The sequence below is a fragment of the Eptesicus fuscus genome, chromosome 9 (assembly GCF_027574615.1).
Source record: "Eptesicus fuscus isolate TK198812 chromosome 9, DD_ASM_mEF_20220401, whole genome shotgun sequence".
Lineage (NCBI taxonomy): Eukaryota > Metazoa > Chordata > Mammalia > Chiroptera > Vespertilionidae > Eptesicus > Eptesicus fuscus.
Genome location: NC_072481.1, coordinates 83,483,757 through 83,772,114, shown reverse-complemented (window position 1 = coordinate 83,772,114; position 288,358 = coordinate 83,483,757). Strand labels below are relative to the sequence as shown.

Below are 288,358 nucleotides of genomic sequence, written 5' to 3'. Positions count from 1 at the left end.
CTCCTCGCAGAGGGGGCTTGTGTATAAGGCTGGTGGCTGGGACGGGGAGAGCAGAGAGACAGGTTAGCTCAGTGCAGCTGGACTGGGGATGCCTTCCTGTTGGGTCACATTCTTGTTTCGATCATCAAGCCAAGGCACAGTTCATTTAGTATTTTCTGTCACCTACACAGCTGGTCCAGGTCACTGGGCCAAAAAGCAGGATACATGCGATTTTTTTTGGGTAGGCTCTGAAATGGCTTGTTCATTCATTGTGTCACTGAGACAGTAACCCCACATCTTTCTTAAAGAAAATTATGGAGAGAAGCTGTGTAAATTCCACACACCTTTAAGAAGTAGACCCCAACTCTCCTGTTAACCAGGCTTTGAAACTTCACTTGACCCCCCTCCCAAACGCTCTGAGAACTAAAGCCTTAAAGCAACCGCTGGAGTTTTGGCCCCTCACCAGATGTTTGCCTAGAGGGCAGAGCAGACCTAGCAGCAGACTGCTGTCTCCAAATCCCGACAGCTGGACCTAACCTTCCCGGGGCAAGGGCGGCGAGATTGCTCATGAAGGCAGCAGACAGTGAGGTGGCTCCTAACTCCTGCTGGTCTCCCAGCAACTCATTTACCGTTCAGCCTCCACGTTGTCACCCGAAGAAAGAGGACACTGGCAGAAGCTGTCTTGCAGACGTGTTGTCAACGTGCTTTGCACGCTGCCTTGACAGTGAGAGCACTCACTGAACACTGGCCGTCGCAGGCAGTGTGGGGATTCCTGCTTTCCAAGGTACCGGGGACATTTCTCCACATGCGGAGCTCTTCCCAGTCAGCCCCTCTGGATGCCTGAGGTCATGACTAGAGAACTTCTCTGGATTCTTAAGAATTGTCCTTTATTAAAAATGCAACTTAGCAGCTCCAGACATACCCCATGCTGGGCTGTTTCCTGGGATCCTCAGGACACGCGCGCTTCACTGTTAGGTGTGTGTCCAAGCGCGTGTTGGTGCAGCGGCAACGTCCCTGTATGTACTGGGCACAAGCATGGTGTAAGCGTCCATAAAGGAGCTTCAGGAGCTCTGTGGTTCCCTGAAATTAGATGCAAAACTTGTCTTGGTGTATTTGTACGCTTTGGGGGCTAGAAGATCCATAGCTTCCATTGGATTCTCAAAGAGCTCTGTAATTGAAGAGCTGCTGTGATGGAGACCGCTACCTGGAACCAGCCACCCACAGCCTCTTTCAAGTATAGTGGGTTTGCTGGGGGTCTGGAGAGATCTCGGGGTGTATGCCAGCAGAGGTGTACAGCCAGATAAGCCCAAGGGCCCTGGTGCTCTGCTGTGTCAGTGTGAGAGAGCAGACAGGACGAGAGCCAAACCCAACCCTGGTGACTCACAGCTTGCTCTTGGAAGCTGCCCTCTCAACACAGGAAGGGCCTAGCCTGGGGCGAGAATGAACCCTCAGGGCTCCGAGCTGCAGTGTAACCCTGGATCTCAGGGGTACTGAGCTCTAAGTGAGGGAATTTCACTCAAGGCTCCTTAAAAATTCTTTCAATTCTAAAATGAAATCGTTCTAATGATCCATCTGTTTTCATTGACTATCATTGACTATCTCTCCCTCATTACGTACTTCTCCCTGCCTGAATCTTATATAATTTGGGGGTAGGGTTGCCAGGTAAAACATAGTGCTCTCAGTTAAATGTGGATTTCATAAAGAAAGTTTCATAATTTTTTTAGTGTAAGTATATCCTCAATATTGAATGGGATTTACTATATGTAATAAAATTATTTGCTGTTTCCCTGAAATTCTCAAATTCACATTTACCTGGGAGTCCTGATTTTTTATTTGCTAAATCTGGTATTATGGTCTGCATTGTGTCCTCCCAAAATTCATATTTTCTAACCCCAGTACCTCACAATGTGACCGTATTCGGAGGTAGGTTTTTTAAAGAGATAATTAAGTTAAAATGAGGTCATTGGTATGGGCCCTCATCCAATATGACTGGTGTTCTTATAAGAAGAGGAGAGTAGGACACTGACACACACAGGGAAGACCATCTGAAGACACAGGGAGAAGATGGCCATCTACAAGCCAAAGAGAGAGGCCTCAAAAGAAACTCAAGCTGCCAACACCTTGATCTTGATCTTGGACTTCAGTGTCCAGAAAATAAATTATTGCTGTTTAAGCTACCCAGTCTGTGGTATTTGTAATGGCAGCCCTACCAGAATAATTCATCTGGCAGCAGTATTTGGAGAGAGCACTTTAAGTCAAAGAACATAAAATTATGAATACAGAATTAAGAACAAATGTGAAGATTTGTTACAATGAGAAGAGAAATCAGAGCAAATTACCAGAGCCTTGAAGGTCTGAGTCCCTTTCTTCAGAAGCCCATTTAGGCCATTGGAGTACCCTCCAGCTCCTACAACTCACAGAGACCCCCTCCAGTGGGAGGTGCTCAAGCCTAAACTTCCTGAGTATCATGATCAGTTTAAATCTGCTGGGATATTTCACATCTTTTTTAAAGCTTTCTCTGTTTATTTCCATGGTTGCATTTGGTTTTCATGGAAGTCTCTCAAATTACACAATTGGGTATTTTTGTAGCTCTATATCTTTGTCTTTTATATTTTAGTCCCTTTTTTCTCTTCTGGGGAATTGGTTTTTAGTTCTCTAATTTCACGTAAAAATAAATGTTAAATAAGGTTTGTAAGACAGTATAAGTTTTTCATATTAGCACTGTTTTAGAAACATCATATTGTTTTATTATTGGGACAACTTGGACAACTTTATTTTCTACATTTCATGAAGTTTGAAGAGAGAAATAAGGAATAATATTTTTCTTTTACATCATGAACTCTAGTTCATTTTTGCTCTAGTCTGTACATTTATAAAGAAATGTGCATATATAAATACATATGTGTATGTATACGTATATTTCTAAGTGCTACACAATTCCTGGTCAGGACACATACCCAGGCTGTTCTTTTGAGGCAACTGATTGATGTTTTCATCTCACATCGATATTTCTCCCTCTCTCCCTCTCTCTCTCTCTATAAAAATCAATAAATATATCCTCTGGTGAGAATTTCTTAAAAAGAAGGTACTTGAGGTCATTATTACATAGATTTCACATTAGTATAGCAGGTAAAGTTTTGACCTTGAAAATCTTAATTCTCTTCCTATTAGGACTGGAAATTGACTTAAAATGCAAGATGATAAAAAATAAAATGGCCCTAGCCATTTTGGCTCAGTAGATAAGGTGTCAGCCTGCAGACTGAAGGATCCCAGGTTCGATTCCAGGTCAAGGGCACATGCTCAGGTTGTGGGCTCAATCCCCAGCAGGGGGTGTGCAGAAAGCAGCAGCTCAATGATTCTCTCTCATCATTGATGTTTCTCTCTCTCTCTTCCTTTCCTTTCCTCTCTGAAATCAATAAAAATATATAAAAGAAAAGAAAAAAATGCTCTGCATAACAACTTTTTGGTCAATGATGAACCGCATATACAGTGGTGGTTCCATTCTATATAATAAAAGCCTAATAGGCTAAGTGTCCGACTGTTCGACCGTTTGACTAGTCGCTATGACACACACTGACCACCAGAGGGCAGACGCTTTGACTGGTAGGTTAGCTTGCTGCTGGGGTCTGGCTGATTGGGACTGAGTGAGATGGGCTGGACATGCCCTGGAGCCCTCCCGTGGTCCCTCCCTGGCCCGATCGTGCACCAGTGGGATCCCTCAGCCTGGCCTGCACCCTCTTGCAATCCTGGACTCCTCGGGGGATGTTGGAGAGCCGGTTTCAGCCCGATCCTGCAGGCCAGGAAGAGACACCCCATCGGTGCACAAATCCGTGCACCAGGCCTCTAGTAAGATTATAATGGAGCTGAAAACATCCTATTGCCTACTGATATCATAGCCATCATGATGTTGTAGTGCAACATATCCTATATAATAAAAGGCTAATATGCAAATCAACCAAATGGCAGAACGACTGGTCGCTATGATGCGCACTGACCACCAGGGGGCAGACGCTAAATACAGGAGCTGTCCCCTGGTGGTCAGTGCACTCCCACAGGGGGAGTGCTGCTCAGCCAGAAGCCAGGCTCACAGCTGGCGAGTGCAGCGGTGGTGTCAGGAGCCTCTCCCGCCTCCACGGCAGCGCTAAGCATGTCTGACATCCCCCAAGGGCTCCTAGACTGCGAGAGGGCATAGGCTGGCTGAGGGACCCCCTGAGTGCACATATTTCATGCACTGGGCCTCTAGTTACACACATGTTTGTGGTAATGCTGGTGTAAACAAATCTACTATGCTGCCAGTCGTATAAAAGTATAGCTCATACAATTATCTACAGTACATACTGCATGATGATAATAGATGACTATGTTACTGGTTTATGTATTTACTACACTATATGTTTTATTGTTATTTTACAGTGAACTCTTTCTATTTTTTAAATTTTTCTGTGAAACAGTATGCCGTGTCACACCAGCAACAGCCTCATACATCATCTCATGTTTACCATGTCTCTGGATTGCATTATCTTCTCTTGTACTTGATTTCATCTCTGTTGTTTTGTACGGTAAAAATCTGTACAGGCTTCAAGACTAGGAGCAATAGGCTATCCTGTATAGCCTAGGTGTGTAGTAGGCTGTACCATCCAGGTTTGGGAAAGTGCACTCTCTGATGTTTGCACAACAACAAAATTGCCTAACAACACATTTCTCAGAATGTATTCCTGTTAAGTCACATAACTTTATATGAAAATGTAATGATTATAAAAGAAAATAAAAGTAATTTAAGATGGATGATGAAAACAAGCATTGGGGGAGAAAGAAGAATGTAGAACAAGATAAGCAGAGTGCAACATGGATGAAACATCAAGAAATAAAATTTATTTAGCAATGTCAAAATTATGGCCTGAAGTCATTGATTCTTAGCCCTGCCTATAATCAGCAACTATTCAAGTGGGGTGGGGAGGGGAATGCATGTAGATTGTCAACTTTTGAATGGTTTTTCCTCACTCATAAATTTTAAACCATCTAGTCTTTGTTGCATCACAACTCTCTGATGTTTTAATATATGGTTTTTGTTTCAAGACACTAGTTATTGCCTGCCTTGAAAATATCAAACAGTAACATTTAGCCTGAAGTGAACTAATACTTATATGTTTGGAGCAACAATAAATATTTCTATCTTTCACTGGCAGTAAAAATCATGATCTGAAGTAAGTGTGTAATGTATTAATGGATGTGTAATGACGATTGAATAAACTAGCTCATCATTCTTACTATTCTAGTCTTATAATGTCACAATTGTGCTGCCATTTGCCTGCTTTTTTCCTCCGAAATACTAGATATATTACATTGGGATGTAAAAGTGTGTGTGTATGTGTGTGCTTGTGTGTGTGTGCATGTAGTGATGGTGGTTTGTTTGCATATGTGTGAATTGTGTAGTGATAGTGGTAGGGCTGGTGATGAAGACCACATAACTGCTAAACTAGTCCACGATGTTCTGGCTTTGTATTGTACACATTATAATTATAATTAAGAATCATTAAGGTTTTCTTTTATTGAAATATTTAATAATAGAATTATATTACTGTTTAGTCTTTTATTCCGCCTTTATTTTTTTTTAAAAGACAACTGATTAAATGCCCAGTAGTTATTTATACTATTGTAAAGTTTTCACTTTTTCCCTTTGCTCTAAATCAGCTCATTTATTGTGCAGATAACTATGCAGGTATCTTTGTTGTGTATATATTTAATGCTTGCGATGTTATTTTTTTCTTGAAATTGAATATACAACTGCTGATAAATTATTATTCTTGTATACAATTCAGCTAGAAGAAGGTAAATAATATTGCCTCATCAAGGGTCCTTTTCCTTCTTGTCTGACATAAAGATTTTTCTACAACTCAAAGTTACTGAAAATGGCCCCATCTCCTTGAGAAATGTCATCCCTCTACTTGCTCTGCTGCTGATGTACTTCTTCTTTCTGTGAGTGCAGCTGCCCCAAGTGTGTTTGGCTATTATTCAGTAGCCGCTTGTGGTTTGAGGCCATAGTATTTTCAAAACTCTTATTGATGATAGTTATTCAACTTTCTATATACCAATTTTGTACAATATATTCTAACTTAAGATAGCTGCAGTAAATGATGCTTTATAAAAAGACTCAGACATATATTTAGCTAAAGGCAGGGGTTGCAAAATACATTTCCCCATCTTTTTGAATGTATGCAAAAGCCTAATTGGAACCCACAAAAATATGTTGTTTTTAATAATTGGTCATTAAAAATGCATTAGATAGCATTTGAACACTATAATGAACATTGCATTTAGCAGTAAAAGTGTGTATCAGACTTGAAAATACACTAGTCTGTTTTTGTTTGTTGTGTTTTATTTTGCTTTTCAGATGCAAGAAAACCTCATTTAATGGAAAAAAGCAGCTCAAAGCAGCAGGAAAGAATAGTTGACTAATCTAAACACTTTCATGGCCATCAGTATGGTCAAATGTTAATGCCTGACCATTCTAAGTTCAAGAGGACTCTCACACACCCCTGGTGGAGTATAACTAGATCAACTGCATAGAGATAGTGCGATAAAACTGAGTCTGAAGGCCCAGCATATCACTCGTAGGTACCTTCCCTAGAGAAACTCTAACCCATGTGTACAAGGGAAACAAAAGCATGAAATTAAGGATAGTTGTTCTCCCTGGAGATAAAGGAGGGAAATGAGATGAGGTACATAGGGTATGTTACACCTATCTATCTATCTATCTGACATACAGTTTCTTTTTTAAGAAGAATACATGAGCAAGGCAGTGTTCAGAGGGGAAACAATGAAGTTGTCTCTTTACTGCAAATGAATACAAGAATAATAGATACATGTTAAAATATGATAGCGATACATAAATTAATTCTCATACATTTAATAAATAGAGATGAAGGTGACGATTGCTAAGCCTGCTAACCATAATGATTCTTTATTCACTGGATTTAACATTGAGTGACAGCATTCAGTTGTGAAGGAGGAAAAAAAATGACATCCTGAATACATATCAGCAAACATTGTATCTCAAAGGTAAGTAGCATTAAATATTTTTTAAAATTTTAACTGTCTGGGAAAGATACTTCCCTATTAACATAGGTGCCTGGGATTTGACTTTATCACATTTGATTCTCACATCTGTTTTCAGGTAACCTTTATGTGAGGAATAAGCTACCTGCTTATTCCCAAAGGAGTCATTTTATCACACATCTTGATAAATACAACAAAATAATGAGCACACTCCGCTGTGCCTCCTTTTGCCCTGCCTCTCCCTGTCATATCACCAGTATTCACCTGGGCACACAAGCTAGAATCCCCAGTTCCCCAGGTTTCAACCTCCCCCGCGGCCATGTCACAGTGGTCCTGCAGATTCAGCTCTCTGTACCCTCCATTCCTTCTACTGCTTCCAGCCTCAGGCGCCAGAAGCATTGATTTGCTGGCAGTGAAAGCTGACTGTACCCACTGTCCCTCTATCTGGCCAACCTCCCCCCACTCTCCCCATTTGTTTGCCAGACTAACTCCCAAGCTGAACCAGGTGAGTCCTGTACTTTCTCACCCACCCTGGGCTTCCCTCTGCGGCATCACACAGGACTGCATCACAGTCTTTCCTAGAAACTGGACTGCACTACCTGAGGGCAGGAACGGCATCTGATGTACCTTTGTCCCCCATGTCTAATGCATTACATGGCGCACAAAGTAGGTGCTAGATAAGCTGAAGAGAACGGAGTAAGGATTGATAACCCACATTTAGTACAAATTGTTAAATTAAAAAATACCACATATTGTGCTATGCATTGGCAAAATCCTTACCTAAGTGAGTAAGTCTCTAGCTGGGGTCTTACTGCATTCTTATTTTCTGTTGTCATTTTGGCTCCCCATTGTCTTCTGGGATTCCCTTTTTGTTCCTCTCTCTCTCTCTTCTGGTCCACTTCTATGCTCTTCTGGACTAAGTAGTCATTTTCTTGTATCTGGGATGATGAAATAATTGCAGAGATTTTTCATGCAATTAAAGTGTTCTCATTGGGTACACTATAAGTATTATACTGGGTTTCCTACAGGAGCCCATGTTGCCATTTCAAATTTGCAACTGTACAAATCCATGACATGTTGGAATTTAAGGAGGTTCATTAGCCTACAATGTTTACTCTGCAAAATATTTGTTCTGGTTGGAAAAATAGCCTCCCACTTCACAAAACTCACTCTCTTTATGCTGCTTCAGGACTATGTCATCCTGTACACACCACACGTTCGTTGTAGGAACCTGGAATTCAGGTTCTTTAATCCTTCCCAGACATTGATGAGTGGGCTGCAGTGAGGAACACATAATTGTGAACAGCAAATTACACAGAGATGCAAACTGTACGTCCCACATTGGAGCATCTTATCTGTGTATTTGTCACAATACAGTGCATCACTGTATAACCACCCCCAATATACACAAGCACACACACAAACACAAATATCCACACGTACACACACCTCATACAGTCTGTATCTTAGCCACAATGTTGATAACAGACTCCTTTTGCCTTCTTATACTAAATCTTCAGTGCACACACCATAAAGAATGTCCATCCATATATGACATTTATATGACAAGCTAAATCCAGCTGCTGTTCCATGACATACCATCTCCAACGATTAATCAAAACTTCCTATTTCCCAAAGTGAACCGTGTCCCCAGGTAGTGAGTGTGTCACACATCGTATTACCACTTGTACCAATTCCTAGATTACTTCTTTTTATTCCCAGAAGGTGCAGGCTTTTGAGTAAAATGTTGCCTTGAAAGAATAAATGAGACTATATTCTATTTATGGAGATTATTTAATATATAAACACTAGAGGCCCGGTGGACAAAATTCATGTTCTTTTATTAGATAGGATTTGCAAAAGAAGGCCGTTTATATGCAGTGTTAATAACATGTTTCTTGTTAGATGTTCATAAAAGCACTATTATGAACTTCTATTGGTAAGTTTTGTTTACAAAGAAAGTATTCCCATAAAATCCTGTCCATGTTAGAACCAAAACACAAGATGAAAGGCGATAGATGAACTATGCAGTGGTTCTTTAAGTCTGTGCTAAGGACCCCCATGACCTTTCAGGGGGCCCACAAGGTCAAAACTGTTTTGATAATAATACCAAGAAGTTCTTCACCTTTGTACATTTCACTGTCCCATGTGTGTATGGTGATATTTCCCAAAGACTACATGACCTGTGATATACAACCAACTCATTCAACTGAGTGCAGAGGCAGATATGATATGAGAATATAGCTCTCTCTCTCTACTCTAGAGCCAGACACTGAAGAGATTTATAAAACTGTAAAAAAATGCTATTCTCCTTCTTCATTGTTTGCATTTTAGAAAATAGTTATTTTTCATAAAAATATACTTATGCTGATGTTATGGTTTAGTATTATTATTGTAAATAAATTAATAAATAAATATTAAAAATATTTATGTTTTAATATATAATATAGTAAATATTGATAGATACAACTTATACCTTAAAAAGCTCTTTGGGTCATCATTTTTAGTAGTATAAAACTTTGAGGATAGATGAACTATACAAATGGATGGGCACGTTACTGTCAACTGGGAAACATTCTCCCCTAAAAATAATTTTCAAAACAATGTTTTAAAAAAATGTGTTCCGTGACTCAGAGGGGAGTTTTCCATATAGGAGCCTCTTGATTGGCTATCAGCTGGTTGCACCTGGGCTAGTTTCCACCCGCCTTATCTTGAACATCCTCTATAGCTCCCTTTAGGCAAACAAAGCAGAGGAGGGGTGGGAGGCCTTCGGGCCCACAACTTTTATTCTTGGAAAAGGCCTGCTCTGGGTCCTGGGCCTCCTCAAAGCTTTAGCAGCTTAAGCAAGTGCCTCCAAAGGGTTGCCACCGTGTCTGCCTGCCTGTCTGAAACTCATCTTATGTGAGTTCTCCTGGGGGTAAAACAGCCATGCGAGATACATAGCTGATTTCTGGTTGCATAAGAATTCCCTGAGACACGTGTTTGTTGTTGTTGTTGTTGTTTTTAATTTAATTTTATTGTTTAAAATATTACAAATAGTAGTACATATGTCTCCTTTTCTTTTCCCATTGACCTTCCCCCGGCCTCCCCTACCCCCTGGCACATGCCCTCCTCCCCCTCCCCAGCTCCCAGTGTCTTGCGTCCATTGGTTATGCTTATATGCATGCATACAAGTCCTTCAGTTGATCTCTTACCTCCCCCCCTCACCCTCCCCAGCCTTCCCGCTGTAATTTGACAGTCTGTTCAATGCTTCTCTGCCTCTATCTTTTTGTTCATCAGGTTATAATGTTCTTTATTATCCATAAATGAGTGAAATCATGTGGTATTTTTCTTTCACTGACTGGCTTATTTCACTTAGCATAATGCTCTCCAGTTCCATCCATGCTGCTGCAAATGGCAAGAATTCCTTCTTTTTTATAGCAGCGTAGTATTCCATTGTGTAGATGTACCATAGTTTTCTAATCCACTCATCTGCTGATGGGCATTTAGGCTGTTTCCAAATCTTAGCTATGGTGAATTGTACTGCTATGAACATAGGGGTGCAAATATTCTTTCTGATTGGTGTTTCTGTTTTCTTGGGATATACTCCTAGAAGTGGTATTACTGGGTCAAATGGCAGTTCCATTTTTAAATTTTTGAGGAAACGCCATACTGTTTTCCACAGTGGCTGCACCCCCACCAGCAGTGAAGAAGGGTTCCTTTGTCTCTGCATCCTCTCCAGCACTTGTCATTTGTTGATTTGTTGGTGATAGCCATTCTGACAGGTGTGAGGTGGTACCTCCTTGTTGTTTTGATTTGCATCTCTCAGATGATTAGTGACTTTGAGCATTCTTTCATGTGTCTCTTGGCTTTCTGAATATCCTCTTTCGAAAAGTGTCTATTTAGGTCCTTTGCCCATTTTTTTATTGAATTGTTTATCTTCCTTTTGTTAAGTTGTATGAGTTCCCTGTAAATGTTGGAGATTAAACCCTTATCAGAGATAACATTGGCAAATATGTTCTCCCATGCAGTGGGCTTTCTTGTTATTTTGTTGATGGTTTCTTTTGGTGTGCAGAAGCTTTTTAATTTGATGTAGTCCCATTTGTTTCTTGAGACACGTTTTAAATATAGAGTTTCCAGGCCCCAATCCATACCTAAGGAATCCACAGCACAGGACTGAGGACCATGTCCATCTCTTTGACAGGCTCTCTCCATTATCCTTCACAGTTTCCAGGAGGCAGGGAAGGTGCAGGTTGCCCAGAAGAAAGCAGAACGTGGAGTGCATCACCTCCACACAGGAGCACCATGCCCGCAGCATGTGCCTGGAGATACAGGAGAGCCCCTGGCTGGGGCAGCACCCAACCTAGTGGTGAGGTCAGAGCTAATAGGAAGTCCCGGTACTCAGGAGCCCGGGCAAGGAGAGGTGACTGGGTGCCATAAGGCCTTAATTTCTAAATGGCGACTGATGGAGAAGATGATAAAGAGAGGGGAATGAAGAGCAGAAGATATTATGGGAAGAAGAGGGAGGTCCCAGAAGTGAGGGCCCAAGAGTGCTGAACTATCAACATTTTCCATCCACAAATTTGCTGAGAGCCAGCCCTAAGCTTTGGTACAGTGAGATCCAATGCACACTTAATACCCAAAAGGCGACTCTAGTGAAGATGATCAGAAAATATAAACAGAGCCCTAGCCGGCTTGGCTCAGTGGATAGAGCATCAGCCTATGAACTGAAGGGTCACAGGTTTGATTCCGGTCAGGGCCTGGGGGTTCAGGTTGCGGGCCCAATCTCCAGTAGGGGATGTGCAGGAGGCAGCTGATCAATGATTCTCTCTCATCATTGATGTTTCTATCTCTCTCTCCCTCTCCTTCTCCCTCCCTCTCTGAAATCAATAAAAAAATATTTTTAAAAAAAAAAAGAAAATATAGCCCTGGCCGGTGTGGCTCAGTGGATAGAGCGTCAGCCTTGGACTGAAGGGTCCCAGGTTCAATTCCGGTCAAGGGCATGTACCTTGGTTGCGGGCACATCCCCAGTAGGGGGTGTGCAGGAGGCAGCTGATCGATGTTTCTCTCCCATCGATGTTTCTAGCTCTCTATCCCTCTCCCTTCCTCTCTGTAAGAAATCAATAAAAAAATCTTAAAAAAAAATAAATAAAAAAAGAAAATATAAACAGAGAATTTTAAGAGCGTTCTCATAAACAAGACCTAGAAAGATCATGGAAATAAGTTGTAATGTGGAAAATCAGAAGATCTAATGCCTTTTCACCTACAGAGTGAAAGAGACCATGTCTGCATTTCTTCCAACCTGGGCATGCAGGAAGCAGGCGACAGAGGAAGAAGGCTCTAGCCTGGTTACTTACCATCACCCAGTGCTGGGCACATTATAAAAAACTCATCCAGAAGTAACACTGAGGTGTTCATAGCCTTTATTATTTTTTTTGAACAGTGATTCATTTAATATTAATATTTTCTTGGCTTTTAGTGCCTCAAATTAGGATCAGTGAAACTTTGATACAAAATAGGTTAAGGTATAGCCAGAGGTTGAATCCTAACCCTCTCATCTTTTCAATCGTCCTCAACTGCAAGTTTCTTCAAGGAAGAGTTGGACCAGGTTCCAGGTATCTGAATGCACTGTGAACATAGGCCGTTCACATACTGATGGTTAAGATAAACTACAGTATTGCATTTCAACAAAGGCCTTAGGAATTTGGGAGAGATGGGAACCAGGTAAAATCCGATTTATTAGGATGATTTTTGGTTGCCTGAATACTTTCAATCCTCATTTATTTTTATTGCACAAATATGGTTGTACTGCTCTAACAAGGCTTACCCAAGTTTCACAACACATTTACAAGTTGAAATCAGTGTCATAAAGAACACTCTTTGTACCATGGACAGTTTTAACAACAAGCAGAGGATGGAGAAACTCAACTTAGCCCAATCCGCAATAACTCTGCAAAGCTCCTTGCTTTCTTTGCCTTAACATTCCCCATTCTCCAGATAAGATAAGAAAAGACAAAGCTATGCACTTTGTACAGGAGATCTTTCAGAAGATGAGCTGCAGGACTGTGGAATACCTAATGTATAATTCCTTTTTCATTGTCTTGCAGGTAAGGAAGAACTCCATTGTTTGTTTTTAAAAGATATAGGACACTTTTGACTATATCAGATCTACTAATATTTAGTAAATAAACTTTCCTGTGCTTTCAGTAGTAGCTAATTTGTAAGCATTCTGAGTCATCTCCCATAAATACTTTTTTTCCCAAATCAATTCTTAACATGCTTCACATATTTGTAAGAAATCACTAGTTTTTGTAAAAGTATGCAACAACAGTAACCCAGTTGGTCAGAACCCTCACTTCAGTCTCAATTACTTTTTATCCTTTTTTATCTTTCCCCCCCATCTCATTGGAACTTTCACGTGATAGGTTTTCGTGAAATAGCAGATGAAGGAATGTGTGCCAATGTCTGATATAGTAATGTAGTTGAATGTGACCTGAGGAGGAAATCTTTGGGCTGTTCAGAAAGCTTTCTCTAGATTTCACATCACATGCTCAAGGCAGGTGAGGCTGTACTGGTAATGCCATGAAGTGGTCTGCACTCCACAATTGCTCAGCCTTGTAGACACTGAGGGACAGGCAGGACATGAGAACTACATGTTCTGTCTCTCTTGAGATCACTCCAGAGTGAGTTATATCTTTTCCCAGAGTTTTAACATTTAATAGTGTTTTTTTCTAAAATTATATTTATTTTTATTATTTATTTATATCTTAGGCTTATTATTTTTCTAGCCAGGCATTGACTTATTCCTTTACTCAACAATTATCTGTTGAGTATCTAACTATTTTGTTTTTACTAGGCAAGATAGATAGCTAGTAGGACAGAAGGAGGGGGAGGGTGAAGGGGAGTTTATCTCACCCTCTCAACAAAGAAGTCTGCAATCTTGGGACTTGACAAGATAAAACCGCCAGATGTTCTCATAAATTCTGGGAAAAGCTGCAACAATGTAAAAAGGGGATCTTGAAATGTAGTCTGTCCAGCAGGGAAACCTTGAAACCTATAGGGGGAAAAACTTAAAACCTTTGAACCCCCACTAGGCAGGACACTCAGATTAGCTGAGTTGCCCACTTGTGCTTTATGCCAAGTATATTCTTAATAAATTCACTTGCTTTGCTTTAACACTGCTTTCTGTCACTAGTCCAAATTCTTTCACATGATCATGATAAGAGCCAAGGAGGGGAGAGCCCCCTCTGACTTGGGCAATTTTCCGGTTACATTATGAGATGAAAAATCTGTCAATTTCTTAACAACTGAAGAATATGTTTGGTTAATGCAGGATTCTGGACTTTATATATGTAACTAGGCTTGGGCTATTTATTTGTTTGCATATTTACTTATTTCTCTATTTGTGAGTTCATAATTTGAGAACAGAGGCTATGTTTTACTTATCTTTCTATCTGCAGATCTAATAGATACTAAGTGCTCAGTAAACACTGAAATAATGTTAAACAAATTGTGTTAACTTCCATAATGGAATTTAGGCAAATTATAATTAAAACATACACCTGAAACTAATATAAAATAATATTGAATGTCAACTATAATTGCAAAGTAAAATTAAAAATTAAATATTAATGTCCACAACCATAAAAAAACATATACCACATCAGTATGAAATTCAAAGTATTAGGAGAAATATTGAAAAATAAATAGAAGGCATTAAGATATAGTTCATGCAAATTGGGCTGTACATTACACTCTGAGCTTCCTGATAGTGAAGGTAAAAGAAAAAATTGCCAAGGTACATCAGAAATAGGGATTATAGGTTGATTCAGATACGTTGGGCCCTGGATTTTAAATCATTTTAGCTACTAAGATGTATTTTATTATTTTATTACAATTGAGGAATTTTCCAATCATAATTACAGTAATTTCTCTTTACCCATAGTTTTACTTTCCACGGTTTTAGTTACCCCTGGTCACCTGCGGTCCAAAAATATTAAATGGGAAGTTCCAGAAATAAACAATTCATAAATTTTATTTTTATTTATTTTTATTTCATATATTTTATTGATTTTTCACAGAGAGGAAGAGAGAGGGATAGAGAGCCAGAAACATCGATGACAGAGAAACATCGATCAGCTGCATCCTGCACAACCCCCCACTGGGGATGTGCCCACAACCAAGGTACATGCCCTTGACCGGAATCGAACCCGGGACCCTTCAGTCCACAGGCCGACGCTCTATCCACTGAGCCAAACCGGTTTCGGCAACAATTCATAAATTTTAAATTGCACACTGTTCTGAGTAGCATGATGACATCGCTCTGCCTCACACTGTCCCTCCCGGGACGTGAATCCCTCCTTTGTTAAGTGTCTCCATGCTGCCATCTCTGTCATTAGATCAATTATCATGGTATCATGGTGCCTGTATTCAAGTAACCTTTATTTTACTTAATAACGGCCACAAAGTATAAGACTAGTGATGGTGGCAATTGGGGTATACCAAAGAGAAGCCATAAAGTGCTCCTTTAAGTGAAAAGTTATGTGTTAACCTAAAAATAAAAGGCCAAGTGAGAGGCAACAAGCACTTATTTGATATCCAAAAGAACATCTATTCAGGAAGCACTGATGCAGGCAGAAATACGGTTTCAAATAAGAGATGAAGACAAGGGGTGTGTATGAGAATGGGAAGGAGAACAATTACATCAATGGAAGGAAAGAATTTCTGTAAGTGCAACTAAGCTAACATAGTGATGCTAATACTAAAGAATGTTTTTGATTTTCAGTCAGATTGTCATGAGTCCTGAAATCATAATAATCTGCTTTCTTGTTATCTTCACAAATAGTTTTCTGAGATGTTGCTTCGGGCCCAGTTCAGAGGTCATTTTGCCCTGTTTTAACATTCCAAAGGTTTGAAGAATAAGATGTGTAAGGCATTTTCTCTGGGAAAGCAGCTCTGACCCCATTTTATTTTATTTTTTATATATATATTTTATTGATTTTTTAGAGAGAGGGATAGAGAGTTAGAAACATCGATGAGAGAGAAACATGGATCAGTTGCCTCTTGCACACCCCCTACTGGGGATGTGCCCGCAACCAAGGTACATGCCCTTGACCGGAATCGAACCTGGGACCCTTGAGTCCGCAGGCCGACGCTCTATCCACTGAGCCAAACCGGTTTCGGCTCTGACCCCATTTTAAAGTGGCTTCATATACATTATTAGTTTTTACACATGTATGGGGAAAATACATTATAGATAGGGTTCAGTGCTATTTGCTGTTTCAGGCATCTACTGGAGGTCTTGGACTCTGTCCCTATGGATAAAGGTGACTACTATAGATGTTTTACTTGAGATAATTAATATTGATTCCACTTTTTGTTTTTACTAGTACATACACCGGGTACTTGTAGAAAATTGGAAACATCAAATAATCTTATGACAAAATAAAAGTTAATCTTTTCCAAAATAAAACTTCCTTTGCCTTTTTCATTTAGAAATGATCACATTATTTATTTCATTGTGTTTGGGATTGTAAACCTTACAAATAAAATGTACCTAAAGAAAACCAAAAACCTACCCCACTCCTGTACCTAAGAAAGATCAAAATACAGAGCGGTCACGTGGCCTGGTCCCTAGAGTAAGCATGGGCATTATGTATGAGAACTTTTCAGCAAACAGTGCTGTAGAGTCATTCCTGAGTAAATAGAGCCATTTATGAACACTCAAATGAAAATATCTAAACAATTCAATGAACTAAGAGCGCGGGTAGCTAATTAAGAGCTGCCAGTCATGTTGTTTCCTATTTTTTTAGTCTCTTGAACATCTACGTGGAAGCAGAGGCCTGAGCTCCAAGGTCACTTACTGTCCTGAGATCCTAGAGGGAGGTCACTGACCTTACTAAGCCTCAGTTTCTTAACCTACAAAACGAGGATCTTAATACCAACCTCATGAGATTATTGTAGGGGTCAATGCAAATAGATGACATTATGTTTGTGGACAAACTTTACAAACTATAAAGATACAATTTTGATTCTATACATTCCAGCACTGACATCAGTTAATATCTGAATTGGGAAGTGGTTTATTTTTTATAACAATGCATATGTAATTAGCCAAATTCATGTAAGGGGACCTAATTTTATCTACTGCTGAAATCCACTTAATTTTTTTGGCTTCACAAATGTGTATAATTTTTTAAAGTCTGTTGAGTTCAGTTACTCAAATAAATCTGTATTGCAATACTTGCTACAGAACTTGATTTTATATTTTAAAAGCCCTCTTTCTGTGAAAGGAATTCCCAATGCATATCTATAAATTTAATACATATTTATGTGTTATCATCACACAGGATATTTTTATGTGTGATGAAGTTCTACTTCTTTTTTTCCAGAATACTCTTTCCTTGGCTTTATTTATACTTTGTTTGGATCAGTATATTTATGTAGTTTAATAGTTCAAATAATCACCACACATTTGAGGTTGTATGAGGAAAATTGGAATATATGTTTTTAATTGAACTGATTTGAACATCCTCAAAACAAAACAAAACAAAACAAAACAAAAAACTTGACTCACTAACTTTTTACATAACTACATCTACTTATCTGGAAGCCATCAATCAGCAACACTCACGTTTCAGATGAATGTCAAGACTGCGATGTCACCAAGGTAAGAGGAAGGAAATAATCGGCCTCAGTGAACATACAAAACAAGGCAAAGATTGCACAGCAGCTCATCCATTCCCTTGGGCTACAGGGCAAAGGAATGTTAGTGAGAGTGGGAAAAATACTTCATGAGGAACCACACTTTCCTTTCACATCTGCTATGCTGGCACTCAGAAAGAACACAAGAGGCGTTGCCAACGTAGTTGAGAGGTTGACTGGGACAGGACAGGAAGGACTTGAGAGTGGCCGGGGGCAGGAAGGCAGGGTGGTGAGGAATTGCCTCATCCTCAGAATATCCAAACAGGCCCTGCCACCACATGGAGAACAAGCACACCAGTCGTGGTATGTGGACACTATAGGCTATAAACCCTGTCTCCGGTTCTTATCCTCCCAAGCACCCATTGACCTCTTTTCTTGACTCCTCCTTGGTTCTCTTCCAGCTAGGAAGTAACGCTACAATTACAAAGATATTGTGTGTGTGTGTGTGTGTGTGTGTGTGTGTGTGTGTGTGTGTGAGAGAGAGAGAGAGAGAGAGAGAGAGAGAGAGAGAGAGAGAGATTTCCTTTTCTTTAATCTACTTGCTTGTGTCCAGCAAAAAATCTACACACCTACGTGGAAAAACCTAAACACATAATTTCTCTTTTGATGTATATATTTTGGTTCCAGGAGTCACTAAAGTGATAATTTTATGAGACTAATACAATTAAAGTACTAGTATAATGGAGATAGTACTACTGTCTCCATTCTATTATAAATATTTTATTTATTCTCCCACTTTTTCCAGTTAGTCAGGGTCACGTAAAGGACATAAGAGGAAATGATGTGTGTCACTTTTAGCCAGAGGTGTAAAGAGAACTTGAGCAATTCCCCAGTCTTTCTAAATCTAAAAGTTTGACAGAAGAGTATGAGATAATAAAACTTGAGATTGAAGTAGCCTATACTGCATTGAGTAGACTCTCCAGATCACACTGGACATTATATGAATGAAAGATAAACATTTTCCATGTAAATCAGTGAGATTTTGGAGATTTTTTTACTTTACTATAGCCCATTCTGACTAACATAGATAATGAAAATGGATTTCAGAGAGCTAAATAAAAATCTACAATTAGACTGTTACACATTTTCAGTCTTTTAATTAAAGGGTTAGTAGGATATGCAAGAATTGGCAATTTTTTTTCTGTAAAAGGCCAGACAGTAAATATTTTAAGTTTTGCAGGCCAAATGATCTCTTCACAACTACTCAACTCTGCCATTGGAGTATACAAGCAGTCATGACAATGTGTATGAATATGTTTCAATAATCTTTTATTTATAAAAACAGATAATGAGTAGGATTTGGTGTATTGATCATAGTTTGCTGCCTTCTGTGATATAGTATTTATTATTAAATGTAGTGATGTAGACTACTTGGTATATGAGCTTTCTAGAGCTACCTTAACAGAATACCACAAACTGGGTGGCTTAAAACAACATGTATTTATTCTCTCAACTTCTGGATAGCAGAAGCCACAATCAAGTTTTTGGTAGGGTTGGTTCCTTACAAGGGTTCTGAGTGACAATCTGTTCCAAGTTTCTCTCCTATTGATTTTTATTTAGCTCTCTGAAATCCATTTTCATTATCTATGTTAGTCAGAATGGGCTGGTTGCTGACAATCCTCAGCATTCCTTGGCTTATAGATACATTACTTCAATCTCTGCCTCTATCTTCACTGTACCCTGTATGTCTCTGTCTTATAAGGAGACCAGTTATACTGGATTAAAGGCGCATCCTACTCCAACCTAACTGTATCTTAACTAATTACATCTACAACAGTTCTATTTCCAAATAAAGTCACATTCTGAGGTACTGAGGGTTGGGATTTCAACAAATCTTCTGTGGATACACAATTCAACCTGTAACATTTGCTTACTTAAAGAACATAGTATATTGATATAATCACTTAGTATATTGATACAAATGAATTGTTTTTAATATTTTTATTAATTTTTCTAAAGAGAGAAGAAGAAACCGGGAGAGAGAGAAAGAGAGAGAGAGAGAGAGAGAAGAGAGAGAGAGAGAGAGAGAGAAACATTGATGTGAGAGTGAAACATCAATCGGCTGCCTCCTTTATGCCCTCCACCAGGGAAACAGCCCACAATCCAGGCACATACCCCAACCTGGAATGGAATCAGCATGGGACGTTGCCCAACCAACTGAGCCACACTGGCCAGGGTGATACAAATTAATTATAAATAAGCTCATAGGCCTTGGCTTAACTTAGGTCAATTCGTGAACTCCCTTGACAAGATTGAAATTTAAGTTATCTAATAGAGCAATTAAAGAAAAACTATGTTCATAATTAATAGATAGGACTTTGTAGTGAGCATTTACAACTCAGTATTATTGTACAGGCTCCTACCTTTTCAAAATCATTGATTGATGTTTAAGATGAAAAAAATTAGATTTTATTTAGATACTTTATTTCTTGAGGCCGATAATAAAATCACAGCATTGATGAAATGATTATTCCTTAGAGTTTGAATGGATTGAAGACAAAAACCATAATTTCCTTGACAGGTTTTAAAAATCTAAGATGAGGAAAAAAACAGTACACAGGTTAGCAATTAAATAAGTGCTTTTGGAAGTACATTGCAGGAGTTCAGCAGATTGAAGATCACTCAGGCCTAGGGCAGGGTGGCCTCCAGGAGGATGATCCCCCTGAGCTGGGCTCAAAGGGTGGCCATGGTTTGGACAGACTGGCCAGAGAGCACCTGATATGAGCAAAGGCATAAAAGGGTGGAGAATCAGTCTGCTTTGAGGCAGCAGGGACATTTACAGAAATAAGACTTATAATGGCAAAGATTGGCCAAAACTAATGCAAAGTACCTTAACTGTCAGCCTACGTGTTCAGATTACATTCATGAGCAATAGTTTTCTGAGCAATAGGTTTCTGAGCAAATAACCAAAGCATTGTGGTACAGCACACAAGATAAATGAGGCAATGGATGGATGAGTAATTATCACAGCAGTCTAGGCATTACAAAAAAAAAAAAAAAGAAGAAGAAGAAGTGGTAAACAGCATGGCAGGGTGGTGGGGTAAAGTTAGATAACCAAGAATGGTTCAAGAAAATTTTGACAGGACTTGATGATTAAAGTCTGAGAGAGCAAAAACCATAAATGAGAAAGAGATAAGCCAATGCATTGTCAAGAGTAAGGGAAAAGAGGGAAGTGGCAGGTATAAACACAAGGAAGGCACACAGGTCAATTTTAACTAATTCCTATAGGATATGATATCTGTGGTTACAAATAAACCCCATGTTTTACTAGCTTAGCACAAGAAAGATTTATTTCTTGTTCATACTACACTGTCAATGCTTATTGGGAGGGAGCTCTGCTCCACAGATTCATTCAGGTATCATGGAGAATGGGCATTTTGCCATCTTGCAATGCTGCCTCTTCATGATGGACCCTCACAAGAGAAGAAAAAGCATGGACAACTCTTAACTGCATCTCACCCATTTACCAAAATTAGTCACATTCCCACAACCCAATTGCAAAGAGAGGTTGGAAAAGGTGGAGAAGCCCATGTAACATATGATAAGCATTACTATCTCTACTCCATTATTATTTTCCCCATCATTTCAAAAATAAGCTGTTTCCCATGAGTTTCTGTTCTGATTTTTCCTTTCATAAAGTGAATTTATTTATTTCCACATGCTTTCACAAATAACAATCAGGAAATGCTCATATATTCTCAACCACAACCATGACAAAGGGCTTTACTTTCACAATCATCCTGAACAATAGAGATATAGACAAAAGCAAAATATTAAAATTCACTAATTATTTTTCATTGCTGCCCACATTGGTTATGCGGGTTTTAGCTGTAATATATATTTGTCACTTCTGCTTTCATAGCATTCCTGATTGAGTAATTATTCATAAGGGTAGCTGTCACTAAAAATACCAACATGTAATTGGGAAGACAGTCTATGTAGCAGGATGCTAAATGTAACTTTTCCTATCTAGAGTTTAGACAAAGACCCCAAAGGCAGAGAATAATCTACTAGTTGCCAACATTCATGTACTAAAATAAGGTGCTAGGTCACATGTGCAGGCATATTAAAGGGTTGTGAAACTGGTTCTTCTAGCATTAGCCCATCAATCACCTCCAGGCTACATGGGGAGGCCAAGAATGTATTCCATGGTTGAAGAGGCCAATAGTGATGATTTCTTTGGAGAGAGTTGTTGTGTTTCAAACAGGGAAGGAGAGGAAGCCAAGCCAAGTAAAGGGACCTTAGAGAGAACTGCATGAAGAGCATGAGTTTGTAGAATAAGAGACTAACATTTGACTCGCACTCTGAAGTATCTCAAGGAAAGAGGATATGGCTAAAGACAGAAGCACTGGGCGGTCAGAGCATAAAGGACTGCCATAGGAGGGGTTTGCATATAGAGAGAAGTGTGTGTGTGTGTGTGTGTGTGTGTGTGTGTGTGTGTGTGTGTGTGTGTGTGTCCCATAGACAGATGTCAGCTGCAGAAGGTTAAGCCATGGGTTAGCTCTAAAATGAGTTTGCCAAAGAGCATGTCTTGCCAGGGAAATGATCTTAGCAAGTAAGAGGCTGGAGATGAATCATCAGATGCAGAAGCTGAGAGCATAAGCTGGACACAGATAGTCAGTTAGGAAAGTCATCATCCAGGCTAGGGACTGGTAAGTAAACCTCTGAGATAGATGGGGAAGTTGGAAGAGGGTCTACAATAAATCCTCAAGAACAACCCCTAAGAGAAAGAATCAGCACTTGGAACCTATGAGCCCTGGAAACCAGGAACACAGATCCTAACAGTCCTCAGCAAGGACAACTTTCATGCTCCTCCCTCTCCGGCGCTAACCCTTGAGGGCTCCCAAGTAGCAGCAAGACAGAGAAGACAAAAAGAAAATGAAAGGAAACTGACATCACCTTTCCTCCACACTGCAGGTCTCTGACTAAATTAGACCTCATCTCCGGAAGAGGTTTCAAATTGGTTGAGTAATCAGTCCTGAATTAGTAGGAAGGAAAAGTTTCAAGTAGGTTGAGAATTTGGCATTTTGACATCACGCTGGCTGGACTTCCTACCATCTGAAAGATGACTTGTTATTATCTGAGAGAGAAGGTGAAGGCTCTAGGACATGTCAGCACTTTTCCCAGGAGCAAGAAGACAAGGGTCCACTGAGAGAGCTTTGCAGAAGCAGGAGTGAGGAAAAGTAGTTTGTTTTCACTTGTACCCTGTTTAGTCCATCTGCTTCAATAAGCCGGTACAGATAAAGAGCTCTGTGACACTAATAAATATGGCATGGGCTGGTAAAGTAATTCATATTGCAAAAAATTCTAATAGAATAATGAATCCCTGTGACTTGGTTTTGCTAGTAATTGGTTTGATGGGTGATTGTGCATTTAGGAATTTAAACTGTGTGTAATCGGTAATCCATTAATTCAAAACTATTTGAATTCCTATAATTGAGTACCTACATACCTACAAGCTGCTGTAGGCTACGTAAAAGACCCTCATCCTACTTTTTCAAGGCTTTATATACTAGTCAAAGAATCCGACAAAAAATAATCTTAAAACAATGTGATAAGTGCTCAAAGAGAATAACATAGACTGTAATATTGTAGTAGAGTGAAAGGCCATGTTAACTATCTGAAAGGATCTGGAAAGCTTCCCTAGAAGGTGATATATAATCTAATGTTTGGTGTGTTTATTTAATCATTAACTAGAATGGGTTGAAAAAGATTGGCAATTATTCTTGGAAGCAAAACAACTTAACACAAAGGCCTGCAACAGGAGAACCCAACTGGCTCAGAGAACTACAAATTCACCAGCTTGGTTGTAGCACAAAGTGCCATTGGGTGATGGTGGGGAGTGTGTCTGGAGATTACTCAGAGTCTAGATTAGCATTAGGCCTAGGTGACATGCTAAGAAATTCAAAGATATCATTTAAATCATTGAAAGTGGTTAAAAGATTTTGGTTTTGCTTTTATGTTTATATGTGTGCTTTTAAAAACAAAAATTATAATGAGATTTTTGTAAATTACCTATAATTTCACTATCCAGAAAGGACTAGTAAATATATTCTGAAGTATTTTCTTCCATTATTTAAACATTTATTTAAAATTATTTTCCTACTTCTATTTTGTAGTCTACCTTTTTAACTTAATATAATTCCATAATTATCTTTGTGTCATTGAATAATTTTTGACAATATAATTTCTAATGAATGACCAACAAATGAATCTACTATTTTTTACTTAACCACTAGAGGCCCGGTGCATGAAAATTCATGCACTGGAGGCGGGGGATCCCTCAGCCCGGCCTGCCCCCTCTCACAGTCTGGGAGCCCTCAGGGGCGGGAGGTGACCTGGCGATCAGGGGAAGGTGACACCCCATCACAACTCTGCTGCTGCCACTGCAGACAGCGCAAGCCTCGTGCGCCTGCCGCCCCGGCAGGGCTGAGGGGATTGGGTGCCACCATCTTGTGGCTGTGGCTGTGGGCACCGCCATCTTTGAGAGCATGGCAGTCAATTAGCATATTTCCTCCTTATTGGCTGTGGGCGCCACCATCTTTGTGAGGGTGTGATAGTCAATTAGCATATTCCCTCTTTATTAGATAGGATTCCTTTACTGTTAGTGTTGAGTTGTTCGAAATGTTTGCAATTACCATTCATGTATATAAATCTTTCAGTGCATTTTTTATGCCTTTAAGAGAAAGACCAATAAATTGAATAGCTAGGTTAAAAAAAATAAACTTTATTGAAACAAATTTTTACACATTTCTAGATTTATACCCATAAAATTTTGCTAATTTACTTCTTCCTCCCAAGCTTCAGTAGCAGTGTAAAGTAGTCTCTGTTGCTTTATAGGTTTATCAATAGTACAAATTATTTGCTTTTATAAATTTTAATCTTTGCTAAATTTTAAAATAAAGCAAATAGACATTTTTATAAATTATCTTGGGTAAATAACTTTTGCTTGATTTTTAAAAATAAAAGTCTACTGAAGAAATGTTTGGGAATATAGAAAAATGAAAAGAAGAAAAGTTAAATAATTTTAATCCTATTTCCTGATTAAGAACTGATTACATCTTGGTATACATCTGCCCAGTTCCTTAATCTAACTATCTGTTATCTATCTGTCTGTCTCTTTCTTTACATATACAGGGTGGGGCAAAAGTAGATATAAGTAGTGAAGCACAGAGCTTATTCTTGCATTTTTATTAATTATTATTTTCCATATGAACAACTGTAAACCTACTTTTGCCCCATCCTGTATTTAACAAAATTGAGACCTTATTGTATTTGGACTTACCTATATTTTATTTTTTCTATATAAAACTGTAGAGCAAATGGTGTATCAGACCAGTAATTCGTCTTCAAAACATGGCTTGCAAGACATGGCCCTTATCGAATGGGCCATTGTAAATAACCATCCCTGTATTGGAAGTTAGGTTGGTTCTAATCTTTCATCTTCGCATGAACATGCTTGTACATATCTTTAGTTAATTGTTCAAGGCAAATTGCTAAAGATGGGAATGTTGAGGGAAAAGATCTTAACATTTCCTATGACTTTTAATTCATATTGTAAAGTTGCTTTCCAAAAAGAGTGTGCCCATGAGTGGTGAATGAGGGGTCTTGCTTCACAATATTAAGGATTATCAATATTTTAATTTTTCCTATTTAACAGATAACAATGGCTTTGTATTTTAATTCACCTTTCTTTGATTATTTATAATATTAAATAGCACTTAATGTCTTTATGGACAATGCTCAGTTTTGTCTAATTTTAAGGATTTGGTAAAATTTTGTTGATGTTCAAAGTCTTTTCTGTGCCATTAAGAATATTAACCACTTATCTGTTACATTTACTCATATAGTCATTTTTTAAACCTGTATTTCATATTTCTGAGTTATTGCATTTTGTGTTTTATTTGGCTATAATACATCCAACAAATATTACACTGCAAAAATATGCAGCTGCATATTTTTAAAATCTCCACACTCTTTGGATCACTATTGAAGATAATAAAAATAAACTTCTATTTTAGGCTGATCATCAGGATCATCAGGCTTTATCCTTTAAAAATATATCTACAGACAAGAAGAACACAAAAAATAAAAACCTTATTGGAAAATGTCTATTCTAATGTAAATGTTTTCCAAGTGATTTTGTTTAAGGGTGTAAGGGAGTAAATAAATAGTTCATTGACACTAAAATATCACAGTTGAAGATTTCTGCATGATTGTCTACAACATCACTCAAATTAATAACTAATTAATAAGACCTACTATGTATCAGGTACTATGATATATAAAATATATTAATAGTTTTATCCATATAGATATTTAAATTTATGGTACAGGACTATGCTATCTGCATAACACACCATAAAGTTTACGTATTCCTGAATATAAGTTAGTATTCTATCAGTTACAATTAAATTACTACTTTATGTAACTGACATTATGCTTCAAGATTACTAGAATCTTAAGTACAGTATAATTTAATAGTTTACATTTTATAATTACATCTTAAAGAAATTATAAACTATCAGAAGGCATAAAACCAATTAAAATTATCAAAACATCCAATATTCAGAGTCCAGCCAGTTTATTGCATTTCTTTTCTCTCTTTATAAATGTACTAGAAGCCCAGTGCACAAAATTCATGCACTCAGGGGGTGGGGGTCCTCAGCCCAGCTTGCACCCTCTCACAGTCCGGGAGCACTCAGGAAGCAGGCCTAAGCTGGCAGTTGGACATCCTTAGTGCTGCCATGGAGGTGGGAGAGGCTCCTGCCACCCCGCTGTGCTCACCAGCCATGAGCCTGGCTCTGGCTGAGTGGCACTCCCCCTGTGGGAGCACACTGACCACTAGGGGGCAGCTCCTGCGTTGAGTGTCTGCCCCCTGGTGCTCAGTGCGCATCATAGCGACCAGTCGTTCTGCCATTCGGTCGATTTGCATATTAGCCTTATATTATATAGGATGATTGTGGACAGAGGAAATGGGGAAGGAGGTCAATCTCTATACGAACTTTTTTGCACAATGCCCTTGCTTTCAGCTAAGGTGACCAATTGTCCCAGAGGGATTTCCTGGGTTGTGGGACTTTCAGCCTAAAACCAGGATGGTGTCAAACTTTCAGCCTTATATCTTTTTTCTTGCCTTCTTCATACCTAAACCTGCATGTGTTTTAGGTTGTAGCTTCTTTTGCTTTCCATCATCAGTCAACACTCTTCATACAATTTTCCATATTTTGTTGAAATCTCTTAACTTCAATGTTGCCCCTTTGTTCTCTTTATTATTGAAGGTTGAGAACTGTGTTTTATCTAAATTCCAATACTGCTACTTTAATGGGCTCTCAGGTGAGCTCTGTTCATCATCTTGCACCAGAAGTTGCAAGATTCTTTTGAGTTTCACAAGCCTATACATATACGGATCAGTGATGATTCAATCCTAGCTCACTTCTCAAGAAACCTTCCCATGTACGACTTGAATTTCACCTGCTCTGGATTCATCACCTGCTGCCTCTGTTCAGTTGCTCTTAGCCATCAGAGCAGAACTTCTTGGCTTTAATATGATCCCATCTATAATAATAAAAGTGTAACCCTAGCTGGTTTGGCTCAATGGATAGAGTGTTGGCCTGCAGACTGAAGGGTCCCAGGTTTGATTCTGGCCATGAGCACATGCCTGGGTTGCGGGCTCGGTCCCCAGTAGGGGGTGTGCAGGAGGCAGCCAATCAATGATTCTCTCTCATCATTGATGTTTCTATCTCTTTCTCCCTCTCCCTTCCTCTCTAAAATCAATAAAATATATTTTTAAAAAATAATAATAATAATAAAAGTGTAATATGCTAATTAGAGCAGATGTCCTTCCAGACGACCTTCCAGATGAAGCCGGGCTGTGAGGGAAGTCCAGGTCCCAGGTGCAGAGAGAAGCCGGTGCCAGCAGCCGGGGGAAGGAAGGCCTATTCTTGCATGAATTTCATGCATCCGGCCTCTAAATAGAAACATTAGGTTAACATAGGATGTTTGCTTATAAAAAATTCATACAAATGTCATATAGTCACTTTTTAGACTTTCATTAAAATAAACACACATAAAAATGCTCACTTAAAAAATCTCTTGAACCCTCAAAGATATATTTGCAGCGTTAGGAGAGACTTCTCATAAGTCATTTTAACCCTGTATGTTTATTCGTACTTATAGAAATCATTTTAAAATATGGAAATAATTATAATAGTGACTTAGATTTTATTTAAAACATGTTAGAATCTTGGCATTTTTAAAAATATAAATTGTATAAGGTTTAGTCACTTAGATCTATTGAAGATAAATAATTTTCTAAGAAGCATTCTAAACAAGATCATATGGGAAAAAAAGTAGAATGTTCACCTTACTTCTCATCCTCCAAATTTTAATTCTTAGGTCAAAATCATTTTTTGGTAAGATTTGAAATAGTATCCATATTTTCCTCCTGAATATTTTCAATTAATGTTGTATATCAGCTTCAGCTCTTTTAAGAGTTTATACTTACTATCAATAGGGAGACTGTTTTTACAAATGTTTTTACCATAACTTAATTTTTTGTTTCAAATGTGAAACATTTCAAAAATGAAATTAGTAATGCAGTAACATTCATAGGACCTGTTTTAGAATGTCACTTAGATGTACTCTGGGGACTATTCTTCTCTCACCCTGAGTCCCATTGATGTTTATGCTAGTTATGGGAACAATTTGAGCAGTCAGAATCCCTGTAAATTTAAAGAGAAACATTCTCATCTTGACAGATATGAAAAGAGAAAAACACATAAAATGCAATCTGTTTGGAAGAAAACTTGCTGCCATTCATTGTATTATTATTGCAAATACAGGAATATGTGTTTGAATATATTTTTCTTGGTTTATTCCTCAAAATAACTGTCTCTGGGTTTGTTTGTTTTTGTCTGAAGCTTATTTCTTTGTTATAAACATTTTGGCTTTATTGGATTGAAAGGAAGAAAAGACATCTTCTGAGAAATATTTCTGCCCTTGAAAAATAAGAAAAGGGGTTCAGTAAAATTCCAAACATAAAATATTATTATATTTTCTAAAAACAATTTAATATCTTCTGCAATATAAAATTTCTCTTTAATAAAGCTACTACTTATTCAGTGGTAAAATTTTTTATTTCATAATTATTTAAGCAATAAACCCTTCTAAGTTTAGTAAGATGGAAATTTTATAGATCTTATTTTTTTTTTGTTTGTTTTTAAATATATTTTATTGATTTATTACAGAGAGGAAGGGAGAGGAATAGAGAGTTAGAAACATTTGATGAGAGAGAAACATCGATCAGCTGCCTCCTGCACACCCCCTACTGGGGATGTGCTTGCAACCAAGGTACATGCCCTTGACTGGAATCGAACCTGGGACCCTTGAGTCCACAGGCCGACACTCTATTCACTGAGCCAAACCAGTCAGGGCTATAGATCTTGTTTTTAATTGGACAATTAAAAATAATGTCCATCTTTTTACTTCTTCTTCTTATTTTTGTTTTTTTGAAAGAACTCTTATCATTTGCAACAGTATGGATGGACCTGGAGAGTATTATGCTAAGAGAAATAAGCCAGTCAGAGAAAGATAAGTATCACATGATCTCACTCATATGTGGAATCTAATGAACAAAATAAACTGATAAACAAAATAGATCCAGAGACATAGAACCATGGAACAGACTTAGGAATTTCAGAGGGAAGGCAAGAGTGGGGGTAGGAGTTAGGGAGAGAGATTAACAGGGGAATTTATATTCATACTAGGGGCCCAGTGCACGAATTCATGCACCTTGAAAGGAACTGTGGGCTGTAAAGCTGCCATGGGCACAGAGGCAGATCACGGCCCATCCTTTGTGTCCCCACCCAGCCCCTCTTGCCACGGCCCTCAGTCCCCTGTCTACTGGCAGCCCCACTCCCGCCACCGCTACTGTTCCAATGCCAGTAGTGGGTGGGAGCGGGGCTGGTGCCATCAGCAGGTATGAGGCCCTGCTGCTGCCCCAATTGCCCCTCAGGAGCAGGGGCAGGTGCAGAAGCTCTGAGGGGCAATCTGGGCCGGGAGCCACTTCTCGCACCTGCTGATGGTGCCAAGTGATTGGGGCCAGCGCCAGGTGCCAGCAGCGGGTGCAAGTGGGGCTGGCACTGGCAGCAGGTGTGAGCTCCAGGCAGGACGGCGGCATGCAGGAGCAAAAAATTTTCAGTAACCACTGGAGGACAGCAACTGGCTCCCCGCCTTGGTCTGGTGCCCCTGCTCACTTGCTCCACCATCTAGCCGCAGTCAATGCCCACCATGTTCCGTACTCTGCCGCCAGCTGTCAACGCTTGCCATGTTCCCCATGTGCCCTCTGGTGGTCAGCGCACATCATAGCAACCGTTTGTTCAGTTGTTCGGTTGTTCAGTTGTTCCGCCATTTGGTCTATTTGCATATTGGGTTTTATATATATACATATGCATAGCCCATGGACACAGACCATAGTGAGGTGAAGCCTTGGGAGGTGTGAGTGCAGGGTGGAGAGGGATCAATGGGGAAAACAACAACAACAAAACACCAAAGGGGACCTTTGTAATTCTTTCAACAATAAAGATAAATAAAAAAATAATGTCCAATTCCTTAAATCAAACAAGGCAAATGACTGTTTCCCACATCTTCAATTTAATGTTCATAAATATCTTGAATTAGGATAAAGACTTATGACTAATTCATATCCCCAGAGTGTGCTCTTGGTTATAATCACTCTGTATACTCATCTCCACTTAAATATTCAAGTATAAATGACATAAAGTCAAAATATGTATGAAGTATACTTAGAAGGAGAGAAATTCAGAAGATAATTTTCAGAACTATGGAAGTCTGAAATTGGGGAGAAGTCGTCCTTTTGAAGATGACCAGGACAATTTCTATAAGATGACTGTAGATGTATGAAGTCTTTAACTTCACTTGGGCTCCTATGCTCTTCACACACAAGGAGAATCAGGGCTTACTCACCAGCTTTGCAAGCTCATCAAAGGCCAAGGCAATGATCCAATTTGTCATTTCCTACAGCTTGTTCTAGCTGAGGCATGGATGAAATCTACTGAGGGTCTGAATAAAGATTTAAGAATTCACGAATTATAATTCTCAGGATTCTATCCTAAGAGGGACTCAAGAACTCAACGCAGCGTCACCAACCTATGATTTGTGTTCCAGGTTGATTGTTTGGAAATCGTTTTCTAAAAAATTAACAATATATGTGGAATTTAAGTTTTAACCCATAACATACATATGTTGTATTACCAAACAACCCTAGACCCTGACCATCACATGTGACATTGTTTTACAAAAAAAAAAAAAAAAATGAGCTCCATTTTTCAATCCCCAGATGCTGCAGTCACATCGTTTCCATTGCCATCTTGACAACAGGGGCAAACACCTCCTTTAATCCAGTCTACCGCTGCGTCACTCAAAGAAAATAAAAATTCTGGGGCATCATAAACCAGAGATCCAAAATTTTCATAGCAGAGAGTAGACAAAACACGAGGAATTTAATGATTGAGTTGTCACATTAGTGGTATATAATTGTCAATTTTCATGCTCACAAAATAAGTGATTTTCCAGGAGACTTAATATTCTGCTCATCTCATCTTTAGAAATTTAAATCTCTGTGACTAATATATAGTTACAAAGGACAGGATGTTAATGATATTTATAAGGAAAAAAAGAAATAAAATTCTTCCTTTATATTTACTTTATGTAACACGATCTATAAACTTTAATGACCTCTGAGGATTTCTCTGTATCCATAATTGTACAAATTAGACATGGTAATGGAATACTCAGTTCTTTCATTTTCCAGAGGTTGTCTTAACACCACATGAGTAGTGTGTTAAATTTTTCTGGCCTTTGGCCATATTATATACACAAACCGTGCTAACCAAATGTCTTACTTTTTTTAGCCAGAATGGTCTCATTTTATAGCAATAGTGGCAGGGGTGGGGTGGGAGAGGAGTGAATTAATGCTTCTTTGCAGTTCCCTGACATTACATTTCCTGTCCTTTCTAAATCCTCCTGTGAAGTATACACAATATTAAAATTTAAAATCCTGACATTTATCATTATTTTTTATTTTTTCTAGTACTTTACTTCTTCCCTTTGGCAATTTAATCACTATTGGCCTGGATTTTCTCATTTGTAAAATGAAGGAATTATACCAAATAATATCCAAGAGTCTTTCTAACTATGAAAGTCCATAGTACTGCTTATGTTTATACTAGCATTGAAAAAAATACATATTGTGGATAATGGGAGCTAGGTTTTTCTATTTTAGAGGAGAAAATGTTATAAGTAAAAAAAAGAGAGAGAATAGAATAAACCCTGTGCTGTTGGATTGAAACTATAGGTGTTTGCATAAACTCATGGTTTTTAGTATATAAACACAAGGACAAAGGGATAAAGATATGTGTATATGCATGGTTAGTATACACACATATATTCCCTAGCTCTGTCTGATGAGAGGGCCTAGAAATAATGACAACCCAGTAGTAACTAGCCCACCTAGAGCCCAGATATTGATTCTAAGTACTATTTTCTAATAAAAGAAACCAAGGCTTTTTAAAGAAAGGATTGTTTCCAGGGCTGTGACAGGGAACATATAAGACAAGCTCAGAACATATTTTGGTGCAACAAAGTAAAGGCGTGTTTGAAAAATGATGGGGCCATGTCAAAAGGACACAGAAGCCAATTTGGAAATGCTCCCAATGGCTAAAGCTGGAATAATTTGAGTGAGAAAATAATATCAGATTATAACCCATAAAATAAAATAAATATCCACAAGTCTATACTTATAGCATTCAATCAGTAGGTAAGAAGAAACTACTCTTTTTTTTTTACCATAGAATTCCAATTAATAAATAAGAATGAAGTGAGGTAAATGGAAAATGATCATTTTAGGTAAACATCAAGAATCATGGAAGATTAAAATTAGTGGTCAAAACCATGATGAGAAACTAAGATGAATACTATCATATCCTTAAAGTATCTCTCCCAAAAAATAAGTATGAATTAAAAAGAAAAAAATTCTAATTTTACAGTGGAGAAATCAAGAAAAACTACCATAACCAAGTGGTCAATGTTAATGCCATCTATAATAAAATATAGCAACATACTTTACCACCTAATATGAGACACTGAGAAGGGTACATCACCTCTACATTCTCACCAAAAATGCACAATCCCAACTAATCCTGAGAAAATATCAGATAAATGTAAATTGAGGGGTATTTTAAAAATGACTGGCCAGTACCTTCAAAAGTGTCAAGTTCATCAGAATGGATCCAGAGACATGGAAGCATGGAACAGAGTGCAGAATCTCAGAGGGAAGGTGGGGGAGGTGGGTGAGTGGGAGGTAATCAACCAAAGACCTTGTATGTATATATGCATAACCCATGGACATAGACAATAGAGTGCTGAAGGCCTAGGGCAGGGGAGGGGGGGTAAGAGGGGGACAATGGGGGGAAAAGGGGACATATGTAATACTTTCAAAATAAAGAATTATTATAAAATGTGTGTAGACTCAGGCAAAAAAAAAGTGTCAAGTTCATGAAAAACAAAGAAAGTAAGAAACTGTCACAGATTGAAAGACATTAAGGAGATATGACAATTAAATCTCATGTCAGTTTTAGAATTGAATCCTGGACCAAAACAGACACAAGTGGAAAAACTAGTGAAATTTGAGGGGGTTTGTGAAGTGGAACGCTGTATTATATCAGTGTTGTTTTCCTCCTTTCAGTCTTTGTACTGTGGTTATGCAAGATGTTTGTAGAAGCTGGGTGAAAGTATACAGGAACTCTTGGCAACTTTTTTGTAAGTCTAAAATTATTCCAATTTAAAAAGCTAGAAAACAATATAGTTATAACAGTTTACAGATTTTAGGTGATAATGACATTTATTTGAAAAAATACAACACACACATTTTTGGTTATTTTATGTAATCCTTAATCACTAAATATTAAGACAATAATTCTTACTTTTTCAGAAATTGAAACCAATCATCACTATTTATAATGATAATATAATGACAAAATGAGTAATAATGAACATATTTCAAATTACTCTATAAATTTTATGTATTTCCAATAAAAAAATTCCAACAGAATTTTATGGGAATTCATAAGCTCATTTTAAAATTAATCTAGAAGGTAAAATATGCAAGAATCTCTACAGAAATTTTAATATTTTACTCTAACAAATATAAAAATAAACTTTAAAACTGTAGTGATTCAAGTGATATGATAAAAGCATAAGAAGAGATATGTAGAATGTGATAAAGGACCAGAGTCATTTATCTATGAGAATTTAGTGTAGGCTACTGATAGTACTTTAATCTAGTGAAGCAAAGGTTAACTGGTCAATAAATGGCTTTAAGATGATTAAAATATATTTTGGGGGGAAATTAAGTTCATTTATTAATTGCATAAATATTTAAATGCCCAAATGTTTTAGAAATAAAAATTAAGTCTCTAATCAACCGCATGTACAAAAAAATAGATTTCTAATGTTATAAAGAGCTAAATGTTTTTAAATCTATAAATATATTAAGATAAATACAGGAGAGGAGTTTTTACAATCTCAGATTGGGGAAGACCTTTTAAACAGGATAAAAAAATCTATATGCCATAAAAGAAAGAATTGAAAGATTTAATTTCATAAAATTAAAAAATGTTATATGACAGAAGATACCATAAACAAACTAAAAGATTGGGACAGGCTGAAAACATATAAATGTGTATAAAAGATGATTTAGGGGTCATTTTGACTTCTTCAGTCTCTTCATGGACTCACAGGCTTTAGCCCACTGGCTCTGTGAGTAGGAGGAGGTCTGGAAGGCAGTGTCCCTGCTGTGCAGTAGTGTGTTTGAGGCTTGTTGAGCCCCAACAGGCCAGGAATGGGGCCTCTGTGCCTTCCAGACTCCACTCTGCTCCCAGTGTTCACTCAGCATGACACATTTAACCCTCTAGTCCTGGGTGCGGGCACCTCTCAGGTCCTGCAGCCCAGGGTGCAGCATCCAGAACAGTTTGGAGTACTATAAATAATTCTGCTGAAGATTAAAAATGGTGGCAGAGTAAGGGGATGCTGCATAGACATGCTCCCAGGAACAAACTGGAATTACCATTAAAATACAGAAAAACTTCCTGAATAGTCAATGGAAAACTTGCAGGAGAGAACCCTGATACCTGAGGACTGAAAGTGAAGACCACATAGAGACTGGTAGGAGGGGTGAAAAGGCTGGCCCGGTGCCCATAGACAGCAACTGAAGTCCTGGAGAGATATCTCAGCTGTGGGGGGTTGCCAGTGAGAACTCTGGGATCTAATTCCAAAGCTGGGCCCCCCAGCAAAGAGCATCAAAACTGAGAAGGGTACCCACATAACACTTTTCTGTGAAAAGCAGCAGGGTGCTGTCTGCCAGGGAGTGACAGCTGAAAACTCAGGCACCCTCATAAAGGGCCAACCCACAAAATTCCCTGTGGAGCCACAGACCTTGTGCTCCAACAGAGGGAAGGTGGAATAGACTGGAGCTGTGTGAGCAGAAGCCAGGACTGGGGACTCGGGGTTTAGAGATCAGAAGGCAGACACCCCAACTTTCCTGGGCTGAGTCATTCCCTCTCTCAGCAGAGGACATCTTTCCCACATAGACCTTTGTCTTGCCTGGGAGGAAGACAGTTGACCCACCCTATTGGAAAACACCTTGCAACCTTGCCTTAAGAGACTATACCCTTAAGAGATTAAAAATAACAATTAGTCTCCAGGCAGAAGCAACTGCCCCACCCTGTTGAAAAAAAACACACAACTCTAGCCACACCTGAGGACAATTGCCTGGGGAGTCATTCAAGTCGGTATCCTCTCAGTCAATAGGCAGAGGTGGTCTCTGGAGGCTTAGAGTCTGTGCCTGATCTAATTAGTCAGAAACAGCCTTTAACACTATCCTGCACTAGAGTTTGAGAGGTGTAGATGATCTACCTAATGCATGGTCACAAACCCAAACACACAGCCAAAATGAGGAGACAAAAAACACACAAAAAACCCAAATGAAAGAACTAGAGAATTCTCCAGAAGAAGAGATAAATACAGCAGAGATAAGAAATTTATCTGAAACAGATGGTAAAGATGCACAACAGCATGAAAAAAGAAAGTAACTATGAAAAAAGAACAGTCTGAGATAAAGAGTGACATAACCCAAATAAAGAACATATTGAAAGGAATACATAGCAAATTAGGGGAAACTGAGTATCGAATCAGTGAATTATAACAGTGGTCACCAGATGAAAATACCGAAGGAGAAACCAAGATGGCGGCATAGGTAAACACCTAAATCGCAAAACAATTTCAAAACTACAACTAAAAGTCAAAACGTCTATCACCCAGAACCACGGGAAAGCTGGCTGAGTGGAAGTTCTACAACTAGAAGGAAACAGAAAAGAGCATTGAGACGTGCACAAGCACTGAAAAGCTGAGGTACGGAGGCGCTAGAATCGGGCTGGTGGCGAGCAATTGGATGTGCTGCTTTTTTTCAACCCAAAGGGAGACAAGCTCCCGATTACTCTGAAATCCAGTTTCTGGGGAGACGCTGGACTATCGGCAATCGGGTCGAAAAGTGCGGGTGACTCTCTTGCAGAGGTGCGCCCAGCAATCATTGTTTACAGCAGCGCGGGACGTGGGGACTTGGAAATGCGGAAACGCAGAGAAGGCTGACTGGCAGCCATCACTATTTGCCACACCCTAGCCTAGTGATGCCCTGAGATCCCACCCCACACAATCTACAAACACACCCAAGCTCCACGCAGCAACTTTTGCATGTAAATGACCTGCCCTATTGCAGCTTAACCAAACAAACTGCACACTGCAACTCCAGTCAGACAGCACCAAAACCTCCAAACCCCAAGCAAAGAGGAGAAAACTGTAGTTCCTGCTGTAGCTCCTGCTGGGTGGCCTCAGACAGTAGCTGACCTGCACCCCATTGGAGATCCAGAAGCTAGTGTATCTAGTGGTCTGTGTGAGAAGACACCAGATTTCAACTACTCTCATAAGGGACACATTCAAGAGGCACACTCAGTGAGCACCAAAGCCCCACTGAAACAAGTCCTGCTCAATAAGCGTGTCTCCAGCACAGCAATTCTTCCATTATAGACACAGCAGGTCCTCACAGCCAATTGGCCTGGAGGTCAATTCCTCCCAGTGACACCAACAACAATCAAGGCTTAACTACAACAAGGCTGTGCACACAGTCCACAAGGGGGTGCACCAAGGGAGTCTACCTCAGGTAACTGGGAGGCCGACCCATTGGACACATAGCACACAAAGTCACCCTACCAACTCAGGGAAGCAGCAAAAATGAGACAAGGAAACAGATCACAAATGAAAGAAATGGAGGAAAACAAACGACTGCATATAGAGTTCAAAACCACGGTTATAAGGTTTTTCAAGAATTTCCTAGAAAAGGCCAATAAATTTAATGAGACCCTCGAGGATATGAAAAAGGACCAACTAGAAATTAAACATACAATGACTGAAATAAAGAATATTATACAGAGACCCAACAGCAGACTAGAGGAACACAACAATCAAGTCAAAGATTTGAAATACAAAGAAGCAACACTCAACCGGAAAAGCAAAAACAAAAAAGAATCCAAAAAGTTGAAGATGGTGTAAGAAGCCTCTGGGACAACTTCAAGAGTACCAACATCAGAATTATGGGGGTGCTAGAAGAAGAGAGAGAGCAAGATACTGAAAACCTATTTGAAGAAATAATGACAGAAAACTTCCCCTACCTGGTGAAAGAAATAAACTTACAAGTCCAGGAAGCACACAGAACCCCAAACAAAAAGAATCCAAAGAGGACCACACCAAGACACATCATAATTAAAATGCCAAGGGCAAAAGACAAAGAGAGAATATTAAAAGAAGCAAGAGAAAAACAGTTAATTATGTACAAGGGAGCACCCATACGATTGTCAGCTGATTTCTCAACAGAAACTATGCAGGCAAGATGGGAGTGGCAAGAAATATTCAAAGTGATGAATAGCAAGAACCTACAACCAAGATTACTCTACCCAGCAAAGTTATCATTCAGAATTGAAGGTCAGATAAAGAGCTTCACAGATAAGAAAAAGCTAAAGGAGTTCATCACCACCAAACTAGTATTATATGAAATGCTGAAAGGTATTCTTTAAGAAGAGGAAGAAGAAGAAAAAAGTAAAGATAAAATTATGAACAACAAATACACATCTATCAACAAGTGAATTTAAAAATCAAGTGAATTAAAAATCTGAGGAACAGAATAAACTGGTGAATATAATAGAATCAGGCACATAGAATGGAAGGGGATTGATAATTCTCAGGGGAAATGGGTGTGGGGGGTACAGGAAGATACTGGACAAAAATCGTACACCTATGGATGAGGACAGTGAGGGGAAGGTAAGGGCAGAGGGTGGAGTGGGAACCGGGTGGAGGGGACCTATGGGGGGAAAAAGGAGAAACAATTGTAATAATCTGAACAATAAGGATTTATTAAATTTAAAAAAAAAGAAAATACCAAATTAAACAAAAAAAGAACAGTGGTCACCAATCGGTGGTCCACGGACCACTAGTGGTCTGTGAGGTCCAAAAGGTTGGCAACCACTGGTTTAAGGAAACCTATGGAGCAGCAGTCGCCAACCAGTGGTCCGTGAGGCCTGAAAGTTTGGCGACTACTGAATTAGAAGACAGGGATGAAAATATCACTCAATTAGAGAACCAAAAAGAAAAAAAGAAAAAACAATTTAAAAATGGGAGGACAGCTTAAGGGAGCTGTGGGACAACGTGAAATGTAACAATATTAGAAAAGCAGGTGTGCCAGAAGAGGCAGAAAGGGAGGAAGGGATAGAGAACGTGTTTGAAGAAATAATGGCAGAAAACTTCCCTAACCTGGTAAAGGACAAAGTCACAGAAGTTCAGGAGGTACAGAGAACCCTAAGCAAGAACCCAAAGAGGCCCATGCCCAGACACATCACAATTAAAATGCCAAAAATAAAAGACAAAGAGGGAATCTTAAAGGCAGCAAGAGAAAAGAAAACTGTTATCTACAAAGGAGCTCCCATAAGGCTGACACCTGATTTGTCATCAGAAACTCTACAGACCAGAAGGGAATGGCATGAACTACTCAAGGTAATGGAAAGCAAGGATCTGAGACCAAGATTATTATATCCAGCAAGGCTATCATTCAAAATAGACAGTCAAATAAAGAGCTTCCCAGACAAAAACTGGCTAAAGGAGTACATCACCACCAAGCCAGCATTACAAGAAATGCTAAAGGGACTGCTCTAATGAGAAGGAGAAACCAGCCATACAGAATTAAAATGGATATAAACAAGTCCCTCTCAATAATAACCTTAAATGTAAATGGATTAAATGCTCCAATCAAAAGGCGTAGGGTAGCTGAATGGATACAAAAACATGACCCAACTATATGCTGTCTACAAGAGAGACATCTCAGAACAAAGGACACACACAGGATGAGAGTGAAGGGATGGAAAAAAATTTTCCATGCAAATGGAAAAGAAAAAAATGCTGGAGTAGCAATACTCATATCCGACAAAATAGACTTTAAAATGAAGGGCATCACAAGAGACAACAAAGGCCACTACATAATACTAAAGGGATAAAGGGATCAATCCAACAAGAGGATATAACCCTGGTAAACATATGTGCACCCAATATAGGAGCACCTAAATATATATATATATATATATAAATATATATATATATATTTTTAAACTTCTAGAGGACTTTAACGGGGAGATTAACACCAATACAGTCATAGAAGGGGACTTTAACATCCCTCTGGCTTCACTCGACAGATCTCCCAGACAAAAACTTAACAAGGAAACAGATACTCTAAAGGACACACTGGATCAGATGGATTTAATTAGCATTTGTAGAACATTTCACCCCAATGCAGCAGAATATATATTCTTCTCAAGTGTACATGGATCAGTCACAAAGATAGACCACATGTTAGGACACAAAACAAGTCTCTACAAGTTCAAGAAGATTAAAATCATATCAATCATCTTCTCAGATCACAGTGGAATTAAATTAGAAATCAACTACAGTAAAAACACCCCAAAACATTCAAACACATGGAAGCTAAAAAGCATCTTATTAAACAATAAATGGGTTACCAACAAGATCAAGAAAGAAATAATAACTTTCTGGAAACAAATGAAAATGAACACACAACCACCCAAAATCTCTGGGACACAGCAAAAGCAGTCCTAAGAGGGAAGTTCATAACACTACAGGCATAGCTCAAAAAAAAAACCACAAGAAAAATCAGCAATAAACTATTTAACCCTACAACTTATAGAAATAGAAAGAGAACAACAAGAAAAACCCAGAGTAAGGAGAAGGAAGGAAATAATAAAGATTAGAGCAGAAATAAATAACACAAAGATTAAAGAAACAATAAAAAAAAATCAATGAAACCAAGAGCTGGTTCTTTGAAAGGATAAACAAAATTGATAAACTGATAGCCAGACTCATCAAGAAACAAAGACAGAGAACCCTAATAAATAAAATCAGAAATGAAAGTGGAGGAGTAATCACTGACACCACAGAAATACAAAGGATTATAAGAAAATACTATGAACAACAATATGCCAACAAGTTGGACAATATGGATGAAATAGACAAATTCCTAGAAAAATATTATCTCCAAAAACTGAATCAGGAGAAATCAGAAAACCTGCATTGGCCAATAACAACTGATGAAATAGAAGCAGTAATCAAAAAACTTCCACCAAACAAAAGTGCAGGTCCAGATGGCTTCACAGGGGAGTTTTACCAAACATTCAAGGAAGAACTAACTCCTATACTCCTCAAACTATTTCAGAAAATCCAAGAGGAAGGAACACTTCCAAACTCTTTTTATGAAACCAGCATTATCCCAATTCCAAAACCAGATAAAGACACTACAAAGAAAGATAATTACAGGCCAATATCCCTGATGAGCATAGATGCTAACATCCTCAACAAAATATTAGCAAATCGGATCCAGCAATATATTAAAATGATCATATACTATGATCAAGTAGGATTTATTCCAGGGGTGAAAAAATTGAAAGACAAAATTCACATAATCATATCAATAAATGCAGAAAAAGAATTTGACAAAATCCAACACCCATTTTTTATTAAAACTCTCAGCAAAGTGGGAATAGAGGGAGCATGTCTCAACATGAAAAAAGGCTATATATGACAAATCTACAGCCAACATCAGATTCATTGGGAAAAAACTAAAAGCATTTCCCCTAAGAACAGGAACAAGACAGGGATGTCCACTTTCACCACTCCTATTTAATATAGGGCTGGAAGTCCTAGCCACAGCGATCAGAGAAGAAGGAGAAATAAAAGGCATTCAAATTGGAAAGGAGGAAGTAAAACTCTCATTATTCGAAGATGACATCATATTGTACATAGAAAACCCTAAAGACTCCACCAAAAAACTAATAGATTTAATAAATGAATTTGGCAATGTAGCAGGATACAAAAGCAACATCCCAAAATCTATGGATTTTTAATACAAAAATAATGAATTATCAGAAAGAGAAACTAAACAAACAATCTCATTTACCACTGCAACAAAAAAATTAAAATACTTAGGAATAAATTTAACCAATGAGGCAAAAGACCTATACTCAGAAAGCTACAGGATGTTGAAAAAAGAGATAGAAGAAGACATAAACAAGTAGAAGAATATACCGTGTTCATGGATTGGTAGAATCAACATCATTAAAATGTCCATACTATCCAAGGCAATCTACAGATTCAATGCAATCCCTATTAAAATACCAATGGCATATTTCACAGATCAGAACAAATGCTCCAAAAACTCATATGGAATCAAAAAAGACCCTGAATAGCTGCAGCAATTTTGAGAAGAAAAAAAAAGTTGGAGAAATCACAATACTAGATTTCAAGTTATACTACAAAGCCACTGTAATTAAAACAGCCTGGTACTGGTACAAAATTAGGCATATAAATCAGTGGAACAGAACAGAAAACCCAGAAATCAACCCAAACCATTACACTCAATTAATATTTGACAAAGGATGCAAGAGCATACAATGGAGTCAAAAGAGTCTCTTCAGTAAATGGTGTTGGGAAAACTGGACAGGTACATGCAAAAAAAAAAAAAAAAAAGAAAGAAAGAAAATAGACCTCCAATTTATACCATACACAAGAACAAACTTAAAATGGATTAAAGACTTAAATGTAAGTCTTGAAACCATAAAAATCCTAGAAGAAACCATAGGCAGCAAAATCTCAGACATCTCTCATAGCAATATGTTTATAAATACACTAGAGGCCTGATGCACTAAGATTCGTGCAAGAATGGGCCTTCCTTCCTCTAGCTGCTGGCACCACCTTCACTCCGGCCGGAGCCACCTTTTCGGCCCTGAGCTGCCTTTCCATCTTCCCACACTGCCCAGAGGCCTGGAGTGGCTGGGGCGGTGCAGAACACCTGCATTGTCGCCATGGTGATGATGCAAGCATCCCGCCCTGCCCCCGCTGCTCAGTGCCTGTGTATACAAAGTAACCCGCCATGTTTGTTGTGTTAATTTTCATACTCACTCCTGATTGGCTGGTGGGCATCATGAAGGTACAGTAAATTTGCATCTTTCTCTTTTATTAGTGTAGATCTCCTAAGGCAAAGCAATCTAAGTATAAAATAAACAAATGGGACTACATCAAAATAAAAAGCTTCTCCATGGGGGGAAAAAAAATCAACAAAACAAAGAGAACCCACTGTATAGGAGAACATATTTGTCAATGATACATCTGATAAAGGATTAATTCCAAAATATATAAGAAACTCATACAACTTAACAAAAAGAAGACAAACAATCCAATTAAAAAATGGGCAAAGGACCTAAATATATACTTCTCTAAAGAGGACATATAGGTGGCCAAGTGACATATGAAAAAATGCTCAAAATCACTAATCATCGGAGAGATGCAAATCAAAATGGCAATGTGGTACCATCTCACACTTGCCAGAATGGCTACCATCAACAAATCAACAAATGACCAATTCTGGTGAGGATGTGGAGAAAAGGGAACCCTAGTACACAGCTGGTAGGAATGCAGACTGGTGCAATCATTATGAAAAACAGTATGGAGTTTCCTCAAAAAATTAAATATGGAACTGCCATTTGACCCAGTGATCCTACTACTAGGAATATATCCTAAGAAACCTGAAACACCAATCAGAAAGGATATATGCACCCCTATGTTCATAGCGGCACAATTTACAATAGCTAAGATCTGGAAATAGCCCAAGCGCCCATCAGTAGATGAGTGGATAAAAAAGCTGTGGTACATTTATACCTTGGAACACTATGCAGCAGTAAAACCAAAACAAAACAATCTCTTACCCTTTGAGACAGCATGGAGAGACCTGGAGAGTATCATGCTAAGTGAAATAAGTCAGTTAGAGAAAGACAAGTATCACATGATCCACACTCATATGTGGAATCTAACTAACAAAATAAACTGATGAACGAAATGGACCCAGAGACATGGAAACATGGAACAGAGTGCAGAATCTCAGAGGGAAGGTAGGGGAGGGTGGGTGGGTAGGAGATAATCAACCAAAGACCTTGAATGCATAACCCATGGACACAGACAATAAGGTACTAAAGGCTTGGGGCAGGGACAGAAGGGGCAGGGAATGGGAGAAGTGGGCTGAAGGGAGTCAATAGGAAAAAAAAGGGGGACATATGCAATATTTTCAACAATAAAGAATTATTTAAAAATAAATAAATAATTCTGCTGGGAAAAAATAAAATATGATTTAGAATATAAAATGTATAAAGATTCCTTTAAGTAAACAAAAAAGACAACTGAACAGAAAAATTTGACAGTTTGTACTCTGGCTGATCACCAAAAAAAAAAAAAAAGATATGTGCATAGTGGTGTTGGGGTATATATATATACACACACACACATACACACACACACACACACACAGTATATCTCAAAAAATGTATATACACTTTGAATAATTACAAAGACAATGTTTATTAAAATACATTTTATTTTCAAAATGTAATGGAATTTACAGGCATAGTGTGTATAAATTTTTTGGAGCACCCTTTATATGCTCAACCCTTAAGTAAAGAAATAAATATAGATGAAAATAATAATGACTTACTTTGACCAAATTGGCAAAAGTTTTTTTTTTAATTTAATAAATCTTTATTGTTCAGATTATTACAATTGTTCCTCTTTTTTCCCCCCATAGCTCCCCTCCACACAGTTCCCACCCCACCCTCTGCCCTTACCTCCTCCTCACTATCCTCATCCATAGGTGTACGATTTTTGTCCAGTCTCTTCCCACACCCCCCACACCCCTTTTCCCCTGAGAATTTTCAGTCCAATCCCTTTCTATGCCCCTGATTCTATTATATTCACCAGTTTATTCTGTTCATCCAATTTTTAATTCACTTGATTTTTAGATTCACTTGTTGATAGATATGTATTTGTTGTTCATAATTTTTATCTTTACCTTTTTCTTCTTCTTCCTCTTCTTAAAGAATACCTTTAAGCATTTCCTATAATACTGGTTTGGTGGTGATGAACTCCTTTAGCTTTTTCTTATCTGTGAAGCTCTTTATCTGACCTTCAATTCTGAATGATAGCTTTGCTGGGTAGAGTAATCTTGGTTGTAGGTTCTTGCTATTCATCACTTTGAATATTATTTGCCACTCCCATCTGGCCTGCATAGTTTCTGTTGAGAAATCAGCTGACAATCGTATGGGTGCTCCCTTGTACATAATTAACTGTTTTTCTCTTGCTGCTTTTAATATTCTCTCTTTGTCTTTTGCCCTTGGCATTTTAATTATTATGTGTCTTGGTGTGGTCCTCTTTGGATTCTTTTTGTTTGGGGTTCTGTGCGCTTCCTGGACTTGTAAGTTTATTTCTCTCACCAGGTGGGGGAAGTTTACTGTCATTATTTCTTCAAATAGGTTTTCAGTATCTTGCTCTCTCTCTTCTTCTGGCACCCCCATTATTCTGATGTTTGTATGCTTGAAGTTGTCCCAGAGGCGTCTTACACTATCTTCAACTTTTTGGATTCTTTTTTCTTTTTGCTTTTCCAGTTGAGTGTTTTTTGCTTCTTTGTGTTTCAAATCTTTGACTTGATTGTTGTGTTCCTCTAGTCTGCTGTTGGGTCTCTGTATAATATTTTTTATTTCAGTCAGTGTATGTTTAATTTCTAGTTGGTCCTTTTTCATATCCTCGAGGATCTCACTAAATTTATTGGCCTTTTCTAGGAAATTCTTGAAAAACCTTATAACCGTGGTTTTGAACTCTATATCCAGTCATTTGTTTTCCTCCATTTCTTTCATTTGTGATCTCTTTCTTTGTCTCCGCATTTTCACTGCTTCTCTGAGTTGGTAGGGTAGCTTTGTGTGCTAGGTGTCCTATATGGCCCAGTGGCTCAGCCTCCCCAGTTACCTGAGGTGGACACTCTTGGTGCACCCCTTTGTGGACTGTGTGTACAGTCTTGTTGTAGTTAAGTCTCGATTGTTGTTGGTATCACTGGGAGGAATTGACCTCCAGGCCAATTGGCTGTGTGGATCAGCTATGTCTATGCTGGGAGAACTTTTGTGCTGGAGACAGTCTTATGAGACAAGACTTGCAAAAGCCTCTGTGCTCAGCTTGGGTGGGGCGGAGTCTCAGGGCTGAGCAGACAGTCTTGGCTTCCCATCAGCCCTGCCCTATGAGGCCCCTGGGTCTCAGTGTTCCTCAGTAATCGCTGCAAGCACCTCTAAGATTAAGCCGCCCTCGAGTTTCGCCCCCTGCCAGACAGTCCAGTTTTTCCCCCAATGATTCTGGATTCCCAGATTCTTGCCCAGAACTGGAGTTCAGCACAGTGGGGAGCTTCCATTTCCCACCCACTAGAGCAAGCCAGTGGCGCATTCAACAGTTAGTCCTCTCTCCGTGCACTCGCATGCGCGCCTCCAGACCTCTGCCTTTCGCGGCTCCCCTGAGTTTCCGTCTGACAGTCCAGATTCCCCCCGTATAAGCCTGGGTCCCAGGGTCTCACCCGGAGCTGGGGTTCAGCGCAGTGGGGAGCTTCCATTTCCCACCCGCTAGAGAAAGCCAGCAGCAACCTCAGCAGTCAGTCCTCTTTGTACACACTCGCGCGCACACCTCCAGACCTCTGCCTTTCGCAGTTCCCCTGAGTTTCCGCCTGACAGTCCAGATTCCCCCTGTATAAGCCTGGGTCCCCAGGGTCTCGCTCGGAACTGGGGTTCAGTGCAGTCGTAACTGGGGTTCAGTGCAGTCAGAAGCTTTTGTCTCCTTCCCGCTAGAGAAAGCCAGCCAGGCACTCAGCTGCCCGCGCGCATGTCTCCATATCTCAGCCTTTTGCAGCTCCTCTGATTCTCCATGTGCTTTCCTCTTTCTTCTAGTTGTAGAATTTCCATTCAGCCAGCTTTCCTGTGGTTCTGGATGATGTTCGTTTTTTCTTTTAGTTGTAGTTTTGAAATTGTTGTGCGAGGCAGCAGTTTAGGTGTTTACCTATGCTGCCATCTTGGTTTCTCCTTGGCAAAAGTTTTTGAGGATTATTAATGTCCAGTGTTGATGGTAATATAAATGTGAAGTAAAAAAATCACAAAAGATAGTTGGTGTAATAAGATGCACATATTTTTGACTCAGCAATTTAATTTTTATGAATCTGTCAAAAAACACAGGAAGCAGGTATAGGAAAGACCATTTGAATTGTGTATAACAGCAAAATATTGGAACAACTTTAATATCCTTTAGAAAAAGAATAATTAAAAATGATAGACAATGAATTATTTTCCAATTATTATAAAGAAAGAGGTAGTATTTATGTTTAAATATGGAAAGATCTTCAAAACATTGTGTTATGTGTATCAAACAATGTATAGAGTACTTAGATCAACAGATAGAGTACAATTACATATATATTTGCATGCATACATATCCTATATAATAAAGAGGTAATATGCAAATTGACCCTCACACTCTCACAGAAGATGGCTGCCCCCATGTGGTCAAAGATGGCTGCCATAAGATGGCCAGCAAGGGAGGATAGTTGTGGGTGATCAGGCCAGCAGGGGAGGGCAGTTAGGGGTGACCAGGCCAACAGGGGAGGGCAGTTGGGGGCAACCAGGCCAGCAGGGGAGGGAAGTTGGGGGTGACTAGGCCTTCAGGGAAGGGCATTTGGGGGTGACCAGGCTGCAGGGGAGGACAGTTGGGGATGATCAGGCCTGCAGGGGAGGGCAGTTGGGGGTGACCAGGCCAGCAGGGAAGGGCAGGTGGGGGCAATCGGGCCAGCAGGAGAGTTATTAGGAGTCAATCAGGCTGGCAGGGAAGTGGTTAGGGGGTGATCAGTCTGGCAGGCAGGTGAGCAGTTGGGAGCCAGCAGTCCTGGATTGTGAGAGGGATGTCTGACTGCCGGTTTAGGCCCAAACCAATCTGGCCTAAACCAGCAGTTGGACATCCCCGAAGGGGTCCCAGATTGGAGAGGGTGCAGGCTGAGCTGAGGGACACCCCCCTGCAGTGCATGAATTTCGTGCACCAGACCTCTAGTATATAGATAAAAGAGAATGAAAGGAAACTTACATATCTCACTCTATATTTGTTCCATATAATTATTGGTTTGAATTTTTACATCAGAAGTATATTCATATATGACATATGTAGCTAAATATATAAAGTGAAAAATAAGCTTCAATATGATTTAGAGCAGCTCTGTGTAAAGATAGCTATTTTGTCCAACTTTTAAGGTCACATTTAAAGGGGAAAATGGGATAGAAGTAGAATATGCAACCAAAAATGCATATTTCTTATGTTAAACTAAGCAATAGATTTTATGGCAAAGCTTAGGAATGTGAATGATTTCCTCTTAACCACAACTTATTGAGCTATAGGTTAGGTAAATTTTGGAAGTAATATTTTTGCAAACTTATTTTGGAGAGTGAGATAGGGTAGGAGGGTCAGGATTTACCCAGCTCTCTTTAATGGCCTGGCTCATTAAAAGCCTAGCTGTTCATATAGTGTGTTCTGGGGACTAGTATCCAACTCCTAGAGGTCACTAAATTAGAATGGTAACAGCAAAACCAATTTACCCCTTTAAATTCATTTTTTATACTTAGTGGAAATAGATGTTAGGATACAGAAAAAAAAGGAAAAAAGATATAGGGTCTACAAAGCCAGATGTAAAGAAATGGGTAATATGAAAAATAGAGAGTAAGACTATACAACCAATACAAAGTTAAAGGAGATACTTGAGAAGCAGTGAATTAATGACAAAGCTATGCCTACCACTATTTTAAAACAAGCATTTGAGTTCTGATAATGTAAGTAAACCTAAGAAGGAAATATAGAAACATAATTTTCCTGTTATCACCAGTTGTTCAAACCAGAAACTGAAGGTCATTTGATGTCTTCCCTCCTTCACCTCTGTATCCAATCCATCACTGCAAGAAAAATGATTCCACCATTTAACTACCAAAAGATCTCTCAGTCTTTCCTCTGAATTCTATCTTCAATGCCACCCTCCTAGCGTCACCACTGTCACATCTCTCCAGGACAATCGCAATGACCTCCTAATCCTTCTCCCAGCTTTCACTCCTGTCCTGCCAACCCATCCACATAGCAACTAGGGTGATCTTTTAAAAACACAAGTAGTCCTGTCCCTTTCTGAGATCCCTTACCTTCTAGTACTGCTCCTTTGTGACCTTCAAGATAGCAGATACTTGCTGTGCCCTCCCCTGACCTCTCCATCTTCATTGTAACTCACTCTCCTTGATCACTGAGGCAGTCTTGCTTCCTTCCTGTCCCTGCATCTCACCTCAGGGCCATCGTGTCCTCTTTCCCCCAATTTTTGCCTAATTAATTCCTTCTCAACTTACCAATAGACACTTCCTTGACCACATAATCTAAAATAGCCCTCTCTTTTACTCTGTTGGTCTCTGATCTTTTTTCTTCATGGTGTTTACAGAAATGTGCAATTATGTATTCATTTGAGTGTATGTTTAATGTATATCTCTCCTACCGTATAGATTCAAAGTGGGCAGGAACTTTATCTATCTTGTTCATCTCTATATTCCCAGTTCATAGCTTACTGTCTGGCATACAGTAGGTGTTCAATAAGTAAATCGATAAATAAACCAGCATAACTAGGTCCAGAAATATTTTTAAAAGATGTAAATACTTACTAAAATAAAGATTAATTGGAATAGCTATTATTTGTGTGATTTAAAAATAGAATTGATGATACAAGGATAGATGCAGGGCCCTTTAGGGAAGTCAGATGGCTACCCAGATGTATTAGGAACTCAATGTTGCTGCAATGTCTGCTCCTCACTTATTGGGCCTAGAAATAATTTTGTCAATGTACCCATGGTAATTAACAACTGACTCATACTGAATAAACCCGTGACAGATTTATGTCTACATAACAATTCCAACTCATTAATTTACAATAAAATATATAATTATCAAGTCAATCTAATCCTTAATCCTTGTTTAGCTCAAATACTCCCTATAGGAGACAGACAAATAGATAAGTTATATCCAAACAATAACTTCAGCTCAGAAATAATTCCTGGCCACAAATTATTTATGCCGCAGAGGTACTCGCACTTTAGAATAAGCCACCATTATCTTATGCCTGGATTCTTACAGCAGCCTCCTAACTGTTCTCTGAACTTCCCCTCTCAAATCTATTAAGCATACAGCAGCAAAATTGTTCCTTTCAAAACATACATTTAGCCACCTCACTTCTCTACTTAAAACGCTTCAATGCTTCTTCATTCCATTAGAAGGAAACCAGTCCCATACTCATGGCTCACAAGGCTCTGTGTGATCTGAGCCCTGCCACCTCTCCAATCTTATCAGGTGTCCCTCTCCCTGACACTTTAGAGCCCCGATATATTTGTGTGCTTTCAGATTGAGAGACTGAATATATGTATGGACAATGGCCAGACATATGTAAAAATAGAACTCTGACCCACAGCCTGCAGCAACCAGCCCAGGAAACCACTCCATTATGTACAGTAACCAGCCTAGGAAGCCAATCTGCTATATATAAGTCATACTTGTAGAAGGCAGACCACTATATCTAACAACGGATCCAGGAAACCAAAAAATAGCCCCTCAATGATCAGATCAAAAGGATCAGGATTTATTAATAACTGATAGCTTTTGAGTACCTGCCAAAGCATAGTGACGTCAGCTGACTCCCATGACTAAACAGTCTTTGCTTATTTTCTTTTGGTTGGTTTTTATTTCCACAAGGCCCATCAGTAGGACAAGCTGTTTCCTCCCTTGGAGACTTTCTAATTCTGCTGCGTGGAATGTGTCCTCAACCCTTCACAGGGACAACCTCTTCCTGTTTTCTAGATTTCTGCTTATGTATTAAAGACATCCTCCCTGACCACTCTGTATAAACACACCCATTTCAGCCTCTTTTTCAGTTCCCTTACAGCATTTACCACAACTTCCAATCATTTTGTTTATCTTTCCAGTTAACTTATTTTCTACCTTTCACTCCCAAGAGAATGAAGCTTTTTGAAGATAGAGACTCCCTCTCTCTCCACTTTACTCTGACTCTTGAGGACCTAGAATAGATAGTAATAGGTACTGAAGAAATATGTTGAATAACTAAATGTGTAAATAAATGGTTGCAAGCCTCAAGTAATGGCTGCAGGCTCAGTATAAGAAATAATCATGCCTAGACACCAATTGAAATAATTAGATGAGTCTGTGGTTCTGCACTTTCACTGATATCTTTCATGGGCCACACTTGGGGCTGGGAGCTGGCTTCCCTTAAACCTGCCTTGATCTGGAACATCCCACTTCAGCGCAGTGGATGAGGGAGAGGTATGGCCAAGGATGCATGGCTGAGTCTCAGAATATCACAGTCTATGAACCTTGAACTTCTGAGTTAAATAACCTCCCTAAACATCAAATATTAGATCCCCCAGACCCACCAGAATCCAGCCCTCAATGTCAGCTATTTATTCTTTCTCTTTTTCTTTTTGCTTTAAAAAATTTTTTCAATTGCAGTTTACATTCAATATTACTTTGTATTAGTTTCAGGTATACAGCCTAGTGGTTAGACAATCATATATTTTACAAAGTGTTTCCCCTGATATTTCTAGTATCCACCTGGCACTATACATAGTTATTTGCAATACTAGGGGCCCAGTGCACGAATTCGTGTACCTTGAAAGGAACTGTGGGCCGTGAGGTTGCAGTGGGCACAGGGGCGGGTCTCTGCCCATCCTCCACGCCTCTGCTCAGCCCCTCCTGCCGTGGCCCCCGGTCCCCTGTCAGCCAGCAGCCCCACTCCCGCTGCCACTGCTCCCATGTGCTGCCAGCGCTGGCCCCTCTCGCACCCACTGATATTGCGGAGCGATTGGGGCCAGCGATTGGGGCCGGTGCCAGAAGCGGGTGCAAGCGGGGGCCAACGCCTGCAGTAGTTGCGAGTGCCAGGCAGGACCGCAGTGTGTGCGCAGGAGCAAAGAATTTTCAGTAACCCCAGAGGCTTGCCCCGATGACAGCGAACAGCACTTCACCTTGGTCTGGTGACCCGGCTCACCTGCTCCACCACCCTGCCACGGCCATCGCTTGCCATGTTCCATGCTCTGCCACCTGCTGCCAACACCCACCATGTTCCGCGCATGCCCTCTGGTGGTCAGCACACGTCATAGCGACCGGTTATTCGGTTGTTAGATTGTTCCACCGTTCAGTCTATTTGCATACTAGGGTTTTATATATGTAGATTATTGACTATATTCCCTAAGCTGTATTTTACATTCCCATGACTACTTTGTGACTTCAAAGTTATACTTCTTAATCCCTTCATCCAGATCAATACGTAAAAAAACTTTCAGGAGTTGACTCATGCAGTTGTGGGGGCTGGCAAGTCCAAACTTTGTAGAGTAGGCCAGCAGGCTGAATACTCAAACAAGATTTTTACTTTAAAGTCTTCAGACAGAATTCCTTCATCTCTGGGAAACCTCAATTTGTCCTCTTAATGCCGTCAACTGATCGGATGAGGCCCACTCACTTTATGGAGGGTAATCTACTTGTCTTAGAGTCAACTCATTGTAGATGTTAATAACATCTACAAAACACCTTCCCAGCAACATCTAGACTAGTGATTGAACAGACAACTGGGCATATAGTCTAGCCAAATGAGCACATAAAATTGACTCTTGTACCAAGGTTTCAACTTAAATTCCTCATTTTTAAAAGTAAAATAATGTCATTCCTCTACTTAAAACTGTCTGGGGCTTGCTATAACTCTCAGCTTCAATTTCTAGTTCTCTACAGTGAGTGAAAAGCCCAGCCTGATACCTCTCTGGCCATGTCTCCTGCACCCTGTATGTTACTATTCTACACTCTGTCCTCTTTCACACCGAAGTTATTCTAAACTCTCTCCCACCTCAAAGCCCTTGCAAGTGTTCTTCCATTTACCTGGACTGCCTTCTCTCTAGACCTTTCTCTTGCTAACTTAGTCTAGAATTCAAGTCTCAGCTTATATGTTCTCTCCTCAGAGAAGCCTTCTTTGACCATCCTACATAAATTGGCTCCCTTTCACTTTCAGTCACATCCAGAGCTTATCTCCTTCATCACCCTATCACAATTTGTAATCACTCTATCAACTTGTCTATAACTAAATAAGTGATTCTCCACTAAGGGAATGCTTGCCCCACAAAGGAACACTTGGCAATGTCGGGAAACATTTTTTTAAGTACACCATATTTATTTAATGGACTGTTACTTTAAGAGCAGTTTTAAGTTCATAACAAAATTGATCAGAAAGCTGAGAGATTTTGCACATATCCAGTGCTGCCCCATATGCACAAAAACTCTCCCAGTATCACCATCCCTTACCAGAGAGATACATTTTTTTACAAATAATGAACCTACATTTACACATCATTATCACCCAAAGTCCATAGTTTACATTAGGGTTCACTCTGTGAGTTTATACAAATGTATAATAACATATATTCACCACTATAGTATCATACAAAATAGTTTAACTGCCCTAAAAATCCTCTGTGTTCCACATATTTATTAGTTCCTCCCTATAACCCTGGCACCACTGAATTGGTGCCAGTAAATATTCCACATATTTATTAGTTCCTCCCTATAACCCTGGCACCATTTTACTTTTTTCAAAATTTTGCCTTTTTCAGAATGTCATATAGTTGGAATCATACAGTATGTAGCCTTTTCAGATTGGCTTCTTTTACTTGGTAATAAGCATTTAAGATTCCCCCATATCTTTTAATGGCTTGATAGCTCTTTTTTTTTTTACATTGAATAATATTCCATTGTTTGGCTGAACCACAGTTTATCCATTCACCTCCTGAAAGACACCTTGGTTACTTTTAAGTTTAGACAATTATGACTAAAGCTGCTAAAAAAATTCCCAGGTGCAGGCTTTTGTGCGGACATAAGTTTTCCACCCATTTATGTAAATACCAATGAACATGCTTGCTGGATCATATGGTAGTAATTTATTTAGTTTTACAAGAAACTGCCAAACTGTCCTTCAAAATGGCTGTACCATTTTGCATTCCCACCAGCAATGAATGACAGTTCCTGTTGCTTCACGTCCTTGCCAGCATTTGGTGTTGTCAGTGTTTTGGATTTTGGTCCTTTTGAAAGAGCCAAAAATATTTTCTGAACAACCAGATGTGAAGAGTGAAAGAAGAAATGAAATATATTATCAACTAAAATAGGGAAGACTGAGGGAAAGCAGGTTTTGTGGCAAAGATCAGTTCATTCTTGGACATGTTGATTTCAAAGTCTTTATTAGACGTCCAAGTAGTGATGTCACGTAGGCATTTGTCATAACAAATATCTGGAAATATGCCTGTGGGAGCCATCAGCATGTAGAGAGTGAAGCCATGAGACCCGATGAGATCAACAAGGGTGTGAGTGTGACTAGAAAACACAGCCAAGGGCTGAGCCCTGGGGCACCCTAACAAGAAGAGGTCTGGAGAAGAGTGGGAATCAGCAATGGAAAAGAAAAGGGAACAATCAGGAGGGTGGAAGTTAGAAACAAGAGAGTGTGGAGTCCTGGAGGGGGAAGTATATGAAGATGCAATGATCCACAGTGTCAAATACTGCTCAGACATCAAGTCAAATGAGGTCCAAGAACTGACCACTATATTTATCAATGTGGAGACCCTTGGTGACCTTGACAAGAGGAGTTTCAGAGGATGTGTGGGTTGAATGAGTTAGAGAAGGAAATGGAGGAGAGGAGAAGAAGACAGTGACTAACAATAACTCAGAGAATTTTGCTGCAAAGGGGAACAAACAAATGGAGGTGTAGATAGGAGGGGAGGTCAAGAGAAGGCTTTTACTAGGCAAGAGGAATAACAGAAGAAAGGGAAATGATGATGAAAGAGAGGAGAGACTTGCCAGAGTAGATCATAGCAGATGAAACTGAGTGCAGAAGAAAGGCTGTCTTTACATAGGGTTTTGGCTAGTTCAGCTATGGTGAAGGGCAGTAACAGCATGCAGAAATGGGCTGTCTGTACCTTGACATGCTCCCTGTGGCACTACAAAGGGCTGGCTGTCTTCACAGGGCCAGAGCAGACAGAAGTAAATGTTGTGGAACTTGTCCCTTGGTAACTTCAAATGTTTCTTTACTAATGTATTCATTGAATGTTCCACAGGTGACCTTTTATTCCATGAGAAAACAAAGGGCACATATATTGCCACCCTGACTCCCCCAAATAGACACCTCAGTGACATTTGAAGTAATCATCTATGGCCCTGTCTGTGTTTAGCTTCTAAACTATTTCTCTTTCCATGCCACCAAGCTCCTGCCCTTAGTTTGCATCTCAAATTTGGTCCTTTTCTGGAATTTTAAAATTGGCACGTAGAGTCCTGTTTCCTGGTTGAATTTCAGTATTAACTTTGGCTATGACTCATCTCTTTACTCCTGGCTGCCTTGTGCATGTCCTTCTCCATTTCCAGCTCTCAAAGCCCAGGCCCTGACTTTGGCTTATTTGGCTAATGCCCTGGCTTAGATCTCCTCCACCACCCCTCAAAAAGGAGTAGATACATTCCGTGACAGCTGGGATTCAGGGGTGAAACACAAATTCAAAATGCCAAAGTGAGTTACTACTGATTCTACATATATAATGTGTATAATAACAATAATACATATACATACACATACACTTACATAATCATTTGGTATAATGTAAACCAGGCTAATAAATCAATAACAGCTGAAAGCATCCTATGGATGAAACAAATCACATGCTGTGGCAGACAGAATTCTAAAATGGTTCCCCAAATTTCTCAGTCCCTCCCCAATGTGTACATTCCATGTAATTCCTGGAATTGTGAAGATGATGGATTTTACTGCTGTGATGAGTTATTTTTTATGGCACAATTGACTTTACAAAGGGAGATTATCCAGGTAGTACTGACCCAGTCACAGGAGCCCTTTAAAAGCAGAAGTTGAAAAAAGTCAGAAATAGAGATAGAAGATGGTGACTAGCAAGAAGGCAGGGAAGGACAATGTGTAAGACAGTGAGGAAGCGATAGAGGAGTGTGTGGACGTGGTGTGTGTGTGTGTGTGTGAGAGAGAGAGAGAGAGAGAGAGAGAGAGAGAGAGAGAGAGAGCGCGCTAGGAACAGTTACATCATGCGGGTCTTCCGGGGGGAGGGCTGCTAGGCTGGGCAGTCTTGAACTGCAAAACTTCGCTGCCACCGTGGACACTCTGAGGCAGCCAGCGCTGGCACAGAAACCACACCACCTTGAAGAACAGGACTGCTTGCATCTAGGACCCTAGCCTCACCACCACCCAATCTAGTCTCAGACACAAGCTGGGACCCTACAACCACTCAGGACAAAGACCTTCAGACCCACGGACACCAATACTCCAGACATCCCAGCTGCAGATTACTGTGAGTCAAGGATCCCATCTCCCTCCCTGCCGGCTTAGGACCTGCCAGACCTGCTCTGTGCAAGCAGGTTTCCTTCCAACACAGGGCAGATGTGTGACTTAACTTTGACTCTGGGCACGTGCACATGGGAGTCTGTTTCCCATGACACAGGAGTGGGCCTCCCGTAGTTCATCATGGTTGCGCTATGTGATTTGACTCTGGGTGCGTGGGCACAAAGAGTCTATTTCCTGTAGAGCACATGCACGTGTGACCAGGCCTCCTGCACACAAAGGGCAGCTGGGCCACCTGTCTTTGACTCTGGGCTCATACACATGGGAGTCTGTTTCCCACGGCACAGGAGTGGGCCTCCTGCCAACACAGGGTGGCTGTACAACCTGGCCCTCCAAGCAGACTGGGATCCTTGATTCTCCATGCAAGATGCAGAACTGAGCACCAGTGACTTGACTCATGGCAATCACATGTGGGAACTCTGCTTCTCATTGTGCACACACAGGATCCCCATGACTCCAATTCTCAGTGCACGCACACACAGGGACCCTGATTCACAGCGTGAGGCTGCACCAAGCGACAGAGACTCCGATACTTGATTCTCGGTGTGAGTACATGGGGTCTCTGACTCCTGGCACTCGCTAGGGGACTCTGATTTTCAGCATATTCCAGCAGGGACTTTTTTTCAGCATGGCACATGTGGGGGTCCCTGATTCTAGGTGCATGCACAAGGCCTCACTGAGCGCTGGTGACTCTGATTCTTGGCATGCACATGGCTCCCACCGACCCATGTCAGCCACACGTCTCGGGTCTCAGTGTCAGAGCTCTTCAGTGACACTTGGGTGGCGCGAAGCTCCCACTGCACACAGCTCAGGCCCCTGCAACTCAGCATTTGGACCTTCTGGTGATAGTTAGGATGGGGAGACAATGAAACAATCCCCAGAGGAAAGAAAAAGAGGAATTGCCAAGAAAGGAAATAAGTGAAACTGAGGCATGCAATGCAACAGAAAAAGAATTCAGAGTAATGATCATACAGTTCATAAACCAGATGGAAGAGAAAATCACACCTATGCAAAAATCAGGAAGAAATCAGAAGTGATATAGCTACAATCAAAAATACTATGGAAGGTTTCAACAATAGAATAGAAGAAGCAGAGGACCAAATTAGTGAGTTAGAAGATAAGGTAGAGAAACAAGCCCAATCTGAACACCAAATGGAGAAAAAATTAAAAAGCAGAAGGACAGCCTAAGGGAGCTTTGGGACAAAACAAAACAAAGTAACATATGTATAATAGGGGTGCCAGAAGGACAAGAAGAGCAACAAGGATTAGAGAATCTATTTGAAAAAATAATGACAGAAAACTTCCCTAATATGGGGAAGAAAAAGTCACACACGTACAGAGAGTCCCAAGCAAGATGAATCCCAAAAGATCCACACCAAGACACATCATAATTTCAATGGCAAATGTTAACAACAGAGAGAATCTTAAAGGCTGCAAGATATAGACAGAGTTACCTACAAAGGATCCCCCATCAGATTACCAAATGATTTCTCAACAGAAACACACCACGCTAGAAGGGAATGGAAGGAAGTATACAAAGTGATGCAAAGCAAAGGACTGAATCCAAGAATACTCTATCCAGCAAGACTATCATTTAAAATTGAAGGGGAAATCAGGAGCTTCACAGACAAAAAAAAAATGATAAGGGAGTTTATCATTACCAAGCTAGCAATGCAAGAAATGCTAACTGGAATGCTGTAAAAAAAAGAAATAGAAAGGGGGGAAGGCACACAGGCATAAAGCACAGAAATGGCTACAAACAAGTACCTATCAATAATAACATTAAACGTAAATGGATTAAATGCTCCAATCAAAAGACATCCAGTGACTGAATGGATAAGAAAACATGACCCATATATATGCTTTCTACAGGAGACCTACCTCACAACAAGGGACTCACACAGACTAAAAGTGAAGGGATGGGAAAATATCTATCAGGCAAATGGAAATTTAAAAAAAGCTGGGGTAGCAATACTTATACCTGACAAAATAGACCTCAAAGTGAAGACCATAACAAGAGACAAGGAAGGCCACTTCACAATTCTAAAGGGATCGATACAACAAGATATAACTTTGGTAAACATATATGCACCAAATGCAGGAGCACCCAAATACATTAAAGGAAGGCCACTTCACAATTCTAAAGGGATCGATACAACAAGATATAACTTTGGTAAACATATATGCACCCAATGCAGGAGCACCCAAATACATTAAAAAAAAAAAAAAACTCTGGAAGATATCAGGGGAGAGATTGAAAGCAATACAATCATAGTAGGAGACTTTAATACCCCATTAACATCACTGGATAAATCCTCTAGACAAAAAATTAGCAAAGAAATAGCAATCCTAAATGACTCACTAGATCAGATGGACTTAATCGACATCTTTAGAACATTCCACCTCAAAACTACAGAATATACATTCTGCTCAAGCTCACATGGGACATTTTCAAAGATAGACCACATACTGGGACACAGGCAAAGTATCTCCAAATTCAAGGAGATTGAAATCATATCAAGCATCTTCTCAGATCACAGTAGCATAAAATTAGAAATCAATTACAATAAAAACAATCACAAAAATTCTAACACTTGGAGGCTGAATAGCATTCTATTAAACAATGATTGTGTTACCAAAGAGATCAAAGAAGAAATAAAAAACATCCTGGAAACAAATGACAATGAAAACACAACAATCCAAAATCTATGGGACACAGTGAAGACAGTCCTGAGAGGGAAATTCATAGCATTACAGGCCTACCTCAAAAAAACAAGAAAAACTGGTAATAAACCATCTAATTCTGCAACTTGAAAAATTAGAAAGAGAGCAACAAGAAAAGACCAGATTGAGCAGAAGGAAGGAAATAATAAAGACCAGAGTAGAAATAAATGACATAGAAACCAAAAAACAATACAAAAAAATCAATGAAACCAAGAGCTGGTTCTTTGAAAGGATAAACAAGATTGATGAACCTCTAGCCAGGCTCACCAAGAAGCAAAGAGAGAGGACTCAAATAAAGAAAATCAGAAACAAAAGAGGTGAAATAACAACAGACCCACAGAAATATGAAGAATCGTAAAAAATTACTAAGACCAACTCTATTCCAACAAACTGGAAAACCTAGAAGAAATGGACATATTCCTAGAAAAACATGACCTTCCAAAACTCAACCAGGAGGAATCAAAAAAATCTGAATAGGCCAATATCTATGGAGGAAATTGAAGAAGTAATAAAAAAAACTTCAAACAAACAAAAGACCTGGACCAGACAGCTTCACAGGGGAGTTTTACCAAACATTCAAAGAAGAAATTAAACCGATCTTCCTCAGACTATTCCAAAAAATTCAAGAGGAAGGAACACTTCCAAGCTCTTTCTATGAAGCCAGCATTACCCTAATCCCAAAACCAGATAAAGACACTACAAAGAAAGAGAATTACAGGCCAATATCCCTCATGAACGTAGACGACAAAATTCTCAACAAAATTCTAGCAAATAGAATCTGGCATTACATTAGAAAGATCATACACCATGACCAAGTGGGATTTATTCCGGGGATGCAAGGATGGTACAATATCTGCAAATCAATAAACATGATACAGCACATAAAAAAACTGAGAGATAAAAACCATATAATCATATCCATTGATGAAAAAAAGCATTTGACAAAATCCAACACACTTTCTTGATAAAAACTCTCAGCAAGGTGGGAATAGAGGGATCATACCTCAACATAATAAAAGCCATATTTGACAAACCCACAGCCAACATCATACTCAATGGGCAAAAACTAAAACCATTTCCCCTAAGAACAGTAACAATACAGGGATACCTACTCTCACCACTCCTGTTCGACATAGTACTGGAAGTACTAGCCATTGCGATCAGACAAGAAGAAGAAATAAAAGGCATCCAAATTGGAAAAGAAGAAGTAAAACTGTCCTTATTTGCAGATGACATGATATTGTACATAGAAAACACCAAAGACTCCATTAAAAAACTACTAGACTTAATAAATGAATTCACCAATGTAGCAGGATACAAAATTAATACCCAGAAGTCTATGGCTTTTCTATACACCAATAAAGAACTCACAGAAAGAGAAACTAAAAAAGCAATCCCATTTACCATTACAACAAAAAAAATTAAGATACGTAGGAATAAATTTAGCCAAGAAGATAAAGGACCTGTACTCAGAAAATTTCAGGATGCTGGAAAAAAGATAGAGGAAGATGTAAACAGATGGAAGAACATGCCATGTTCATGGATTGGTAGAATCAACATCATTAAAATGTCCATACTACCCAAAGCAATCTTTAAATTCAATGCAATCCCCATTAAAATACCAACGGCATACTTCAAAGACCTAGAACAAACTCTCCAAAAATTCATCTGGAGTAAAAAAAGACCCTGAATAGCTGCAGCAATCTTGAGAAAGAACAATGTTGGAGGGATCAAAATACCAGATATCAAGCTATATTACCAAGCCATGGTTCTCAGAACTGCCTGGTACTGGAACAAGAACAGACATATAGACCAGTGGAACAGAACAGAGAACCCAGAAATTGACCCAAGCCATCATGCTCAATTAATATTTGACAAAGGAGGCAAGAGCATACAATGGAGTTAAGACAGTCTCTTCAATAAATGGTGTTGGGAAAATTGGACAGATACTTGCAAAAAAAATAAAACTAGATCATCAACTTACACCATACACAAAAATAAACTCAAAATGGATAAAGGACTTAAACATAAGATGGGAAACCATAAAAATCTTAGAAGAAGCCATAGGCACCAGAATAGCAGACATCTGTCGTAGCAATATCTTTACCGATATAGCTCCTAGGGCAATGGAAACTAAAGAGAAAATTAAAAAATGGGACTACATCAGAATAAAAAGCTTCTGCACAGCAAAAGAAACCATCAACAAAACAACAAGAAAGCCCACTGCATGGGAGAACATATTTGCCAATGATATCACCGATAAGGGTTTAATCTCCAAAATTTACAGGGAACTCATCCAACTTAACAAAATGAAGATAAACAATCCAATCAAAAAATGGGCAAAGGACCTAAATAGACACTTTTCAAAAAAGGACATACAGAAAGCCAACAGACATATGAAAACATGCTCAAAGTCACTAATCATCCGAGAGATGCAAATCAAAACGACAATGAGGTACCATCTCACACCTGTCAGAATGGCTATCACCAACAAATCAACAAATGACAAGTGCTGGAGAGGATGCGGAGAAAAAGGAACCCTCGTGCACTGCTGGTGGGAATGAAGACTGGTGCAGCCACTGTGGAAAACAGTATGTGTTTCCTCAAAAAATTAACAATGGAACTGCCATTTGCCCCAGTAATCCCACTTCTAGAAATATATCCCAAGAAAACAAAAACACTAACTTATAATTACTGAGTTTCTGCATCCTACTGAGTACCATCACAAGGGCTTTGCATATGCATTTTCTCCTCAACTAACTGATGAAATCAGGTACTATTGTCTTCATTGTAGAAATGCAGCAATGGAGACAACTCAGATTGAGTAAATGACTTATCTTTAATTGCATACCTAGTAAAGTGACAGAATTGGAATTAGAACTCAAGTGATTTCAGTTGACATCACCTTGCCATGGTATTTCCTGATGACTCCTCTCTTGTTCAACAGATACACTACTGAACCCATGACAATTATAGTAATTCTGCTCAATGAAAATTTCTTGAGCACCTACCATATACTGGGCACTATATACATACTGGGATCTGCCTCTCTTTCCTCTGCCACCCATGGTCTAGTGATAACTCACAGAGTTGGGTTAACGGGAAACAGGGATTTTTGTGAACCATATGAATATGGTAGCAGCACAAAAGACACATCAGGCATACTGAATGCCTACTGTGCTTCAGGCACTATGATCAATGCCAGAAATGCTATAGGCAGCAAAACAGTCCTCTTATTTCATGACTGTCCCAATTTCCATGTTGTTCTTGCTCTAGAGCAGTAGTTCTCAACCTTTCTAATGCTGCGACCCTTTAATACAGCTCCTCATGTTGTGGTGACCCCCAACCATAAAATTATTTTCGTTGCTACTTCATAACTGTAATTTTGCTACTGTTAATGAACCGTAATATAAATATCTGTGTTTTCCAATGGTCTTAGGCGACCCTGCTAGCGGTTCTCAACCTGTGGGTCGTGACCCACAGGTTGAGAACCACTGCTGTAGAGCCTAAGACCATCGGAAAACACAGATATTTACATTATAATTCATAACATTAGCAAAATTACAGTTATGAAGTAGCAACGAAAATAATTTTATGGTTGGGGGTCACCACAACATGAGGAGCTGTATTAAAGGGTCGCAGCATTAGAAAGGTTGAGAACCACTGCTCTAGAGGAATGTCTTAGCAAACTTCAGAATGGTCTTCAATGGCCTCAAAATCTTCAAGGGAGTACTATAAAGGACTTGTTCCTCTATAAAAATAAAAGTAAACCAATTGGCCTGGATGGGATCAGCAGAAATAAACCAAGAGATTTCCAGTAAATATGTGACTAGAGAGCTTGGGTAAGCTCCAAACCCAAAAAGTCTCCGTCAGAGTCATCTAAAGAAGGCAGGGAAAGAATGTGATTTTAACTATGAAAGTGGAGCTCTATCAATAAGCCCCATCTGGGCAAAAGTGTTAGCAGAGAAGATGGTCTGACTAGAGTTTAACGCAGGATATTATACTATAGATTAGGAATTTGTTAGTGTTAATCTAATACTGCCAACTGAAGCAGAGATTCAAGTCCCTTACCGAGATATAAGCCTCTAGGAGACAAAGATGATTTTTTTTTTTCCTGGTTCATATGAGGTCATCTTAAAATTATCTCACTCTCTTTATTTCTAATTCCATGTACATAAGAAATCTTCTGATTAATATTTTGATTTTGCTATCAGAAGCGGGGATCTGGATTCCAGATAAGTTATTAAATTGTAAGTCTTATTTATACATCTGTCATTTATAAATTTGATTAAAATAAGTTGATCTCAAAGAAGCTGAATGACCAATTTAGGAAAGATCATAGAAGATAGTACTATCTAGCCCAGCCAATGTGACTCAGTGGTTGAATATCAACCTAGGAACCAAGAAGTCACAGTTCTATTCTCAGTCAGGGCACATGCCCAGGTTTCGGGCTCAATCCCCAGTGTGTGGTGTGCAGGAGGCAGCTGATCAATGCTTCTCTCTCATCGTTAATGTTTCTATCTCTCTCTTTCTCCCTTCCTCTCTGAAATCTTAAAAAAAAAAGATGGGAATATCTAAACATGGTCATTTCCCAGGGTTTGGTCCTTAGTTTTATAAGAACTTCATGATAAAGAAACTAGATTTTGAAGATGAAGACCAGATAGATCCTCAGAAAGAGGATTACTACCTCAGGGACACTTTGAGAGATCATTTGGTCCCATTTCTTTGGTATTTTTGTGACTTTGTAACTGCAAAAAGCCCTAAAAGAAAATTCTTTGAAAGTGGTTACTAGTGAATGGTAGACCATAGACTAAAATTTACCTCCTTCTTAGCCACTTCACTGTTCTATAGTATCACGAGGCTTCTCTCCGTAAAACCTATAGGTGGAGTGCAACTCCTGGACTTTATGCTATTGATTTGCCTGACATCTTTTTCTAATGACATTTTTTCTTAAATAATTGGTTTTCCACATCCCTGAATTTACAATCAGAAAATTGAATCTACCCTTATTCAGCTGAAGGCAGAGTTATTATATGTGTTGATCTGGAAAACCTCTGAATTATGTTTTTCTTGTGTCCTCCTGACCCCATTTGAAGCCTGCTATGTAAAGGCAGTGTTTATGTAAAAACAACTGCTGCTTTGATATCTGTCTTGGGGTCCTTTCTTGGGTGTTCCAAATGAATTATTTAAGTGACATTTTAGGGGATATTGACTATAAATAGAAGGGTTATCTGAAATGTCTTCCACATTTCAATGTTGAAATAAACAACTACAACGTAAGAGCAAGGTTTACCGCAGACTGTGGGTTCTACTTCACAGATATAATAGCTAGGCAATGACTGATGGAGCTTACCAACAATAAGTTTTTTAATATTCTATTTTTAACTCTGGTAAAAAGAAACACTTAAAGTTTACCATCTTAACCATTTTTTTAAGTGTACAGTTCAGTGGTGTTAAGTATATTCACATATTTTGTGCAAATGATCTCCAGAACTTTTTTCATCTTGCAAATCTGAAACTCTGTTTCCATTGAACAACACCTCATTCCCCCTCCCCAGGCCATGGCAACGTCCATTCTATTTTATGCTTCTATGAAATTGACTACTTTAGATACCTTGTGAAAGTGCAATCTTACAGCCTTTGTCTTTTTGTGACCAGCTCACAATATGCTTTTGATAGTAACACCAGTTCCTAACACAAGGTTCTTAACCGTCTATTCCTTCCATAGAGAAGCAGCAGAGGACTTGATTTTCTCGTCATGATAACAGCTAACATGTACTCAGTGTGCTGGTTAGTGTGCTAAGAGTTTCACAGTGGGGATCTCAGTTGGTCTTTGCAACAGTTCCTAGAGGTGGATACTATGACCAGCTCTGTGTTTCAGATGAGGAAACAGGATTAGAGAGGTTAGGTAACTGGCCCGAAGTCACATTGTCAAAGGATGCACAGCCTTGACCATCGGACATTGGGCATATATGACCCGAGGCTAATTCACCAGAGCATAGAAGTCCTGGAATTCAAAAGGACCTGACCAGCAGCCTGTGGAACAGCACCTGGTGAACAGAACAGAAACTGTGTCATTTTAAACAACCAGCAGCATAAATTAAATTAGAACTGAAGTTTATGTGTCATTGTTGGTTCTTTACAAAATAAATGAAATGCAAGCTGAGCAAATGTAGAAACCAAATGATTTTCTCTCTTTCTGAGCAGGCCGCCTGCAGGTCTCTGCACATTGGTACTCAGAGCACCATACATGGTTACTCAATGGGTCTCCATATATGCTGCTACTGAGCTAACCAAGCATTCAGGGGAAAGAAAAGAGTAAATACAGCTATAAATTCTATTTAGAAAACATTTCACTTCATTAGAAGAGAAATAACCACATTGAATGCATTAGAAAACAATGAAAACATCATTTTTTCATAGTCCTCAGCAGCTGGTTCTAGTCTAAATGATTAATTGGAAGTTAATCAATCATGAACAAACAAACAAACACCCTGTTGAACATTTACCTTTCAAAAGTAGTCATGTGCAGTTCACCCTACAGAAACAGCATCAAAACTACACTGGGAGAGAGCAATGCCGCTTTCATGTTTCAGGAATCCTGTATATAAACTACGCTAAACACATGAAGTTGGGCTTAAGAAACTTCAAGTGAATATTCAACAACTCAAACTAAATACAGTAAAGTGATTCCAGAATGAAATTTAGTGCTTTTGTTTCCTCAAAATAAGTTGGTTTCAAAGGGGGAAATATGAACAATGGAACAAAGACAAGAAATTTTAAATAGAGGATGGTTCCAAGTGATAACAAAAGTTTAGAGTCAGAAATAGATGGAAAATTACCATGCCTTCATTTGTTCTGAGAAATAACACTTAACCTCCTCCTGCCATAACAAAAATGGAAGAAAGAAAATAATGGAAGAAAAATGGAGTTAATCAAAAGGTAAAATCAAAATAAATGATCTTCTTTCCTTCCTTGAAAACAAATAAACAAACAACAACAACAACAAAAAATGAAAGCTTAGAGAATAAACTTAACGATTTCTTAATTTAGTTTGGAATGTTTCCATTGGAATGAAGTCAGAAGTACTCACTTTGTCTACATTCTTATCTAGCTCTAGGTGTGTCAGTCTTATCTATTTTTAGAATAAAAGATTCTTGAGCCTAAGGATTACTTAACATGTTACTCAATGAAATTGGTGTATAAATGTAGAAACAATTCTCTTTGCATGCAATTCTAAGGAGTTATTTATGAATTTTCACCCTCTTATATATACTGCTGAGTAATTATTGGAATGAATGTGTTTAAGGACATAGGTGGTCTGAACACACCCCAATGTGAGGGGGCACCATCAGAATGGCATTGTGAGGTACTACCTGCCAGGGAACATGGACATCTGGCCTGCCGATCAACAGAGGAAGGCTTGTTATAGCACCAAAAGGAGTCTGACAGAACTTTACTCTGCACAGACATTAGGGAACAAGCCATTATATACACAGTCAGTTCTGTTGGTCTCTGAGTTTTAACATTTTAACCCTTGGCCTTTATTAAAAGTATAACATAAAAATACTTGAATACTTACATTATTTGCAACATCATAAACTATTTAAGGGTACATATATATTACTTAAGCTCACAAAACAATATTTTATGTTTAAAATAATGCATGAATCATTGGATACATAAAAATGGAAATTAGGCTTTTTCTTAGTAAGCTTACACTTTAATGGAGAAGACATATTATTAATTTTTTACAAAAAGTAATAAAGATATATAGAAAAGTTAAAAATAATCTGGAGGTGTAAAAGAGAGACCTACAATAACTCTCCTGGGTTTCTGGTCTAAGTTTCTCTGTAGATTGTGGAGCAATTTGCTGAGATGAAATGAGAATATCACATAAAGAACAGGGGTTAAGGGGATAAGGATGAATTGCTATTGATGATGATGAAGATGGTAAGGATATATGGCCTTCAACAGTGGTCCTAAAATTGACATATTAAAAGTTATTGATGTTAGAATGCATCTTGGGCATTTGGCTTATTGTTATAAAATTAAATGAAATCTTTCATATGGCACACACACACACACACACACACACACACACACACACACACTTATATTACACATTACTCATGACCAAAGGACATTTTATCTGTAGTTCAGTGCAGGTGGCTGATTGTCCCCCTTGAGTGCGAAGCAGCTGTTCTAACTTTCGTGTCCTCATCAAGGGCTGTCATCTCTTCTGCGGTCACAGTGCCACCTATTTACTGCTCCTCCGACCACATTTAACTTTCTGCCAGAGCGAAAGTAACCACTTCTCTCTTCAGCTCTCTATTGAGTTGTTTTCTTTCTTGACCTTTTTCTTGCGAAGGCTTTAATGTTTCTTGGCCTGCAAGCTAACACACAAATTAATACAAATGGACCTTTTCTCAATGTCACTATCAACCACAGTGCTCCAAAAGACCTATCCCAGCAACAGGGCTCTCACCTTCCCTCAGTGAGTTGAGAGTTGTGAGCACTCAGCCATTCCCTTCTTCCCTCCAGAGAGGTGGGTTGCGGGTTTTGTCCTGGCCGTTCCAAATTTCAATCACTTAAGAAATCTGAAGTTTTCAAGTGCTTCCATTTCTGAAAAGTATAGTTTTATTATATGTCATTTCTGAACTTGATGTTTTTACTAAAGACAAGCCTGTTTAAATATAAAAATTATCTTCACCTTAATTTCTGCTGGGATTATCTTAAAATGATGCCATAATAAATCTGAAAAATAATAAGTAGATACTACACTAATTTCATATTTTGAAGGGACTTGTATGGCATATTCAGAAGGCTGAACTATGTACTGAAGGCAAAGAAAAGCCCTAGAAGGTTTTGGGTAGAGAATGGCAGAGCCTTGCTTTTGACTTGCCACTCCTCCCCCAAGATAAAAGAAGCTAGAATTCTCAGAAGGGAGCACTATGCTCTGTCTCCATTGTTTCTATCTAAGTGACTTCAGGGTCCCTTTAGTTTCTGTAGGAATCAACTGGGTAACAACTGGGTAGACTTAACACAGTAAGTCTAGCTCCACATTGTTTGTTTTTCATTTCACCCACACCAGAACATTCCCTGAGTGTGCTATGATCATCCACTTTTTTTGTGTTTTCCCTATTTTTCCATTCCCCATATGTGACATGTGACATTTTATTTATTTTACTACTCAATTCAAGAATGGCTTTTTGGAAAGCATTCTCACTTCCTTCATCTGAGTCATCATACCATTGATTAGATATCTCCATTATAGTTCCTATCTTACAGTATTGTGGTTCTTGTATGTGATCATCACATGAACAGGGAGATCTGCTCTATGCATCCACAGAAACTAATCCAAGGACTCTGGCACTTCTTAGACTCCATAAGCATTTATGGAATGGGTTGGAATTAATTGAATTAAATAAGGATAACTTGGTTGGCATTCTTTTTTTTCAAACATGTCAACACTCTGTAGGGTAAAGTGATATTATCAGCAGCATCAGACCAGTGATGGTGGAAAATGAAATAACAGAGAAGCATACTCTAACTCCCTACGGTTCAACATTTGTACTCCCCACAATTCCAAATGATATATAGTAAAAAGAAAACCAAGGGAAGGGTCAATGATAGATACAAAGTAAATATCTAAAGAAGGAATACCTTTAATGTTAATGAAAGGAAGAAGTAAAGAATTATCTGCATGCTTCCATTTACCCCAGATTAGGTGCTATCTTTTTTCAAAATTTGCTCTTTAGTGTTTGTATGAGGTTTTTTTCTCATATATTTCACAGAATAATTCTTAGTTCGACCTGTCCCTCCCTCTGCTGTCAGACACACCTCTCTTGGCCACGGCCTGCACAGCACAGTGATTAGTTTGGTTAGCACACACCTGTTCCTCTTCCTTTCATGCTGTCTCTGGTGCTGTTTTTGTGCATGTTCCTTAGTGCATTTTCTGTCACTCACTCTCTATCACTTTGTCAATTTCCGCTTCTCTTTTCATGTATTGTTTTCTGTATGATAATTGGCTTTCTTTATTTCAGATTGGCTAGTTGGAACAGCATTTTCTGTACATCATTTTTGAATAATGAGTTAAAACATCATTATACAGGATTTATTAATTACTTTATATACGTTGCTTAAGAAATAATGCCCTCACATGAAAAGGTAAATACTAGTTTGTGAGGTGACAATGTGTTAATGAACTTGATGGGGGGAATCCTTCCACAATATATACATATATTAAATCATTACATTGCATATTTTAAGTACTCTACAATTTTACTGCAGTAAAGCTGATGGGAGGATAACACAAATTAGTAATTAGTAAATCAATCTCTCAATTAATTCTAAATTTTAAAGGTATCATACCTTAGCACCTCTATATTTTTTCAATAAATAGTTGTAAATGATTATAATTCATTGTGGTACCAGAATTTCTTTTTAAAATCTCATATTTGTCATTAGTTTAGGTAAATAAATAAACTAGATAGATAGATAGATAGATAGATAGATAGATATGATCAAATGATCAAACTGAAGAACAAGTATGATGCTTTGAAAAACCTACATGAAATAGTTATCTTCTGAATTATCTATATTCAATAATATCTTATGATATCAATTATTTGTTGTGTATGTGACAAAAATTTTCCCCATTTGAAATCTGCCTTATAACTATTAATGACATACTTGTGTTACAGTTGTTTATAACACTATGTCATTTAACTGGTGACTTTTATTCTTCACTGGCTTGCATTTTTGTCTTAGAGAAGGATTTACCATGAAGCTTTGCATTCCAAACTCTTCAGTTGCACATTGGCTATTTTTAAAGCTCTGATAAGGGGTCTAATAATATGTTAACATGGTCATAGAATTTTTCAAAAATAAGATCTACTTATCACATTCAGTCTCTTTTCACTTTCACTTTCTGTTACACTAAACTTCATGTCAAATGGCATCAGAGAGAGTGCAAGCATTTGGGCAATCTAAGGAAAGCTGAGTTGAGGATACAATGACTGCAGTGGGATGTGTTTATGTGGTTTGCTCTCATTTCTGAGTACGGTATAGTTATTGCTACTGTGTCTCTGTAGAAATGCTTTCAGGAATAGGAATAATATGTTTGAAATGTACAGAGCCAGGAGGAAGTCTGTGAAAAATCCTTCCATTTGAAAAGATAAGCACATTGGTTCTCAGCAATGCCCAGACATAACAGAAATTTTCTCTTGATAATATGTATAAATAATTAATGCAGTATGTGTATTTTTTTACATGTTCAGACAATAAAATTACTTGTTATGCTTTTCTGTATTATATCAATAAAATTATTGAGACATTATAAAGCAAATTATACTTTTTAAAAACTCAGTTAACATTAAAAACATAATTCATTAAAAGAAGCAAATATATATATTAAAAATATATATAAAAGAAAATTTATATAAAAGAAGCAAACAAATTTCAAATAGAAGTAGTGACTAAGCTCTGGCCAGTATGGATCAATTAGTTGGATTGCCATTTTGTTCACTGAAAGGCCACAGGTTCAGTTCCTAATCAGGACACATACCTAGGTTTCAGGTTCCCAGTCAAGGATTGTATAGGAGGCAACCAATAGATGTATTTCTCTCACATCAATGTTTCTCTCTATATCTCTTTCTCTCTCTCTCCCTTCTTCTCTCTCTAATGTCAATAAAAAACTAAAATTAAAAAAAGAAGTAGTGCCAAGCTTGTGTAGCTCAGTGGTTGAGCATCAACACATGAACCAAGAGGTCACCAGTTTGATTCTTGGTCAGGGCACATGCCTGGGTTGTGGGCTCCATCCCCATTAAGGGTTGTACAGGAAGGCAGCCAATCGATTGCCCATTCTCTCTCATCATTGATGTTTCTATCTCTTCCTCTCCCTTCCTCTCTCTCTACAAATCAATAAAAACATATTAAAAAAAAAAGAAGTAGTGACTAAGCTCCAAGACTGTTTGATTTTCCAGTTAAGGAAAAAAAAGTAAATAATAGTAACAACTTGGGAAAAGATTCATCTTTTTTGCTAATTTGTCAGGAAATACTAACATCAGGAAGAAAACATGTTACAATACTGCAATGCCATCAAGGACAATTAGTTAAATGTGTAACCAAATCAAGAAATCAAGAAGTGTGTTAAGATTAGACCCTATGGAAGAAAATTGTCTGTCTTTCAATTTATATATGAAAAAAAATTGTTAGAAGTTTCCTATATTCAGCAACAATATTAAAATTTACATGATATTATCCATATGAGTTGTGAAGCTGTAAGAAACTTTTCTAATTGATCAATTTAAAGAAAGTGATTGATCAACCATGGTAGGAAAAACTAGATTATCTTTTTATTCCGTAGAAAATAATATTTAAAAAATCACTGGCATATTAAGAGGTAACAGAGCCCAAGAAAATGTAGGGGGAAAGTGTTACAGAGTGTGTCATTTAATAAAAATCGTGCATTTTTTTCATCTTGTGATTTTCATATTTATCAGCTTTGTTTTCTAATTCTAAACAGATGTTCACTTTATTTCTAATTCTGCATTCATATTTTACATTAATATGTGTAATGAAAACTCTCCAATTAATTAAGGTTGAGCCTCACAAAACTTGGATACAACCTCTGTATCGGGCTTAGAAAATTCTTATTAACTATAAAGATGATTTATTTTCTATATTCAAAATATTTAATTGGTCTGGAATGTATTTTCAATTAGGTATGGAGTGGAAAATTTGCCTTTTTTCTTCAAAATGGTTAGTCAATTGTTTTTGACACCATTTTAAAATTATATATCTATATATCTATATCTACATCTATGTCTATATCTATCTATATCTATATTTTCTATTGCAACAAAGGTCACTTTAGCACATGTTAAATTCTTGAGTATGCTTGAAATCCTAGGATTTTTATTCTGTTCATTGTTTTATCTATTCCAGTTCCACTTTTAATTATTATTTTTTATAATATCTTTTAAAAATAGAGAAAATATCAATTTTTTCTTAGTTTTCAGAATTTTATTATTTATTGCAGCTTTTCTACTTGAACTTTTATTTATTTTTTTACATCTTTATTGTTGACAGTATTACAGATATCCCACTTTTTCTCCACATTGTCCCCAGACCAGTCCCCCCTGCCCCACCCAGGTTTTCACCACTCATTGTCTGTGTTCATAGATAATGCATATCTCTATGTATAAAACCCTAATATGCAAATAGGCCAAATGGCAGAACAACCAAACAACCAGTCTCTGACATGCACTGACCACCGGGGGTGTGCGTGGAACATGGCGGGCATCAGCTGCAGCGGGATGGTGGAGCAGGTGAGCGGGGTCACCAGACCAAGGCAGAGTGCCAATCGCTGTCATCGGGGTGAGCCTCTGGTGGTCAGGGGGTATGAGCGGCAGCTGCTGGCCCCGATCACCCCTCAGGGCTTCTCCACCTCCTTCTGCTCCTAAGGGGTGATCAGGGCAGCAGTTGCCGCTCGCATCCACTGACGGCGCTGGCCCCAATTGCTCCGCGCAGTCAACAAGTGCGAGCAGGGCTGGCGCTATCAGTGTGTGGGAGTGGGGCTGCCGGCAGACAGGGGCCTGAGGGCTGTGGTGGGAGGGGCCGGGTAGGGGCAGGGAGGATGGGCCAAGACCCACCCCTGTGCCCACCGCAGCCTCATGGCCCACAGTTTCATTCAAGGTGCACGAATTTGTGCACTGGGCTCCTAGTAAGCATGTAAGATCTTTGGTTAATCTATTCCTGCAAGTTCTCCCCTATTCCCTCTGAGATTCTTTAGTCTGTTCCATGTTTCCATGCCTCTGATTCTATTTTATTGATCAATTTATTTTGTTTATTAGATTTCTTGTTTATTTATTTTTAATTTTTAGATTCAATTGTTGATAGATATATATTTATTGCCATTTTATTTTTCATGTTTCTTCTTCTTCCTCCTCCTCCTCCCCTTCTCCTTCTTCTTCTTCTTCTTCTTCTTCTTCTTCTTCTTCTTCTTCTTCTTCAAGAATACCCTTCAACATTTCATATAATACTGGGTTGGTGGTAATGTACTCCTTTGGTTTTTTTCTCTTTTCCTTGTCTGTGAAGCTCTTCACCTGACCTTCAAATCCAAATGATAGCTTTGCTGGGTAAAGTAATCTTGGTTGTAGGTCTTTGCCATCCATCACTTTAAATATTTCTTGCCACTCCCTTCAGGCCTGCAAACTTTCTGTTGAGAAATCAGCTGACAATCTTATGGGTGCTTCCTGGGAGTAATTAACAGCTTTTCTCTTGCTGCTTTTAAGATTCTCTCTTTGTCTTTAACCTTTGGCATTTTAATTATGATGTGTCTTGGTTTGGTCCTCTTTGAGTTCCTCTTGTTTGGAACTCTTTGCACTTCCTAGACTTGTAAGTCTATTTCTTTCACCATTTAGGGGAAGTTTTCTGTCATTATTTCTTCAAATAGATTTTCACTATCTTGCTCTCTTTTCCCCTTCTGGCACCCCTATAATGCTAATGTTGGTATGCTTGAAGTTGTCCCAGAGGCTCCTTACACTATCTTCATATATTTGGATTATTTTTTCTTTTCACTCTTCTGGTTGGGTGTTTCTTGCTTCCTCATATTTCAATTCATTGGTTTGACTTTCAGAATCCTCTACTTTACTGTTGAATCCCTGTAAATTATTTTTTATTTCAGTTAGTATGTACTTAATTTTTGACTGGTCCTTTTTAATGTCTTTGACATTCTCACTAAGATCCTTGAAAATCTCATGAAGCTCCTTGAGTAACCTTATAACCATAGTTTTGACCTCTGTATCCTGTAGTTTGCTTGATTCCATTTCTTTCATTTTTGACATGTTTCTTTGTCTCTGCATATGAGCTGCTTCCCTGTGTTTGTTTCTAAGTATTAGCTAAAGCTGCTGTGTCTCCTGGAATTGGTAGAGTGGCCTTGTATAGTAGATGTCCTGTAGAACCCAGTGGCTCAGCCTCTCCAGTAACCTGAACTGAGCACTCTAGGAGTGCCCCTCTGTGGGCTGTGTGCATAGTCTTGTAGTTGAGCTTTGATTGCTGTTGGCAGCACTAGGAGGAGTTGACCTCTAGGCCAATTGGCTGTGAGGACCAGCTGCAACTACAGTGGAAGAGCTGCTGTGCAGGAAACACCCCTTTGGAGAAGGACTTGTTTCAGTGGGGCTTTGGTGCTCGCTTAGTCTGCCCCTTGAGTATGTCATTTGTGAATGTGTAGAGTTGTAATCTGGTATGATCTGAAGCTGTCCACTAGGTTCACTAGCTCTGGGGTCTCCTGGTAGGTACAAAGTCAGCCACTGCCTGGGGCCACCCTGCAAGAGCTACAGAGAGATATATAAATGGCTGCTATTGGGCTTAGAAGTGCCCAGGCAAGGCCCAGCTGTGAAGCAAGAAAGGTTGGTGCTAGTGCTGGGTCTCAGGCCTCTTATTGATAAGTTTGGGGCATGCTGATGCCAACTGCTGCTTGTTTGAGAGATTTTAGCAAAGTCTGAAGCCTGAGCAGGAACAGGCCATTCATATGGAAAAGCTGCTGCAAAGGCTTGGGCTGCAAATTAGGTTGGGCAGGTCTCAGGGAATGAACAAGGCAGAACGAACAGTGTGGAGTGAATGGTGTGGGCCATGCTAATGGAAACTCAGATATGGCTACCAGTCAGCTCTGCGACAGGAGAGGTCCCAGCACAGAAACAATGACTCTTGTGAGCACCCCCATCTGTGAGAAAGCCACCCCAAGTTCTTGCCCTAATGCCAGACAATCCAGTTCCTACCATATGTCCCTGGTTCCCCCAATGCTGCTGCTCAGCGCTGGAGCTCAGAGGAAGTGGGACCATGTCAGTTCATATGCCACCCTTTGAGAGGAACTACTGGGTCTCCAGCAGCCTCTATGTCACTCAGCCACAATCCCTGCTGGTTTTTACTGCCTGGAGTTATGGGGACTTCTCTTCCCAGTTCTAGAACCCTGGGCTGGGGGTCTAGTGTGGCGCTGGGACCCTTGCTCCTTACTGGAGGCCTCTGCAGTGGAGACACCCCTCCCAATTTAAAAAAAAAAAAAAGGCACTTATGTTGGACCAACCCATTCCATACTTCCACCCCTCCTACCAGTCTCAATGTATGTACTTTACTTCTCTAGTTGTTGGATTTCCATTTAGCCACACTTCGTGTGGTTCTGAATGATGGTTGTTCCATATTTTAGTTGTAATTCTGATGTGGTTGTGGGAAGCAGCAAGTACCAATGTTTACCTATGCTACCATCTTGGTTCTCTCTCTACATGAACTTTTAAATTGCTCAATCATGTTTTACAAAAAGAAGTCCACTAGAATTATGATAAATTTGTAAGTAATTTTACAAAACTTATATCTTAGCAATACTGAGTTCTCTTATCAGTCAGCTTCATTTTTGTGTAGTTGTCCATGTCCTCTAGAAAATGTTATAAATATTTTCCTTATAGATCCTGTGTCTTTCTAATTAAGTATATGTCAAGGTAATTTAGTCTTATTGTTGAGGTTGTGAAAGGCTCTCTGCTTGGATACTGTCAGATAACTGTTTTATAATTAACAGGTCTGTTTGTTTTGTAAATGGCCATTATACTGAATTTTCTTGTTTATTTTTAAAATTTTTCAGCTGCAAACATTGATATCACTGATACTCTCATGTCAATATTTAACAATTTATTTAGCTTTTCTCATTATATTGGCTAAGATTCCATCAAAAAATAGTAAACTATTTAGATAAGCTATTTATGATTTCTCTAGAAATGCCTCTGAGAGAGAGAGAGAGAGAGAGAGAGAGAGAGAGAGAGAGAGAGGAAAAGAGAGTGAGCACATCTAGATATCTATATGTATAGCCATATATATATATATATATATATATATATATATATCTGTGTGTGTGTGAGTAAATATATATATATGTAATGTTGAAGAAATAATCTTTCTAATTTCCTTAAATACATTGTCAAACATGGATGTGGAGCTAAACTGGGTACTTTTGGAAGGCATCTATTGGTATATTCATTTTACTTTCTATCACTTGTATCCATTACATTATTAGATTTCTCACTAAACCATCCTTGATTCCAAGAATAAACCCTACTATGGTTGTACTTTGTTGTTGTTTTAATACATTTGGATTGGTGGTATTTTTTCTTTTGTATAGAATTTATTAAGGTGACAGTGGTTAATAAACTTATATAGGTTTCAGGTGTGCAGTTCTACAATACATCATCTATATAGTGTATTGTGTGTTCACCAGCCCAAGTCAAATCTCCATCTATCACCATTTATTCCCCCTTTACCTTCTTCTACCTCCCCACTTCTTTCCTGCTAATAATCACCATACTGTTGTCTGTGTCTATGAGGTTTTGGGTTTTTTATTCTTACTCCCTGCACCTTTTTCACCCAACCCCCAACCTCTCTCCCCTCTGACAGCTATCAATCTGTTATCTGTCTGTGATTCTGTTTCTATTTTGTTTGTTAGATTATATTTTATGTATTAGATTCCACATGTGAGTGAAATCATATAGTACTTATCTTCCTCTGACTGGTTTATTTCACTTAGCATAATAATCTCCAGGTCTACCCCTGCTATCACAAAAGTTAAGATTTCCTTCTTTGGATGAATGAGTAGTATTCCACTTTGTAAATGTACCATAGCTTTTTTACCCATTCATCTACTGATGGACACTTGGGCCGCTTCCAAATCTTGGCTATGTAAATAATGCTGTAATGAACATAGGGGTACTCTTAAAATTTCTTCTTAGTTTTTAACCTTTGCCATTTTAATTATAATGTGTCTGGGTGTGGGCCTCTTTGGGTTCATCTTATTTGGGTCTCTGTGCTTCTTGGACTTGTGTCTCTTTTTTCTTCACCAAGTTTGGGAAGTTTTGTTTTTATTCCTTCAAATAGCCTCTCAATAATCCCTTGCTCTCTCTTCTTTTTCTGATATCTCTATGATGTGGATGTTGGTATACTTCATGTTGTCCCAAAGTTCCCTTAAACTATCCTAACATTTTAATATTTATTTATTTACTAGAGGCCTGGTGCACTGGTGGGGTCCCTCGGCCTGGCCTGTGCCCTCTCACAATCTGGGACCCCTCAGGGGATGTCGGACTGCCGGTTTTGGCCTGATCCCCTGGTGGTCAGTGCGCATCATAGCTACCGGCCAAAAGGTCAAAAGATTGAATGGTTGGACTGTCACTTAGGCTTTTATATACTAGTATATATAGATTTACTACTCTGATTGGGTATTTTTCTCTACCTTGTCTTTAAAATCATTATTTGATCCTCTGCTTCATCTAACCCAGTGATGGGCAACCTTTTGAGTTTGGTGTGTCAAATTTCGCCAAAAAACTGAGCATAACTCGGGTAGTGTGTCACTTTGAGGAAAAAACATTATTTCGCAAATGTTTCATCCTCAGGAGCAGCAAATGTTTCATCCTCGGCATGCGGCTGCCTCAGCGGCCACGTGTCATCAGAAATGGCTACGCGTGTCAGTGCTGACACGCGTGTCATAGGTTTGCCATCACTGATCTAACCTATTGCTTATTCTTTCCAGTGTATTCTTCATTTTAGATATTCTTCATTTTTGGTTGGTCTTTTTTTGTGGTTTCTGTATCCTTTCTCATGTTGTTGAGCATCGTTATTACAATTACTTTGAACTCTATATCTGATAAATTGCTTGCCTCCATTACATTGAACTCTTTTTCTGAAGATTTCTCCTGTTTTTTTCATTTGGGGCATGTTTCTTTCTCTCCCCATTTTGGCTGCCGTTTTGTTTTTGTTTCTATGCATTAGATAGATCTGCTATAACTCCCAGTCTTAGTAGCGTGTCCTTATGTAGTAGGTGTCTAGTGGGGTCCAGTGTTGCAGACATTCCTTGTTCCAGAAATGTCCCTTTGTGGGTTTGTAATTTAGTCTTGATTGCTATTGGACCATTCATGCATGGGATCAACCCTCAAACTAGCTGACTGTAAGCCTCAACCCTGACCACAGTATGTGAGCTGCTATGCAGGTGCTGACTACACAAAGTGGAATTCACCTCAGAGAATTGGTGCCTACCAAGATCTCCCTTTGAACATGCCACTTGTGAAGGTTATTGAATCTTTCTCTGATGTTGTCTGAAGCTGGCCACTGAATGTGTTGTTTCTGGGCCTCTTGGGAGGACTCTGATGAAGGCCAATGTCAGACACTGTCTGTGACTGGCTCTAGGCAACCTGTTTTGAACCTCAAGCGATCCACATTTTGTGGCTGCCTCTGCAAGGCCTAGGTGCATTTGGGAAGGACCAACCTGTGCACCAAGGCCAGTCTTTACCAGCACCAGGCCGGGGAACAAGTCAGCAAAAGTCCCAAGGCACCCTGAGATTTGCCTCCACCTGCCTTCACCTGCTGGTTGCCTATTAGGCTCAGTCACTGAAAGAGCCTCTGGTGGTACTAGAGTTGTATGAGGTAGGTTCACAGTGAGTCACCAGGTAGGGCTGAGTGGTGTTCACCAGATGGATACAGATTCAAACTCTATGCAGGTATTGGATATGAGGCCACTCATCAGATGTCTCTGGATATACCAAGTCTAGCTGCCACCCGCTGGGTGCCCACACACCTTTGTGTTGGGACAGGGTCTCAAGGAGTCATCAGGGTGAAGCAAGCAGAGTTTATCAGGTCCAAACAGACCAAGATTTGGCCTTGGGGAGGGAGGGCTCTGCTACAGTTGGGCATGCAAGGAAAAAATGGCCTCTCTCATAGAGCCACACAACTCAGTTTGTCCCAGATTCTGCCAGGAGAAGATAAAGCTTAGTAGGGTAGGGCTGCTTGGAGTCAGGAGGACAGAGCTACTGGATATCCCATGAGGGACAAGTGCTGTTCAGGATTAGTGAAAGGTAGGGGCATGGCTCCTGACCCAGTGCCACACAATTCAGTTTATTCTGGATTTTGCCTTGACCTCAGCAGGGCAGAGCCCCTAGGAATCTGGTGGGTGGGGCCTTTAGAGCAAGAAGGTGGGTCTGCCAAAATCCCAGAAGTTGGTTCTAGCACATTTCCCATGATGGGGAAGCACCAGTCAGGTTCACAGGAAAGTGTGGGAAATGACCCCCAACACCAAGACACACCAGTTTCCTTCCTACCAGTTTTAATGTGGCTTCTTCTGCAAATCCTTGTTTCTAAGACTGCTCTTCACCTAGGTTGTTTTGTTTTTTTTTCCCCACCTAGTTTTCAATTGGTTATTCAGGATGATTTTTTATAATTTAGTTGTAATTCCAGTTTGGTCCTGGGAGGAGGTGAGTATAGCTTTCATCTACTCTGCTGCCTTCTTAGATTTAACCTGAGGGGTGTTATTTTATGTAGGAGTTTTTTTATCCTCTGTAATCATAAGTAAAATTTAGATGTAGTGTTCTTTCATAGTGATAATTTTATCAGATTTTGATATAATCTATAATAATAAAAGCATAATATGCTAATTAGACCAAACAACCTTCTGGATGAAGCCAGGGCTGCGAGGGAAGCCCAGGTCCCAGGTGCCAGAGGGAAGCCAGTGCCAGCAGCCAGGAAAAGGCCTACTCTTGCACGAATTTTGTGCATCAGGCCTCTAGTGTTAAAATAAACTGGGAGGATTTCCATCTTTATTCTCTGGTGTATTTTAAATTGTAAAAGAATTCTATAATTTCAGAGACTAAAATAATATCCATAAAATCATATAGTTTTGGCAAATTTGGGGGGAGGTAATAATCAACTTTTTCAATTTTGTTCTTGGTGCATATTCTACATGTTGAGCCAATTGTGGTTATTTACATATCCCATGCTGACAATTTCATCATAATATTCTAACTTAGTTGAATAAAGTTTTGTAGAGAAGTGCCTTTTAATGTTTTGTCCTTACATTTTATCAATTAAAAATGTTTGAGTAAGCACCCCAATTTACTTATTTAATATTTGTATATATTTACTACTGTACTCATGGATTACAATTATTATAAAACAAACTCAGCAATGGAAAAATATGAAGGATAAGATAGAAAGGAAATAAACTGTTTTAAAATATTTTTGGTTTTTTAACTCCATAATAGAATAAAAAATCATTTTGCTCTTCTAAAGTTGTCTCTTTTTACCAGCTTTATTGATAAGTAATTGACATATAACATTGTGTAAGTATAAGGCATATAATTGTTGATTTGACACATTTATATATGCAAAATGATTAGCTAACACTTCCATCACATCATATAATTATCATTTCTTTTTGTGGTGAGAACATTTCAGATCTACTCACTTAGGAACTTTTAAATATGTAATATAGTACTATTATCTATAATCACCATGATATATATCTGATCCCCAGAACTTATGCATCTTATAACTTGAAGTTTTTAAACATGGACCAACATCTCCCCATTTCCCTACCTCCAAACCCCTGGTATAAACAGTTTATATTTTAGCAAATATCATGTAATTAAGTAGGCTTTTTTTCTGTTTTTGTTTTTTTCAGAGAGGAAGGGAGAGGGAGAGAGATAGAAACATCAATGATGAGAGAAAATCATTGATTGGATGCCTCCTGCACACCCCCTACTGGGGATCAAGCCCGCAACCTGGGCATGTTCCCTGACTGGGAATCAAACTGTTACCTCCTGGTTCATAGGTCGACGCTCAACCACTGGCCAGGCGACTTTATTCTTTTTTTTAAATCTTGGTTTAATACTTTGTGATATTCTTTAATTAATTTTTAAATATTTGTTTAAAATAACAATCCTAACTATAAAGATAACCTCACAAATGCACAAGACAATAGTGGAAAAAATAAATATATTATTGACAGGTTTCCTAATTCTTTATAGTCACTTGTTTATTCTCATTCACCAATTATATACATTTGCATTGAAATATTAGAAAATGTCCACATTTCCAGAAGCAATCAGTTCATCTTTTAAAATAATCAAAAGTCTTTGAATTTTTATATTTTTAACAAATAAATTTTAAAAACCACTGGGACTGTATATTTTGAATATACTAAAAGAAGTTTAGGTTTTTGGTGTCCAGACACAAAAATTTTATAAATGGCAAATAACATTTTCAACAACAAAATCACATGATAGTGAAAACATTTCTAAACATTTTTTCTCAAAATCTAGTCTCCAAAGCAAAAGTTTCTTTCAAAAGTAGATACTTTCTGTTTCCTTATAAAAACATTATCTTTACTTTTAAATAGTAGAATATGCTAATATTTGTTTAGTGACTTCTGGGTTGATAAAACTCACAGGCATTTACCTGTGCGGAAAGGCAGCAAACTTAAAATACTTTTCTTGATGAAGAAAACATGCATAACTCACCTATAGTTTAAAGTTGGTGATATCAAATTTTAATCCCAGATACCCTCTAAGAAGGGTACATAAAATCCCATGTACTTCATTGATTTGTAGGTTGATATCTCATAGTTTTCATCAAAGGTTCATAAATTTGCAAAAATATGATTTATGGAATTTGGTAACTATTTACATTTTTAAAACAAAACTTAGAATAAGTTAGTCCAAGATGGTGGTATAGGAAGACCCTAAGCTCACTTTCTCCCCTGGACACATCAAATATACACCTACATACAAAGCACTTCCTTTTGAAGAACAAGTGAGAACTGATTGAATAGCTTCAGGACAATAATTGAGAGTTGAGGCTACATAAAGAAGGGTAGAAGAAACAAAGATGTGGTAACCATGGGAATACTACCCTGACGGAACAACCTAAAGGAGGGAGGAATATCACTGAAGGACCCACTTCCAGACTTGCTTGTACTGAAGCACAGCAATAAATCAGTAATTTAAAAGGCACCTAAAAAGTCCATTTACTAACCCCAAGTGACCTGCCAATTAGGTAGGGAACAGCAAGAAAATTCTTTTTTTTTTTTTTTTAACATACTTTTATTGATTTCAGAGAGGAAGGGAGAGGGAGAGATAGAAACATCAATGATGAGAGAGAATCATCAATCGGCTGCCTTCTGCACGCCCCACAGCAGGGATTAAGCCCGCCACCCAGGCATGTGCCATTGACCAGAATTGAACCCGGGACCCTTCAGTCCGCAGGCCGATGCTCTAGCCACTGAGCCAAAACAGCTAGGGCAGCAAGAACATTCTTGAATCTGCAAGAACTCTATGGGACCGGAGGTGTTGGCAAGCACCATTATTTATGATCCTCCTCCACCTAGACACCATAGATAGTAGATTGGTTCAAGCACTCTAGCCAACTGCAAGGCTGCCGCAGCACACCACAGGCCTGTTTGCTCTGTGCCAACCCAGACCTGGCCAGCCTGCCGGCAGAGCACCCCAGCACTCTGCACCCTTGCACACTTCAGACCACGTCCACCTCAGCTCCAGCCAGCCAGCTTGTTAAATGTACACAGCCCACGTAGTCTACACAGAGTTTGCTCCTACACAAAGCCACCACTTCAAATTCAGGAGAGGGAGCTGTTTTGTTTGATTCAAAGAAACAACACAGAAAGTCAAACACAATGAGGAGAGAGAGAGAAAAATACTTTTCAAATGAAAATAAAGAAAAAAAAACCCTAATGAAATGGAGATAAGTAATTTGCCTGATGAAGAAATCGAAGTAATGGTCATATGGATGCTCATCAAATGGGAGATCATTGGGACCTCCTGTGGTACCATCGGACTTAGACATGCAGTGGCCAATAATCAAGACAAACTGGAATTTGAGGATGGATCAGTCCTTAAACAGTTTCTTTCTGAAATGGAGTTGTCCTCTGAAGACAGAGCAAAATCCTTTGAAAAGAATGAGGCCATACAGGCAGCCCATGAAGCCTGGCACAAGAAAGCCAGTGTTGGGTAGATGACAAAGTGAACTTTCACTTTATTCTGTTTAACAACATGGGTGGCCACCTCTAGGAATTTGATGGGCGAATGCCTTTTCTGTTGAACCATGGCACCAGTGCAGAGACCTCGCTGCTGCCGGACACGGCCAAGGACTGCAGGGAGTTCACCGAGCATGATCAAGGGGAAGTCTGCTTTTCTGCTGTGGCCCTCTGCAGGGCTGCCTAATGCCCTATGGGAAGGGACTTAGCTTTTTTCCCATCTGCCCTTCACCATCGAAATAAATCCCTACTAATGCATTCTAAAATGCTTCAGTACTTGTAGAAAACAGCTGTTCTCCTTCCGTTCTGTAGCTATACTCACCCTCAACCACACCCAAGTTCTAGCAAGAGCTCAACTATTGGTTGAGCAGTTTGTTGTACGTTTCAGATGACGAAGCATATTGTATGCCTGGTACCTCAATATCTAACGCTTTAGATAAATTTCTAGAAATGGAAACGCTGGGTCATAAGGCAGTTCCATTTTTAATTTTTTGAGGTAACTCCATACTGCTTTCCACAGTGGCTGCACCAATCTGCATTCCTACCAACAGTGCACAATGGTCTGCTCCATCCACATCCTCACCAATACTTGTTTGTTGATTTATTGATGATACCTATTCTGACAGGTGCCTGAAAGACTATTTTGAAAGAATATATGCACCTCTATGTTCATTGTTGCATTATTTAAAATAGCCAAGATTTGGAAGCAGCCCAAGTGTCCATCAGTAGATGAGTGGATACAAAAACTGTAGTATATTTACACAATGGAATACTATACTGCCATAAAAAGAAAGAAAATGTTACCTTTTTTGATAGCATGGGTGGATCTGGAGAACATTATGCTAAGTGAAATAAGCCAGTCAGAGAAAGACAAGTGCCATATGATTTCACTCATATGTGGAATTTAATGAACAAATTGAGCTACCAAGCAAAATAGAGACAGACTCATAGATAAAGATCAGGCAGACAGTTCTGGTGTATGTGGGGGGAGGTGGTGTGGATGTGGAGGGATTAAGTAAAAAACAATAAAAAAGGGAGAGAGAACTGGACATGGACAGCAGTATGGTGATTGGAGGAGAGGGGTGGAGGTAGAAGAGGGCATAAAGGGGATAAATGGTGATGGGAAAAAGTTAAATTAAATTACATTTTTAAAAAGTTAAATTAAATTACATTTGTATTTGCAAACTAGATGCAAATACAAAAGAAACAAAAATAAAGCCACTCCCAGCCCAAAAATGAAAAAACAAACAAACAAACAAACAAAAACCCTAATGCTTTAAATGCCTACTTTGTTTTGTGTCTGTAAGTTAAGGCCTTGGATGTGGCTTAAATTGTTTGTCCTTATAAGGAATAAAAAATAAAATAAAACTTAAATCACACCTTATCCAATTGCATCCCAACCCCATAATTATTTGATACCCACTACCATCCATTTTTAAAAAATATGTGAATCAAAGCTTACTTAACAATTGAAAATTGTACTTCATTCTTTTTCTCTTTGGACTTCTAGTTCTATCCTGCTTCTAAAACCTCCTCCCCAGAGCATTTTTTTAAATATATGTTTATTTTTGAAACTCTATGTTAATCACCATTATTTACTATAATAAAAGTGTGCATATAATTTAAAGTTTAATTTTGTAATTACCTGTGAACATAAGGCTCCAAATGTTAATTGCCTCTTGAATAGAGCTATTATTAAAATTATTAGTAGTACATAATTGGTCAAACAACTTAACTATGTTACACATTTCTATAAATAACCATTACATTTTTAATCATTTGGAAAAAAACTCTTAATGATATGAATGAGGTTGGGTTCTTTTTATGGATAAGTACTGCTTGTGGCTTGAATGAGACAGGGCCTACATCAATTCTCATCTATTTTATGTTTCCTGAGGTAAGCGTTGAGAAACCTTGTTAATATAAATAGGTAGCAATTGTTATAGCAATGCTGCTCAATATGCTTAACCACTTCTATATCATATGCCAAAAAGTCACTCACTGATGAAATTACTTTTAATAACCTATTTTTTAACAATTCTAATTCATTCTTCAATTTTGTTGAAAGCAAAGAATAGTCATTGGAGTTCTTCAGCTAGGCTTTATTGAGACCTACTTAGTAATTATTATATTAGTCAGCCCTGCTTGCATTACCAACAAAATCTCAGTGGCATATAACAAAAAGCAGTTATTACTCTCCTTGGCATGTGTATAGGTCAACTGAGGCAACTCTGTTGCAGGTCAATTCTGGTCTGTCCCTTGTGTCTCCTTCAAGGGTGCAGAACGAAGGCTCAGTGGGCATGCGCTCATTATGCCAGCGGTTAGAAGTATGTGTTTCATTTTAAACCTAGGCTCAGAGTTGGCACGGTACCCCTCTGTCCACATTCTATTGGCCAGATAATGTCCAATGACAAAGCTGGACTTTCATGGGTTGGGATCGTCTCATGGATATGTGGGTTGGGGAAGTGAATGTTTGCTGACCAATAATCTAATTTACCATACCTAGTAGGAATTCTTTTTTTGCTGTTTGTTTTATTAGGGATTTAATTTTTACTTAGTGGCAACTTGTTCAACACAATATATTTAAAGTGTTAGTAGATTAAGAAAAGACTGAGAAAGGCTTCTGAGATGCTTTTAATATTGTATTTTTTTACCCAGGTGGTGGATGCACAGATGAGTTCACTTGGTGATAATTTATTGAACTGTGCATTCATTATCTATTTACTTCTTTATGTATGTTATACTTCAAAAAAGCTATTTTTAAATAAGAAGTTGAAAATTTTAAATTATTTTTTATTTCAAAACCTTTTCCCACTGTCATATTTTTACACAGATCTTTTTTTAACTTATCACAAGCTTTAAATATGTATTTTATTAATGTTGTTAGAGTTGTAGACTTAGGGCATTTAACTTATGGTCAATGTCTGCTATGAAACCTAATTAGTAAAGCCATTTCTCATTTTCAAGACTATCAACTAAATCACATTTACTTTGCATCACAAAAACACTCACTGCATTTTTCAATTTAAATAAGTGTTAATATTTATTTTAAGGAATGTTATTTTTAAAAAGACTACAAAATAAATTATGCAGTGCATTTTGTAGATATAGTTGACTAAAAGTGGCTTAAAATTGTGCATATTCAATACAGTGAATTTATTTGCTTTTTTTAAAAAAGCAAGAATAAATCTATACACTGTGTTTATATCTTAATTTCTAACAACATAGTGCAATGTATAGCTAAGATGATGTTATTATGAAGGGAGGAATCTAATAAAAACATGCTATTAATACTAGAGGCCTAGTGCACGAAATTTGTACACTCTGGGTGGGGGAGGAGGTCCTCTCAGCCCGGCCTGCACCTTCTCACAGTCCAGGAGTCCTCAGGGATGTCCAACTGACAGCTTAGCCATCAGTCAGACATCCTTAGTGCTGCCTTGGAGGCGGGAGAGGCTCCTGCCACCGCCGCTGCGCTCGCCAGCCGTGAGCCTGGCTCAGGGCTTCTGGCTGAGCAGCGCTCCCCCTGTGAGAGCGCACTGACCACCAGGGGGCAGCTCCTGCGTTGAGCGTCTGCCCCTTGGTGGTCAGTGCTTGTCATAGCAACCGGTCATCCCGCTGTTTGGTTGATTTGCATATTAGCCTTTTATTATACAGGATTGTGTACATATATGTATCAGTCTTTGACACCTGACTTTTTGGAATAAATAACTGAAAATCATGTGTAAAAATAAAAAAAAATAGATTCATTAATTTTGTTCACATCATGAGCAAACATTTTCTACATTTTATGAAAGGTTTTATATATTACTAAAAAGTTAATTATTCCAGCCGCTATCCTAATAATTAAAAAAAATTTAATATAATGTCAGCTTGCTTATTTATTTATTTATTTATTTATTTATTTATTAATCTTAGTTATTGAAAGTACTACATAGGTCCTCCTTTTCCCCCCATTAACTTCTTCTAGCCTACTTCCATCCTCCCCAGTCAGCCCCCTCCCAGGCCCTTACCACCCCATTGTCTGTTTCCATGGGTTATGCATAAATGCATACAAGTTCATTGGTTGATCTCTTAAAATTTTAATGAGGTAGAAAAACAGTTTAGAAGATGATAAAATTATTTTTAGGATATGACTTGACAAAACAGGTTTGAAACAACAATTGAACAATACACACTAAAACTAAAAAGAAAAAATTTAGTTAACTTGAAAAATGTGAACCCCAGTTACTTTTAAAGCAACTAGTGCCTCTATCCTGTAATTATAAACATGTATATATTTTAAATATATTTTATTGATTTCAAAGAAGAAGGGAGAAGGGGAGATAAAAACATCAATGATGAGAATCATTGATTGGCTGTCTCCTGCACGCCTCCTACTGGGGATTGATCCTGTAACCCGGGTATGTGTCCTTGACCGGAATTGAACCCGGGACCCTTCAGTCCACAGACCGATGCTCTATCCAGTGAGCCAAACCAGGTAGGGACTGTACTTATTTTTTAAATATGCTTTTCTTTCCAGACAACGACACAACCTAGGGATGAGTGTTGAGAGCAGCTGAAGGAAATTGCTTATGTTTAAATAAATGAAAGAAAAAAGTAAGTCATTTTTAGCATGAAGATGTCTAAGTAATGTTCCTTAAACTCTTCCTAAGGGAAAGCAAGGTACTTTTGGTAGTCCTTTTGAGAAGTAAGAGGGGATGTTGTAAAGACATCCTCTCTCCCTGAAAAGTCAGAGTTTAGAACCATCTACCAGAGGCAAAAGACTCTTGTTTCTAATACACCAGCTGTATCTTTAAAGAAATATGTATGAGAGAGGGAAAGACTAGAAGCCCTGTGGGCTTTTATTGATCCAGGACTAATTATAAAAGGAGGTTTCCCAGAATATAATATTTCCAGAAGTCCTTTTTTTTTTTTGGTGACCTGAAAATTTATTACATTCTGGGGCCATATACCATTATGGTAAAATTCAGGAGGGGTGAGGGTAAATCTCTCATGATAGTCCTAACGGCATTCGCTGAAACCACCAAGGCGCTCTACTTTCTGTGCTCATGGTTTCTCATCCGAATCAACCCATTGGTTCTGGCCACTGCATTGTAAAGGGAAATGATGTGTGTCCTTTCTGGGCTGGAACATTAAGTGCCACTGCAAAAGCCTCCAGAGTTCTCTATTCCTTCTGCCACAATGATTGGCAACCTTCTAGCCAGTGACTATCTGTGTTGCAGAGTGAGGACAACATGATCCAAAGACTCAAACCTTCCCTGGTTGAATGGGCATCATAAATGAAACATAACCATCTGTGTTTTAAGCCACTGAGATTTTGGGTGGCTTGTTTCCCAGAGCATCCTGACCAATTCAGCTTTCTTTTATAAAGTGGGACAAGGTTATTTGAAAGGAGACGTAAGAAAAAAGAGGGCACACAGTATACTAGAGAAGCCTATAATATCAAACTTGTGCTCTGTATATTGAGTCCTTTAAACTATCCATATTGTACCCCTTTTATAAAAGACTCTACTTAGCCAAGTATGAAGGTTAATATTTTAAATACTTTGCCAAAGCTAACTGGGGAATCTTTGTGGAAAACAAAGGATATTCATGGTCATTCCTCATCTAATTTCAGAGAATTATATTCAGTTATTTTAAATAACCTAGTCTGAATTTAGCTAAGTATTTATTAACTAAATATGTCCCAATATACTGAAAGTGAGGAAAAACCAAGGTCAATAATGTCAACACTCACCATAGTGAAAGTCTCACCTCCCCTCACCTAACAAGGAGACTCAGATTCTTGTCCTTAACCAAAGGTTAAACAGTAAAGTGCTTGCTTAGGAAAAGGTTCTTGAAATGACAAATCTTCCAACCCTAGAGTCAGTCAACAGAGTGTCCTCTTTACTGGAGAAAGAAAAGATTAGGGATTTGGCCTGTCTTTGTGTTTGCAGTTACCAAAAAAAATCTTCTTCATGACCACTATGACTTTATGACTGCCCAACTTCATCCATTTTTCTTATTTTTTCAGTTTAACTTACTGTTCTTTTTTCTAACATCTTAAGGTGGATATTTAGCTCACTAATTTCAGCATTTCTTCATTTCTAATTAAAGCAATAAAAATCTTTCTAAATATAGCATTAACTGCAACCCACAAGTTTAATACATTGTATTTTTCACTTACAATAATTTTGTTTTTCAATTACAGTTGACATATAACGTTATATTAGTTTCAGATGTACAACCCAATGATTAGGCATTTACATAATCTATGAAGTGATCACCCCAATAACCTAGTAGTCATCTGACACCATACATAGTTATTACTACACTAGAGGCCCGATGCATGAAATTTATGCAAGGGGCTCGGCCCCAACCACCACCGCAGCCGCCTCTGTCTCAGCCCCCACTGCCGCCGCAGTTTCATCCACAAGGTCATCCGGTCTAATTAGAATATTACACTTTTATTATTATAGATTATTGACTATATTCCCTGTGCTGTACTTTACATCCCCATAACTATTCTGTAACTATCAATTTGTACTTCTTAATCCCTTCACTTTTTCACTCATCTCTCAAACCTCTTCCCATCTAGCAACTGTCAAAATGTTCTCTATAACTACTTGTTTGTTTATTTTGTTTTTCAGATTCTCCATATAAATTAAATCATATGGTATTGTCTTTCTCTGACTTATTTCACTCAGCACAATATTCTCTAGGGCCATCCATGTTGTTGCAGATGGCAAGATTTCATTATTTTTTTAATGTTTGAATTACACTGAGTGGCCAGATTATTATGACCACCCCATCAGTACTTCATTGGGCCACCTTTTGCCTTCAATACTGCAGCAATTCTTTTTGGCATTGACTCTACGAGATGTTGAAAGGTGATGCGAGGAATCTGACACCATGCCTGATGAATAGCACTGTCCAGTTCTCTGAGATTTGATGGTTGTGGAACCAGCTGACTGATGGCTCTTTTAACTTTGTCCCACAAATGCTCAATTGGATTGAGATCTGGTGATTGTGGGGGCCACCTAAGCAAGGTAAAGTCTCCCTCATGTTCTTGAAACCACTCCTGCACCATGGCATGGCGCATTGTCTTGTTGGAAGAAGCCATCTCCATTGGGATATGCCATCAACATGATAGGATGAACTTGATCAGCAACGATACTTAGGTATGTTGTGCTATTCAGACGTTGTTCCACATGAATTAAAGGGCCCAAATCATGCCAGAGAAACATACCCCAAACCATAACACTGCCCCCACCAGCTTGAAGGGTTGTACTCATGCATGTGGGGTACGTGCTTTCATGCTGTTTCCATGAAATTCTCACTCTGCCATGTGCATGATGCAACTGGAAACGTAATTCATTGGACCACATGACCTTTTTCCAATGCTCGACTATCCAATCCTTGTGTTCCTGTGTGAATTGGAGAGGTTTTATCTTGGTAACTGCAGACAGCAAAGGTGTTCAAACAGGCCTTCAGCTTCCATATCCCATACAATGCAGTGTATGGCTAATTTGACTACAAACGTCAGGTGGTCATAATAATCTGGCCACTCAGTGTATATTCCACTGTATATGTACACCACTTCTTCTTTATCCATTCATCCAATGAAAGACACTTAGGTTGTTTCCATATCGTGGCTATCGTAAATAATGCTGCTATGAACACATGGATGCGTAGATCTTTTTGATTTAGTGTTTTGGGTTTCTTTGGATAAATACCCAGAAGTGGAATTGTTTGGTCCTTTGTTGTCTCTTGTGATAGCCTTTGTTTTAAAGTCTATTTTGTCTGATATAAGTATTGCTACCCAAACTTTTTGTTTATTTCCATTTTCATGAAATATCTTTTTCCATCCCTTTACTTTCAGTCTGTGTATGTCTTTTGATCTGAAGTAAGTTTGTTGTAGACAACATATGTAAGTGTCATGTTTTTCTTTTTATTCATTCAGTCACTGTGTGTCTTTTGATTGAAACATTTTATCCATTTGTATTTAACGTACTTGTTGTTGGATATGTATTTATTGGAATTTTATTAGTCATATTTTTTATGTTTTACTTTTTCCTTCTTCTTAAAGAAGAACCTTTAACATTTCTTGCAATACTGGTCTGGTGGTGATAACTTTTTTAGACTTTTCTTGTCTGAGAAGCTCTTCATATGTCCTTCAATTCTAAATGATAGCCTTGTTTGGTAGAATAATCTTGGTTATAGGCCCTTGCCTTTCATTACTTTGAATATTTTGTGCCAGTCCCCACTAGCCTCTAATGTTTCTGTTGAAAAATCAACTGACAGTCTTATGGGAGCTCCCTTAGAGGTAACTAATTGCTTTTCTCTTTCTGCTCTTAAGATTGTCTCTTTGTCATTAATCTTTGGCATTTTAATGATGATGTATCTTGGTGTGGGCCTCTTTGGGTTCATCTTGTTTGAGACTCTCTGTGCTTCCTGGACTTGTATGTCTAATTCTTTCACCAGGTTAAGAAAGTTTTCTATAATCTTTTCAAATAAGTTTTCAATTCCTTGATCTTTCTTTTCTCCTTCAGGCACCCCCATGATGTGAATGTTGGAAGTTGGAAGTTGTCCCAGAGGTTCCTTATGCTATCTTCATTTTCTTTTTTATCTTTTTCAGTTGATTGGATGTTTTCTGCTTCTTTATCTTCTAAATTGCTGATTTGATCTTCTGCTTCATCTACTCTGCTGGGGTCTTTCCACAGCTGCAAGGGTTCAGGAATCTGGAGAAGGGCTGCGTGTAAATTGAATAAAGAGACTATACATGAAATATACATTTGGGAGGCATAGGGGAGCCAGGGGAGGCTCCACTTTCTAGTGAAGTGGGCTCTCCAAAAGTCCGGACACATGGCTTTTTATTTGCTGGGAAACACATTGGCCCTTTAGGAATGCAAACAGGTAAAGTTTGATAAACAGGAAAAGATGATCAGGTTAGGGGAAATGCCTACAGCTGTTCCAGCAGCAGGTAATAATATATGCAGATTTTCAGCCCTGCTGAAGCCCCAAGATCCATCAGCCTTCTGAGGAACTTCTTGCATAATTATGACCTGCTAGAATTAGCCTCCAGCACTACTCTACTGTTGAGTTCCTGTAATGTATTCTTCATTTCAGTTATGGTATTCTTTATTTCTGACTGGTTCTTTTTTATGTTGTTTTTTTTTTTAATCTCCATTTTTATGTTTCCTATCACTTTGTTGAAGTTCTCACTAAGTTCATCTACTCTTCCCCTAAGTTTATTGAACAACCTTACAACCAGTGTTTTGAATTCTGCATCTAGTAGGTTGCTTGTCTCCACTTTGTTTAGTTCTTCTTCTTGAGCTTTGTTCTGTTCATTTGTGATACGTTTCTTTGTCTCCTCATTTTGGTTGCTTCCCTGTGTTTGTTTCTATGTATTAGGTAGAGTTGCTACATCTCTCATTCTTGGTAGAGTGGCCTCGTGTAATAGGTGTCCTGTAGGGCCCAGCATCACATCCTCCCCAGTCACCTGATCTGAGTGCTCTAGGTACCCGCTCCTTCATGTGGGCTGTGTACACCCTTTTGTTGTAGTTGAGCCTTGATTGCTGTTGATACATCAATGAGAAGGATATACTTTTAGGCTGATGGGCTGCAAGGAATGGCTGCTGTGCAGGGGTCAATTCCACAGAGTTGCTGCTGTGCAGGGGTCAATTCCACTTCAGAGGACAAAATTCACTTCAGAGGGGCTCTGGTGCTTGATGAGTACACTCCTTAAGTGTGTCTCTCATGGAGGTGGTTGAGTGGTGCTCTGGTATGCTCTAAAACTGATTAATGGGTGCTCTGGCTCTGGAACCTCATGGGAGGTACAGGCCAAGATCAGCCACCATCTGTGCTCTTCCCAGAGCCAACTGACAGGAGCTACAGAGCAATCTGCAGTTGGCTGCTATTTGTGCTAGGATTGGAGATGCCCAGGAGAGGCCATACCTGTAAATCAAAACCAGCAGCCTACTACCAGGTCTGGGACCATTTAGTAAGAGGAATGGGCACAGGAGGTCAGATGTTGCTTGATTGCAGGTTGTGAACTTTTGAGAGATTTGAGAAAGTGCATTAGCATGAGCCAAGACAGGCTGTTTATATGGAAAAGCCACTGGAAATGGCTTGTGTAGATCTGCAAGTTGGGTGGGTCAGGATCACCAGGGCAGGGCAAACATTATGAGCCAGATTGATGGAAACTCATCCATGGTTCTGTGGAAGGTGGGCTATTCTGTGGGGGTGGGCTCAGCAAAGGAACAATGACATCTGCCAGCACATCTGTCTAGGAAAAAGCTGGCCCTCAAACTTTCACCCCAAGGCCAGACAATTTAGTTCTTCCCGTATGTCCCTGGCATGCCTTTTAAGCTGCAATCCCAGCACTAGAGCTCAGAGCAAGTGAATCCAAATAAGTCTATATGGGCCCTTCAAGAGGAACACCTGGGACACCAGTAGACCTCTGTCTCATTCAGCCTACAACCCCACTGGTTTTTATAGACAGAATTATGGAGTCTTCTCTTCCTGGCACTGGGTTGGAGATCCTGGTGTGAGATTGGAAGTCTTTGCTATTCAGGGGGACCTCAGCAGCTGAGATATCCTCCATATTTTTAACCACCACATGTGAGTGTGGAACCAGCCCATTTGGTGTCTCTGTTCCTCCTACCAGTCTCAATGTGGCTTCTTTATATTCTTAGTTTTGGGACTTCTGTTCTCAAAGTGTGTCTCTCATGGATGTGATTGGGTAGTGCTCTGCTACATTTCAGGCAGTTCTGAATAATGGTTGTTCTGTAGTTTATTTGTAATTTTGATGTGGTTGGGGGAGGATGCAAGTACTGAATTTACCTACATCTCCTTCTTGACCCTCCATGGCCAATAGATAATATTTTACTTTAACTTCATAATTTTCATTGTGCTATAGTTTTTGATCCATGTGTTATGCTGATTTGTATTTCTTAATTTCTTAGTTTCCAAACTCAAGTTTTTCTATTTATTTTTTTGGGTTGTGCTACCATTTAATTGCACTAAGTCAGACAAAAATCACTATATGATTTCATTATGATTTCAAAATTTTTATACTTTCATTTAAATGCAAATGTTCCACATGCATTTAAAATGAATGTGTGGTCTACAAGTCATTTGATTTAGTCTTTCATATGTGTTCATCAGATCAAGTTTTTTAATTGTATAGTACACATTTTCTATATTCATGTTTGTTCTATAAAACATTGAGAAATATGCTAAACCCTCTGAGTATAATGGAAGATTAAGATTTGCCTTTTTTATAGGTATGCCAATTTTGCTTTACATATTTTGGGGCAATATTCGGTATATGTAAGTTTAATTTTTTATATTTTCTTTGTTAATTGAAATTTTATCATTATAGTGCACCATTTTATCTCTGGTAAAGAGTTTAGGCTTTGCTTTAAAGTCTCATTTGACTGATATAGATCTAGGGACACTAGCTTTTGAGGTTGGCAGTTTATGTACTATATCTTTTTCTATTATCTTATCTTCAACAATTATATACACTTATATTTTAGAAGTGTTTTATCTAAGTAGCTGAGTGTTACATTTTTATTCAGTCTAACATCTTTATCTTTTAATTGGATCATTTAGTCCATCTCCATTTGATATAATTACCAATATAGTCTTTTAAATCTACCATCATATTGAGTGCTTTATTACTTGTCCCATCTATTTATGTTCTTTTCTGCCCTCTAATTTTTACTTCTTTTGGACTAATTATTTTTATTATTTGATTTATCCTCTATTAGTTTGGAAGCAATATAATCATTCGTTATTCTGTTAGTCATTAGCTTAGAAATTAGAGCAAGCATTCCTGCTATTTCAAAGGCTAGTACTAATTTATGACTTTTATTCTCTTTCAGGAAAATTCAAAAACATTAGAACACTTTAATTCTATTTCTCTTATTCTCATATTCTTCTCTTTTTATTACTACCTACTCTTAGTGTAATAGATGTGATGTTACTCTCAGATTATACTGAGAATACAGATCAAAGAGTTTTGATCTGTAAAGAAGAGAGATTTAATTTATTATCTCAAGTTCATCCCCTTTTCTGAATCATCAAGTCTTTTCATATGTTGATGACTTAGTGATGTTTCTTGTTAGCTATCCTCTATGGAGGAATGTCTTTATCTGACCAATAGTGGTAGTCTAGATGGGTTTTCCTTGAAGCTCTGTGGGGTGCTTTGATAGATTGCATAAAAACTGGAAGCAATTATTTCTCTCACTGAATACACACCTTCTTGCTGTATGACTTTGTAACTTCTCCCATCAAGAGTTGGAATCTATTTATCTTCTCCTCAATCTTGACTGAATTGCTTTAACAAGCAAAATGTGGCAGAGTCAGGTTCTAATTCCAAGCCAAGGCCACAAGAGGTCTTGTGCATTTTGGTTCTTCCTCTTGAATTTAGCAGAGCCACTAAATCAAGATCAGGCTGGTTCTCTAGAGGTTGAGAGACCGTGTGAAGAAATGAGGCATGACAGTGAGGCAATTCTAGATCAGCTACCTCCAGCCAACCCACCATCTGACCATACACAAAAGTGAACCCAGCCAAGACCAGAAGAACCACCCACTGAACTCACTCAAATTGTCAACTTGCATAATTGTGGGCTAAAAAATACTTTGATGAAAGTTTTAAATATATATTTTATTAATTTCAGAGAGGAGGGGAGAGGGAGAGAGAGATAGAACCATCGATGATGAGAGAGAATCATTGATTGGCTGCCTCCTGCACACCCCACACAGGGGATCGAGCCCACACCCAGGCATGAGCTCTGATTCGGAATTGAATCATGACTTTCTGGTTCCTAGGTCAAGGCTCAACCACTGAACCACACCAGCCGGGCTTGATGAAAGTTTTGATGCCTCTAAAAGTACAATTTAAATCTACATTTAAATTTAAGTGCAAAACTTTTATGGTTTAGCTAAAGTAGTAGTCATCACCAAGACTGTCTCTAGAAACCTACTCTAGCTATATAAAATATTACTAAGTTCACATGTATATTAAAATAAAGTGTGATAAATTTTGCATGTTTTTTAACTTCATCCTACACCCTGACCTTCTTTCAACAGACTAGGAAGTCTGTTATTAAAGAATCTCAAGTTAAAGTGTTGTCATTTTACATTAAAATGTAAGGTATTGATTTTTTTTCTTCACTCACCTATAACCTGTAAGAGAGCAAAATGTCTCTCACATCAGATGGAGATAAGGATAATAAAAAATCTCTAATGGTTAAAAAATTCTGTGCTGAAAAAGAAAAAGCATTGATCAACATGTACTAGGTTAGAGAGTAAATTCCTAGGCTGGATAACCTAGCATTTTTATTCATATTCGAGTAAAATATTACACAAAGGAGCTGGACTCATTTTTTAAAATATTAGACATACAGTTTTTCTATCCTAAAGCATATTTGTGTCTGCTGGCAGACAAGTACAGGTAATTGCCTCCAGGTGTTTGCCTGCAGGAAGTCATTGAAATTCAGTGCTAGTAATGGCAGTTTCCTCAGCAGCAAAAACTAACCTGCAGGAACCTCATAGGCATGGGTATATTTTAGAACAGCAATGCCAGCCAGCTGAAAGGCCAAAGACCCAGCAGGCCCAGCTTAACAAGAAACAGATTAACTAAAACAAGAATCAGGGAAAGATTTTAACTATTAACAAAAATTTAAGATGTAAAAAGAAATTTGTTTATTATTTTATAAAAACTTTTAAAAGTTGTTTCCTTTTCTTGAATTCTTACTTGTTTATGGTAGCTGCATGGCAGATTTCCCCCCTCCCCCTCAGAGAAAATATGAATTACAAGAATAACTGCACATTTCTTTAAGTCCTGTTTCTATAGAAGCTCATGTTAAAAAATATTCATTATTAAAAATAATCCTTTCAGGGGCGGGGTTTACGGGGTCAACGGGGGAAACAGGGGGGTATCTATAATACTTTCAACAATAAAGATACATTTTTAAAAATCTGGATCTTTGTTCCACTGTGAATAAATAATCTAGGACATATTAAAGATGGCAAATTAACCATTGGCATTTAGCTCATTTCTTGCACCTCAAATGATAGTAATGTTGCTGGTTTTTTCTTGAAAGGTACACATTTACAAAGACAAAGTAAACAAGAATGGAGACAACAGCAACAAAAATTTGAGAGTTAAGAAAAGATCTCAGAAAGATAAATTTAAGCCAGCTGTTGGAAAAGCTGAGGAATAGCCTGATATTTTGGGAAATTTTCGAATAAAAATCCATGAATGAGCATTATCGGGTACCACTGGACGCTTTGTTGCAAGTGTAAATATTTAGAAGGAGCTGGACCTCCAGATTTCCTCCCCTATCCCTTGTCACAGGTCAACTATGCACCCCAGCGAACGACTGGAGAGAATTATTTCCTGGAAACAGACATGCCGAAGGCACAGTACTAAAAACAGGGGGATTGAGTTTACATACTGACTGCTAGGATTTCCGTTATCTCTTGCTCTTTTCTGGTCTGGAACGCTCATGAACGCGCAAGCGCAGGCGCGCCTGCGCACACAGACACATCCGCCCAGGCAGGTGATTGGACGTCTTCTCTGGGGAATGTGACCAGTCTAAGAAGAAAGATCTGAACATACTGACACTGAGGGCTCCACAAGGAAAAGTAAAGAAACGTCACCATACAGTGAAGTCTGTGGCTAATAAAAACTAGCCACTCACTCATCTCATCAGTTTTGAGTGTGAATTCCTAGTGCGAGTAGCCAGACAACAGTCTCAGTAGTAATGCCGGAAGCTAGAAGACAATGAATTAATGCCTTCAAAATTCTGAGAAATGTCATTTTCATCCTAGAATTTTTATTCAGACAAACTATAAACTAGTGTGAAGATAGAAAAAAGATATTTTCAGATGATCCAAGTCTCAAATAGTTTTGTTTTCCATGAATTCTTTCTTAGGTAGCTCCTCGAGGATGGGTACTACTCAAGTAAGGAAATAAACTAAGAAAAAGCCCCTGGAAATGGTGTCCCGCCCGAGGGACAGGAGAGGCAATCCTCAGGAAAACAGTAAAAGGGATATATGGGAACCCTGATACGTCAGGCCTAGAGGGTGACTTTAGAATGTAAGTCAAAAAGCTCTAGGAGAGAGCTATTCAATAAGACCAAATTAGTATTGTATTGATTAAGCTTGAATGGATTAAGATGGTATTTACCCATCTTAGATTTAATTAATAAGTACATAGAAAGCCAAGCAAATATACAAATTAGGCAATTATTTTCAGCAGGAAAATGAAGATAAATGTGTATTAAGTGATTTAGCTGTGAGTAGTGTTTATAATAACACACGGGGTTATAGTGATGATGAACCTGTAAGCACTGCTGATCTAAGCAAGACTATAATCTACATGGGACACCTAAGGGGATGGGCATTGTAACTTTGCTGCAGGAGGGAGTGAGTTCAGGTGAAGAAAGAAAGGTAAAGCCTCACATTTCAGAGTGAAAAGTCAATAGGTAATTTCTAAATTGAAAAGTCAAAATTTTGCAACATGCTTATGCTATTTATAGTTACAAATGTCAATATTAAAGAATTGGCAAAAAATAAATAAAAGGAAATATTTGTGTCTCAAGAGTGGGGCCCATGCCCATTTGGCTCAGTGGATAGAGCGTCGGCCTGTGGACTGAAGGGTCCCAGGTTCAATTCCTGTCAAGGGCACATGCCCCGGTTGCAGGATTGATCCCCAGTAGGGGCTGTGCAGGAGGCAGTTGATCAATGATTCTCTCTCATCATTGACGTTTCTATCTCTCTCTTTGCCTTCCCCTGTGACATCAATAAAAATATATTAAAAACAAATAATTAAATAAAATAAAGGGTGGGAAAAGATGATAATGGAGATGATAGAAAGCAGTTTTTTCATAACAAGAATAATAATTTTCTGACTCTTTAAATTTCAATGAAAATTTGTACATTACTTTTAAAAGGAGAAAAAAAGTTCAGGTTAAAAGTTGCTCCTAAAATCCTTGAGCAACTCATTTCAAGAGCTATGGATGACTTATCTAACGAAAATTGCAGATCTCTCTCTACTTCTTCAAAGAATCATACAGTGAGTGAGTATTTGTTAAATGACCATATTTTTGCAAGGTGCCATGTGAGATACCATGGAAAATGTGAATAAGAAGTACAATATGATTTTTTCCCTCACAATATGATTTGCAAACAAATAGGAAAGGTATGTGAAACATGTTTTTAATGTTTATTTGAATCAGTGAAAAGGGGGCTAGTTTGAAGGTGAAGGAATGACATAAGACAGTATGAAAGAAATAGGTTCAGAACTTCTTATTTTGATGTGGCAATTGAAATTGAACACTGAAGAAGGAGGTAGACCAGATAGTACTAACATGAGCAAAACCATAAAGAAAGCAAATGTTTCAGCAAGTTTGGGTGGTTGCAAATCAATCAATATAATGGAGGACAAAGATTGACAATGTGAACTGGAAGAGAGGAGGGATCTTGTGTGCCATGTTTATCACTATATTCTAAACACCTAGAACATTGCCTGGCACATAATAGTTAATAAATAGTTGCTCAATGGATGGTTTGATAAGACCAGAAAGATAAGTCAGGAGTTGGTAACAAAGGGCCTTGATGCCATGTTAAGAAATTTAGAGTTTAGACTATAAGTAATAAAATAATTCAGGAGAGGTTTGCCATGGTTCTAATTTTCATGGCTGAATTCAGGATAAATTGGAAACAAGATATGTTAGGTTAGGAAAACATGAAAAATAATAGTTTGAATTATATCCATTAGCCCTGAACTAGAAAGGAAGAAAAAAAAGAAAGGTTATTATAGAAACTAGTCATGATTTTATGGAAAGGAACTAAGTTTGGGGGTCAGAAAATCTAACTTTAAATCCAGTCTGGGTCATTTAATATGTGTGAAAATCCCAACAAGTCATAGAAACTTTTAGAGTCCTTATTAGTAAAAGCGGGTATGTTTTTGAATCCTTCATTTGTTGTCTAAAAGGTATTAGGTGACTTTTATGGATATGTAACCACATGGAGGCCGTATAAATAAATCGAGATGGGGACAAAAGAGGAAAACATGAGTGGGTACATAAAACAAAGCTGGACTGAAGCGAAAGTCCACTGTGATACACAAAACAATGTGAAAGCATGTTGCACATTACAAAGAGCTATCCAAATTATAGGTGCAGCTAACCTACACCATTTCTGATTTCCTGGAAGCTTGAAAGATATTGCCAGGGGATAAGAGGAAAGGGCATGATGTGGATGCAGAGGCTATGAGTTATAGACTAAGCTTTGAAGAAGTTTAGAGTTCAAGAGAAAATGAGAAACAGGATATCCGTAGTGTTGAGAAAATGAATCTAAGAAAACTTTTTTTTTTTTTTTTAATCTAGGAGGTATGTGAGCAGATCTGTAGCAGAAGAAGAGTCTGTGGAGTAGGAGAGAGAGAGAATAATGGAGAGGGCCATTCCTGGGCTCCCACTGGAAGAGAACAAAGGAGGCACCGTCAGTGGGAAGCAAATTGGCCTTAAGTGGAGAATAGATTCCACTTCCTCCAGAGGAGGAGGAAAGTAGAAGAGCAGAGGAAGGTGGAGTAACAATGAACTTGTGGAGCATCAGGGGTTAATGGGCTTCTCATTCTCCACAGGCTAGTGAAGGGCTTCGGCTAAAAGCAAGTAAGTGAGTGGGTGAGGGGAGGAGTTAGGAGGTTCAGAGGAGCAGACAAGTCTCCAGTCATTAGAGGGCAGAGATACAGACCCAGCGTGAGAAGGACCATCAACTATAAATATACCCAAGATTGTTGAGACCAAAGAAACATTGCAGTCACGGTTTATATAACATATTATGCTTTGTGGACAGTTGTGTTTTTTTTAATAAAAAAAACATATTAGCTCATTAGTCTTCATATGCTATCATTACATTATAAAATAAGGAAATTGAAGCTGAGAAAGAAATAACTTGCCCAGGATGACTGGGCAGGAAAATTCTTGTCTCACATTATAAAAATTTTAATCAGGTTTGGTCATTAATGGGAAGAAATCATCCTATTTATGTTATGACATAGTTCCCTGATTAGCAAGAAAAGTGGAAAGCTGCACAGGGATGAGATAAAGTCAATATTGTCCAAAATATTATTTTGGTCAGTATTACACAAAGTATGTGTTTGGAGTGAATGAACAGAGACTTCATAACAATTGCATAGAAAAAAAAATTTTTTAAGAGACCATACTAACACCAATCAGATTAGAATTTCATGTTTGCACAAAAATCTTATTGTCATCTTTTCTATTTTGCAATGTTTTCATGGTTAATCTATCTTGAGGACAGGAGATGTTGAAAGCAGGGGTGTTTAATGTTAACTTACTCATAATTAAAACATCATAGTTTAAATTGGAGTAAAGGGAGGTTGTAACATGCTTAAAGTTTAGAATGATTTGAAAATAACATAAGTAATTTTCCCTTGGAGAAGAAGAGGACTTTCAAGATCTCAGCTGAGAATAAAAAGTGAAAAACTGGATAAAGTAAGAGGACAGAGAAAAGTAGTGTGCTCTATCTTTAAAGACATTATAGAATAAATTGCATTGAGAGGGCAGTAGTTTTATTGTTAATTTTAATATTTTCATTGATTTTTACAGAGAGGAAGGGAGAGGGAGACAGAAAGGGAGAAACACCGATTCGATAGTGTAGCATTAACAGCTACTGGGGAGCAAGCCCACAACCCTGGCATGTGCCCTGACCCAGAATCAAACCAGCAACCTGTTGGTGCACAGGACGATGCTCAGCAAACTGAGCAACACTGGCCAGGGCGAGAAGGCAATAGCTTTATAAAGAGTATATAGACAAGTTATTTAGAACCCATACCTTTTTTAAAAATCAAGATTTTATTTTTTAGAGCAGTTTTAGGTTTACCAAATAAAGTGCCCTTTCTCCTCCCACCCTTCATTATTAGCATTTTGCATTAGTTGTGGTACATTTGATGAACCAATATTGATAAATTATTATTATTTAAAGACTATTGGGAGCATTATCTCAATTCTTTGAGGTTCTGCTTCCTGGCATATGTCGACAGTTTGGCTCCAATAACCTCACAAAAATTCTTAAAAAAAAAAAATAAAGACTATAGTTTACATTGGCATTCACCCCTTGTGTTGTACAGTTCTATGAAACCCATAGTTGTTTTTTTCAATTGAATTTATTGGAGTGACATTGTTCTACCATTTTTAATTGTACTAACTAGAAAGTAGTTTCGATTTGTTAATATTTAAGTTAAGAAAACCTTTCAAAGAATTAAGTAAACATTTAGATTTTGAATTTGTTTCTAGATAGGTGATTTTTATCCGAGATTTCAAAGCAATAATAGAAAAGATCTTTTTTACTTTTATACTACCTTTTGAAAAATTTACAACCAGTAGCCTCTAATCATATCTCAACATTACCTGAGACAAGTAACATAAGATATTTTTAAATTTAAATTTTTACTGAAATTCAATAATTTAAACCTAAATGCATTAAGGTTTGAGGAAATTACCATGTAATTTTTGTAGCTATCACAAAATGATATAGTAGAGAAGGAACAAAATACATAGATTAATTTTGTTTTCAAATAAGTATTTTACAATGAATATATTTACACCTGGCATATTATCTCAGATTGAAAAGAGACTAAAGTATATAATCTAAATACTATAACTGATTTTTGAAGGTTTGTCTATATTGAAATAATATGTGATTCTTACAATGACATCTCAAGTAGATCATAATAAAAAAGGGAAGAATGAAGGCATGCATAGAAAGAAAATAGATTTTAAAAAATCTAAAAAAGATGAGGTCTGTGATTAAAGTTTATATTGTCACAAAGTACCTGATTAGAAAATTCACCATCTTTGAAGTATAACCGGCAAAATTAGACTCTTTACCCTAAAACGAACTTTAGGGAGCTAGTTTAACACATCACATTACAGGTAGAAATTAAAACCCGGTGAAGTGTCCACGTTAGTGATAAAAGGTACCACCTATCTATGATTCTCACACACACACAAACAGTACTAGATACAAGTAAAGTCTATGGATTTCAATTCCCTGAAAGGATGGTTCACAGCTAATGGTCAGAGTTGGTTATTAATTAATTAGTTAATTAATAAGAAAGATTATGTAGGACAATAAGAGTTACCTTTTTTAGAAACAATTTAGAGCATAAGACAGAAACCTAGAAAAAATAAAGCAGCAGTAGCACTTGAAAGTTGCTGGCATGATTAACTACCTACTTGGGAGTATGCCAATTTTATATGGGTCTGTTGGACCATGTCACAAAGTGGTCACAAAAAGGGACAATTCAGCGAGATCCTAGAGAATGGGGAGGGTTTTGATGAGCAGAGTCGGGAGGCAGGCAACCCATGCAGTGACAGCAGTTGGAGATAGGGAGGAAGGGAAGCAGCAGACTTACTGCAGAAACAGCTAGTGGAACCATGTAGTTGAAGGGAAGCAGCTGACAATAATGCTAGCAATATACACCTGGGTCACATTGTGGACGGAAAGCAGAGAATATGGACTTCATCTTATAGTTAGAGGGCAGCTACTTGATTTCTGGAGTAAGGGAGTTATATGATCAAAGCGTTATTTTTAGAAGATAATTAGGGTGGTGTGCTTGATTAAGAGAAGCTAGGAATGTTTGGACGCCAGCCCTATTTTTTCCAAGTTCATGCCTTGGTGGACAACTGCTTTCTTTCCCCAGACACTCTCTAATGTTAATATTGGCAGCACTGGAGTACCACTGGACTAGATTACTGAGCAGCTTTTCATTACATGTGATGTAGAGTGTATTTGCTTTTCATCTGTAGCAATCTTTGAAGAAGAATTAGGAAAAAAAAAATTTAAATGTATCCCATCACACCTCTACATCTTAGGGTAATAAAAGTGAGATCCAAATCTTCTAAATGTGGGTGAAAAAAACAGGGAGTTGGCATTAAGGAAACAGGCATGAAGCTCTTGGTTAAGAGAAAATTGAGGAATTAGAAAAATGTGGTTGGAAATGATGCCAAAATTGTAGGCTATGGTGGTTGTAAAGACCTAATTCAGATTTTAATTAGAGAATCTGTATTCAAGAAGCCAGGTGTCAGGGCAGTATAAACTAGAAGAAAAGGAGAGATTGTGAAGTATTTTCCATCCAAGGAATTCAATGCACTTGTAAATATTAATAGAAGAAGTAATTGCTATTGAATTTAAGAAGACAGATGTCCAATTCACAGACGTCATAGAATCTAAAAGTAATATAGCTCTGGGTTTAAGAATAAGCCATTCACTTGAAATTCAGAAGCAAAGAAGAGAAAGAAAATAGAGCAGAAAATGGCAAGTAGTTACAAGTAAGGAAAGAAATGCTTCCTTGGAAAGGAATCCAATTATTATGTAAGTGAAAAAAAGAAGGGAGGAGATAATGAAGAGACATGGAAGAAAAAGTAAAGAATATTCCGCATAGTGGGAGAATAAACAGAAGGAGCAGTTTAGTTAGATATTTATATAAAGTAGATACATTCAGATCACTTAATAAGCACTCACTGTCCTATAAAGCATCCCTAGGAAGCAGATTATGATTATCACCCCATTTTACAGAGCAGTGTCTGTAAATTTTATAGTGTCCTTTAGCCCCTTAGCCCATTAACCTTTGGGTGCTCAGTAGCAATGAATCTGAATTGTAATTTGGCCACAATAAGAAACATTACTATTTCTTTCCTTTTTTTTTTTTTTCCAGGATCTTTAGTTTAACCTAGAAGAATGATTCCTTTGACTTATCTGCTACACAACTGGCCAATATTCCACGATGCCATCTCAATACTGCGCTATATTTTAGATTACCAGAAAAATTGAGCAAGCTTCAAGGAAATCTAGTAGCAAAAATTCCATACTATTAAGTCAGCTGCTAATATTTCTGCAGCACTCCAGAATTTCTTATTTAAGTAGTGGCCACATTTTTTTCTGGCTTTCTTTGAATTTGTGAGAACAGACACAAACCAAATATTTTTATTGTGACTTATTGCAGAATGATAGGTTGGCCTTCTGGGAATATGAAGCACAGACCACTGTCATAAAGTAACTTATGTTTGAAAACTTTAAAAAAAATAATTGGTTTGGGACAAGACTTTTTTTTTCTAAATTAGAAAATAAAAGATTTCTTAAGAAATCTCACTAAAAATTCAAATGAAAAAAATTATATGAGTTTGTTTTAATGGTATCAAAATGGATACAAGGTCATTAGTTGCTCAAAATACTTAATAGGAGTCTTTATTGAGATGGTAAAAAATATATTTCTTTAAAGAAAATCCAAAAGACTAACAACCTACTTTCCCCCAATCAGACTTTAGTATAATAGAAAATTATGCTTTTAGAATAAGGCAAATAGCAGGAAAGCTACTGTTAGAAAAGTGTCTGCTTTACCTTTCTGAAAATCACTTTATTTTGTTCCAGAGTGGTGAACTATGGAACTTTCTGAGAGAACGTGGTTACGAAACTGTTTTGTGATCAGGGAACAGGAGGGAGGAACTGTTTTGACTCCCTTGTTACTATGTGAGGGATGGAATTTTGCAACCAGAAGGTTCCACAACAGTTGGGAATGACAGTTGTATGAGTGGCAAGCAGAAGACAAATGTGTGTGTCCTGTTACTCCTGATCTGAGCACTACATACCACGACTGTGCCAAGATTTCCTGCTTGCATCAATAGTTTTTGTAATTACCATTATGTAATTATGCATTATCCATTAATAGCAAAAAATCTTACAATAACATCTACACTGTCTTTAGGTTAGACAGCCATCTGGCTGATACTCAACACACACACACACACACACACACACACACACACGCACACGCACACGCACACACACACGCACGCACACAGCCTTATTCAGATGCCTTATTATAACCCTTGTTCCATTTCCAAACATCTACCTTAAATCAAGCTCCACCTCTTCTTGCAGAAATGAAAATAGCTGAACCTTCAAAAGCACTCCGAACATGTTAAAGTTTATCGTGAGCTTTAATGGCCTATTTTTAGTGGCTTACTCTTGTCTTTTATTTCTTTGCTTATCTCTTACTGGTGTATTAATATTACTTTCCTTTTCCTTAGCCTCTATAAAGTCCATTCTGTCTATTGTTCTTTCTCCAACTTGCCCAATTTGGACTTTGACTTTAGATTCTTAGGTTCCTTTATATTGAAACCTGTAGGCATTTTGGCATAATAGGAACTACCATAAAAAGAAGGTGCCAATAAGCTCAAAATTATAAATTAAACCACGAGCTTTTAGAAACAGAAAATTAAACCAAATAGTATAGAATACTACCACATTGAATTTAAGGAAGGAAAAGATGGTGGGTTTCAGAGTTGTTTACTAGAAGCAATTCAGTCGCAAAATTCAATAAACAAGCATCTAGAGAAAACTTTTTGAGCTCAACTACATATTTTAAAAGCCAGGAGCTAGTGAGTTTGGGTCCTGGTTAGGTTGTGGGTAACAGAGATGTTAGTGTAGGAGGTAGACATTGGGAGTCAAGATGTGTTTGGAGAAAGAGAACACTTTTGAAGCTAGTGGGGGTGGAGTTGTGGGGTCGGCAGTTTATGTACAGGAAGGAAACGTTACTTATAACCATTGATTTAGAAGGGAAACTTGAAATGCCCTAATGTTTTTTGACTCCTGTCCTGTATCTGGATCCACATACTTGGTGTACCCCTGTGGTATATATTTATCATATATAAAATAAATAATACTCTAAACCTATATCAAATTCTGCTAGACAGGTCATCAGGTGGAAATTAAATCTCAAAGAGAAGGAAACTTGAAGAAAAAGGCTGTCTGCTTCATAACAGTGTTTAAGGCCCACCTGCTCTCTCAGATCCCAGACTGCAGCCACTGAGAGGGCCAAGGAAAGCTCGGACTCACTGGGGGGCTCAGGACTAGTCTTCCCTGCAGATGGTGAGGGTTCTTGGGAAGGGTTCTTGGGAGGCCTTGTGTGGTTGTACCTTGGCTATCTTAACCTCTCTAAGTCTGAGTTCCTTTATCAGTAACATGTAGATCACAACAGCACTGAAGCAGCCCATTGTTTTTTGTTTTTTGTTTTTTTTAAAGAAAATTTATTTTGGAATATTTTAGATTTACAGAAAAATTGCAAAGATTGTACAGAGTGCTCCCATATGCCCTCCTCAAGTTTTTCCCAGTGTTAACATCTTGCATTACCATGATGCACTTGTCAAAAATGAGAAACTGCTACAGGTACATTACTGTTCACTCAACTCCAGACTTTATTTGGATGTCACCAAGTATTTCCATTAATGTCCCCTCTCTATTCCAGGATCCCATCCAGGGCACCATGTTATATTTAGTTATCATGTCTCCTCAGTCTCCAGAGACTTATTTCAAGATTTAAAAGGTAATAAATGTTAAAGCACACTTAGTAGAGTGTGGGAATGCAATTAGGAATTGGTCAACACTTATATATAGCTATAACTATGTGGCAGGCACTGTCCTAAGTGCTTTAGAAATACCTGTACATCTAATCTTCATAATTCTATGAAGATTCTAATTACACCCACTTTACAGATGAGTAACCTGAGGCACAGGAAGGTCAAATAAATTGCCTAGTATTGTGCTTTTGACAGGGTTGGAATCCAATCCAGGTTTGCTGGCTTCTATATTTTTCTTTAACATTTTAAATTTATTGATTGATTTTAGAGAGGGGGCAAGAGAGAAATATCAATTTGTTATTCCACTTACTTATGTATTCATTGGTTGATTCTTGTATGTACCCTGAGCAGGGATGGAACCCAGAACCTTGGTGTATAGGGACGATGCTCTAACCAACTAAGCTACCTAGCCAAGGTCAGGTTTGTTGGCTTCTAAGTCCATATTGTTTTCTCTGCCATATTTTTTCTTAATTTTATACACATACACACCTTTCTCTCCCTTTCAACATAAAATGCTTAAGCCACGAAACCTTAATCAAAATTATAGCAGAGGAGCCCTGGCCGGTTGGAGTATTGTCCTAGACCAAAAGGTTGTGGGTTCAATTCTAGGTCAGGGCTCATACCTAGGTTGCAGGTTCGATCCTTGGTCAGTCAGGTGTGTATGAGAGGCAACTAATCCATGTTGCTCTCTCACCTCAATGTTTCTCCCTCTCTCTCAAAGGAGAAATAACTCTTTTTTTAAAAAAAATTTAGGAATGTATATTAAGAGTATGCTAAAGGCAATGGAGTTGCTGGTGGTTAAGAATCGAGCAAGGACACAAAAGGAAAAGGATTTGAGAGCAGGAAGAAGGGGAGGAGAATTGACTAGTCAAGCCCTGCCAAGGAGCCAGCTTGGTGACATTGTATAATACACATGACCACTTCATATTTTAGTTTCCTAGTCTGTAAGATAAGCAGTTCCCTTTTAACCATATTATGTAACATCAAGTCCAGAAATTAAACATCCCGAGTTGTTTAAATGAAAATGCACAAGTAAGAAAACACTAAAGCTGGCATGAAAGCCTTAGTAACTAAGCTGCAAGATGAGCAGGGCTCAGGCTACAGCAAAGCTGTTAGTTTGGGGACATTTTGAGAGCAGGTCCTGGGCACAAAACAGCAGAATCTGAAAGTTAACGAGCAGGACTGCACTCACTTGTAAAGAAGTCATGGTTCTCCTCTCCTTCATCTACTCAACAAAGTTATAGCAACACTGTTCCAGGGACTGGGGACTCAGAGGGGAACAAATCAAGATGCCTTTAATCACGGACCTCATGTTTTCCAGAGCGTAAGATGTTATAAAGGAAAGCCATGGAGTGGTGAGACAGAGAGTATGGGGTAGGGGAAGTGATATGCACACCTTAGATAGGATGGATGGATAAACCTTAATTTACATATGTTTGATTGTGAATACACTGGGGGAAACAAGACCCTTAAATCCTTTGGCAATCAATAAGATGGCTTTATTTATACAATGCAGTAAAGGTGCAGAAAGCAAAACAGCTGTCCAGAGAAGGTTTGACAACTATTTTACTAGAAATGTTAAAAAGTAGAGTATATACAAATGGTTTAGGAGTTATTTAGTAAGGACACATATGTAATACCTTAATCAATAAAGAAAACGGCTGAAACTGGTTTGGCTCAGTGGATAGAGCGTCAGCCTGTGGACTGGAAGGTCCCGGGTTCGATTCCGGTCAAGGGCATGTACATTGGTTGCGGGCACATCCCCCAGTAGGGGGTGTGCAGGAGGCAGCTGGTCAATGTCTCTCTCTCATCGATGTTTCTAACTCTCTATCCCTCTCCCTTTCTATCTGTAAAAAAATCAATAAAATATATTAAAAAAAAAAAATGAGTTAGGGAATAGAAAGCCCAGAAATAAACCCTTCCGTATATGAAAAAAAAAAAATAAAGAAAACAATAATTTAAAAAAAGTTATTTAGGAGTAATTCTTCCTGGAAATAAGTGAGACTAGAATGAAGTCCCTTTGGCCCTCCGAGGCTAAGAAAAAATAAAATTAAGCATGTCCCAGCAGTGTTTCGTTTGGATAAAGGACACTGCAGTCTAATCTAGAGCGTTCCATTTTTTTTTTTAATGCAGCAGTGTTATTAAAATAGTAATGATAGTTATAATCGTAGCTAACATTCATTGAGTACTCAGTCACTTCCAGGCATTTTCATCTAGTATTTCACTCAGTCCTCTGCTCACCCCTACAAGGAATGTACTGAGGCTTAAAGAGATGGGAGTGACCTTTCCCACAGTCACCAGTGTCCTCTCACTGAAACCCAGGTCTGTCTGAGCTCGAAACCCATGTTAACTTATTTTATCTATAAGCACCTGACAAGCCTCTTTCCTAGGTCGGTATTAGTTCACTCTGCATTTCCATGTGAAAATACTCTTGTCTGCTTTCAACTGAATTGTGTCCCTACCCTGACTCCCAAATCCGTATGTTGAAGCCTTACCCTCAATGTGACTGCATGTGGAAATGAGGAAACTAAGTTAAATGAAACATAATCCGGGTGAGGCTGGGTCCCGGGTCATGGCGAGGCCGAGCGCCCCTGGGTCCGGGTGAAGCTGAATCCCGGGTCCTGGTGAGGCTGTGCGCCCCTGGATCCGGGTGAGGCTGGGTCCCGGGTCCGGGTGAGGCCGCGCCCCTGGGTCCGGGAGAGGCCATGCGCCCCTGGGTCCGGGTGAGGCTGGATCCCGGGACCGGGTGAGGCCACGCACACCTGGGTCCAGGTGAGGCCACATGCCCCAGGGCCCGGGTGATGCTGGGTCCCAGGTCTGGGTGAGGCTGCGTGCCCCTGAGTCCGGGTGAAGCCGTGCCCCTGGGTCCGGGCAAGACCAAACCAGAAGGAGTCGGACCTGCATTACCACCATTTGTCCACCATCCAGAGCTGAAAAGTCAGTGCTGACATGTACACATAAGGAACTGGTGGACATTGAAATTGGGTCTCAAAAGAACTGTTGGTCCAGAAAGAAACTTACTACAGACTGATTCATTTGCCTGTCAGCATAACCATTATTGCTCGTCTCACATTCGGTTCTTATAAGTATATTTCTAGTAACACATGATCTCACTCATCTAGAGGAAATGATGAACAACATAGACTGATGAACAAGAACAGACCCAGAAACAAGGAGGCATCGATCAGACTGTCGGGCTTCAGAGGGAGGATAGGGAAGGGTGGGGGGAGGGGGGAGAGATCAACCAAAGGACTTGTGTGCATGCATACAAGCCTAACCAATGGTTAAAGACAACAGGGTGGTGGGGGCATCCGTGGGGAGGTGTGGGGGATGGGAATAGGGGGATGAGGACAAATATGTGACACCTTAATCAATAAAGAAATTAAAAAAAAAAGAAAGGAACGTAAGGGTGGGGCCCTGATTCCATAGGCTTAGTGTCTAAGAGATACCAGAGAGCTCACTTGCTGTGTGTGTGGGCACACCTGGAGGGAAGACCATATGATGACATAGTAAGGAGGTGGCTGGCCAGCTACAAGCCAGGAAGAGTGTTCTCACCAGAAAATGAATCAGCAGAATCTTGATCTTGGCTTTCCAGCTTCCAGATCTGTGAGGAAATAAATTTCTATTATAGAGTCACCCAGTCCATGGTACTTTGTTATGGCAGTCTGAGATGACTAATATAGTGTATTAGATTGCTGGACTAACACAGTGTCTTAGGTTGGGCTAATACAATGTCTTATACTTACACTTGTTTCCACATTGTCAGATCATGGATAAAGTTGAATTGTTTTAATTGAACGCTGTTGCCTCTTAGGAACTGCAAGTATTGCTTCTATCACTCTTTCACCTCTTTAAGAGGTAGTACACCAAATAACATTCTTTAAACTATATTATTAATTGGCATTGAACTTCTTTTTTAAAATATATTTTTATTGGTTTCAGAGAGGAATGGAGAGGGAGAGAGAGATAGAAACATCAATGATGAAAGAGAATCAGGGAGAGAGAGAGAGAAAACATCAATGATGAAAGAGAATCACTGATCGGCTCCCCCTGCACACCTCCCACTAGGGATCGAGCCCACAACCTGGGCATGTGCCCTGACTGGGAATTGATCTGTGACCTCCTGGTTTATAGGTCAATGCTTAACCACTGAGCCATGCCAGCTGGGCTAAACTTTTAAATAAAGTTAGAAACCAGTTTCCTTAGATTGTGTATCCTGTAATGTTAGTAATGTCAACATTGGCATAAATGTGAATTAAATTATCCTTTTTAATCCTCAAACATCACACCATCCCAACTTTCCTATTTTTATCACACAATCTACCAAGTTTCAAAACTTGAAACTACGGACTTTTATTTTTTCATTCATTTTTCTTCCTTACTCCACAGATGTAGAACATTAGAGTTATTATACTATTTTTCACAAAATATAATCTTTAAACTTTGAGCAGCTCCACATTCTTTGGGTTCTCTAGCTGCAGGCAAATTAGTTAGCATTTCTAAATCTCCTTTTCAACTATACTATGGGTTTATAGTGGGGATTAAATGAGTTTATACAGCAGAGATTGGCAAGTCGTAAACTCTCAACTGTCAATTACTACCACTACCACTACTACTACTATTACTACTTCTGGTGATACCAATGCTACTAATACTCCTACTTCCAATAAAGTTACTACGATGATGGATCCTAAATCCCTCAGTGACAATAATTTTCCTTAAAAAGATTATTCTCAGTCTACATGTCTCCAAATGACTACCAGCTACAGGCATACCTCAGCTACACTGCAGGTTCCATTCCAGGCCACCTCAATCAAGTGAATGTCACAATAAAGCGATCACATGAACTTTTTGGTTTCCCGTGCATATAAAGTTATGTTTACACGATACTGTAATCTACTAAGCGTGTAATAACAAGGCTAGAGAGATGTACATACCTTAACTAAAAAATTCTTTATTGCTAAAAATGCTAACTATAATCTGAGCCTTCACTGGCTCATAATCTTTTTGCTGGTGGAGGGTCTTGCCTCAATGCTGACGAAAACACAATATTTGCAAAGTGTAATAAATATGCCTCTATTTGCAGTATCATATCTTAATTCCTTCCTCAATTCCATCTTAAGTCCTTCCTTTTGCCCGTTGCCTGCCCATTCTGTTTTCATAGCTCCTTGCTAGAGAATCCACCCTTCCTGTTTGCCTAGGACAGTCCAGGTGTGTGTCTCTCATCTGGGTATAGTTATTAATAGTTTCTCTTTCCCTCTCAAAAGTCCAGTCTGGATGCTACATTTATATGGTCACCCTATTTTTTTTTTTCCACATTTGTTTTGACTCTCCACTCTAGCCAGAAAAATCATCACACATAGTTTACTTGCTTTCACCATCAAACTATTTCCCTTGCCTGGAATGCTGTTCTCATACTATTGCCAAATCATGAACTTTCCTTCAAAATCCTACTCAGGACTCAGTCTCAGGGTGGAACTCTCATAATCCTGCCCTCCATCCAATCCAGAGAGCTCTCAGCAATCATGTAAATAACGCTGTATAACTTTAATTGGCTCCGTTTATATGCTGCTCCTTGTATCTTTTTTTCCCCTCTCGGTACTTTTCCATGTGTTTATCCCGTCTCCATTAACTTGTGAACTCCCAGAGGGCAAGGCCTGAACGCAGGCTGGTGTTGGCATCAAGTGGATGAATAGTTAGGGCTGAATGGTAGACAGTGCAATCCTTCTTGATTACTAATATGTTAAAAAAAAAAACAAAAAAACAAGAAAAAAAAAAACACCCTTTGTTAGTGCTTTGTGATGGTTTTGAGACTGCTAATCTAATGTAGAAATGTATCCAGTTTCTGCTAGTGTCCAGACAGCTAAGATAAAATCAAGTTACAAGCTTTCCATAACGTGAGGGGGAGGGTGCCCTATAGGAATGGAGGCTATTACGGAGTTCATTTCCTTCAGAGGTATATTCTCGTCTCTTCAAGGCCGCAGGTCTATCTGAGGAGGGAAATAACACCTACTTTCAAAACTGAGCTCTAACAGCCAAACATACAATACTCAGAAAACAGACAATGCTGCCTTGTTCTGAGTTTGTGCTGACGGTGGAGGGAAGTGAAATCTCCAGGATTACTACTAGGTAGGTGGGTCGTTCATTTCAGTCCAGGTAACCGGGGGAAGACAGGGCGAAGCCCCTTTCTCTCTGCCGGGCTAACAACTCGCGCTCCTTCACCGTGACCACCTGCTTCCTCCTCTTCAAACCAGCGGGTAAAGTGCCAGGTCTCTGCACATCGCGCTCGGCGCAGAGCCCACGGTATAAACCCGCGTAGGCGGTGCGCTAGATAACATCAAAGCCCGAGGCAGGGGCCCGAACCGGAGGGGGAGGGGGCACCAGCAGCCTGGGGAACCAAGCGCCTCCCCCTAGCATTTCCTCTCACGCCCCTTCCAACCTGGGAGGCTTTTGGTTTCTGCTTTTGTTGTTTTTAAAATTAAAAGTTAAACCCTGGAAGCTCTGCATCAGACTTTTGCGTTGCAGTCCGGGTAAGTTTCCTCTCGGGTCTTTTGTCTGGCGTCTGGCTGGGGGAGAGTGGGCAGGGCGTGCGGGAAGGTTTTTGTCGCCGGGTCGCCCCGAGGAGGAGGGGATTCGGCCGGTGGACAGGAAAGCCCGGCGCGCGCGGAGGGCGGAGGGCGGGACAGGCGGCGGCGTGACCCGGAGGCCGCCGGGGAGGAACCTCCGGGATCTCCGCGTGGCGGAGGCGCTCGCCGGCCGCGCGCAGGGCGGAGGGCCGGGGCCGCGGGGCCGCGCCAGGGGGGAGCTCGAGCGGGGCCGGGCCGGCGGCCGCGTGGGAACCCGGGCTGGGGACGCGCGGGCGGCGGCGGTGGCGCGGAGCCCGGGGGACGCGGTGGGACGGCGGAGCCCGGCCACCAGCCTCGGGGTGCACCTCCGTCCTCCCAGAATTGCTCAGCAAGGAAAACGTGTGTAGATCTTCTCAGGGACACTGCCCTCACTTGGGCCCCGGTCCCGAAAGGGGCTCCAAAACAGTTCACTTGGCCAGTAGGGGTGCACACAGAGAGGAATGGGCCCCAAGGCGCACCCCTCCCCTTTTTTTAATAGAGGATGATGACCACCCCCCATTAGTTACAGAATTTTTGACAGTTCAAACTGCTCTTTACCACTCACATTTGTCTTCTTCAAAATGTTTTTCTCTCCACATTCCATTTATAAGATACAATTTGAGAAACGATTTAAATTTGCCACAAAAACAAGCCGAAACTAACTACTTTCTAGTTTAGCTGGCTTTCCTTGCTTTCTGATAACTAGGAAGTTAGAATTGGAGGCAAAATTAGGAAAAGCAATTGCATTTAGAAAGTTAATTCACCAATAGAAAATAGGAAGCTGTTCAATATTGTATACATTTAAAAGAAAAGTGCAATATTAATTTACTGCTCAGAAGAATTAAATTGTGAGCAATTTAATAAAAAAGTTGTTTAACAATCGAAATGACCAAATTGCATGTTTACTTTGTTAGAAAGTTCACAGCAATGCCAAATCCCTTATAAACACGGTGTCTACAGTATGTATTTCTGTTATGTTCAACAATTATTTGGTTAAAATTATATTCACTCAATTACCATTTTTGACTTAACAAGTTACACAAAGTAGGATTAGTAATAATGGAGCTACCTTAATCTTTATCTTCTGACAGATTAGGTATACTTTCACGTGTAAGTAAATGTTTATTTTTTATTTAAGTGCCCAGTTGGGAAGTTAGGTTACACGCTGTTTGTGATTGCAATCCATTAGATTTCACTTTATGAGATGATTATATCACATCAAAAATGAAAAACTGCATTATTTCACTGCAAGCTTGGAAGCATATTGTGCTAAACAAAATTTCAAATTTAGGCAGTTGTTGGATGATCTTTGCTTTTAGGACCAAAGTTAGTTTTTAATAGGCACATTCTCCATTGTTCATGACATTTGGGGTGCAAGCTCGCCATCAGTGAGTGTTCCATTTTTAATTATTCCCATTCTTGTGCATTAAAAGCTTTTCTTAGCACAAATGAGCTGGAGATAGGATTTCCTCAGGGGAATTTTAGGAGTGAACCCTAGCAGGAAAAACCCAGACGCCTTTATGGAAGCCTCAGGGAACATAATTCAAGCTTGCCAGCGAAGTGGGTGTACGGTGGTTTAGCATGTTTATTCCTTAAAAGGGGAAAGCAGTTTGGTTTAATCTGAGAAATCTCTTTGCATCAAAAATTTTTGTTTTACTTTATTCCTCCCAAGTTCAGCATGGCCCCTAAACCGATCTCTTCTGCCTGCTTCCTCAGGTGCACATTGTAGAATTTCTGATCCCCAAACTCCTCCCATTCTTTAGGTCTGTCTCCAGAAAAACCTTCTTCGTTCGTTAGCACGGTCCAGCCCCTCTTGATTTCTCTTCCATAAATTCCCACTCCTGGCTTCCTCTATCGCCTTCTAGCAGCCGGGGTCAAACACTGGTTTATGGTAATTACCTCCTTCTCCCCCTCCACCCCCCCATCTCTTCTGCCCGGCGTCCCTGGAGCAGGTTCACTGCCCAGGTCTGCACCCCGCTTTCTGGACCTTAAACTCCCCTCCTCGCCCTGCCCCGGCTGTCAGGCGGGCAGACAGGGGTTAACGCGCCCGCCGCCCGGGCTCTGGGAACCACCCGCGGGCTCCGGAGCGGCCTCTGGAATAACCTGGGCTTTCCTCGGCCTTTGAATAGAACGTCCGCCACCGAAACGTGGTTTCAGTTCAGGGTTCACCTTCTGCCCCCTTCCACTCTCCGAACCCACAACCCCGGCCCCAGGCCCGTTGTTTTTAAAAGTTGTTTTTCAAAGTTAATGAGTTTCGAGTTTCACAATGACTTGACCCTTCCCTCCCCGCGTTGCTGAGGAAACCCCCTTGGGGTGCCCCCCTTTCCCTCTCCCCACCCCCACCCGGCCCCGGCGGGGGGCGGGGCTGGGAGACCCCATGACGTCACCGGCCGGCCCACATCCTGCCTCGGAAAGTAAAGGGAAGGTCCAGGGAACTACCGCCCGCCGTCCCCGCCCTCTTCTGGAACCAACCGGCCCCAACTGCGCGACCGGCCGGGCCTTCCCGGGGCCGCGTGACCGGCCGCGCCCGCCCCTCCGCCCCCGCCGAGCGCCAGCCCCGGAGCCTGCGCGACCCGGGCGCCCGCCCCTCGGGTCCCCAGCCCGGCCCCGCCCCGCCCCTCGGGCCGCGCCGCCGCTGCTCTCCACCCCCCGCCGCGTCCCCGGGCGGCCCGGCGGGGCGGAGCCGCGGGCGGGCAACTGGGTGAGACGCGCTCTCGGGCCCGCCCCGCCGGGGAGACCCGAGGTTCCGGGCTCCACGCGGCCGGAGCGGGACACCCACCTCCCCGTGTCCCAGGCTGGGCTGGCGGCCACGCTGTCCAGCTGGGCCTCCGCGCCCCGGCGACCCCGCCCTCCCCCCCGCAGGGTTGCCCCCCAGTCCCCACCGGGGACGCCCCCTCCCCCGCCCGCGTCGCCACCCGCCGCCTCCCCGCTCCCGCCCCCGGGGATCCCCTGCCGCCCCGCCCACCCTCGGGAAAGCCTCGGACCTTCGCCCGCCCTCCCCTGCGCCGCCCAGCCCGCACTCCTCCCGTCGCCCCTAAAGACGCTAAACGTGCCCTCCTGTGTCCAGGGGAGAGGTAAAGCCCGCCCCCGCCCTCCTCGCTCCGGTCCCAGGGGCCGCCCGCCCCGTCTCGCCTCGCCGGTGCGCGCCCCCCGGCCTCGCCGTCCGGCCCCCGGGACGCTTCTCCCCGGCGGCTGTCCTGCGGCGGCCGGGGGCGTCGGCGAGCGCGGCCGGCTCCCCTCTCGGCGCCTGCGGCCCCCGCCCGCGCGCTCCGCGCTCCCCCGCCCCCCGGCCGGCTCCCCTGTTTAATATTTCAGCGCTGGGTGGTGTGAGTGCCAGTCGCCGGCCTTTAGCGTGGCTGCTGCTGGGGCGGCGGCGGCGGCGAGGAGGGGGTGGGGGGACGGAGCCCGGGGCCGGGAGCCGCCGCAGGAGGAGGTTATGTTTGTGTTTGGGGTTGTCAAGTGAAGCGGGGATCCCTGGCGCCGCCGCCGCCGTCGCCGCCGCCGCCGCCGCGCGGGGGTCGCGGAGATTCCGGGCTCCGGCCGCCGCCATCAGCAGCGCAGCTCCAGGGCCGGCTGCAGCGGCCGCCGCTCCGCCCGGCGTCCTGGCAGCAGGTTCGGCGCGGGTCCGCGGCAGGGGCGCTGCAGCGGGAAGGGCGGCGGGAGCGGCGGGGTGGGCAGGACCACATCCCCCCTCCGCGGGCGGGGGGCGTGCGGGCGCGCGTGTGTGTATGTGCGTGTGTGTGTGTGCAACCGCCGACCTTGCAGAGGGGATGGCTGCGTGCGGGAGTCGCTTGCCACTTCTGGGCGCCCTCGCCGCGCGCGAGCGGCCCGAGCTGCGGTCCTGCGAGCTGAGCAGGTACGGAGGGACCCAGCCTCCCCACCCGCGTTCCAGCCGCAGACGCATTTTGCAAAGCGGGTGGTGGGGGGTGAGGGAGACCAGGCCTCGGCTTCCCAACCTCCCGGCTTTGTGGCTTTCTTTTCCTTTCGTTCTTTGCTCTAAGTGCCTGTTTACTCGCAGCCACCTGGGTAGTTTCTTTCCGGGTTGGGAGTACGCGCCTGCAGCAGTTGGGCAGAGGGCAGTGGGTTTAGGCGCGGGTCGGGTCTGGCTCCTTAGGGGTCGGGCTGGGGAAGGAGTTGCTGCCGTAGGGGAGGGGGCGCTGGCGGCGAGGAGGAGGCTCAGGGCTGCTGCGCTCGCCGCTTCTCGCCGTCCTCCTGCTCTTCTCCACTCGGGGCTCCTTCCTGAGCTGGCACTTCCATTCTCCCCCCTCCTCCTGGCGTGCGAAGTGCTTTGTTCAGTGCAGCGTTGCGGAGGGGTTTTCCCAGGCTCCGCCCTCCACATTCATTCATGTTTTTTTTTTTTCTTCTTGCAACTGTCTTTACGCTTTTTGATCATGTCATGTTTTTGCTCCATGTGGTATTTATTTCTTTCCCGAAAAGGAATGATTTGTCACTGGCCCTGGTCGCTACAGTGCTGCTGTAGTATTTGAAAATAGCCACTGTTCCCCTCCCACAAGGATTTAAACAAGGGAAGGACAGCTAGGGACAGTGGGTAGGCAGGGAAGGGGGTAGCGGAAAGCTGTTACTGATGGGGAATTTGCATATTTTACATTTTAAGCTCCAGATCTTATGGGAGTCACGTGACTGTTACAGTCCGAGTTCATGCTTTAAAAACTTCCAAATATGACCATTTAAAAGCTTCAAGTTTATTGTTATTTTTAAGAAGAGCTTTAAGTTTAACAGGGAACGTACTTAAGCATGGAATTTATTTGGCCCTAATGTCTCTAAATTTTCTACTGAATCAGAAGCTTCATGCATTGAATGGTGGATGTCATTAATGCAGGGAATTGAGGAACCATATATTTGTAGATAATTTAGCAGAGTGTTAGATGAGGTACATACATAATATTAGACCATCATATTTTATATTCTCCCCCATGCATTAAAAACACTGCACATATTTTTGGTATTGCCCACATTTAGCCATATCAGGGTTCAGATACTGAAGTGATATGGAAGTTTTTTTGTAGCCTTCTTTCTGTTTGTTCTCTGTTACAGTGAAACCATACATTTCTTTAACCATATCCTGGGTATATATATTAGATATAGTCTTTTCCACATAGGCTTTCTTAAGGAGGATTAATATTTGAGAATTTTGGGGGATTATTTAGTTCATATCCTATGAGGTGGATACTGTTCCCTAGTTTTACAGTTGGGAAATCTGATCTTTGGAGAGGTTAAGTACCTTGAACAAGGCTACACAGTAAGGGGTAAAGCCCAGCTTTGAAGCTAGACTGGTTTGACACCAAAATATATAGTCATGACTTGTGTTACCCAGCCTCTTTAATAAAACCCGACAATAGATATTATCTCCACTGAGGAAATAGGCACCGGAGTAACCGAGTCACGTGGCGCCACTTTCCTTAGTGGCTGACCATGGACACATCAGTTAACCTCTCCCCAGCTTACTAGTACTTTTCTTTATCTATAAAATGGCTAAGTGATAGCTACCTTACCAGCTATTAGAATTAAATTAGGTGATGTGTAGAAAATATATAGGCACACAGTAGGTGCTCAGTAAGTATTCTCTTGTTTCTTCTACAGTGCAGGATATAACAAAAGTTTTAAATAAAGCATCCCTATTCTATTTTTGGTCTTTGCTTAATGATGAAAAATTTTATGTTTAACATCATAATAATGTTCTTCATTTATCAGCCATATTGTAGGAAGTTAAAACTAAAATTTTAGCTCTTGAGGACCTTGTGGAAGAGGAGGCCAGGAAGCTGATTTAGGGAGAAGGATAATTAGGTTTTAGATTATTACTCTCTTGACATTATATTTCAGATCATTGTTTTTAAAATGTCTAAGTCAGGACAGAGTCGGTTATGCTGTAATAACAAATAAATTCCCAAACCTTGGTGACTTAAAACAGCAATCTCTCACGCTATATGACCATGTTGCGTTAGTGGGCGTTCAGCTGTGTGGTGTCGGATGTACTGGCTGGAATCGTGGCTGTCCCATGGCAGAGGGAAAGGAGCTCTGGAGGATCTTGCTTCTGTAACTAAACGCTCCATCCTTGAAGCAATGTACGCCTCTTCCACTCCCAGGTCATTAGCTAGAGCTGGTCTCACATTTTAGCTAAACACAGGGAGGCAGAAAGTACAGTCCTCCCATGAGCCTAGAAGGAAGAACTGGAATAATGGGGAGTATCCACATACATGAACTGAATTAACTCAGTGAAACGTGAATGTCTGATTGGGTAGACATGTACTGTATACAGCATACCTCTTTTATAGCTGATGCTATTCTTTAATTGTACCTGGTAATGTTACTTTAAAACACAATTCAGTGAATTTTTCACTCTTTGATAATGGTACATTGTGTGTTTTTTTCCTGTTTTTTTTTTTTTTTTTTTTTTTTTTAGTGTGTGTGTTGGCTGTTGTCATTTTTATTTGATAATCTAAGGCCGTGGTCGGCAAACTGCGGCTTGCGAGCCACACGCGGCTCTTTGGCCCCTGGAGTGTGGCTCTTCCACAAAATACCACGGCCTGGGCGAGTCTATTTTGAAGAAGTGGCGTTAGAAGAAGTTTAAGTTTAAAAAATTTGGCTCTCAAAAGAAATTTCAATCGTTGTACTGTTGATATTTGGCTCTGTTGACTAAAGAGTTTGCCGACCAACGATCTAAGGGAAAAGAGGTCAGTGCCACTGACTAAATAGTCAGGTATTGATGGTTTAAAACTTCTTATGGCACACTGGTTGAAAAATTGCTGACTTTAGTGGGTAGAGGGGAATGGAGGCAAGTGGGGAGGGGAGGAAAGAGAGAAAAAGAATTTTTCCTGTTTGCTTGGTGAGAAAGCCAAAATTGTCAAAATGATGTGTCCTATGTTTAATTAAAAGTTAGTAAATAACCTTTCGCAGCAGTCTCCAGCTTGGTTACCTTTTGTTGAGTTTATTTGGGATAGTGTTGTATTAAGCCATTACCTTTGACGTGTCTTTTTCCTTTGATGGTAGTAAAATATTTTTTTTTTTCTTTTTCAGCACATGGATTAATTGATGGACATTACGTTTATGGAGCTACCTTTTTGTGACCTACTCTTTCTACACTTTCTAAGAAGAAAAAAGGGCCCCTGAAGCAAAGAAGATGCCTCGAACTAAGCAGATTCATCCCAGAAACCTAAGAGGTAAGATTTTGCTTTAAAGAGAAGTCAGGTGGCTAGTAAATCTTACAATAAAGTGTTCGGTGACAGGAATGGCAGCTCATTAGATGTTGACCGTGTTTCATAGCGAGCTCCAGGAGTGCTGGTTCCGTTTTCTTGCTCACTTCCACTTGCCCTGCACAATTCTGGTTTCTTCGGAGCTGCTTAATAAACGTTTGTTAAACGAATTAACTGAATTTGACAAAATTACAATGCCTTCCCAACCATTAGATGTTGGTATTAAAATCTGAGACTTACTATCTTGTAACAGGAACCATATTTGGGTTGAGGAATTTGAAATGAATGGTTGGATATTCTTTGCCATCTGGATCTCGATGGGTTTCCTTTACCCCTAGCCCATACTTCTTTTGAGATTTATTTTTGTACTACTCTATACGGTAGAGTAACAAGAAGTGAAGACAGCTGTAATTGACACTAACTCAGACCATTATTTGCAGAACTTGGAATAAAACTGACCTATTTTTCTTGAGGAAGCAATTGGTCAAAAATATGTATAAAATGTAAAAATGAGTGTTTCCCCTTACCTGTGAAGAGAAATTTTAATATTAGAAAACTTAGCTTATTTTAAAAAATGTTTTGTATTATTCAAATGTGTTTTATCAAGTGGGAATAGCAGTTATCTTTTATATTTAACTTTAGTAAATAAGAGTGTAGCAGTGTCAAGCAATGAACTGTTAATGCAAATAATTTCAAACTGAGTTAAGTGTCTTATAAAATATTTACTATTACAGAAAAAAAATTCTCAAGCACATACAAGGTGAAAAATGATTTAAAATCAAACAGATGAATTTAAAATGTTCCTTGGTGAAATAAATTTGGCCAGTCACCCAGAAAGTGATAATTGAAAATGTGGCCAGTTTTGTGGCCTGCTTGAATCTGGAAACAGTGCTGTGTGCTGCCTAAGAGTACTAGAACTCTGCTGGCATAGGTGGCTGCCTCCGCCCAAGTTCAAATTGATGATTATAGTACCTGTGTTTAATGAGGTGAGGAGTTAAACTGAGAACATCAAGTGTTGTGTGTCAAAGTCTGACTTTTCAGAGTCATATAGGAAATGTTGAAATTGGACCATATATTTGCCTTTCTCTCTCACTAGAATCTGAGCTCCAGAAAGTAGGGGCTTTCTCTCATTTATGACTGTAGGCCGGGCCTCCACACCCGCAGGTGCCATCTGAAGTGGTCATTTGGAGGCCTGGGGCCAGCTTTTGTAATCCCTCTGCCCAGAGAGGGTTCCCTGTTCTAATGTGTGCCAAGGCACCCCGGGGCCAGCGGGGGCTCTGGTCAGCACAGTTCGTGGCAGCTTATAGGAACCCAGATATTTGTTGAAGGAATGAATACTTGATTGATCTGGAAGTATTATTCATTAGGTCATGAGTATTAAATGCTTTTTATATTTAAAATACATACAGTTGACCTTTGAACAACCTGTATTTGAACAGTGTGGCTCCACTTATTTACAGAGGATTTTTTTTTCAATAAGTACAGTAAATTATTTTCTCTTCTTATGATTTTAACATTTTCTTTTCTGAGCTTACTTTATTGTAAGAATATAGTATGTAGTACATATGCATACTGAATATGTTCATCGGCTGTTTATGTTATCGGTTCGGCTTTAGTCAACAATGGTTAAGTTTTGGGAGAGTCACAAGTTACCTGGACTTTTGAGTGGGGGGGGAGGAGGTGGGTCTGTGCCTCTATTTTTAGGCCTATATTTCTGTATCAAATAGGTGTACAACTCAACAGATATTTGTGGAACACTTTCATGTGCCACTGTTTTAGGTGATAGGGATAAAATGGTAATCAGATTTGGGTCCTGAAAGGAGTATGGAATTGAAAGCGGTGGGGAGCGGGGGGGGGGTGTGTGTGTGTTACCCCAACATAGGTAACCATAGAACTGTGCCACCACAGTGAGTGAAGAACAGAGGGCTGTGGCACAGAGATAGGGGATCATATTTTGCCCTGGCTGTGTGGGGCCTGTTTGGAATGGGGCAGGATGGTGAGTTAAGGAAGGAAAGGTATCATCTGAACTGGGTTCTTAAGGCTGAGAAATTATCCAAGACACTGACAAGGTAGGGTGAGTGCATTTCATGCTGGGGTGGAAACATTATAATTTATTATGCTTCAATAGTAGTTTTAATTCTCCATTACTAGTGCATAAGAAGTTTTATTCGGGGTGGGGGGGAGGGAAAGAGGGAGAGAGGTAGGAGATTGGAGTAGGAGAATTAGGAGGAGTTAGATCCTGAAGGTCCATCAAAACTGAGTCAGAATTTAGTATGTGTACTTAAACATTTTAATAGTAAACTTGTGGTATTTTCAAAGTTTTCTAAGAGAACTTGAAATAAATTGGATTCCGGTCCATTAGCAAGAGTTTAGAAAGTTGCTTGACTAAGGCAGTTATGAACTCTCAGTCCAGTGTGTGTGTGTGTGTGTGTGTGTGTGTGTGTGTGTGTGTGTGTGTGTCGGGGGGTGAGGAGAGGGGAGGGCGGAGGGGAGGAGAATAGGAAAGGGGGAAAAACTCAGAGAAGTGAAATCTTTGGTAGAGATAACTCCCATATAGAGTAAGAAAACAGAGTGGAAATGGAAAGGGGAAGAGAGACTTTCCAGAACGAAGATCTGGAAAGAGACGAGAGTAGATTAGCACAGGACATCCTACCAAAGCCATGTTGGTGAGACCTGCAGCCTCACTAGACCCAGGGGAGGGTCACCTTGACTGGGGTGGGGCAGACTTCATGGAAGGGGAGGTAACTGAGCCAGGTGGTTAGCTCACTGGACAGAGAAGAATGATGGAAAGCTGTTTTGGTTGGAAAAATATGGTAAACAACGGTAAGAAAGTGCTAAGGTGTGACTTAAAAAAAATTTCCGCTTTCCTTCTAAAAATGTTTTGAGGACTCTCCCTAGGCACAGTTTGGTGGTTAAAGCAAGGGAGACATTAGCTACTAAAATGAATTTTTTTAGCATTTATTTTGTATCTAACTGACAGTTGGAATATCCTGTTTGTTTTGTATTACTGGTGACCCACTGCTTTGGCTTACAGAAGACCCAGCTCATCAAGTGAGCTATGAAATGGGGAGAGAGGAAACCAGAAGACAGAGGGAGTCCGTCCCAGCCAGTTTGCTGTGATGAGTGCACTGCTCGTACTGCTTACGCTGTCCCTAGGGGCTTTCATTAAACACATGGCCTCTTTTTTGGCTTCGTTGGAAAATAGTCTGTGAAGTATTTGTCTTGTGTTTGGTAATTAGGTCAGTAATAGAAGATTTATGCTTTTAAAAATTTCTGAGATTATAATTTATTATGTTTTAATGGTAATTTTAATTCCAAAAATATAATTTTTGTTTGATTTATTCTTGGTTCTTCAGCTGGGCTTGGTATAATCCTTTAGATATGCAAAACCATGGGTAAACATAATGTACCTTTCTGGAATATGATTTTTACTTCAGGGAGAAAATGTATACATGTGTGTATTCACGTATTCAAATAGTATGCGAGTAAAACATACAATGTAGGGGTTTGTCCTGGAGGAGTATAGAGAACTTGCATGGATTTAAAATTTGGCATGCCCATACTCTGCTCCCATAAAGAGATGGAGTTTATACTTCCCTGATAGAGCTTTTCTAGTGGAAAAGCATGAGAGGAACTGTATTGTTAAGGGGAGGATATGAATTTGGGGCATAAGTGAGAACAGAATTAGACTTGATGGGCGATCTGTTTAGTTTTTTTCTGTAGGAGTGCGGTTTGCTGAATTCTAGTCTTGTCACCCTTAGCCATATAAAATAGATGGAACCTTTGTCTTTGGTGTCTGCTCACATAATTCAGGTGGGTAGAGTTTAACACTGACATGTCCTTTGTGAGGTTGAATAAGAATTTCAGAGGAGCATGACACAAGCACGTGGTGTTCAGAATAAAGACTAGGAAGTCTCCAGGACACACTATGTGGCAAACTGCAGGGCTGCCCATGTGTGGCTGTGGCAGCGAGCAGCGCCAGTCATTCCTTACTGATCACTAGTCCCCCCACTGCCTTCCAAGTCTTTGCTTTCATTCTTGGGTAGCATAGGACGGAGGACTTGGGCACTTGCACGGCCTCCGTGTCAGTCCCCTTAGATAAAGGGTATTTTTGTGTTGTGTCAGGCATCATTGCAAATATGTTTCAGAGCTTTGGGAAAAAAAAGGTGTTACCTATTTTAGTTGAATTTGGGTCTAGGGTTTCAAAGACTCATCTGCTTTAAGATTGGAAATCAGTGTGGAAAACACTATTAACCTTTTGAAAAACGTATTTTGAGAATTTGGTGTAGTTTTTCATTTTTATTGGTTGAGTGCATTTAGCTCTGAACACACTGCAAAAACTAAAAACTTAAAAAAAAAAGCTTATTTTCTCTCACTGAGAGCCAGCTTTATTACAGTGCGAGAAGTAGCACTTGTTGTGATCAGAACATAGCCAAGATCCACGTGTGGGGGTTTCTGGATGCCCAGTGCCTTATAAGATGAAGTCCAAAATCCTTAGTTTGGCTGGGACAGACTTTCCATAGCTTGACCTTCGTGTTCTCCAGTCTTTCTGATGAAAAATTGTTGCCACTTCAGGAGCTCTGCATGCAAATCCAGCATTGCTGTGCTTGCTCTTCGTTCTGGAAAGTCTCTCTTCCCCTTTCCATTTCCACTGTTTTCTTACTCTGTGTGGGAGTTTTCTCTGCCAAAGAAGATTTCACTTCTCTGAGTTTCTCCCCCCCCCCCTTTCCTATTTTCTTATCCCCCTTTCGTCCCTCCACCAACATGCAGTGGGCCTCCATTGCTTGTGTCTACAAGGTGTCTTACTCTCCTTTTGATATTGCATCATAATCATTCTCCTACAGATCTATCATTTTATCTGGATACTAGTGGCCTGGTGCACGAAATTTGTGCACGGGGGTTGGGGGTGTGTTCCTCAGCCCAGCCTACACCCTCTCCAATCTGGGACCCCTTGGGGGACCGGGACCCCTTGGGGGATGCCCGACTGCCAGTTTAGGCCCAATCCCACAGGACTGCTGGCTCCTAACCACTCACCTGCCTGCCTGCCTGCCTGCTGGCCCCCAACTGCCCGCCCCCCTTGCCAGCCTGCTGGCCCCCAACTGCCCCCCCCTGCCAGCCTGCTTGCCTCCAACTGCCCTCCCCTGCCAGCCTGATCACCCCCAACTGCCCTCCCCTGCCAGCCTGATCGCCCTTAACCACCTCTGCCTCGGCCCTGCCACCATGGCTTTGTCCGGAAGGTCTCCTGGAAGGTCTCCCGGTCTTAGCATATTACCCTTTTATTAGTATGGATAAGTTATATGTCTGAAGAGACTGTTTTCATCATCTATCTGCACAACAAAAAAATATTTATGTTAGCTCTTTAGCAAACTATAGGGTTAAAGATAATCTCTCTTCATGAAATTTGTTTACATTTGGAACCTTGAGTGCCAAATGCTTTTTCCAGTAATTGCTAGCCAGTGATTGAGAATCCTGTTGTAATGCAACATTTTAGTTGCCTGAACAGATAAACTATGTACAGTAAATCCTCACTCAACATCCTCAATAGGTTCTGCAACTTTAAGCAAAACTGCCTATAATGAAACTGACTTTACCATAGGCTAATTGATATAAACAAGAATTAAGTTTCTGTAGCATCTCATCAAAGTTGTAATAAGCCCTGGCCAGTGTGGCTCAGTTGGTTGGAGTGTCGTCCCATGCACCAAATGGTCATGAGTTTGATTCCCAGGCAGGGCACATGCCCAGGCTGCAAGTTTATGGGAGGCAACGGATTCATGTTTCTCGAATTCTCTCTTCTCCTCTCTCTAAAACCAACAAAAAACTATCCTCCAGTGAGGATTAAAAAAAAAAAAAGTTGTAATGAAAGAACTTTGAACAACATGAGGTTATTCAAGGATATGTTGTAGTTATTATTTATTTTGTTTTCTATGAGCTTTTGCCATTGGATTCCTAGAGCTTATCTCTTCAGCACTTTAATTAATATAATGGTAAAGTGTTTGGCTTCAGGTTATCAGGGACTAGCTCTGTGGCTTTAGGCAAGCTGGATTGTTGGTTTCCTTGTCTGTAAACTAAAGATAATAGGTGAAGATTAGATGACTTGGCAAGTATAAGCACTTGGCACAAAGCTGGACACAGGGTAAACACTCAGTATAGAGAGTAGTCACTTTCTATAAAAACTGGTTTATGTCAAACTCCTGGGTTGCATATGCTTTGCAAACAGAGGATGAGAGGAATACCTGTATAAAACTTGTGTCTGCATTTTTTTTTTTTAAATATATTTTATTAATTTTTTACAGAGAGGAAGGTAGAGGGATAGAAAGCTAGAAACATCGATGAGAGAGAAACATCGACCAGCTGCCTCCTGCACGCCCCCTACCGGGGATGTGCCCGCAACCAATGTACATGCCCTTGACCGGAATCGAACCTGCGACCTTTCAGTCCGCAGACCGATGCTCTATCCACAGAGCCAAACCGGTTTCGGCTTGTGTCTGCATTTTGATGCTGCCTAAAGAACTCAGCATTGATCACTGATATGTCTCTTTCTTGCCCTGAGTACTCGAGGATTGGGGTTTGGAAAAGATGATTTGGGAAGGAAAATTCATACTCATTGTGCTGCCTTCTCGATTTGTCCACCTGAGCTCATTCAGATCTTGCCTCATTTTTTGACAACATTGAATGAAGTTAAACATAATATTCTGTCTGCATCTAGTTCTCAGGAAAGTGATTGTGATTATCACTGAACTGTTATAAAAAATGTCCATGTCACAATCATATGGGGTTGCAATGAAGTGCTCTAGTACAGCGATTGCCAACCGGTCACTGATGGTCCGTGAAGTCCGAAAGGTTGCCGACCGGTGCGCTAGTCATCAGTTATTTAGGTTCTGAGATGGTACCTTCTCTTCATCCTCTGCTCACCTCCTGTGTGAAGACCAGAGAAACCCAACAGAGTGTAGCAGTAATTAGATTAATGTGAATATTTTCATTTGTTATCAATGTGTGGGCCCACTCCAGTGATTGTTTTGTAAAACCATCTACACTGAATGAAATCTTCCATTTTCTTGTTATGTAGGACTTTCTTGTTCAGTTTATGAGTAGAAGAGGATTAATTTTGATGATTTTCAGGTAGAGTTCCAGCTGTTTATGCATTATTTTTCACATTTGAATGTTAGGTCAGAAGTTCTATGCTGACAGCCTTGAGATTTGAGAAGTCGGAACTCTTTTTCTTCTTTTTTGATGCTGATAAAAATATCATCCTTTATTTCTGAAGTGCACATTTTGTTTTTTCCCCCCAAGAAAAACAATTTTAAGTATAATGATGTTACATGCAATAAACATTAGAAGTCAGAACTCTTGTAGAGAAAAGAACCCCAGGGCTTATTTTTAAAAAGTTGTATACGACTATAGCTAGAAAGGAAATACGCACTAACTTTAAAAATGGCTTTGATGATGTAGGTGAAAAAGGGATTTGAAGTTATTAGGAGCTATCATGTAAGTAGTTGATATTATTCAGTTTGACTAGGATAAAAATAGGAGAAAAATTTAATATAGCAAGCCTCCCATTTTTTTTTTCAGATAATTATTTTTCAGCTCATGTTGAGAGCTTACTTGATGCTCTTGGAATGCTTATTAACCAAATGCTTTTTTCTTTTTAAAAACAAATATGAAATATAATATAATTAGAGCAATTATTTTATTTTAGAACATCTTTGTACAAAATATGTTCTAAATTATAGGAGGTATAATAGTACCTCACCGTAGAGTAGAAAAAAAACATAATGTGCATAAAATCTCCTATCATATACATATATTTTTAAGCACCATATTTAGAACGTAATGTAATTTGAACAAGTCTGGGTTAAAGTTGACTGTGTTATGTGAAAAACATTTTATGAATACATTAAGTGCCTTGTAATACCATGAGCCATTATTCATATTCACTATAGCACAGAAACTTTCTTTTCAATACTCCAGCCAGTCTTTCAGAAGGAAGGCCTTGACCGTTAGGCTTATGGTACAGCATTGCATTCATTCTGACTTTTTTTTAACTTTAAAATGAAAAGTTTTCAGAAAGTTCTTAGAAATTTTCTATGATGAATTTTGTTCTAGAAAATATTCTATGGCTATGCTTTCATGAAAATATATTTAAAAATATATAGTTGGCTACAATATAATTAGAATAGCAGTTGCTAAGAGTGAAACTACTTTATTGATGCAAAACTTGATTTTTGTGGTATTTAGGTGCTTATATACACACTAGAGGCCCGGTGCACGAAATTCGTGCACGGAAGAGAGAGGGTGTCAGCCCGGCCTGCACCCTCTCACAATCCGGGACCCCTCGGGGGATGTCTGACTGCCGCTTTAGGCCTGATTCTGTGAGCCTAACCCAGCAGTCAGACATCCCTCTCACAATCTAGGACAGCTGGCTTCTAACTGCTGGCCTGCCTGCCTGCCTAATTGCCCCTAACTACTCGCCTGCCTGACTGATCGCCCTTAACTGCTCGCCTGCCTGCCTGATCGCCTCTCACCGCTTCTGCCTCAGCGGCTTCATCCAGAAGGACGTCAGGGCAGAAGGTCGTTTGGCTTTCTGGTCTAATTAGCATATTATGAACTGAACTGATAGGTAGTTAAATGATGCCAGTTTATCAGGGAGTTTTCTCTTACGCTAGTGTCTTACATGCTTCTCCAAGAGAATGACTCGGGTTTTACTTCCAGGAAGGACAACCATGGAGGTCATTTAGTTCATCTTCCTCAGTACAGATGAGAAAGTTGGCCAGAGATGTTTAGGTGAATTGATTTTGAGCAACTTTTTTGTATTTTGTTTGAGATGGTATTTCTGGAGTGGTCTTTAGAATTAAAAGAAAATAATCATATTGCTTTCCATAGTAATGGCTTATTGTAGGCTGGTAGCAAGAGGAAAGTTGTGTTAAGTTATTTTTATGGTGATGGAAAGAGCAAAGCTGTTCACAGGTGTGTGTACTAGGCAATATTCAAAGTGCTTTTTTCATATTTGCTCATTTAATCCTAAAAGCCATGTGAGATAGGGATTAGTATTGACTCAATTTTATAGACATGGGGATGAGGCAGGGGGAGGTTGCTGCTTGCCCAGGTTCCCACAGCTAGGTATCTCTGGTGCCTTTGATTTGAACTATCAAGCTTATGCTTGTTAATGTTGCCAGTAGAAAGAGCTTTCCTGATTCATAAGAGCCTGGAAATGCTCTTCATCCCAGTTATGAATTAAAGCTTGTCAAACATGGCACCTATGAGCCGAGATTACTAAGGGGGTCTGAATTTGAAGGACTCTCCCACCCACCCCCACCCCCGTTATGCCTTTAATTGTTGGAACTCCATTTCAGAGTTGTGTATGTATACATTACTCTAAGTTGAATTTGTTGTTGCAGACAAGGGAATTTCCAAGCTCTTCAAGAGAGAGAAAATAGTTGTTCCATCATGTTTGCTTACATGTTTGCTCAGTAATGTATAGTTGAAAGTAGAGATGTCTTGTTTGAAGTGGAGAATGGCAGTATTTAAATGTGAGCTTCAGCATAACAGTTGAAACTTGGGACACAAAGACTTAGAAACTATTTCTAGGAAAACTAATATGAAAACATTAAAAATTCTAAATAAAATTATAGAAGAGAACATCTTATAATTTTCCTTATGCAGTAAGTACAGAATATAGAAAAAGTGTACTGTTTTAGATATATGTGGACTCTTCCAGATTTCAGATGTAGATAAAGGACAAGTGAAGAACTACTTTTAAGGGATCAGGGTTAGATTTTATTAGTCTTCCATTTTAATTGTACAAACAATGAACATGCTAATATACTATGCTTAGAAATAAAATCTCATACGTGCCTTTAAGAGTTTTTAATATGTCTCTAAACACATGAAAAAGATATAAGGGCAATATAAAGCAACAAATATATAATTTCATATTAATATGGTAATGCAGTATGGGAATCTCAAAGGAACAATGGAGAAAAAAAAAAAAAAAAAGCCAAACTGGGTGGGATAAAAGCAGTCAGAAAATACTTGGAGGTATTAATGTTTTCTCAGTGAACACCTGCATAAAGCAGAGTTCTGAGATGGGTTTTTAAAGAAAGGAAGGATAGATCGGCAGAGAAAATAAATTGTTCTGAGACTTTGGCAGAAGAAAGAATGGAGGGAAATCACATAGAAGTGGCTGTTGGTCTAGTTTGCTTGATTAGAGTGGATTTCTCAGTGACCTTGAAACTTTAAGGAAGAGGAAAGGAAACCTTATGTTTGATATGTGTAAGTTTTATTTGTGACATTTATAAAATTACTAAGTTGAATTCTTTTATATTAAGTTGAGTATTTACAGAAGATATGTCAGAGACCAGGAACTATCTTATAATCCTTTGAAATTAAAAAACGACCTCCCCACAGAGGATTTTTAGAGCAGTGAAACTACTCTGTATGATGCTTTATTGGGGGATATATGTCATTATACATTTTTCCAAACCCATAGAATGTACAGCACCAACAGTGAACCTTGATGTAAATATAGATTCTGGATGATAATGACATTTTGATGTATGTTCATCATTTGTAACATATGTATCACTCTGGTGGGAGATGCTGATAGTGGGGGAGGCCATGCATGTGTGGGGGAAGGAGTATATGAGGCATTTCTGTACATTCCTCTCAATTGTTCTGTGAACCTAAAACCACCCTGCAAAATAAAGTATATTTAAAAAAACAAAACAGTAACACCTCCATGTTGAGTGAGTATGTTTTGTTGATATTCAGGAAATAGGATAGTAGGTTGAAAGAATGAGGCAGTCTCTCAGTCTTTTTTTAATTTGTTTCAGAAAATCATCTTCCTACATAAGAAAAGAGCAGCAAAAGAGTACTATATGACCTGGAGCAAATGGGAAGGGGCAGGGGTTGGACCCAGGTTATATTGATCTGTAATTTTCTTTTTAGCTTTAAATAGCTATTATTCTAGGACAAGGTCAGCAAACTACAGTCTACTTGTTGAATCTGGTCTTCCACCTGTTTTTATAAAAACAGTTTTATTGGAGTGCAGCCACGCCCGTTCATTTACATGTCGTCTAGGACTGCCATAAGAGGCAGAGTTCAGTGGTTGCAAGTGGCTGGGCAAAGCCTAGAATATTTACTTTCCTAACATTTTACAGAAAGAGTTTACTGACTTCTTCTAGGAAATTGAGGAGAATTGGATTACTTATTTAAAAACCCTTTTATGTTTGGGAATAAGTAAGAATGCTTCATCTTTCTGTAGAGGACACTGTAGGAATGAAATACAGGGGAACCTAGGGCTATTGCTCTGGTTTGTGAGCCTCTGCTGCCTGCCAAGCACGACAAAGGAATCCAATTTGGGAAGAAGTCCCTTTGCTTGTGGTTCTAAGGTGAAGGGAGAACTAGAGGTTGATTTGGTCTCACCAGAAAAATACACTTGTTCTCGATGTTCTAATTGTGGGTCCCCACCGAAAGGCCTACTTGTCAGGGAGCTTGCTGTTACATCAGATAGAGTGCTGACCTTTTTATAATTTAGTCCCCCCCCTAGATTTAAATCACAGTGACAGAAAAATATTGTAAGCAGTGGTTTACAATGCTGTACACCAAACAGCTTGTGAAGGATTTTTCTTCAGGAAAATGGAGCCGTCTTTGAGGACAGTGCCTTCTAAAACATGCTCCCTCAGAGGCAGCCCTGTTGTTGCGAGTGATGAGTGTTGTTCTGAGAGTAGGACCATGACCAAGGGATAGACCATCTGAGTGACAACTGCTATTAACTCATCAGGTGTTATAGTTTGAACGTAGGTTTTTGGGAACATGATTACATTTCTGGTATGTCTGAATTCTCTATTTCCTACTATACTTTCTTTAATCTCCAAGTAATTCTTTGTTGCTTGTGGTTTGGGTTGTGTGATGAGAGTAAGTAGAAAAAGTGATATTTTTATGTTCTGGTTTTATTTTACTTTATTTTTAAGTTTATGTTAAGGATAGGCTTGATTGAGTTCATGGTAACTAAGTATTTTGAGAAATACTTTTAAAAGCAATGTTAGTTCTGTACAGACACATGGGAACATTAGTCTCTGTAGTTTGATACATGGCAGTGTTAGCATGGCTCAGAAGTGCTATGAGACTCAGGAGCTGTTAACATGCTTTCTTTCTCTGTGAAAGGAGAGTCCATTGTGGTTAGGAAGCCAGGTGAAAACAAAGAGCCACTCTGGCCACGTCTATTCAGTTAGCGTGTATAAGCAGATGTGTGACTGCATGGCAGAGGGGTTAAATGCATTATTTGGCCTTCTGTATGTTGATATTTAAGTTAATTCATGTTTTGATGGAATTAATGTCATGTAAGTGATGTGTTAATAATGTGGATAGCATTCACATGAGCATCTTGGATGAGCTAGAGTTTGCATTAAGTTTGTATTTGGTGATATGCTCTCCCAAGAAGAAGTGGAATGCCTTTATCAGTCTTCAGACAGTAGTTATTGCCTGAGTCAAATCATTGCACAATATTTTTTTCTCTTACAGCTTTGTTAAGATGGTAGTTTACATGCAATAAAATTTAACCCATTATAAGTGTACAGTTCAATGATATTTAGTAAGGTTATAGCATTGTGTAGGCTTTAACACAATCTGGTTTTAGAATATGCCCATCATCCCCAAAGTTTCTCTGAGCTTGTTAGTAGTCAATCCTCACTGTCATTGCTGGCCCTGGGCAACTGCTGATTTGCTTTCTGGCTTTTTATTTTTAACTAGAGGCCCAGTGCACGAAATTCGTGCACGGGGTGTGTGTGTGTGTCTCTCAGTCTGGCCCGCGACCTCTAGCAATCCAGGACCCCTCAGGTAGGGTCTCTAGGCCTGGCTGACGATCAGGGCCTATCAGGACTTTTCTTCTCCTGGCTGCTGGCAGCTGGCCCTGCCCCCGCCACTGCTTGCCATCTGTGCGGCGCTGCCACCCCCTCCCCCACCACTGGTCGCCTCCCTCTTGCGGCGACAGGCCTGGGGTGTGATGGCTTGGCTGGCCTGGGCCTCCCTCTGCGGGGTGATCGATGGCGGGGCCCCCGCCATCGCCCCACGATCGCCCCGCAGAGGGAGGCCCCGCCCACCTGCCGCAGCACTTCCAGCTGGGTGGCCTGGGCCTCCCTCTGTGGCTCCCAGCTCGTTGGCCTGGGCCTCCCTCTGCAGGACGATCATAGGGTGATGGCGGGGCCCCCCAACCAATCGCATCGCACTCGCCTTGGCTGGCCTGGCGCCAGTGGGTGTCATAGCGTGGTCATCTGGAAGGTCATCCGGACATTCGTTCTGCTGTTTGGTCGATTTGTGTATTACGCTTTTATTATTATAGATAGATTTTTTTATGAATTATCCATTACTATCATTCTTTTCTTTTTTTAATAATTCTTTATTAAACATCTGAATGGTTTTGGGCTTGGGCTATTATGAACAATGTAAGCAATCATGTCCAAGGCTGCAGTTAGCTGGGATATTCTATAAATGTCACTAAGGTCAAGTGGTTGTTCACATCTGTTTTACCTGATATAATTATGAGATTCTAGCTCTCTTAGGGTTGCTGTTTGCATGGCATATCTTTCCCTACCCTTTTACTTTGAAGCTTATGGTTTGCCTCCTGTGCACAGCATGCTGTTGGAATAGGTCTTTTATCCAGTCTGACAATTTGTCTTTTCAGTGGGGTGTTTATTCCTTTCACATTAATGTAATTATTGTTGTTGGATTTGTGTCTGCTATTTTGTTATTTTCTTTTACTTTTTATTATTATTATTTTAAAAATATATTTTATTGATTTTTTACAGAGAGGAAGAGAGAGGGATAGAGAGCCAGAAACATCAATGAGAGAGAAACATTGATCAGCTGCCTCCTGCACACCCCCTACTGGGGATGTGCCCGCAACCAAGGTACATGCCCTTGACCGGAATCGAACCTGGGACCTTTCAGTCCGCAGGCCGACGCTCTATCCACTGAGCCAAACCGGTTTCAGCTACTTTTTATTTTATATTTTTTTAAAAATTAAATTTATTAGGGTAACATTGGTTAATAAGATCATTCAGGTTTCAAGTGATGTGTTTATTGCATTGTGTGTCCATCACACAAAGTCAGATTATCTTTTGTCATCATATCTTTGCCCCCTTTACCCTTTTCTTCTCACTACCCCCTTTCCTACTGGACTGTTTATCTGTTTCTTGAGTTTCAGTTTATATCCCACATATGAATGAAATGATATGCTTCTTAGTTTTTTCTGATTGACTTATTTTGCTTAGTATAATATTCTCAAGGCCCACCATGTTGTCTCAAATGGCAGTATTTCATCGTTTATTATTATGGCTGAGTAGTGGTCCCTAGTGTGTATTTACTACATCTTTATCCAAATTATCTATCGAAGGACACTTCGGTTGTCTCCATGTCTTGGCCACCTTGAATAATGTTGCAGTGAACATAAGGGTACATATGTCATTATGAATACATTTTTTTTTTTTTGGCGGGGGGATTGCTGGTTTATATGATAACTCTTCTTAATTTTTTGAGCAATCTCCATACTGTTTTCCATAGTGGCTGTACAGTTTACATCCCCACCCACCCTTTCTTCACAGCCACTCCAGTACTTGTTAATACTTGTCTTGTTGCTAATAGCCATTCTCACAGGTGTGAGATAGTATTTCATTATAGTTTTGATTTGCATTTCCCTTATAGCTAGTGAAGTTGAGCATCTTTTCATAAATTTGTTGGCCATTTGTATGACCTTTTGGGAGAAGTTTCTGTTCAGTTCCTCTGCCCATTTTAATTGGATTGTTTGTTTGGTGTTGAGTTGTATGTGTTCTTTAGAAATTAAACCTTTCTCAGAGCTGTCATTTGCAAATACCTTCTCCCATTTGGTTGGTTGCCTTTTTGTTTTGTTGTCGTTTGTTTTTGCTGTGAAGAAGCTTTTGAGTTTGATATAGTACCATTCATTTATTTTTGCCTTCCCTTTTCTTTGGGGTCAAATTCATAAAATATTCTCTACTATTTCTTTTTTATTTGCCTTATACTTTTGTTCATCTGTATGTCACTTCTTTCTTTTGTGTTCATTTTTTTATTATATAATTTTGATTTCTTTGTTGCTTTTATTATTTTTGCTATACTTTTGAGTAATTTTCTTAGTGATTGTTCTACAGAGTGTAATATGTACCTTAGTTTATTATTATCTACTAGCTGAATAATACTAGCAGAACTCTGGTAAAATATACAAACTTTGTCCCAGTTTGTCTCTTTTTCTTTTTGTTTAAGATATTTTTATTGATTTCAGAGAGGAAGGGAGAGGGAAAGAGAGATAGAAACATCAATGATGAGAGAGAATCATTGATTGGCTGCTTCCTGCACGCCCCCTACTGGGGATCGAGCTGCAACCTGGGCATGTGCCCTTGACCGGAATCGAACCCAGGACCCTTTAGTCCACAGGCTGATGCTCTATCCACTGAGCCAAATAGGCTAGGGCAGTTTGTCTCTTTTTCTTTCCCCTTCCTTTATGCAATTTATTGTCATATATGTTTTATCCTTGTATGTTTTAAACCTAGCTATACACAATGTTAAATTATGCAATCTTATGTTTTCTAAAGGGTTTAAGAGAAGAAATGAGAAAAATATTAAGAGTCTTCTTATTGTTGTTAATCTTCACCTGAGGATATTTTTTTCATTGCTTTTCATAGAGAGTGGAAGGGAGGAAAGGGAGGGAGAGAGAGAGAGAGGGAGAGAGAGAGAAAGAGAGAGAGAGAAACATCGATGTGATACTGGTTGCCTCTTGCATGTGCCCCGACCAGGGTCAGGGAGTGAACCCGCAACTCCGGTACATGCCCTTGACCGGGAATTGAACCTGAGACTCTTCGAATTGTGGGCCGACACTGTAACTACTGAGCAACATTGGCCAGAGTTTAATAGTGTCTTATATCTAACTAAATATTTACCATTTCTGGTACTTATTTTCTTCTTGTGGATTCAAGTTAATCATCCATGTGTCTCATGAAGGACTTTGTGTAGCATTTCTGGTAAGGCACATTTTCTAGCAACAGATTCTCTTTTAAAAAACTTAATGGAATGTCTTTTTTTCCTCTTTCAGTTTTGAAGAGTAGTTTCTGGTTATCGAATAATCCCCCTCCCACATCCCTTTCAGCACTGTGGACATTTCACTGCTTCTGGCCTTCATTGTTTATGAGGAGAAGCCAGCTGTTTACAATGTTCTTCTCTGTGTGTGATGAATTTTGTTGTTGTTTGTTGCTTTCAAGTTTTTCTCTTTGTCATTGAGCAGTTTGAAAACTATGTATTTTGGTGTGTATCTCTTTGTATTTAACCCATTTTGAGTTTTGTTTAACTTTTTGGATAATAAAGATTAGTTATTTTGCTTCTTATCAAATTTGGGAAGTTTTAGGCCATTATATTTGAGATATTTTTGGCACTTCTTTCTTTCTCTTCTCCATTGCAAATATGTTGGTAAGCTTGATGTTGTTTCACAGCTCTCTGAGGCTCTGTTAATTTTTCTTTGATCTTTTCTTTTCTCTGTTCCTTGGATTGCTTAAACTCCATTGAGCTATCATCAACTGTACTGACCTTTTCTTGTGTTTTTTATTTGCTTTCTTGTTGCTTTTAAGCCTAGCTTTTTAGGGTTCACCGTTGAGGAAGCATAGTTTTGTGTTCAGCCAAAGATTGGTCAGAGGTTGACTTCAAGTCAATAAAGCTTTCACTCTCTGCTAATGGATCCGTGTGTGGATTTAGGGAGCACATTCATATTTCAGGTACTTTCATGTCTGCTGTGTCTTTTACTTTTAGCTGGACCCCCTGGCATCATCTTTGTGTATGTAGATGTGATCTCTGTCTGCAAGGGATGTAGATGGTATGAGCCCCCTCTGGTGTATGTGATGAATGTGCAGAATTCTGGTCACCCTGGGATATCTGTAGAGAGTTTATCAGGGGCACTAAGGCTGTCTCACCTCCCAGACTGCCTGTTGAAATGTGGCTAATCTCCTGGTCTCTTGCTTTTAACAAGCCTTCAGCGTCAGGCTAGCAGAACCTCTAGCCTTTGTGTGTTCTTGTTGCTGGGATTGCCACTTTAAGGGACAGTGCTCCATTTCTAGTGAGCCTGGCCCGGCAGTGAAGCTGTTAGTGTTCTCAGCTCAGCCCTTTAAGTTGAACTATTGCACTTGATGGAGCTGGCAGCAAGGGGATGGAAGCAGCCTCATGCAGTAGTGCCATAGGCTTGTTTTGTGCTGATCTTACCTAAAGTTCATGGAAAAGCACAGCTCATGATTTCTGTATAGCTTGGGTTGATTTTCAGACTGCTAAACTGGTCATTTTTGAGTTTTGTCTAGCATCAGTTCTGTTTTAGGGAGGAGATTTGTCAACATCCTGGTTTTGCCATTGCTACATTTTCTCTGAAGGTATTCTGAGCATCCTTTTGGCAGGCACCATCCTGGACATGCCCTGAGAACATCAAACTGCACAGTGTATTTGGACAAGCTTCTTACTGAGGACTGCTCATAGGGACCCATCAATTTGGCCCAAAATCTAGTTACGGTAGTTACTTTTTAAAAGATAAAAAGTAAGATGATTGTGCTTTCAGAATATTGTTGCAGCCATTATTGATATTTTCAATTCATACTACTTATACTGATAATTTTTGTACCCAAGCTTCTGTTGTTCAAAGTGTGATTTAATGGGGAAAAAAGGCAAGCAAGGATTTTTGAGTTCGGAGTTGTGGAATTGGGATTGAATTTTGACTCTACGACTAACTAGATCTGTCAGGTGCAGGTTATTTGATCCCTCTGAGTCTATGCTTCCTCACCTTAAATTGTGAATAAGAATGTTTACCTGGACTTATTGTGAAGAATAAATAGAACAGAGATATAATACCTGGTATGTAGTAGGTATTCAGTAAATGGTATATAGCCACCCAACATGTTGTGGTTGGGAATATAGTTTTGGTAACTTTTTCTTTATCAGATTATCTACTTCTTGCTTTACCTAGCTTTGCTTTTAAGTTTTCTTTTCTTTTTATAGAATAATCTTGGTACTTTGTATAGTAATTGAAGCATACACTGTATTTTCCTCAATGTACATTTTGGTTCAATGCTCTTTCCAGATATCCCAGTGTTGCCAATATTTTATAGTTATTTTATTTCTAAAATCTAAATTTTATGTGCTTATAAGTGACAGTGAAACTTTTTATGGCCACTTTATGGTGAATGAGCTCATATATACAGCGGGACCCTGAATAAAGTTTGGTTACAATGTTGATGAGATGCCGTAAGAACTTAACTCTTGTTTATATCTGTTAGTCTATAGTAACATTGGTTTTGTTATCATCCTTTGCTTAAAGTCTCAGAACCTATTGATAATGTTGAGTGATTTACTGTGTATAAGATTGTCTTATGGGAAGGTCTATAAAATGAAAGAACAGTAGTAGTTCATTATCTAGACAATTCAGGACATGATTGGAAGGGTCAAAACAAGGTCTCTTCTAGAGATAAATACTTTTTTAAAAAAATATTAAGTCTATATAATGGCTTATCTCAAAGAGGAGAGCATATCAAAATAGGCTAGACTTTGTTGTTATAGTAAGTTCAATTTGTATTAGACAGTTTGGATCATCTGCCACAGAGTGGCTTACAGTAGAGATACAGAAAGTTTCTTGGGTCTTGCTGGACCAGAGCTCACTCTGGTCAACCTTGGAGGCTCTGTCCCATTATATTTAAGTTAATGTGGAGGAACTGGTAACTTGAGTTACTTCAGGTTCTAATGTCATTTTTGGTTTTAGAGAGGATATGATTGGACTATGGTATATTCAGATCCTCATAATAATAATCATACTTTTTCATATGATTCTTAGAACTGAGAAGTTAACAATCCCTCCTAACACTTTACTTAACTTTAGCAAGTACCTTATGCCAGAATATTGTATATGCTTTTTATTACATTTTTAAAATCAAATTTTTAGACACTGCCTTTTCTTTTTTGGAAGCCTTTAATTTCTTCTAAAGAATGTGTTTGTTGTGGATAATGTGCTTATGAAAAGTAATTCTTGAAAATGAAGTACTGGGATAGCTATAAATGTCACAATATTGACATTGCAGAATCTAGACATACAGAAAATGGGGATTCAGAACTTCTTTATAATGAAGTGAACTCAGGAAGTTGCTGGTTACATGGTGGATGGGATCATGCAGATGTTTTACAGGCAGTCACCCTGCACTGCCGTTGGAGTTGCAGCCCTGTGCTGTCTGGAATGAGGTCTGTTTTAACAACTCATACATGCCCCTAACAAACATGATACAGCCACAGTTCTATAGTGCAGTAATAGATTTTGTAAATGGCCTTTTAGCACCTGCATTTGTTGCAATAATGAAGTGTGGAGTTATAATATGCATGTCATTTCTATGAAATACTGATACAAGTCTGTCTCTTGAGACAGGTCTATTGCAGGTTTATAAAATGATTACTTTTCCTCCCTTAGGCTTTCAAAACCATATTTTTGGCAAGGATATTTTTGGCAATGATATTTTTGGCAGTACCTATGATAAATTTTTTAAAAGAGTTTTATTAAATGAAGTAAGGATTTAGACTTTTCTGTGTAGATTGGATAGTTTTCCTTGCGCACTCAGGAAAACTATGCAAGACTTCATGCCCTTTGAGTGCTGTGGAGGATGCCAAAGTGACTGTGGCAGAAATGCCAGCCTCAAGGCATGCTGTTTAATAGGAGTGGTGAGACAAGCTCCTGACCATTACACATACAAAGTGGTAAGTCTCATGGGGCAACTAGAGCTGCCAGGAGAGACTGAGAAGGGAAGTAGTGCTTTCTGATTCAATGTGAAAGCCACCCTCAAACCCCAAGAATTCTATTTACTTTCTTTGTCGTATTGAACTAATTCTCGGAGTCCCCATTTTAGTGTGTAAAACCTACACACACTTTTTTTTTTTTTTTTTTTTAATAATTTCCCTTCATTTTGGGAGTCTGGAGGAGAAGAAAGAGGAATTCAGTGGTGAGAGACTTGGCTAAGAGTAGCTTGGACAATTTGTGCGGTTTCTCCATTTGAGGGTTGGGCTAGGCTCCATGTGGCATCTGACCTAACATGTCACTGGAAAAGCCCTGTAAGTACAGGATCTCAACAAAAATATCCTGGAAAAAAACACTAGTAAGCTCAGGGGTTGGACACGTTAGATCTGGAAAAAATACCATTTGTGCGAATCTAGACCTTGCTACCAAATGTATGAAGAACTACTGACACCTCATGGATGTGGAAATTATTATTTTTAGTGATATAAAGTATGTAAGCACATATAGCAGAGTCTGTCTATGAATGAGTACATATACTATAGGGTCTTGGCTCAGGTTGATCCGAGAATTTAATCTGAGACAGTGAAAGCTGTTCATCATGTGTCCAAGATATCTGAAAAATAAAGTTGGAATATGTCCGGTTGAACAGCTAAATTTTCCCAAATGTATTCATATCTGTTCTATAGAATTCTGCCCATAGGACTTACGGAAGTGAAAACAAGGTATTTAAATAATTCATTATTCCTTTCAAATTTATATACATTATTGTTTTAGGAAAGAATTATGATCATGCTTTTCTCTTTTTTAATATATATTTTTATTGATTTCAGAGAGGAAGGGGGAGAGAGAGAGAGATAGAAACATCAGTGATGAGAGAGAATCATTGATGGACTGCTTCCTGCACAACCCCCAGTGGGGATTGAGCCACAACCCAGGCATGTGCCCTGACTGGAAATCGAACCATGACCTCCTGGTTCATAGGTCGATGCTCAACCACTGAGCCACACCGGTCGGACTCTTTTATTTTTTAGCGATATAATAAGAACAGTTTAGAGACATGGAGTGACAGGATCCATTGGTAGGTATATCAAAATAAATGTAATTATAATGAAAAAATTACATATAGTTTATTTTACTTTTCATGTATCCCTTGTTCTGTGGTCTCGTGTGTATACCAGTAAAATTGGTTGTTTCCAAAATCTATTTCTAATGGGAATTTTATTTTCTAATATTTATAATTTTGGAATTGCTCTTATACATACATTAACATACACACATAAATAGGGAAGGATCATTTAAAAACAATGTTGGGATTAACTGAGTAGGTGGTTTAGGGGGTAAAGTATGGAAACTTCAACCCATAAGTTAAAATAAAATTTAAAGAGTATGTATATATATAGAGAGAATCAAAATGTAGAAAAAAAGTAGAAAATGTAAAAGAACATTAAGACTACTGGAGAGCTTCCTCTCTTAGATGTAGAGAGTTAGAATGCAGAAATAAAAATGTATCTCTCACTGGATAGATGAAATTAATATTAAAAAGATAGCTTATTCTAATATCTGAGAAGATATTATAGGTAAATAGACAAAGGAAATTATAAATGGTGAACTAATATATGGAAAAATTACTCTCAGTAATAAAATGTGAAAGTGGGAACAGTGTGGAGATAACAATTTTTATTCACCAATGCATTTGACACTTATTTTTACACCAGTTATCCTGAGGTTGTGTGGAACAATGTAGTCATTTGTTGTTGATGACATAGTGAAGCTCTGTACCCCTTTATGCAGATGTTTTATTTCTTGAAATGTATCCCAAAGAAATAATTAGAGACAAAATGATATTTTCCCAGAGATATTCACTTTAGTGTTATCTTAGTAGCAAAATAGTGGAAATGCCCTTTAATTTAGAATAGTAAATTGGTCCTCTGTACTAACAGACTTTTAAAATGATAGTTTTTGAGATTCTGTGGAAATATGAAAAATGATTGCTATATTTAAAATATGTGTGTAGTATAGAATGTATAATTATATCGTCTTTGTGGAAATGCTTTTGTTGGGTGGCAGCAGTATGAGAATTTTAAATTATTTTAGACATTGAGCATTTGCTAAGTGACTCTTCAGTCTAATTCATCACACTGTGTTCTGGGCACTGCTCTCGAACCCAGGGATGCTAAGCTTCTTAGGTGATTTTATATGGTCAGGTAGATGGATACTTAAAGAGCTAACAACATTTTAGAAGAGTGGCTTTCCAGAGAAGAGGATATGTGAGTGGGGTCTTAGAGAAGATTAAAAGTTGGCCAGATCATCTGGGAGGATCATCTGAGCAGAGGCGACCATAGAGATGAAGGCGTGATGTGTGAGTCGGGGAATGTGTGTAGTTACAGGACCTTCTTATTCCCAGGGTGAACTCAACAGTGAGGAGTTGGATAGGGGGCACAGAGTGGGTGGTGAAGACCAGGTCATAGAGGGTGTATATGCAATTTAAAGGATGGAAAAGGACTGCCTTATTTTCACCTCATGCAGCTTTCCTTCTTCTTTCAGAGTACGGTACACATTATTGGTCTTGTTAGTTGTGCTCCATTCTTAAAATTGTTGAACAGTTCTGGTTGTCTGGCTATTCAGCAAACACAAATGAAGTGCACAGAATCCAAACACACTTATCTGTATACATTTGGGTATTTGCTATAGTGGTAATTCATATATTGATTGTCTTGAGACTGTACATGAATCAGTGGCGAAACTTAAATGTTCTTGACTCCTGATCTATGAAACTATAGTCCTTTCTGCATTTTATTGCTGAGATATACGTTATGGCTGAATATGAACACACAGGGTGGGGCAGAAGTAGGTTTACAGTTGTGAGTATGCAAAACACAGATTTTATTATTGTATTGTTATTTATTAATTTTATTATTTTCCATATGAACAACTATAAACCTACTTTTGTCCCACCTTGTATTTATTTGTGCATAATACAGTTTTATGTGGTTGGAAACAAGTTTTATTGGATATTGTAGGAAAGTATCCTGTGTATATGCCATATTTTTACGTGTACAAGACACTATTTTTTCTAAAATCGTTAGACTGAAAATCGAGGGGCGTCTTATACACGGAAGTCAGCCGAGGAGGGAGCTGCGTGGGTGCATAGCTGCCCATACCTTGTCAAACAGGCTTCCTCCAATCACGAGCCTTATTGTTACTGACATCAGCTGATGCCGTAATTGGAGGTGGAGGTGCAGAGTGTGCAGATGCAACAGGGACCGGAGTGTTCTGATCCCATAAAGATGTCAAAAAATAAACAGATAAAATACCAGTAAGTGATTGTCTTACTTTGCAAAATTCAAACGAATGTAATCAGCTATGCAAAAGTGCATGGAAATAGAGCTGCAGAGAGACAATTTGGATTTCCTCTCACTGAGTGTATGATCAGACAGTGGAGTAAACAGGAAGAACAACTCCTTAAGATGCCAAAAAAAGAAGAAGGCCTTAAGAGGAAAACCAGCAAAATGTTTAAAATACTGATTTCTTAATTTTAGGTTGGAAAAGTTGGGGAGGGGGGTGCGTCTTATACATGGGGCGTTTTATATATGGGACATCTTATACATGGAAAAATATGGTAATAGGTTGTAGTAGTGAGTATTATTTTCTTTAAATTCTCTAACATTATAAAATCTAAATGATGATTCCTACCATTTATTGTTTGTTTTTAAAGCATGCTATATAGGAATAATTAAGAAACATGGTATATCTCTTAGGACATTATACCATGTACTGTGTTTTAATGTTTTGATCTATCAATGTCCTTTCTATTGAAGGCAAACAACAGTAGTCACTAGATGCCTTCATAAAGAAGCAGAGGTATCACAATTTCTCAAATGTATTTTTTAATGTTTGAGAACTGTATTTTGGTGTAATTGTTTTTTTTATTGTACGTGTTTTAGGCATTTAAAAGCACTCTTTAAGAGGACCATAGATTTTACTAGACTGCAGAGACAAATATAGCATACATAGAAAGTTAAGAACATTCCCCCTCTTCACCCCATCCCCCAAACCACAAAGCTGGGAAAGGAACAGACTAGCATGAACTTTAGAAATTAACAAATAGAGTTTTGAATCTCTACTCTGATTCTTAAGAGCTCTGTGGATGAGGCATTTAATTTCTGAACCTCATTGTCTGTTATAAAATGACTAAGGTATATCCATCACTGGTTTGTGATGAGGATTACTAGTAAAACATATGCTATATTTAATATACTTAGCAGGATAACTGGCATATAGAATAAATGTTGTTACCTCTGGGTCCTAACTCTCACCAGAAACTAGCTGTGTGTCTTTGGGCAAATTATTTATCATTTCTTGCTCTTTGTCATGTATTTATCTGAACTAAAAGGATTTAGACTTATTTTTATTTCAGTTAAAGGAATTCTGAGATAATTTTGAAAATTAGTGTTGCCTTTTTCAAATTGGAATGCTTGGTCATAGGGAGTATTGATATACTTGTGCTCATGTAGCATCCCTAAAGGGAAGAAGACACAGACCTCTGCTCTGGTGATTAAAGAAATGCATATATCCTATTGATGGGCATTGTACTTTGTTTCTATGACACTTAGCTTTTCTTTACCAGTTTTCTTTCATTAAATGTTTGCCAATCACCTTTGGTTAAAACCATGCCGGTTGTGTCAGATACCAGCTAGAGCCATATGGAAGCTACCCTGGTAAACAAGCCTCTTTGGGTTGGCTTATAGGAATCCTGCTTAAATTCTGATAACAATATTCTGCATTTGTGTGGTCATCCTGTCTCCCTTACCTTCATTTCCAATAGCCCTTTAAATCTCATTTCATCCATTGGTTCCAAGTTGGTAAGAGGGCCATAGGATTGGTTGATTTGATATGAGAGGCTTATAATAAAGTGGAAATTTGTGATTGCAAAAGAGTAGAAAATAGACTCTGGCTCGGAAAAGGAATTCATCGGAAGTATAGTGGATAGCTCACATAATGGCCAATACAGGTGGACATCTCTTTTAAAAGACAGATAGGAAGCTGTTTGTGCTGCCAAAACATGCATGGTCATGGCAAGGAGCACTCCTGGATCTTGAGCAGCCTGTGGTGGGGAGCACCAGCCCTCTGAGTGATCTGCTCTGGGTACAGTGTGCAGGAGCACCCACTGGTTGCCTGAACACACCCTGTGGCCAGACTTCAGGGAGGGAGAGCATCTGGCCTTGTGGCCCTGGGGAGAGGAAGGAGGGCCTGGCTGCCCACTAGGACACCCCAGTAGTGGATTTTCAGATTCTGGGCAGCTAAGAGGAAATATAAACCAAAAGAAAGATGAATGTTTTCTATTGCTGGATGCAGGAGTTGTTGAAAGTACTTATTATTTGCTTGTTTGAATGTGCACCTGCTGTGAGTATGCATGCAGTGGCCTGCTTTTGGATAGGAGGGGACCCAGGGCTTTCATCAGCGTCCTAAGAGGGTTTTTGATCCAAGAAGACCTAAGAAATGCTCTGTAATAAAGAGATTTAACTGTGTTTGAATCTTTGCTTTTCCACCAGGTGGTGCAAATCCTTTATGATGTTCACAGAAGATAATTCTCTTAGAAGATAAAAAAAATTTAAATAAAATTTTTTCTTTTAAGAAATTAGTTCTTTCACAAAGCAAAGGATCATTGATCTGATTCTTGTCTTTCATAAAGAAATGTGTGGATTTATATAGCTTCTTAAATGTTGACTATTGATTTAAATTACCCATAGATTTTGAGACTACCACAGTATTTTTTTCTTTCTAGAAGCAATTATGACCACTGGGGAAAAGTAGTATGTTTAACATACTGATTGTTTCATGTTCTTTATGAATGAAGCAAGAAACATTCAATTTTTATAACGTTTTGCTCGATGCAGAAAACTTGTGTGAATTGAATTTTTAAAAATGTATTTGTGGCTTGTCCGTAATTAGGGTCAGTGTATATATTTTGCTTCCAGAGGCATTGCAAGTGACTCGCCTGTACGCACATTTGTTTTAAAGATTAGAACTTAAATATGCTTTTAAATTGTACCTTACTGACTGACCTTGAACCCAGAGAGTGAGATTGAGGATACTAGATTCTCTGCCTCACAACTTGTGCTGCCCCTAAACAATTTAATTTATGGAGACATTTTCTCAGGTTAGACAGAAATGAATTCTTTTATTTTCATACATTTCCATTGCATCTTCTTTGAACTTGTGTTTAGGAGAAAGAAAGCAGAATTGTGTTTTTGTCTGTTTTATGATAAAGTTTGTGTTTTACTGAAAAATAAATCATGTAAACAATTGAAAGATTATAATACTTTTGTCAGTTTAAAAAAAGAACAGAATATTGAAAATGGATTATGTAGTTCAGTTTTCTTAGTTTTTACATAAGAAACACAACTCTAGCCAAAGGCTTAGAAAACATACAGTGGCTAGATAGAAGTGGAGTAGTATCTCAGATCTAGATATTCTGACCTGGAAAGGGTAGCAGAGTAGGATATCCTTCTTTCAAGGCAGAAAGGGAATTCTAATTTTATTCATTCAGGTAAAAGATCTAATTGATTGGGCAGTGGACCCATAGATCAATTGGGTCTGTTTTTCCCCCTTTGAGCTGTTATCAGCTTGCTGTATCTCCTACATCTTTCTGTCTTTAGAAGTAAGTACTCAGAGAGGTTTGCTCATTTTTTTTGAACAAAATGATGGGATAATATGTACATTACATTCTAGTTTGCTCTTTTCTATTCAATAGTTTGATGTGGACATACTTAAGCTCATCTGTGGACATACTTAAGCTCATCACATATAGATCATAATTCATAGTTGAATTAGTTATATAATCTAAAATACAAATTTACCTAATTTATTCCATTATTTTTTATTGAACACACTAGAGGCCCAGTGTACGGATTTGTGCACTGGTGGGATCCCTCGGCCTGGCCTGCGGGGATCGGGCCGAAACCAGCTCTCCAACATCCCCTGAGGGGTCCTGGATTGCGAGAGGGCGCTGGGCAGGCTGAGGGACCCCACTGGTACACGATCAGTTGGGGCTGGGGAGGAACCACGGGAGGGTTCCAGGGCATGTCCAGCCTGTCTTGCCCAGTCCTGATTGGCCGGACCCCAGCAGCAAACTAACCTACCGGTTGGAGCATCTGCCCCCTGGTCAAACAGTCGAATGGCCGGACACTTAGCATATTAGGTTTTTATGATATAGGATAAGTTGATTTTGTTTTTGCCAATTACAAACTGCTGCTGTAAACATGCTTGGTATGTACATTTTATTTACTGACTAGAGGCCCGGTGCATGAAATTCGTGCACGGCGGGGAGGGGGAGTAGCGGGGGGTGTTGTCCCTCAGCCCAGCCTGCAGTCTCTCCAATCTGGGACCCCTCAAGGGACCTTCATTTTTTCCTTCAAGAGTGTGGTGGAAAAACCCTAGATTACCTTCTTGGATTCTTATAACCCAAATTACCAAGAACACTGCAATTGGTGGCCTACAGGGAGCTTAGCCAATGAGTTGTCAGAAAAGGTATTTACTCTCAAAATGGTTTGGCTCAGTGTATAGACCGTGGGCCTGCAGACTCAAGGGTCCCAGGTTTGATACCTGTTAAGGGCATGTACCTTGGTTGGAGGCATATCCCCATTGGGGAGTGTGCAGGAGGCAGCTAATGGATGTTTCTCTCTCACTGATATTTCTGACTGTCTATCCCTCTCCCCTCTTCTCTGTAAAAAAAAAAAAAAAAATCAAAAAATTTTTTTAAAAAAGGTATATCCTCTGTAGCTCATGCAGCCCCTGGGTTGTGTCCACTGGGCTAGGGGTGTGTCCCTGCCACCCGGTGGTGGCTGCTGGGGTCTCCGCACACCCCAGAGGCCAGCAGCGGTGGCCGCCAGGGTCTCGGCAAACCCAGGAGGCCAGCAGCAGCCCCTGGTCCTGGGCGCCTGGCTGGGGGCGTGGCCCCAAACCGCCACTTTGTGCAAGAGCCTTTGCAAGCGATTGGGGAGGCCAGCAGCCAGCCTGACCATGGGCCTCAGGCTCGGGGCTTGCAGGGACCCCAGGCAGCACACAGCAGTGGCCGCCAGGGTCTCGGCACACCCTGGAGGCCAGCGGCAGCCCCCAGTCCTGGACGCCTGGCTGGGGGCGTGGCCCCAAACTGCTTGCAAAGGCTCCTGCACAAAGCGGCGGTTTGGGGCCACGCCTCCAGCCAGACGCTCAGGCTCGGGGCTTGCAGGGACCCCGGGCAGCACACAGCAGTGGCCACCAGGGTCTCGGCACACCCCAGAGGCCAGCGGCAGCCCCTGGTCCTGGACGCCTGGCTGGGGGCGTGGCCCCAAACTGCAGCTTTGTGCAGGAGCCTTTGCAAGTTGCTGGGGGCAGGGCGGAACATCCCCGCCTCGCAACGCGGGGATGTTTCGCCCGCCAGGTTGCTTGGCGCCTATACCCATAGGCTCTGAGTGGCCAGGGGGCATTCTGGGACCCCTGCCGCTCAGGACCTAAGCACGGGCCTACAGGCTAGGAGCGGCCTGGGTCTGGAGGATGTGTCCTGGACCCAGGCCGCTCAGCGCCCGCTTATGCAAATTAACCGCCATCTTGTTCGCTCTGATTGGCTGTGGGCGTAGCGGAGGTGCGGTCAATTTGCATGTTTCTCTATTATAAGGTAGGATTTTTAATGCTTTTATTTCTTTAGGATAGATTCCCAAATTATAATTACTAAGTCAAAGCACATCCATAGTATTATATCTATATATAAAAGCGTAAGTGACCAAATGACTGGAACGACTGGTCGCTATGACGTGCACTGACCACCAGGGAGCAGACACTCAATGCAGGAGCTGCCCCCTGGTGGTCACTGCACTCCCACAGCAGGAGCGCTGCTCAGCTGACAGACCTGTCCTGGCGGCCCACTGGCCCGGTGGCAGCCATTCTCTCAGTAGTCCTGCATGTCCAATCTCTGAGAATGGGTCAGACTCCGACAGACCAGTGCGATCCCAACAACACCACCTGCCTCTTGGAAGTCAGCCTCCAGCACCGTGGCCGCTTCCCCTCCCTAGACGCTCCATAGGAAGAAAAGATATAAAAGCGGTCGCCAGGTGGCTCCCAACAACTGGCAGGAACGTCAGCGGGACAGATCTGGATCCCGGGCCGGCAAGGGCGTCTCACCGCTCACCCGGAGGGCCGATTGCGTCCTGGCTCCCCTTCCCGCACCTCCTGGGGACCCCACCCATGCACGAATTTGTGCACCGGGCCTCTAGTTTTAATAAAAATGGCTAGATTTCTGGAAGAAGAATTTGTAGCAGCACCTCTTCTTCCTTTTCCTCATTGTCTTTGTTGTCACTGGATTTCACCTATAGCTAACTTTAAGGGTGAAAAATGGTGACTTGTTAATATATTTATTTGTTATTTCTCTTTCATCTTCTATTACCTCTTCATATTAACTCGCTTTCTCTTAGATTGGTCCTCTTTTAACTGGTAGTGTATTTTTCTTTCAGTGGCATGTAAAATAATGGTTTGCGTTATGATTGATGCCTTGAATTTCAGTGATATTTCTTATATTTAGATCTTTAATTTACTTGTATATATTGTGAGGTAGAGAATCTTTTTTTTCCTAGAAATAAAGTCAGTTTGCCAGGATTGTTTACTAAATGAATCTTTTTCTCACAGAATTGTCATATATACCTGGACTCCTGGCCTGGTCTACTAACTTATTTATTTCTGTGCTAGTACCATACTATTTTTTGACATTAGTTTTTTAGTGAGTTTTAAATTCTAAAAGGGTAAATTAAGCTTCACTATCCTTTTAAAAAATCACATTTCTTAATGTTTGCTTTAAATATCCTAAATTTTGATTGTAAAGTCTGTTGTTAGCTATTCTCTTTCCTTAAAAAATGTTTAATTAGCTATGCATTTCCTGTGCTGTCTGGATGCCTGTGAGTGTCATGTGACAGACAGCATTTCCCATATTACTGGATTTGGTTGTAGCTTGGGAGGTGTTGATTGCTTCAGTATCAAGTGCAGAAGAGATTCCTTTTGAACTAGACACTTACCAATATTTTCTTGCTATATTATTACTTGCATTTCTAGAATTTTCAGTTAGAGACTGTTCTAGGCTTTGTGGGATTTCTAACAAGTCTGTGTCTATTCTTTAAATGCCATGACACTGCAATTAATATGACAAACAAAATTTCCCACAGAGTTGTGCTTCCGAGCAGTCCAAGGGGTGGATCTCAGGGGTGGTGGAGTGTGGATAGTTGCTGAAGATGTGTGAGAATGAAGATAAGTGGTTACACCATTTTCTCTATTTATATATATACTAGAGGCCCGGTGCACGAAATTCATGCATGGAGGGGGGTTGTCCCTCTGCCCAGCCTGTACCTTCTCCAATCTGGGACCCCTCAAGGGATGTCCGACTGCCCGTTTAGGCCCAATTGGGCCTAAACGGGCAGTCGGACATCCCTCTCACAATCCAGGACTGCTGGCTCCCAACTGCTTGCCTGCCTGCCTTCCTGATTGCCCCTAACTGCTTCTGCCTGCCAGCCTGATCACCCCCTAACCATTCTGCTGCCAGCCTGTTTGCCCCCAACTGCCCTCCTCTGCCGGCCTGGTCACCCCTAACTGCCCTCTCCTGCAGGGTTGATCACCTCCAACTGCCCTCCCTTGCAGGCCGGGTGCCTCCCAACTGCCCTCTCCTGCTGGCCATCTTGTGGTGGCCATCCTGTGTCCACATGGGGGCAGGATCTTTGACCACATGGGGGCAGACATATTGTGTATTGCAGTGATGATCAATCTGCATAGTACTCTTTTATTAGATAGGATAGAGGCCTGGTACAGGGGTGGGGGCCAGCTGGTTTGCCCTGAAGGGTGTCCCTGATCAGGGTGGGGTTCCCTTGGGGCGTGGGGCAGCCTGAGCGAGGGGCCTGTGGTGGTTTGTAGGCCGGCCACACCCCCTGGCAATGCAAGCGGAGGCCCTGGTATCTGGAATTTATTTTCCTTCTACAATTGAAACTTTGTAGCCTGGAGCGGAGCCAAGCCTGGGGCTCCCTCCGAGGCCCGAAGCCATTTGTGTTGGGGTTATAGTTGAAACTTTGTTGCCTTAAGCGGGTGGGCCCGGCCAGGGTGTATGGAAAGCTTTGCTTCCCCTGTTGCCGGCGGCAACCCTGGCCTGCTCTCTCAAGCTCCATTCTGCCGCCATTTGTTTGAATTTGTTTACCTTCTATAATTGAAACTTGGTAGCTTGAGTGGAGGCTTAGGCCTGCAAGGCTGGCAGAAAGCTTGGCTTCCTCTGTTACCTAGGAAACCTTGCTCTCTGTGGCTGTAGCCATCTTGGTTTGGGTTAATTTGCATACTCGCTCTGATTGGATGGTGGGCGTGGCTTGTGGGTGTGTCGGAGGTATGGTTAATTTGCATATTTGTCTATTATTAGATAGGAATTGGGAGTGTGTGTGTGTGTGTGTGTGTGTGTGTGTGTAATGCCCCATACATGTAAATTAAGCGTTTGTTGGGTTGGGCCTGCCCCTATTGAGACTACTATTTTAGCACCCTGAATGGTAGCCCTGGAAAATGGGTTTCTGGCTTCCTAAACAAGAATTTCTAAATGAATTTGCCTTCCCCCCAAAATATTGTTATAATAAATAATTGGGATCTGTATTAATGTTTTATCACTTTGGAGGGCAAATTTATGGACTTTTAAAATGAGCTAGTCAACACACCACGAACATGTATATGTTTTTTTCTAATGGGAAATATATTCTCATTTCTAAACAAAAATAAAATTCAGTTCAACTTTAAAACTGCAGCTTTTTAATTGGGGACTAATTTAAAAGGGCAGACACCATAGTATACCTCTGGAAGCTTTAGGGCCCACCCTACCTCACCCCATCCCTGTCCTGTCTCATCACCTCATTGGCTCCCCCTAACCACATGTCTCTGACTACACGTCTCTGTCTATAGCCTTGTGCTTGCTGTGCAAGTACAGTTTGTAGTTACGTGTCTCAAGTCGACTGGCCCTTCATCCTTCCTATACGATCATTCTGGAGCCTCCACTGTGATGCTTACCTCTAATCATCTGTGCAGCTAAGTTGAATTTGCTTTGTGAGTGAGTTCATATTTATTTTCCAGCTTATTAAAGCTTCTGGGGCTATTTAGCTGAGTTATTGAGAACACTAGGCTAATGAGATCACCAGGGTGATGAAACATTGTGTGGATCTTGCCTTTCTTTTAGTACATTCATCTCTGTTTCTAACCCTGGTTGTCTACTGGGTTTTTTTATACATACCATTGTCCAGAAGTCAGATTGGACATGTATGTGGATGCAAATAAATCCATCATCCACCTCAGACAAGCAGCTCAGCCCCTGGTCCCAATAATTGCTTGGTAGATAGAGGAGCAGGAAAGCTTTGTTCCACATTAGAATTGGCTCCTGACATGTCAGATTAATCTGAAGGGAAGGTGGGGCATGCTAGGAGAGAATTATTTGATTTGTACACTTCCTTTAACATTTCATGAGTCAGGCACATTTTTCAAGGTTCCTGTCACAGTGGCAAGGTGGCCCAGGGCCCCTGTGCTGCCAACTCCAGAAGAGTATGTGAATGGATCCCTTGGGATTGTGCAGTGGGTACAGCCTTGATCTAGCAGTTATTTTTATCAGGAAACTCGTGGTGAGTTAATGCTTGCTAGTGAAGCGTACCCCTCTATGTGAAAGACTGGTGTTAGTGGTGATTGGCCTACCTAGCCTTGGAGCCTATGTTAGCCATGGTATTTATAGCGTATAAACACCTTTTTATAACAGATCTCAACCCTCATTTATTAACAATTAAAAATGCATTATAATTTTAACAGTGCATACCTGCTAAATGCTTTCTGTAATATCTTTAGTGGTGCAAACATGCCTAATAAAAACTTGATTATAGCATATACAAAGATTAGAAAGCCATGGTTTACAATGGTTATTTTTAAATCCACTAATTTGAAACCCAGCAGTTAATTTTTATTTTTAGTATTTGAAGTTTCTGTTTATAAATGAATGTGATTTTCAAAAGAATGTTAAGTACCTTTTGTGAAACATTGACCAAAGAGACAAAATACATGTAATTTAAATTACCCAGACTTCACCAGGAGCATTTTTAATGATTTAAGTCACAGAGAAACTGGAAAAATTTTACCTTGTTTATCCTAAATATCTGAACTACTTTTGTAGATTTTATGGACTTTTATATTATGTTCAAATTTTTTTTTCTCTGTTTGCAAACACTTTGATTTTCTAAATTTGAGTAGTAGTTTCAAAGTTAACCATATAGTAATGATATTTTGTATATAATAATGACCAACATTTATTTTATTATATATACTAGAGGCCCGGTGCATGAAATTCGTGCAGGGGGGGGGGGGTTATGTGTCCCTCAGCCCAGCCTGCACCTTCTCCAATTTGGGTAGTATGGACATTTTAATGATGTTGATTCTACCAATCCATGAACATGGTATATTCTCCCATTTGTTTATGTCTTCCTCTATCTTTTTTTCAATGTCCTGTAGTTTTCCAAGTACAGGTCTTTTACCTCCTTAGTTAAGTTTATTCCTAGGTATCTTAATTTTTTTGTTGCAATGATAAATGGGATTATTGTTTGTTTGTTTTTTCTCATTCTGTGAGTTCATTATTGGTGTATAAAAAGGCCATAGATTTCTGGGTGTTAATTTTGTATCCTGCTACATTGCTGAATTCATTTATTAAATCTAGTATTTTTTTTGATGGAGTCTTTAGGCTTTTCTATGTAGAATATAATGTCATATGCGAATAATGACAGTTTTACTTATTTTTCCAATTTGGATGCCTTTTATTTCTTCTTCTTGTCTGATCGCTATGGCTAGCACTTCCAGTACTATGTTGAATTGGAGTGGTAAGAATGGGCATTCCTGTCTTGTTCTTGTTCTTAGGGCAAATGGTTTTAGTTTTTGCCCATTAAATACGACTGTAGGTTTGTCATATAAGACTTTTATTATGTTAGGTATGACCCCTCTATTCCCACTTTGCTGAGAGTTTTTATCAAGAAAGGGTGTTGGATTTTGTCAAATGCTTTTCTGCATCACTTGATCTGATTCTGTTATTTTTGTCTCTCAATTTGTTTAAGTGATATATCAGGTTTATTGATTTGTGGATGTTGTACCATCCTTGCATCCCCAGAATAAATCCCACTTGGTCATTTTGTATGATCTTTCTAATGTAATGTTGGATCTAATTTGCTAGAATTTGGTTTTAGATTTTAGCATCTTTATTCATCAGAGATATTGGCCTGTAATTCTCTTTCTTTGAGTGTCTTTATCTTGTTTTAGGGTTAACGTAATGCTTGCCATTGTGATCTGAGAAGATGCTTGATATGACTTTAATCTTCTTGAATTTGGAGAGACTTTGCCTGTGTCCCATTATGTGGTCTATCTTTGAAAATGTCCCATGTGCACTTAAGAAGAATGTACATTCTGTAGCTTTGCAGTGAAATGTTCTGAATATGTCGATTAAAGTCCATCTGATAGAGTGAGTCATTTAGGATTTATGTTTTTGTTTAGAGGATTTATCCAGTGATGTCAGTGGGGTATTAAAGTCTCCTACTATGATTATGTTGCTGTCAATCTCTCCCCAGATATCTTCTAGAAGATTTTTTATGTATTTGGGTGCTCCTGCATTGAGTGCATATATGTTTACCAGAGATATCTTTTTGTATCAGTCCCTTTAATATTATGTAGTGGCCATCCTTATCTCTTGTTACGGCCTTCACTTTGAGGTCTATTTTGTCAGATATAAGTAGTGTTGTGTGCCCCAAGAGTTACTGGGGGGCCCAGGCATTGGGAAGCGTGAGGTCTGTTCCCACGGCAGCGGGGCAGCGGAAGGGTCTCACACTTCCTGAGTCACCAGAGAGTCCAGGCGCCAGGAAGCCCGGGGCCTGTGCCCACTATTGCTGGTCTGTGGGACTGCCGTGTGCCCCGAGAGTTACCAGAGAGTTCAGGCGCTGGAAGTTGCGGAGCCTCTGCCCACGCGGCAGGTCAGAGGGAGGGTTGTGCACTCAGGGACTCACAGCAGCCTGCAACTGGGGAAGCTGGAGTCCCCATGTCTGTGGGTCTGCAGCTGCAGTAGCAGGTCTTTGGCCGGAGTGGGTTTAGGGCAGTGATGGCGAACCTATGACACGCATGTGTGTCAGCACTGACACGCTTAGCCATTTCTGATGACACGCGGCCGCTGAGGCGGCCGCATGCCGAGGATGAAACATTTGCTGCTCCTGAAGATGAAACATTTGCGAAATAATGTTTTTTCCTCAAAGTGACACACTACCCGAGTTATGCTCAGTTTTTTGGCGGTGTTTGACACACCAAGCTCAAAAGGTTGCCCATCACTGGTTTAGGGTATTGGGTGGTGTCTGAGGCCAGTCTGGGTGATGGTGAGGCTGGGCTCCTAGTCACAGTAGCTCTCCCCTTAAAGATGGCGTGGTTTCTCTTTAAGCCCTCAGGAGTGCTTGCAGCGGTAGTGGGGCTCCCCATCTAAGAGAGCTCAGTTGACTAGCCCCCAAATGTCCTGGAGGATCTAAGTATCCCTCACTCACACACACATCCCACACAAGTCTACACGCTCCCCTTTCGGTCCCTCACTCATTCACACACTCTCCTTCATTACAGTCTTGTCAGCTGCCATCCTGACCCTTATCTGTGCTATAGTTTTTTATCCACTCATCTACCGATGGGCCTTTGGGCTGTTTCAAGATCTTGGCTATTTATATATATAAAAAGCCAGTGTCCATGACAACCGTGACAACCAAATGACCAGTCACCATGAGGTGCATTGAGCACCTCTTAGTCCCTCCCCTCTTGGCCCACGAGCGGGGCGGGATGGGACTGGAGACTGGCGAGTGGGCTGAACAGCTGACCTCTTGGTCCCTGTCCCCGTTCTGCAGGCTCCGATGGATCAGCGATGCTGAACGGGGGAATCGGGTGGGTGGTGAGAGGACCAGGCTGGCTGTCAGGCTGTTGGGATCACCAGCTCATTCCCGGCTGCTCAGGGGCTCAGGCCTGCAGGAAAGCAGGCATCGGCAACTTCACCTGCATGCGGTGCGCCTGGCCGGCAGTTGATGGAACGCGCTGCCTGCTTGGGGCCGCTCACGCCATGGCGGGTAGGTTGCAGGCACGCCTCGCAGCTTCTGTCAGTGCCTCAAGCCCCAGCAGCAGCGGTGGTGGCGCCCATGTGAGCGGCCCTGAACAGGCAGCGCGTTCCATCAGTAGCCAGCCTGACGCATGCGCATGGAGGTGAAGTTGCCGGTGCCTGCTTTCCCGCAGGCCTGAGCCCCCGAGCAGCCGGGGATGAACTGGTGATCCCAATGGCCAGACAGCTCAGCGGCAGCGGCAGCATTCAACCTGAGGACTGGTGATCGGGCAGAAGATGGCCCTGATCGCAGGAGGCTAGGCCCTAGGGACCCTACCCGCACGATTTCGTGCACTGGGCCTCTAGTGTATATATATAAATCACTACGTGACCGAACCTTCGTCCGCCTGACCTTCTGACCAACTGACCGGTACATATGACACGCACTGGCAATTTAAAAATAAATGTTGACTCATGCATGCATGATACATATAAAGCTCTTGCTCGCGCCAATCCCACACATGTGTTTTGATCTGGCATTGTTGATTGTGAATTTGGTTGTCTTTGTTGACATTCAATGTGAACCACATCGCTATTTATTCATTGCCCTTCTGACTGACCTACCTGCCTGTACATATGATGCGCACCGGTAATTTTAAAATAAACGTTGAGTCGCACATGCCTGATACATATAAAGCTCCTGCTGGTGCCAATTGCCACGTGCGTTTTAATTTTATAATGCTATATTATATACTAGAGGTCCGGTGCACAGATTTGTGCGTCTGTGGTGTCCCTCATCCTGGCCTATGCCCTCTTGCAATCCAGGACCCCTCAGGGGATGTCATAGTGCCCGTTTCTGCCTGATCCCTGCAGGCCAGGCTGAGAGACCCCACTGGTGAATGAATCCGTGCACTGAGCCAGTTTCGGCCTGATCCCTGAAGGCCAGGCCAAGGAACCCCACCGTTTCACAAATCCATGCACTGGGCTTCTAGTATGCATATAAGGTCTTTGGTTAATCTCTTCCCGCCCTCCCCCCTCTTCCCTCTGAAATTCATCAGTCTGTTCCATGTTTCCATGCCTGCGGTTTCCACTCCTGCATTGAGCATCTGCCCTCTGGTGGTCAGAGCGCATCATAGCTACCCGTCGGACTGTTGCTTAGGCTTTTATGTATAAAGATACTATTTTGACGTGTAATTTTTTGCAGTAACGTAATTACCACACGAACCTTTCTTCTAATTTCCTTTCAATGTGTATGAATCTGTGCACTAGGCCACTAATTGTAAATAATGTTGATGAACATAGGGGTGCATACATTCTTTTGAAATAGTGTTTTGGTTTTCTTCGGATATATTCCCTCTTGGGATTGCTGGGTCAAAAAGTGGTTCCATTTTTAATTTTTTGGAAAAACACTATCCTGTTTTCCACAGTTGCTGTACCAGTCTGCATTCCCACCAACAGCGCATGAGGGTTCCCTTTTCTCCATATCCTTGCCAGCACTTGTGTGTTGACTTATTGATGATAGCCATTCTGATTGACTTAAGGTGATATCTCATTGTGGTTTTAATTTGCATCTCTGTTGATTAGTGACGTTGAGCATCTTTTCATATGTCTAATGGCCATCTGAATGTCCTCTTTGGAGAAGTGGCTATTCAGAGCCTTTGTCCATTTTTTAATTGGGTTGTTTGTCTTCCTAGTGTTGAGTTGTGTAAGTTCTTTATATGTTTTAGAAATTAACCCCTTATCATATGTATCATTGGCGAATATGTTCTCCCACTCAATGAGTTCCATTTTTATTTTGTTGACGGTTTCCTTTGCTGTGCAAAAGCTTTTTAGTTTGATTTAGTCCCATTTGTTTATTGTTTTCTTTGTTTCCCTTCCCCTAGGAGATGTATCAGCAAAAATATTACTACGAGAGATATCTGAGATTTTACTGCCTATGGTTTCCTCTAGGATTTTTATGGTTTCATAACTTATGTTTAAGTCCTTTATCCATTTTGTGATTATTCCTTTGTATGGTTTAAGTTGGTTGTCTAGTTTCATTTTTTTGCATGTACCTGTTCAATTTTTCCATCATCATTTATTGAAGAGACTGTGTTTACTCCATGGTATGCTCTTGCTTCCTTTCCTGTCTGTGATGTTAATGAACTAAATAAGGTGTGGGCTTATTTTTGGGCTCTTTGTTCCATTGATCTATATGTCTGTTCTTATGCTAGTACCAGGCTGTTTTGATTACAGTGGCCTAGTGGTATAGTTTGATATCAGGTAGTATGATACCTCCAACTTTATTTTTCTTTCTCAGGATTACTAAGGCTTCTTGGGGCCTTTTGTGGTTCCATATAAATTTTGGGGATATTTGTTCTAGATCTGTGAAGTATTCCATTGTAATAGGAATTGCACTGAATCTATAGATTGCTTGTTAATTCTTTCTACCCATGAACACATATGCTTCCACTTCTTTGTATCATCCTCAGTTTTTTCCTTCAGTATTCTATAATTTTCCGAGTATAAGTCTTTAATCTCCTTCGTTGCACTTGTTTTTAGGTACATTATTCTTTGTTTGATGCAATAATGGCATTTTTCTTAATTTCTCTTTCTGATAGTTGATTATTGGTGTCTAAAATACCACCAGTTTCTGAATACTAATTTTGTTTTCTGCTACTTATTACATTCATTTATCAGTTATAGTAGTATTTTGTGGAGCCTTTACAATTTTCTATGTATAGTATCATGTCATCTATGAATAATGACAGTTTTACTTCCTCTTTTCCAATTTTAATGCCTTTTATTTCTTCTTCTTGACTGATTTTTGTGGCTATGACTTCCAGTACTATGTTGAATAAGAGTTGTGAAAGCAGACATCTCTGTGTTTTTTCCTGATCTTAGGGGAATCACTTACAGTTTTTGCCGATTGTGTATGATATTGGCTTGTGGCCTTTATTATTTGAGGTATGATTCTTCAATTCCCACTTTGCTGAGAGTTTTTATCATAAATGGGTGCTGGATTTTGTCAAATACTTTTTCTGCAGTTATGAATATGATCATGTGATTTTTATCCTTTATTTTGTTTTTGTGGTATATTACATTTATTGATTTATGAATATTATATCAGTCTTGTATCCCCAGAATAAATCCCACTTGATCTTTGTGTATGTTCTTTTTACTGTATTGCTGGATACGGTTTGCTAATATTTTGTTGAGAATTTTAGCATCTATGTTCATCAGGGATATGGCCTGTAATTTTCTTTTTTTGTAGTGTCTTTAGTTTTGTGATTACTATAATGCTGGCCTTGTAAAGAGCTTGAAAGTGTTCCTCTCTCTTAGATTTTTTGGAATAGTTTGAGGAAGATAGGTGTTAATTATTCTTTGAATGTTTGGAAAACTCCCCTGTGAAACCATCTGGACCAGAGCTTTTGTTTACTAGGAGTTTTTTGATTATTGCTTCAATTTCAATAGTTGTAGTTAGTCTACTCAGATTTTCTGATTTTCCTAATTTAGTTTTGGAAGATTATATGTTTCTAGGAATTTGTCCATTTTGTCCAGGTTTTCCAATTTGTTTGCTTATAGTTGTTCATAGTGTTTTCTTAAAATCCTATGTAATCCATTCAGCTATCCTTTTATTTCTGTGGCGTTAGTTGTTACTTTTCCGCTTTTGTTTCTAATTTTATTTATTTGCCCCACCCACTCCCCTTTCTCTCTCTTTTGATGAGTCTGGTTAAAGATTTGTCAATCTTGTTTATCTTTTCAAAGAACTAGCTCTTGGTTTTATTGATCTTTTGTAATTTTTTTTAATGCACTATGCCATTTATTTGCACTCTAATATTTATTATTTTCTTACTTCTATTTACTCTGGGCTTTGTTGTTTGTTATTTTTCTACTTCTTTTAGATTTAGGGTTAGATTGTTTATTTGGGATTTTTTTTTGCTTCTTGAGGTAGGCCTGTAAACCTAAGAGTTACCCTTGCCAGGACTGCTTTCACTGTATCTCATAGATTTTGGGTTGTTGTGTGTTCATTTTTATTTGTCTCCAGGTAGCTTTTGATTTCTTCCTTGATTTTGTTGTTTATCCATTCATTGCATGAATAATATGCTATGAAGCTTCCATGTGTTTGTGTTTTTTCAGTTTTTTCTTGTAATTGATTTCTAGTTTCATACCATAATGGTCAGAGAAGATGCTTGATAAGATTTTAATCTTAAATTTATTGAGACTTGTTTTTTGTCTCCTAACGTGATCTATCATAGAAAATGTTCTATGTGCACTTGAAAAGAATGTATATTCTGTTGCTTTGGGGTGTCATGCTCTGAAGATATCAATAAAGCTATATGATCTAGTGTGTCATTCAAGGTGGCTGTTTTCTTGTTGCTTTTTTTTTTTTTTTGAAAGATCTATTCATTGATGTTAATGGGGTGTTTCAATCCCCTACAATGACTGTATTACTGTCAGTCTCTCTGTATGTATATCAAGATTTGCTTTACATATTTTGGTGTTCTTAGGTTGGGTGCATACATGTTTACAAGGTTATAGCCTCTTGTTGGAGTGCTCCATTTATCATTATGTAGTGTCCTTCTTTTCTTTTACTATATAGTATTTGTTTTAAAGTCTAATTTGTCTAAGTATTGCTACCCCAGCTTTAATTTCATTTCCATTTGCATGGGATATATTTTCCCCCCATTCTTTCACATTCAGTTTGTGTGCATCTATTTTTCTTATGTAGGTCTGTTGTAGACAGCATATATATGGGTCATGTTTTCTTACACATTCAGCTATCCTATGTTTTTTAATTGAAACATTTAATCTGTTTACATTTAAAGTTATTATTATTAGGTACTTACATATTGCCATTTTATTCTTTATAACTGTGTTCCTCTTTCTGTTTCATTTACTCTTTTTTTCTTTTTAAAGCAGGCCCTTTAAAATTTCTTGCAATACTGGTTTGGTGATAATAAATTCTTTAGATTATTTTTTATTTAATTTTTTTGGTCTGTGAAGTTCTGTATTTCACCTTCAATTTTAAATGATAGCCTTGATGAATAGAGTAGTCTTGGGTGTAGGTCCTTGCTTTTCACCACTTTGAATATTTCATTCCAATTTCTTCTGGCCTGAAGTGTTTCTGTTGAGAAATCAGCTAATAGCATAATGGGCGCTCCCTTGTAGGCAACTCACTGTCTTTCTCTTGCTGCTTTTAAGATTCCCTCTTTGTCTTTAACCTTTGCCATTTTAATTATACTGTGTCTTGGTGTGGGCCTCTTTGAGCTCATCTTGATTGGGACTTTCTGAGCTTCCTGAACTTGTATGACTTTTTCCTTCACCAGGATTGCTAGTTTTTCAGCCATTATTTCTTCACACAGGTTCTTGATCCTTTGCTCTCTTCTTTTTCTGGTACCCCATGATGCTGATGTTGTTACGTTTGATGTTGTCTCCATGATCCCTTAGACTTTCCTCATTTAAAAAAATTCTCTTTTTGTTTTGCTGTTCTCCTTGGGTACTTACTATTATCTTGTCCTCTAAATCGCTGATTCGATCTTCTGCTTCATCTAACCTGCTGTTGATTCCTTCTATGGTATTCTTCATTTCCGACTGGTTCTCTTTTAAAGCTTACCATGGTTTCTATGTCCTTTTTAAATCTTACTTTCTCTTGGGTTAAGTTCTCACTGAGATCATCTATTCTTCCCCTGAGGTACTTGAGTATTCTTATAACCATTGCTTTAAACTCTGCATCCAGTATCTTGCTTGCTTCCATTCTATGTAATTCTTTTTCTGTGGATTTCTCTTGTTCTTCCTATAGGATGCATTTCTCTATTTCCCCATTTTGTCTGCCTTTTTATGTTTGTCTCTGTGTATTAGGTAGATCTGCTATCACTTCCAAGCTTGTTATGAGGGCTTTCTGATATAGGTGCCTTGTGAGTCTCAGTGGTGCATTCTTCTAGATCATTTGAGCTAGGAGCTCCAGAAATGATTCTCGTGTGGGTTCCATGTCCCTCCTGATATAGTTGAGTCATGAATGCTGTCGGCCCATTCGTGGGTACAGCTGACTATAAGGATATTCCTTATTTCCTGTCTATGAGTCAGTGTTCTGGGGCTCTTCCCAGCAAGTTTGGATGCCTGTTGGCATTCCCCTTTGGCTATGCCATTTTTGTGGCTATTTGGATCGAGCTCTGGTGTAGTTTGAAGTCCACCACTGGTTGTGTTGGTCCTGGGCCCACTTGGCCAGGGTTCTGGTGCAGGTTGATGTCAAACATTGTGTGCACCCAGCCTTGGGGCTACTTGTTTGGAGATACCATGTTCTTCACTGTTTGTGGCCTCATCCACGGGGCCTGGTTGTGTATGGGAGGGGCCATGCTTTTTACAAGGATTGGCTTCCTGCAGCTCTGAGCTGGGGGCAGATCAATAAAAGGTCCAAGGCTCCCTGAAGTCAGCGTCTACCTGTTGGCTACACTGCCACCCCCTGAGGTTGCCTGGATTTCATCCATAGTCTTATGAAAAAAGACTGAAGAGTGGGCCCAAGTTGGTTGTGCTCAACTAAAACTTTCACACTTGATAGGGCTTGATAGTGCAGTGTGACTGGGTCCAAAGGATGGGGCTAGTGGGCCCCCTACTTGGGGGTGGTGTGGTCAGGCACTCAGTGGGGAGAATGTGGCCCCTGCCAGAGCCATACTACTAAATCTCTGCTATATCTCCAATTCTAGCTTCCCCAGTGGGAGCACACCATAGGCTCAAGTTGGGTGTAGGGCAGGGCCACCGGGACTTGGGAAAACAGATGAAGGGAGTCTTCCATTCGGGGTTGCTGCTGGCCCATGGAAGGGAAACGAGCTACATGTCTCCCCTTACCTCTATGGCTGCACAGTCAGAGACTCTGATGGAAAGCTCTGAGGGATACATGCTCCAAGGGTCCCAGCTCTGAAGGGCATCCCCTTCTCCTGAGGAACTGAGCTCAGCAGGCAGGGACACCAGGACTTGGGAAAACAGATTAAGGGAGTTTTCCATTGGGGGTGGTGTCTGCCTACCCCGTGGGAATGGGGAAAGGTTGGCCAAAGCCACATAGTTCAGTGACTGTCTGAGTGTCTGCTTGTAGTTTCTCCAGGAAAAGAGTGCTTCACAAGTCCCTATTATGTGCAGCCACCAGTCCTTTCTGCCGACTGGAGCTTTGCAGGGTGGTGTCGCCAGTATTTGGAGGACCAAGCTAGTGCACTCCCCTAGCGAGTGCTGGAAGAATAGGAGTGCCTGCCCCTGGGAGATGGCGCCGAAGGGCAGTGTAGGATGTTGACTCAGGACAGGATCTCAGTAGCTGACCCTCCAGAACTCTCTCCAGAGCCATGCCACCCAGACCTTTTCTTTATGACTCCCAGAAGCCCTGAGTCACCTTCCCTCTACCAGAGCCCTGGGTGAGTGCCTGAGAGCAAGCTCCTGTACCTTGGACCTTTAGGAGAGCACCTGGGATTCTAGCAGGCTCCCTCCTATTCTACACTGATTTTTCACTGCCAGATGCTATGCAGGCTCCTCCTCCCAGGTCTGGTGCTCTGTGTTGGGGGTCCACAGGGGAGCCTTTTACAGCCGAGATATCCCTTCAGCTTCTCAGCCACCGCACCTGAATGCAGAGGCCAGCCCTCTCCATGTTTCTGCCTTTCTTACCTGTCTCTATGTAGCTTCTCCTATAAATCCTTGGATAAAAATTCTCCTGTTTAGTTGGTCATTCAGGTTTTTTGCTCTACAATTTGGCTACAAATCCTGTTTGGCTCTGGGAGGAGGTGTGTGCAGCTTCCATCTACTCTATAGCCATCTTGGATACCCAAATTCTGACCTTTTAAAAAAAGTAATCAGCCCAGCTAGTGTGGCTCAGTGGTTGAGCATTGGCCTATGACCCAGGAGGTCATGGCTTGATTACTGGTCAGGGCACATGCCCTGGTTGTGGACTCGATCCCCAGCAGGGGGCATGTAAGAGGCAACCAATTGATGATGTTTCTCTCATCTATCCCTCTTCTTTCCTCTTTCTCTAAAAATCAGTAAACATGTATTTAAAAAGAAATAATAATCAAGATGTTACTTGTGATTCACAGGATATTTCAACACATGCATGGTGAATATTGTTAATGGAACCAGGATACACTCTGTATTTGAAAATTCAATATAAAGGTCCAAAATAGAATGTTTATTTTTCAAAGTATCTTTCTAGTTGAGTTGAAGAACTCTAGAAGTTAAAAACAGATTTTTCTCTTTTTAAATATAATTTAAGTAAAGAGACCGCAGTCTTTGTGAAAATGGCACACAGGCTTGTGTTCCAGGTACTGGCTTTTGAGCAAAGTGGTGGGTGGAGCTGTTCTTTCTGCTTGAGAACATTTTTGTATTTTCTCATCATTAGTTTGCTCAGTTCAAACCAAAATTAAGCTTTGATGTTGTTTACGTGATATATACTGAGTACACTGGCTGTTGACTGCATTTAATAAGAATGTCAGTAAGAAAAAATGTTAAAATAGCTGTTTACTGTGTATCATAAAATTTTATATTCCAACAGATAGCCATCTATCTACTGGTTATCCAAAGGAGAAAAGCAGAAGTGAGAATACAAAATAAGCTGTGTGTGTGGGAGGTGAGGGATGTGAGGGGGTCAGGGTGATTCTCCCAAACCATTTATAACAACATTTATTATGGGGTTTATATTATCAAGTAATAGAAGTACCTTTGAAACGGGTGCTAACATGGGAATATTGGCATATGGTAGTTTGAGATTAATGGCATTATTATGGCATTATTCATCTGTATTCAAGGTGCAAGGTGATTTTGGCACATGCCCTCATCACAAGTAGCCTCCCATCTGAAGGGTTCTTTTTGTGCCCGCTCTCCTCTCTCTATTTCTTGTTCTTTCTCTAAGAGTCACCTGATAGGGTATCACCTGGGAAGAGGAGCCCAGTGGTATTGGACTTCAGCAGGCAGCTTGTGGTGTGATGCTGCTTGGTTTCTGTGTTCAGTGGAATGTAAGGCTTTGCACAGACCATTGTGCTAGTTGTTCTGTCTGAATAGATTGCTTCTATTTAAATGACTATATACTACTAAAAATCTAACAAGTGCTTTTTGATATATAGGGTTGGGCAAAATTAGGTTTACAGTTTGTATAGAAAATAATATAATAATTACCTCATGATATGAGAATAAATGGTTTTACATAGTCACAAACTGTAAACCTACTTTTGTCCCACTTTATATAAACTACTGAGTTTTCTGTTCACAAATTAACACAAGTAGTGAAAGAAGGTATTTTTCTTTCTGCTTCCTCAGGTGGTAAATACCATTTATGTGTACAGTAAAACCTTTGTAAAAGACAATTTGGGCAAGTCTGTTATATAATAACGTAGGTTTTCTTAATGCCTCCGTTAAAAATTTGACAAATTAGCTTACCTGTTTTTACTTATGTATACATGTTTGTGTAAATAAAATTAAGCATGTATGAAAAGCTTAATTTCACAGGAAAGTTTTCTATATGTATTACTGTAATTTTAAATCTATACTGACTGAAAGGTCTAGTAAATGCATGCATTTACCAGTCACCACAAGTCAACAAATGAACAAGCCTGGGGCATGGCTTAGGGTACCTGGGAACATCAGCCAGCACACTTTAAAATTGCTGCAGAAAGTCATACTTCACGACAATAGATTACTGCACATGATGTGGTGTGATCACGTGCTAATAATTCACAGAACGTTTTTGGAGCGGTGACTCTTGGATTTAAATATGTACACTCGACTCCAGGTCAAGGCAGGTTTGTTCTCCAGCCTTATAGAGGCATGTGTGGGAGGCAACCAATTAATGTGTCTCTCTCACATTGAGGTTTCTCTCTTTCTGTCTCTTTCTCGCTCTCTCTCTCTTTCTCTCTGTCTCTCTCTCTCTGTCTCTCTCCCACTTCCCCTACCCTGCCACCTTCCCTTCCTGCTACTCTCTAAAAATCAATGGAAAAATATCCTTGGGTGATGATGAACAAAACAAAACAAAATATGTGGACTATAGTTGTAGATATTGATGAAATTACTACAGTGTTTTTTCCAACATATGGCCTATTTGCTAAAATTTGTTAAAAATAACAGTGAATTAATAATAAAAATAACCTGTTAATTTAATTTTAAGCAAATCTTGGTTAAAAGCATTTTAAAATTGACAGGGTGTTAATTTTCACATATGACATATGGACTGGAAATTTTGTCTGTTAAATCCAAAGTCTGTTAAATCAAGATCCACAAAATTCCAAAAGGTTATTTTAAAAAATTATATTTGTGGATATCCAACTAATGAGTGTATACTTTCCTGGCAAGTTTGAGTAGTTTTACTGAATGAGTTTCTTTTTTTCTAGCATGTTCTATTTGGGACTTCAACAATTTTTATTATATAACTAGAGACTCGATGCACGAAATTCATGCCTGTGGCTTGACCCTCACAGCTGCGGTGGCTTGCCTCAGCCCTCGCAGCCCGGCTTTGTCTGGAAGGTCATCCGGCTCTCTGGTCTGATTAGCATATCACACTTTTATTATTATAGATGAGGGAACATTTCTTTGGTGAAATTTTTCTTTCTTTTTAGATGTAACTATTATAATGAGAAAGACAGGTGGAATTTGATGAATTAGTTTGTAACATTAAATTGGGGATGAACAGTCAGGTATTCCTTGGGAGAATGTTAGGTATTGACGGGTGTCCTGGGCTCTCATGTAGGGTCTAAGTCAGTACACATTCAATGTATGTCCCTGTTGCTCCTGAGAAAATTGAAGCCTCCTATCTATCTGATCAGCTTGGCCTGAGCCTGTCAACTTGTAACCTGTCCTTATACTGATACTGTTATCTGCCCTGAACACGGCACCTACTCCACCAGCCTTGGGAAGCAGCCCTGTGTTTAGGGAACCACTACTTGGTTTATATTCTTGTTTTTCCCACTTCCTCTGTGGCCAGGTGGAGCCATGTACTTCATGTAAACAGACTGTGTTCCTTTATTTTTTCAAGTCTTTGTTCATCCTGTTCCATGGTCAGCTGTGCTCTTGCTTTTGGTTGCCACTAGTCAAAATGCTCTTTTGATGGAGCCCAGATGTGCTGTTGGGTAAAGTCTCTGGGAACCACAGTCTCGGTGCCAGGTGTGGTCATTGCTGCTGGGTTGGCCATTGTTTCTAAGCCTATTCAGTAAGCTCTCTGTGCAGGTACATATATCCAGAAATACACATGTATATTTTAAGACAAAAGTCAGGACTACAGGGTTTTTACTGAATCTCCTTGATCTTACACCTCCTTCTCTCTCAGTGAGAAACCTTATGCTCAGTGATTCCTGGTATGATGAAATCACTTACCTGCTTTATCCCCTGATACTCACCAGTTTCAGAATAATAACACCAATACCACCATCAGCATTTGTGTGTGTGTGTATTTTCTTTTGTCCTTAGACTAGGGATATGTAGTTAAAGTATTGTGTTTTAGTGTCACTTTTCTTATATAGTTATGCCACCACTCAATACATATTGAAATTCATTTGCCACATATTTTTGTTTTTAGGAATGATTTTGGTTAAATTTTTATTAGTAATTACGGTATATAAGGTATTTACATGGTTCCAAAGTATAATCTAGAAAACAAGATATTGTCAAAGAAGTTCAGCTTCTGTCTCTGTCACCCCCCTCTTTAGTAAGTAACCATCTATATATTTAAAAGCCTATGCGGCTGTTTGACCGTCTGACCAGTGGCTATGACACACACTGACCACCAGGGGGCAGACACTCAACACACAGGCATAGAAATATGGAACAGACTGATGAATCTCAGAGGGAAGGCGGGGATGGTGAGGGTGGGAAGAGATTAACCAAAGATCTTATATGCATACTAGAGGCCCGGTGGGGTCTCTTGGCCTGGCCTGCGGGGATTGGGCCGAAACCGGCAGTCTGACATTCCCCGAGGATTCCTGGATTGCAAGAGGGTGCAGGCCAGGCCAAGGGACCCCACTGGTGCATGAATCTGTGCACTGGGCCTCTAGTTTAAAAATACCATGCATGCTTTATTCTTCCATTTTTGTCTTACTGTGTATGTGTGCATATGTGTGTAAACATATGTATTACATAATTTATAAGTAAAATATAAAAATGTAGGTATATGTAGATGTACACTCACTTATGCTGTATATTTCCAGAGAAGAGGAAACTAGTTTAGTTACACTTTACACATTAGTATACAGACTGTATTCTTTTTTCCCCCTTTTCCCTGTTGTGGGGGACGGGGGTTGTATGGACGACTGTGCATGAGTGGATATTCTAAATTTGTCTTATTGGAGGTTTGAAGTTTTTATTTTTTGTTATTTTTCATTCTTCATGTCTCCTCAGTGTGCTCTTTCTTTGCTTTTGATTAGCTTCTGGGTCCATAATTACACTTGCTCATAATTATGCTTCAACAGTCTTAGAAGAGAACCTCTGTGGCTTTCTGAAAAATTGTTCTTTTATGTGAAGTCGCCCAGATGAGTTATAGGAGGAACTGTCCTCTGTGGTTTCAAAATTAGTTCAAACACTGTGTAGGGGGACTTTCCAAGTGAGTAAAGCATGCCATGGTGTGTGGTTAGCCAGTAAAAATCCAAGAGACTGCAACAGCTGTTGCAAACATGTGAAACATGCGTTTGGGTTAAAAGAGGTACAGTGTTTGGAAACTCTAGCTCCAATTGCACACAGCATTAGATGAATATAGAAATGTTTTCTGATGGTAACAAAACCATGGTATATCCATTCAGATTGTGAATGTATTTATTCTTTTCCTTTAGATTATGTTTTACCTAAAAGGACACATAGAAATAATGAAATATATTTTACCAGGAACACCCAAGTAGGTAAATACATATTTAAAGGGCTACCGATTGATATAACAGTTGTTTCCATTATTTAAAAATGGATGCCAAAATGGTTAGGAAAAGTACCTTTTGAGGACTTGTAACAAATGTTCAGACAGTAATATCTTGGAGTGAGGGGTGGGGATTCTGATCACCACAGTTTTTGAAATAATTTGATTTTCATTATTGGAAAAACTGTATAGTTCTTGTAATTGGACTATGTGCCTATTAGACCTGTAATTTCCCCCTAGATCAGAAGACTTTCTGTGTACTTACTTTAAATCACATACCCATTTTTAGAGAAAATCTAAAGGGATATGTGTCCAGATTATATGGTATTGCAGAATACAGCTTTGCAGGAGATAAGCTATAAAATTTAATAATTATAAAATATTAATTATTATAAATATTTCTCATGTGCTAGTTCTTTTATGTGTTGGTATGCTCTGTGGCATGTCTAAGCAGATTTTACTCTCTTGTCTTTAGACATGGAAATGTGCTGATGTCAATTTATGGTTTGTTTAAAAGAAGAGTGGGGGTTTTCTTAGTCAAGTTGAAAGATAAAGTTTACCAAGGTTAAAAATTAAGAGAAACAGCATAGAAATGTGTTACAAGCTCTGAAAAGAAAAGTTATCATTAGAAAACATTCTCCCAAATATCTAGATATAACAAAAACATAAATAGATACCTACAAGTCTTAGGATCCAGAGACCAATAGAAATATTCTAAGGGGAGAGTTCTCAAAACTCTGTAGTCTAGTTGACTCCATGTCTTGACCAAAACCAAAATGTTGATGATAAGGGGATGTTGTGTGTGGGGCTTATATACTCCTTCAACCAGGGTAAGTTTGGAGAGAAAAGAAAATGGCAGTTTTCCTTCCCCAACCTTATCAAATCCAAAACAAAACCGGGATGACAAAAACACAAGAGATAACCACACAAAACTCTGTTGTGTGGTGGCTTCCAATTCTCTTCCAGAATAAATACTATCATAGATACTATTATGATGAATGAATATCTTAGTGTGTAGTGCTTATTCCATATTTAGGGCTTCCTTCCCCCCCCCCACCCCCCCCCCCAAAAAAAAAAAAAAAAGAATCTCACAAGTAGGATAAACAGAAAGAGAATGTACCTTTTTTTTTTTTTTTTTTTTTTATCATTCTCCATGGAGAAATAGGAGCTATGAGTTGTTAGTATCAGAAAATATGGCTTATCTTTTCTTTCTGCATTTCAGGTAGAGACTACTGTACTTGAAAGCAAATGGCTTTCAAGCTCTCATAGGTCATAGCTCTCAGCAGCTACAAAATGTGTCTGCTCTGTATTGTTGCTTTAACTTGTCAGTTGTGATGCCAGTGTGAGGTGTTTTGGAATATTATATTTGTTCACTCATTTGACTAATTACTGTGTAAACAATTGGATTGATACCAACATTTATGCTGTGAAAATAAGATATGCAGAACAGAATATAGCCAACTTTCTCTCCCCCTCCATAGATAGATTTACACAAATAATATTGTTTGTTAATGTATGTTTGTTGCAGAAAGTTGAAAAGATCCACATATTCACCAAAAGTGTAGTCACTCAATTGTACACCCAGAAATACTAATAATTTGAATGTTTCATATGTGTATATGTATGTGTATCTAGACTATACATGCACATTTACACAAATATACATGTAAGCATATAAGTATATGTGTATGAATTTTAAAATGCAATTGGGATCATATGGTATATATTTTGTGGTGTCCCCTTTAATAGAACCTGTTACTAGTATTTCTCAATGTCATTAAAATCCCCTATGGACAACAGTTTCAAATGAGTACTTGATATTGCATCATATTACTTTGCCATAATTAACATTCTCTTGTTGTGGTGTAATTAGTTTGTTTCTATTTTATCTGATGATTATCATGGAACCTCTATGCTTTTTTACTTTGCTAATTAACATGCATGCTTTGATGGTGTAGCATAGTATTTAATAGGAAGTGTCTTCCTTCTTGTTCATTAAAGTCTGAGCATTGAGAACCTAATTCAGGATTTTAATATTTCACTTACGTATTTTTCCTTAAGTAACTTTTAGAAAAAAATTCTTTGTATCTTAAATACTTATTTTGGAAAGTTATCTTGGTTCCTTTCAGTTTTATCTGCTTTCAGTCACTTTTTCATGAGACGTACATTGAGTGTGTTAATGGAGGTGGTTAAGACTACAGTGTAAAACAAGAAGGACACGGGTCCTGTTCTTGTAGAGCTTACTGCCTGGTGCAACAATGTAATGTTAAATAAATTATTACAGGATTACACTTGCAACATATGTTATAAACTAAAGGTTACAGTGTGCCATAAGAACATATACTTGAGGAATCTGAACTGGGAAGAAAGGAGAATTCTTGCATTAAAATCATCCTCATTAATTTTATTATCTTTTGTGGTTTCTATTTAAAATAGAAAACTTTCTCTGTGCTTGATCTGGGGAGCTGCCACAAACCAAAGAATACAACACAGACTATATGTTTCCTCTTACCAAATACCCAGTCTAGAGGAAAAGAAACCATTAATCCTTTTGGTTGAGTATTTGACTTCTGAGCTGGAATTTTTCCCAAGCCAGCAAATTTCAGGGTGTAAGTTGAATTCTCTCAGCCAGCATTATGGTTTTGAAGCATGAGAGTTCATAACCATGATTAAAAAGCATTGACCTGCTCAAAAAGCAAGTTAAGCACAAAATAAGCAAAATGATGTAGATAAAAATGTGCCCAGGACAAGGGTTTTATTAAGCCAATACTGTTTATAAAGTTAATACAAGTGAGACATGGAGGGATATTGTACATCATTTAGGGGAACTGTACTTTGTGGAATATTCATGGAAAGGATGAGTTAACATTTGGTTCTTTTATTATATACTAAAGGCCTGGTGCATGAAATTCGTGCACGGAGGGGGTGTGTGTCCCTCAGCCTACACCCTCTCCAATCTGGGACCCCTCGAGAGATGTCTGACTGCCCGTTTAGGCCAGATCCCAGTGGGATCTGGCCTAAACGGGCAGTTAGACATCCCTCTCACAATCCAGGACTGCTGGCTCCCAATTGCTCACCTGCCTGCCTTCCTGATTGCCCCTAAATCGCTTCTGCCTGCCAGCCTGATCACCCCCTAACCACTCCCATGCCAGCCTGATTGATGTCTAACTGCTCCCCTGCCAGCCTGTTTGCCCCCAACTTCCCTCCTCTGCCGGCCTGGTCACCCCTAACTGCCCTCCCCTGCAGGGTTGATTGCCTCCAACTGCCCTCCCTTGTAGGCCTGGTGCCTCCCAACTGCCCTCCCCTGCTGGCCATCTTGTGGTGGCCATCTTGTGTCCACATAGAGGCAGGATCTATGACCACATGGGGGCAGCCATATTGTGTGTTGGATTGATGGTCAATCTGCATATTACTCTTTTATTAGAAAGGAGGATAGAGGCCTGGTGCGTGGGTGGGGGCCAGCTGGTTTGCCCTGAAGGGTGTCCTGGATCAGGGTGGGGTTCCCTTGGGGCATGGAGAGGCCTGAGCAAGGGGCCTGTGGTGGTTTGCAGTCCAGCCAAGCTGCTGGTGACCCAAGCAGAGGCTCTGGTATCTGGAATTTATTTACCTTCTACAATTGAAACTTTGTAGCCTGGAGCGGAGCCAAGCCTCCTGCTGGATCTGTGGCTGCCGCTTGGATTTGTTTACCTTCTATAATTGAAACTTTGTATCCTTGAGTGGAGGCCTGGGCCCGCCAGAGTGTGTGGAAAGCTTAGCTTCTTCTGTTGCCGGGGAAACCCAATGGTAGCCATCTTAGCTGGGGTTAATTTGCATACTCGCCCTGATTGGCTGGTGGGCGTGGCTTGGCTGGTGGGCGTGGCTTATGTATCGGAGTGATGGTTAATTTGCATATTATCCTTTTATTAGAGAGGACTAGAGGCCCAACGCACGAAATTTGTGCAAGAGTCGGCTTTCCTTCCCCCCGGCTGCTGGCACTGGCTTCCCTCTGGCACCTGGGACCTGGGCTTCCCTCCGGCACCTGGGACCCAGGCTTCCCTCCGGCCATCGGCAGGCACCCGGGACCCGGACTTCCCTCTGGCTGCTGGCAGGCACCCGGGACCTGGGTTTCCCTCCGGCCGCCGGCAGGCACCTAGGACCTAGGCTTCCCTCTGGCCGCTGGCAGGCACCCGGGACCCAGGCTTTCCTCGCAGCCCCAGCTTTGTCCGGAAGGTCGTCTGGAATGACGTCCAGTCTAATTAGCATCTTACGCTTTTATTATTATAGATTTAATTGCTCAGCATATTAGTTAGAAGAGTCATATATATGATTAGAAGAGTTTTAGGGGTGTAGATTAGATTTAACCTTGATTTGGTGTAAAAGTCAGAAGAGAAGCTGAGATATAAAATGATTAATTAATGAAGAACCAAAGGTGAAGGATACAGAGCAGAAAAGCATTTTAAATGCCCTGGCATTTATTTGAAGGTAAAATAGGGTAAACTGCCAGTAGGGTAACTGGGCAACGTAAGAGGATTTGAAGAAAGGAATGTCTTGAGTTTACTTGCCATGTTGTATGGCGCCTTAGACTGAGGGAGTGTGATAATCTTAAAAGTAATAAGATTAATATTATTAATACCCATGTTTCCTTCACTTAAATTCACAGCTGTTAACATTTGTCACATTTGCCTTTCTCTATATGTACTATTTTTGGTTTTGTTTGTAATACATTTGAAAGTACATTAAAACTGTTGCTTTTTATAAGTTGACTAGAGGCCTGGTGCACAAAAATTCGTGTACTTGGCGGGGGGGATCCCTCAGCCTGGCCTGTACACTCTTGCAGTCTGGGAGCCCTCAGGGAATGTCTGACTGACAGGGTGTGGGCCTAAGCCGCAGTCTGGCCTCCCTCTGCAGGAGGCAACTGGGTGGGCCAATCAGGGGATGGTGCCAGCCGGTGATCAGCTGCGCGCACCCCCCCCCCCCCCCCCGATAACCCCTCCACCGCCGCCGCTGGTTGCTAACATTTAGAATGCTAGTGTCCCCTGATCACTGCTGTCCCCTGATCACTGTCCCCTCCCTTTGCCTGCTGGTACACGCCTTGGCTGGCCTGGCGCCACCTGCTTGTCGGCCCCGCCGACTGGTCCTTCCACCTTTAGGTCTATTTGCATATTATGCTTTTATTATATAGGATTCTGTATATGGCCACTTGACTGAATTTTTATTAATTGTTACCAATTCTGCTGATTTTCTTGGATTTTCTAATTAGATTATCACATAGCTGCAAATAAATTATTTTGTTTATTCCTCTAAAATTTTCATATCTCTTAAAATTTCTTTTCTTATTTTAGTAAGTTGTCCAGGACCTCTAGTGAAGTATTGAATAGTATCACTGATAAAATTCTGACTTCAACAGGAATACTTCTGATAGTGCACAATTAAATTCAATGATTGCAGTTTGCTTCTCAGGAATATTCTTTACATAGTTTCAGAAATTATTTTCTAATCATAACTTTCTGGGTATTTTTCTAGGAATAGGTATGGTATTTTTATTACTCTGTTTTGGCTTCTAGTGTATATTTTTCCTTAATATTATCTATGTAATGAATTTTCGGTATAGATTTTCCTGACATCAGGCTGTCCTTACAGTTCATAAGATCTGACTTGGTAATGATCTTTTGATTTAATGTATTTTGGTGCTACTATATTTTAAATAGATCAATGGATGTAGATGCTATTGTGACTAACAAAATACAGATTTATTTAAAAGTGTTTCTTTTATATATTTTATCATTTATATGCTTCCTAGTTCAACATAGAGTAAAAGTATAACTATAATCACTGGGAGGAATACATAATTTTTTTTAAAAAAAAGACATCCTAACACTTGAAATGGTGGGAATCAGTAATCTAGATATTTAAAAGTGAATTTCATGCTCATTTTTGCCTTCATTGGGTAGTTTTTCAGGAATATGTTGTCTGGAGATGATCTTGATGTTAATCAATGTATCCTCCTGGCCTAGTCTTAAATAGACCAGAATGGTGAATATAAAATTAAGTAATATTTGGAGGATGGGAGGGAAGTTGGTCTTTCTTTAGAATCCCTCCTAATAATCAATTATCATTATACAGTCATTATAAAATATGAAGAATGTTAGGTTTAGAGTTAATAAACCCCTGAAGCCAGCATATTGAACTGTCATGTCTCATTAGTGTGGGAAGGAAGGAATATAGATAACTAGATTTATTATCATAGCTATTATATCTATTTTTAAAATGCCTCAGTATCTTATGTGTAGTCTCTAAAAAGAAGATCATTTTAAAATCAGAATGCTGCAGTAATGTAAGGGACTTTGATCTGGGAGCATTTGCCAGTTCTCAGTGTTGCAGTGATTTGGAAAATGTTGTATATAATTTATATATACTGCATTTATAAATGGCTTAATAGTAATTCTGAAAATTTTAGTTATTTGAAAATAGCATTCACCAGTCCTGTGCTTAGAGAACTGGAAATAATCAATGAAGGTTAAAGAAAGCAATGGATGATTTACATTACGTTTTAAGCTCACACCCAAGTTGGTTAACTCTTTGGAAGTCAATTCTTAAAGAAAATTCTAGAATTATTGCTCTTATTAGCTGAGAGGAACCTGGAAAGCATTTGGTCAAAATGTTTTTGGCCATTTCTGATGGAACAAATACTGTGTTAGATCTTAGAGATATAAAAATGAATAAAACAAGCCCTTGCCCATTCATTCTTAGTCTGGAAGACATAACCTGAACCAAGAACTTACTTTGGCGTAGTGAGTTCTGAAATGGAACTTTTAGGCAATAGGTGGATTTTTCCATTTTGTAGGTGTGACTCCCACAGTTGGGCAGGCAGCCCAGGTACATACAGCTCCCCAATGATGGTGGTATTGCTGAGACTAATTTCTTGGACTCTTGATACACGTTTGATGATCTGGTTCATGCTGGGTTCCTGTTAAGCTTTGAAAAAGAAAATTTCACCTAGCACCTTTTTAAAAAGTAGCTTGCTATGTGCAGTTAATAGCTGTTTAATTTAAGATACATAGATATTCCTACTTTCTTATCCCACACTTTTTGTTGGGTGGGAAGATCCTTTTAAACATTTAGAATGCAAGCAATGGATAATTTGAGTAATTTTTTTTTTTTTTTGAGAGAGAGAGAGAAAGGAAGAGGGATAGAGAGAAACATCCATGAGAGAGAAATATCATTTATTGGCTGCCTCCTGCATGCCCCCTACTGGAGATATAGAGCCCACAACCTGGGCATGTGCCCTCACTGGGAATAGAATCATGACCCCTGGTTCTTGGGTGGATGCTCAACCACTGAGCACACCAGCTGGGCAATAATTTTTTAATCTGAGTATCTCATTGTGTTACCTACAATCCTATACTCTAACTGTAGACCTATGATGAAGACTAAGATGATTTTCATGGTGCTAAGTCCTTCATGATCTTACCTCTCTTGCTCCCTGTTTTACATTTGAACTTTATAAAGGCTGCACACCTGCCTATGGTTGGCCTTATTTGCTGAGTTGTTTTCAGTCTTCATACTTTAACTGGAATCTCTTGACTATACTTCTGCTGTGCACCCATGCCTCATCCTTAGCTTCACATCTGGCTGGGCTGGTTGAGAGACAGCTCCCACTATGCTTGAGTGGTCTTCTTGTTGTTAGTCATGATCCTATGGTTGGGGTTTACTTCTGCTCTCCACTCCCTGTAGCCATAAAAAGTATAAACTAGACATTATGTTTATTTTTTACTTCTTAAAAACATGTTTCTATTGATTTTTAGCGAGAGAGGAAGGTCGAGGAATAGAGAGAGAGAAACATTAATGAAAGAGAGAAACATCATTGATTGGCTGCCTCCTGCAGGCCCCCTACTGGGTATTGAGCCCACAACCAGGTCATATACCTTGACTGGGAATCGAACTGGTGACCTCTTAGTTCCTGGATTGATGATCAACTACTGAGTCACCCCAGCCAGGCTATTTTATAATTTAGGAAAGAAAACTGTTCAAGTAATCATAATACAAGCTAAATCTGATTACAGTTAAAGAATAATTTTCAGTTTTTCCTTCCTTTAGGATTATTAATAGAGCATTGACTATTTGGTTTAAAAAGTAAAAACAAAACAAATAAAAAATACCCTTGATCTTTTCTAAATAAACTAGAGACCCGCTGCATGAAATTCATGCACAGGTAGGGTTGCTAGCCTGGCTGGCGATCAGGGGTGATCTGTGGGGCAACCGGCGGGGTGGTCAGGGTCGGCAGTGCCTCCACTGCTGCCCGCTGCCAGCACTGCATTGCTGATGCCTGCCATGTTCTATGCAGCCCCCTGGTGGCCAACACATGTCTAACTCCCAGTTGGTCGAACTCCCACCTGTCGGGACAATTTGCATATTAGCCTTTTATTATATAGGATATGAACTTGCAAAAGAAACCATGCATATGGAGTACTGAGTGTGTTTTGGTAATTATAATGGATGGCCCTCTCTCTCTGTCTCCCTCTTTGTCTCTAAGAAAGCTGAATTACAGGATAGTTAATATTCTTAAAGGATTCTTATCTCAAATACTAGGATGCTCAGATACAAAGGAGACTTGCTGAGATACTGGCTTGGTAAATGCTACTCAGCAAATCATAATCGTCTTTGGATTCTCAGTCACATTATGTAAGTGGTCGTACAGATGAATTTTTAACTCTAATTTTTCTAAGTTGCTTTCCTATCCATTAAATGGTGGAAGGTGTTCTAAAATGCAAAATGAGAAGAATGTACTACTGTTACTTTAAGAAGAAAATGAAATAGGGAGGGAAAGGGGGGATGTTGTGACTGCTGACATTTGTGGCCTCTTTTCATTTGCGTAAGAGGTGGACTGGCTTTTCTGTAGCTGCGGTTGCCATGGAGAGGTAGTGGGGGAGGACTTGTAGGACCGCAGCCTGTGAGAGAGATTCTGTCTTAGAGCTGCTCCTGAATATGACGGGAAGGGGCAGGGAGCTCAGGTGTGCCACGGCAGCACAGATTATGGGGGCTGGCTGACCTGTCATGGCTGGTAACGTGACTGTGCAGATACCCCTGGGTGTGACAGACATGTTTGTGGAAGTGCCTGTGGATTCTCTATGTGAAGTGAAAGGATTGTAATGTTGTATGTATTTCCACCCTTCATATGATTTCTTACACTTGAGATTTGATTAAAAGAGCCTAAACATATTACACAAAATGTATACCCTTGTTAAAAGAAACTGAATAACTTCAGTCGGCATGTTTGTATACAGATAAATGACATAAACAGCAAGTCAAATAAATTATGATGGGAATAATGCACTCAGAGAAAGCTAATATGGTAGGTTAAACTATAACCAGACATGAATGGGTTACTAACCTGGCATCATTAATATATGCATGTTATAGAGTGATGTCGCCATATAATACAAGAAAAATGAAATAATGAAAGTTGTAAGAATTTTTCTGCACAATAGGTAGAAGGAAATCAGTTGTGTGTTTTGTTGATAAATATGCTTTAGCTTAAGAGCTGAATTTTAGGAATTTTGTCATTGCTGCTAATATATATTTTAAGGGATAGTTTTATATCAAATGTAACATTATTAATGAGTTTGAAATATTTTGGTTTTTTTTGTTTTCTTAACATAAATGGTAAATTGAATATTATTATATTAGTCTTGTTTTCTCATGGATATCATTGTGGATGGATAATGCCTTTGTTTAAAAACAAATGTGATTAGTAATTTTAACTTAAAACACTGAACTACTGTTTAAAATATTTCTAAGTAAAGGTATGTTTCTCTTGAGGAAATCATATAATGTGTTCAATTTACCAAATAAATATAAAGAAACTTACTTGATCTCTCAGTTTTCTGATGATATCTGCATGAGAGCTCTTTTATTTATATTGTTTATAATATTGTTTCATAGTGTTTGAGTCAGAAATGGTTTAGGTAGAGAATACATTGTAAGGTTGTTACAGTCCTTGATTACTTAATGCATATTACAATAAAAAAGATAAATAGTTGCCTAATTTAATTCATGAAAGAAATGCCAAACCAAGTGTTTCTTAAATAAAGATACTTTTATGCAAAATCTAGACATAGTGTCATTCATAGTGGTACACAGTACTATTGAAAAGCTTTGTAAAATGTACAGATTTGTCACAGAATTTATTTGAAAAGCATTACTTCAAGGTATTTCAGAAATTGTTCAGTAAATATTTATTGGAAATTATATGTGGAAGTATTCTGTAGATGATAACCTTAGTTTTACTATGTTTGTAATATTAAGATTAATTTTTTTACTCTTTAAATATATTTAAAGGCATAAAAGTTTACAAATTATTAGGTACAGATATTAATGAAATTGACATTTTAATTTTTGAATTAATTCTAAGGTACACCTGCTCAACAAGGAAAGCAAATTTACTTTTCTCCAGTATTCATGCAAGTCAAAGAGCTATGTGGTGTAAAGTATTTGTGTATTTGTTAGATAATAACAGGTAATTTTTAATGAGTGTCCCACTCCAAGCTAACTACTTTTCTAAACATTTACACTTTTGCCTTTTCTGAATCACCTATAACTTTGAGAGATGGGTGTTGTTTTTTTACCCATATTACAAATGAAATAACTAAATTTTAGCAGGTAAAGTAACTTGTCCAGTGTCATAGAGATAAGAAGGGGTGACCAGGACTTGAAGCCATGGATGTTTTAACCACCACACTTTCTTGGTGGTTAAAACTATTTCTTGCATGTAAAAACTACAACCTGGCATAGTGGGAAAAGCTTTCTTTTCAGGTATCCTGGGATGAAATCCCAGCTTTCCTTATCTTAGTTGAGTGACATAGAAGCAGTTATACCTCTTCATGCCTGTTTTTCCATAGGTAATCATATATTTTATTTTTCTCTTTATTAAAAAAAAATCTATATTGTTGAGAATATTACAGAAGACCCTCTTTTTCCCCCAGTGCCCTCCTTCACCCATTCCTGCCCACCCCAGGCCTTCACTACTCTATTGTCTGTGTTCACAGGTAAGGCTTATATACGTACTTAAGGCCTGGTGCATGAAATTCATGCACCGGGGGGCGGTGGGGGGGGGTCCCCCTTAGCCCAGCCTGCACCCTTTCCAATTCAGGACCCCTCGGGGATGTCCGACTGCCAGTTTAGGCCCGAAACTGGCGGTCGGACATCCCTCTCACAATCCGGGACTGCTGGCTCCTAACTGCTCACCTGCCTGCCTGCCTGATCGTCCCTAACTGCCCCCCCTGCCGGCCTGGTCACCCCCAACTGCCCCCCTGCCAACCTGGTTGCCCCCAACTGCTCCCCTCTGCCAGCCTAGTTGCCCCTAACTGTCCCACCCACTGGCCTGGTCGCCCCTTATTGCCCCCCCTGCTGGCCTGGTCGCCCCCAACTGCTACTCCCCCCCCACCAGCCTGGTTGCTCCATGCAGCCTGCTGTTCAGTCGTTTGGTCATCCCTCACTAACCTCCCTGCCAGCCTTGTTGCCCCAGGCAGCCTGCCAGTCGTTACTGTTACTGTGACAGCGTCCTGGACAATTTGCATATTCCTCTATTATTAGTATAGATCAGGCGTCCTCAAACTACGGCCCGCGGGCCACATGCGGGTGTTTTTGCCGTTTTGTTATTTACTTCAAAATAAGATATGTGCAGTGTGCATAGGAATTTTTTCATTGTTTTTTTTTAAACTATAGTCCAGCCCTCCAACAGTCTGAGGGACAGTGAACTGGCCCCCTGTTTAAAAAGTTTGAGGACCGGCCAAAACCGGTTTGGCTCAGTGGATAGAGCGTCGGCCTGCGGACTGAAAGGTCCCGGGTTCGATTCCGGTCAAGGGCATGTACATTGGTTGCGGGCACATCCCCGGTAGCGGTTGTGCAGGAGGCAGCTGGTCGATGTTTCTCTCTCATCGATGTTTCTAGCTTTCTATCCCTCTCCTTTCTCTCTGTAAAAAATCAATAAAATATATTTAAAAAAAAAATAAAAGTTTGAGGACCCCTGGTATAGATAATACTAATCTCTTCCCATCCCCCTATCCCCTTTCCCTCTGAGATTCGTCAGTCTGTTCCATGTTCCCATGCCTCTGATTCTCTTTTATTCATCAGTTTATTTTGTTCATTAGATTACTTGTTTGTTTATTTTGATTTTTAGATTCAATAGTTGATAGATATGTATTTATTGCCATTTTATTGTTCCTGTTTTTGATCATTTTTCTTCTTCCTTTTCTTAAAGAATACCCTTCAGCATTTGGTGGTTATTAACTCCTTTAGCTTTTTCTTGTCTGTGAAGCTCTTTATCTTACCTTCAGTTCTAAATGATAGCTTTGCTGGGTAGAGTAATCTTGGTTGTAGGTTCTTGCTATTCATCACTTTGAATATTTCTTGCCACTCCCTTCTTGCCTGCAAAGTTTCTGTTGAGAATCAGCTGACAGTCGTATGGATGCTCCCTTGTAGGTAACTAACTGCTTTTCTCTTGCTGCTTTTAAGATTCTCTCTTTGTCTTTTGCCCTTGGCATTTTAATTTCGATGTGTCTTGGTGTGGACCTCTTTGGGTATCTCTTGTTTGAGATTCTCTGTGCTTCCTGGACTTGTAAGTCTATTTCTTTCACCAGGTAGGAGAAGTTTTCTGTCCTTAATTCTTCAAATAGGTTTTCAATATCTCTCTCTTCTTCTGGCACCCCCATAATGTGAATGTTGCTACTCTTAAAGGTGAGCCAGAGCTCCTTACATTATCTTCATTTTTTTTTAAATTCTTTTTTCTTTTTTAATGGGTGTTTTTTGCTTCCTCATATTCCAAATCATTGGTTTGATTCTTGGAATCCTCTACTCTACTGTTGAATCTCTGTATATTATTCTTTATTTCAGTTAGTGTATGCTAATTTCTGACTGGTCCTTTTTTATATTTTTGACATTCTCACTAAGTTCCTTGAAGTTCTCATTAAGTTCATTGAAGCTCTCATTAAGAACCTTGAGTAACCTTATAACCATTGTTTTGAACTTTGTATACAGTAGTTTGCTTGCTTCCATTTTTTTCATTTTTTACATGGTTTCTTTTCTAGGCATTTTGGCTGCTTCCCTGTGTTTGTTTCTATGTATTAAGTAGAGCTGTTATGTCTCCTGGAATTGGTAGAGTGGCCTTATGTCTTAGGTGTCCTGTAGGGCCCAGTGGCTCAGCCTCCCCAGTCACCTGAGCTGGGTGCTCTAGGTGTGCCCCTGTGTGGGATGTGTGTACAGTTGAGCCTTGATTGCTGTTTGCATCACTGGGAGGAATTGGCTGCAGGCCATTGGCTGTGCGGACCAGTTGTGTCTACAATGGAAGAGCTGCTTTGTAGGAGACACCTCTATGGAGCAGGACTTGCTTCAGTGGGGCTTTAGTACTGGTGCTGAATCTGTCCCTTGAGTGTGTCTCTTGTGGATGTGTAGAGTTGTAATCTGATATAGTCTGAAGGTGTCCAGCAGGTGCACTAGCTCTGGGGCCTCCCGGGAGGTACAAAGTCAGCCACTGCCTGGGGCATCCCAGCAGGATCTACAGAGTGATCTGCAGATGGTTGCTACTTATATTGAGCTAGGAAGTACCCAGGCAAGGCCCAGATGTGAAGCAAGGTAGGCTGCTGCTAGTGCTGGGTATTGGGCCTTTTATTGATAGGTTTAGGGCACACTGATTCCACCCGCAACTTGTTTTAGAGATTTTAGCAAAGTCTGAAGGTGGAGCCAGGACAAGCCATTCATAAGGAAAAGCCACTGCAAACAGCTTGGGTGTGGCTGCAAATTGGATGGGGTGGGGTCTCAGGGGATCACCATGGTGGAGAGAGCCATGTGGGCCACGTTGATGGAAACTCAGATATAGCTGCCAGTCAGCTCTGGGGGAGGCCCCAGTACAAGGAACAATGACCCCTGTGAGCATTCATGTCTGGGAGAAAGCTGACCCCGAGTTCCTGCCCCTATGCAAGACATTGCAGTTCCTCCCCATATGATCCTTGATTTCCCCAACGCTGCCACCTGGTGCTGACACTTAGAGGAAGTGGGACCAGGTAAGTTTGTGCACGGGACCTTTTAAGAGGAACACCTGGGACTCCAGCAGCCTCTGTGTCACTCAGCCACAATCCCTGCTTGTTTTTCCCAGTTCTGGAATCCTGGGCTAGGTGTCTAGTTTGGGCCTGGGACACCCTGCTTCTCACAGGAGGCCTTGGAAATATCCCTCCCAATTAAAAATACGCCATACTTGGGTGTCAGACCAGCCTGTTCCATGCCTCCAGCTCTCCTATCAGTCTCAATATGCTTTCTTATTTACTTCGTTAATTGTACAACTTCCATTCAGCCAGCTTTCAAGGGGTTTGGAATGATGGTTGTTCTGTATTTTAGTTGTAATTTTGATGTGGTTGTGGAAGGTGGTGGGTACCAGCATTTACCTAATCTGCCATCTCGGTTCTCTCAAATCATATACTTTAATTTTAGTGCTAATGTGATGTCTGCTCCCTCCCCCCCCACCCCACCCGCTGATAGTAGTTATTGCTAAAATGTATTATTATTCATAATGTTAACCCTTTGCACTCGCTTGCTTTTTTCTCAGTTCCTTTATTCTACTCGGGATTTAATTTTTTAAATACCCCAGATTTTACAAAGCGCGGCAGTAGAATAAAAAACTGGAGTTTCTTTTCATACAAACTTATTTATTTCGATTTTTTTATATTTCAAATTATTGATACATTCAAAGAGTATAAAAAGAGCTGCTACCGATGCTAACCGTGTCGAGTCACACTCGACATCCGAGTGCAAAAGGTTAAAATAAGAGATAGTAATTCAGTTGTGTTTTATTGCTCTGTTTGGAAATGACCCTATATAATAAAAGGCTAATATGCTAAATGTCCGGTTATCCGGTCAACCAATCAAAGTGTAATCTATACTAATAAAAGGGTAATGTGCTAATTAGACCGGACATCTTTCAGACATCCTTCCGGACAAAGCCATGGTGGTGGAGGCCGAGGCAACGGCGTTTGAGGCGATCAGGCCAGCAGGGAGGGCAGTTAGGGGCAACCAGGCCGGCAGGGGAGGGCAGATAGGGTCAACCAGGCCAGCAGGGGAAGGCAGTTAGGGGAAACCTGGCTGGCAGGGGAGGGCAGTTAGGGGTGACCAGGCTGGCAGAGGATGGCAGTTAGGGGCAGCCAGGCTGGCAGGCAGAGATGATTATGGGTGATCAGGCCAGCAGACAGAGGTGGTTAGGTGCTATCATACAGGCAGGGGAGCAGTTAGGGGCATCAGGCAGGCAGAGTGGTTAGGGGCGATTAGGCACGTGAGCGGTTAGTTCAGGGATTGAGCCTAAACCGGCAGTCGGACAGCTCCCGAGGGGTCCCGGATTGGAGAAGGTGCTGGCTGGGCTGAGGGGAAACCCCCCCCTCCATGCACGAATTTTGTGCACCGGGCCTCTAGTATGCTAATGATATACTAAGGCCGCTTACTGTGTCGTGCACTGACCACCAGGCGGCAGACAGTTGTCCAGTCAACCAGTTGCTATGATGTGCACTGACCACCAGGAGGTGATGCTCCAACCGGTAAGTTAGTTTGCTGCTTGGGGTCCAGCTGATTGGGACTGAGCAAGACGGGCCAGACATGCTCTGGAGCCCTCCAGTGGTCCCTCCCTGGCTGGCCAACCTCCCACGTCCCTACCTGGCCCTGATCGTGCACCTGTGGAGTCCTTCGGCCTAGCCTGCATTCTCTCGAATCCAGTAATCCTCAGGGGATGTCGGAGAGCCAGTTTTGGCCTGATGGTGGAACGACTGGTCGCTATGACGTGCATTGACCACCGGGAGGTAGACGCTCAATGCAGGAGCTGCTCCCTGATAGTCAGTGTTCTCCCACAGGGGGAGTGCTGCTCAGCCAGAAGCCGGGCTCACAGCTGGTGAGAGCAGTGGCAGTGGCGGGAGACTCTCCCACCTCTGCAGCAGTGCTAAGGCTCCCCACGGGGAACAGGCCTAAGATGTCAATCAGACATCCCCCCAGGGCTCCTGGACTGCGAGAGGGCGCAGTCCGTCACTGCTCTAGTATGTGTGTGTGTCTGCCTGCCTGCCTGCCTGCCTCTGCCTGCCTGCCTGCCTGTCCGTCCGTCCGTCCATCCATCCATCCATCCATCCATATCTATCTATCTATCTATCTATCTATCTATCTATCTATCTATTTATCTATGTAATAGAGGAATATGCAAATTAGCTGGGACGCCATAATGTCACGACCAAACAGCAGGGTCCTGAGGCTGCATGGTGCCTGGCTGGAGCGAGGGACTTTAGGCCGCGCTCCCTGCCCTGTGGGTCTTGACAGGGGACCTCAGGCTGCACCTCCTGCCCTGCGGGTCTTGACAGGGTACCTCAGGCTGCACCACCCGCCTGGCAGGGCTTGGCGGGGGACCTCAAGCCATGCCTCCTGCCTGGCGGGGCTTGATGGGAGACCTCATGCCGCGCCCCCACCACCCCAGTTCTGGGCCGGGGGACCTGAGGCTGTGCCCCTCGCCTGGCGCTGGGCTGGGGGACCTGAGGCTGCGCTCCCTGTCTGGAGGGGCTTGACGGGGGTGGGGCCGGCCGGGTCTGGGTCTCCTGCGTTTTCGAAGCACGTGCGGGTGGTGGGCAGGGACTTGACTCTAGATCCGTGGTGCGCCCCAGACTCTGACAGGAGGGAGATTTTCATATACATTTTACTAATTTTCTTTCATCTCTGACACTTCTATTATAGAGAAAGGGCAATTAGCAATATTAAAATATTTCCTCTAATTAATTCCCTTTTAATGTGCATGAATTTTGTGCACCGGGCCACTAGTGTGTGTGTGTGTGTGTGTGTGTGTGTGTGTGTATTATGGTTCTCTCTCTCTCTCTCTCTCTCGACATTAATGAAGTACACGTAATGTAGTTATAGAACTTGCTGATGACACTGTTGGAAAGGACTAAGTGAGAATAATGCAAGGGAGCAGGCTTGGCTTTGTGGTGGGTATGGGTTAGACAGCATGGAAGTGCATGAAATGACATGGAGGCCAGTGCAGAGGCTGTGGCAGAAGTCTTGGTGAGATGTGATGGGTTGGACCAGGTGGTAGATGTGGACAGTTGGGAGAGGTTTTTGGATGGAGAATCAGACGGCTTGGGGTTTGCTAGAGTGTTACACTCTTGACAACAAAGAATAAAGAACACTGAAGGTTTGCGAGGTGGGCACTTAGCAGATTGAAGGGCTGACTCACCAACTGAGTGAACCCTCTGTTCCAGCTTGGCTGTGCACGGGATTCACATGTGTTTCTTAGCAAAGTTAGACATTACCAAATGTCCTATACCTTGGTGAATTTTGGAAACCATAAGTCTTAAGATTGTGACTTCCAAAACTTGAATGATTTGCCTTGCTTTATAGACTAGATGCGATCTTGAGAGATGAGAGGTCTCACATTTTTGCAAGTGGCACTCCTTGGTGCATACCACTGCTTCTTCCTGGTCTCCTGTCTACCCAGCTTTCTCCTGCAGTGCTTTTTCCTCCAGTGCCTCCACTGGTAAAGTAAATAATTCTTTGGCCATAAAATAATTGTCATGCTTTTCGAGTTCCAATATGAAGTTTACATATTTCTAAAGCAGCACATCCCTGTAGTAGGTAGAGTAGATTCATAAATATTACAAACGGTAAGGACTGTGCATTCCAGACCCATTCTGTGACGTGGCATTCATGGATACCTGGTGGAATTTCTTTCTGCAGCAAGTAACCTCAACATTCTGTTTTCTGGGGTACTTTAGTGAGATCATCATAGCATAACTTAATGATCTTTTTTTAATAACAGTGGGTAAAATCACAGAGTTGTAATTGAAACTTAAATGCTGGTTTGTAATGCCAGTTACCTCAGCAGTGATGATAACTTTTCCCCTCTCAAAATTAAGTTGTGGAAATTGTGTGTATCTGAGTATGTCTGTCAGCGATTTCTATTATAATAAAATGGAAATTCATTTCTGAGCCGAACTGAGGTTGTGGATGCTTAGGTCTCACCTAGAGGAAGACAGAAAAGCAGAGAGAGGCCACCTTTCCTGACAGCTCCGAGGGGTTTTCCTTTTTTTATCCTCCTTCCTCTCCACATCTCACTCCAGTTCTATTGATCAGTTATTGATTGCTTTTTTTTCCTCTGGGAAAAGGACTGTTCACCTCAATTATCCATTGTGAGTCGTCTTCTCTGTGAGCCTTATTGAAGCAGTGGAGACATGCTGAGTCTTTTTATTCATTCACTCCGACACATACGAATTCAACCACATATGAGCACACACTGTGCTTCTAGGGTTGTGCATGTGCTCTGGGGATTGGTTTTCCTATCATCAGGTAGCTTAAAAATCTCAGAGATGGAAAAGAGTTTTACATAAGGAATAAATGAGACCACAAATAATAATGGCAAATGGGATGCAATGAGACACAATTAAGATACTTTATTATTGTAATAGTATGGAATAAAGTTATGTGGGTTGTATAGAAAGGTAATAAACTATTGCTTTTCTGGATTTATTAGAAGTTTCTTAGAGTTGGGATTTAAAATAGATCATGAAAAATGATGAGATATAAATAAACTAGTGTCCCAGTGCACGGATTCGTGCACATTGAAAGGAAATTAATTAAAAGAAATATTTTAATACCGTTGTTTGCTTTTTGCTAGTGAAAAGAAAATAAGATTCTACCGAGTCTCCTAACTACCTACACCAGGACTTCTGTGAGGATGAAATGAGATAAGGCACAGGAAGATGCTCCACAAACATTTGGTTAAACTATAAAGTGTTTGCACCTGGCTATAAAGCAAGTCAGGTTCCTGAGCTGAAGAAACTCCAAGGATGCTAGTCGGTAGGGAGAGGAAGCCGTGTGTTGCTACGTGACATCATTACCCGGCATCCACAGCCACCATTTCCAGGCTGGGCTGGGCTGTGGGCTGCATTTCCCACTATGGAGTCTTGGCAGCATTGGCTGCGATTTGGTGGGGTGTCGCTCTGGGGTGGTGGCTGGGCCTGTGTCCCACTTGAGGGAAGTGGAGTATTGGTTTGTCGGCACCAGGTCCATGGTGCCTTTTGTTTTTAAACTAGAGGCCCGATGCATGAAAATCGTGCAAGGGGCTCAGCCCTTGCAGCCGTGGTGGCTTGCCTCAGCCCTCGCAGCCGCGGCGGCTGCTTTGGCCCTCGCAGCCCCGGCTTTGTCCGGAAAGGTCGTCTGGAAGGTCGTTCGGCTGTTTGGTCTAATTAGCATATTACACTTTTATTAGATAGCCAGTGTGCATCAGGGCAGCTCCTGTGTTGAGTGTCTGCCCCCCGATCATCAGTGCGCGTCATAGCTACCGGTCAGACAGATGGACACTTAGCCTTTTATATGCACTGAGTAGCCAGATTATTATGATCTCTCAACGCATAATAATCTGGCCACTAAGTGTGTGTGTATGTGTGTGTGTGTGTGTCTATATATATATATTAGAGGCCCGGTGCATGAATTCGTGCATGGTGGTCTGGCCAGGGGGAGGGGACATGGGCGGTTGGCCGGCCTGCCTGCTGGTCGAAGTCCTGGTCGAGGGGACAATTTGCATATTAGCCTTTTATTATATAGGACATACACTGAGTGGCCAGATTATTATTCATTCAGAGATCATAATAATCTGGCCACTCAGTTGTATATAGATACTGGGGACAAGGGTAATAAAGTGACTGTGATAAATCTTGATCATGGAGTTTAGCAGGTGATACACGCATGAAATTAGTGACTCAAACACATGCATGCATCTAATGCAAGAGGAGCTTGGGTACTGTTGACTCACATAGTCATAGTCCTGTTTGGGGATCCGGAAAGGGCTTCAAGAGCATGTGATATTCCAGTTCATACCTGAAAGATGAGGCACTGCTAGTTCAGACAGGACCTTCCTTTGGTGTATGTAAATAATACAGAGAAGTAGTGTAGCATAGTGTTAAAAAGTTCACATTTTGGAGGCAGTCTGCCTGGGCTCAAACCTGGCACTTCTTATAAGCCCTGGGATGTTTGCTTCTGTGTGCCACAGTGTGCTCCTTTGTAAAATAAAGATCAAGGGCAGTTCCTTCCTCCCAGGTAGGTTTTTTGTGCGGATGCAACGAGTTAGTACACATAAAGTCCTTAGAACAGTGCCAGGACGTAGTAAGTACTTACAGTTTAGCTGTTATTGATAGATTTTTCCCTAAAAGGGTCTGAAGGAAGATGAGGGTAGATGAAAGGGGAGGACTGGGAGGCAGTTCTCAGAAGAAGGAACACTGAATTTGAAGCAGTGGTGGGAGGAATGCAAGCTGTGTGTTGCCGAATTCCTGAAAGGTAGTGTTGCTCATTCCAGAGGAAAGCTTCAAGAGGAGGAATTCTAGTGATGGGTTGGAACGGATGACTTGTGGTGTTTGCATCAATTTTAAAAATGTATATGTCTGTTAATTATGATTTACTAGTTTATTTAAAGCATACATTTTAGGGATTTAAGAAATAATATTATTAATGTTCCAAAATAATTGTGTCATGGTTATCTCTTTGTGCTTCAATATTATAACTGGAAATAACTTTAACTTTTCTTAAATTCAGTTATATTTTAGTATGTTTTCCACCAGGATTTGCCTAACGTGGTCGGTATGATGCATTTAGCCTTTAAATTAGAGAATGACAATAGCTGATAAATGACCAGACAGCTATTTTTAGCTTGAATATATCACATCCATATACATGAAGTTATAAGCCTAACTAATGTTATTTTTGGCGAGAGTTCTTGCTAGTGTGGGAGTTGACTAACTACTTCCTTTGTGAAAAAAAATGACATTTGTTTTTGTTATAGTTGCTTAAAGCATGTGATTTTTAAGTGATTGGATTATAAAGATTTAGATCAGGAATTTTATGCTCTGTAAAATTTATCATATTACCTAATAATAGAGAAACATGTAAATTGATCGTACCTTTGCTACGCCCACAGCCAATCAGAGTGAGTATGCAAATTAACCCAACATAGATGGAGGTTAATTTGCATACGCAGCGGGGCGGGCATCGCCATGGCCAGCTCCTGGGGGTTCGGGTTCATCTGGGCGAGGAAGGCCGGCGCCAGACACCGCCCACAAGGTACCAGTCCATCGGTCCAGGAAGGGGGGTGTGGGGTGGGCAGCACCAGATGCCACCTGAGGGGTCCAGGTCCATTGCAGGCCCCGGGAGGGGCAGCGGCCTGCCTAGCCACGCCTGCGGGGCCCTGGGAACATTGCAGCCTGGGGAGGAGCGGCTGGCCACCTAGCCACTCCCTTGGGGCTCAGGGAACACCTCAGCCCAGGGGAGGCATGGCTGGCGGCCTAGCCACTCCCGTGGAGCCCCGGGAACATTGCTGCCCAGGGAGGCACGGCTGGGCCCTGGGAACATCGCAGGCATGGGGTTGCTGAGACCCAGACCGGGCCTCTGGCCACAGATTCACAGCTTTGCAGAGACCAAGGGCAGGGATCTGCCTCATCTGCAGAGAGAGAGGTTCTGCAATGACTCCAAGACGTGGGTGGGCCAGGCCAGGGATCAAGGGGCATGGAAGGAAGCCCGGGAGGAGGGGCAAGGACCCGCAGCTCTGAGGCGGGGGTTGAGGGGCGGTGCCACCTCAGTGGAGGGGTGCTGCACTGTAGGGTACTGGACTGACTGACTTGATTCAGACAAGCTCCCCATGCTAACTGGCCTTGCCCAGGCGGCCTTCACATTTCAGAGGCGGCGACTCCTGCTCCTGCCTTGACCCAAAAACAAGCTCATGCTGCCCTGCCCCATGGCAGAGCATGCCTAGGCGGTGAGTGCGAAGCCTTCCACTTGCTCCAGAGACAGGGGGCAGTAAAGAATGGGGGGCAGGGGGCAGGGGAGAGGAAAGAATGTGGAGCATCTGCAATGAAGAGGTGCTTGAGAAAGAGGCTCGGAAGCCTGACAGGAAGGTTTGTTCTGTTTGCCCGGCAGCTGCCCCTCAGGAAGGGCAGAGAGCATGGCTCTGAGGGTTCCCTGTGCACTGAGTCAAGTTCCACAGCCAACTGGAATTGGCCTCAGTGTCCTGGTCTGTAAAATGGATTAAGCATGTTCCAGTGCCTTCACTGAGCTTTGATGGCCAATTGAGATACTATATAAGGAAAGTGATGAAGAAGTGAGAAAGAAAAGAAAAGGCGAACAACACAAAAGAAAGACTGGAAGGAACCTGTAAACTCATTGTCACTTAAATAGGGAATATAGTCAATAGTGTTGTAATGATGGTATGATGCCAGGTGGGTACTGGAAATATCGGGGAACACTTTCTAAAGTATATGATTGTCTAACCACTATTCTGTAACTAATATAAAACCTGAAACCAATACAAAATAATATTGAATGTAAAGAAATGAGAATTGGAGTGAAATTTTTATAAATTTCAAAGTTTAAATAAAGGCTGTAAAGGAAGGAAGGGGGATAATAAAAAAATAGTGTTTTTCATTTTACCACTTTATTGTCTTTTCAGTACATGAAAAAGACAGTTGTCTTTATATGGTGCTTTTATACTTTTCTAAGTCATTATCTCATTTTAATTTTAGGGCAACTTAAAGACAAGATAATTATTCCCTCCATTATTCAAAGAAAGGAAATCTTGGTGTCTGGTCCCAATGATTCAATTGTCAAGCCCTTATTGTAAAGCATGGTTAGTAAAATTTTCTGTGAAGGGTCATATCTATACTAATAAAAGCCTTGGGGGTGATCAGGCCAGCAGAGGAGAGTAGTTGGGGGCAATCAGGCTGGCAGAGGAGCAGTTAGAGGGCAATCAGACAGGCAGGTGAGCGGTTAGAAGCCAGTGGTCCCGGATTGTGAGAGGGATGTCCGACTTCAGGTTTAGGACTGATCCTGATCGGGCCTAAACCTGAAGTCGGACATCCCCCGAGGGGTCCCAGATTGGAGAGGGTGCAGGCTGGGCTGAGGGACACCCTCCCCAGTGCACGAATTTTGTGCACCGGGCCTCTAGTAAATAAATATTTGTTCATAACCAGTTAATATACGAAGGGCCTAATGCTATCTATCATTATCTTCTACTAGAGGCCTGGTGCACGAAATTTGTGCACGGGAGGGGGGTTCCCTCAACCCAGCCTGCACCCTCTTCAATCCAGGACCCCTCAGGGGATAACTGGCAGTCGGACATCCCTTTCACAATCCTGGACTGCTGGCTCCTAATCACTCACCTGCCTGCCTGCTTGGTCTCCCCTAACTGCCCCCCCTCGCTGGCCTGGTTGCCCCTAACTGCCCCCTCGCTGCCAGCCAGGTCGCCCACAACTTCCCCCCTCCCTGCCTGCCTGGTCGCTCCTAACTGCCCCCCTCTGCCAGCCTGGTCACCCCTTACTGCCCCCCCTGCAGGCCTGGTCACCCCCAACTGCCCCCCTCTGCTGGCCTGGTCACCCCTAACTGCCCCCGCCTTCTGGCCTGGTCGCCCCCATCTGCCCCTCCCCCCTCCAGCCTAGTCATCCCTCACTGTCCCCCCTGCCAGCCTAATCACCCCCAACAGCCCCCCTGCTGGACTGGTCGCCCCCAACTGCACCCCCCGCTGGCCTGATTGCCTCTTACTGCCCCCATGCCAGCCTGGTTGCCCCTAACTGCCCCCCCTGCTGGCCTAGTCACCCCATGCAGCCTGCTGTTCAGTTGTTTGGTCGTCCCTCACTAACCCCCCTGCTGGCCTGGTCGCCCCAGGCAGCCTGCTTATTCAGTCGTCCCTCACTAACCCCCCTGCCGGCCTGGTCTCCCCACACAGCCTGCTTGTACAGGTGGGTGGGGCTGCGTGTGCGGTGAGGCTCACGCGAGTAGGCGGGGGCTTGACGCTGCATCCCCACGGGCACTGGCAGGGGCTTGACACTGTGTCCCCGTGGGCGCTGGCAGGGATTTGATGCTGTGTTTCCCTGGGTGCCGGCCCAGACTCTGACAAGAGGGAGGAGGGAGCCAGATACCCGCAATATTAAAGTATCTCCTATAATTAATTCCCTTCTAATGTGCATGAATTTCATGCACCGGGCCACTAGTATTAAATAAAGATACATACTTTAATCTGCTTTCATTTCCATCAGTCTAACTCAGTACTTTTAGCATTGCTCATAGTATTGATAACAAATTTTCTCAACTTTTGTTTACTTGAAAATATCTTTATTGCTTTCATTTTTGAAGGATAAATTTGCTAAATAGAAAAATCTAGTTTGGCATTTTTTTTCTCTCCAGCACTCTAAAAGTCTGTTGTCACAACCCCCATACCCCAATATTCTGCACTTGCACTGTGACATGCCTATGTGCTGTTTCATTTATATTCATTCTTCTTGGAGTTCAGTGAGCTTCTTAGATCTGTAGGTTAATGATTTTAGTCAAATTTGGGTAAAAACCTGCCATTATTTCTTCAGCTATTCTTTCTTTGCAGTTTTCTCTCTCCTCTCCTGTTGGGACTTTAATTACATGTATGTTAGATTATTTCACACTGCTCTACAGGTCATTGAAACTGTGTTATTTTTCAGTCTTTTCTCTTTGTGCTTCTGTTTGGATAATTTGTTTTAACTTGTATTCAAGTTCACTAAGCTTTTCTTCCCCGGTGTTTCATATGCTGTTAATACCATCCAGAGAATTTTTATTTCATATATTGTACTTTTTGTTATATTAAGTGATTCAAACAGGAAAGACAGGTAAAAAGTACAGTGAAATAGACATCTTTCTTCTCCAGGGGTGACTGTACACACCAGCAGCAGTGACTCATGTATCCTTTCATACCGACATTCATTTTTATATTTTGACACAAATGGAAGTAAATGATATACATGGTTCGCCTGGGATTTTGATTTTTGATTATTTAAAAAACTTGGTATCTTGTAAAGTTTTTCAGTCTTCAAATTTGTACTCTTCTCCTGCCTTACCAAAAGGAATTAAGAACACTAACTATCAAGAAAAAAAAAAAGCACTGGCTATCATATTTCTAGAAATAATTTTCTATTCTTATTGTTATTCTTTTCAGCTTTGGTATGTATAAACCTGACTCTAGCGGTAGTTCAGAAATTATTTAATTTCCTCTTGACTGTGATTATTTTTGGGGGCAGTGACCTTTATTGAATGCCTACTATGTGCTTTGCCTTTAGATACCTTGCTTTATTTACTTAAACATTGTTATATATCATTTCTTGCTTAACATTACTATTTGAACTATAACACTGTAACAATACATTAAAAATACTTTTGTAAACTTAGTTTTTTAAAAAAACACTGGGCTTCTTTTGTTCCTTTTTTAAACTTTTCATTGTGGAAGTTTCAAAATGGTTACAAAATAAAATGGTATAATAAACCTCGATTTGCCTGTCATTCAGCTTAGTAATTAACAGCAATAGCTAGTATTTTTTCATTTACCATCCTAAGCACTTCCCCCTCCATACTATTTAAAGGAGACTTAAGGTATATTATTTAATTCATATGTTTTCATTCTATACGCTCCAAAAGATAAGGAATGTAAAAATTTATTTAATCACAATAGTTTTAAGAAATGTAAAAAAGCAATTTCTTAAGTGATCAAATATCCTATAACTGTTTACATTTCCAGTTTTCTGCAGTCTGATGATTTTTAAATATTTTAAACTCAGGACAAATAAGTTTTACATATTTTATAGGTTCATGTCTTTTATGTTCTTCTGATCTATAGATATTTCCAAGTCTCTTTTTTTCTTTGCAAATTACTTGTCAAAGAAACTTTTGTTGTTGTTGTTGTTCTACAGAATTTTCTACCATTGGTCTGGTTTTCTTTTTTTTTAAATATATTTTTATTGATTTCAGAGAGGAAGGGAGACAGAGAGAGAGAGAGAGAGAGAGAGAGAGAGAGAGAGAGAGAGAGAGAGAGAGAGAAGGAAAGAAAGAAAGAAAGAAAGAAAGAAAGAAAGAGGGAGGGAGGGAGGGAGGGAGGGAGGGAGGGAGGGAAGGAAGGAAGGAAGGAAGGAAGGAAGGAAGGAAGGAAGGAAGGAAGGAAGGAAGGAAGGAAGGAAGGAAGGAAGGAAGGGAGAGAATCATTGCTCGGCTGTGTCCTGCACACTGCACATTGGGGATCAAGCCTGCTTTATCAGTCTTCAAATTTGTACTCTTGTATGTATGTATCCTGCATGTATCCTGACCAGGAATCAGACCATGACCTCCTGGTTCATAGGTCAAAGCTCAACCATTGAGCCACTCCAGGTGGGCCATTGGTCTGTTTTTAGAATGTCAAATATATAAATAGATTTCTTTAAAGATTGTTTTAACTGATTGCTTTTAAATTTCCAGATATTCTTTAGATATTATTAGATTATATTTGAACATGGGGTTTTTTTGTTTGTGTGTTGTTGTTTTTTGTCTAACATAACTATTTATGGCTTGGTTTTATATGAGTTACCAGTTATATATATGTGTATAGATTTGAAATATGGCATGCTCTTTGAAATAAAAAAAAGATAAAAATCAGATAAAATTAGGGGCAGGTAGCTGGGAAGATCACAAGTCATAGTTGTTTGCGGGGTCTGTAGTAGAAAACTGAAATATTGAAAAATTATTTACCCCCAAATGATATTTCATCTACTTAGATCTAAAAAAATTTTGTTGCTGTTTTTCCTTCCAGTCTTCTATGCCTCTAAATATTCTTCTTACTCAAAGGGCTTTGTACAGTTATCTTCACCATTTCCCTTCTTCCCCCACATTTCTCATCTTTGTCATCTCTTTCTTTTTTTTCACTTCTTGAAGGATATAAATTTATTTGTATCTACAGTAGTTTGAGATAACAAAATGCAACCAGTGAAATCAGAAATCTGAAATACCAAGATATTATTTACCCCAATCCAAAGTACAGTTGTCACAGTTCCTGGCACACTCAGCTTTGTTTCCTGATGATGAATGAATGATGAGTGGGCTTCCAGGAGATGAAGCTGTGCCAAGAAGAGCCCCCAGGCACACACAGGGTGGCAGCATGCAGTTGGTCAGCTAGCTAGAGTTCACTATGCTTCATTTCAATATTTTTGCCCTAGGTAAAATAGCAACACCTTTATTTAAGTCCCTCCTTCCCTCTCTCCCTTCCTCCCTTCCTCTCTCTCTCCCTCCCTCCCTCCCTCCCTCCCTCCCTCCCTCCCTCCCTCCCTCCCTCCCTCCCTCCCTCCCTCCCTCTTTCCCTCTCTTTCTTCCTTCATTTTTTAAATTAGGGCCTTTAGAAAATGTATTGTAAGGAAGAATGGATATGCTATTTGCTGACTGGGGATGGGAGACATAGCCAGACTGAAGAGGCAGAAAGTTATTTTCAGTCTTTGAGATCCACATCTCCTGGGTCTCCTTCAACCATTTCTACATCTACATCTTTAGCCCTGAGTTCAGGATGTGTGTGTTTGTGGTGTATGTTTGTGGTGTGTGTGTGTGCGCACGTACGTGTATACATGTGCATGTGCATGCACACATGGTGGTATATACATGAATGTGTACCTGTGTTAATCTGTTACTGGGTTAGTAACCCAAATAAATCTGGCATTTAGCCTCTCAGTATAAGAACACTCTGTCTTCATATTCCTTTCTCTTCCCACCATAGTTACCATGACTACCTCCTTCCAGTCAGTACATCAAAAATTTCAAATGGGAAGAGGAAACCAGTGCTGTCATACTCTAATAATAATAATATCTAAATCACAATGGGCAAAGTATTTTAATGTGATTATTAGAAAACTGTATTAATCTATGTCAATTTTCAGTATCTTTTCACAATAGTTTATTATGTTAGTTTATTTTTAAATAGTTTCAAATTTTTCAAAAATTGAATTTTAGGTTGAAATTGATTTTCTAGTTTAGGGCTTACATTAATAATAAACATTAGGCCTATTTTGGGTATTATGCTTATGAAGAATCTATGCTTTGGCTTTGTTTTCCAGAAGTAAAGTTTAATTGGATATCCTTAGCCCCAAAGTGCACAGAGAGCTCTCCCTTCCTTATCCTCCTTGGTCGTCACTAACTCAGCAGCTCCTTTGATAAGACAGACAGGTAATGTCCCTGCTGCTGCCCCTGCTACTGGATAAAAAATTGCTGCCAAGGGATGGCTGATGAGACTTTTCCCCTATTTGCATTTCATATAATTTTAAAGACCTGATAATATCTGTAATTTAAACATTGGTTTTCATGTTTGGCTGTATGTTGGAATCACCTGGGAAACTTTTTTAATGCTGATTTAATTGGTGTGGGGTCAGCCTCAGTGTTAGGATGTTTAAGTGCCTCTAATATTATGCGACTTTTCATATGCAGCAGAGTTTGAGTTTTGGGGTGTTGTAACATGGCCAACTTTTTAACTCCCATTTTACCCCCTTGGCATGGCTCTCCCCCAACCTGTGTGAGGCTCTGGGAAGGAGACTGGGAGTTTGCTTTGCTTTTTACTTCTTAGGAAATATGTGCCCAACCATAACAGTCAGTGGCCTTAGCACCCTCTAGGGATAAAAGGTATAATTACCCCACTTTTAAAAGCTCAGCATCTGAGCAATGGCCTGACAAGACACAGTTCTCAGCTCTATGATCACAACTAAGTAACTGCCTGTAAAGTGAAACCAGATGTTATTACAGGGGCAAAAAAATAATTTAAAAGCCTTAGATGGTTCAGTATCACACATTTATTTTATCTCTGTGTACATGTTGTTATTTTCATGGTCAGTTTTGATATCAATATGATTTTCTTATGGAAGAAACATTGTACTTAGTTGATTCATAATTTTAAAAGCACGTTGGAGTCTCTGAACTATGCCTAAAGTTGTGTCCAGATCTGTTGTCTGCTCCGACACCCGGGACCAGGAGGAATATGACAACGGCGAGAAGCCCCTCCATGTGTACTACTGTCTGTGCGGCCAGATGGTTCTGGTGCTGGACTGTCAGCTGGAGAAATTGCCCATGAGGCCCCGGGATAGGTCCCGGGTGATTGATGCTGCCAAACTTGGCCACAAGTTTTGTAACACAGAAGACGAGGAAACTGTGTATCTTCGCAGGCCTGAAGGCATTGAACGACAGTACAGGAAGAAGCGTGCACAGTGTGGACTGCCACTCTTCTACCAGTCCCAGCCAAAGAATGGCCCCATGACCTTCATTGTGGAAGGAGCAGTAGTCAAGTTTGGCCAGGGTTTTGGCAAAACGAATATATATACTCAGAAGCAAGAGCCTCCTAAGAAGGTGATGATGACCAAACAGACTAAAGACATGGGCAAGTTCAGCTCTGTCACTGTGTCTACTATTGATGAAGAGGAAGAGGAGATTGAGGCTCGGAAAGTTGCTGACTCGTATGCACAGAATGCCAAAGTGATTGAAAAACAGTTGGAGCACAAAGGCATGAGCAAAAGGCGGCTGCAAGAGCTGGCTGAACTGGAAGCCAAGAAAGCAAAAATGAAGGGGACTTTTAATTGACAACCAGTTCAAATGATCAGGACCTTTCTCTGAACCCAGACTAGAAACAAGCATTTAGGCCAGAAGGAAAAATAAATTTTTATCCTTTTAATTTAATTTATTGGGGTGACACTGGTTAACAAAATTATATAGGTTTCAGGTGTCCAGTTCTATAACACATCATCTGTATATTATATTGTGTGGTCACCACCCCAAGTCAAGTCTCTGTCCATCACCATTGATCTCCCCTTTACCCTCCTCCACTCCTCCCCCCCCCCCCCCGCCCCCTGGCAGTCATCACACTGTTGTTCGTGTCTATGAGTAAAAGAACTTTTTATTGACTGCATGGGCTGGCTCCTACCTTTATGCACCAGCAAAAGGCTTTATGTTGCTTCCTACATTCAGTGAAATCTTTGAGTCCATCTGACCTGCTTTCTAGAGGTGAATTTTAAAAATCTTTCTATATATGTGTCTTCTGTACTATTTTTGTCCATTTGATGTAACTTATTTAGCTATACAGAAACTATGACTAGATCAGTGTTTAAGTATCTCTGGTTTGTAAAGTAGTTGGTCTTTAATAAAATGTTTAAAGATTTTTTGGAAAAAAAAAAACCACGTTGGAGCTTATGTCTACTTTTCTCTTTGAACTGTTAAATTTGCTCAGTATCACAATGGGTACATGCTTTCTGAAAAGGATAAATGAACAATTTTTCAAAGGAGAAGCCATAAAAGTATAACAAGAGTAGCCACTTTACATGTTATTATGGCATATTTTGTTCCTAATCTTCTTTGCTATTCCTTAACTCATTATCATAATACTAGGGGCCCAGTGCATGAATTCATTCACCTTGAAAGGAACTGTGGGCCGTGAGGCTGCAGTGGGCACAGGGCAGGTCTTGGCCCATCATCTGGGCCCCTGCCTGGCCCCTCCCGCCACAGCCCCCAGTCCCCTGTCTGCTGGCAGCCCCACTCCTGCCGCCGCTCCATCCATGTGCTGACGGTGCAGGCTCCAGTCACACCCACTGACAGCGCGGAGCGATTGGGGCCGGCACCAGCAGCAGGTGCAAGTGGTGGCGCCGGTTGCGGGTGCAAGTGGGGCCGGTGCCGGCAGCGGGTGTGAGTGGCAGTGGAGGCTGCTGGCCCTGATTGCCCCTCAGGAGCAGGGGGAAGTGGAGAAGCCCTGAGGGGTGATTGGGGCTGGCAGCTGCTGCTCGCACCCACTGATGGTACGGAGTGATCGGAGCTGGCTCTGGGCACCGGCAGTGGGTGCAAGTGGGGCCATTACCGGCAGCAGGTTCGAGCGCCGGGTGGGATCATGATGCACGGGAGCAAAGAATTTTCAGTAACCACTAGAGGCTCACCCTGATGACAGTGACCGGCACCCTACCTTGGTCTGGTGCCCTGGCTCACCTGCTCCACCATCCGCCTGCTGCCGATGCCCACCATGTTCTGCACATGCCCCCTGGTGGTCAATGCACGTCATAGCAACCGGTTGTTCGGTTCAGTTGTTCCACCGTTTGGTCTATTTGCATATTAGGGTTTTTTATATATAGATGTTATGAGATTGTTCATGTCTTTCATCTCTACCTTTTCCCATAGCTAGTTTGGATCTTTTTATAACCCTTGAAGCCTTTTATCAAAAATTGATTACAACCTGTATCCAGATTTTTTGAGGCCCTCAAACACTCAGCTCTCCTCCCCTATTCTTAGAACCTGTATCTCCTTTCTCAGTTCCTTCCTTGCCACTTACCCACCTTGCATATTTGGTTGATCAAATGAATGGCTCTCAGTACCTCATCTCACTGAATTCTTTGTCCTTCTGGAAAAATCCATATTTGGCACTCCTTCTCCATTCCTTCATCCAGGTTGCCACACTTTGTTAGAATAAGTAACACTGCTCTGCACACTGGAGCCACCAAAAATTTGTGACTCTCCACACTTATAGACCCCTGGTTGCTGTTCCTTAGTGTTTTGTTTGTCCTTCAAATTGGTCAGCTCTTCCACTCCCACTGTAACTTTGCCTACTTCTTATCAGTCTCTGAGACCTCTTACACAAACACTAAACTCCTTTCTCTTTGTGGACAACCATGTCTCTTATCTCAGTAAAATTTGGGTACCCTATTTTCCGGCGTATAAGACGACTTTAACCCAGGAAAATCTTCTATACGCCCAGTCGTCTTATACGCTGGAAAATACGGTAATTGGATCTGAGCTCCCTCAAACTCATCTTTTTCATCAGCAGACTGTGCAGCTGACCTACCTACTTCCTTTTCTTTTCTCAGACCTCAAAGAATCGCCCTATGTTTCTCCCTGTTCAGAACCAACCCTCCCTCTAGACCAGTGGTTCTCAACCTTTCTAATGCCGCGACCCTTTAATAGAGTTCCTCATGTTGTGGTGACCCCCAACCATAAAATTACTTTCATTGCTACTTCATAACTGTAATTTTGCTACTGTTAATGAATTGTAATGTAAATAAATATCTGTGTTTTCCGATAGTCTTAGGGCTGTCAGGTTGAGAACCGCTGCTGTAGAGCCTAAGACCATCGGAAAACACAGATATTTATTTACATTACAATTCATTAACAGTAGCAAAATTACAGTTATGAAGTAGCAACGAAAGTAATTTTATGGTTGGGGGTCACCACAACATGAGGAACTCTATTAAAGGGTCGCGGCATTAGAAAGGTTGAGAACCACTGCTCTAGACTCTGGCTGTTGTCTTCCACTGTTTCCAGAACTTGCCCCTTTTATCCTCCACTCTTTCTTGTATCTTTTCTCTCTTTTTATTTTATTTTTAAAAATATTTTAAAATATACTTTTATTGATTTCAAAGAGAGGAAGGGAGCAGGGAAAGAGAGAGATTGAAACATCAGTGATGAGAGAGAATCTTTGATTGGCTGCCTCCTGCACCTCCTACTGGGGATCGAGCCCAAAACTCAGGTATGTGCCTTTAACCAGAATCAAACCCAGGACCCTTCAGTCCACAGGCCAACACTCTATCCATTAAGCCAAACCGGATAGGGAAGGTTTTCTCTCTTTTTATTGGTTCCTCCCTTTGGGTCTGTAAACACCTTTGAAAGCACATCAAACCAAACAACCTTCCCTGGACCATGTTTCTCTCTGATCCCCCAGTTCATTCTTTTCATTTCTTTGTTTGGGGATTTTTATTAGATTAACTAGAGGCCCAGTGCACGAATTCGTGCACTGGTGGGGTCTGGCAGGCCTGGCCCCCATCTGTGGATCAGGGCCAGGCCTGTTGGGAAGAGGAGACAGCGGGAGGTTGGCTGGCCAGCCAGCCCGGATCAGGCCCCGATCAGGGATGGGCCAGCTGGGATGGGGGCCGTGGGCGATTGGCCGGCAGACCCCGCCCCTGATTGGGGTGAGGGGGCAATTGGGGTGGGGCTGGCTGTGGGGAGGGGCTATGGGCCAGCCGGCCCCACCCCCAAATGGAATGGGGGGACTGATTGGGGGTCAGTGGCTGGGGAAGGGGCCATGGGATGTTGGCCAGCTGCCCTGCCCTCGGTGGAGTGGGAGAGGCTGATCAGGGGTGGGGCCGGTCAGGGAGAGGGGCTGTGGACCAATTGGGGTGGTGGGGAGCCATCGGGGGTGGGGCCGGCTCGGGGGAGGGGCCATGGGAGATGGGGTGGGAGAGGCCGAACCAGGGTGGGGCCAGCTGGTGGGAGGGGCTGTGGGAGGTTGGCCGGCTGATCTCACCCCCACATCAGGCCAGTTCGCTGGCTGCAGTGAGCATCATAGCAACCTGTCGTTCCAGTTGTTACGGCGTTACCGTCACTGGCTTTTTATATCTATAGATATGATGAAGTATATCTCTATATATTCATTGTTGAAGGTTTTTGTTTGTTGTTTTTGCATTAGAAATAGATATGATTTATTAAAGTACATTTTGTACATTATTTACCATAGATTACCTTCCCTCCCTTGTCTTATTTGCTGTTACAGCTTATAATGACATGCTTCCTGCTATTGAAATACCTTTGCATATTTAATTTACACCCCACTTGGCCATGACTTTTTTTATCTTTGAATATAGTTCTTGATAAAGATTGTTACATCCTTATTCATGCATTAGACTTGTCTATAGTTTTGGTTTTTCTGCCTCTTTGTTCACATTTTGGTATCAGGTTATCCCAGCTTTATGAAATTATTTAGAACTCCTTTTCTGATATCTTGTGTTCAGTTTAAGAAATGCTTTAGTCTTCAGAATTGGAAAGAATTTGATAATAAAACCTTCTAGCCTGGCACTCTTACAAAAGGTCATTCTTTGTTACTCTTTGGTAAATTTCTCAGTTTCATCCATTGTTCTTATCCTAGTTGAGTTCTTTTCTTCCTGGATCAAGTTGAGTAATTTTATGTTTTTCTAGAAGTTTTACTAGTTAGTCACAGTTTTCAAATTCATTAGCATAGAGTTGAGTCTGATTTTTTTCACTTGAAGCAATATTTTTCAATTTGAAATATTACTAGGCTAGATGATCATATCATATTTGACATTATTGTAAAGTATTGTCTTTCTCAGTGACATAGGGATGTGTAATTTTTAGGTTCAAATGTGTTTCTTATATTGGTAGATTTATTTAGCTGATTTAGTAGTGAACACTAGGATAATCTTCATTTAGAAGAGCGTCTATAAAGGGTTATGGGTATTGGATGCCTTTTTAACATTACGCCATTGCCATATATTTAGCCTTAGTAAAATAGCTCCCACAGTTAACAGTGAGTAAGGAGCTTGTACCGATGTGTAATGAGGGGACGTAGGAGTTAGGCTTATTCAGTAGTAAAAATAGTACAGTCACATATGGTGATTTTTTTCATTCAGATGGTATTTCTTTCAGTAAATAAAAGGCCTTTTACAGTTTATTAGGATCTACTTCATAGAATTTCTGGTTAGCATTCCACTTTTTGTTTTCAGGACTGTGATGAGAGGCAGTGTTAGAACAGAGGTGATGGGTGTCTATCAGAATAGCAAGAAGAAAGGTTGAGCTGATAGAATCAAGGTAGAAATTATTTATTTCATTTTTTAAAAAATTTATTTTTCAATTACAATTGAAATTCATCATTATATTAGTTTCAGGTGTACAACATAGTGATTAGATATTTACATGTTTTATGAAGTGATCAACCTGATAAGTCTAGTATCCATCTGACATCAGACAAAGCAATTATAGTATTATTGACTATATTCCCTATGCTGTAATTTACATCCCTGGGACTATTTTTATAACTTTCAGTTTGTACTTCTAAATCACTTTCGAGATAGGAATAACGTAAGTTGATAGATTGAATGACGTAATGTCTGTTCAGGTGCTTTCAGTGTTTCCCAAACATAAAAAATATTTATAATGTTGAAGAGGATGCAGTGCTAGGCTCCTAAGTGAAACCAGCCAATGCCAATTTTCAAGACTGTGTACAGGTATTCCTTTTTGTCTTTTCCAGAAAGTATCAGTGTTTCTCTCTGTCACTTGACAGGTATTGTCAGCATTTATACCATCAGTAAATTATTCAGGTCCATCTTATGTCATTATTACTGGTGACCATGAGATATGCAGCTATAGAGGAATGGAGTTCTGGATGCAAGATTTGGTGGTGACAGAGAAGGGAAGGACAAGCTCTCAATGAGGATGTTAGAGAAGATGTCCTAAAGGGGCGCCATCTTGAAGGTGGGAGTCGGGATGGGGGGCAGAGAGGTTGTGGGATCACAAAGAACTTTGATGCCACATGGGAATTCAGGCTCTATATTTATGATCAAATTGATATTCAAATGACTGTTTGAAGGATATAATAATCTGTAAGCCCCTTCAGGAGAGCCATTCTGTTTTCTTACTATCTCTAGTTCTTTCTATTGTACCCAACACAGGGTAGACACTTAATACAATAAAAACACACAGCTTTTGTGTTTTTATCCTAACAGGTTAGTGGGTTGGTCCCCAAAGCTGTAATGTCCTGGATCCCAAGTCTCTCACAGAGTGGTGTTTAGGCATCTGAGATGGTGAGGGAGGCATTTCACCATAGGATGAAAGTGCTTGGAGAGCATGTGCTTACCGCCCATTTGAAGATTGCTTTATTAAATAATTTTTTATAGAGTATTTGGTCATCTTCCCTGAACCCTAATAGGTTGTTTCTTAAGAGTTCATTACAGTAAGAATGCATTGCTTACTTTACTAGTAGGTTTACTAGCAAGGTGTGAGTGTCCGTTTTGCATGTATATACATGTATAAGCAACAGCAACAGAGAAACTATTTATTTGTAAATGTATAGTTCTCTGTGAAATTGTTACCTCCTGAGAGAACAGTGCCATTGGGGAGGGCATGATGGAAGATGTTTCAGAACCTGAGATCCCATCCCAAACAACATGCCACCCCAACCCCACAATCAAGGCTTGTAATGAGATATATTATTGCTGGGAAGTGTTACCCTTGGTTTGGTAAAGGGAACAGGGTTAAAAAGGAATGTTGATAACTGTTTCTTATATCAGTGAATTTCAAGCTGCAGGTTTACAATCCAGAAGTGGGTTGTGAAATCAGTGTAGTGGGCAGGATGGCATTTTTCATTTTTAATAGGAAAGGACAGAAAGTAGAGTGTGGGTGAGTTTGTTTCTGATTTATGTGTAGACATATATATGCATGTGTAATTGGCTGAAATGTAAAATATATTTCTTGCTCTGGGTCATAGTGAAAAAATGATAAATATTGCTTTTAAATATGAGTAAATGGCCTGTGTAAACCAATTAGGAGCATGTAATAAATGACTACTTTCCCTGTAGTTTTGAGTGGGTCTTCAAAACATTATATTTTACCAGGAGAATCATAAAATAAAGGTTAAGTATAAACAGGACTATTATAAAAATTGAAGCAAAAGCTTTTAGTAATAGCTGTTTGCAAGCTTGCTAATTGAAGATTGTGTTACCTATTGAACTGGCGCTCTAGGTGAGAGCATTGAAGTGGATGCTTATAGCTAACATAACAGATAACCCGAATCTACTGATTTACTAGTATATGCTACTATTATAAAGAGAAAAAGACAACTTAATTGAAAAATTTAAAAACAAAGACTAGAATTTAGTGATCAAATGTAAGTTGAAGTCATTTTTGTAAGAATTTGTTATATTAAAATACAAATGGAAGGTGGCCAAACCTCAATATACTAAACAAATAGCAGCTATTCTTTTAATACGTGTTGTTGTGGATTTTTGTTGCTTTGAGCCGTAATTGATTCTGTTAATAAAATGTTTTACTATATAACGCCAGTTTATGTTTGCATAAACTCTTAAACACAGTATTACTACTATGACTATATATAATATATACATATATATTATTTATGGTTCCTAAGTTTGGACAAACTGCTGGCATAGAAATAATAGTGTTTTTCCCTTTTGTGTTTTTCAAGGGCTATGTATTTAAGTTTTGTGATGTGTTTATTTACATATTGAAAATCTACAATGTACTTAGTGTATTGTATTTTTAAGAACTGGGCCTTGTCCTTTTGTTACTTATATTAATAATCTGAGCGTGAGTATCTCGCTGCCACTTGCCTCAGCTGCCACCTGCCCACCGCCACTGGCAGCTCTCCACTGCTCATAGCTCGCTGCCCCGCGCCCCTGTAGCTGTCTGCTTGTAGCTCGCTGCCCCATCCTCCTATAGCTCTCCACCACTTGTAGATTGGTCCTGACATCACAGAGTAACAGATAATTAGCATATTCCTCTTATTACATAGGATTATATAGGATAGATTTCATCCATGTATTTGGTATTATTCTCTTTGAAGTAACATTGCTATTGAATGTAGGATCCACTTTCTACATTTAATAAGGTTCTTTTAGTGCTGTTTTCAATTTCACTCATCATTTCATGAGAAATAAATGAAGTGTATAAATAAGAAAAATTATATTATTTCATAAGGTTGTCTCTATAAATCTTATTCTTGATCTGATAATTAGCAGGAGCAAGTAGACACTGCTGTGGGGAATGCATTTGTCAGGATTAAAATGTAGTTGCTTCTGATCATTGCTGATATGTAGTGTCTAATATTTCAAACTAGCTTGTTTCCTTTATTCTGCCGCTCCACCTCTGCCTTGATGTGGCACACTGGATGGAGAAATATGCGACTGAAAGAAGTTTGATCAGTATATCAAAGGTTTTCTGGATTTCTGGCCTTTTCAGCAAGATTGATGGGGGAAGTGGCAGGTAGTCCCAAGTTGAAAGGGCCTGTGGTGGGATCTGTGTCTTTTATTTATTTGGAAGGATGTCATTTTGGAGGTAACATCTTCTATAGCTGGTAGTGGTAGGTTTATCATGGGAGATCATTTGAGGGCTGATTGTATATGCCAGAAGGCATAAATGGTTGAAGTATCAGTATTTTGAAAGCATTTAAACTATACTTCCATGGACTATCTAAAATACTATATAATTATTGGTACTGCATTTATTTCAGTACAAAATAGTATCTTGGGAATTTTATAACTTTTACAATTATAATTAGTACATAGACCCCTGTATTGAAACTTGGTGTTGGTTACTGTCATAGTCATCAAATATGTATATCTTTATAAAATTAAAATTAATTGTTACCCAAATAGAACATGTACTAATTTACAAAATCCAGTCGTGCCAAGCCTTAGATGGAAGAACTGTAGGCCCTCAGTTGCCGCCCTCTCCCGTTCCTTCCTTAAGCAGCCCTCCCAAGTCTTCGTTAGTTATTGCTCCTGGGATATACCTAATCTTTCTAACTTTGTGCACATGTAACAGTTCTTTAGTCATTAGTTATTGTTTTTTAAAACACCAGTAAACATTTATTTTCTGTTTCTATAGAATAGGACTTCAGAAGTGGCATAGACAGGAGGTTTTGGCTTGGAATTTCTCATGAATGTAGTCATTAGTTTTTTTTATAGTATCTCTTTAATGCACTATTCTAACCACACAATTCATAGGTAAATCTGTCCTGTTATCAGGAGTTGGCAAAAGTGATTGGGTATTGTGCACTATTTAGCTCATTTCCTTTATTTTTCTTTCTTCCATGTTCAACTTAGGTCTTAGGCCATCTGTGGATTTTGCTTGGACTTTTCTAAGCTAATAGGCATTTGTTATATCTGCTAAAAATCCCTTTGGGCATTTACATATCTTCATCAGGAAAGTATTATTTTGTTACTTTTATTAAGCAACTACATATTTTTAACTGTAGTTCAGTATTTTAAATGCACTAATTATTTATATCATGGAAACATTAATTAATTGGAAATGGTCTTTGTGACTAAGGATTAAATTGTAAGTATAATTTTAAAAGAAAACATGTCATTGCTTTACCAGTTTATGCATATTTGTTTTATAAATAATCCATTTAACAAATACTTATTCCTGTGTGTTAGGAACTGTTTATAGGAAGTATGTTTATTTTACTGACTTCTTATTTGTATATGATAAATTTATTTATAAATTTTTCTTTGTTTTTCTTAGACAAAATTGAAGAAGCACAAAAAGAACTTAATGGGGCAGAAGTATCAAAAAAAGGTAAATTAAAATCAACTCCAGTATAAACTTTATTCTTGCAGAGATTCTTGTATAGACACCTTATAACTGCAGCTTTGCTAAATCAATTGGTGTAAGCATATCACACAATTAAAAATCACTTTAAAAGAATTGATACCTAGCCCAGCCAGCATGGCTCAATTATTGAGCATTGATCTGTGAGCCAGAAGGCCACGGTTCAATTCCCGGTCAGGGCACATGCCCAGGTTGCTGGCTCCATTCCCAGTGTGGGGCATGCAGGAGGCAGCCGACCGATGATTCTCTCTCATCATTGATGTTTCTCTCTCTCTCTCCCTCCTCCTTCCTCTCTGAAATCAATAAAAATATATTTAAAAAATTGATACCTAAAAGTATGTGACTTTGCTTTATGAATTGTTTTAGCCACATAGCATATTCTACAATAGTTTCCTACATATAAATAGTTTCCTACATATTGCTGATAGGAGTGCGATTGTTGCAGGAGAGAAAGTGCTGGTAGGAGTGAGGATTGTTGCAGCTCTTTTGAGAGTCTGTGAGATTGTCCCATAGCAGTAATAGAACCAGTATAATGGATGCTGATGACTGCGTTCGTGTGTGTGTGTGTACTGTACGCTCATATAATGCAGTATTTTTTGAAATGACCAAGACCTAAGACAACTATAATAACCTAAATGCTAGCCAGTGTAGGAGTAATTGAATACATGGTAGTAAATTAATATGTTTGCATGTTATACAGCTTTTTTTAAATGTTAATTATTTCAGTTGACTGTGAGAATTTGTTGCTAAATGAAAATGAAATTGCAATATAGCATGTAAAATACGATACAATATTTTTGTTGGATCCAAAGCACACAAAAACACATGCACATGCGTGCGCACACACACACACACACACACACACACATACACATACACATCCATATATAGGATTTGATCAAGTTTGAAAAGATTTATATACAGATATATCTGTACAATGATAAACTTTTATTTATATGTCTTTGTGTCCTTTTGCTAATTACAGTGGGTATAATTTTGTATAAAAAGTAAGTTTAAAGGCAAAAATTGGTTTTCCTCATAGAAAGCATATATATTATTTGTCTAAGTAATGTGAAAAAAATTCAATATACAACAGTTTGTGGGGAGGGAAGACAGCAAGGTGGGTAGTTCTAACACTATCTGTTAATGAGTAAAATTGATTAAAAGGGTAGAAAGTTTTCTTTATGGTATTTATATTTCATGATTTATTATTACTTTGTCCCTGTTAGATCTTCTAATTAGAGTGTTATATTTTGACAGAGTGAATGGATTAGCCATGTAGGATTTCAGTTGAAAGTCTTTTTAAGAAAATATCTTTTAAATCTGGTTAGGTTCCTAACTAGGTATTTTTAGTGGGAATAATCTCTGCCTGCCCAGGTTCCCCATCCCTTGGACCAGGCTGTGCAATCCCCAAGATTATTTGGTGTTGGTATGAATAGTTATGCTGTGATGTGCAGCAACCTTAAAGAAGTGTGCTCCTCCTCTTTTTGTCTCTGCCCCTACCTCCTCCTTCCATGGAATCGATGGAAGGTCCATGTCAAATAAGACCTTTAATGACATTCTTAAGGAAAAGCAAGTCTAGAAAGAGCAGAGAAGTCACCATAGCCATGCTGTCCCTCTGAAAAGCTGACTGTAGATCCCTTCCCCACACTGCTGTAGGCAGAAAGCATGTAAGATACTTAGGCTATGAGAGATCTTAAACTTCCCTTTACATAGTTAACCTTTTTCACATCTCGTAATGACTTAGAGCTGCTTCAAGTAGCAAAATAAATGTGTGCTTGTCTTCTTTTTCCTTCTTTCTTACTCCTGTGACAGTTTGAAGAACAGTGAACTAAATGCCTGGTGGGAAGGAGGAAATGGAACAAAGGTTCTAGAAAAAGAAAGTGGATAATGAGGTTTAGAATAATCTAGTGAGCTACATTTGGCAGGCTATACTTACTTAAGACCTAGGATGAATACCAAATGAGCATTGTTCTGTGCGATTCACTGCTTAGAATTACTATTTGGCTTTCATTTTTACATACACATTCTGGGCAAATTAAAAATAAAGTAGTTTTTCTCTCAAATAATGAAGGAGTTGGTGTTAAGGTGTTGTCTTTAACACCACGGGATAGAAATCTTTTCGTAACATAGGTGTTGAGATTTCTCAGATCTTTGCTTGCTGAGCTATTTTATTAAAAGAAGTTTATTCCTTTGAAGAATATACTTAAAAATCGAGTTATTTATTGTTATTGATTAAAATGACTCATCTAAGATAGATCACTTTTTCACTACTTTTTGTGCTTTTATTTCCTCTGCAAGTTTGACTTCTTTCTACATCTGGCTTTTTTTTCTACAATGCTCACAGAAGGTTCTAAGGCTTTGTCTGCATTGTAGATTCTGTGGTCCTTAACTTATTTTAAGGTTCTTTCTCCACTCTTTTTTTTTTTTTATAAACCATTAGGACAAGTAGCTAATTTATCTTCAGAAGCAGTTAACATAATGGTAGGCTTTAAAAAGAAAACACAAAAAACTTGCTCATTGATAGATTATAATGGCTCTCTTTCCTGTTTTCTAAAGTTTTAAGGAAAGATTAATCTGTATAATATACTGTCAAAGAAACTTACTTTTGCCTATTGCACACCAATAGAATGTAGAAGTGCACTAAATTGTGCTAATGTATTTTATTCTTTCTGTTTATGAATGAAAATCAGATTTCTTTGATTTATTTTGATTTTAATCAATTTTGGGGAAAATATAATATGAAATATTCACACAGTTCTCCAAATTGTCATTATGTTACTTCTTACAGTGCTATTTACTTGTTCTTAATATCCATTGTGTTTGATACTCTTTATAAAATTATTGTGCATCAGTTAAATAACATAGGAAGGCCTTGGCCAGGTAGCTTGGTTGGTTAGAACATTATCCAGATATACCCAGGTTGGGTGTTCAATCCCAGGTCAACCAATGAAAGCATAAATAAGTGGAATAACAAATTAATGTTTCTCTCTCTCTCTCTCTCTCCCTTCCTCTCTCAAATCAGTAAATAAAAATAATAAATAAATAAATAAGATAGTGAATGTCACTGACGTGGTACTGGAGAAATATGTGTAAGATAAACCGGGAAGAAATATAGATCAGTTTATTAGGAGAATGTTTATGTGCTGTCTCTTGAATCAAGCTTCAAAACTGTTTTAAAGTTTATCATACAGTATTTTACATATAAATTAATATATGTAAGATCTGAAATGATAAAACATAAAAATAACATGGTAGTCTTTGATGCTAATACCCAATTTAAGAACTGGCATATTGCTAATACTGTTGCATAAACCCACATGCTAGTCTTTATTGCAGCCACTGTCTGCTCTGTAGTGGTATTTACTCTCCTCAACTTAGTGTTCATCATTTTAGTGGTTCTTAGAATTAATTATATATTGTTGAAGCATTTACTTTTTAGTTTTGGCTGAGTTTGAGCTTGAAGAATAAAATTACATAATTGTAACAACTTTTTTACTCAGCATTGTTTCTAAGATTCATGGATGTAGCTGTTTCTTTTCACTGCTGAATAATACTTCATTGAATGTAATGATTTGTTCCTCCATTCTGTTGTTGATGATTCAAGTTACTTCTACCTTTTTGCTGTCACAATCACTGCAGCTATGAATATTCTCATATCTCAGTGCACATATGTGGACTATTTAGGGAATGTTGGTAGTCAGCTTCATAAGGTGATGCTAAATTGTTTTACAAAAGGTTGAGTGTAAGAATTCATTTTGTGCTATTCAGTACTTCGTATTGTCTGTCTTTTTCATTTTTTTCTAGTTGAGTGCATATAAAATATTATTTTGTTCTGCTCTTGATTTATTTTTCCCTGAATACTAATGTTGTAATGTCAAACATGTCTTTAGTTGCACTTCTTGAAATGCTTGCTGGTATCTTTTATGCATTTAAAAAACCTTAATATATTTTAGATAACCTTTTATCCATTTTATGTGCTGTAATTTTTTGCTTGATTTTTCTCTTTCTTTAGAGTTCCTATTAATAAACAGAAGTTCTTGGTTTTTAATATTATTAACCTACCAATCTTTTCCTTTTACCATTAGTGTTTTTTTTGGGGGGGGATTTTTGTGTGCTTATCTTAATAAATTCTTTATTACCACAAGGTCTTACATATATTTTTCTGTTTTCTATAAAAATATTTTCACATTCAGATTAAAAATTCATCTGGAGTTGATTTTTTAAAAGTATGGTGTGAGTTAGGGTTCCAATATCTAGTTTTTTGCTTATCCATTTAAATTTTAGAATTAGCATTTAAAAAACTTGGAACTTTGCTTGAGATTGCATTGAATTTGGGGCAAACTGACTATAGTCACAATTTTCAGCCTTCCTATCCATAAAGATAGTAGATAGTATAATTTTAATACTTGTATTTTTTAATGTCTTATGATTATTCCTTATATTTCTTAGGACTTTATTTATTTGCTGGTTTTATTAATTGTGTGTGTGTGTGTGTGTGTGTGTGTGTGTGTGTGTGTGTGTGGCGGGGGAGAGAAATCATTTTCTAGCTCTTGTTGGCAAATAGAAATGCAACATATTTTTGTATATTTATCTTATGTCAAGCCCCCTGGCTAACCTCATTCATTCTGAAAATTTGTTCACAGATGCTTTAGAGTTTCTTATAAACAGTCATATCAGCTAGGAGTAATGAAAGCTTTGTTTCTTCTTTTTTAAAATAATGATTCTTTTTTCTTTTATTTTTCTTGTTTTACCCAGTTGTCTCTTGTAGAGTGCCAAAAGAATGGTAGGGATTCTTGACTTGTTCTTAATGTTACAGGGAATTCTTCTAATTTCACCATTAAAATATTTGGTGTCTTTTTATGGGAGGGGGATTCAGTATTTTTGTTTGTTTGTTTTAATTGTTTAAGGAGGTTATCTTCTATTTCTTATGAGATTTAAAACATCTTAAGGGGCTCTTTCATAAATACTTTTTCTTCATATGTAGAAATAATCTTATGGTCTTTATTCTCATATTCTAATGTTTAAACCTTGCGTTTTTTAAATAAAATGAAACCAATTTGGTCTTGATGTTTAATCTTTTTAAACATACTGCTAGATTTGTTAATATTTGTTGAATTCTGTATTCATGTTCAAGAGATACTTTACTTTCCTATAATTGTCCTTGTCTGGTTTGTGTTAAGGTTATCTGAGAACTGTTATCTGCCTGCTTCCCAAGGAGGTGTTTGTTTAAAATTGAAATGGTAGCTTTATAGGCATGTTTTAGAATATATTTTAACTTTTCAGAGGGGTTGAGGATAGATTTTTTTAAGTACAGTGTCAGTGCATTTAATGATACGGAACTATTCAAGCTTTCTTTTCTCTCTTCAATCTGACAATAAATTATATATTTTTATAATATTAAGTATTCATATTTAGTGACAATAAATCACTCATGGCATTCTCCTACTCTCATTTATTTCTGATGGATCTCTAGTTATGTCTCCATTTTTTCTTTGTTAGTATTGTTCATTCATGCTTTTTCTCTCTTGATTAGTTTTGCCAAGGGTTTGTCTGTTTCACCCCTTTTTGTTATATCAACTTCTGACTTTCTTGATACTCTCTTATATCATTCTTTTCAGTTTTATCAAATTTTGCTATTGCCTTAGCTGGTGTGGCACTCAGTTGTTTGGAACATCGAACCCTGCACCAAAAGATCTCAGGTTTGAATACCGATCAGGGCACATACCCAGGTTTCGGGCTTTATCCCCTGTCGGGCTCCTGCGGGCAGTCACCAATCATGTTTCCCTCTCAGATCAATGTTTCTCTCTCACCCTTTCTCTCCCCCCGCCCTCTCTAAAATAATTTTTTTAAAAAGCATATCCTTGGGTGAGGATTAAAAATTTTTTTTGGTCTTTATTATCTTTTCCCCTGTTTTTCTTTGGTTTTATTCTATTATCAAATTTCTTAAGTTGAAAACTGGGCTTATTCATTCTTAAGCCTTTATTCTTTTCTATTGAAATCACTGGTGGTCAGTGCACATTATAGCAACTGCCCTCAGTGCATGTCATAGGGACTGGTCAGCTGTGCCCTGTTGGTCAGTGCACCTCATGGCGAGCAGTTGGGCAGCCTTAGCATATCATTAGCATATTACACTTAGATTGGTTGAATGGCCAACCGGACACTTAGCATATTAGGCTTTTATTATATAGTATGTCCTGTTTTGTCTCCTCAGTAACTCCTAGAGTACCAACTAATGAAATGAGGCTTCGGAGGGATCCAGCCCTGCCCAGAAAATGAAGGAGAGCTGCTTTGTAATGGCAGTGGGATAGGACCTCCACCCACAGTCACCCAGAGTCAGGACATGTGCCTCTAGCTCCATTTTCTACTTCATTCTTGTGCTCTCCCTCCATCTATGTATTCATACCACCTACCTACCAAGTTCTCCCAGCTATCACCCCCTTACAGTGTAGCTCCTGGTTTGTTACTCCAAGTCTAAAAATGAATACATTATGACCCACCTAGAACCCAGTCCTGGCAGGAACAAGAGAGGCAGGGCCAAACCTTGCAGGTGCATCTTAAGTTTATGCTCCAGTATGGTCCATGTCATGTGTACTCACATTTATTTGGTCAAAGCAGAAAGGTCAAACCCAAACTGAATAAAATAAAGAAATATATTTGGTCTACTGGGAAGAATGGCAGAGGAGAATAGGTGGAAGCAACAAATAATTTGAACAAATAATGCAGTCTAACACAAGCTGAGTGAGATCAGGCAACCGTCATTATTAGCTTCTCTGTGGATTCTTCCTGAATTTTAGCTACTTCAGATATATTTGTAACTATGAAAAATGAGGAAATCAGCATATTTAAACTTTCTCCCCTCCCCCCTTTCCCTTCTAACTACTGCCAGTTACACAATATTATTTCATCTTGACATTAAGAAAACTTAAGGAAACTACAGCATATTCCTTGAAGTTTTTGTTGTTGCTTTTGTTTTATACTTAAACTAGAGGCCCGATGCACGAAATTTGTGCAAGAGTAGGCCTTTCTTCCCCCGGCTGCTGGCACTGGCTTCCCTCTGGCACCCGGGACCCGGACTTCCCTCTGGCTGCCGGCACCCGGGACCCAGGCTTCCCTCGCAGCCCCGGCTTCATCTGGAAGGTTGTCCAGAAGGACGTCTGGTCTAATTAGCATATTATGCTTTTATTATTATAGATGAGAATTTAAGCAAGTATAAAATTAATAATGCAGGGTCCAGTTTAGGGCAAGATAGAGTGAACATCCTTCATCCTATGGCACGTGCCACTGAACTTAGCATGCAGGGAGGAATTTGGAGAGGAAAGAGGAGCTGGTCGGTTGGGGAGGAAGATGAGAATTGGAAGTGCCGTCAAACAAGCCATTAGTGTCCCATGCCTTTTTCTCTGTGTCCCCTCGGCTGGGCTCAGGACAGCAGAGACTGTGGACATGGACATAGGTGCCAACAGAGAGCTCCAGGAGAAGTCCTCTTGTTTGGGCTTGAAGAGAAGGAAAAAGGTCTCCCAACAACCAGAGAGAGCGGGGAGAAATCACTGTTTTGTGTGGGTTTTTTGTTGTGCTCATTCCCAGCCCCTAATGTGCTATAGCTGAGGCAGCTGCAATGAGAGTCTACAGGGAACAGCAGGAGGCTAAAACTCAGAGAGAATTCTTCTCTGGTTGAAAGAGCTGTGGCCCCAAAAGGATGGGACATCCCTGCCAAGGTCACCCAGCCTAATGCCATCTGGTCCCCAAAACCTAACTGCTACTCCTCCAAACTGCCCTTTTGTTTTCATAAGACTTTTGAGGCTCAAAATTACAGAGGCTATAGGAGACCTGCTTGTTGAATGACTTTTGTGACAGAGACATTAGCTGTTCACCTGAATCTCTTCTTCCCTTCCTCCTGGGCACCCAGCTAGATACCTTCCCCAGCCTCCTCTGTAGTTAGGTTGGCCATGGACTGGCCATATGTGCTGTGTGCCGCTTCCAAGCCTGATGTATAACCACCCCCACCCAACTGTTCCTTCTTACTCTTTCACTTTATTGATGAAAAGGGGGAGGGTGATACCAAACTACCCCCGAAAGCCACATGTTGAAGATGTCACAGTTGCCATCAGCCCAGGTTCTTGCAAAGGTGCATGGAACCGAGCACAGAGCACCCCTGGTGAACTGGAACCAACTTGAACTTTCTCAGTGTTGAGCTGTTGCATTTTGAAACTTTGGTTTCAGCAGTTTAACTAACCTAAGAAATATTTTAATACTGCTCTATAGGAATAGATTATTTTGTATTTGATGTTTCTAGTGATCCTGTTTCCTGGAAATCTGTTGGTGAATTCAATTTAGTAATCAAATCTGGGTGATTCTATCAGACCCAAACAATTCGAGTAGATCTTGTTTACCCACAAAATCCTGCTACCCAGGCAAAAATCTTGCAGCTAACAAAGGCCATTTTCTAGATAACTCATCCAGAACACCTTCTTTCTGAGTGTTTCATTTTTTATGCCACATAAAGAGTGTTGCTCTATAACTCTACTCCATCTTAAATTTCTGTTTAATTAAGTTATATAACCAATCTATCATAGATTGAATTCAACTGGAAATATTTTGTTGCATTAAATAAATAAAATTCTGGGCCCTGGCTGGGCTCATTTGGTTAGCAGTGGTCGGCAAACCGCGGCTCTTTGGCCCCTTGAGTGTGGCTCGGCGTTAGAACCACTTCTTCAAAATAGACTCTCCCAGGCCGAAAACCGACTTCTGCGCATGGGCCACGAAGTTTCAATCGCACTGTACATGCGCGCCCGCACGTGGTATTTTGCGGAAGAGCCACACTCAAGGGGCCAAAGAGCCGCATGTGGCTCGCTAGCCGTGGTTTGCCGACCACTGGATTAGAGCATCATCTCAATATGCCCAAGTTGTGGGTTTGATCCTCAGTCAGGGCACACACAAGAATCAACCAATGAATGCATAAATAAGTGGAACAACAAATCAGTGTGTGTTTTTTCTCTCTCTCTCTCTTCCTCTTTCTCTCTCCAAAAAAAAATTCAATAAAAAATTCTGAACTTAAGTTTTTCAATGGCCATTTTTTATGCCATCTTAGATAATACAACTTTTTTAAGTTCATTGAGTACATATCTGGGTAACTGGAAATATAATGAGAACATCTGGCCCATTGTAAAAGTATGAAATTGAAGCCAACTTTATAATTTTTATTATTTTTCTTTCATTATACTAATTATATGTATTAAGAAATAAAAGACCAAGCTTAACATGGGTTTAAGGGAGAACAAAACATACATTTGAAACAATAAGAAAACAAATAACAAACAACCTGGGACTGAGTACATACTAACATTATAATAATAAAAGCATAATTTGCTAATTAGACTGGATGACCTTCCTGACGAATCCGGGGCTGCGAGGGAAGCCCAGATCCCCTGTGCCTGCCAGTGGCTGGAGGGAATCCCAGGTCCTGGGTGCCAGAGGGTAGCCAGAGCCAGCAGCCGGGGGAAGGAAGGCCTACTCTTGCACAAAGTTTGCGCACCGGGCCTCTGGTATACATATAGTATACACTACAGGCCCGGTGCATGAAATTAGTGCACTGGGAGGGTCCCTAGGCCTGGCTGGTGATAAGGGCCGATCTGTGGGGCAACCGGTGGGGTGATAGGGGTCCCTGCTCACACCTGTCTTGGCCTGGCACCACCCGCTTGCCAACCCTGCCCCTGCTGCTGCCGCTGATCGGGGCCTGTGGGCTGGGGGCAGCTCCTGCATTGAATGTCTTCCTCCTGGTTGTTAGTGTGTGTCATAGTGACCAGTCGTTCCTCTGTTCGGTCTATTTGCATATTAGGGTTTTATATAGATAGATTATTGGAATGCTAACTAGTTAAATGTATATTTTTGACAAGTCATTATTCCTGGGTTTATAAATTAATTACTGGGGAACAGTATATTAAAATAAGCATGTTAATGGGTATTTATTTTAAATAAAATGTTTATATGTTCTTAATATTAAGTGTTCCAGAAAATTTGTCATGTTTTTCTTGTAAAGTTGTTACTTCAGTCTTGTACTCAGTAAGTTTTTATTATGCATTAGCCATTTTTTTTAGCCCTGGCAAATAGATAGGAAGCAAAAGTCTAAATCCTAAAGGAACCCATAAGCTTTAGCTCAGTTTTTGCCCAAATTATCATAAAATCTGAATTGGTAGAATCAAAATTCATGAGGTTTTATGGAGACCGGCAGCAGTGCCTAACAAATTTCCCTGGGGAAAATAGCAACAGATTTTCTGTTTTTCACTAAAGAAATTCACCTCCATATAATATTTACTTGGAATTTCAAATTTAAATAGTCTGGTCTCGTGAAGCATTCTGCTAGCGTGATAGACAATGCTAGTTGCTTGAATTACAGGAAATAGTATTGTTTTAATTATTTGTACCATGTGTGTGAGTTAAAGGTATCATATGTCAATCCTGTCAATATTTTAAGATTTAAAAATCCCAAGATATTATTGCCTTTCAGATAGACTGTGCCAGCTTTATGGAAGTTGATTGGCATAATTATAAATAAAGCATTTTCAGTGCGTTAATGTAAAATACGTGTCTTTAAGTATTCTGTCCTCGTGGTATTTAAATGCAAAACACTAAAACTTTGCTTCCTTCTCAATATTTTTTAATAGTGTTACTGATAACTATCCATTTAATAATACGTTTTGAATCAGAGACTTAAATAGCTACCAAGGTTTTATTTTTATAGGATTTATAGAAAGGCTCTTGTCCTTTGTGCTTTTATAGCACATTCCATTGACTTAAAAATGCTATTGATTGGAAGATGTGCAATGATTTCATGCACCATTTAGAAAGGGAGAAAGCCACTGCCAGTTGTCATGACACAGTGCTCTCAAAATTGATTAGACGAGGCGTCATGATTTTAGGGAGAATAAAATGTTCAAAACACATTTTTTGAGATGGTATAAAGTATGTATTTATATCTAGTGTTTCATTTTTTGACAAGAGAGATGAAATGGTTTTCTGGTAATTATGTGCGGATTCGAGCTGCTTTGAGGACAGTGTCCCTGAAGACTATGAAAAACAAAGGAATGCATTTTGGGGATTCATAGAAGAATGATCTTGTAAAGAAAATAGGTTATGTACAATTTATTCTCTTCACTTCTGAGGTAACTACCTCATGCATATGCCTAGGCATTTTCTATATAAATAAGTGACTTGAAGTACAAGGTTCTTACCACTTTCTTTGAGGTGCTTCTTAGAAGTCAGGCAAAAGTGCTTGTCTACAGGGTAGATAAGAAGGTTAATATAAATATTGTATTTACTTGCTCTTCTTCTCTTAGTGGCCTATTTAAAAGTGATATTATGTAAAGTAGTAATTATAACAGTGTATGGTTGGAGTGTAATATTTTTCAATGTGGTATATATAATACCACACAAAAGGGAAAAGAGAATTGAGCTTTGTAAGTGTACCATTTTTATGTCTCACTGGCATTAAGTTGGTATAAATGTGATGTAGATTCTGATAAGTTAAAATGTAAGGTAAGCCGAAGAGGAAATAACTAAAAAAATTAGTGAAAAAACCATTAAAGAAATTAAAATGTTATATTAGAAGATATTCACTTCATGTAAAATAAAGCAGTAAAGGAGAAGTGTAGGAACAAAAAGACAAGATGTATCGAAAACAAAAAGTAATGACAGAGATAAATTCAGCTGTGTATAATAGTATTTCATGTGAATGGATTAAATTCAGTCAAAAGGCAGAGCTTATCAGACTGTATTAAAAACAATAGCATCTAATTATATGCTGTCTACTATGAGACACACTTTAGATTTCAAGGCACTACTGGATTTGAAAGTAAAAAGAAGGAAAAAGATATGCCATGCAAACAACAGGCATAAGAAAGCTGGAGTAGCTATGCTAATATTAGACAAAAGAGACTTTAAATTAAAAAATGATACTAGAGATAACCATTTTCCATTTTCAAATGAAATGAGTCCATTTCTCAGGAAGATATAACGGTTATAAACATATATCCCCTTAACAACAGAGCCCCAAAATATATGAAGCAAAACTGATAGAAGTGAAATTAGAAATAGACAATTCAACAGTACAATTGGAGATTTCAGTACCCCACTTTCAATAATGGATGGAATAGGCAGAAGATCAACAAAGAAATAAAAGACTTAACAAAATAAGCCAACTAGACCTAACAGACATCTATGGAACATTCCACCAGAATAGCAGAATACATAGTCTTGTCCAGTGAAGATGGACCATTCTCCAGGATAAGCCATAACTTAGTCCATAAAGAGGACTAAAACTAAACAACACAAAGTTCTCTGACTACTATGTAACAAAGTTAGAAATCAGTAACAAAAATTGTACTTAGTGAGAAAGTTTTTCTGGTCCTGTGTAATGCCCCAGAGGAGGAATAAACTTAAGTATAGTATTTTTATGTGCAAACGATTCAGATTTTCAAAGCAAGTAGACTGTGAACATTGCTATGCAATTGATAAAAGGAATCCTACATTAGATTTTCTATACACGAGGAAACAAAGATAAGGCCCAATGAAAATCCTTTATTTGAAACAAAAGGAGAATTTTTTTTTTCAAGACTACAATTTCTACAAAAGAACAAAAAGTTGTTCAGAATCATTTCCTAAAGTAATCAAGAGAGAAAGGGATTTGAAGATAGAGAAATATATTTGGAATAACTGTCTTGTCTCCTTCTAAAAATTTTTTATTGAATTTATTGGGGTGACATTGGTTAATAAAATTATATAGGTTTCAGGTGTACAGTTCTATAACACATCATCTGTATATTGTTTTGTGTGTTCACCACTCAAAGTGAAGTCTCCTTTGATTCACCATTTATCCCCCTTTTACCCTCTTCTGCCAACCTCCATGCCCCTTTCCTCATGTAACCACCATACTGTTGTCTGTCAGGTTTTATTTTTGTTTTTGCTTAATTCCTTCACCTTTTCTACCCTTTCTTTTGAGTAAGGTAGATTCAGAACATTTTAGCAATTTGAACTTTCAGCATGAAAATATACTTGTGACTCAATGTCATTACTTTGTTATTTCCTAAGATATACTTCTGAAAGAGATTGAGTATTAAATTTGTTTTTTATGTTAATTTAATATTCTTTATTTTAATAGTGTTCAGTTTCTTTTAAGTAATTCTTAATATTGTAATACATAGAACATATCAGAATAATGTTAGCTCTTATAAACTTATTACAAAACATCAAATAAAATATGTTTATGATTTGTTTTTATTAGAAGAGTATTAAAAATTTAGTTTAAAGCTTGAATACAGTTTTTAGTATTAGAGAAAATAAATGCTGAAATACTGGTGTAGCCATTTTGTCCTAGTGTTGCAATTATATTTAATTAAAATTTTCAAAGATTGCCCTGGCTGGTGTGGCTAAGTTGGTTGGTCATTGACCCATGCATTGAAATATTGTTGGTTTGATACCCAGGCAGGGCACATGCCTGGGTTTTGGGCTCCATCCCCTGTGGGAGTATGTGTAGGCGGCAGACTATATATGTTCCACTCTCACTTTGATGTTTCTTTATCTCTCTCCCTCTCCCTTCCTCTCTCTCTAAAAATCAATAAAAATACTAGAGAAAAAAATGTTTTTCAAAGATAAGTGTTACTTATTTTACTTAAAAATTTTTCAATTTGATTTATTTATTTTAATTTTGTTTTTATTTTATTTTTCTATATTCCTACAGTCTAATTATTTCTTTGAAATCAGAGTATTGTCTTCTTAGCACATTTTTTTACATATAAAATGTTCCAGAGTATTATTTGCCTTTGAATGATTTATTATACAAATATTTTAGTATCTATTTTGTTATATCTACTAGATTTTGATGTGCTATTTTCAGTTATTAAATAAGCAGTTATTTGTTGGTTTTTTATTTTGCTACTTGATCTTGATCTACTTTAGTGTCAAGTATTTCATTACACATTTATATCTGTGCACAATGAATTTAAATGAGTTGTAGTAAAAGCCTCACATGCCATCCCATACTCTAATCCCATAGCATTTAAAATTTTTTTTGGAAACTTTATATTTGTGATAATATGGAATTTAGTATGTGTTTATTCTACTACATTTCTTTTTTCTGTTTGTTAACTTTAGCCTGTTAATCATGAATTCCAATTCCCCCCCCCACCCCATAATTATTTTTCTATTTCTTTTTTTTTTAAAATATGTTTTATTGATTTTTTTACAGAGAGGAAGGGAGAGGGATAGAGAGTTAGAAACATTGATCAGCTGCCTCCTGCACACTCCCTACTGGGGATGTGCCTGCAACCAAGGTACATGCCCTTGACCGGAATCGAACCTGGGACCCTTCAGTCCGCAGGCCGACGCTCTATCCACTGAGCCAAACCGGTTAGGGCTTTCTATTTCTTTTGAACAGTTTTTTTAATGTATTTTGTTACCTATTATGTTGTAAAAGTTTAATATTGCATCTTGCCTTTTTAAAACTAAGAACTGCTCTGATCTTTGCTTGATGCACCTTTAATGAGGCACGGGATGTCCTCAGAGGTTGCTGTTGTACAATATACTGACTCCAGCTCAAACTGGCCTGGACCACGCCCTACTACAGAAGGAATCGACCCCGCATATGCTCCTTCTGGGTGAAAGGAGAATGTAAGAGAGGAGAGGAATGTCCATACAGACATGAGAAGACTACAAATCCAGATGACCCCCTTGCTGATCAGAACATTAAAGACCGATATTGTGGAATCAATGACCCTGTGGCAGATAAGCTTCTAAAGCGGGCTTCAACAATGCCTCCTTTGGACCAGCCAGAGGACAAGACTATCACCACACTATATGTTGGTAGTCTGGGCGATACCATTACTGAGATCTAAGAAATCATTTCTGCCGGTTTGGAGAGATTCGGTTGGTCACCGAGGTACAGAGACAGTAATGTGCTTTCATCCAGTTTGCCACAAGGCAGGCTGCTGAAGTGGCTGCGGAGAAGTCCTTTAAGCTAATTGTCAATGGCCTTCGACTTAATGTGAAATGGGGAAGGTCCCAAGTAGCCCAAGGAAAAGAAAAAGAGAAAGATGGAACCACAGACTCTGGCATCAAGCTGGAGCCCGTTCCAGGCCTGCCAGGAGCTCTTCCTCCTCCTCCTGCAGCAGAGGAAGAAGCCTCTGCCAACTACTTCAGCCTGCCCCCTAGTGGCCCTCCAGCTGTGGTGAACATCGCCCTGCCGCCACCCCCCCCCCACCCCCGGAATTGCCCCACTCCTAACCCCACCCCCAGGTTTGGGGCCACATGTGTTCCACCCAGTGGGACCACCTCCTCCTCTCATGAGGGCTCCAGGACCCATCCACTATCCTTCTCAGGACCCTCAGAGAATGGGAGCTCATGCTGGGAAACACATTATCCCCATTCTGGGCTCTACAGAAGACAGGGCGCTTAAAAATCTCAGGAAACAAATCTTGGAATAAATACATTTTTCCTTCCTTTGTAGTTTCCATAGTAGCTGAATGTGTTCAGATGTGGGCAGTCAGAAAACAATAGCCATGCTTTGATTGATGGACCTTAAGCTGTCATTGACACATCTGGTTACTACTATAACGTTACTAAGAAAACTTAATGCCTGTTCCCCTTCTATGGGAAGCAAGCATTGGGGTGAATTGGAGTATCTAATGGAGTTACCATCCCAATTATATGTTCATTTTGTATTATTTTTTGGAGGGGGGGGGGCATTAACCTGCGGAAAGAATCTTTTGACCATTTTTATGTCCATTAGGTATTTTCCTTTTTATCATAAAAAAAAAGATTACTAGTACTAATCATTGTAGTGGCATAAGTGTGATTTAACACTTCTGAAGACACACCCTCAGAAAGACGAGTGGAATCCAGCAGGCAGCTCTGCCCAGGTCTCTTCTAAACCTCTCCTTCCCTCATTGGTTACTAAAGGAATCTGGCTGATGGTTTTACTTCTCTACACTACCAAAAGAGACAAAAATAAAAATTACTTTGTATACCTTTTGGATGGAAACAAATGTCATGAAGCTGTGTATCATTGAAGAAACCTGGTGTCTGGGATGAAATTATTTTAAAGAACTTTCTGTAAAACACTTTAACAGACTGAAGCGAAAAGCTTTGGAGTGTGTTTGAATGAAAGGCTTGTGACCTCGGCTGGAACTTTGATCTTCAGCATTCACCTTGGTGTGTCTCATTTTAATTCCCTGCTCTGGGCAGGGAACTCTGTTTGGTCTTAGAATGTTTGGATATAACTGAATTGTAGATGGTAAAACATAGTTTGATGTTGTGTTGTGTGTGTTTTTTTGTTGTTGTTTTTTTAATTAAAATAGGTCAATTTTCCAAATGTCAAAAAAAAAAAGAAAGAAAGAAAGAAGAATACTGGGTTAGCAATTTATTTTTTCTTTCACAATAGTTTTAAAATGTTACGTCATAGTTTCCATTGAGAAGCCTGCTTTAATTTTTATCTTTGGTTCTCTATAAGTAACACATTTTTCGACCCTATGGGTTTCTTGAAGGTTCTCTCTTTATCTTTGTTTTTTGACAGTTTGAATATGATGTGCCTAGGTGTGTGTGTGTTTGTTTTTTAATTTGATTTTTCTTTTTTATCCTTATTTTTTATTTTTATTTATCCATTTGGATTGTCTAAGCGTTTTGGATCTATTGCTTATGTGTTTATTTTTGGAACATTCTTGGCCATTATTTCTTCACAAATTCCTACTACCGTTCTCTGTTCTTCCTTCTTCTGCAGTCCCATGGTACACATTAGACCATCTGATATTGTCCTGTGGCTTTTGGATGCACTTTTCTTTTTATATTATTTTTCTTATGTTTTTGTTTGGTTAATATTTATTGGTTTATCTGTAAGATCACTGATTCCTTAATTTTCTTGAGTCTACTAATGAGTTATCAAAAGCTTTCTTTATCTTTTAGTTCTTTCATTTTCATTTTTCCCTCTTTTCTTTAATTCCCTTTTCTGAATGCATGTTATCAATCATTTCCTTTGGATTTTTTAACATATTAATAACAGTTATTTTAAACTAGAGGCCCGTTGCACAAAGATTTGTGCAATAGGCCTTCATTCCCCTGGCTGCCGGCACCAGTTTTCCTCCGGCACCTGGGACCCAGGCTTTTGCTCTGGCCACTGCCTTCCATCTTCACTCCAGCCAGAGCCTTCAGTCTTCACTCAGGCTGGTGCCTTCCATCTTCGCTCCGGCCGGAGCCTTCCGTCTTCGCTCCGGCCGGAGCCTTCCGTCTTCGCCGGTGCCTTCAGTCTTCCCTCCGGCCGGTGCCTTCAGTCTTTGCTCCAGCCAAAGCGCCGCTCCTGTAGCTCCCTCCACCCTGCCCTCTCCCTCATAGCAGGGGTCCCGACCCACCGGCTGCTCTGCACCTGCGTGCGTGCGTGCTGCCCAGAGGCCCAGAGCGGCTGGGGGGCGGGGCCGCCACAATCTTTGTCGGGTTAATTTGCATAGTCCTGATTGGCTGGTGGGTGTCGTGAAGTGACAGTCAATTTGCATGTTTCTCTTTTATTAGTGTAGAATCCTTGAGAGTTCCAGCTTCTCAATCATCTTGGAATATGGTTCTTTTGATTACTTTATCTCTTGACAGTGGTTTGCTTTTAAATGCATGCATGTGTGTGTCTTAAACTTTAATTGAATTTTGGATGTGTGTATAACAGTAAATACTGAGGTCAGTAGTTTTTAATGGCTGCAGATGGGCACCGTTCTTCTGTCAGGTCACCAGGCAGGGAGTTGAGGCAGTCTCTTCAGGAGTTGGGCTAGGTTATTGCTATGTTCATCTTCAGTGTATCACACTGGCCTCGAATTCTCATAGTGATGAAGTGCCATTTCCTGTGCTTATAGTGGGGCTGGGGACCTGGAGGATTTTTCTGTGTTAGTGCTACATGCTTAGCTTTCAGCTGCCTGTGCCACTGGTGGCGGTGGGAGTCTTCATCCTCCTGTCCCTCTCCTAACAGCTGACTTGCTTCTTTCTCAGTGCTAGGCTGGTAGTAGAGATAGGTGAGGATTGCTGTTATCCTGATCTGGCCTGTCTTGGGCAGTTCTAGTGTTTCCTGCCCCTCACCCATGGTAGCACACTTCTGTTATTGGTATGGGATTGTGGTACTAGGACAGTTTCCTACCTCCCCTGGAGTAGAGAGTGCTTACCCTTTCCCAAGCCACAGTGAGTTTTACCCATGGCCTGTGGGTGGCATATCTGTAACTCCTTTTCCACAGCAGTTTAAAGGTTTAGGCTTTTGCCAGAACCGGTTTGGCTCAGTGGATAGAGCGTCAGCCTGCGGACTGAAAGGTCCCAGGTTCGATTCTGGTCAAGGGCATGTACCTTGGGTTGCAGGCACATCTCCAGTGGGGGGGTGTGCAGGAGGCAGCTGGTCGATGTTTCTCTCTCATCGATGTTTCTGACTTTCTGTCCCTTTCCCTTCCTCTCTGTAAAAAAATCAATAAAATATATTTTAAAAAAAAAAAGGTTAAGGCTTTTGCTCCATATGAGAGAATTGCTCAAGCAGGCCCTGGGGCTCTGTGCCTTTTCCACAATGGCAGCTGACCCCTCCTGCATGTCTGCATGTGGAGGACTTCTTTCCCTGGTCTCCTGCCCTCTACCTGTGTGAGCACCTGCTGCGGGCCCACAGAATAGAGCCTGGGAGTGAGTGTGAACTTTATCATGTCTGAGTCCAGGCTAGTCCAGCCTCCAATATTTGTTACAATTTCAGTGCATATTTTCTCATTCATTTGCATGGCTGCCCTGCCTTCCTCCACATCCTCTGCCCTGCTCAGTCCCAGTGACCCAGTCCACATGTGTCTCCATGGAGTTCAGGCTGTGTGGTTGCTCTGTGGCCTTGGCTTTCTGACAGGCTCAAGAGAAGTTTGATTTTTGTAATGTTTCTGGCTTTTTTATTGTTAGGGTAGGAGCAATACTATTTCCAACTTTCTACATCTGGAAGCAGGTTGAGTTGTTTTCATTTCTTTTAATAAGTAAGGAATGATTGTTGAATTTTATTAAATATTATTCATCCTTATTTAAAATGGTCATGTGAATTTCTAATTAATATTTCCTAATATGATGAATACATCATTAGGTTGCCTAACATCGTTCCTTAGTTTCTCTTACTTGAAGACTTCTTTCATTAGCAAAGAAAGGCTGGATGTATAGGAGTGAATAATAAAGACAAGGTCTTATAGATCTTACTAATCAAAAGGTAGATAAAAATATGTAAATAGATAAAGAGAACATTTTAGATTGTTATCAAATTAAGAATGAAATCAACAGGGTGGACAGGAACAGCCTAGTAGTAACATTTGTGTGTTAGACTTAAAGGTGGGAAATGATCCAGTCAATTTAAAGAGTTGAGAGTAGGGAGGGCTTTTTAAGACATTGCAAGTACAAATTCCCAGGGGCAGGAAGGAGATAGGCCTGTTGGAGGGTCAGAAAGTTTACCCACGTGGCTGAAACTCAGTGACTAAGAGGGAAATGGTATGGGGGCGATGGGAAAGGTGCTCAGAGCCAGATGACCATGCCATCTTCGGCCAAGTTAGATATTTGAATTACATTCCATGGGGAATGGGAAGAACTTGGGGATGAATCACTTGGTACCTGTTGTTTGCTAAATTAAATTAGTTGTGCTCACATCCATGTGGTAGTTTCTTGATTAAACATCTGGAATAATTCTTTATCGCACATAAATTTATTATCTATATTTCATTTTCAATCTCTTTTCACTGTTGACTTTTACTTCCTGTTTTAAGCACAATCAGTGCCCCTTATCATAATAAAGAAACTTTCCTTCAACCTCTTCCCCTGATACTGACCTCCTGCCTTTCTCTTTTCACAGCCAGATTCTTAGACAGTGGTCTGTATTTGCTGACTCTTGTGTGTCACCATGCCCTCCATCACTCTCTACACTTCTGTAATATCGCTTTTACCCCCGTATCTAACTGACAAGCTGCTCTCTGAGATGTCCTCCTAGTCCCAGTGACCATCAAATCCAGCGCCCTCTGGTTTAGTCCTGTTTATCTGAATGTAAGCTTTAACACTATTAGCCACATCTTCCATCTTATAAGTTCATAAACCCTGACTTCCTGGGCACTTTACTCTCACATGTTCTGTCTTATCTTTCTTATTACCCCTTGTTTCTTTCATTTTTAGCTCACTCCTAAATATAGGGATTACCCAAGTTTCTGAGGGCTGATTTCTTTCTCTACTGTATGTTCTCTCTGGCTTGTCATTTATGAACTTTTACAAGAATAGTTATCACTGTGTACTCTCAGATCTGTGCCTGGAGCCCACACTTCTTTCTAGGAAAGAAAAGAAAATGCAAGTGTATTTAATAAGTTATAATTTTCATATAGCTATGTACTTTTCATAATTATTTTAAATGGTTGTATAATGTCATGTTAAGTGGCTATGTCATAATGAGCCTAATCATATTTCCCTATTGAAAATTTGTAGTCCTGGACTTGCAGCTACAATTTATAAGTCTATACATGTACACTGAGTTTGAGATTTGGTGGAATGGAATGTGAATTTATTTATTTTCTCTCTCCCAAACTACCTCTGTTCTCCTGAATTGATTTCCCCCCCTCTCTCCCAAACTAGCTCTGTTCTCCTGATAAAGATGGGAAAGTCTTTGGCAAACCCTTTTCAGGTTTCCTTGCTTTGAATCAGCCAACACTGACCTCAGATAGTTCAACCTAGCTACTGAAAGGCCTTCTAAATGGTCCCTCTCTGACCTCTTGACTCTCTGACCCAACATGCTCTCAATTGTTAGAAAACATGTCATCCTTATGTCCCCAAGACCCAAAAGAGATCTAAAGTCTTTCACACTGATGTGTCTCTGAGTAAAGCTAAACAAGAGACTCACCTTCAGTCAAGGCAGGATTTTAAACACAGTATTAGGTTGTAGTTTACCTGCCTACTACCAACCTTGACAATATTCTTCGTCACACTTAACTCAGATACTCTCCTGAGCCAGGAAAGTTGCTTGTTTTTTCATCTTTTATTCTGTAGAAGTAATTTGGGAACCAGCTGGGGATGCTGTTCTAAACTCTGTGGAGTTAGTCTCTAAAAAATATAGGGGCCCTAATAATGATTAGGCTTGTGCCTGAGAAAATGAAGTCTCAGTGCCTTGGACACAGAGGAACTTTAGCTCATAGTATCCTAACCATTCACCTTGCTCCAGTCAAGTGGCCTCTCAGATTCTTCCAAGCTGTCATCTACTGCCAACCTGTGGAGAACTCTTGGTGTTTTGTGTTTTTTTTTTTTACAAAGTCCAATGAGTCGGAAGATTCTGAAGGTGACAACACTGCCAGCTTTGGCTCCTCTTCTGAGTGTGATTTGTGTGTGTTTAGTGAAATCCTATTTGAATTTCTGACAGTTTGATGTCTCAGAGTTTCTGCCTGCTTGTCAGCCATTTCCAGTAGCACATTGACCAGAATATAATTTTCAGCAGTTGTTGATTCCTTTTTTGAGCCTTTCCCACCTGCTTTCCAATCTGACTGTATGTTCTTGCTGCATAAGGAAAGAGGGTTTTGTTTCTTCTTTTACACAGAGGGTTATATTCACCAAGCATGTCCAATCCTAGTATTGTTGTTTTTCTAAATCCTTACCCAAGGGTATGTTTTTATTGATTTGAGAGAGCAAGGGGTGGGGGAAAAGAGAGAGATGGAGGGAGAAGGAGAGGGGGGTAGAGAGAGAACCATTGATTGGTTCATATATGCCCTAACTGGGGATCAAACCCGCAACCTAGGTATATGCCCTGTCTGGAAATCGAATCCACAACCTTTTGGTGTACAGAATGACACTCCAATAATCTGAGCCACCCAGCGAGGGCAGTATTGTGTTTCTTTCCCTTTTTCTTTTTCTTTTTCTTTTTTAAGCACTGTGTAATCATAAGGCGACAAATATAAAGCAGTGTCCATTCTATAAGGCAGAAGTTGGGCCTGTGTGTGTACTGGTTGACGAGGGAGTGGGCATATTAAAGAGGCACCTTCTTGGGCTGTCTTCTGTCACTTGTTGCATGGTTGGTGTTTCTCTCTGCTTACTCTAATTTATTTTTATTTTAGTTTATCATAACAAGGTGTCTTGAAAATTATTGAAAAACTCAAGTGATCATGGTTAATAGCTGCTTCCCTCCCACCTTCCTCTGCCTCAACTAATATAACTGTATTTCTGCTTTGAGGCATTCTGGTCCATACATCTTCTAAACTCTATGGCCTATGGTAACTCTGTGCTAGACGTTGTAGATACAGCTACAATGTTTGATGATTGTGCTGTTTTCTGTAGATAAGGAAGTGGGCAGGAGAAAATAACATCAGTCATTCTCTAATAGATTGAAATTAATCAAGAGTCAGGTGAGTTTAAAATACTACTCCAGGTATATCATTCTTTGAAGACCCATGGGTCAGCCACCTCATAGTCTAGGGCATTAGTTCCCAAGAGGACACTGCTCTTAGTCAGATGCTTTAATTCTTAGATGGTTTAACTACCCACTTCGTACACTCCGGTCCCAAATCTGGAGAATTAAGGAAGAAGTCTGACAATCAGTAGTGAGGCACACAACTTCCTTCAAGTCAACCTCTAGAATGATAGCGTGTTATTCATCTATGTGCCTGGCACCCTCCCTGTTTTTACATCTCTCTCTCATTCCCTCCATCATCCTTTGGCCTCGTAACAACAGGAATTTACAGACCAATCTAACATCCCAGGTCATCCCCACCCAAAGGTTTTATCCCTTGTTCAAGGAGAGTGAATCCTGCTAAAAGAGATCCAAGAAAATCTTAGAAGAAGGAATAAATAAAACTCAGAAAAAGACTGTTAGGAATATACTCTCAGATGAATGCTACCCCCTTACCATTTCCCATTATCTTGGGCAATTGAAAGCAGAGGGAACATGAAAAGACAAAAAGCTAAGCCTTAAAGAAAACATTACCTCAGAAACAAGTTTTTAAGCATACAACTTATAATATCATACATTTATTAAAGCAAGAACTCAAACATAATGTGAGGCAATAAAATGAGATGAAGTGGGAAATATGGAACTAAGGGAACAAAATGAGAATGAAGCAACATCAGTCCAAAACTAAAATAAATTTGAAACAGTGAGGAACTTAATGGCCTGGAAATTGAATTGTCATAAGGGAAAAGCTTTAGATAATTCTAGAAGCAAAAGCAAAAAAGAAATAGATGCAAGCAATATAAATCATCATAATGGGGGTACAGCATAAAGATAATTGATGTTCATAAAGTAAGGAAGCTCATTCTTAAAAAATGTTGACCAGAAAATATTTTTGAAGATATAATAAAAGAAAAATTTTATAATGTATGCTAAACTAATCTTAGAAGATTGTGTGTTCTAGGGGGAAAAAATTAAAAGTTGTACATGGACTAACTCTGAGCTGGCTCCTAGTTGTATTTCTAAAGCAGAAAAAAAGGCAAATCACCTCAAAGAGGGGGAACTATCAGTCAGGCCGGCACCAGGCTTCTCTTGAGCATCATTGCCAGAAGGCATAGGAGTGTGTGTACAAAATTTTGAAGGACAGAAACAGTGTATTAACACCAGGCAAATGTTAAAATTCAAACAGAGAACTAAGAATAAATAATTAGATCAATAGAATGTAAATGTCACAAACTTTGACAAAAGAAAGATGAATCAGTCTTCATCTGAAACTGATACATGTCATTCAAAAATCTATTTAAGGTAGGGTTTTTTAAATTCTTAACTTAAGAGGAAATTTTAGGAAATAGTATCTCTAAAGAAATATGGATCTTCAGTTTAGTATTTCCTTTATTTTCACTTCAGCTTAATTTACATTTAAGTACAAAGACGTAATTTATAATTTACTCTTTTTGTTTAAAACATGTACTAGTACAATTTCTTTAAAACTTAATGTGATATTTCTAGGTGTTCTGCATGTGGGTTGAATTTTTGCTTTTTTTAATATAAAAGATTGTTTATTTTTTATAGATAAGTTTATCTAAAAATAAAAGCTAATTTTAAAAAGTATGTAAAACATAACAAATAAACATATTTACCCCAACCAGGGCTCTGGATGGGGCAGGCCGTGGGCACTGGTGTTCCCAGTTGGACAGTTGCCCAGGCTGGGAGCTGCTGCTCCTGACCAACTGGTTTCTTTTCTCTGTTTTTATACTTATTTTAACAGTCTAGTGGCTTTCATTTTCATTATCACCCACTCCAAGCTTTTTGGAAGTGAGGGGCAAAACTACTCACCCTGGATGATCATCATTTTTCCTTTTGCCCATTTTCCTGATCTAGTTAATGAGAGGTCTGAAGTACATGATGACTCTGATGCATTCATCTGGAACAGGGAAAATCAGTGGAAAAACAGCATTTCATAAATAAGTGGATTGAAAAAAATTAACTCAACATCATTTTGTAGAGATAGCAACAATACTGATACTATTTTCTATTCTTTAGCTCAAACATTTTAGTTATGACACCCCACCCCTGCCACCTTTTTTTTCTCTTGATCTTCTGATTATGGTGGGCATAATCAGATTATGATTTAGCATTTGCTAGGAGGTAACTTTATCAGATTAGTAGTATTTTTTTCATTAAACAATGCATGATAGCACATAAATTGTCACAAGATGACCAAAATATTTTTTATTTTATGTAAATTGTATTGTTAGTAAATGCAAAGTGGTTATTATAGTGTATAAATTTTGGTTTAATATGAATTTCAGTTATGTACATTGCAACTGCTATTTGAAAATAATGAGAAATTAGAGTATTTGGCTCTTCCACATAAGGAATATGAACATGAATAATTTTTGCTTATGTGTCTAAGGAGTCAACAAGTGGAAGCAAACTAAATTATGGCAAGTAATTGTTGCTCAAAAATATAATAGTTGGCAGAAATTATGGGTTGTTGACACAATTTAAACAATGATTTATTTCCAGCACAGCCAGAAATGGAGGTGGTTTTACCTTTTCTGCAATAAGTTCTACCTATCTATGTACCTCCTACTTACCTGTCGTTAATGACAAAGAAACATAGTCATTGAATATTTTGTTCAGTTAAATTGGTGACTTTTTTTAAACTGAGGGACAGTACAACATTATGTCTTTTTAATTTGTTGGTGAAGAGCCACAAATAAATGGCCTATTTTACTTTCCTATATTTCTGTTCTTGATATAAATGCTAATAAAGCAATATATCATGGTTTCCTCAGGTAATATTTCATGATTATCTTGAGATATAATTTGGTATGCTTGCGCTAAAAATTATTATGTATTAGTAGTCCTCTTTCTTATAAGAATATTAGCATTGCATAGTTTGAATAATAATATTATTTTAAAATTTGCTAAGAAGTTTGCTTTAAAAGAAACTAACTATGATAAGATGGTCAGATATGCTGCACTAAAAAGGTTTCTTATTTGTGGGCCAGCTCACTCTATGTAGACAGAGTTCTCTGCACTGAAGGTAAAGGAGGAGCATAATTTAGTTTTAAAAAGATCTGGTTCCAAGGCTTGGTGTGGGAGGAGGTGGTCAAGAGAGTGGTACAGCATTCTAGAAATACTAAGGTCTTTGTGCAATTGATTTAATGGGTTTTGATTGGCAACATTCTTAAAAACGTTAGAATGAAGTTTTATCCAAAATAGGCTTTCCTTAAACTACCTTGTTCAATTGTCATAACACTCTCTTGATATAACCTTAATTAAAAAAAAAATTATAGCTGGTTTATGTACCATTTTACCAATTATTTTTTCTTTTTTAACAGAAATCTTGGAGGCTGGTATTAAAGGAACTTCTGAATCACTTAAAGGTGTGAAACGAAAAAAGATTGTAGCTGAGAATCACCTGAAAAAAATACCAAAATCTCCCCTGAGAAATCCTCTTCAGGCAAAACATAAACAAAATACAGAAGAGTCACCTCTCGCTGTTCTTCAGAGTACTTCAGAGTCTCACAAAAAACAGAATCACAGTCCTGTAAAAAATGGAAAGCAGTTTACTAAACAAAATGGAGAAACACTTGGGATGATTGGCGAGGCTGCCAAGTCCGAAGACCCTGTCTCCCCAAAGAAGCCCTTGTTTCTGCAGCATCCATCTGAACTGCGTAGGTGGAGCTCGGAAGGCTCTGACCCCAAGTCAAATTTCCCCCATGGAAAATGTGACTCTAGTTCTTTGTCAAGTAAAACCAGGACTGACCATAGTGAATGTATCTCCTCTAATTGTAGTCCTACTTCCTCCTCATATGCAAACACCGCATTCGATGTCTTACTGAAAGCAATGGAGCCAGAACTGAGTACCTTGTCACAAAAGAGCTCATCTTGTGCAGTTAAGATAGAAAAACTAAGACCAAATAAAACTGTACAAATCCCCTCTCAATTACAAAACAGCTCAATAGATGCCCCACATCAGACTTCGCAAGAATTTGTTTCTGAATCAGTGTCTTCTTGTACCTCATACACAGTGCATGTGTCCGCTGCTCAGAAGAATGGGCAAGCATCGGTTCAGTCAGTTTCTCATTCATATAATCCACATGAACACTTTGTTTCTAAATCTAACCAACAAAATCAACAGCTTCCAGCTTCTGCAGGTTTCACAAAGCAACTGACAAACCTACACAGTCAAGAGAACCCCAGGCTTGAACAGGTGTATCATATAGCAGTGACATCATCTGTAGGTCTAACTTCACCTTCCAGTAGAACTCAGGTTACTCCTCAGAACCAGCACATGGATTCTGCTTTGCCCATGTCAATAAGTCCAGCCCACTCTACACAGTCACCCCCGACACCAGTGTATAATTCAACTCCTGTCGCCTCTGTTGTGAATCACAGCGTAGAGCAAATGTGCAATCTACTTCTGAAAGATCAGAAGCCAAAAAAGCAAGGAAAATATATTTGCGAGTATTGCAATAGAGCTTGTGCAAAGCCGAGTGTGCTTCTAAAGCACATCCGCTCCCACACTGGAGAGCGGCCTTATCCCTGTGTGACCTGTGGATTTTCATTTAAGACTAAAAGTAATCTATACAAGCACAAAAAATCCCATGCACATACTATCAAACTGGGTCTTGTCTTGCAGCCAGATGCTGGTGGTTTGTTCTCTTCACACGAGTCCCCCAAAGCACTTAGTATCCATTCAGATGCAGAAGATAGCGGGGACAGCGATGACGAGAGCGCTGCTGATGAAAGACAGAACGAGCCAGGCTCTGTGGACCTGCAGCCTGGGCAGTTAATGAAAATGATAGCAAATTCTGAAGTTTTACCAAAATCAAGTTCCATTCCAAGCAATCTAGATCATGTGGTAGGTGACGTTTTACTGCACGACAAAGCCTCAGAATCACCAACTGTGACAGAGTTACCAAAAGTCGTGGTCCACCCTGTCAATGTGACCCCTTTGAGAGTTGACAGCCCAAAGTTTACGGATTGTAAGCCTGAACTTTCTAGTGCACAGAAACAGAAGGACCTTCAGGTTACTAGTGTACGGTCACATTCATCCTGGACGTCCTCCGTGGAGACTGATGAAAAGTCCCGTCAGAAAGGGGACATGAGTCAGCCAGAGGCAAAGCAAGAATCCCACGTAGGAACAGTACATGCCCAACTACAAAGGCAGCAGGCTACCGATTACACTCAAGAGCAACAAGGCAAACTTCTGAGTCCTCGAAGTTTAGGAAGTACAGATTCTGGTTACTTTTCACGGTCTGAAAGTGCTGATCAGACAGCGAGTCCACCAGCCCCCTTCACCAGAACATTACCTTCTATGGAACAAGACTCAAGTAAGAATAATGGGCTTTCTGCACCTCGTGCTAGTCCACCAGCACTTTCTACAGGACCAACAGGTGAAAAAGCATTGATTTTACCAGGTCAGATGCGCCCACCTTTGGCAACAAAAACACTTGAAGAACGGATATCAAAGCTTATCTCAGACAATGAAGCCTTGGTAGATGATAAGCAGTTGGATAGTGTGAAGCCACGGAGAACCTCTCTTTCACGACGAGGAAGTATCGATTCCCCCAAATCATACATATTTAAGGATTCTTTCCAGTTTGATTTAAAACCAATGGGACGGAGAACAAGTTCAAGTTCTGATATACCAAAGTCCCCTTTCACCCCTACTGAGAAATCAAAGCAAGTGTTTCTTCTGTCTGTACCTTCCCTTGACTGTTTACCTATTACGAGAAGTAATTCTGTGCCTACCACAGGTTTTTCAGCAGTACCTACAAACATAATACCTCCCCCTCATCCACTGAGAGGAAGTCAGTCATTTGATGACAAAATTGGCGCTCTCTGTGATGATGTCTTTGTATCAGGACCTAGCACTTCTGTGCCCCAGAGTGGACATCCCCGAACCCTTGTCAGACAGGCAGCAGTAGAAGACTCTTCAGCAAGTGAAAACCAGGTGCTGGGTACTGGGCAGTCCTTGGAGGAGAGCTATCAGGGATGCAGTGCCACAAACGAAACTGGGACAGCAAGGAATAAGCCCCTGGCTCCCGGCTCACATGTAGAGAAAAAGAAGTCTCATCAAGGGCGAGGGACAATGTTTGAGTGTGAAACTTGTAGAAACAGGTATAGAAAACTGGAAAATTTTGAAAATCATAAGAAATTTTACTGTTCAGAATTACACGGACCAAAAACGAAGGTAGCTGTGAGAGAACCTGAACACAGCCCTGTGCCCAGCAGTACACAACCCCAGATTCTGCACTACAGAGTGGCTGGTTCCACGGGGGCCTGGGAACAGACGCCCCAGATCAGGAAAAGGAGGAAAATGAAAAGTGTTGGAGATGATGATGAAGTTCAGCAAAATGAAAGTGGAGTTTCTCCAAAAAGCTCTGAAGGCCTTCAGTTTCACAATACTCTGGGCTCTGCTTCCAGTTTGCCTAAGCATACTGTTGTCTTAACAAGTGAGCAGCAGCATCGAAATATTCAGTTGCAAAGCCCCCAAATACAGCTCATTGGCAGGGGCCCTGACCAGATCATGGATCCAAAGCTGTCTACCATCATGGAACAACAGGTAGGTTCAGCGACCCAGGACAAGGCAGAGTTGAAGAGACATGGAGCTGGGATCTCAGTCATCCAGCACACCAACTCACTGAGCAGACCCAGTTCGCTTGACAAGCCTGAGTCTCCAGCTTCTTTCCAGGAACTCAGTAGAACAGTGAAGGTTGGGTCCCTGAAAGTGATAGGAATTTCCCAAGAGGAAGGTCACCCTTCTCAGAACACATCTCATCCTCAACAGCCTGCACTATTAGATGTTCTTCGAGCAGAATTTCAGGAAGGTTCAAGAAAGATTTCCAGTGAACGGCATGTGTTAGGACAGCCCTCAAGACTTGTTCGGCAGCTCAGCATCCAAGTCCCAGAAATTCTGGTCACAGAAGAGCCAGATCGGGACCTTGGAACCCAAGGTCCTGATCAGGAAAAATCAGAGAAGTTCAGTTGGCCTCAGCGTAGTGAAACGTTGTCAAAGCTGCCGACAGAGAAACTGCCACCCAAAAAGAAGAGGCTCCGTCTTGCTGAGATAGAGCATTCCTCGACCGAGTCCAGCTTTGACTCCACTCTTTCCAGGAGTCTGAGTAAGGAGAGTAGTTTATCTCACACCTCAAGTTTCTCAGCTTCGTTAGATGTAGAGGACGTTTCTAAAACCGAGGCCTCCCCCCAATTCTCTTTCCTCAATAAAACAGAGTTCCTCATGATCCCAGCTGGCTCTCATACACTGAGCATTCCTGGGGCTCACCGGGAAATGAGGCGAGCTGCCTCAGAACAGATTAGTTGCATGCCCACATCCATGGAGGTCTCTGATTTCAGAAGTAAGTCATTCGACTGCGGAAGCATAACTCCACCTCAGGCAACGCCACTTGTTGACGTGCAGCCTTCGGCGTCCCCTTCTGGCACGGGCGTGAGCGGACACGTGCCCCTCTTAGAAAGAAGGAGGGGCCCACTGATACGGCAGATATCTTTAAACATTGCTCCAGAAAGTCACCTGTCTCCTGGGAACCCGTCATCTTTCCAAACTATTGCTATTCCTGGTGTGAATGCATTGCCACTTCAGGGGCCTCAGCTCACTAATACATCCTTAGCCGAGTTTCCCACAAATACTATGCACACCCAGACTCAAGTTAAGGATCTGCAAACACAGTCTTCAAATTCCAACTCTACTGGCATCTTTCCTGTTCAACAGCTTTTTGGTCTTAAATTATTAAATCAAATCCATGCACCCCTTAGCCACCAAAACACACAGATGTCTCTGCAAGTGTCTGCACAGAGTGTCAAACCAGATGCAAATCCCAGTGTGTGCGTATCTTCCAAAAGTGAGGATTGCTTTGCTCCCAAGTACCAACTGCAGTGTCAGGCTTTCACTTCAAGCCTGTCTTGCTCTTCTGATCTTGTCCATTCTCTGCCAAAGCAAGTTCTTTCAAATCCAGTTGGGGCTGATCATCGAATGAATTCGTTAGCATTAGCAACTGAAGGAGTAGATGCCATAGCTGCTTCGTGTCTTCCGCCGCCGCTGAAGCCCGGGCCGCTTGGTGGTCAGGTGCAGGAGGTGCCGACATCGTTTGCGCTGCCTGTGCATCTGCAGAGTAGCGTTCCAGGGTACTGCTTTGCCACAGTCACACCTCTGCCACAAATCCTTGTGACCCAGGATCTGTCTAGTCAGCCCGTTTGCCAGGCTAATTGTAGTGTGGTGCCAATCGGTGAAGAACAAAATTCCCAGCCAAAATTGCAAAAAGTTAATCAGAATGCTTTGCCAAACCCAGAGGAAGAACTTGTTTGTGAAAATGTTTTTTCAGAGATGGGCCAAAATTCTTTTCTATCAGAATCCTTGCCTGAAACTCAGAAAATGTCTATTGGTAGACTTTCCCCCCAACAAGAATCTTCAGCTTCTAGTAAAAGGATGCTTTCCCCAGCAAATAGTCTGGACATTGCTATGGAAAAGCACCAAAAGCGAGCTAAAGATGAATATGGAGCTGTTTGTGCAACAGATGTTAGACCATTCGAACTGTTGAGTTCGAGAGCTAATGAAGTTAGTAAGCAGAAGAAACCTGTGTTAGTGAGGCAGGTTTGTACTACAGAGCCCCTTGATGGTGTGACGTTGGAACAGGGTACTTCTTCTCAACCTGAAATTAGTAGTGAGGCTATTAATTTGACAGATGTTTTACCAGCAGATAATTTGTCATCAGGGCACTCTAAGTCTGTAGTTATAGAACCTATAAAGGAGTTGCAAGAATTTGAAAACATCAAGTCATCCACATCATTAACTCTTACAGCTAGAAATTCACCCATTTCTTCAGAAGATACCCACATTTCTCCTTTGGAATGTGTAGACAATAACCAAGAAAGGAAGTCTTCAGAGGTTAAAAGTCAAGGTGACAAATTGAACATCCAAGAACAAAATCAACCTACAACCACCACTCTTGCAGGGTTGGAAGCCGGAGACACGCAGCAGCTGTCTTTTCCCAGCCTGAAGACCACAACCAGCTTTACATGGTGTTACCTGCTGAGACAGAAAACATTGCATCTGCCTCAGACCGACCAGAAAACTTCAGCCTATACTGACTGGACAGTGAGCGACAATAATCCAAATCCACTTGGTTTGCCTACAAAAGTTGCTCTTTCCCTCCTTAATTCAAAACAGAAGATTGGAAAATCACTGTATTGTCAAGCAATAACCACCCGTTCCAAATCAGATTTATTGGTCTATTCAAGCAAGTGGAAAAGCAACTTAAGCAAGGTACTCGAAATGTTATTTATCTTTAAAAATAGTTTATGCAAATGAGTTTTAACATGTCTTGATGCCTTTAAATTCTTTAATTAGAAGTTGTGAATGACACATTGAGCTTCATGAGTGTGTAGTTATTTGAAAGAAAGGATGATGAATATGCTCCAGGAGTTATACTGATAAGGGTTAGCTGGAGTCCTTTCTACTTTGAGACATTTTGAAAATTATAACTTGCCCTGAGTACTTTTTTTTTCTCAGATGAATATTTAAATATTTACTTAATGGTACAGTAATCATGGTCATCTTCCTCCTACATGAAGGTTTTATTTTTATTAAGTAGGAGGAGATTATGTTTATGCTTTACCCTTACTAATGCAGGGGAACAGAGGTGTGAGTAATTGAAAATTGTTATATATCATTTTGAAATATAAGCAGACAGCCATTCTACAGTTCTCAGAATCATCTTAGTGCTAGAGAGGATTCCTAACATAACTAACTCATACACTTGATAATTACTTGATTTGTTCAAGATTTATAGAGGAAGGTGGACTCAGTCTTACTAGAGTTGTTGGCTTTATAAAATAAGAAAAATAATTTAAGTGATTAAAGATAGATGGGTCAATAGATAAATGGGTAGATAGAGTATTGTGTTGGACTCTGAACATTCAGAATTGTACTTTAAGTCCTTGACCTCTGCAGGTTCACAAGCATATAATACAGGTTCATAAATTAGGGAAATAATGCTCATGAATAGGAAAATACCATAGTTCAGTATTATAACAGAAGTATGCACAACTTTAAAAGAAGGAAGTCTCTGACACTACCACTAGGTTGAGGAGTATTCCAAAAGACTTTAGCTGAGTTTTTTTTTTTTTTAAAAAGGGATTTTTTTTTTTTAGGCAAATAAGAATGAGAAATTTTGATAGTCTGATTAATGACATGGAAGTGAGAAGGAACTGGGTTCATTTAAAGAACTGTGAGGAGTCTGTCATGACTAGAAGGTGTTGTAAGTTTGAAACAGTGATATACTTCGAAGTTGGAAGTGTAGGTAAAAACCAAAGAATATGTATGGTGGAGGAGAGCTATTGATACTTTCTCAGTGAAGGAGGGTGAATCCAAACCATTCAGAATTTAATGTTTAAATGCTCAGACTCTACTCTAGATGTACTAAATAAGAATCTTGGAAGAGGAGACCTGATCATGAGACTTTAAACAGAGCTTCATGTATATTCCTGAAGTGCCTTTGAACAGTGGCTTTTCTTCAGTACCAAGTGCCTTGGTAGAAATGCCTCTGGAAATGCACATATCCAGATTTGGAACTAGGAGAGAGCTCAGGTAGAAGGTGTGGAGATTTTTCACTGTGCAGGTGTAATTAATGAGATTGCTCAGGGAACACGTAAAGGGAAAGGGCCTAGAATGGATTAGAGAATCACTACTATGTAAAGGGTTTGAATGGCTGAAGTAAGTCCACATAAGAAACTGAAAGAGATTGTTAATAGAGGAAGGAGGAGAGCTATGAGAAAGTGGTATCACGCAGATCAAGGAAGAAGGTATTTCAAGGAAAGCTGTTTAAGCTGAGAGGTCTAATAAATGTGAAGACTAAGACGGTGTTTGGACTGAGCATTTCCAATACCACTGGAGACTTGAGTCATATGGGAAAGTGGCTATGGAGAATTAGTTAGCTCTTGGGTTGACTGTTAATTCACAACCCAAGTGTTAATAATGTGCTTATAATTCAAAATGGAAAAGAACGGATAAATGCTAAAGTAAAAGGATTACTAAGAGAAACAAGGTGTCACCAACATATAATGCCATGGGGTGGTCAAGGATATAAAGAAAAAGGAAATGGTAAGCACTTTAGCTTTTAGCTCATTGGTAACTGGTAAATAAATAGTAACCAGATTTTGATAGTAAGAAAATGAGCAAAAAAAAAAAAATAGAAAGTGAGCAAAAGTTAGGTGGGAATTAGGATGTCCGTTAAAGGTATAAAGTCAAGGCAAGGTGTGTGTGTATATTGCAAGTGGTGAGGATACATGTTTACCAGGAAAAGAAAAGGAGATGGTTGATTTTTACCTGTCAGGTGTGTGGCATTACCTCTTCATACAGCCTTTTTGAGAAACTCAGTCCAGCAGCTTTACTTTTTTTCTGGTTTTATAATAGCAGGGGCTTTCCAGGGTCCTCTTTCTGAGGCCACAGAGGCCCTCTGTCCGTGATCACTTACTATTGAGTCATTTTGGTACGATAGATAACTGTCCACATGGTGATGTAATATTTAAAACAGGTTTGTAACAAAGAGGCCCTTCATTGGAAACGTTGTACCTTGGAATCGGCCAGGGGGTTGGAGTTTAAGCCTTTGCTGTTAACACTTGACCTTGGACAATGGCTATATAATCTCCTTGTGCTGCCTGCCTCCCAGACATGTGAGAGTGGAATGGGGTGAGGACTGAGGAAACTTGTGAATGGTGCGGTTGTATAGAGTTATAATTAAGGTGGTGTTACCATAATGTTTCTATAGAAGAGTGCACAGTGTAATCATTTAGAGTTCATTACCTTTCTCTAGAGATTTCATTATTATCAAGCCAAAACCTAACCCATTTCTGTGTCTCATAGTTCTCAGTACTCAGGAATTTTGGAGAAGATACAGAGAGGAAACATGATTATGGTTTAAATTAAGAAGGGAAAGAATAAAATATTGGGAAGTGGGGCTTAACTGCTTTAAATTAGCAGTTCATTGAATTTGAAGGGGGTTTAGGCATATTTCTTGGTAGTATAAGACATTATTATACCAAAAGGGGTGACTAGCTCTTTGCCATCTCCAAAGTATAAACTCTGAGAAATACAATTAAATTGCAGTATGAGTGGTTAGTTAGATATAAGAAGAAATATTTAACCCTAACAGGTTTGGCTCAGTGGATAGAGCGTCAGCCTGTGGACTCAAGGGTCCCAGGTTGGATTCAGGTCAAGGGCATGTACCTTGGTTTCCGGCACATTCCCAGTAGGGGGTGTGCAGGAGGCAGCTGATTGATGTTTCTCTCTCATCGCTGTTTCTAACTCTCTATCCCTCTCCCTTCCTCTCTGTAAAAAGAATAAATAAAATATATTTTTTTAAAAAAGAAGAAATATTTAGTCTATTAAAAAGGTTCCTATTAAACTCATGTTGTGCCAGAGTAGATGGTTGTAAAGCCTTCATTTTGGGGTGTCAGTGGACTGTGGTAGGATTTTAAAATAGTATGAGATTTATAAGTTTGCTATGATTTACCACAGATATATTAATAAAGATAAGGGAGGAGATAAAGCAGATAACCTTTAACCTCTTACTTCCTTGGAATGCATTTCCTGAAGTTAACTGTGTACACTGTTTTTTTTCCAAGTGAAACATTAGCGTGTTTGTGTTTTCAGTTTTATTAAATTAGTTTCTCTTTTTTTTTTCCTTCCAGAGAGCATTAGGTAATCAAAAGTCCACAGTAGTTGAATTCAGCAATAAAGATGCCTCTGAAATTAACAGTGAGCAAGATAAAGAAAATTCCTTAATCAAAAGTGAACCAAGAAGAATTAAAATATTTGATGGAGGGCAAGTACAAATTTTACTTCTTAAATGTACATTTAAACTTACTTTTTAAATGTACATTTGCTTTCATGTGAATAAAGAATTATCAGTGCCAATTTTACATAAAGATTGTAAGGTATCTCAGCTTATTAAAAGAATCTTCATGGCAAAATATATATTTAGTATTATGTAAAATAATTCCACTTTGTTCAAGGAAGTAAGAACTATTTAGGAAGGAAACATTGTAGATCCTAGGAAGCAGCTAAGAACAAAGTTTTCAGAGTGAACCTTGAGGTTCACATTGATTTATAATAAAGAATGACTTGGAATACCTGCTCTTAAGAGAGATGAACTTATTGTCTATTGGATATTTCTGTGTATTTGGTTTTGAGAAACCCAAAAGGTAAAAGTCAATTGTAGTTATTGTGAAGCTCAGAAAAATTTCATTATTTATACTTGTTGTGATTGAATTTAAAAGTTTAAAAGAATACTTTTAAACCCAGTGACTTAAAAGAGGAAATATTTTTAAATTAAGTCTAGTGTTTATGAATAAGGTTGTTTGGTTAGAATTAGCTATTAGAATATTGAGTGTTGATGTGAAAAGCTGGAATATCGTGTTACTGTACATGCATAAAATTTATATTGCTTGAGTCTAAAAATTGTGCCTTGTTTTACTTTTTAGGTTGAATTTTAATTATCAATATTTTCTCAGAGATATAGTATCCAATTTCCCTATTCTTTTTTCTTTCTTTAAATTAGATATAAATCAAATGAAGAGTATGTATATGTCCGAGGCAGGGGAAGAGGAAAGTACATTTGTGAAGAATGTGGAATACGTTGTAAGAAACCTAGTATGTTAAAGAAACATATACGAACCCACACAGATGTCCGCCCCTACCACTGCACTTACTGTAACTTCTCCTTTAAGACGAAAGGTATGAGATGACATTCCTTCATGGTTCTTTTTTTATATGCATTGAGCTAGTTGCACTAAAAAGCAACTTTATATATTCTTTGACCAATGATGCAGTAGCTTAAATGGGACTAATATTAATTATATCCTGTCAACATTGTAGCTTTTTTTCTTTATGTTTTTGGATCTCTTGGGGGGAAAAAAAGTTTTAATTACATGCTTTTAGAATATATATGTAGTAAAAATAACATTTTAAAAGGAGCACCTGCCTTCTTTTATTTTACTCCCCAAATTACAGTTGATGACTGTAATATACAGTCAGTATATAGTATGATGACTAAGGCATTTTCAAAAATACTTAATTTGGGGCTGAAGAAGAAAAATAAATTTTCATGATTACAATTTTCTTGATTACTTAGGTGTTAAGAGATTGGAAACACTTTAAGTAATAATTGCATTAAACTTATGATTACATTCATGTTTTATTATCTGATTTTAGGCATGCAGTCATTTCTTTTTCATGATTTTTTTTTAACCCAAATTCTGTTGAATTTCAGCTTCAAAAATTTTCTAACTTTTGTACTCTTCAATGTTTATAGAACTCATAACTAGTCATTAAAATTTAGTACTCTTTCTGTATTCTTTATACAAGGTGGGGCAAAAGTAGGTTTACAGTTGTTCTTGTGGAAAATAATACAATAATTAATAAGTAGTACACAAATAAACTCTGTTTCGTGTACTCACAAACTATAAACCTACTTTTGCCCCACCTTGTATGTTACTTAAATTATAAGCCTTTATTATAAATAAGGTAATTTTACCTTCTACAAATTTTCTGGTGCATATAATGAATACACTACTGTAAAATGTTTACTTTCTCTATTAGGCCTCTTGTTTATGAATCATTATGTGAAAATTTGTTACTTAAAAATTGTAATTTTATGTAACACCCTTTAAAAAGTAAGAATCTTTCTAAAACAATGCAATTATAAAATTATCTGTCTGAAAGGATTATATCTGTAAAAAATATTTAATTGATAATTTTTTACAGAATCAATTTTTATCTCTTTGGAGTTAGCATTTGCTTTGCTTTTTTATTGGTTGTCTTTGCAGCTTTTGTCTTAAAAATTGATTACCTCTTTAGCAAAATTTACTACATTGCTTGACTAGTATCTATTGGCATTTAAAGAGAGTTATAATATGTAGCATCTAAGTAGCTTCAAAGTAGTTCTTAAATGCCAATAGTATCTGAAATAAGAATGATAAAATAAAGAAAAATCTTCAGATAGCCTTAAATATTTCTAAAAAGTTTCACGAAATCATGAGGAGTTGGGGGAAACAGTAATTCTATAATCCTTGGGTTGTGATGTAAATCCTTCTGGAAGTGGAGGGAGGGTTTCAGGATGATTTTTCTGGTCCTGTGTGAGGTTTTAATAGGATAAAGTACTTTGATCTTTAACCCAATGTATTGCTTTTTTTCACTGGTTTTAATTCTATGATTAAGAAACACCCATTAATTTCTATTATGAGATCAGAACACTAGTAATGGGACAATATAACTAATAAAAAATTACCAAGTACAGAATGATGTTACCAATAAAGAGAATCAAAGTCTAATATGAAATAGGTTTTTCTAATAGGAGGAAAAGGAATTAGGATATTAAAAATAAGTATATTCATAAAATAAGATCAAGAAAGGAAGGAAAACTTAGTTGTGGAAAAGCAAAGGAGACTATAGAGATTTCTTGGCAAAGAAGAATATTATGAATCACCAAGTATTAATCTTAGTGAAATAACTCAAAACAACATAATGTGCAATTTTAGATAAATGTTCATTAAATGGCAGACAGAGCGTAATGACCCTGAGAAGTGGTCATTGTATGTTAGCAGTGTTCATGTCTCTCATTTCTCTAATTGCCGCATATCTGAATTCACATTAAATTTTTTGTTTTGTCAGATAATTTATAGGAATTATGTGCTTAATATTTATTTGAAGAAAGCTACCCTAGCTATTGTGACTGGTAAAGAAAATATTAGAAATTCAATATTTCCCTATTCTTGCCATGACGATCAGTTTCCCTGGTAGCAGTGTAGATTTTATAAATACATGTAAAAGAGATTCAATAGGACCTTTTAAAGGTAGCTAAATAATAATAGACTTATTTTATATTAGGCTGTAGATTTTGCCCTACTTTCATTTACTTTTATTTCTTAGCCAGTTTAACTCTACTTATTGAACGTGTCTGGTTATTAAGCAAAAGTAATAGTGGTGAAATAACATGAGCTATACATGTATATGCAAAGAGAGCAAAATACTACCAAGGGAATGATCTGCAGTGTTAGAAATTGATGCTTCTGGTGGTAACACTTAGAAATCTATCCTCCATCATTTGTGCTCATAGTTTATTTATGAGTACATTCTCAGAATAATTTATTTGCTTTCACTATTCTGTTTTAAAGGTCAGTCAACAGGAGCTATACAGTGAGCTTGCATCTCTGTAGGAGCTAGTTCCATGTATATGATAGAAAGCTAGACTCTATTGATAGCTATAGGAACCCAGAAACTAAATCTCTCATATTTTCCGGAGGATTTAGATGAATGTTTATTAAATTTGTTGATAATTTTATCTATTAAATTAATGCACAAAGTTTATAGCATTGCTAGGGGATATTTGCATTTTAATATGCATATTTAAATGCAAATTGTTTTGTTTATTTAAAATTATTTAAGAAATTGATTAATAGTAATAGCTCAAGCTATGAGAAAATTTGCTTATTAAAAACTTATATTCCCAAATATGCCTAGTTACAATTATACATTAACTTTTTAGAAAGGAAATACCCTTCTTTGGCTATCTATTTAAAGAATAAAAAAATTTGAAAGGAAATTATTAGTGGACCTTGTATCTGGGTAATATTTTTATTGTACTAGAAAGTATTTTGACTTATAAGTGGAAATTTCAGCCAATTAACATGGCCAAACCATTTTTTATAACTTTTTAATGTGAAAATTCTAAAGCATACAAAGAAGTAGAGATTTGTATAATAAACACTGATATGCCCATCATTTAAAATAATTATTGACACTTTGTCATATTTGCTTTATATTTTATTTTTAAATGTATTTAAAGTAAATGTCAGATGTGACCAACCTATTTAAGCCAGGTGTTAACTCTGGAATCATAGAGCTAGGCAGAGTTTGATGAATCCTAGACATTATCTGGCCTGGGCACCCTCTTACACTTGAACCCCTGATGCACTAAGCTATGGGATGTGGTGCATACTATCTAGTGCAACAATTGGCTTGAACAAGTGTGACCAGTTTCATGGGCTTAGTGCATTTTTAGTGGAATCAAGGCTCTTTAAATATAGCAATTCTGCAGGTCCTTCAACTATTGCAAGCCCAGTACCTAGACCGATGATTCTAGCTCTTCTAAAAACTTATTCTCCAATGCTAATTTGCCCTGCTTACCAAACTCAGTATGTAGATATTTATTTTCTCAAAGGAGATGATTTTCCCATTATGGCAGTTTTGTGTGTGTGTGTGTGTGTGTGTGTGTGTGTGTGTGTGTGTGTGTGTGTGGTCTTCTGCTTGGTATCCCCAGAGGAATCTGAGCTCTTCCCCTGCACTAATGATCGCCTCGGGCAAGATGCCCAGTGGTTCCCACTTACCCTGGTAATACTTACAGAGGTCCATACACCAGCTGCCTGAGGAAACACTGCTTTGGAGATACTACTGTAAGACTTGTAGTCAATATGGTGAAGTGAACTTAATGCAGGGAATTTTTTCTTAGGTTCCAAACACTCAGAATTACTGTTTATAATGTAATAACAACCAAATATAGTTTCTAATAGTCAAGCTCGAAATTGAAAAAGGCTCATTCCTAGGTACCAAAAATAAAAAAGAAATTCCAAGATAGCATGTTGAACAGATGCTTTTAAAAAAAAAAAAAGCCCATAGGAACATCAAAGCCAGATATATGCCTACAGACTTGGAGTTTTAATGCTGGTGCTGAAGTGGCATTCAAGACCTCTGAAATAAGCCTGACTCCCCTGTCCAGTGACTGTGGACCATGTTGGGGGAAAGCTACCTGTTGAAAAGCAAAACCCTATACCTATGCCAAAACAGAACAAAACAAGGTCCAGAATCAGTGGTATGAAGCCATTTAGGTCCCAGGCAGAAGTAATTGAAAATTAACCCAAAGAAGACATTATTCAAAGTAGGAGAGTCAGATTTGAAAAAGAGAAACTATTACTAATAAATAACAAGGTTTCTACAACATATAGACACCAATATTTTCTTTTTCCAAACTTTAATCATTGAAATTGTATGACCACAACCTGTACTTTCACTTGAAATAGGAATGGAATTTGCCAGTGTTGACAAATGCAATAGCAAAATAATACTATGTAAGCTTAGTAAACATTCTTTTCCCTTAAGGAAATCTGACAAAACACATGAAGTCCAAGACACATAGCAAGAAATGTGTGGATTTAGGCGTCTCAGTAGGTTTAATAGATGAACAAGATACAGAAGAATCAGGTAAGGCTTTATTCCATACTTTTCATAAATGCTATTTATAATGTACTATTTTTTGCATCCATATTCTTCTTCCCATTCCCACTGATACTGCTTAGTTTCTATTTTCATTATATTATGCGATAGACTCCTCAGTTTGCTCATCTCTGATTTGTCTTCCTTCTTTTCCGTCTACGCCACCGAAGTCCAATTAGTCTTCCTGAAGCATGTGTCTGATCATGTTACTCCTCTGCCTCAAGTCTTTATTAGTTTTTATTTGCCTACCAGATAAAGTATGAGCCACTTGACTTTATAGCCTCTAAGTCCTTCTTCACCCTTCTTTCTCCTTTCTTTCTTTTACCTACCCTAATGCTTGGATTTCCTGCTTACCTGTCATTGATTCAGCCCTCCCTGCACCCTGCCCTCACTCCCCACACAAACCTGGCTCCAGTCTGCATTGGTCGAAGTCTTCCATTCTTTCAAGATCTGCTCATACCACTGTGTCACAAAGCCTTCTCTGATTTTCCCTTCCCACACTACTTTTGGGGGAAGCAATTTTTCCCTTCTCTGAACTCCTAAAATATTTTAGTTTTCCTCCTGAAAGTACTGAATCCTTTTCTGCCTCATTTTGTGATGATTGACATGCTTACCTTACCTCCCCCCTGAAACTGTTGAGCGTACGTGAACAGAATCAATGGCCGAATAATCTTTGCTTCACCCACAGCCATTAGCGGAGTGCCTGGCTCCTAGTAGCTGCTCCAGAAATATTTGTGGAATAAAACATTTGCTTGTTTTTTATTTTGGAAAAGTTAACCAGTTGTTTTCTTAACAATGTTAACTCAACAAATGAAAGTATTTATCTTTAATCAACTTTGAAGCAAAGATTATCTGTTTTGACCAATCACAGAAGAGAATTATCCTTTCCTAAGACATTTTTAAACCCAAGAAATTAACAAAAGAAAAAAGTTGTCCTACTGCTTTTTTTGATAAATGTCCTAAACATTTACCTGCTTGCTTGTTTTATTTAATGAACATTAATTTGATATAGATAAATTTTCCAAAGGAAAAAAAGATGAGGACATCATTGAAAATATAGGTAACAAACCAAATGCATCTAATTCCACTTGACAATCAGTAACACACGGAATGAATCAGTCTGAATTTATTTCCAAATATGCTAGAAAAGGGACTCACATCTTAAGTGGTACAGTTGAAATTATGTAATATGTAAGCATGGGAAAGGATTGCCTTTAAACCTTTTTTTGAGAATAAACTGATGTATTTTTAAAAGAAGAAAAAGATAATCATAACAAATTTAGGACAATATGGAGCTTTTTAGGATTTATGTACAATTTGATGCTTTGATACATATTGAGGATGGCAAAGTTAGGATTAAAAATACATACCCAATTAACATGTGTAACTTTTTTGTCCGAGGAACATATTTATTAAAAGCTGATTTTTCCTCAGCTTTATTGAAATATAACTGACATAAATCCCTGTATAAGGTTAGGATATGCAGCACAATTGTTTAACTTAAATACATATTGTGAAATGGTCATCACAAGAAGTTTATTTATAATTCATCTCTTATAGATATAACAAAAAGAGAAAGCAAATAGCTCTCTTAACAACTTTCATATATACCATGTAGCATTAATAACTATAGTTATCATGTTGTACTTCTAGTACTTCTCTTATAATTGGAACTTTGTACCTTTTGACCACCTTTTCTCCAATTCCTTCTCCCCTCACCTCCTGCCTCTGGTAACCACAAACCTGATCTCTTTTTCTATGGGTTTGTTTTTTTATTTGGGGGCTTTTTGGTATTTTTAATTCCATATATAAAAGCTAATTTTTTAATTGCTAGGAATTTAACTGTGTGTCGGTGTCTTTGTTTAATTCTGTGACAGTGTCTCTATTATGTTGAGCATTTCAGAACTAAAAAGCTAGGAAAAATGAGTAACAGTTTCAGCAAGTGTATTTATTACCCACAGAAGAGAAAAGGCATAGAGGTTGCAATATGAAATACTGATACCTGAACATACGTAAATGTGAAAGGTATTATTATTATTATTATTATTATATATACTCTTATATGTTCTACTTCTTCAAGAAGAGGGATCTTATAAAAAACTAGAGGTCCGGTGCACGGATTTAAGCCCTCTCACAATCCAGGACCCCTAGGGGGATGTCAGACTGCCTGTTTCAACCTGATCCCCACAGACCAGGCTGAGGGACCCCACTGGTGCACCGGGCCTCTAGTATGCATATGAGATCTTTGGTTAATCTCTTCCTGCCCTCCCCGCTCCCCCCTTCCCTCTGAGATTCATTAGTCTATTCCATGTTTCTATGCCTGTGTGTTGAGTGTCTGCCCCCTGGTCGTCAGTGTGCGTCATAGCTACTGGTTGGACGGTCGCGTAGGCTTTTATATATATACTAGAGGCCCAGTGCGTGAAATTCGTGCATGGGTAGGGTCCCTAGGCCTGGCTGGCAATGAGGGCCAATCGGGGCCTTCTGGCTGCCTACGTTCCCCAGCTGCAGGCTGCTGGCCGGGGCCTTCCTTCGTTTCGCGCCACCCCCTGAGTGCTACCAGGGGGAGGACAGGGATATCATTGTGTTTACAGCTCTGTCTCCAGCACCTTAGGATTGTGCCTAGCAACTAGTGACAACAGTAAATAATTATTGATTGAATGTATGACTGGGAACAAATGACCTACAGTCTGTCAGGAAATAATTCAAGATTATTTTTAGAATTTGATATATTAGTTATCCATTAACTTCCTTTACTAAAATCAAATGGTGACTATAATACAATATTTAATGCCTTCACTTACAAATAGTGTTTGCATGATATGGCCAAAGTCAATATAGGTATTGTTAAAGTGGTGCAGGCATTTGTTTGGTAATTTCTTATTTTTTGGTCATTGGCTTAGAAGACTAGAAGATAATTTAAGTTATCTGATTATTCTGTTTTTGCATCCTCAATAATGATCTCTCCAGATTGATAAAATTTGTTCCTTTTTTTTTTTTTTTTCAGTAGTTCCAGAGAAGAAAAGTTTATTCCCTTTCAGATTCCTTCCTTTATCTATTTAGCACTCCAGCACTGCTCAATAGGTGTGGTCATGCCCCCAAGAGCTCCTCGCCCTCGCCGTGAGGTTGGAGCTTGCTCTGACTTGGCCCGGTTCACCTCTCAAGCCTGGGATCAGGGAGGGAGCCGTGACAGCCCAGTTGGTTGCAGAAGGGTGACTGAGTGTGTCCCAGACGAAAGGGAAGGAAGTTACTTATTCATACATTGTTTTATTTCAGAAGGTATCAGTGAGGGGATAGGATAAAGGAAGGCAGGTATTCTGGACTTGTTTGAGCAAATGTCCAGAGGTTGGACAAGAATAGGACATTAAAAGTGTAAATGGCACAGGCTGAGAAAATTGGACAGGGCACACCCTGGCCCAGTGGTTTCCCATCCTATGCATGGGAAACGATCATTCTAGGTTTCAGCTATACTCACATCTCCTTAGATATAGCCAAGATTAGGTAGAATTGCATTGGGCAATGTAGGGTCTTTTGACACATAAGTTTCCCATCCTATGCATGGGAAACGATCATTCTTGGTTGGGCAGTGTAGGGTCTTTTGACACATAGGTTTCCCATCCTATGCATGGGAAACGATCATTCTTGGTTTCAGCTATACTCACATCTCCTTAGATATAGCCAAGATTAGGTAGAATTGCATTGGGCAATGTAGGGTCTTTTGACACATAACTTGCTGTTATGGTGAACAGTTTTCTCTGCCGTGGCAGTTTATCAATTTCTTGATATAAACTCATAATAATTTCTTGATAGAAAATCATTATCTCTTAGGTATGATTTTTCTAGTATTTGTATTCTTGTAAACATTCAGGGATATACAGTGTTCCTTTTTTTTTTAAAGAAAGCCTGAGTTTTTCATGTGTATTATTTAAAGCCATTTCTTTTAGGCCCATATATTTCTGATTTTTAATCCAGATTATTTTCTCAAATGTTTTTTGAAACAAGGAAATAAATGATAATCTGTGACTCTGGAATTTTCACTGTTTTATTTTGTGGTGGGAATTTAGACAATAATGACTAAAAGAAACACAATTTCATTAAGTTATATTCACCACCAACAAAAATAAATAATGCCATAGAGAAAAAAAATCTTTGTCTGGAAGGGTGTTTTTATAAACAAAGTCCATTCCTCACTCTCCCCCAGATAGAGTTTACAAGTTTGGGTGGAAAGTCTGGTGCGACTTTCTACCTCACTCTTCATTTGTTAAGTTAGCGGGCATTACTCCCCCTGGAATTAATTTCTACTCTGGCCCAGCATCACGGTGGTATAGTTTTCTTCATAGGATAAACTATCATGAAAGATAAGGACTTGATTTATTTCTACTTCACTATTTCCATATGTCTTAAAACATTGCCCTTATTAACTCCATAAAGACACTAAAGGATTAGCAACATGTTATGAAGTGTTCAATTTTACTATCAATTTCATTTTCCAAGAAAAAATACACATCTATACTAATAAAAGGGTAATATGCTAATTAGACCAGAAGACCTTCTGGACAAAGCCATGGTGGTGGGGCAGAGGCAGTTAGGGGCGATCAGGCCAGAGGGAGAGCAGTTGGAGGTGATCAGGCCAGCGGGGGTGGGGGGGCAGTTGGGGATGAGCAGGCCGGCCGGGGGCGGGGGGAGGGCAGTTGGGTGCGAGCAGGCCGGCATGGGGGGCAGTTGGGGGCAATCAGGCCTGCAGGCAGAGTGGTTAGGGGCGATGAGGCAGGCAGGTATGTGAGCGGTTAGGAGCCAGCAGTTCCGGATTGCAAGAGGGATGTCTGACTGCCAGTTTAGGCCCATTCCCACAGCAATTGGGCCTAAACCAGCAGTCGGACATCCCCCGAGGAGTCCCAGATTGGAGAGGGTGCAGGCCGGGCTGAGGGATACACCCCTCCCCCCGTGCACGAATTTCATGCACCGGGCCACTGGTTTTTTTATAAGTAGGTATAGTAATAGATGAAGTGGCTGGCTTTTAACCTTTTTCACTCGGATGTCGAGTGTGACTCGACACGGTTAGCATTAGAATAAAGGAACCGAGAAAAAGCAAGCGAGTGCAAAGGGTTAAAAAATTAGAAGGGAGAAAATATTTTTAAGTTTACAGTTTTAAGTTTTGAAATATGTGTCTGCTAGGAGGACAAAGCTTTGGAGTACAGAGGCTGGTCATTTTCAGGTGACCTTGTATGCCGGTTCTTCTCCCTGCGTGCTCCTTGCCCATGGGAGTTTCTGCCTCCCTGCTCACGAGGCACACTCACCATCTACAATCAGGTGCATGGCAGCGTCTCTTCTGAGACTTCAGCCGCCACATGGGATCCTCTCCATACTGAAGTTCCTGCCTGACAACGTATTCTCCATTTTCTTAGCCCAGTAAGCGAAAATAAGTGGTAGAATTGCATTGGGCAATGTAGGGTCTTTTGACACATAACTTGCTGTTATGGTGAACAGTTTTCTCAAATGCTTTTGTGGCAACCTGGGGTCATGAGGTCATTTCTCATATTTTGTGTTAGATTACACAAACCTGACCTTCAGCCCTCCTCACAGTACACTCCTGGAAGTCACACTAAGATTCCATTTGGTGCATTGTCTACAGTCAAAATTTAGGAACGTGCTAATAAGGTGCCGCAGCAGTTATCACAGTTTACTTCCCAACCTGCATCCCAAAAGGGTAGTGATTGCAGCAGCTTTTTGGATGCCTTTGTTATGCCTCCACAAGTGCACTTAATTTCATAAAGGGACGTACGTGGTCTAGCCACGTGAAAAGTGAGAGTCTGAAATAATTAAGAAAAAAACTATGGACAGGATATCTTTTACCACTGAATTATTTTTAGACAGTTGAAATTTGTCCTTTAATTATGCCAGTAGGTTACAGATACCATTTAAATAATACAGAATCATTAAAGAAAAATAAGTAGCCAAATTCAGGAGCCACGTGTCTTTTAGGAAACCAGTACTGTAAAACATCAAGTCTTGAATTGCATGAAAACTTGTGACACTGTCTTCGCTGGACACTGAATAAAATTCCTACGTAGCTTTGCTAGCCACACTTCCCATTCCACATTTAAAATGTGGTGGGAGTTTCAGCAGTGGAGTCCTGCAGCACCTTCTGAAGAACTGGTGGATTTGACACATTTGTGTGACAGTCATACATCCAGTCACCTAACGAGATCTACAGGAACTTGCTGCATGTATTTAAATTTTGATTATCTCAGACATCCAGGGAATGGGTAAATCTTTTCAAAGAAAAGAAAACAAAACAAAACAAAAGAAACACACCACCAGCAGGGTATTATCTGGGAGACAGGATTCTTAATCTAGTCTCTGCCAGACTTCGCAGAACAGCACCCAGAAACCTAAGGACAGTGCTTTTAGGCTTATAGGATAAATTTGGGGGTGGTCATTTAATTGATCTTTTCTGTAGCACACACATAATCATCACCAAGAAATTTCATCTCTGAGCTTTCAGTCATTCAACAAATTCATTAAATGCTCACCAAAGGCCAGAGAGAATTGCTACACAGTATCCCATCATAATGTTTATTTTGTAAACATCATTACCATTTGGTAATGTCTTGGTCAGCTTATGGCTTAAGTCTTTTATGCTGCATTTTTATTTAGTTATTACTTTATATCTGCCTTGTTTTATTTTTACCAAAGGTTTACTCCAGATTTATTTCTATATAACTTCAATACTTCTTTTCCTGGCATTGTCTACAGTCTTTCCTTTTTTTAAGGATCCTAAACTCATTCTCCACTGTACCAACCACACAATACCCAGGATGTCATTCATCAGCATAATGTGCAAGTTCCATGGTGATAAAGAGTGCTTAGTAGAGGTCAATGTGCAAGTTGTATGATGAACGGCCAGAAGACTCAGAAGACCCTTGGTCTTTTTACTGCTTCATTACCTTTGGCAACAGCGGACTGTATGGCTTTCTACTTTTTCCTTTAGCAGATGAGTTCCTGTTCTAATTTTTAAATGGACTAAATTTAGAGACATTAGGAAATGTTTATTTTGAATTAAGTGGAGGGAATTAGACATTTTTCTAAGCCAGCCATTGAAGTCTGTACATTTTGGCATTTAAAAGAAGTTTCCGTTTAGTTTAAAACTGGCAACTCAAGCTGTAATTATAGTATGTGCTTATGAAATCCTTCCAGCCCAGCTGCACATATCCTGTATTCTTGCCATGAAAAATTATATAGTCTGGTGAATTTTCTCCCGTGTTCATGGGGAATTAGGAAAACTTTTTCCTTTTCACTTTTTGTGTCAAAAATCATACTGCCAGCTATTTACTTTTCATGCCTTGATCCAGAGAATGTTTTTGTCAACAGAATGCAGACTTCAAAACAAGGAATGTTAATAATGTGCCTTCAACTGTCAAATTGAAGGAGCCATTCAATACGGCAGAATAACTGGAAACATTATTCTTGATAATGTGTAAGATGATGATCTTAGATCACAGGATTTAAAGCCTCCATCACACTGGCCCTTAAAAATAATCTAAGTGATGTTTCTAAAACATCTAAATAAAAGCTGTAGAATGTATTTTTATGTAGAATGAGTTTTTATGGAAAACTATTATTATTCCTTTTAAGAAAAATTTTCATGCACAATATGAAACAGTAATAGATAGGCCTTAGGAGTTGTAGTTAAAATAAAGTATATCATTAATGAATGGCACATATGTGATAGTCTTATGGTTTACTTCCTAAAGTGAAAAACATTAAACTCTGGCCCATTATTCTTAATGATGTTTTCATCTTTAAAAACAAAAAAAGCATTACTCCAGCAGTTTACATGCTTTTAAAAAGTTATTTTTCTCAGGTTGCTTTTGTTTTATCTGGATTTCAAAGTAATATTTCTAGACAGATGAGAAAAACAAAAACAAGCAAACTACAACAAAGAATGCCAAGGCTGGGGCTGGGAGCTGGGAGCTGAGGGCAGGGGCTGGGAGCTGAGGGCAGGGGCTGGGAGCTGGGGGCAGGGGCTAGGGCTGTGGTAGGCACAGGGGTTGGGCAAGGGTAGGGGCTGGGACAGAGGCTGGGGTAGGGGCTAGGGCTGGAGTAGGAACTGGGGCAGGGGCTGGGGTAGGGGCTGGGAGCTGGGGTAGGGGCTAGGGCTGGGGTAGGGGCTGGGAGCTGGGGTAAGGGCTGGGGCTGGGGTACGGGCTGGGGTAGGGGCTAGGGCTGGAGTAGGAACTGGGGCAGGGGCTGGGAGCTGGGGTAGGGGCTAGGGCTGGGGTAGGGGCTGGGCAGGGGCTGTGGCTGGGGTAAGGGCTAGGGCTGGGGTAGGGGCTGGGAGCTGGGAGCTGGGGGCAGGGGCTGGGGCTGGGGCTGAGGCTGGGGTAGGGCCTGGGCTGAGGGCAGTGTTGAGGACCCTGTGCAGCCTGTCCTGAGAGGCTTCCTGTGCTGCCTCTGGATCAGACTCGTCCAGCAGGTGTCACTGTCTGGCAGTGCTGGGAGGGCAGGGTGTAGTTCATCCAACTGACCTTCAAAAGATACTTTTGAAATACATCTTTAGGAAGATGTTTGACATAAGTTTATCAAAACATTTGCTTTTGAAACAGTATTGCTGCATTGCATACCTCTTTTTTCTCATGAATTTAATTCACAAAAAAATAAAGGAATTAAACTTATGTAAAATTGTACTGCATTTTGGAAGGATTTATTTATAACCAGGGGGAATATATTTGAAGGTTGTAAATTAAATAGAACTTTAAAAGGCCGTGTATTTATGAATGTGTTAAGCAAGTGTGTGGGTTCCTTCCGTCCCCGAGTGCCTGGGGGATGCATGGGGCTAAACCAGCTTATCCTCTTGCAGTTTTACAGTCCGTTGTATAAGCCAAGAAAGAACAGTTGTAATATAATGCTGAAAAGTCAGCATATCTAATTGGACTATTGATGGGATTCCTAAATGTATAAAAACCTGGTTCTAAATTCTGGCTTCCATGTCTTCTAGTCCTATATAAATTCCTTCACTTCCTTGTGTAAGTTACATTTCGGCTCCGTCACAGGGTGGTTGTAAGGTTTAATCATGAAATAGAGTATAGATGTTGGCAAACTTTCACTGTAGAGGACCTAATTGCACCTATTTTAGGCTTTTGGGGCCATACAAAAGCCCCAAAAGCCTGTTGTAACCATTAAACTCTGTGGTTATAGTGCAAAACCTGCCATAGACTACATGTAAACTAACGAGCCTGGCTGTTCCAGTAAAACTATCTACAACTACAGTCAGAGAGCTACATGCATCCAGAGGCTGCATTGCATATGTTCTGCTATTCATAATCAAATAATTATATGAAGCTTTTAATGTCTGTACCTAATTCAACTCATGTATATTTATAAGCTAGCTTATTGGCTATAATTTTATTTATTTATTATTTATTTATTTATTTATTTATTTATTTATTTATTTTATATTGTTTAAAGTATTACAAATAGTAGTACATATATCTCTTTTTTCCCCTTTGACCTCCCTCGGCCTCCCCCACCCCCCAGCACCTGCCCTCACCACCTCCAGTGTCTGTATCCATTGGTTAGACTTATATGCATGCATACAAGTCCTTTGGTTGATCTCTTACCACTCTCTAACACTCTCCTGCCTTCCCACTGAAATTTGGTAGTCTGTTCGATGCTTCTTTGTCTCTCTATTTTTGTTCATCAGTTTATAATGTTCTTTATATTCCACAAATGAGTGAGATCATGTGATATTTATCTTTCTCAGACTTGTTTATTTCGCTTAGCATAATGCTCTCCAGTTCTATCCATGCTGTTGCAAATGGTAAGAATTCCTTCTTTTTTATAGCAGTATAGTATTCCATCGTGTAGATGTACCACAGTTTTTGAATCCACTCATCTGCTGATGGGCACTTAGGCTGTTTCCAAATCTTAGCTATTGTAAATTGTGCTGCTATGAACATAGGGGTTCATATATCCTTTCTGTTTGGTGTTTCTGATTTCTTGGGATATATTCCTAGAAGTGGTATTACTGGGTCAAATGGCAGTTCTATTTTTAATTTTTTGAGGAAACTCCAAACTGTTCTCCACAGTGGCTACACCTGTCTGCATTCCCACCAGCAGGCAAGAGGGTTCCTTTTTCTCTGCATCCTCACCAGCACTTGTCGTTTGTTGATTTGTTGGTGATAGCTATTCTGACAGGTGTGAGATGGTACCTCATTGTTGTTTTGATTTGCAGCTCTCGGATGATTAGTGACTTTGAGCATGTTTTCATATGTCTCTTGGCTTTCTGTGTGTCCTCTTTTGAAAAGTGTCTATTTAGGTCCTTTGCTCATTTTTTGATTGGATTGTTTATCTTCCTTTTGTTAAGTTGTATGAGTTCCCTGTACATTTTGGAGATTAAACCCTTATCGGAGATAACATTGGCAAATATATTCTCCGATGCAGTGGGCTTTCTTGTTGTTTTGTTGATGGTTTTTTATGCTGTGCAGAAGCTTTTTATTTTGATGTAGTCCCATTTGTTTATGTTCTCCTTAGCCCATTGTCCTAGGAGCTGTATCGGTAAAGATATTGCTACAACATATGTCTGATATTTTCCTGTGGATTCTTCTAAGATTTTTATGGTTTCCCATCTTACATTTAAGTCCTTTATCCATCTTGTGTTTATTTTTGTGTATGGTGTAAGTTGGTGGTCTAGTTTCATTATTTTGCATGTATCTGTCCAATTTTCCCAACACCATTTATTAAAGAGACTGTCTTGACTCCATTGTATGCTCTTGCCTCCTTTGTCAAATATTAATTGAGCACAATGGCTTGTGTCAGTTTCTGGGTTCTCTGTTCTGTTCCACTGGTCTATATGTCTGTTCTTGTGCCTGTACCAGGCAGTTTTGAGAACTGTGGCTTTGTAGTATAGCTTGATATCTAATATTGTGATCCCTCCAACTTTATTCTTTTTTCTCAAGATTGCTGCAGCTGTTCGGGGTCTTCTTATATTCCAGATGAATTTTTAGAGAGTTCTAGGTCTTTAAAGTATGCCGTTGGTATTGTAATTGGTATTGAATTGAATTTATAGTTTGCTTTGGGTAGTATGGACATTTTAATGACGTTGATTCTACCAATCCATGAACATGATTTGTTCTTCCATTTGTTTATGTCTTCCTCTATCTCTTTTTTCAGCATCCTGTAATTTTCTGAGTATAGGTCCTTTACCTCCTTGGTTAAATTTATTCCTAGGTATCTTAATTTTTTTGTTGCAATGGTAAATGGGATTGCTTTTTTTAGTTTCTCTTTCTGTGAGTTCATTATTGGTCTATACAAAGGCCATTGACTTCTGAGTATTAAATTTGTATCCTGCTACATTGCTGAATTCATTTATTAAGTCTAGTAGTTTTTTGAGGGAGTCTTTAGAGTTTTCTGTGTACAATATCATGTCATCTGCGAATAAGGAAAATTTTACTTCTTCCGTTCCAATTTGGATGCCTTTTATTTCTTCTTCTTGTCTGATCGCAATGGCTAGTACTTCCAGTACTGTGTCGAACAGGAGTGGTAAGAGTGGGCATCCCTGTCTTGTTCCTGTTCTTAGGAGAAATGGTTTTAGTTTTTGCCCATTGAGTATGATGTTTGCTGTAGGTTTGTCATATATGGCTTTTATTGTGTTGAGGTATTATCCTTTTATTCCCACCTTGCTGAGAGATTCTATCAAGAAAGGGTGTTGGATATTGTCAAATGCCTTTTCTACATCACTTGATATGATTCTATTATTTTTGTCTCTCAATTTGTTTATGTGATGTATCACATTTATTGATTTTTAGATATTGTACCATCCTTGCATCCCGGAATAAATCCCACTTGGTCATGGTGTATGATCTTTCTAATGTAATGCTAGATTCAATTTGCTAGAATTTTGCTGAGAATTTTGGCGTCTATGTTCATGAGGGATATTGGCCGTAATTCTCTTTCTTTGTATTGTTTTTATCTGGTTTTGGGATTATGGTAATGCTGGCTTCATAGAAAGAGCTTGGAAGTGTGCCTTCCTCTTGAATTTTTTGGAATAGTCTGAGGAAGAAGGGTTTTATTTCTTCTTTGAATGTTTGGTAAAACTCCCCTGTGAAGCCGTCTGGTCCAGGTCTTTTGTTTGTTGAAAGTTTTTTGATTACTGCTTCAATTTCCTCCATAGTTATCAGCCTATTCAGATTTTTTTATTCTTTCTGATTGATTTTTGGAAGGTAATATTTTTCTAGGAATATGTCCATTTCTTCTAGGTTGACCAGTTTGTTGGAATAGAGTTGCTCATAGTATTTTTTTTTTATGATTCTTCGTATTTCTGTGGTGTCTGTTGTTATTTTGCGTCTTTCATTTTTTATTTTGTTTATATGGGTCCTCTCTCTTTGCTTCTTGGTGAGTCTGGCTAGAGGTTCATCAATCTTGTTTATCTTTTCAAAGAACCAGCTCTTGGTTTGGTTGATCTTTTTTTTTTTTTTTTTTTTTGTTCTCTATGTCATTTATTTCTGCTATGATCATTATTATTTCCTTCCTTCTGCTCACTCTGGGCTTTTCTTGTTGCTCTCTTTCTAATTCTTCAAGTTCCATAGTTAAATGGTTTATTACTAGTTTTTCTTGTTTTTTGAGGTAGGCCTGTAATGCTATGAACTTCCCTCTGAGGACTGCTTTCACTGTGTCCTATAGATTTTGGATTATTGTGTTTTCATTGTCATTTGTTGCCTTGATGCTTTTTATTTCTTCTTTGATCCCTTTGGTAACACAATCATTGTTTAATAGCATGCTATTCAGCCTCCAAGTGTTTGAATTTTTGTGATTGTTTTTATTGTAGTTTATTTCTAATATTATGCCATTGTGATCTGAGAAGATGCTTGGTGTGATTTCAATCTTCGTGAATTCAGAGAGTTTGCCTGTGTCCCCTTGTGGGGTCTATCTTTGAAAATGTCCCATGTGCGCTTGAGAAGAATGTATATTCTGTAGCTTTGGGGTGGAATGTTCTAAAGATATCAACTAAGTACATGTGATCTAGTGAGTCATTTAGGATTGCTCTTTCTTTGCTGATTTTTTGTCTAGAGGATTTATCCAGTGATGTCAATGGGGTATTAAAGTCTCTTACTATAATTGTATTGCTGTCAGTCTCTCCCCTGATATCTTCCAGAAGTTTTTTTATGTATTTGGGTGCTGCTGCATTGGGTGCATATATGTTTACCAGAGTTATATCCTGTTGTTGTATCGATCCCTTTAGATTTGTGAAGTGGCCTTCCTTGTCTCTTGTTATGGCCTTCACTTTGAGGTCTATTTTGTCAGATATAAGTATTGCTACCCCAGCTTTTTTTTACATTTCCATTTGCCTGAAAGATATTTTTCCATCCCTTCACTTTCAGTCTGTGTGAGTCCCTTGTTCTGAGGTGGGTCTCTTGTAGACAGCATATATATGGGTCATGTTTTCTTATCCATTCAGCCACTCTATGTCTTGATTGGAGCATTTAGTCCATTTATGTTTAATGTTATTATTGATAGGTACTTGTTTGTAGCCATTTCTATTCTTTATGTCTGTGTTCCTTCTTCCCTTTCTATTTCTTCTTTTTACAACATTCCCTTTAGCATTTCTTGCATTGCTGGCTTGGTAGTGATAGACTTCTTTAGCCTTTTTTTGTCTGCAAAGCTGCTGATTTCCCCTTCAATTTTGTTTGATAGCCTTTCTGGATAGAGTATTCTTGGATTCAGTCCTTTGCTTTGCATCATTTTGTATACTTCATTCCATTCCCTTCTGGCCTGATTTTTTTCTGTTAAGACATCATTTGATAATCTGTTGGGAGATCCTTTGTAGCTAACTCTCTGTCTCTCTCTTAATGTTATTATTAAGATTCTCTTTTTGATTCTCTTTAAGATTCTCTCTTTGTCGTTAACGTTTGCCATTGTAATTGCTACGTGTCTTGGTGTGGGTCTTCTTGGATTCATCTTTTTGGGATTCTCTGTACTTGTGTGACTTTTTCTTCCCCATATCAGGGAAGTTTTCTGTCATTATTTCTTCAAATAGGTTCTCTAATCCTTGCTGCTCTTCTTGTCCTTCTGGCACCCTTATTATACATATGTTACTTCGTTTCATGTTGTCCCAACGTTCCCTTAGGCTCTCCTCCTGCTTTTAATTATTTTCTCGGTTTGTTGTTCAGATGGGGCTTGTTCTCCTTATCTTCTAACTCACTAATTCAGTCCTCTGCTTTTCCTAGTCTACTCTTGAAATCCTCCATCACGTTTTTGATTGGAGCTATATCACTTTTGATATCTTCTTGATTTTTGCATAGGTTGGTGATTTTCTCATCCATCCAGTCTATGAATTATATGACCCTTAGTCTGGATTCTTTTTCTGACATATTGCATGCCTCAGTTTCACTTATTTTCTTTCTTGGAGATTCCTATTTTTCTTTCCTCTGGGGATTGTTTGGTTGTCTCCACATTTAGTTAATGATTTTCACCATCTGGTAGTCCGTGGAACACTGGTGGTCCGTGAGATCCGAAAGGTTGGCGACCGCTGACTTAAAGTGTATCTTTTTCCAAACTTTACTTTTAGTCTATTTATATATGTATATTTAAAATGGAGTTTTTGTACATAGTGTATATCTGGAACTTAACTTTTTTATCCAATCTGGCAAGCTCTCTCTTTTAATTCATATGTTAGACCATTCCTTTTAATGTTCGTGCATTTGGATTAGAACCTACCATCTTGCCTGGTGTTTTTTATTTGTTTTCTTTTTATACCTTAATTGAGCATTTTTATGATTCTATTTTATCTTCTTTATTGACTTGTTATTTATACCTTTTAAAAATTTTAGTTGTCTACCTTTAAGTAATATTACATTGTTTTACATGTAGTAGAAAGACTTTATAACAGTATATTCACATTTCCTTTCCATCTTTTGTGTTATTGTTGTCTTTTATATCTGCATGTAATGCTGTAAACGTATAGTACATTATTACTGCTTTGCTATAAATATTCAGTTAGCTTAAGAGCAATTTAAATTTATAAAAATTTATTTTACCTTAATTTATTCTATTTCTGATGCTCTTTATTTTTTTGTGTAGATTGAAGTTTCCATTTGCTACCATATTCTTTCTGCCTAAAGAAATTTCTTTAACATTTATTATGGTCTGCTGGCAGTGAATCCCCTGCTTTTGTTTTTCTAAGAAAATATGAATTACTTTCATCTTTGAAAATTATTTTCAATGGGGATAGAATTCTGGGTTTGAGACTTTTTTTGTTACTGTGTTTTTCATTTGTAGCATTTCATTCGTTCTTTTTTGTAGTTTCCATCTCTCATCTGAAATTCCCATTTGATAGTGTATATTGTCCACCTTTTCCATTAAAGTTTTTAACATATTAATTAGAATTACTAATATTTTAAATTATCTGACAATTGTAGCATTTGTGTCATATTGACTGGTTCTGACTGCTTTTTCTCTTTTAAGCAATGTTTTTTCCTTGCCTTTTGCATGCCTAGTAATTTTTGTTGAAAGTTTGACATCTTGTACAAGGTGGTACAGACTGATGTAAATAGTATTTTTGCCTGGTAATGGGCATGCCATTCCTTCTGCTAGGCCTAGTGTGGGAATTTTTCTAGTTGGATTGGGTTTGAGAGATTTCTTGTTTGATGTGGCTACGCTTAGTGCACCAGAGGCATCAAATTCCTGTAGAGACACTGTGTTTGTATTAGAAGATGGATTACAAGACCAATGCCTATTTAATTCTAGTTTTAAGTCTTCTCTTTGTATAGTGCCTAACAGAGGGTTGCTCTACACATTGTTGTTCTGCTGCCTCTCTCCTAGCAGTATTTTGTGGTCACCAGTCACATAAAGTTCTTTAGTTTGGCATTAAGGGGTGATGAGGAGATTGTATGCCATCACTGTGTTGATCTAACCTCAGTCTTCTACAGGTACTGTGTTCTTAAATTTCTAGGCTGTGGCCCTCTTGTTCTCCTTCCTATTCCCCCTTCAGCTGGTAATCTATTCCTCCTCAAGGAGTAGAGTTGTATCTTCTCTCCTATTCATTTCCCTTCCTCATTACAGTGAGTTTTCACCGATGTGCTAAGGGCAACCATGTGTATTGCCTTTCCCAATACAGGATAAGGTTTTTCTCCTCTAGTGGAGAGAGAGGAGATGAATCCAGATGGAATTCCTTGCCCTCCTGTGTGGCTGCTGCTCCTTTTCTCCTCGCTCTGGATCACAGTGGACACTTGGTGCTCTTTTCTGTGAACACTTTGGTGGGGTTCATGGCGTTCAGCCTGCAAGAGAGTGTAGCCCCAGGATGTACACAATCCTGCCAGCCCACACTTGACTCTGACCAATATTTCAGCTACTTAGCAGACTTCCATTGCCCAGTATCTTGTTGTGTCTACCCCCAATGACAGAAGCTTGTGTCTTCAGTCTTCCTACAGACACTGACTCTGCTTAGAGTTTGAGCTATTTGATTACCTGGGACCTGAGCTTTATGATGAGTTTTAGAAAAGTCATAAGTTTGAAGTTAGGCCCACTTTCTAAAAAAGAAAAAAGTAGTAGTTTTTAAGGTAAAGTAACTGCCTACTTAGACTTTGCAGCAGGTTGGTCTGTAATGAAATCAGCCCCCTCTTGGTTCCCTGTCCTCCCAGTCATCCAGCTTCTTCTGTTTTTATTTTCTACTTTCCCCTTTAAAAGAAAAGGTCTCTCTAAAAATATATCTGATTTGGCACTACTGTGGCAAATAAATTGAGAATGACTCTAATTTTAGAATTTCAAATATCAGACAGTATAGGGGGGAGGTATTATTGAAGCAAAGATCAGGACGTTTAGCCAGAAATCACCCATTCTATTTCCAGCATTGGCACCTGCTAGGACTCAATAAGTTAGTATTATTTATTTATTACTTTACAACAAAATAGTAGAACCCTTAAAACAAAAAGCTTATGAAATCACATGTTAAAGGAACCTATATGCATATATTTTATCTTTGATCATTTTAATTATAAAAGTAACATGTGCTTGAGATAAACAACATAAAAGCTGCTGTCTGCTCCACCTTAGAAATTATTATCTGCAAATGTTGGTGCCGAGCCTTTGAAACTTTTCTTAAGGAACTTATCTTTGTAATATAGAAAAAAAATGGTAAAATAAATTAATACACAGACAATTTGGGGAAGCCAGGAGATACACCGATTGTGTATTTCTTTATTGACATTTTCTTCTCTTTAAAAATGTACATGTAAGTGCACAATGTATCACAGCTAAGGTGCACATGGTCTGGTATCTTCTCAATTCAGCTCAATGAGGAAGAAATGCCCGTAGGTGTTTTGTATTCTTTTCCTATTTAACTTCTAAAGTTAATTTTCTAAGGGAAAGAGCCTCTAACTTTGCAAGATGTTGACTAGATAAAATTTATGATCTAATTAAAAATTTTGAGACTTTGTTGGACCATCTTGAAAATTCCTCATTGGACACAGTCTCACATGACCTTCTGAAGCTGTTGTGAATGAATTTAGTTAAGATTCCCCTTCCTGTAAATTAAAAAACTGTGGTACATCTACACAATGGAATACTATGCCGCTATAAAAAAGAAGGAACTTTTACTATTTGCAATAGCATGGATGGAACTGGAGAGCATTATGCTAAGGATAATAAGCCAGTTTTAGAAAGATAAGTATCACATGATCTCACTTATACGTGGGATATAATGATCAACATAATTTGATGAACAAGAATAGATCCAGAGACAAATGGTAGTGGGCCGGGGGGAGCGTAGGAGAGCAACCAAAGGACTTGTATGCATGCATATTGGCATAACCTATAGACACAGACACTGTGGCAGTAGGGCTTGCCCTGGGTGAGAATGGCGGGGGGTGGGGGGGTCAATTGGGAGAAAAGGAGACATATGTAAAACTTTAGACAATAAAAAGAAATAATAAATAATAATTTAAAAAAGGAGATCTTATAGTTAATGCTGTGCTTTGCACTAAAATTTTGTTAAGAGGGTAGATTTCATGTGTTTTTTACCAGGTTTTTTAAAAATGAAGGAAGAATTTAATTCAAAGGAGCAGTTATTTGAAAAAATGATTAAATTGAGTCAAACATATGGATAAATAATCCAAGTGTCTTAATGTCTGCCTAAAAAAATAAAATCCAAACATCTTAATGTCTGCTTGCAAAAAAAAAAAGATTTCCCGTCCTGGGAGGGGTGGGTTGAATCATCATAGAACAAAAATGATAGGAAAATTTTACCTAAGTAAAAGGAGACTTAAATATGAGAGAGTATTACTAATCAGAGAACGATGAAAACATGTCAAAAATACTATTCAATTATTAAGGAAAATTACTTTGCTTATAAATATGAAATGCCATTTTGTTTTTGTTTAGTTTATTTTTAATTTGTTCAATAAAAGGGAAATACAAAAAACTATATATAAAAAAAGAACTCAGGAAAAGAATTGTTTTGAAATCTGTTAAATTTTTTTAATACAGTTCAGTCTTTTTGGGGGGATTTTATAAATATAATATTTGAGATCTTTATTGCTGATGTTTTTTATATATGACCCTCTGCCTGTCTACTTTTTCGAAGTTCATTTCATGTTCTGCATCCACAACAAAGCCTGCCCTGGCCATGCCACTCTCTATTAGTGCCTCACTTCTCTGATTCCTGCTGCACTGATTGACTCATTCATTTTGCCCCATGTCATTCTCCTCAACTAAATTGCAGGCTTTTTGTGGGTAGAGTCCTTGTCTTTTATATTCCTCACAGTATTGCTAAGCTTATGAAAAAAATAAAAGATTGCATTTGTCCAGTTGCAAAACATTCTGTAACATGCCCTCTTGGTTGTTTTTATTAGACGATAGACAAAGATTCGGTTACGAGCGATCTGGGTATGATCTTGAGGAGTCTGATGGCCCAGATGAGGATGATAATGAAAATGAAGATGATGATGAAGACAGCCAGGCAGAATCCGTTCTTTCGGCAGCTCCCTCCGTTACGGCCAGCCCACAGCATCTTCCATCTAGAAGTAGCCTTCAGGACTCTGTGGGTGCTGACGAGGACATCAGGATCACCGATTGCTTTTCTGGAGTCCACATGGACCCAATGGATATTCTGCCCAGAGCATTGCCCACTAAGATGACCGTACTTAGCACAGTGCAGTCAGACCGCAGCAGGCAGGCAGAGTCCCCCCTGAAGACCAGGCAGCATGCGAATGAGGAGGATGGGACACCTATTCCTGTAGACTCTTCTCGGTCACCTGACGCTGCACCCAGGTCTCCATGTCATCAAATGTCTGTGGACTACCCGGAATCAGACGAAATTCTGAGAAGTTCTGTGGCCAGAAAGGCTATTGCTTTAACACAGGTAAATGGTTTGTTGTTTTCTGTGATTGTTCCCCCCAATGTCCCGAGTAGTTCAGGGTTCGGGCTCTGGAGGAGGCCGCACGCAAATGAAAGAGACTAGACAGGAAAATATAAATTTGGGAATTGGGGGCCAGGCAGGAGCCCAGCTCAAGAGGAAGGACTCTGCTTTGCTCTGGCCTTGCTATCCCTTTTATTCAGGTTTTGGGATACACCCATAGCCCTTAGGCAGGCAATTCCAATAATAGCCAATCAGCAAGGATTTACATAAAAATAAAGGTGGAAGTAGCTTCAGCTACCATTGTCTCAACTAAACAGTGGGTGCAGAGCTCTGACCTTTCAGAGCTCAAGGTCTCCAGCCTTCCGGGTTCCTTGTCAACACCTCTCTGCTAGTGAAGACAATGGGCGGCTTCCAACATCTCCCCCATTTCTTTTCTTTAGTAAATCTTGCATGGTGAATGCCGCCTGAAGGGTTCAAGTCCTCTTAAGACTCTTCATTCCGCATCTGCAGACTAGAAATAAACATATGAGAACAAAAATGAGATAAGCAATTGTGGTTATGCTGAGAGGCAAATGCATCAGTCTGTAGTAAGTTTCTTTCTGGGCCAACAGTTTTTTGAGTCCCAATTTCAATGTCCAACAGTTCCTTATGTGTACATGTCAGCAATGATATTTCAGTTCTGGATGGTGGACAAACGGTGGCAATGCAGGTCCAACCTTCTCTGGCTTGGTCCTGGGCAACCTGCAATGACGCACAGCTGCTGACTGCTAGTATGGCAAGGCGTCTTCACCATCTTCCATCTCTGGACTGTTTCTCCTCTATTCTTCAGGGCCACTGCTATTTCTGTGGCTGGAGCAGTCCTGTCAGTTCCTCTCTGGGATCCGTTGTTGCAGGAATCCACATGGTCTTGGAGTTGTTTTCTGGAAATATACAAACATATTCTCGACCAAAGGTTAATAAAGGAATCTTTTCTATAAATTAGACTTTGGGATCCTTTTTCATTTTTGCCCAAACAATTTTCCTTTGACTTATTTTGACACCATGTGTGTTTTCATGGGTGTCTTGCTATTAGCATTTACAAATGAAAATTAATTTTCAAAGTAAAAATTTTCTTGATGTAATTTACTTACAGGATATTTCTCCACATATCACATTTTTTCACTATCCCCCCTTTTTTGATTTAAATATTAGGAGGCTTTTGGAAATTTTATAATGCGGTCTTGATAACAGGGGTGCCAGTTATGAGTGTCCTCCCACGTCCCACGTGGTTCAGGGTTCAGGTTCAGGGTTCGGGCTCTGGAGGAGGCCGCACGCAAATGAAAGAGACTAGACAGGAAAATATAAATTTGGGAATTGGGGGCCAGGCGGGAGCCCAGCTCAAGAGGAAGGACTCTGCTTTGTTCTGGCCTTGCTGTCCCTTTTTTTCAGGTTTTGGGATACACCCATAGCCCTTAGGCAGGCAATTCCAATAATAGCCAATCAGCAAGGATTTACATAAAACTAAAGGTGGAAGTTGCTTCAGCTACTACTGTCTCAACTAAGCAGTGGGTGCAGAGCTCTGACCTTTCAGAGCTCAAGGTCTCCAGCCTTCCGGGTTCCTTGTCAACACCTCTCTGCTAATGAAGACAATGGGCGGCTTCCAACAGTTTTCCTTTTGTTTAACACATTAAATATGGAGAGCCTAATAGCTTAAGAAAATAATGTACTCAAATTATTCATTTATGGCTAAATCAGTTTGTTTAAGCCTTTTTGTTACTTTGTTTTATTTAAGAGCAAAGGATATTTATTTCCTTTTGATTCTGGTTAGGTGTTTTAGTCAGAGTTCACATAGTGTATTATAAATCTGTGAAAGAACCAAATGGATCTTTTAAAATATAATCATTTATTTTTTTATTTGCTTTTTTTTTAACATTTTGAAATAAAAACATGTATGTGCCAATTGAGAATGTGAGTCTTAGACATATTTATCTCTGGCTGTTCTGAGTTGTTTTTCTAATGGCATCGATCTGATAGATTTGCACTAGATTATCCAAATGTCTTATACTTTTTCTTGTTGGCAAAACAGCTACCAGTTTCTATGGCAAAGTTAATGTGACCCAAACAAACGTATCAAGAAGTTCACTTTGCTTGAATGATCAATTTACTGTGGTTACTTCGGAAAGCTTTCTGCCCAAGAACCAGCTCAGGGCCAAACACAGTCCTCAGAAAAGTCACGCAGGCGCTGTGATGGTTCCCTGTCTAATTCTGTGAGGAAGGCATTCTCCTGCCATTGACAGGTCTCTGTCCTCTAGCGTATATTGACAGTTGCACTAGGATTTATTTCTTCATGTGGCAGATGTTGGCTTACTAGGTAACACTGGAGAGAAATAAAAACTTTGAAAGCATGCATTTCTGTAGATTACCCTAAATTAATTAAATTAACATTTAAATATTAGAGTAAATTATTTTGTAGGTTAATGCAGCTCTGTAATATACATATCTAGAAAAAGCTGATGTTTAAATGATAATCTTGGATGGATGAGAGGCTAGGCAAGATTTCCTCCTCCTAACATTCATTACTTTCATATGGGTTTAAGCTTCTCTGTCCCAGAGTCTCTCACAGCCTGCCAGTGCCTGGAAATCTGCTTTTCAGTAGACACTTCATAGACTTGTGAATGGATAAACCACCGACAGAACTTTTTATCCACGGGTACTCTTAATGAACTAGAGGCCCGGTGCACGAAATTTGTGCATGGGGGCGGAGGTCCCCTCAGCCTAGCCTGCACCTTTTCCAATCCGGGACCCCTTGGGGGAATGTCCAACTGCTGGTTTAGGCCTGATCTCATAATCCAGGACCTCTGGCTCCTAACTGCTCACCTGCCTGCCTGCCTGATCACCCCTAACTGCCCCCTCTGCTGGCCTGGTCACCTCCAACCCCAACTGCCCCCTCTGCCAGCCTTGTTGCCCAACTGCCCCCCTCCCCCCCGCTGGCCTGGTCTCCCCTAACTGCCCCTCCCTCTCCGGCCTGGTCGCTCTCAACTGCCTCCCCACCCCCCGCCAGCCTGGTCACCCCTAACTGCTGGCCCTGCCAGCCTGGTTGCCCCTCATTGCCCTCCTCTGCCATCCTGGTCTCCCCTAACTGCCCCTCCCTCTCCGGCCTAGTCGCTCTCAACTGCCTCCCCACCCCCCGCCAGCCTGGTCACCCCTAACTGCTGGCCCTGCCAGCCTGGTTGCCCCTCACTGCCCTCCTCTGCCATCCTGGTCGCCCCTAACTGCCCCCCCCCCCCCCCCCCCCGCCGGCCTGGTCACCCCACGCAGCCTGCTGCTCAGTCGTTTGGTTGCCCCTCACTAACTCCCCTGCTGGCCTGGTCGTTCCACGCAGCCTGCTGCTTGGTCGTTTGGTCATCCCTCACTAACCCCCCTGCCGGCCTGGTTCCCCACGCAGCCTGTTCAGTCGTCCATTCGGTTGCGATGGTCGCTTAGGCTTTTATATATATAGATGATTCTCCAGTTAATTTTTACCTGAGTTTATACTTATTGCCAACTAATATCTCAATTTCTCAATGACTCCTCATCTCTAAAATAGGGTGGAGCAGGTGGTGCCAGCAATAAAAACAACAAAAGCTGAATATAATTATGGCCACATCGCAGGGTCAATTGCAGTATAAAAGAAGTGATATCCAGGAAATGTGAAAAATGCAAAGTACTGTACAAAAATGTGCTGCTGCTATTTGTACTAGGAAATAGATTAAAAGGGCAATCTTTTTTTTCTGTTGGAAATTTATATTTTTAACCAAAATAGAATTTTTAGCAAACTCATAATTTTATAAAATACAAATGTGCATTCCTTCACCTCATTAGGAAGAATAGCATTTTAACTGAGTGCCTAAGAAAGCCCTGTCCTGAAGGATTCTCCTCTCTTGTCTTTTAGAACACATCCTCTGTGAGCCTTCCTCCTGCAGCTGAGCTCAGCCTCCAGATGGCCATGGGGAGTCCTCCAGGGGCCTCACCTCATCCTGACACTCAAGAACAGAAGCAGCAAATAACTCTCCGACCAACTTCAGGCCTGCCTTCTCCCCAGACTCATTTGTTTAGCCACCTTCCTCTGCACTCTCAGCAGCAGTCAAGGACACCTTATAATATGGTTCCAGTTGGGGGAATCCATGTGGTACCTGCCAGCCTCACGTATTCTACCTTTGTACCTATTCAAGCTGGGCCAATGCAACTTACAATTCCTGCTGTCAATGTAATTCACAGAACTGTGGGCACTCCTGGGGATCCGATCACAGAAGTTTCTGGCACTACAAATCCCACCGGAGTGGCTGAATTAAGCAGTGTCGTGCCATGTATTCCCATTGGCCAAATCCGTGTGCCAGGCCTTCAGAACCTCAGCACCCCGGGCTTGCAGTCACTTCCGTCACTGAGCATGGAAACGGTCAACATCTTAGGCCTCGCCAATGCCAACATGGCCCCGCAGGGGCACCCACCAGGGCTGGCTCTCAATGCTGTCGGACTGCAGGTTTTGACCGCAAACCCTTCATCCCAGGGCAGCAGCACCCCTCAGGCACCCATCCCCGGCCTCCAGATCTTGAACATAGCATTGCCTACTTTAATTCCCTCTGTTAGTCAAGTAACCATGGATGCACAGGGAGCCCCCGAAACACCAGCTTCCCAAAACAGGGCACGTGAGGTGCACCCCAAGCCAACATCTATAGCCAGTGGGAACCAGGGCAGCGGGACCGCGTCTCCTCAGGGGTCACCTCAAGTCCAGCGGGAAAATGCAAAAAAAGTGCTCGATCCACCTGCCCCTGCAAGAGACCGTGCAAGGCTTGATGGCGCTAGTAAAATGGACACAGGGAAGGCTGCCTCGATCAGTCAGGTGAAGCCCATGCGTGAACTCCCTCCCATTCAGGGCAAACCAGCAGCCACGGCAGAGCCTCTGCTGAAGGCACATCCGGAAGGTTTCCCGGCACGGTCAGGCCAGCACACTCTCGCTCCCGACAGGCCGGTGCCCAGACCCGCGGCCCTGCCCCGCAGGCAGGCCACTGCCCAGTTCAGCGACGTGAGTAGTGACGACGACGAGGACCGGCTTGTGATAGCAACCTAGTGGCTGCTTCTTTGGGGTTTTTGTTTTTTTTATATAACACTTAAAGGTTTTTTTGAAAGCCCTTCTTCCCCTAAAGCACATTTTTCTGACATAAACTCATGACTAATCTTTGTGCAATCATGAACTTTGACCAATAATTGTTGTTTTGTGTCAGCTCCAGCCATTTTTGTACATGTTGTATAGACAATTGTGCCTTTTAGGAGTTTTATGTTTAGAAACTGTACAGATTGTTGAATATCTATATATATAAAAATATATTATATATATGAAAACCAGGTAGTTATTTGTGTTTAGTAAGAAAAACCTGTCAAATAAATCAACTGATTAAATTATATGTTGCACTGTTAAGTATAAATTTTTATGGCTGTGGGGCAGAGTGTCTGTGTAAAATTAGTATGTAAACTCCATATTTATTGTATTCATATTAGTCTTTGAAATGGGTCTGTCCTTCTTATGTAAGACAGTAACTTTACACTTCAAACAGATTTTCTGTGTTATGAAATGTTTCAGTAAAATATTGTTTACTGACTTTACATTGCTTTAGTTGTTCTTTCTTTACCATCATCTGGTAAGTGACCAGCCATCTGCAGTCAGAAAATAGCCCTAGGTCACAGTCTTTCCACACATACCTCCACCCTATTTGAGAAACAAGGACGCCAGTGGTGTTGCCACCATGTGAAACCGCAATCCAGGCAGCTGAGAGGCCTATTTTCTTATTTCTGATGAGTAATCCTGTAGCTATTAACTTACTAGAAGACTTGGTATTTAAGAACACTTACGTAGCCCTGGCTGGTTTGGCTCAGTGGATAGAGCGTCAGCCTGTGGACTGAAGGGTCCCAGGTTCGATTCCAGTCAAGGGCACATGCCCAGGTTGCGAGCTTGATCCCCAGTGTGGGGCGTGCAGGAGGCAGCCAATCAATGATTCTCTCTCATCATTGATGTTTCTATCTCTCCCTCTCCCTTCCTCTCTGAAATCAATAAAAAAATTTTTTTAAAAAGAACACTTACGTGTTTATAGCATATAGTCTGAAGTGGGCAAAGTCCCTCAACGTTGATGATTTCTGGTAAATGTAGAATAAGTTACAAAACTTTTAAATTACTTTAATGACTATCTTTAGACATGATTTCTTCCTGTCTTGGGAAGCTTACTTATCCTTACTCATTCAGAAAAATTGGGCGGGGAGCCTACAATTACCACTGCAGTGATTTGCATTATTAACTAAGCATTATAGATGCTAGGTTTGTCAGAAAATATTTTAATGTTGGAATTTGAATACTTAGCTCATCATTAAAACAATGTATTTATATTTTTAAAAGCCTGCTTCATGAAAATTTCAGGGATATGAAGTTGGTGAAACGAGAGCATGGGGACCCAGTGATTCCACTTCTGAGTATACAAGGAAATCCAAAAAAATAATTTGAAAGATTATATGCACCCCTATGTTCATTGCAACATAATTTGCAATAGCGAAGATATGAAAGCAGCCCAAATGCCCGTTAATAGACAAGTGGTTAAAAAAGTTGTGATACATATATACAATGGAATATTACTTGGCCATAAAAAGAGAATGAAATCTTACCATTTGTGACAGCATGCATTGACTGAGATGGTATTCTGCTAACTGAAATAAGTCAAGACAAGAAGAAAAATACCATATGATTCCACTTATATGTGAAATCTAAAGGGTATAATAAATAAACCAACAAAGTGAACAGGCTTGTAGACACAGAGAACAGACTGATGGTTGCCAGAGGGGAGGGGACTTGGGGGACTGGGTGAAAAAGGAGAAAGGATTGAGAAGTACAAATTAGTTACAAAATAGTCACTGGGATATAAAATACAGTTTAGTGGATATAGCCAATATTATTGTAATAACTATGGTGCCAGGTGAATACTGAAAATATCAAGGGGAACAACTTTATAAAGTATATGATGTCTAATCACTATGCTGTACATCTGAAACTAAAAATAATATTGAATGTAAACTGTAATTGAAAAAATAAAATAATAGTATATCTTTTTAAAGATGGGAAAAAGAAGAGCATGGGGGAAGTATTCTAAGGAGTTTGGAGACCATCCTAATAAAAGTGATATGCAAATTGACCGTACCTCCACCACACCCACAAGCCACACCCAACAGCCAATTAGGAGCAAGTATGCAAATTTACCCAACCAAGATGGCTGCGGCCACAGAGCGAACAGGAGGCTTGGGTTTTCCCAGCAATGGAGGAAGCCAAGCTTTCTGCACACCCTGGCCTCCGCTCAAGGCTACAAAGTTTCAATTATAGAAGATAAATAAATTCCAGATACCAGGGCCTCCGTTTGGGTTGCTGGGGGGCATGGCCGGCCTGCAAACCACCACAGGCCCCTCGCCCAGGCCACCCCACGCCCCAAGGGAACCCCCACCCTGATCCGGGACACCGTTCAGGGCAAACCAGCCGGCTCCCACCCATGCACCAGGCCTCTATCCTATCTAATAAAAGAGTAATATGCAAATTGACCATCACTCCAACACTCAAGAGGGCTGCCCCCATGTGGACACAAGCTGGCCGCCACAAGATGGCCAGCAGGGGAGGGCAGTTGGGAGGGACCAGGCCTGCAAGGGAGGGCAGTTGTGGGCTATCAGGCCAGCAGGAGAGGGCAGTTGTGAGGGACCAGGCCTGCAAGGGAGGGCAGTTAGGGGTGATCAAGCATGCAGAGGAGGGCAGTTAGGGGTGACCAGGCCGGCAGAGCAGGGAAGTTGGGGGTGACCGGGCCTGCAGGGAAGGGCAGTTGGGGGGGGACCCAGGCCTGCAGGGGAGAGCAGTTGGGGGGGGACCAGGCCTGCAGGGGAGGGCAGTTAGGGGTGACCAGGCTGGCAGGGGAGTGGTTAGGGGGTGATCAGGCTGGCAGGCAGAAGCGGTTGGGGCAATCAGGAAGGCAGGCAGGTGAGCAGTTGGGAGCCAGCAGTCCTGGATTGTGAGAGGGATGTCCGACTGCCCGTTTAGGCCCGATCCTAGGATCGGGCCTAAACAGGCATTCAGACATCCCTCGAGGGGTCCCAGATTGGAGAGGGTGCAGGCTGGCCTGAGGGACTCACACACCTGTGCACGAATTTCGTGCACCGGGCCTCTAGTTATTTATAATCTCTAGGATGTGCTCCAGCACCAGCAGGCTCTGATGGATCTGCCATGCTCTCCATACATACTTTAATTTACATTTATATTTTCCCACAGATTATGCAACAAAAATTTCAAAAATAGCATTGCATTTTGTATTCCAAGATAGATTTTGAAGATAATTCTGAAACTCCTATTATAGAAATTGCATTGCTCTATCAATACAGTTGTAGAAACTGAGGTCTATTCTCTGTCAAGTTTTTCAAAATTAATGTTTTAACTGTGTCATGCCTTTATGGTCTAAAATTTTAAAGGCATATAATAAGCATATTCTTATTCCATAGTCCTAGTTTAAGTCTATGTGACTTCTAATTCAAAAGTAATGCTCATCCTACCTGGTTTGGCTCAGTGGATAGAGTGTTGGCCTGCAGACTGAAGGGTCTTGGGTTCGATTCTGGTCAAGGGCACGTACCTTGGTTGCAGGTTCCCCAGCCTGCAGGAGGCAACCAATGATGTATCTCTCTCACATTGATGTTTCTCTTTGTCTCTCCCTCTCCCTTCCACTCTCTCTAAAAATTAATGGAAAAATATCCTCGGGTGAGGATTAACAACAACAACAAAAGTAATGCTCAGAATTTTAGCACTGAGGATTTTCTAGTTTATTTTATATTTTTAAATGTTATTAAATTTATTAGAATAAATTGGTTAGTAGGGCCATATAGTTGTTTTTTTCCTCACCTAAGGATATGTTTTTATTGATTTTTTAGAGAGGAAGGGAGGGAGAAAGAAAGAAACATCGATGTGAGAAAGAAACAATCGGTTGCCTCAGAATTGCACACGCTCTGACTAGGGATCAAACCGGAATCGATCCTGGAACCCTTCAGTCTCCAGACTGACACTTTATCCACTGAGTCAAACCAGTTAGGGCTTGACTTTCCTCTTTTTAACATTACATTTTGAGATCAAGTTTAAGCAACACCAAAAAGTGACTTTCCTTAGAGTAATTTTGTTTGAAAATAATCCATAAATCCTAAACACAGGATATTAAATCTCCCTATAAGAATCTTCTTCCAAACTGACTTCCCATGACTTTGAAGAATTACCTATTTAATATTCAGTGAATATAATATTTTAATGACAGTAACTCCCTACTATCATTGCAAAAGAAAAAAAAGAGAAAAATTTAAAACAAGAATAGCAAAATATTTTTCTCTATAAATTATATAATCAGAAAATCATGAGGCCCTTAACTGCATATATTGGAATCAGTGAGAAGCTTGCATATGCAAGTTCTGTGCACTGCAGGCATAAGTTAAAGTAGAGTCATAACCTTCCCTTTATGAGTTAACTGTTCTCTGAATCAGGGATGGACCTGAAAAAGACAGATAACCAAAATTCAGTAATAGTTTAAATACCAACCAACTCCAATACTGTTATGCAAGATACAAAAACAATTAGAAGGCACACATTCTACCCTGAAGGAGCATGTCTGCTTAAGACTTATGCCATAAAAACTAGGTAATAATACTATACTACATACTAGATTATAAATGTTGCAAGAGTTAAGAAAGTTATTGTCTTAAGTAATTAAAGGACAATTTTTATATGTTGGGAATTGGTGTATTTTTTTTTTTTTAAATTTTCATTTTGGAAGATAAAGCTCTTTTTAATTGAAGTATATTTGACATACAATATTATATTAGTTTCAGGGGCACAACATAGTGATTTGACATTATATATACCATATATATATCTTACAAAGTGACCACAAGAAGACTAGTAACCGTCTGTCACCATACAAGTTATTGCAATACTATTGACTGTATTCCCTATGCTGTTCTTTACATTCCCGTGACTTACTTATGTTAAAACAATTCCCTTTCACCTTTTTGCACTCCCCCAACCCTCTGGCAACTATCAGTTTGTTTTTTGTATCTTTGGGTCTGCTTGTTTTGTTTGTACATTTGTTTAGTATTTTAGATTTTGCTGTATTTTGAAGGAAGTATGGAGTTTGGGCTTTATAACAGAAATAATGCTAATCAGCAGAACAAAAATAGACTAATGAAGTTTGAGATGAATGTTATTTAAAACTAGGGGCCCAGTGCACGAATTTGTGCACCTTGAAAGGAACTGTGGGCCACAAGGCTGTGGTGGGCACAGGAGTGGGTCTCGGCCTATCCTCCGTGCCCCCGCCCAGCCCCTGCCACCGTGGCCCTAGTCCCCTCTCTGCCGGCAGCCCCGCTCCTGCCACTGCCACTCCCACATGCTGGTGGCGCCAGCCCCGCTGGCATCTGCTGGTGATGTGGAGTGATTGGGGCCGGCACCAGCAGCGGGTGTGAGTGGGGCTAGTGCCGGCAGGGGGTGCGTGTGGCAGCTGCCATCCCCGATCGCCCCTCAGGAGCAGGGGGAGGTGGAGAAGCCCTGAGGGGCAATCGGGGCCGGCAGCCAACACTTGTACCCGCTGATGGCACCAAGCAATTGGGGCCGGCGCCAGCAGCAGGTGCGAGCACCAGGTGGGACCGCGGTGCATGGGAGCAAAGAATTTTCAGTAACCACCAGAGGCTCGCCCCGATGACATCAACCGGTGCCCCACCTTGGTCTGGCGCCCCCACTCACCTGCTCCACCATCCCGCCACAGCCGGTGTTCCACGTGCACCCCCTGGTGGTCAGTGCACCTCATAGTGACTGGTTGGTTGTTCGATTGTTCGGTTATTTCGCCATTCGGGCTATTTGCGTATTAGGGTTTTATATATGTGATTGTTCCAGGAAACATACCTAGATGTAATTTACTGCCAATTAAATGATATCTACCATTTAGGAGCTTATCATCTAGAAAAAAGAGTAAATACAACAAGATGCAAAGTATGTTAAGTGACATAAAAGTAGTTCAACCAAGAGGGGTAGTGGGGCAAATAAGAGAGCTGCCCTGGCTGAGGTGATCAGGGAACACTTTATGGAGCTTGTGGCATTTAAGCTTGGTCTTGAGAGTGACAGATAGAAGGGATGACACAAGGGATGTGGGAGGGGTACCAATATTTATCCCTATTACGTGTCATTTGTAATCTCATCTAACCCTCTCGGCAGGTATTCTCCCCTTTTACTGACAAGGAGGTTGCATGTCAGCCATTTGGATCCTCTTCATGCTGATGCAGCCGCTGGTATCTGAACCCACGAGTGTGTGGTGCAACAGCATTAAACATAAGGAAGGTGCAGGAAGCATGAAGAAATACTGCAATGAAGGGAATAAACAACATATGGGGGATTTAGCAAGCATCTGAGAAAGCCATGATACTACTATGGCAAACAAGAGATAGATTGAAAGCTGATTAGAACTGTGTGGGCTCTTCATGTGAAAGTTTGCCCAGGGAGTCATAGTCATGCAGAAAAAGGAGTGTCCTTTTATTAGTGTGCTAATAACTTGATGTGTAGGGGGGTGGCAATAAGAGGACAGCAAAAGTGAGGAGGAGAGGGAAATGATGCTAGGAACACTGAAGGCAAACACAAATGATCCATTACCAAGCTGACCATAGTATCTTTTCTTTTTAATTGGACTCAACAAAATCATAGGAGACATTTGTTGTTGATCTGAATAGGTGAGGATCAGCGTCCAGGAAGATGTGACCAACTGGCGAGATGAGCCGCATGTAAGACAAAATATAGCAGGGAAACAGGATGCTCTGGCGCCTGAGTTGAAAAAGTAACCCTATTAGAAATATAACGGTTTCATTTACACACAGTTCAGTATTTGCCATCCTCACCCCCCCCCCCTCCCCAAAGCATTATCTTGTCATCTTGGGGACTTTAGAAATAGATTATTTAGACCCAGGTAAAAGATAGCCACACTCTATTTCCTCATGAACAAGAGCATCATGGGAATATCTTTCATAAATGGACTCTAAGCTTGAACAAAATAGAGACAAATGAGGACATTTCGAGGCCATCGGGCCCTGGAGGCCACTCCTGGAGAATGGTCCCCATGAGGGGACTGGGAGGCAGGCTGGGATGATTCGTGAAGACAGCGAAAAAGCACTTCAGGGGAGTCACAGCAGCAGAGGTAAGAAAGAATAATCATAATAAAGAATAATAAGTAAGTTATCTTTCCAGTAGTGCAGAGAGTTTGGGGATTAGGAAAAGAGGAAGTCTCTATTAATTTTTGTATAAAAGCAGGATTAACCTCTCAGCAAGGAGCTAATGGAAATTCAAGGTTCACAAACTGAAACTCATATTTGCATAGTAGTCCGACATAAATATGGAGAAACCTATTTATCTGCAAGGAAGACCAGGGGAAGGTTCTAGTATTTTTCACACCAATCCTTTAAGATACCGGGATCAGCTAGGGGTGGGAATGCTTCCCTGTGCTTCCCTCTACTTGACTCTGAAGAGCAGTGCTTTCTCTCCCTGGCCGGGGCCAGGTCGCTCTGGGACAGCAGAGGCAACCCCAGGCCCTATTGGTGACCCACCCCCGTACCCATATCCAGAGAAGGACCAAGGAGATATTTCTCTCAAAGGCAAGAATTATTTGGCTTATTTTGCAGTTTGGGTCGTTTATCAAATAAAAAGTGCCTAGACCGACCCTGGTCACAAGGCTCAGTCAGTGGACATCTTTCCTACTCTACAAAGAGTTGCGGGTTTGAGTTCTGATCAGAGCTCATACCTGGGTTTCAAGTTCAATCCCCTGTTGGGTGGGGTTACATGTGGGGGTTGGAAGTAGGGAAGGGGAGAGGGGAGGAGGGAGGAGGGAGAGGAGAGGGGAGAGGGGAGGGGGGGATGGGGAGGGGAGAGGGAAGAGGGGGAGGGGGAGAGGGAAGAGGGGGAGGGGGAGAGGGAGGGGGAGGGCAGGGGAAGGCAACCAATCAGATATTTCTCTCTCTCCCTCCCTCTCTCTCTAAAATAAATTAAAAAACAAACAAACATATCCTCAAGTGAGGATTTTTTTAAAAGTGCCTATGACAAATAACAAAAGTTTTCTTATTATTTTGTTTTTTCTCCCTAAGAATTTAGGTCTATCTCATTCCATAATGCCTGAGGGTTACATTATAAATTAAGGGTTTATGCCAACACACTGAAGAATTATTCCTCTGAGGCACTGATTTTGGTCGAGGTGGGGACCACATGTTGGGGCAATGATGGAAAAGTGAATGTTAAGGATCTAGGTAAGTTTTCAATTTTATTTCCCTACACCCAGGTCATATATCAAATTCTGAAAAGATATAACTGACTTAGGTAACTATAATGAAGCTTCAAATAAAGTGTGAAAATTCTCTGGCTTAAAAGTATATGCTATGTTTTTTAAGTTAGGTAAATTTTCTTACTTGAACTATCAAGGTATTTGCATAGACTTAAGTTTTGAGACTATAGGCAGGTCATGCCCATTGATACAATAACAGAGTATTTTATGAACAAGTCGCATGATATATAATATAGTATATTAATTTTAACAATTATAACAAATGCTAGATGATGTTATCCCCATTTTCTGGTTGAAAAACTGTCTCAGGTTTACAAAGCAAATTAAATAGTGAGGCTGGGATTTAAAACTAGTGAGGTCTGTTTTTTTCCTAATGTGCCAAGCTGCTTTTTAATAATGATTTATGGTTACTGGACTGTGATGTATTCATTTCTAGGTGAAAGTCTACTTATTATTCATAAAATATCCCATTTAAATTCGTACTGAATTGACTATGTCCAGTGCCATTCATATTTGTATAGATAATAGATTTTATAACTTTTTTTCTATGACCTTCCTCATAATTGATATAATAGGAGCCATGGAAAGATTCAGTGAGGAAATATTTAATTTAAATAGCAGGAGGTAAAATGGCAATGCAAGGTGATAATCCTAATCAAGCATAAAATGTAAATTTCCAAAGTATATTATGTTACAATTATTAATCATTATTCAGAAAAATGTCTTTGTTACACATCCTCTGTTGGTAAAAGTTAGATTGAAAAAGTGAAAGCTGAGCATTGCTTTGGATATAGACAAGCTTGAGCACAGATACCATAATACTCTAAAGTCTCTGGATTTGATCCTTTCAAAAATATTTCCAAAAACAAATAAAGCAATTTTCCATTATTTTTGATAGAAAATAAAATTATTTAAACATATTTCTTCTATAAAGAGGGGACATAAAATCATATTATTTTTTTACTGTGTGCATTTAAATATAATGTAAAGAAAGCAAATATAGGAAATTAAGACATTTATAAATTCTTTTATGAAAGCAGTAAGAGAGAAAAAGAAATCATTGACCTATTTAGCAAATGATCCCATATTAGAATAAGCCAATAGAGATAACTATATAGAATTTAACTTTTTTCTTTTTTTAAATATATTTTTGATTATTGATAGTATTATAGATATCTCCCATTCCCTTCCCCCCTCCCCCTTCCTCCTCCCATCCCCTACCCACCTACCCCCAGGTCTTCACTACTCTATTCCCATGTACATGGGCTAAGCATAACACTGAGTGGCCAGATTATTATGATCTCTGAACGCATAATAAACTGGCCACTCAGTGTGTGTGTGTGTGTGTGTGTGTGTGTGTGTGTGTGTGTGTGTGTGTATTAGAGGCCTGGTGCATGAATTCGTGCATGGGTGGGGTCTGGCCAGCCTGGCCAGGGGCACATGGGCAGTTGGCCGGCCTGCCTGCTGGTCCAACTCCTGGTCAAGGGGACAATTTGCATATTAGCCTTTTATTATATAGGATATACACTGAGTGGCCAGATTATTATGCGTTCAGAGATCATAATAATCTGGCCACTCAGTGTAAGTCCTTTGGTTTATCTCTTCTTGTCCCTCAACTGCACATCGAGTTATGTCAGTCTGTTCCATGCCTCCCTGCTTCGGCTCTTATTTTGTTGATCAATTCATTTTGTTCACTAGATTCCACAAATAAATGAGATCATGTGATATTTGTCTTTCTCAGTTTGGCTTATTTCACTTAACATAATATTTTCCAGGTCCATCCATGCTGTCCCAAAGGGTAAGAGATCCCTCTTTTTTACAGCTCTTTTTTTTTTTTTCTTCTAATTCTTACTTTTGGCATCTGGAATAAAGAGGTAAATAATTAGATACCTTTTATGATGTCCATATATTTGTGGGTTTTAAAAAGATATGAAAACTAAAGGACATTTGTTATGTTGTTGGTTTTGCTTGAGACATCTTTCATTTATTTGTTTTTAGTGACTTGAAAGATGATATATTTAGTTATTTATCTATGAATGTTTCCAAATAGGGTCTAAAGAAACCATGTTAGGTGAAAGACGGCAGGACTTTGCATTCCTGGAAGTCAATCATGGGAAGAAAAGCCAGCTTTGGGATCAGCCAATTAGCCAGGCATGCTTCGTTTTCTTTGCTAATCGCAAGGCTTATTTTTGTCCAGAAGGGTCAAAGGTTAAGACTGGTTTGGATTCAGCAGTTGTACCCTCTGATATTTTTGAATTCATTATTTTGGAACACCTTTATACATTATACATTGAGATGTCTTATTACTTTGACACTCAGTTCTTTAAAAGTCAATACCTAGAAGTAGTTTACAATTTCATTCAGTCTGCTTATGTATAACTAACCATGTACAGGCATAAGGATTATTGATCAAAAGATCCAGTTTCATGAAAAGTATATTAACTATTCTGATAGTTTAACTTGCATCATTTCATAGTCTACAACGGGCTCCAACCTTTTGAATTTATAATGTGGATAGTAAGGCAGTGAATTTCAGAACCCAATCTATGAGGAGAAAAACTAATTTTTAAAACTTGTTTTTTAATTATTTTCAGAACCAAATCAATAATAACTTCTTTTTGTAAATTTCCATCAAGTTAAATCCTTAATAAGAGATATTTTTCTTTGTCTCAGCCTCTGTTGGGAATAGTTGCAAAATATTTAGTACATAGTCTGTCAATGCTCTTTGATGCTTAAGCAACCCGGCATGCCTGCAGGTTAATGTTCTGCTGAAGGCCCTTTAAATGGAGATAAAGATCTGAACTGACAGGGGGACCCCAGGGGCCTACCCTGGAAAATGTTTTGTTTGTTTTTCTTTTTTGTAACTAAACAAATTCCTGTGAACTCTTTGTTGTCATTTTTCTAAATCCTTCAAAAAAGGGGAGATTTAGAAGACAAAGTAGATTCAGGCGACAAAACATTTAAAATAGTTGCTATAGGTTGAGTCATATTCTTTAGAATTTCAGCTGGAATAGACAAAATGTTTCATGACAGACTTTTATTATTGTTTCTTAGAAATACAGCTTTGTACAGTTGTTTTTATTGCTGCTATTTAAATAAGTCTGCAGCATGTAGAATACAGGCTAGATTTATTTGTAAATGATGTAATGAAAATAATTTGTAAATAAATGATTTGTAAAACCTGCACGTTTCATTCAGTCCAGATTTAAGGGACAATAGACCTGTTGGCTGGAGTGTGATTGAACCTTTAGTTTAAACTCTGCACAAGGCTTATTTCTACTGTTGTCAATCATCTCACAAATTTATTACTCAATGTGGTATAGACAAGAGAAAATGAATTTGTAAAGAATATATCAAGCTTCGTGATCTACACATTGCAACAATATTAGTATAGATAGCGCTGGTGTTCTATAGTTTATCTGTCAAAGCATCAAAAATTTTTAAGTATTACATAGGGAAACAGCATATCGCTTATGGAAACAAGTGTCTTAAGGACAGATTGTCTAAATTCAAATCCCAGGTGGACAATTTATCAGCTAATTGTCAAATTTTTTGTTTCCTTGCCTCAGTCAAAGGTAAGTTTCCAATGCAGAGGGTTTGGGGGAAGATTAAAGCAGACAGTATGTGCATTTAACAATTCCTGGTGCATAGTAATATCTGAATAAATATTAGCACTGACTATTAGAGCTGTCCAATGATTTTTTAGATGTTTTGCAATAGGACAGCTGATAAGTCATCCAACTAATACTTATGATACAAGACATTGGTCAGATCTCCGTCTGAAACTATGTTGAAAACCATTTGCACCCTTTTCAATGCTGAGCTATGTTTAAAATGTTTTCTGTTGTTTTGCTTTGCAGGAAAACAGGACAAGATGGAAGTAAAATGAATAAACCACGCAGGTCGCCTCTAGCAGCTTACAGGAACTCTCCTAATAGTTTGGAAAACTATTTCTGTCCTTTCTCAAGAAGAAGATAGGCTGTCAACTGGCGAAAAAAGTATGTGTGATATTTGCAGATGCTGAAGCGAAGGTACACCTTTCCCCGGCTGTCCCGTGTCTGCCCTTGCTCTTGGCGGAGTCTAGCAGGAATGGGCACAGAGAGTTTTCTTCACAGCTGGGCCCTCCGTGGATGCCAGGCCTGCCCAGAGCATCAGCATGCAATAATGATAAAGCCTTTTGGAGCGTGGGGAACCCATGTCAGCAGAATTCGGCTGGTGCCTGTCAGCATTTCTAGCTATGCTGAAATTGGGGTTGCTTTTCATCACCTGGCAACTTCAAGGTTACTCTCAATTGGGGCAGGAGGATATTGGAAGCAGATTGTTACGCAGGGATTGGAAACATTTGATTAGTCAGAGAGCTATGTGGTGGATCTAGATAATTTTATTTTTAAAGTCGTGTGTGTTTTTAAGAACCATAAAATTTCCGATGTCAGAAGCAACTCTAGATAATGCCTCCAATCTCCTCATTTAATAAGCGAGGAAAATTGTATATAAAGAAGGGAAATACAGTAGAACCTCAGTTCTTGAACTTAATTTGTTCCGAAAGGCTGTTTTAGAAGCAATTTGTTTGAAAATGGAATCATTTTTTTCCATTAGAAATAATGTAAATTGCATTCATTTGTTCCAGACCCCCAAATGATTCCATGTTTTAACCTTTCTCAATTAAACCTGTGATCATTGTTTTATGAGCACGTCACACTCTTGGCAACATCAGCACTATTGGTGGCATCTTTATGTTTTAAAATTGTGCTAATCATCGATTTAGCCATGTTATACTCGGTAACCAGATCAGACATGTAAACACCTCTGTCATAATTTGCAATTATTTCTTTTTAAAGCTCTATTGTTGTTCTCACAACTTTCCTTTTCATTTTACTTCTATCACTATCACTAGCCTTCTTAGGACCCTTGGTGACTTACTGTACATATTTAATAGTAATAAGCAGCAATAAAGAAGAAGAAGAAGAAGAAGAAGAAGAAGAAGAAGAAGAAGAAGAAGAAGAAGAAGAAGAAGAAGAAGAAGAAGAAATTCACAGCACAATTTCCTGGGATATTAACATGAGGCTTAGTGGTAAACTGACTCATACACATGCATTATCTCCTTTGTTTGTTGCCTGAGAGACACGTGACTGATCCTATAGGTATCAGCATGAAAGGATTGTCAGGTGGAGAACCAAAGCTTTGTTTGACAACCAAGGTACTCCCCCGCAACCCACCCCACACCAGAACAACTTAGTTGAGAACCAAATTGTTCAAAATGGGAGATGTTCAAGAACTGAGGCTTATCTGTACATCCTTTAAGAAAACCACAGCATGGCCACCAGTTCAGGCTCTGGGGACAGTGTCTAAGATTATATCTTTCTTCTTCCTACAATAAATTGGGAAGGTCATTGAACTTCCATGTACCTCAATTTCTTGATCTATAAAATGAGTATAATCACTGCTGGTGGAAATGGGGTCCTTCCACAGAGTCTCAAGATAAGCATTTCAGGAGCCTCAGATGTAGGAGGTTGAGGTTTCATGTAAAATTCATTGTAGAAACAAAATCAAAGGACTGCCCCTGGGTTCCCAGTGTCTCATCTTCCTCTGTCCAGCCATAGAAAAAAATACAACCTTGTCTTTATCAAGCCCAGAAATATGGCCAGTGTCCAGATATTTTGTACCATTGGCTCAGTCCATGTTAAAGCTTAGTCCAGTGTAGTCATTGTCCCCATCCAGCTAGCTAGTCTGTTCCCAGTTGTGCTCTGGCTGGTGCTGCTGTACCCAGGGTCAGGCTGTCTGCCTCCGGCCCCAGGTAGCTGCTGGGGTCACATGCTGCTACGGAGAGAAAATGGGCGCACCAACAGGGTACCCCAGGAGCAAGAGAGCTTTGTTACGCTTGGGTGATATTATCTCAGGCTTGGGAAGGGCCAGGCGCTTCTTTAACTAACCAATCAACTTCCCAAGCTTTCACAGGCTTGTGCTAGATCCTCCCCCTAAGCAATCCACTTCCTATATCTCCCGGGATTCTGTGTCCCTTCTCCAATCTGATCCTTTTTCCAGGCTAGACAGACAGGCCGCTATGGTTGCCATCTTAGTTCCTACCACACATGCCTCATAGTAGAAGCACCTCCACCTGTGCCATCTTGGCTTCTACTGAGCATGCACCCAGAGAGAGATTTCCCCTTTGTTGTTCCATCTCTCCCCTCAGTAATCTGCAGGTAATGAATGACCAGTGGTTCCTGGGGAGTGTGTGAAGCAAGCAGGCTTATGCTCCCTACTTTATATGCTTAATAATGTCTGATTCCCTTTGCTCCCTTCCTTTATTAATACCTAGCTACCTATGCTAACACAACACTACCAACCTCAGAAGTCAGTGTAAGGAATCAAAGCAGTATGTTTAGTAAAGGGTTACCTTGCTGTAATAAGCGACTCAGTCAAAGTTACTTTTATTATTATTACTACAACAATTATACTTATTGGCATTATTTTGGGGAAATCACAGTTAGAAAGAAACCAGAAGAAAATGACTGTAAATCAAACATCCCTTCATGCTCTGAAACTGTCATTCTAAATCTCTAATAAGCTAGCTTAAAGATAAGGAGAATTTTTATGCTTAGGATTGTTTTTGTTTTTAATTTGTATGTC

The 288,358-nt window shown here is 39.8% G+C and overlaps 2 protein-coding genes, 1 long non-coding RNA gene, 1 other non-coding gene and 1 pseudogene across 8 annotated transcripts; 3 read left to right on the top strand and 2 right to left on the bottom strand.

Annotated features, from left to right (window-relative positions):
• Positions 1-66,283: 66,283 nt before the first annotated feature.
• On the bottom strand, positions 66,284-104,848 carry LOC114233190 (uncharacterized). 2 transcript variants are annotated; one of them, XR_008556998.1, is made up of 3 exons: positions 104,769-104,848; positions 66,978-67,114; positions 66,284-66,885 (listed from the first exon to the last, which is right to left on the bottom strand). It is a non-coding gene; the product is annotated as an uncharacterized LOC114233190 (long non-coding RNA). The 2 variants fall into 2 exon arrangements; XR_003619344.2 differs by lacking the exon at positions 104,769-104,848 and adding an exon at positions 96,797-96,830.
• An 8,365-nt stretch (positions 104,849-113,213) lies between these two features.
• Positions 113,214-273,977, top strand: HIVEP1 (HIVEP zinc finger 1). 4 transcript variants are annotated; one of them, XM_028152416.2, is made up of 9 exons: positions 113,214-113,316; positions 120,427-120,569; positions 208,203-208,256; positions 234,060-240,007; positions 243,433-243,566; positions 244,302-244,477; positions 248,897-248,998; positions 267,853-268,361; positions 272,269-273,977. In XM_028152416.2, exons 2-9 carry the CDS (start codon positions 120,530-120,532, stop codon positions 273,442-273,444), a joined length of 8,139 nt encoding a protein of 2,712 aa, XP_028008217.2. In that variant the 5' UTR covers positions 113,214-113,316; positions 120,427-120,529; the 3' UTR covers positions 273,445-273,977. The 4 variants fall into 4 exon arrangements, with proteins under 4 accessions (XP_028008217.2, XP_054577441.1, XP_054577440.1 ...); XM_054721466.1 differs by lacking the exon at positions 113,214-113,316 and adding an exon at positions 116,403-116,465; XM_054721465.1 differs by lacking the exon at positions 113,214-113,316 and adding an exon at positions 116,811-117,003.
• On the bottom strand, positions 139,118-139,240 carry LOC114233216 (small nucleolar RNA SNORA28). Its single transcript, XR_003619359.1, has one exon. It is a non-coding gene; the product is annotated as a small nucleolar RNA SNORA28 (small nucleolar RNA).
• LOC103290178 (STING ER exit protein-like) lies at positions 198,102-198,989 on the top strand. Its single transcript, XM_054721467.1, has one exon. It carries the CDS (start codon positions 198,102-198,104, stop codon positions 198,753-198,755), a length of 654 nt encoding a protein of 217 aa, XP_054577442.1. The 3' UTR covers positions 198,756-198,989.
• Positions 219,953-223,762, top strand: LOC103290230 (pre-mRNA-splicing factor RBM22-like; annotated as a pseudogene).
• Positions 273,978-288,358: the final 14,381 nt, after the last annotated feature.

What these genes read in the sequence shown, in the direction of transcription:
- LOC103290178 (XM_054721467.1), top strand. Translation starts at nt 198,102, where the DNA reads ATGCCTAAAGTTGTGTCCAGATCTGTTGTCTGCTCCGACACCCGGGAC.
- HIVEP1 (XM_028152416.2), top strand. Translation starts at nt 120,530, where the DNA reads ATGCCTCGAACTAAGCAGATTCATCCCAGAAACCTAAGAG. An exon ending in ATTAAAATATTTGATGGAGG is followed by an intron (nt 243,567 to 244,301) that starts GCAAGTACAAAT and finishes TCTTTAAATTAG; the next exon opens with ATATAAATCAAATGAAGAGT. An exon ending in ACAAGATACAGAAGAATCAG is followed by an intron (nt 248,999 to 267,852) that starts GTAAGGCTTTAT and finishes TGTTTTTATTAG; the next exon opens with ACGATAGACAAAGATTCGGT.